We start from the raw sequence: 274,036 nt of genomic DNA, 5'->3' as shown, positions 1-274,036 counted from the left end.
ATCAATATATATACAGTGCTTTTCAGATAAAAGTATCCACCTTTAATAACTTTTGTAATACTGGTATTTAGAAAAAATCTAAAAACACGTCAATTTATGTTGGAAGGGGCAAGCATTATGGCTTATTTAAACTTACTGGAAAAGCCACCCCCTCACCCCTAGCAGCATCCCCTTTATTTTTTTAAATTACTTGTCATATTTTTTATGTAAAATTTGGATACTCCTCTTTGAGCTGATTTCAAAAATGTATAATAGTTGTAGGTTAAAGTGGTTAGTTTATGAGATAAACAATTTTTCTTTTAAGAGCACAAATTTTACTTATTATTTACTTTCACCTTATTTGCCTGTACTAAAATTGGTTGTACAACAGTTCAAACTCTTTAATCTTTTTAACTGTGCTATTTATTCTACTTAAAAAATCCAAACAACAAAAAACTCTACTTTTTATTAAAGTTTGACATTGTCAACTAGAATTTGTAGTCACTATTGATAGTGTAATTTGATACATTATTTATTTTGTTTCTCTGAAATGGTTTACTCTTTGCAAGAAAGAATTGAAATTGTAGGTTTATACTACCAAAATAATAATTGTGCAAGAGCTGCTGCTAGAATATTTAACGAATTACATGCAACTCATAAGTATGTAATTCAACTGATGGAGAAATTTACCACAACAGGGTCTGTTTGCAATAAAGCGCATAAGCGAGAGGGACTCGTAAATAACGAAGCAATCCAAGTGGCAATTTTAGGGCAAGTCAGCTTAGAGGCTCAACAACCCCAATCGTTGTCAACAATAAGTAGAGCGATCGGTGTTTCATCTTCTACAGTTTTCCGAGTTCTACATAAATTCAAGTACCACCCATACAAAGTTAAGTTGGTGCACGAGTTGAATGAAGATGATTTTGATCGTCGTCTAGAGTTTTGCGAATCAATGACGCAAATTATCAATAACAATCCACAATTGTTAAACAATATTTGCTTTTCTGATGAATGCTCATGGTCATTAAATGGCTTAGTAAGTAGGCATAATTGTAGATATTGGGCTGAAAGTGATCCACATATTATGCGTGAATTCCATACACAACATCCCCAAAGGTTAAACGTTTTAAACGTTACTTGAGTTACTCAGGGAAGGGGTTGACCCACGTATTACAACAATAATAGAAAATGATGATAACCTTTCCGAATATTTACTGGTATTTCAACAAGACGGAGCTCCTCCACACTATGCTATGCCTGTCCGACAATTTTTAAACGAAACATTCCCCGCTCTTTGGATAGGTAGAAGGGGGCAGATGATGGAGTGGCCTCCTAGGTCACCGGATTTAACACCCCTAGACTTCTTTTTATGGGGGTATTTAAAAACAAAAGTTTATGCTACCCAACCAGAATCTCTGGATGATTTACGAGAGAGGATAGAAAATGAATGTCGAAAATTAAATCCAGCCGTATTAAGCAATGTCAGAGAGGCATTTCAAAATAGATCATACCATTGTATGGAAGTGAATGGTACTCATTTTGAACACTTATTGTAACTTCATAATAAATAGCACAGTTAAAAAGATTAAAGAGTTTGAACTGTTGTACAACCCATTTTAGTACAGGCAAATAAGGTGAAAGTAAATAATAAGTAAAATTTGTGCTCTTAAAAGAAAAATTGTTTATCTCATAAACTAACCACTTTAACCTACAAGTATTTTACATTTTTGAAATCAGCTCAAAGAGTATCCAAATTTTACATAAAAAATATGAAAAGTAATTTAACAAAATAAAGGGGATCCTGCTAGGGGTGAGGGGGTGGCTTTTCCAGTAAGTTTAAATAAGCCATAATGCTTGCCCCTTCCAACATAAATTGACATGTTTTTGGATTTTTTCTAAATACCAGTATTACAAAAGTTATTAAAGGTGGATACTTTTATTTGAAAAGCACTATATATATATATATATATATATATATATATATATATATATATATTGATTCAAGCTGTCCCTTGGTATATATTTGATATATTTGTTTTTCTAAAATCAATAAATAGATTGATAACAATCTACTAAATTTAATAAACATAATTGTCATCAAATTACTTATAATATAAACCATTTTTTCGTCACAATAACCACTCCACATGAAGAATGACTACTAATGTAATAAAATGAATAGTTTGTAAATGGCCACAAGATTAAATGCTAATTTCACGTGTGATCTATCCGCGATCAAAACTATTAATTATGTAAATAAATAATAGCAGGCTTAATTAAAAAGTTACATTATAATGGTGTGAATAGACAAGGTGTAAATTCTATAATTCAATATATCAACTATTTTGATTGATGCCTTCATAGACTATCCATAAATTCATAAAAACTGCCATTTTGATTATGTGTATGGTTATTGATTGTTAACAGCACATTTGATAAATCAAACATGCCAATATATATATATATATATATATATATATATATATATATATATATATATATATATATATATATATATATATATATAATATATATATAAATTGGTGTCAATTATCCACTGCTCACTATAAAAACAATGTAATATTGGGAAAAGTTCTTGTAATACTATTCTTAGTACTGCAAGAATGCAATTATATTTTCTTCCAAAAATTGTTTTGTTTCAGAGAGCTTTTGGACAAAATTATAATTTAAAGTACACATACAATTCATACCTATTTATAGATACGACTTACTGTTGCAAAATTTGTTACCTACCAAGTAAAATCCTGTAGAGGTGCAACAAAATAATCTATAGTAGTCTGGAGTAGATAAAAAAGTGATCTACAGTAAAACATTCTCTCTATATTCCTTCTGAGAACAGTCAACAAAATATCACAGAATTTATATTTGTAGCCTTTCAAATATATGAATATATATATATATATATATATATATATATATATATATATATATATATATATATATTTAATTTGATAAATTGAGTAGTTCATCAAATTTATCAATATCATAAATTTGTGAAATGAAATAATATAATTCAAGTATAGTGTAAATAAAGATATATAAATACTGAAAAAATAAGAATGAAAATCATATCTTAGATTATGTGAACATTTAATATTCAAGCATCCATTCTTTTTAAAATTATATCCAAAGTATTTGGAAAACTTTTTTAACAGTTCACAAATCCAGTTCATTATTTATTTTACTACATACATAAGTAGTTTATTTGGACAAATAGAATTTCCTTCTAAACATTCCACTGCTTGGTAATGAAATAATAATAATATAAAGTGCAGTTGTGTTCTCTTTGGACATATTCGGCAAAATTATGAATGCCTTACATTCTAAATAAGGTTAATAATTAAAAAAATATAATTTTCCTTGATTGTTGGTAAACTATCGATATATAAATAATCAATAATCTAAAAAATCTAATATACTTTATACATTACACTATAAAGGCTATGAATATTCTTAAAAGACTGTCAAATTAATTTCTTGCTAGATAAGTCACTATCAGCAATCTTTGATAATATCAAAATGCAACAAAATTTCCAACCAATACCGGAGAACAGCTTGATATAATAATTAAATAGATGCATGCAAGATTGTTATAAATTGAGAAAATCATATTTTCAATATAATTTGACAATCTACTCTGTAACACTATGTTTTGTAAATTCCCTATAAATAAATTTTTTAAAACAATAATTCAGGACTATTATTAATCTTTTAGCACTAGTGCAATGGGCATAATGTGAATGAAATGTTTCTTTTAATTTTAGAAGCAGAAAAATGTTCAAAATAGATTGTTGAATATTTTTCAATATCCTTTATATAAGTACAATTGGCAAGAATAGAAAACTTCAGTTGGACAATGTGGGATGTTCAATACAAAACTAGTTTCTACTAAGTCGAATTTTGTACACACAGCATTTCCCACCAGATTCTATCATAATGAATAAATGTGCAGATAGCTTCATTATATCCAAAAGCAATTCTGAAAACTTTTCTTTGTACTAAAACGAGAACACCTAAGATTTATATAAGCAAATATGAAAATGCTTAAAACAAATCTTCCATTAAAGTAGTAGGAGAGAATAGAAAATATCAATAGAAATATTCTTAATGAGTAAACCTACATTAGTTGCATGCAAAGAAAACAGCAAGAATATATGAAACCCATTAACACGGAAAAACTTCAAATTATCACATATGAAAAGTGTACTTTTTAATCAGGGAATCTACAAATCAAATATTGAAATATTACCGAATTATATTGAATTCAACCATCAATAAATCAGTTGCATATCTGTAAGACCGTTAATATTTTTATTAAGTTCTATTTGTTGTTTTAATAAGGCATCAGTTTGAGTTTCAAACTCTTTCTTTATTTGTTCAGAAAATATTGTTTTATCAAAATCATCCCCTTCTTCTTGCTGTGCTGTTTTCCGCGTTACTACAATTTGGTTGTACAAATCCAATACTTCTTTGTCTACTTCTTCTAGTTGTTCCTTTACTTCATTGGAATGTAAATCATTTAATACGAGGGACCTTAATTTGTTCAATTCTTCTAAGTTATACTCGTTTACAGTGGTCAGTTCTTGTTGGCATTTCTTAATTTCACTCAATATTTCATCTTCTGGTGCATTCTACAAAAAAACAATGAGTATATATTAAGGATTATAGAGTGAGCTTTCAACTTTGCCATTACTAAACATTATATTTGTCATAGAAATCTCCCCTATTTCCTTCATTCACAACCTTATTACCACCCATTATTCACTTAGCAAATATTGTCTTCCTTTGTGTCCATAATCTTTATGAAGATGTTCCATAATTTCATACTAAACTAAGTCAAGTTTCTTAAACAATTGTTAATTTATTTCATTTCCTTATAGTTAAATTCTATTAAAAATTAATAACTAATAGAAAATAGAAGAAATTAATAAATATAAGAAGCCACTCTTAAAATTTTGTAATTATTAGACTGTAATAAATACTATCCAAGGGGAAAACAGTTACAATACACTAAGTAACCAAAGAAATGTATGCTTCTCATCTCATTTGCCATCATCAGATCAGGAACTTTCTCAGTGAAACATCAAAGTTAGCTGTGGACTTAAAATTTTCGTCTTAACTTCAGTCATCATAGATTGCTTACCATAGTTAAATCTTCTATAGTAAGAATACCTTGTTCCACGAGTTCCTTTTTCAATCTCCTATCTAAACATGTGCCTATTTTTTGGCCACCTGTTGAAGATTTCAATTTTGAAAAATCGGATGCTAAAAAGCAAATACATTTGTTTAATATAAATACCTGTACTTCTTATTATTTTGACTACATGACTATTGCAAATTGTTTGGAAAAATTTATATCGCTAATATTTTTGAAAAGACCAGACCAGAATGAAATATTACAATATAAACACATGTTTCATCAAATTATACCCAAAAGAAAAATATATGAACACAAAAATTTTCAAACTTACATCTCAGTTTATGGATCTTAATACCATTTTCTCCATTTTTTGGGTGATTTGTCAATACTTTTTCTTCTAAAAGACCTGCTAAAAGCCTTTGAGTTTGTGGAATGGAAAAAGTTTCTACCAACCTAAAACAAAATTAACAAAAATTTGATAAAAAATGCAGAATGAAAATAATGAATAAGTTATACATCAAGATACTTATCATTTTTTATATATTTCATTCAATATATTTGGGTATATTTGACTTTCTCTACCATTAAGGTCCAAAACATGGTTGTCTATAAACTATAGCATTTATAGAAAGTGCAAGAATTAGAAAACAAATATTCAATTTGTATTGAATATACTCAATAATATTTCATTGAAAAATGATTATATCAAAATTTCAAATAATTTCAAAAGAATTTTCTTAAAATGCCAAAAAAATGTCAATGTTCTCAAAATAAACAGCAGCTATGAACAGAAGATTTGAATAATTAAGTGAATAGTAACTGATTGGGTAATAGGAATTGATAAATATTTCATGGACAAAATAAAAATCTATTATGCCGGATTTCAAATATAAGAGAACTTAGTGTCTTGAATAATCTATAAGACCAATATAGTGAACAGAGAAAACTTCACTCCAGCCATCTATTTAGTTTTAAAAACACCAGATTAAGCAGAGGTAATAGGTCCCTTACATACAATATAAACTTATGGGGATGTGCCCACCTAGGAGTATATACATAAAGAATATTTTTTAATAATTATTTAAGAAACAAAATACTATATTCTATCAACTAATTAAACAATATCAATACTTGAGAAATAACTTCTTTAAAAACCTGGAGAAAAATTGTGGATTATTCTAATACATACATCTAATTTGAACATAAACACTTCTGTACTATAGATGAAGATAATATTCAATATAAAAATTAAACTATGATGGATCTTAAAACAAATTAGAATGCTTACGTGTTCAATCCACTTTTCTTGATTTCATTTGTGGTAGCAGTCTTCTTATTATGTGACTTTCCTAGGTTTTGCTCATCATTCATTATATCTTCTGACCATCCATTCGCATAATGCTCACCAATTTCGGGAATTTTTATATCAATTTCTCTAGAGAATTCTTTAATTATACAATCTAAAAACTACAATGGAAAATATATTAAATTTCTTATTAATATAAATACCATAAATATCATCAACTTACAGCAACATCATCTTTGGTGACACTGACACAGAAAGGTTCAATTGAAGCCCAGAATTTATCTGAATTATTTTTTGGTAAAGTAACTTTAAAATCCTTAAACTTGGGTTTTTCATCTATCCGTTTCCTTTTTAAGGAAGTCTGAAAAAAATTAGAATTAGCATACTTACAGAATAATTAAAAATTGATATGTAGATATTTTGTTAGAATGTCAATACCACAAAAGATAACCAAAAAGTCACATAATAAATTGGAGTCTATGAATGTTTTGATGTTAGTTTTGGTGCCCTAATCTTGTGAATATACATTATATTATACATTAAGTTTATCCAATGACATAAGCTCTTCATAGTACAAGATTATCCAATGTATCTTCATTTGCTTGAAAAGAATTAATGAGATTAAGAAAAAATATAACTATGTTGTTTTCGAGATGACCTTCCGTATATTTCAATTACCTACTTTAACATGTGCTTTTCTCTCATGACTTTCATCATTTTTATCAATTTCCCCTATTTCAGCAAGTAAATATCTAATTCTAACTGCACTAGTAGACAAAAGTTTTTCTAAATCTTGTTGTAATAAATCCAAATCATCCATAGAAACACTGTCTTCTCCTGTTTTAGCCAAAACTGAAAAACAATTTATGTACTGAATAAAAACAAATTGCTGCATTTGAAAATATATCAGTTCATTTTTTGTTATTCCTATTTCTACTTTTCAAAGATGAATAATGTAAATGTTCAGTTTTAATAATCCTTCAAAATGTTCAAACACTATTTTATCACAAATGCAATACAAATATGCCACTTATTTTGAATTAAAACTTCAATTTTACCATTCATTTGTTTGTATACACTGACAAAAGAACAAAAGTTTCAGTTAATTCTGTAATTTTTAAAATTTATAAATTGCAAGCTACATAAATGAATCTTTTACTTGAAGTATATTTTGGTAGCAGTTTTGCATTTTCACTTTGTTTAATAACTGGAATATTCAATAGGTCAGGTTCCACAACTTTTCCTTCAGATTTATGTCTTGATGTTGAAGACTGTAGTATATCTTTCAACTTCCCACTGTATCGGACATTATTCTTTGGTGTCGTATGTGCTACACGCTTTGATCCATTCATCTTCCTTAGAATCCTAAAAACATGTGAACAACTATTTAAAACCAAATCGCTAAAAAAGAGAAACCCAAACCAAACCTTTAAGTATAAGCAGTGTAACCAACTATCAATTGACATATGACAAATTATGATGTTACGTTATGTAAAAAGTTTCTCTCTGAACAAACTGTGCATTGGAGAGTTTTACATATAGATAAGTTATATTCATAGAGGTTTCCACAGTTCTGTGCTTTTAGAATGATTCATATTTTTATTTGTATGTGATTATGTGATACATGGTTTAATCCATCTATGTTTGTTAGGACTCTACAAACATCTGATATTTGGAATCAAAACACACAGAAAAAATAGATGGAACCTTCGAAATTAGAGCGATCAACTGCAATAGAAGTTTCCTAGATGTACTATATTTGATTTTTCTCAGGAACTATAAATATGTGAACAACTATTAACAACCCAATAGGAAGAAAAAAGCGCAAACTAATATTTGAAATTTGATCAATATAACACTTGACAATTCACATGTTTATAATGAAGCGATCATAATATGTAACAAGTTTCTGGGAGACCAAACTGTGCAATTCTAAGATTTTCTACTATCTATTGTCTGAAATGTCTAATTTTGTTAACAGAATCGTGAAGTTAAAATATAAAATAACCAACCTATAATTTGAACTAATTCTCAAGTACATTTTATTTTTGGTTCATTCACAAACCAGAATTTATGCGTGAAATATAATTCACTAATCCATAAAGTGTACCATCTAGTTACTAAATATTTGTTTGAACTAATACTAAGACAACAAACATCTGTAATATTATATCGCAACAGTAGTTTATTACCAATTCGATCCTTGGCTAACAGATGTCACTCTCTGAACTATAGAAATTACTTTTAACCATGTTCTATTGACTAGAAATATTAGTTTATAGAATAATTTTTTCTATGATATTTTCAGAGGAATGAATAGATTTTTCAAACATTGTTGTATATTTGAAGTTTTTTTAATTATTATTATTATTAAGTTTTGAAATCATACAAATATTGATATAATACAGTATGGAACGGCCAAGTAGAATAAATTCGTTAATAAATAATTGAGAGCGTTTTGGGAAATATCCTGAAAAAATTAATGTGGCAGAATTTGTTAGCTCCATTTTTCATTGATGGCAATTTGAGGGCAGATAAGTATTTAGAACTGCTCCAAAATAATTTTATATTAACTTTGACAAACTTATATCCTGATCCTGTAAATACAATAGTTTAATCAAGATGAAGCACAGTCCCATTACAAAATCAATGTCCAGCAGTACCTGGCCAAAATTTTTCTTTTCCAAACTAAACCCCTCAACACAGTTAGCTTGAAAGGACGAATCATGCTTGCGATTGGATCAGCCACGTTTGAACATCTCCTCCATTGACATTAATTTTTTTTTGTTTTTTTTTTTTCGTAGTCGTGAAATATGGGATAACATACATATTTACAGTGAAGAAATTTATAGGAATGACCTAACCTGAAAATACCATAAAATGAATGGATGCCACGCTTCGCAATTTTGGTGACGTAAATTGAAGTTCTTCGCCCAACATTCCGCTTCAAGATGAGTTTTTTTCTGACTTAAGCAAAATTTTTAATTCAAATCATATATGTAATACTTCTATATGGACAGTTTCTGTAAGTGGAAGCTGTTCCGTTTAAGGAAGACAGAATGATAACGCTTTCTCTATCCTCCGAGCGTCCAGCTCGGTTCTGCGCATTCTCAGGCATGCGCAACCTGAACGAGGTATCTGCAATAAGAGAGAAAATAGTATGATGTCAGAATGTTAATAGTGGGACATTCTTTCCCATTCCACATAGAAGTCACAGCATACAAATATCCATTAGCGACACTCGAGAAAAAGTTTTGCACGCATGCGCGAATTTGCACATCCAGCAAAATGGCGATGTTTGTAAACAAAAAGTGTGGCATAAGGTGATTTGTTAATTTGTTAGCTGAAACTGTTTTGTTTTAATTATTTTATAGTAGTTAGGGTATAGTGTTAATATTGAATAGATAAGTTAGTGATGATGGTTAATACAGACTTTAACAATTGTGTTTATTGATTATATTGCTAAAGTACGAGGAGAATTCTATTATTTATATCTACTTACATTATTATTTTAATGCTCCTATTTTCCTCTGAATTATTATTTAATAATTTATCTCACATTTTCTGTATAACAAATATCAACGTACTTTTTTTTTGGAATTTCACAATTCCTATTAAATTTGGAATAACTATCTAGCTAAATTACCGTTTATCCCATTATAATTGTCTTATTCTTTAGTTTCTATTGGAATACTTATCATAAAGTAAAATTAGATACATGTTGCTTTTTACAAAACTTTTACTAAATTTCTTATTTAATACCCGTGCGTTTCGTTTTGAAAACAACCACGAACATGGCACAGGTCATTGGGAAGTGTCGCTACTGGCTTATACTGTGTAGAAGTATTACATATATGATTCAAATAATATTTTCAAAGCCAACTGTCAAACATGAATCAGTGCTATCAACCGACCGCCTACGTTACGGTGTAATTTCCCTAATGCATATTTTTAACAATTTGCTGGAATGAGAAATCCCCTGTTAGTTGTATTGTGATGCACTATTCTAATATGTTTATAATGAATAGAAATATTTGTTTGCTAAATGATTTTTCCTATGATATTACTTAGAGAAATAATTATAAATAGATTTTTAAAACATAATTGTTGTATATTTTAAATTGATTAATTTTTCAAAGCTTTGATTTATAGATATTGGAATAGTATAATAATGTGCTGGACAAACATACAAATGAAATTGTTTTCTAAAACTGTTTGATAATTGGTAAATAATAAAACAATGTAGTTGTTGAATGTTTGAATTTTTTAAAAAACATTATGAGTACCTCATTTAGTGACTAATTTTATTTGTAGTGATACAAGGTAGATAGAGCCATTTATTTTTTATTTTGTTGTGATAAATGTGTCTCTTATATTCGCTAAATTTCCAGGGGTGCGAAAATTATCAATGCTAAGGAACTACTTATTGTATTAATGCTGTATACAAAAGACCAAATTTAGTTAATGAAAGATATAAAACTACTTAATTTAAATTACAAATTATAGATCCTGGCAGCCAGTTATTAACATATAATGATCTTTGCATATTTTCTGTTATTTAAAATGCCGTTCGATTAGAGAAAACTATTCTGAATTTAAAAGAACTAGCTTCAAATTTGATCTCAAATTGATAACGGCTAATCATACACAGACATGTACAATATTTGAATATGTGAATTATTTGAACAGCATAACAGAGCCGTATTTGAAAGTAACAAAATAATTTACTATTGGACTTTTCGGATACTATTATCGGGTTAACCCTCTTTAATACCAAAAAACTATACAACCCGCAACAGCTTCTAATTCTCTACAAGGCCCAGATTCGTCCATCTTTGGAGTATTGCTCGTACATTTGGAGCTCAGCTCCGAAGCTTACTCAGAAGATGCTGGATTCAATACAGAAGAGAGCAATTTGACTTATACACAATCCAGAGCTGATCATAAACTTGAACAGCTTAGAGCATAAAAGAAAGGTCACTGACCTGAATTTTACCGATTATACCACGGTAGATGCACTTGTGAGCTGCTCAACATAATCCCACCTAGAGCAGTATCTGCAAGACTATCAGACAGGCAGGCATGGCTCTTGAACACCGAGTTTGCCTGCAGGCGCTCAGAACGTCAACTTATCAGGACTCCTCTCTTTGGAGAAGTAGAAGTCAGTGGAATCAGCTATTAAGGCACGTCTTTCCGAACACTATAGCATACAGAAGCTCAAGATCAATTTCCACAGGCATCTTCAGATGGCAAGCATCACTAGAGCTACTCGAGAGTAATAGAGTTGTGCTTGCTTTTTACATAAAAAAATGATACGAATATTCAGAAACTAAACCGAATCACGTTTACTGTTGTTCGGTGATAGTCATATTATGATAGGATCCTTTCTACCCTGGTAGACCAGTGGGTAAATGGTAAATTTCCCTAATACGGTTATTGAGCCTTGCGGTTATACTTTTCGGCATTTCCACTTCAGTCTAAAATTCGTGTGGACGGGCAAATCGTTGATAAATGTTCAATAACAATTATTGAACATCTGGAATCTATTATACAAGGCACGAAAAAAGCATTTAAAATCAAAGGTTTTTGGCAATCAAGTTTTAATTTTGAAATTCCTTTTTATTCCTTTTTAGCAGGTTTGGATTTCCAACTTTTCCTCATATAGAATTAATTCGCAAGACTCTAACTGTAAACGACTAGACGGCACTCTGAATTTATCGGAAGTATCTTACTTCCATTGCCATTCTCGGATATTCGCGAATATCCTTTGTTATGACTAACTAGAGTAGTAACAGTTTTTCGTAAGAATATTTTGACGACTCTTATCATCATCATCATGGTGTTATTTTTTATTACAATGTTCTTTATAATAAAAGTCATTAAAAAACAAATGCTGTGTTGATAAAGGCGTTAAGGTCACTACATATATAACCGCACCTCACCGACGAATCAGTGTCGAATAGAAAATTTAATGAAGTGTGCTCTTATTAGTTGATCGTATATGAAGTATTAAAAAATATTGGGAAATTTTGCAAAAATTGTAGGATAGTATATCCGATCAAATCTTAGATCTAATGAAATAACATTTTATTATAAGTTTCTTTCGAAAAACATTCTTTCCCACTATAGAACATAAGCATAAGTTACTTATAATTATATCATGTATACAATAGAATAAACATCCCAAAATTTCAATTCGAATACTTGTAAGTGTATTTAGAAAACAACATCTAGAATGTATTGAACTTATTGCAAGGTGCAAATATTCCATATTCTGATAAATCTTCCATATTGTTTATCATTATGCAAGGCTGTTGTCAGTACATCATGACTGCAATTAATTAAAACTACTCTTTTTCTACTAACTTTCCACAGAGTACTTTATCTACCATTGTTATGATAAATAAAGAGAAATAAAAAACTTCAATACGAATAAATGGTGGGAACAAAAATCACGAATTAATAAGATTATATATAGGTCCTATTATTGTATCTTAGATGTCGAATCGAAAAAGTTGGAATTGTGACATCTTACATAAATTGTTATGGTTTACTTCATCTGTGCATGCTTTTCTTCCATGTTAAACGACATTTACAAAAAACGCCTGTTATGAAGTAAATTGTTATAATTAATAAAATCTTCAGACATCCTTATATGCCTCTTGGTATAAGTCCATACCTATGTGTGGATCCGGAACACTGTATAATTCCTCTGTTTAATATTGTATTGGAAATTAATATTCATTTAGAGAAAGGTTATACCAATCTATGATGAGTAAAATTCATCTGGTTGACAAATATTTGCGAGAGTATGGATGAAAGTGTTCTATTATCAGTCGTAGAAAGAAAGAAATATTTTTCTAAAGTCTCACAATACAAATTAAATATTGTGTAACTCGATTTTCAAAGAAAAAGCTTTATCAATAATAATCAAAATATTTAATTTGTTTGATAGACGTAATTCACATACATCAAACTACTCTCTTGATATATAATACAGAGTGAACGAAGAAAAGTTTTGTGTATCGACGCCCATTAATTGTTGTCCAGTCAATGACTGTAAAAAAGTGTAAACTAAACACCGATTGTATGATAATTTCGATTTAGACTCTACTTACCCTCTAACTTACAATCTACCCTATGCCAAGGGTTGCTTTTTCTTTTTTGGGGATAAAACCACCCCTCTTAGAAACATTTTTTTGATATAATGTATGATTTACTAACCACTTTTGGCCCTTAACAATCACCCCTTATGACAGATATCATTAAAAAATTAATAATTAACATGTTATTAAGTAGTTATTTAACTAAATAAACAGTATCCATTTGCATCAAAATTTGGATCTAGGTTGTATTTAACCTCTCCTTTGAATATCGAGCTCGTAATTTTTATTTATTAGGGGTGAATATTACCCCCATTCGGAAAAATTCATATCATAATAGTTTCGAGCGTGCAATTATCTGTCAGAACTTCAAATTAACGTCGATTAACAATTTCTATCTATCGAACAGTTTTGAACCCTTAAAGTAGTTATCATTGAAAAATTAATATCGAAATTGTAGTATCCGGGAGACTGAATTGTATAAAAATTTAGATTGAGGCTATACTTACTCTCTACTTTAAAGATACCTCTGTACTCTGGCTATGAATATAAAACGATTAGTCGTAAACACAAGCTACGTTCTGCAAAACCGATGCCTTATTGTTTTATTGTTATTTATAGGCATATAATAATTAGCTCGTTAGAACTTTGACTTTTTCAAGGGAAGATTATTTTCGTGATAAAGCGCATCTTTGGATAAATTCAGTGTAATACTATCAAATGAATATTTCCTCTAAAAATTTTGTCTGAAAATATTCATATTTCGTTATCAAATATTTCCATTATTATTACGATTGACACTGGGTAAGAAAGTGCTCCTTTCTATAGGGGATATTGTTGAAAAATAGTCAGATATTTATTATATTGATTAGCTTTAATATGTTCAATGACTAGAAACAATGGTTGTTGGAGCAGAGCTGATATTGTTAAATATATATGGTATGTAAGCATAATCACATTATACCTGTATGTAGAGAAACGTATTTTTTTCGTTTATCATCAATATTATTCTTTTCGTTATAAAGCAAGCTTCACTTTGACTAAGTGAACTTAAGGAAATTCATTGTTGTGGACGGTAAATAATCTGCTTTATTTGAATGGTACGATAGGAAACTCACAATAATATAAATTATAGTTTTCTGTTGTGAAGATAGACGTTTCATAAATAAACATTTCGACACAAAATGTTGAAAATTCAAAAATAAAATTCATCATATTGCAGAGTGTACCACAAAGCGAGACCACAAATAACAACACTGTCGTTCTGGAAGGCTAAATGAACTATTTGGGGAAGGGCATTGTTATCTGCATTCACATCAGATTTTACTACCTTGGAAGTTCATTCAGGAAGAAAGCTTAGAATAAGATTAATACCTTGAATGTATTATAGTGAGTTTTCAGAAAAGCTATGGTATGGAAATTCACTGGATTCTTAAAGACTATTTTACAACAAAAAAATTCGATTGTGCCAAAATTTCTGCACTAAATACTTCTCCTAAATAATTTTCTCACTGGCAATGAGTTATAGTTGTTCTAAAAGAAGGTTGAAACACGAGAAGTAGTATCTAGTAGATCAGAAACGGAATCATCTAATGGTAACTTAATCAAATAGGATATAATAATAAATATAGATACGAAAAATGTATAATAAAGTGTATAGATGAATATAACAACATAATTGAAAGGATCACGAGAATGAAGAAATTTATAGAAATGTGTGCGCTAATACATCTCATAAAAACATAAAGTATTAGGAAATAAAACATATTATGAATGGTAAATAAATGGAATTGATTGATAACAGTTAATTTTGTTAGGACCTGACCATCATAGCGAGAAAATAAGATAAGCAAAATAAATAGAACAGAGCCCAAAACGGGAAATACTGAAAAACGGTAGGTATAAGGAAACTATTAATATTTATATAATGATACAAAAATAAAAAATACAAATTTTGTCGTTTTGTAGGATATTTTCTATGAGCAAGTCGTCTGAGATGAATCCCAATACTAAAACTATTGAAATTAAACTGTCAAAATGTATATCATTTTTATATTTATTATTTAGCATAAAGAATATAAAAATAAGTTTGAGTGGTAAAATATAATAATTTACAACAACATCTACCTGATGAATTTTGTACAATTAGGTAATAGTGTAATAGACCATCTAAGAAAGCTTGTCTCGTATATCCAGTACTGTTTTCTATATGACTTCGACTTTTTGAGATATTCCCTTCGTCCTATCACTATTTCGTTTTTGTCTAAATAGCATATTCCTACCACGCGTATTGAGTATTTATTATTTAATGATGTTGATAATGTGTAAAATTTGATTCTCTTGAAATTTGGTAATTGTGGATCATCATTTACACATCTAAGGATTATCAAGAGTGGATAATTCATTCTTAAATAAATCACCCTGTATTGGAAAGAACTTAACAGCACTATGATTCATTTGTATCGTAAGAAGTCTTACCTATGAATATCAGTTGATTTTACATGTAATAAAAACAAAGAATGTTCGCTGGAATGTATGTCGATATGAATAGCTGAAGTTTACCGCTAAACGTATTAGATCATCAGCGAGGCAGGAGGAAGATACTTACCGGTACTATGGCGTAGTAGAAGATACAATATGATGGTCTCATTAGAGATGGGTCTAAGTGTTATTTCTTGCTTGGTTGATTGTTCAGGTGGTTGAGTTTCTGTGGACTCAACCGAGTAGTAACTTAGAATTATTTGTCCAGTATTGGTTCATTATAATTAAATCGTCAATGTTCATAAGCAACCATTTTCTATCATACAATATTTATATTGAATAGAGAGGTTACTGATATTAATTGAAATGAAAAATTTTCTGCATAAAGATCCAGTAGAATAAATTAACAAAATATCACATTTGTATCATAAAGAAAGAAAAATTCATTTTCAACGATACCTAGCAGAGAAATGGAATTAATGATTGAGTGATAAGATATACATTGAGACTTTGAGCACAAATGCAACAGTTATGTCATTTACAAACCAGGAACGTACGATCTTGCGAAGAGTCTGTTGAGTTTAATCCTGATTTCCAAAACAACGATATCGTTTTTAGGTTTGTTAAAATTTAACTATATACTAACACACCTAAAAAATCCTTTGAATATATTTATCGTAAATTGTTGATTAGAATCGAGGATATCTTATGTTATTAGAGACATTTATTCTCCATCTCTTAACTTATCCGAAGATGTTTCCACTTGTGAAAGTAATGTTGCAAGTAGGCACGTAGGTATGTGACTGGTAGTAAGTATTTATTCTATGTATATATATGTTGTAATATTTTATGTAATTGAAATTTAAATTCATGACATTATCTTAATTTACAACTTTTATGAAAATATTAGCAGCCGTAAAGGAATTCACCAAATAAATCAAGCAAAAACGTTTCTGGTTACATTCTAATTGAAGGGATCTTTTGAATTATATGTCGAGCAGATCGAGGGAAATATAGTAAATTAATTGAGAATTAGCTTTTCTTTGAAATTTGATGAACTTATTCTCTCATAAAACGTTTCGTAGGCTTGATTTAAATAAAATTGCGTTTTGAATACTAATTATGAGTTTACCAATATTTATACTCATAATAGAATACAGGGAAAGTTGTCAGATTATGTATCCCACAACGCTGTTAGATTGCGAATGGAGGGACAAACTATTAATTATTTTAATCTGTTTAAATATAGTAGTGATTTATATAATCAAGAAGTCTTTTTAGAAATCGGTAGATAAATTTATTGATCCGGTAGATGCATCCAACCAAATATTACGTAAGGTTTCACAGATCTTTTTTGATGTAATGTTGAGGTCTTACGATAAAATATAGAAAAAAAATGAAAAGGCATCACTTTCCGACATAATCACCAAATCCATTTAGACATTTCTCAGAACGCAGAATCAACTATTCTAATCCATATTGGAAGAAATTTCGTCCTTGTTTATTAAATATGCTTCGGGGATTGTTTTCACATTTTTGTCTAAAGAGCACTGCCTGCTACTTCAGCCTAGGAAACAGGAAATAGAAACTGAGTGCCAAATATGAGCTATATGGGAGTAATACCACATGAATTTAAGAATTTGGTTCTGTTCTGTTGATTATTTCATCATCAATTTTGCACAACAATCGAAAACATATAGTTGATAGTTAACTTTAAGATCATCAACTATATCATTGATAAGGATATTAAATAATAATATTACCATATTACTTCCCAGCTCGAGATATTCCTAGCTATTCGATGGATCTGTAAGCATTTAAACGACAAACTAGTGCGCAACGTTAGTCTGCGACCGGTAATAAATTGGGTTATATTTGCCAAAATGGTGATATTAGAGCAACCCCTTAAGAAATAATGTTGATTTAAGGTTATCCAGGTACTTCAATGCTTATACATTCAACTAATATGAACTTCAATGCTATATTTGTAGATAAATTTAGGCGATTAGTCAAAATGCAAATCTTAAGGCATGCAATGAAAGAGTACAGCATTACAATTTTTTAAATTGAAAGCAGGTCCTGTTGTGATTTTATTCTTAATTTGTTCTAAAATTATAAGAACTTCATCTTCAGTGAAAGACACGATATTAATAAATTGTGCCATTACTAAATCATTTTAGAACACAAAGATTGTATTAACTAAAGGTTTGGTCAGTTGGAAAAGTGTTTGGTCGGTGAAGTTATTCTGCAGAAATATCAGTTGACTCTTTTTTGCCATTGACAAACACGCAGAATTTTTTTGGAATTTGTTTTTATAATACAAAATAGCCTGAAGTGTAATATTTTTAATATACTGTTTCTCTTTTCATCCCTCACTTTTATATAGCAGAAAAAATATTATTGATTCCCATATTTTTAATTGAGAATATTCAATCATTGGAACAATAAACTCAATCTGTTCACTTGTCTATTATTAACATAATATGAATGTAGTTAGATCTTTAAAGCATATATCAAACATCGTTCGATCAACTTTTTATAACTGTCTACAGTAATAACGAAGCTAATAAAATTTACAACAAAGCAGGTGCCCTTTAGATTATCTTAGTTTGAAATCTGTCTTTAATTAATGTCTTATTAAAATTTTAATGGCAAGATGTACTTTTTCCTTCTCACGTATACTGAGTTAGTGTATCTAAAACCGAATCTGATTAACAAATCACCTAACCCTCAAACCACCTTAATAAATCACACAGTTAATAAAAAAGAGTTAATCTCAAATCAATATACCCCGTCTAGACCTCATATTTTTTATAGTGTGGGAACAGTGAATTTCGAAACTTTACAACAGAGTGACAAGAGTGTCTATCCATCAGATTTCCCTACCTGACCAATATTGAATCACTGTGGATCTTGGATTTTTATTTGCGGTTACTGTTGGCACTTTGATGTCAACTTTTTATCCGTATTGTTGATTCAATTGAAACAGTTCTGTGATGAGAGTTTTGTAGGTCTGTGTTAGTTTACTTATGAAACAAAAATACCATCTCGGGGATAATACCAAAAAATTTAAATTTCATTTATTGAGGAAATAAATGAAACAAAATTACGCTGTATATACTAGAATAGAAATAATTCATCGAAGATGTTACTTAATTCACTGCTTGTAGATATTTACAAACGTATTCATAAGAAATAACTATTAGAAATGTAAATTGTTATGATATAAATATTTACCAGAATGGATTTAAATTGTTACATAAATAGTGGAATTGGTAATTTGGTCATATAATATTGATAATAGAATTTAGTTTACGGAATTCCAATCGTAAATGTCAAAATTGATTTATAGAAGAATTATAGCGCCCTTTACGGTGGTTAGTATTTAATAACATCTATTGTACGTTTCAATCTATAATTCTTTTCCATAAATATTCCATACATTTTCTAAATCTATGATCTCCTCTCAGCTGGATAATTCTATAAGATTTCTATAAAAATAAGCAACTGGTTTGTTTTGGGTTAATTTTTTGTTCTAAAAATTAAATAAAAGTGTTAAAAACCGCAAGACAATGTAATTACATATGATTTATATCATTTCACTTCGTAGTTTTTCTCATGTTATATGTTCTAATGGACCAAGAAACATCGGAAGCACTGATCCCGACCATTTTCCTTTGTAATGCCTCTAAATGTGCGATATGCCCTGATAAAATCTTTCACGTGTTAATCAGATATACCTTCAAAAATTTCCGGCAAGAAATCTAATTGTAAATGAGAGTGCACAAAATAAATTTTAAGTGAAATGTTACATTTTAAACGTTTATAAAAAGACATAAATTATTGGATAATTTTCTTGTAATTTTTACTTTTCTGGTTTCCAAGAAAATGACAGACTTCTACGAAAGCGGTCCATGCCCCTTTTCAACTTCATCTAGCTTAATTTCAAAATTTGCGTTTTTTCTAACTCTCGTATTTCGGGACCTATAAAGGTAACTTCTCTCAATTTCGCATCGCGGATTCGAGGATATTGTGTTTTTAGGTAATGAAAGCCATCTCCATCCTTATTCATGACTTTGATAAAATTTTTCATGAGACACCAGCGCTTATAAAGCTGGGCCTTACTGGCTGGGCCTGAACTAATTTTCCGGATATCTTTGTGCATAGAGGAATTTTATACATCAATAATCACTATTACATTATTTTATATCACTGTCAAATTGAATTATTCTCATACGCAACGCAACAACTTCACATTTATATTAAATTAACAATTAAATAATTAACAAATAATATTCATATCTAAAATTGAATCAAATGGTACACTTTAAAACTAAAATATTATTCCATTTTCAATAAAACAGCACACAAAATCGGATATTTTCATCACAATTTTGTGAGATTTCAAGTGTTTTGATGTCGATAAGTGTTTTTTATTAAACAGATGTTTGATGTGTTGAGTGTTCGGCATATTTAACCTAAAATTGTTAATGTGGTCTACATACCGGAGAAGTAAAATTACGATTTTTTAACGTGCAATAAGTGAATAATGTCTGTTTTGATATAAACTATGACATTGATAGCTGTATAATTATATCAAGCAATGTTAATCTCAAATTAATCGCATTGAAATTCATAAGATTGAATTATAAATTTTGCTTAAATTGTATAGGTTTTTTTTATCATTTATAACTTCTATACATATGAACCATTACAAGTCTATTTCTCTTATGTAGCATTTTTTCAATCGGATCATAGTTTAATGCATGAATATGGTTTAATAGTTTATTGTATAAAAAGTGTTAAAAATGGAAGATTTCACACGATTTTGCAGAATTGAGCCCCGACCCGTAGACGAGAGTTTTAAGCAAACAAGTGTGAAATCGAATTTTCAACACGTGTTGAACACGATATTGTTCCGACAACCACCGAATCTTTCATCTTTGTCAGACATTACTCTAGGTCGTAGATTGAAATATTTTATACAAATCATATAAAAATTTTTAGTGATATCAGTGACACGGTTTTTTTACCTTTCCGTATACATCTACCAATTCCAAAAATAAGAGCCATCTAAAAATGTAAGATTTAGATAGAATGATTAAAGTTGCACATTATGTTTACAAATCCTTGTTAACAAATAGAATTCATCAGAAGCTGTTTGAAGAAATGTTTCAATGTTGTTACTGATTAACGTTAACTGATTCTTTGTCCAGAGGGGCTTCTTTCGATTCTCTATCGAATGATTCAAAAATCGATAAGGTGTTAGAACGTAAACGATGATATGGACCACACGCAACTGAATTTGTATTTGATACAGAGCTCATCAAAATAGCACAATCCCAAAATAGGATATCGTTCCCTTGACATCGATGGCAATGAATTTCCAACAGATTTGTGCGGTTATTTATACGATTTCAGGGGGAGTCATAATATTTCGTGTCAAATTGCAACGAACACAAGCATATCTCAACTGTATTACGCATCCTACAAAACGAAAACTACAACCGGTATAAAATTTATTTGAATCCTGAACAAATGCAGTTCTATGACATTTTGAGGGTTTCAAGTTATATCAGTCCTCGCCAATATGTCAACGCCAACAATCCTAATTTGTCGCTGATAGTATATGGTTACGTCGAGTTGTTGATCCGGCGCTTTTCTTGGAGATAGATGATTAGATCAGGAGTTTCTAAACTTTACTTTAAGGTGAATGATGAGATTAGGGCTTCTAAACTTTACTTGAAGGTGGATTTGTGGACGAGAACAAATAGAGTGGTTTCTAGATTTTTTTCCATGGAATTATTTAAAATCAAAAAATTATTTAGATAAACCAGAACTCTAAGTTTTAGATAAGACTGAATTAGAGATGAAGTTCATAGAATAGATGTTATGATAATGTGAAAGAATATGTCGATTTGCTCATTTATAACAATCCGGCGCGGCGGATGGAAATTGATTATTCAATTTAGCTTTTGTATGTATTAATTTATTTCTTATTGCAGTTTAATACCCATTTGAGTGGATTTAATTTGTTTTTAACCTGAGGTATCAAAGTTCTCTATTAAATTTAAATAAATCAACAATTACGTCACCGTATTCAAAATGGTTACGTTATGATTTTGTCGCACAAAAAAAAATTGAGATATTTCAGGATTTTTATTCAGAATAAATTGTTGGCAAACTAATGAATATGTAAAAAATACATTTCTAAAAAAACCGTAACATATGAAACTAATATTCTCAGTGTATGGGTTAATTAAGGATATATAAGATGTTTCATATACTCTTATATACTAAAAATCAACATTATATGAAAGTTTGAAGGAGGTCAGATATTTATTTAAACAAGCGGATGAAATTTTCAATCAAAAACTTGTTTTTAAGCAGAAAGTACTGAAATTAGTATTGAAGTAGAAGATATAAGATAAGTATTCATTTTGGCTTCTATACAATTTAATGATGTTTATAACGTTTACCATTAAAAACAATATGTTAGATTCGCCTGTAACATTTTTTTGTACAGGATGATAAAAGTTAGACGAATAAATAGAGTGTGTATAATTAATAACTGATAGTAAATTCCCAAAATATGTATTTATAATAATTGTTCCTAAAAGATTAACAATTTATTTTGATAATAGTTCAGAGCCAGAAACATGTATTTGAATTTCAAAAATTGGAAGAAAAACTCATTGATTTTTTAAGATTGTGATAATATCTATATGTTTTCAAACTCTGAGTTAAATTTATCTGAAATAAATCGTCATCCAAACTTTTTACAACTTTTAATTTTGATTATTTCTCATGTAAAATTTATTTCCCTAATTATCACAATTTCACGATGATTAGTTGTTCAATGAGCATTCTTTTAAAAAAGATGATTGAAATGCTTAAAAATATTTTAACAAACAAAAAATGAAAATATTTCCGACAAAGATATGGAGAACTTTAAAATACAAACAGTTACCAATATCATCTCAATTAGGCGTCTGAGAGAACTAACTACAATTACTCATTTCAATGGAATTGTTACTAATATTCAAAGACATTACAACCGTCGGACAAAGTTGTTTCCTCATGTATTTTTTTTAGTTGAAAATACTGTTAAATTTTAAACTCTAAAGTTATTTGAAATTTATTCATTATTATCACATTTATTTGACTTTTATTTTGTTACTTATTTTCTCAAGGATGACTCCAATCCATAATTTTATCTATTGCAGCCATCGCAAAATTCACAAGAGCTGAACGAGAATACTCTCAACAAACTAAATGACAAATGACAATCAATAATATTTCCCTATTTAAATTGTTAATTAATTTCTGTTTAGGTCAAAAAAATAGTTTCGAAAACTAAAAATGAACTTTTTTAGGAAACCAAACTATAAATTGGAAAATATTTTTAACACTTCATATGAGGGTAGAATAATTAGAGAAAGATATCATTTTAAAGTAGAGAGACTTGGGATGCTTTCTGAGATAATTTTATGATGATTCTACTCATATCAGTAACAATTAACATAAAATATTTATATCAATGGACCCACGCATTTTTACATTGAAATGATATCTTTTATTAATCACTCTACCAACATTTGTTAGTTTTAGTTTGGTTTACTATTGGAGCGTGTTGTTAAAACTATCATTTTTTATAATATATTCGAGAAATTATTATATTTTTGTATATATATTTTATGACTGTCTGAAATTTCAAATTATTTCAAAAGAATAGACCAAGATCGAGTTTTGAGATTCCGATCAATACAGTTTGGTATTTATTCAATTTCAGAATAAGTTAAATTATTATATAGTCATCGGTTTTAAAAAGTGTGCGAAATTTGAAATAGATCCGATATTTTGAGTACTCAAAAATCAAGTTCAAACATTCCGTTACATACATACCGAGTGTCTTAATAAAACATCGCTTACTCCATAGGAATCACTCTGTATAATCTCCATGAATCTCCTATTTAACGTTATTGACATTTATAAAAAGGGCACTGATCTGCCGATATTTGTCAATTATTTTCAAATTATTTTTACTAACATTCAGTGATAAATTGCATGAATAAAAAAAATTGTATACTTTGGAGGTCGATCCAGCATACATGAGGTATTTTCATAATATATGTAATGGATACTTATAAAAATATTTAATTGGATACCCGAGACGTCAACTTTTGAGGCCACGAGATAGAGAATGAATGGATTTTTAGTGGTATTGTGAAGGCAACCGATAAATAAATTCCGAATTGTTATTTAGCTAATTGGATAATTTGCTGATATGTCAACTTCTTCAACTATTTAACATTTTTCTTTTACCGCTAAAGACTCAACACAGTAACTACTGAAATTACTGAAATCAAACTTGTACATTTACAGAAGTGGAATGATGGATTTTATTTTCTTATTCAATATCACACGACCGGACAGATCAGGGTCCAGCACAATTGATTTTGAAAACATAGCCCGAATATATTGTAGATTGAACATTAATACTTTACAATAGTTTCGTATGAATGATAATGACTTCATAACATTGAGACTGAAACTTAAAGACACTTATTGAAAACAAGAACGCAAATATGATTGGTTCATTCATGAAAAGCAGATGTTTAAATTGAAATGTAATGGGAAAACTAACTGAAATGTTTTTTGTCGAACCAAATTTTATTTTGAATAATTTCAATTTCATCACATTGTTTGTTAATATCTATGACAATTTCAGTTTCAACATTATTTAATAGTGGTTTTTTCAGCTAATAATTTGTAATAAGTAATAGTTCCTATAGGAACTGCTTTTCTCTACATTTCTGTCCCTATATGTAGCCAATACTTTTCAACATTGTCACTATCAGCATCTATTATTTAAATAATTCTCAATCAATCAAGATCAATTCGACCAAAATTTACCCCAGAAATTTTTAAGCAAATTTTTAATTTTTTAATTGATTTTTTCATTTTTTTCCTTCCAGCTTTATAGTTACAAGTTTTTTCGAGAAAAATTGAGTTGTCTATTTAGTCCCTAATTATATTCGATCTACCAAGTATTGGGTTGTATGCCGCGTTAAAGATTCATTGAGATATCGAAGCTATTTCACAATTTGAAACCTCATTCGGCTAAAGGCTCTTATAAATAATGTCACTTTGGACTTAATATCGCCATCTATAAAGTCTGATTTATTTAATATTATGTTATACATAAAAATTAGTTAATTATCAAACATTTGACCAGCTTTTCATTAAATTACGTATTTTGACCAAAAGCGACAATGTGTGCAAAATTTCGAGCGAATAGGTTGATTAAATGTTAATAAAAATTTCCTTAGATTAAAAATTCACAGAATAAGTACAATAAAGTGAGGTAATGTTGTGAGAAAGTAAATTATCACAAAATACTACTGATATAATTATTTTACAAATCATATGTGTATATACGAGTATAATACATTCCAAATCTCATACTATATACTAGTGGAATAGTAATAATTTCCATGTCAACTATGATCTGTTTTTGATTGAGAACACCCATTTCGAACCACCTTATATAACCATAATACTGAAATAAATCACTAATTCCATATGGTAAAATATGCATCAACTTGATTTTCTTAAGAAAGTACCGCAATTAGGATCACTTGAATTTACAGTTGAAATTATTTGCAAAAAAATTTATTTAGTGGGTTTGCTCGAATAATTTTCAAATGTATTAATTTCATAGTCTATATCTTACATTGGATTCTGAGCATGAGAGAGCAGATTTTTTAATATATTTGAATATTCATTCAGCAGTTACACGTGGGGATTCAAAGTGAAGACTTTAATTATGACTTTCAATTTTGAAGCTCATTTGCTCGAAAAATAAGAAATTTTAATATATTTTACTTAATAGGTACTGTACTATATATATTATTCGAAGACAAACACACAAATGAAGTCAGTTTTTTCACTTCCACAGTATATACGATATATTTCAAAATCACAATATGTTTTTTATTTTAAGCATTTACGCTAATCTTCAAACTAAAACAAATTTGTAAGTAACCAGGAAGGCAGTTGTGTACATATCCTAGGTATGCAGTCCTTGCAAAGAACGACATGCTTGATGTGGGCTTTTTTAGCAGGTAAGGAATATATTAAATGGGATGAGTTGATATAGAAATATTTTTTTTTCGATTGCGAAATTTTCAGTGGGGATCTTCCGCGTTCGTGTATTTAAGGGATCCTACAAGGTTTGATATACAAATTACATAATAGATAGAAGGCCAGATACAGCAGCTGTCGCTTTATTCGCGCTCGTCAGCCACTTGACCGATGAAAAAGTTTACCAAATTACAAGGAAACCGCAGTAAACCTGTAACTCCGACGAACCTGTTCAACGATAGTTACCTATTTCAAACTTAAGTCGATGCGCTTAATACAGATAGATTACAACATAAAACTGTAAAAGCCGAAAATAGTTGCTTCTGTCATATGAATTTAGTTATAAGTTGGACAAAGTGTTGATGTTAACGACATAATCAGTAGAATGTAGATGAACAGGAATAGAAAATTTATTGAATTAGATTGAATGAATTTGTGTATCTATAATACAATTTTCAATGATATTTATCCTAAAGTACTGAAATGGAAATATTAAGTGATTGCAATGACGGAATTAAAGATTAGCTGTGCGATTTCAACTGTAACTGCTTTTTGCTTTTAGTTAACAAGCTAATAAATAAGAAATTATTTCACCCCGGCACTGGACCAAAGACGATTTTGACTTTTATTATGTTGATCACGTTGGTACAGAAATGTCTTAACAACTTCACATATAACGGTAGTTTAAACAATAACAACACAAGAAAATTGTTTCAATATCTTAGACAATTGAATTCCTGGTTTTTTGTTTTCAAAAATCTTAAACTTTCAAGTATAAGAGGTATATAATATATAGTAATTACCGAATTTGACCATCTCACTTCCCTGGTAAGCCTTCTCACCAATTAGCAATTATTTAATTTTTTATGCTAACATTTATGGAAAAGTATTGATAACACAGTGTACGTTTGATGTTCGAAAATTTACGATTTAAGAAGTTAATGAAGAAGAGAAATGTGGCGAGATCCAAACAGAACATAAATACTAGAATTTCAAATAGAAAAGAATTTCCGACAGTAGATAAAGTTCCTACCACTGTTCGAGATAAGGATTACCCTGAAATGAGTCCAAGCACACTACAGAAACTTTAAAAAACATATTTTTTCTTTGGAAAAAGCATTTAAGGCTATTTCAATTGAAAGAAGCGATATTGTAATATGTAAAATATATTTCATTTAGATGAAACATGGATCAACGAGGGACATACAAATATATTTTGGCAAGATGAAACTGTTATAAGGCGAAGATAGGTTTTCTTGAATAATTTATGGTTTAAATGCACCATCAGAAAAGGTGTGTAGATTAACAATAGAACGTATCGAAAGTTCCAACTGTTCTGTTAAAGGTGGTGTATTTGCAAGACCTTTAGAAAAATTGCCCACAATCAAGTGGTTAAAAAATATTTACAGAATTGGCTAAATTCAAAGAATATTAAGTTCCATTCAGGTTCTGTTAGAAAAGTTTGGTATTCTTTGTGTTCCCTTCCTAAAGACAAATTAAAACAATAAGAAATTGATGGAATTGCAGAAAATCGTGGAATGATGGTGGTTAGAATAAGAACAGAAAATGTGTAAATTGGACAATATTACTGAAGAAATGATCGAGCCACCATGTAAATATTGGTTGCGACAGCTCATCTCCTGATTCCGTGATTTGGATTTTTAAGAATTGAAGAGTTGAAAAAATATGAAGAAATATAGCACTGAAAATGATATAACATGTATGTGTGAATTTTTATGATGGTAGAACTAAAGAATTGGACTTAAAAACTCAAGAAGTTTTGAATCATGCTACGGTCCCATCGGGAGAAATAATAAATTCAACCATGGCCAAATTTTTTTTATTCAAAAAGTATCTTCTAGATTACTAATGTGACGGCTATGTTTGTAAGAATACATGAAGGGAAAACATATATTCTCATATTAATTTAATTACCCTGTGTAACTGTTAGAGGTGTAATATCTCAAGTACTCATGTTAGTTACGTCTCTACTCTTTCAACCATTAGCATCGTTATTCGTTTGTTGTGATATCTTCACTCTGCCAGTAATTAAGAAGAAACAGTAATGGCCTGATTGCCAATAAAACACTTCAAGAAAGTACCGGTCACCATGAAATGGGATTCGTAAAATTAATAATTGTGAGAAATGAATTAGTGACTCCAATGGCGTTGTCAACATTTCTCAATACTAAATATTTGTTCTATAATTTTTTCCACAATAAAAATAATGGATTCTTATACTAATGGAGAGTCAAGGTTTTGAAATGATTCAACTTTGTGTTATACGATATTTTGTAATAGAAATGCATTTTGAATTGAACAAACATTAACTTTAAATTTTTCAGATGCATTTAACATATTCATAGTTTTAAAGTATATTATCAAGATAGTTGTTTATTGATACTTGTCAATGTAAATTGAAAAATTAACAACTGAAGTTTAGTAATTTGTACATAAATTGACACCAACTTGATCAAATGAAATTACGCCCTATTTCTCTATAATTAGTCATTAAAAACAAGAACTCACACTTGATTTTTCATAATGAGGAGCTCCAGTAAAAATCTTATCTGAAATAAAAAAGAGATCTATAGATTAAAAGTTTATTAATTTTATCCTTTGGAATAACTATGGGAAATTGGATATTATTTATTGATTTTTTTGGAAAGAGCTCACTCGTAAAAAGAGAAAAATATAACAAAATTTCAATTGGGCAATAATCTCAATATTTTGTAAGCCCTCAGAAGCAATTCGTATGAAGATCGTTATTGAAATAGGCAGACAAGTTCCTCTTTTCTTCAAAATAAGTTGTCGTATCCAGTTGGCTAAACGTCTACGATATGGTATCTCTTAAATGAGTATTTTGAAGCAAATCATATTGGAAGGAGTAGAAGGCACTTATCATGTATTGTAATATGAAGAAAAACATTTATCTATTAATATACGTGCGGTCCATTAGTTCTTAGCCAAACACAGAAAGAAAGGTCGTTAATAAAAAATATGTGAATATTATTTCTCAATATATTCTCCCTTTATTTTCACACATACTTTTCAGAACGTCTGACTAACTTCTATGCCCCTATACAAATATGACGCATCTTTGAAGACAAAATGTTCCTACACCACCTGTTTAATTTCATCGTCAGTGTTAAATCTTAACTTGGCCTTCAGTTTTGTTAATAAAAAATAGTGGGCCACATCAGTGCTATATGCTGGGTGCTCCATCTCTGTGAAACCACATTCGTGTATGCTTTGGAAAACGAAGCAGTGTGCTGTAGCATTTTCACGAAGCAAGCGAACACCTCGTCTGACTTTGCCGCACTTTTTTGATTATGTTTCGATACAACTGGATGGAATGAATCTCTTTTCAATGTCGAATTAAAGTAAAAAACCATAGGTTCATCACCTGCTACTAATTAATTAGATTAAACATCTTTGGTGCACGCGGCAAAGCGCTAAAAATCGCTTACATTCTACCCGCTACTTTTCTACTTTTATTTGTTGAATGGATACGAGTTACTGTAAATAGCCTCCATTCTGTTTTTGATTTGTGTCAGTGTTCCTTCGTAAGTCCAGAATGTCATAATAGCGCGCAACTCAATTTGAGACATTTTTGTAAAAAATTTGACCCAATGGGGCTTTGAGCTCTACTATAATAAAATCGAAGCAGCAAGCTGAGACTTTATGTGAAGTTTGTTAAGACTTGTCACTGACGCGTGCATAAATATTTTTGCGAACACATTTTATTTACTGAATGAAACCAAGAATTCATGGATGGCGCGTATTTGGATAATCATATAATTATCACAACTTCATTGGAATGAATATTTTAATACTTGAACATGCTAGTTTAACTAATGCCAGAGTCGGACATTACAATTCTTAAGACATGTTTCAAATAAAATATTCATATCCATTATTTCACCTAAAATAATATAATATTTCTATGATCTAAGTTACGGTAATATAGTTATTATACGCTTGGGGCATCTACATTACAGCATTACAACCATGTATTGAACTTCCACATATATAACAAAATATTTTTTCTGTGTACATTGGTCTCATTAGCGAAATTTAAAATCATTTATACAACCACAGATATATACGTGATATTTTTATGGGAATGACAACAGTGACAGTACTGCATAATCGCGCTATTCCCACGGTTTTTACCGTCGTTAAATTGTGTTATTGACTAGTAGGTATATTTATAAACAAACTACCGTCTTGCAATAACTGTCTAATTTACAGAGTCGTCCAGTGTATCGGAAAACTCAAAAATATAATTTGTCTGTTACTCAAAATTAATTATTAGTACCTAATTGGACTTCCGCTTAAAATGTGAGAAATCAGTGCATTAAATGTAATGTTGAACTTTAAACTAAATCATTCATTTCAAAAAATAGAAACTCGCGAAGTTGTTTCTATATTACTTATTAAATACACTCAAAAAAAATCAATAACCACAAAAGGAGATGATAAAAATTGATGTTTAATGGAAACACTATCAATATATTTTCATTTACGTGATACTGTTGACATCGAGCAACTACATGGGAAAATATTTTAGAATCACTATCAAAAAGCAGTCTTGCAGCTTGGTAATAGTCCCAATCGACTAAATTGCTTCCAATCGTTGGTGGTTCAATACTAGTCAAATTCGTTATCCGAATTTCGTATTCCCTGGCAAGTGAAATTTTTCATTTATCAATTTTTTTTATGTCAAACTCATAGCAGATCCCATATTTTCAGAAGATGGCTGGCATCCTTGTCATCTCGAAAGCATGCTCTCACGTATTTAGAAATGTCTAGAAATATATGTTATTCATTATCCTCGATCCATGCTTCCTCGTTTGATAAATTAGTCCAATCAGTCTAGCTCAGAAATCGTTCAACCTGGAACTGTAAATTTCACTTTCAACTGTAATCGAAAACATTGCCATAAAATGTGAAAGTTTCCTTTTTCATGTTTATCCCGAAAATTATGCGAAATCTCAAAAAGTTTTACATGAAAGTTATAGATCGTCAATTTTTACATTTAAAGGATCTATCATTGATTCTGCAGTTATTTTAATAAAAATAATCAATTGATATGTAATTATTTTGAATAATTGCAGATTTTTTTTAATTCAAGCAATTAGATTAATACAATTTAATTATTCATCAGAGAAGTCAAAACATCGATATCGTCCTCATTGTTCATGGTGGCATTTTCGGTTTCAGCAACATTTTCGTTACCAGCAACATTTTAGGTTCCATGAGAATTTTGGGTCTCTCTATAGAATTCGTGATAATTGAAGACGCCATCGTTGGAATCATCTCTAGTTCTAACTATACTGGTGCGACTACTATCATTGCAATTTTTGCAAAAATATGAGTATTATCATAACATTTTCTAACACCTATATTGAGATTTGCTACAGAGGTATAGAGCTACATTCCATTACGTAAATTTTTGCTTACGAATTTGAATTACTCGATATACACCCGATTCTGTAGGCTGTATCTATTCATTTCTTAATCATGAATGTATTTGATTATAAAGCTGATTCTTTAACCCAAATAATCACTGATTGTGAATAAATATTATATCTAAGTTGGGCGATTGTCTTTTCACTGTCAAAATTTCCAGTCTTGATTTTTCTTGAAATATTGAAACAAACTGTTTCAGATATTAATTTTTTGAGCAATGTCATTATACTGTACAGTGGTACCTCACAGAACGAACTTAATTCGTTCCAGGAGCAGGTTTGTTATGCGTAAAGTTCGTTATGTGAAGCGCGTTTTCTCATAACAATACATGTTAAAAAAAATAATTCGTTCTGTAGCATAAAATATGCTAAGATGACATAAAAAAAGATAAATTTTTTGATATTCTTTTTATTATATACATCTAAAAACATAATTTAAAAAAAACACATTTAAGTCGTTTGTTTTTCTCTTTTCTCCATCATCTGCCGGAAATAACGGACAAGAGTATTGGAGTAAAAATCGTTGATCTTGTTTGCTTCAGCTGAATCCGGAGAGTGGGCTTTGGTAAACTCCCGAATTGCTTTCCATTTGACCAGGATGTTCTTGATGTCAGCAGTTGGGATTGGTTGATGGTTTGATTGTGGCTCCTCGTCATCAGATGACGCTTCCTTTTGAGCATTGTGCTGTTGCTGAACCAGAAGTGCTTGGAGCTCTTCTTCGTCTTCCTCAATAAGCTCCTCTATATCCTCTTCCTCTACCTCTAATTCCAACCTTTGAGCCACTGTGATGATGTCCTTCACCACTTCTGTGTCATCAACTACTGCTTCTTCCTGGGTCCACGAAGGCACAGGCATCTTCCAAGCAGAAATGAGGTCCTTTGTGACACATCTTCCCAGGCCTTCTGTATAAGTCGTATTGCCATAAGGAGATCAAATTTCTCCTTCCAAAACTTTCGAACAGTCATATTGTCTCCACCAAACTCGCATTCTTCAAACACCTTATTAAAGAGGGGTCTAGTGTAGAGTTTCTTAAAGTTTGCAATAATTTGCTAATCCATTGGCTGAAGAATGGATGTGGTGTTTGTTGGAAAATACTGCACCTTGATAAAAGGATAATTTTCGTGCAATATTTTCTCTATGTCTTTTGGGTGAGAAGGGGCATTGTCAAGTATCAGAAGGGCTTTGAGCGGCAGTTCTTTTTCCATCAAGAATTTCTTCACAACAGGAGCAAAGGTTTCCAGAATCCATTCGTTGAAGATAACTTGGGTCACCCAGGTTTTTTTATTGGACTTCCAGTGGACGGGCAGTTTGGACTTAATAACGTTATTTTTCTTGAAAGTTCTTGGATTTTCAGAGTGATAAACCAATGAAGGTTTGATCTTGAGGTCTCCGCTGGCATTAGACGAAAACATAAGGGTAAGTTTGTCCTTCATGGCTTTGTGTCCTGACAATTTCTTCTCATCTTTTGTAATGAAGGTTCTGCTCGGCATTCTTTTCCAGAAAAGACCCGTTTCATCGGCATTGAACACTTGTTCAGTATCCTTCATCCTTAATACATTTTTGAAAGTCAATAGAGAACTTTTCTGCTTCTTTCTTATCAGCACTGCCAGCCTCACCATGCATAGCAACGCTATGGATTCTAGACCTTTTCTTAAATATAAAAAACCACCCCCTGCTGGCTTTGAATTCTTCTTCATTATCTTGATTGCTGCTATTTCCAGGGACGTTTTTCTTTAGATCGTCATAAATTATCTTGGCTTTGTGACAGATAATATCTTGGGTTGTTACGTCACCTTTCACCTGCCTGTTATTAATCCAAATCGCAAATAGCCTCTCCATTTCCTTGTGGATTGAAGACCTATGTTTTTCATGAATAGTTTTGATACTCCTTTGGCTGATTTGATTGCATCCTTATTTGTCAAAATGGTGGTCTTGCTGAGGCCAAACTTTTTGACGAGGTCACACTGTTTTACCCCACATTCACCCCTTCTAATTATTTCCTGTATCATTTCAACAGAAATCGACTTACTCCTTTTTTTAGAAGTCATGATATAAAAAAAAAATTGGAGATTTACCGGTCAATAAGTACATTAAATCAGCATTATTGCCTGCACCTGCTCGTTTAGTTTTCTTGTCGACTTGCAGAGCTTTTTTAACAATTTCTACAACGATATCATCCATGGTTATGGTCGTTTCAATAGCTTGATTGGAATAATTTGTTAATTATTTCAGAAGTTCTTACAAACTAGCAGCATTTGTAAGAGTTGCTTCTGCTAAAAACTTCTTCAATTATAACGAATTGTATGAGGGCACTGAAAATCGAATAAGCTACCATGAACAATGATGACGATATGATTATGATTTCGCTGATGATTAATCCAATTATGTTTTTTTAATATAACTGCTCGAATAACTACTTAGTAGTTTCTGAACAAAAATGTCTGCAATTACTCATAATAATTTATGCTTAGTTTCATGTATATCGAATATGTACTAGTACATTATTTAGACTCGATATATTTCAGATTTTAATAATTGTTAATACAATATAATTCACGAAAAGCATTTTGGAAAAACTATCAATTTGATCCTCATAACTAAATATCTAAACAATTTCAATGTAGTATCAAACTGTATATAAAACGCTGCTTCAATAAAAAAGTAGAAAACGACTCTGTGAATCGTCAGACCTAGTACCTCGCCGTCGTGGAAACACGCTCTATTTTCCAAGTTGTTCGACGAAAATGCACGTATGTAGATATAGAAATTAACGATCTAAAACTTTTTTAAAAATACCTCGTCGTTTTCGAAAAGCGCAAAATTTCACGGTATTTTTTGCAATTTTCACTACTCCGGAAACATTTTGCTTGCCGAAATTCAAATTCTGTGCGAAAATACACTTAGTAATTGGCATCCTTCGCGATCATTTTTTGATTTCCGTACCAGGTTGATTGAACTATTTGTAACAAATTAGTGCACTCTTCACGTTAACTAAAAATAGCGTGACTTTTTAATAACTAGCACGATATCACGATTAACGAAATTGTAGAAAGAATTTCCTATGAACAAAAAATTCCCGTATTACTAAATTGTGCAGAGAAGTCAAAATCTCAGTTTTCTTCAAATTAAGAAAATTTATTCACCCTTCGTTTACAATAATATGCTTAGTTTGTGTTGAACTCGTTAATTAGAATAATTATTATTCAAACTATCTTAACTTGCCACTAGTTGAGCACCCTTAAACACACATTGAATCTTTTATTCCTTTTAACGGCGAGAGTACCATCAACAGTTGAGAAACGCTTAAAATCTCATTTCTTATTTGTATAACTAATTATTTTCACCTTTCATCGGCACATAAAAAGTAAACAAATGCCGGTTTTATGATTGGATACAACAAGTTCTATTAAAAAGAATTGAAGTACATAGATTTCAGCTTCTCTACATAAAAATAAAGCTCCTCCTTTCTACATAGTAGGGATACGTATACAATTAAAAATTGAAATTGTTTAGGTGTAAAATCTAGATATTAAAGAATTTCTATGCAATCATTAAGTAAAAGTAAGAAATATGAAGAATCTCCATTTATTCATAAACTTAAATGGATGGATGATTTTTCTTAAAGAACTAATTTGAAAGAAAACAGATTATTGGTGAGAATTAACATTCTTTAATGAAAACAAAATCAGTATTAATAAAGTCTTAAAAAAGAAAATTAGTACATAAACACAGAATAGCAAACAAAAGACTTACAGGGAGAATTTACGAAAAAAAAAGACCCGATAGAAGATCTAGAAAAACCTACAAAACGAAGTGAAAATGATAATTCCATTGGAATAAATTCAAAAGTAACAAATAGAACGAAAATTATTGAATTTCGGAGTCTTATATCTAATGGTAGAAAGAGTGAGAAATCAGTAAATAAAGAGGTTGTATATAGTGGACAGCTGATTAGAATGTATGAGGTTTTATCCAGGTTTTGTTAACCGAAATATGGTTCTTTTACAACAAGATAATGCTAAACCACACACACACACACAGTTGCTCGGAATATGATTGAGGAGCTTGGTGTTATTGAACTCCTACCACATCCAGCATTCAATCCGGACTTCGCTCCGCCAAATTACAGTTGATTCAGATCCATGGCGAGATTCTTGCGTAGGAAAAATGCACTGCGGCAAGTCTTTGAATCTAAATCTAAAAATATTTTTTCCAATGTCTCGAATAACTTGCTGAAACATAGTTTACGATGGGTTATATTTCGAATCTGAAGGCGCCCTTTCTGTGTGATTATTGTAAACATTTGAAACCACCATTAATTATGAACCACCCTCTATCATTTGAAAAAAATCAGGAATATTTCTAACACAGAATATTAAAAATTTTCTATTCCTATGGTCTATTCAACAAAGATATAAAGAAGAAAAATATCAAATGACAAGGTCTGACATAGCATTACGAGTTAATATTTACTTTACAAATAGGTATTTGTTGATGATTAATCAAATAAGAAAACACTTCAAGGCCGGTCCTATTTTGAGTCAAAATTAGTTGGTGGCAGTATGAATATTAGGTTTAGGAAAATATTCATAGCATTAAATGGAGTGCATAATTGGAATCCACACAGCTAACTACATCACGTAAAATTTTTATTTTCAGAAACATGTCAAAAAAAGCAATTATATAATGTGATATTAATTACCTACGTTCGAAAATAAACTTATTGGGTGTCTGTGAAAATGCACTTACGGAATGGGTGATAAATATTTTGTTCAAGGCAATAACCCATTTCAATTGTATTGCGTTCATTGATAAAACAGAGCTGTATTAAATTAAAGAAACAACTTTTTACAGTTTCATTTAATAAATAATTTAATTAAAAGTGTTTTTGAGACAAGTTTTTAGGGGTCAATACCTTCTAAAGAACATTTTATGTCAGTTTCGCCACAAAATTCTACTCTAATTTTATTTTATTATATCATAATTTCATATTGTTATCATATAAATCACTGAGACATATCATACATAAAAAACTATTTGAAAATACGAAATTAAAATTCTTCTACATGAATCAATGTTTTATATAGTATATATATATATATATATATATATATATATATACAGTGCTTTTCAGATAAAAGTATCCACCTTTAATAACTTTTGTAATACTGGTATTTAGAAAAAATCCAAAAACACGTCAATTTATGTTGGAAGGGGCAAGCATTATGGCTTATTTAAACTTACTGGAAAAGCCACCCCCTCACCCCTAGCAGCATCCCCTTTATTTTTTTAAATTACTTGTCATATTTTTTATGTAAAATTTGGATACTCCTCTTTGAGCTGATTTCAAAAATGTATAATAGTTGTAGGTTAAAGTGGTTAGTTTATGAGATAAACAATTTTTCTTTTAAGAGCACAAATTTTACTTATTATTTACTTTCACCTTATTTGCCTGTACTAAAATTGGTTGTACAACAGTTCAAACTCTTTAATCTTTTTAACTGTGCTATTTATTCTACTTAAAAAATCCAAACAACAAAAAACTCTACTTTTTATTAAAGTTTGACATTGTCAACTAGAATTTGTAGTCACTATTGATAGTGTAATTTGATACATTATTTATTTTGTTTCTCTGAAATGGTTTACTCTTTGCAAGAAAGAATTGAAATTGTAGGTTTATACTACCAAAATAATAATTGTGCAAGAGCTGCTGCTAGAATATTTAACGAATTACATGACGGAAGACATGCAACTCCTTTCCGAAGATTTACTGGTATTTCAACAAGACGGAGCTCCTCCACACTATGCTATGCCTGTCCGACAATTTTTAAACGAAACATTCCCCGCTCTTTGGATAGGTAGAAGGGGGCAGATGATGGAGTGCCCACCTAGGTCACCGGATTTAACACCCCTAGACTTCTTTTTATGGGGGTATTTAAAAACAAAAGTTTATGCTACCCAACCAGAATCTCTGGATGATTTACGAGAGAGGATAGAAAATGAATGTCGACAATTAAATCCAGCCGTATTAAGCAATGTCAGAGAGGCATTTCAAAATAGATTATACCATTGTATGGAAGTGAATGGTACTCATTTTGAACACTTATTGTAACTTCATAATAAATAGCACAGTTAAAAAGATTAAAGAGTTTGAACTGTTGTACAACCCATTTTAGTACAGGCAAATAAGATGAAAGTAAATAATAAGTAAAATTTGTGCTCTTAAAAGAAAAATTGTTTATGTCATAAACTAACCACTTTAACCTACAACTATTATACATTTTTGAAATCAGCTCAAAGAGGAGTATCCAAATTTTACATAAAAAATATGACAAGTAATTTAAAAAAATAAAGGGGATGCTGCTAGGGGTGAGGGGGTGGCTTTTCCAGTAAGTTTACTCTCACATTATGTATATTCTGATTGTATAGATTATTACATATTAGGAAAATTTTCGCTTGTCTGTTCCATCTTATTACGTTCATAAAATGGTAACCATTAATACCATGATGGAAAAGGACTAATATACGAGGTTTGTCATTTATACTGCTGGTTGAATTGTTTTGCATTAAGATTAATAACTAAGTTTGAATTTCTGGAACCATTGGTGACACTCATACTGAACACACTGTTTACACTACTAGTACACTGTCTGACACACGTTATGACAACCAAGTAATCGTCTTCAGAGCCTGAAGGTAAATTAAAACCTAATAACTTGACTTAGCTGTTCTATACTGAATTTTTGTCACCAATAAATCTTCTCCCAAGAAAATTTATTCTAGTGGGAAAACCTCCTTTGCGGGAATCTTCACCTTTATTCCTTAACTACTAAACTAAAGAGTGGGCTGTAAGGAATTGGCTCTATGTTCCCATTCAAGCTTTTTTTACATTTAGCAATTTCAATGCTTTCAAAGGCATCCAACAATTTATTATTGGATTCATTTTTTAACAATTTTACAATACACGATTTTTCTGTCCTTCCATATTTTAAATGAGCTATCTGCCCTTTAAACCGCACAATAACGGATCTCATAGTCTGCCCAATATACTTCCCGGCACAATAATTACAGCTAATTTCATATATATCACTCTTTTCCAAATATAGTATTTTATCCTTAGAATTACCCAACAATTGTTTTAATATATTGGTGGATTTATAAACGTATTCTGAACGTAGTGTAGGTAGGTCAAGGTCATGATCCGCGTTCCTAAGTAGATAGCCGTGCAACGACCTCTTTGAAATTGGAGAAGCATACTTACGAATTGGGGAAACGTATTTAAAGATGAATAAGGAAGAAAGAGTCAGAAATATTAATCTTTTAAAGAAGTTCCTGCAGTGACCCCTGCTGTTTAGTTCGAGTAAAGATCTAACAACTCTCTTTTGTAGTTTGAAGATCCGCTCAAATTGAGTCGCACCACACGTACCCCAAAAGGGAAGGGCATATCAGAGATGCGATTCAATAAGGGCATAGTAAACTGTTAAGGAGGTGGATAAGTCCAGTTCTTTGGAAACTGATGTCAGCGGAAAACAGGAGAAACTTAATTTTTGAAATAAGGTCGCAATATGTACCTCCCATTTTAAAAAATTGTCCACAAGTCCTAAGAATTTTACAGATTCAAGGACGTCAATGTGGTGTGATTTAATAAAAAAGGCAGCAATTTTTTTATATGATAAAACTTTTTTTAAAAACAGAGGAGATTTGAATCGCGTGATTAGGTAACTAATATGGTATGAAGTGCCGTGAGATCAGGGTTGCTCCAAGAGAAACAAGTGTCGTCTGCAAATAGACATATTTTACCACTGATATCTAGATAGGCGATGTTGTTTGTATACAGAAGAAACAAAATAGGGCCTTATACTGAGCCTTGGGGCACTCTACTTTCTATTGGTTTACAAGATGACATCGTTGTATCAACCCTTACAAGCTGACTTCTATTGGTAAGGTATGACTTAATCATGCGAAAGGTATTCCCCTGATACCGTTGTACTGCAATTTCTTAATTAAAATATTATTATTAACACAATCGAAAGCTTTTGAAAAATCACAAAAAGTTGTTGCAGTTGATTGATTGCTGTTTAGGCTAAAGTAGACATTATTTAGGAGGAAGAATATAGCATCATTTGTATATTTGCTAGTTAAAAATCCAAATTAATGGGTAATAGGTATTTTATATGTAAGTAGAAATGAAAAAAGCATCTTTTTGACCTATCTTTCTATGATCATAGATAACGTGGGAAAGACTCCAATTGGGCGATAATTCGGTACTTGATTTTTATTTCCTCCTTTATGTAGTCGTCTTAAGGCAATTGGGAAAAGTGTCAGACTCGAAAACATTTTTAATGTAAGTCCATCAGTTCCAGATGAGTATTTATTTTTGATGTCATTAATTGTACGGCGAAGCTCTGCTAAAATTACGGGTATAAAGAAACTGTATAAGTTAGCATTAGCATCAGGGAGATATGAAAGCGGATTATGAGAAGGAGTTATAGAATTTAATAAATTTTTGGCCACATTCACAAAGTAATTATTAAGGTTATCATATAAAATACGATATAAAAAATAGAAACTGTGAATAAAACACAACACAACACCCTACATAAGTTTTGCTAATCAAATACAGCATTTCTAAATAGAATATACATCGCAGTATATACATATTATCAAGAATAACTTGAATCAAACAAGTAAATCCGTAGTAAAGGGACTTAATTCATGTTTTCGTTTTCATATTAATGTCTGCTTAATTTAAAGCAAGAAAATGGTTGAAATTGTCCCCGAATGCAAAACTTTTACCATAATCTTAAATACCTTTTAAGATTATAATACTTAAACCGTTTATCTTATATCCTTCTGTTTAACCACTGCCGACTATTAATACATTTAAGAACACTAGGATGTGCCGTGCCAAAGTAATCTCTATCTTCAGTTCTCATGACACTACTGGGGTTAGGCGGTAAGTATTTAAGTCTCACAAGGGAACTTTTATCGACGACAAAAAATATAAATTACCCATTTCTTCCTTCTTGTGAGCAAATCATTCATTATATTAACACTGCTTTTTCTTTACGTTTCTATTACAGTTTAATTTAAAATCAGTCTTTTTATAAATGGAGGCAAAACTATACAAATATAACAATACTGGTACATAAGGCATCCATAATGACGGCTACATTTATTTTCTATTTATAATTATCCTTTTACATATGAAAGTATTTTTCGATGCTATTCATATTTTTGAATAATCTGTCTAGGAAGTATACTGCATTTACCATTGACAGATATAATGAGTAATAGTCTCCGCGACCTCTCAAAAATAATCATTGTACATAACTACGAAGGTTGCCTTCCAATTCTTCACAATCGTATAATAGATGGCGTTAATAAATTGTGGCACCGCTGTATTTGTAAACATTGACGTGAGTTATTGCGAAGCCAGTAGCAAATTAGAAATTGATTGAGTTAGTTATTGATGGTGAAAGTGTAAATGAAGCAAGTTTGTCCAGAAATGGAAATCACCCGTAAAGACTTCTGGTTATGAAGCACCATCAGAGAAAAGTGTTTACAATTGGTCTGCAAAAGTTTGTCATGCGTCCGTCAGTGAAGAATGTCTAGAAGGTCAGGCCAAAATCGGTTGTCATTCCTAGAAACAACGATCGACATGTGACTGACAAACAAATGATAGAAGCGTCTCTAAGGATATCATCATACTTGATCACGACAATGCCAGCTTTTGTACAAATTACGTCAAACAACTGAATAATTTAAACATCGAATTAAAGTTTCACTGCCCGTATTCACCCGATTTATCACCTAATGACTTTTCCTTATTCCCATAACTTCAAGAAGGTGTTGAAGACTTTCAAAACCATGTTTCTATAATATCAGCTTCAGAGTGGAAAAAATATTTTCAGAATTGATTTGAGTGTATACACTTGAAGGATTGAAAAACAGTTATATGTAATCTATAGTTACTTAAGAGCTGTTAGGAGAAATCAAAACTACAAGTTGTTAATTTTATTGTAATGAAATATACAATAAATATGTTATGGTGATTAGTGCAACTGTTAAAAATTGTTTATTTTAATTAGAATACTATAGACTATCCAATAAGTTTGATTGATGCCTTTAGTCATATGATCAACAAAAATGAACACAGCTCCTATGTTGTATTGAAATTGCTCTGAATTTGAACCGGAATTCCACCTGTATTACATACTGTATTGAATTGCTTCACGGTGTTGACAGAAATGAAGAAATAAAATCGAAAGAGTGATTATTTAGTAGACACCGAGACGGAACGGAGCGATTGACTGGTGTTTCTACCGAAATATCTACGTTGTTTCTATCTGATGCAATTCAATTTAAACTAATTTTGTACTAAGCTCAAGACATGATTGGATAATAAATCGCCGGTTTAATCCTCAAAGCTTGTGCTCGAAAGAATTTAGGGGAGTCTAGAGCAAAAACAGAGGCGTTAAGCATTAATAAATATATAATCTAAACTATATACAGGGTGCGGCAGCATAACTTCCTTTTTTCAAAAGTTAATTAAACTTATTGTATGAATCAGAAAATTTTTATTCGTTTTTTATAATACAGGCACATACATAAAGTTTTGTTTTACTGAGTTTTGAAGATCAAATCAGTTAGGTGACGTCCCCCATTCTCCATACACTGAGTAAACCGATTTCTGGCGTTTGTCATGACTCTTGCCAGCATAGCAGGCGTTATGTTGGCAATTTCTTCCTGGATGTTCGTCTTCAAATCTTGTAGGGTCCTTGGACGGTTCACATACACACGGGATTTCAAAAAACCCCATAGGAAATAATCACAAGGGGTCAAATCGGGAGAGCGGGCTGGCCACTCCAAATCGCCCCTAATTGAGATAAGGCGCTCTGGGAAGTGTTCCCTCAAAACAGCCATCGATGTTCTTGAAGTGTGTGCCGTTGCTCCGTCTTGTTGGAACCAAGTGTCCCCTAAGTCCAACTCATCTAGCCGTGGGAAAAAAAATTCCTGTAACATGTTTACATACCGGTGCGAATTCACTGTCACTGTGACTTCATTTTCCTCAAAGAACCAGGGACCAATAATTCCACGTGAGTAAATTGCACACCACACTGTGACTTTAGGTGAATGCAAAGGCCGTTGATGCAATTGTCGAGGATTGGTATCAGCCCAGTAGCGCATGTTTTGTTTGTTTACGGATCCACACAAATGAAAATGGGCTTCATCACTAAAAAAAACAATAGCGTCCTCAGGAACGACTTCCAGAAAAACCTCACACGCGTTCCTCCGAGAATTGAAGTCACGTTCAGAAAGTTCCTGCACAATTGCCATCTTGTATGGATGAAAATGAAGATCATCATGAAGTATTCTCCTCACAGAACGATCGGAAAGTCCAAGGGCAGACGCATGTTTGCGCGCAGAACGCCGTGGTGATCGCAACACTGAAGTTCTAACTAACTCAATGTTCTCCGGTGATCTAATGGGCCGAGGGACTCCAGTTCTTCGTCTTGTCACACTTGCAGTTTGTCTGAACGTAGTGACCCACGTAACAATTGATTTCCGGTCAGGGACAGGGGCCAAGGGGGCTAAATTAAAGCGATTCCGAAAGGCGCGCTGGGTTGCGATCACAGAACATCCGCTCGAAAAGTAAACCTCAACGGCAAACGCACGCTCCTCACTGTTCCAACGCATGATGGCGACTGAACTGTGCCGGGACAAAACTTTATAGTCCCCCCTCTCGAACGAGACCACTAGCACTCCGTTACGACATCTACCGACTAAATGGCGAACTTTTTAAAAAAGGAAGTTATGCTGCCGCACCCTGTACAATAGGTTCGAGTTCAAAAAATGGGAACGACATTTTCATGGAATAGCTTTTAATAGAAATTATTGTGGACGTCTGATTGATATTAAACTTTGTAGGAAAAACGTATTACTACATTTTATTTAGTTTGTTCCCTTACCTAGTAGTCTAGTTAATAGGTATCTAATATCGTAAAAAACATCTAGCATAATCACATAATTATTTGATATGCTGAACCATTCAGTATTTAATGTTGACTCTATAACTTTTTAGATTTCTACTATGACTGAAGATTACTCCAAATTCGAGTACATCAATATGAGTGTATTAAGTTGAAGTGAACTTATAAGGGCTCAAATTTTAAAAATGAGAAAATTGAGATTGGGCGCATTTTAAAATGGCATGACCATGAAATGCAATTCCTGTTTCCACTGTATCGTTTTCGTCTTGAATATAAAAACTCTTTTACCGTTTGTTCTAGTAACAGAGATATCCATTTCAATAATGGAAAATCATTGTTATTATAAAAACTGCCAGATTAAGTAACAAGACCGCTTGCATAAAATCTATTTTTTCCGGGAGAACAATACAAATTCCATTAAAATTTTCATTGAAAAATATATAAGAACGTTATTGCTTTGAAATATAATATCTCCAGTATATGTCGAGTAAATACGTAATAATTTACAGCTTCCTGTCATTCACACATGTATATAGCACACTTCACGGTTTTGCAGGTCATCGTTCAATGTGGTTAGAAACATTTGTTTTTATATCAGGATAAAGGTTATGAAACTCATGGTTTTAAAATAGCTTGAAAATCTATATCTCAATAACGACTAAATAACTAATTCTCGAGTTGTCGAATGTTAAAATATTATCGAAGTCTGTTGATCTAGGAATCATTTATAATTTATCATACTATCGATTCTTAACCGTCCTTCGCTAGCGATATTTCTGTCTATCAAACTCAGCCGTAAAATGTTTTTCTATTGAGATTTTACTGTCATTTCCAAACTTAACCGAAAAGTGTTTTTTACTCCTGATTTAAACGTTACCATCATAACCCCAGCTCAGAAATTTCCTCGAATTATTAATTTAATAGGTATAATAAAACAAAAATAGACTATAAATAATTTATTTGAATCATAATCAGATCCTGTTTATCTCAAAAAAGTGATACAAATAAAAATTACTTAATATCAAACCCTCAAGATATCATGTTGCTATTCATGCACACACAAACTGTAGTCAAAAAAAAAGGTGGACGATTTTTTATAGCAGCAATTTCTTACGCTGCACTTCAACTCGAATATATTTCATTCCGTCATGTGTCGGAACAAGCAGTTACAAGTTTGAATCAGTTTAGGCTTGTCAGTCGTTTTAATAAAGTATTTGCTGTGTCTGTTACAAGGCCATTAGCCTTAAATTTTGTTTCTTGTTAAAAAAATGTCAGTCGGCGTAAGAAATCTTGAAATTTATCTATGATGATAATTTTGTAATTATATACAAGTGATATGAGCTATTTAAAAGTGAAAATGAATAAGTAAAAAAGAAAGGTCAGGACGTCCTTAAATCTTAAGAACTTGTTCTTTCTAGAGCTTCTATTTGCTTAGAACTATCTGACTAATGAGCAAGCAGAAATTTGCCTGAAAATACCGTTATCAAAATTTCAGGGTTTTCAATGAAAAATTTTGCCCAAAAAAGACTTTCATTCAAAGTAGAACATCACGGTCATGGTCAATTTTTTTCTATTGTAGGCAATGTTTCAGTCAAAGTTAATTCTAGAGGGAAGAGTATTACACTCAAGTTAGACGATGTATGAAGAAAGAGACCCGAAAAATCTACATCATGACATTGTGCCGTGTTACAAGTAGTTTTCAATTTGCAAGTTTGTAGTCAACCACATTCACTTTATTCATTGTGACTAACAGCTCATCTTACAAAAAACTATACTAAAAAGGAAATATTCTGACGTCTTTCCCGACATGGAGAAACTACAACAGAGCAGATAATAGAACACATCGGTAGTTCAAACGGTTTTGTTCAAGGTTCATTGATTCTCAAATCTACTCGTACCGGTGACTACCATGAGGACATGAATGCTGGTGTCTTTAAAGAATGGTTTGAACAAGTGATAAATCTTCTTCCTCAGAACTGTATAATAGTAGTGGACAATGCAAGATATCACTTAAGACTGCCAGAAAAATTGTTCAAATTCAAGTGGGTAGAAAAGATAAACAGAATTGGCTAAATTCAAAGAATGTTAAATTCCATCTCGTTTCTGTGAGAGAAGAACTGTACTCTTTGTGTTCCCTTCATAAAGAGAAATTCAAAAAATATTGCAGGAAATCGTTGAGTAACACTTGTAAGATCGCTACAATATCATTGCGAAATGAACCCGATTGAACTGTAATAATTGAGATTTTAAACGTTAGACTGAAGATACATTTTTCGGTTCTATAATGCCATAAATTTTGATTTCCAAAATGCCTTATGTCTGGTTTCCGTATCTAGTTACCAAGTCCATATATTAAATTTAAGTATCTGTTCTTTATGACTTTACTATAGAATTTTTAAATCAGTTATGGTTTTCATTATACTATTATACTGTTCCTATTCTTCAACATCAATATGTATCTTTAGTACGTCTGAAAACAGTTGAACATAGTTTGTTGAGAAAAATGAAAAAAACGAAACATATTAAAAATGTCGTAATTATATCGAGTTAAATTGCTTTATTCTGCTTAAAATCTTTCTCATTTATCATTTTTTCATTACCCATCTATGCTGTTGCGATGGGAAATACATCATATTTATTATAATAATTTATATCCGAATGATTTGCATATCGATGGTGTAGCGTACACATGTGTAAAGTGCAATTTCTGTTCCAAATGAGCTATACCAACCAAGGACAGCTTGAAATCTTTAGTACTGTAGTTTTTGAAACTAATAGCGGTGGGAAACACTTCATAATACATATTACATTGATCGTTCAGTTACAAATAATACATTAACCTAAGAGCAGCCCAAACATTTTAGTCACACATGAAATGGATTGAATTTATACATAATCAAATTAGCCCATTTACAAAATCATCTTTTTTAGCTTGTTAGTGTTAGTGTTGTTAGTGTTTGGTCAAACAGGGCCAGTAGCTATTCAAATAATAGAGGGAATATCGAGGGTATACCCAAACCACCTAATGTTATGCCAAATTAAAACCGATTTTGAAACACTCCACAATATGAACAAACAAGTCGATTCTTGTGGATTCCATCTCACGTCGGTATAATAGGAAATGAGAAAGCCGATCAAAATTCCACATTCCGATATTAGAAGCTATATTAAACAACATTCGACGGAAATATTGCAAAAAAATGCAAAACTCTTAAATACAATAAACTCCAACGTATCAACCCAAATCTACTACCAAAAAGGAAAATATCACAAAGATGACGGGATCAAGTGATACAGCATCGCATGAGAATAGGACACACCAAGTTAACCCATGAGTACCTATTGAAGAAAGAGCAACAAAAACTGTGCTTCGCCTGCGATACTCCTTTAACAGTAGAACATATTATTGTCGAATGTCCACTCTACCATCAGGAACGACTACAAAGTGAACTTCCACGTGAAATGAAAAGTGCGCTGGACTTTGTCAACAGTGATAAAATGATTAAGTTTCTAAAATTGACTAACCTGTACAAATTAATGTAGTGCTTAATTGCTTTGTAAACTTAGATTAAGACTTTACTCACATTGTCCCGCCGCCAATAACCTTTCATGGTTGACGCGGTCCTTTTTTTAATAAAAAAATAATAGAACAGCAATGGGCAACTCCCTATCACCGATTATGGCTGAAGTATGAAATGGAAAATAATGGACAGTTACCATTTTTAGATATCTTAGTAATTAGGAATTGTTTTTATTGTATCCAACATAAGATGGCCAGTCTCCATTTCCTGATACATCGTTTAATTCACTTTCCACTTACAATCGAGGTAAAGACCTTTATTGAGGATGTAGATGTACTCAACGGTTAAGATAAAAGAATTGTAAATAGGTTAATCAATCATTATAGGTTTAAGAAATCTCATTGCGAAACCACTTTTTTCTAAACCCAAAATGAAGAACAAAGAAAATTTCCTCTTATACCTTTCATTCCTCTTTACACAAAAGGATTATTTAGCAAATTCGGTTTAAAATTGATTTATAAATCTAACAATACATTAAAACAATTGTTGGGCGATCCTAAAGATAAAATACCAAATTTGGAAAAGATTGGTATATGTGAAATTAGCTGTGGTGATTGTGACGAAAAGTATATTGGGCAGACTAAAAGATCCGTTATTGTCCAGTTTAAAGAACACATAGCTCATTTGAAATATGGACGGACCGGAAAATCAGATATTGCCGATTACGCTACCAGTCACAATCATATGACATAAATAATGTAAAATTGTCAAAAATGTATCTAATAATAAATTGCTGGATGCATTTGAAAGCATTGAAATTGCTAGATGTGAGAGTAGCTTAAATAGGGACAAAGGGCCAATTCCTTATATCCCACTCTATAGTTTAGTAGGTTTTAGTATGCCTGAAGACGATAACTTGGTTATCGAAACGCGCGTCAGACAATGTAATCGTGAGTGTTGGTGTTGTGGTGATGTAAACAGTGTATTCAGTACAAGTAATAGAGTGACAGAAAAAGCAGTTTTAGGTCATACTGGTCAGAGAAAATAGCCCAAAAAATCTTGTATTTGGTGCACTACCTTTCATAGAGTTTTGAATAAAATAAATAATAACACAAATTTTTATTCAATACTTTAATCTGTTTGGTAGGAATCTACAGGGATCGTTTGGTATTGCCATTTTTTACCACTAAGTTCGAAAGGAGAAACATATCTCGATTATTATAATGATCCTGCTCTCACAAAACTGATTGAAAATGATAAATTATGTAGTCAGAAGTTGATCTTTTCCTACAAGGTAGTATATCTTGGAACCCTTTTTTAACGGCCCTTGGACCGAACCCGGATCGTTTGGAGATTTAAGACGACGAATAGTACATCTTATAGTTTGATAGCCGCTGAAATGCTTCGAAACCTTCAAAGTATTTTGAACAGCGATGGACACCATTTGAACATCTAATTCATTAATTAAATATGGTAAATTCACTGTAAATGTATAATAACTACAAATTCAATCAATTCTCCGATTATCGTTACGTTAATTATCGTATTGTTTTTGCAAAAAAAATCGTTGACGAACATTATGTCTCAATACTCAATACTAAATGCTAGCTAAACAAACAAGAGGGAAGAGGCTAACAAATGACAGATGTCGGTATCATAAAAATGTGTTCCCTTTATAACAAAAAATTAGGTGTTTCAGCATTTGCTTGAAATCTAATGAATACTTCGAAATATCGGGGTGGATTGTTTTCTGTGGTCTACTATGTATGGGAAACCATAAAAGTCTTCCTAGGCTTTAGAAACAGACAATTCAGCAAATAAAATATAGGCTTTCCCACCACCAACCTATACACAGTCACAGTACAGTAATATAATTTTTAGTTTTATAATTATTGTCAGCCACTTTTCTCTAACCATTTATTTTACAAGCGATATTCGAATATGTATTTTGCACCAGTTTCTCCTAAAACTGGTAAGCTGGAGTTCTCTCTGATTGGTATATTATTTTATCGTGCATGATGAATATAATCAGTTTTCTCTTTAGTAACATGCAAAAGCTTTTTGTCACTCTAAATGGTATAAATGTTACCTACAGGAAATGAAGTATGATTCCTGCTGATATCAAAAATTGTTTTTCGTATTTACATACTCGTAGGTACCTTTTACGTTTTTTATCGTCGGTTATATGTATCCTTGAACATATAAAATATACTTATTGAATTTTGCGGTGAATAATCAAAAAATTTCATTATATCTAGAAGTCTACGCTTCATCCTCGGGGCATAATAATCATTTCTCACGGATCACCTACGATAACTAGCACACATTCACATAGCTATTAGGCTGTCTGACAGTTTTATAAATTTTTACATTAGAGGAACATGAAAATAGCTTTGGTAATGATTTCATCCCATAGCCTGAACTGGAAAAGCTTGAGAATAACTAACTACACTATCAAAAATTAGACATTTCCCTAAATCTTTTTGAACAGAATTGTTTGACGCACTGAATAACGGGATGAAAATTATATTTACACTTGCCAGCTAATGTAACTAAGGGGACAACATATAATGTATGGAGGTAAAATGGAGAACAAAGCTTAAAAATTTGGGATGTGAATAAAAAAATTGGTTTGGTCGTAGCTATAGCTATTTAAAGATGTTCATGGCCATCTCCAGCCGATAGAATATTCTAGACACTCAGTTTCACATACACCCAATCGCACGAATATACACATACCTTTGAAGTCTGAATATAAATGTGGAAATAAATTAAAAGTTGAAGTAAAATTCATAAATTAGTTCTCAGGTTTTCTATAAATAATTTGAAACTATAAATATAAAATCAGCTCCACAAACTTAAATGTTGACCCCATATATCTAGAATATAAACAATCAATTATTTATTCTTTGTTGAACAGATATTCAGATATATCTGTAAACCCATAGGAATTTGTACGAATCCGCCCTCTACCAAAAGACATAATTATATTTTCATCTCCGGGGATATTAAAGAAATGTAAATATCTATTATTGAAACATCGATATTTCTGTACCTACGTAATTATGGGTAGGTGCAGAATTATTAAGAAATCCTGCACCTAATAGTAGGTGTACATCACACTCCCATAAAATCATTTCAAGATTATGATTATTAAAAATAAGACTACACTTCGGAGAGTTAACAAGCAGTGTACTTTCAATAAGTTTGAAATTAATCAATGAATATTCTGATATTCAAATGTTCTTGTTGTTCTAGATAAACTACAAAAAATGAGGAAATCGCGGAGAACAGAAATAATTTAATACGTTCAAAGTTAGTTGAAATGTTGATATGATAATCAATAGTAAAATTAGCGGCGATATATTTAACTCAACTATATTTATAAGAAATATCTATTTTTCACGAAAAATGAACGAATCGTGTTTTTATCTGTAGTATCTTGATAAATTTGTTATTTGCTAACGTGGATATGTATCCAAAAATCAACCTCTCTTTGGGTACCAGAATATTTTATAAAATAAAAAGGAAAGAATATATAGTATTTTAAAAAGATTTAGATATTGGTCATCAGTCTGGATGAGGAAAACAAAATGAAAATCATTAGCACATGCTTTTATTATACACAAAATAACATGGATATCGCTGGATATGAGACCTAAAAATCAAATAGACCATGTGCTTATAGAGAGAATTCATGAAAAAACAATAAAGGATGTCCGAAATTTCAGGGGGACAGATGCAGACTCGGATCATGTACTAAACTAAAATGAAGCAGAAGATGCCAAACATCAAAATTCCAAAGAGTAATATAGAAAACACAGTAACAAACGAAGCTGAATGAAAAGCCAAAAATAGAGGATGTTGATGAGGAATGGAAACAAGTAGAATTATCACTGATAGAGACTATGCAAGAATGTCTAGGGCAGGCGAAAATAAGCACAGAAAAGGATTGATTTGACGGGCAATCCAGATTGATGCTAGAAAAGAGAAACAAGGCAAGACTCAGACTGATAAATTAAAATACAGATACCTAGCAACAAAAGTAGATATTATGATGCAAGAAAAGAAACAAAAGTAGAATGCCGAAAAATTATAAGAAAACACAAGAAACTGGAAGCAATAGAAGAAAAATATGTGAATAAAGAAATAAGAAACATCTATTACGATTTATAGATTATAAACAAGTTTATGATACAATTGAGAGGAAAAAGTTGTATAAGGCTTTGGAGTTTTTAGGTGTCCCCAGAAAACCTATAAGAATGGGGAAACTGACTTTGAATAGAACTGAGATCAAAGTATTAACTGAAGAAAGGTTATCAGAAAGTTTTCGTGAGTCATGGAGAAGAAGAACAAACGCTGAGCTGACAGAAATATATATCAAGTCTAATATAACGGAAATAGTCAAAGCCCAGAGAGTCAAGTGGTTGGGACAAGTGTACAGAATGAGGGCAAACACAATTTCCAAAAAAGCACAAATAGAAGGAATTAGAAAAAGAAGAGGCAGGCTGAAAAATAAATGGATGGGAGAGGTAATATCGAATTTAAGAAGAGTGGGAATAACTGAATGGAGAGAAAGAACAAAGGACAAAAATGGATGGAGAGTTATAGTAGAGAGAATAGAGGAAGAAGAAGAAAAAAGAACTTAAATATTTTGAAACATATATTTTGTAAATTTTTCAATTGTAAAAATAATCTAGCATGGGCCTTCACGGCTTGAAGTGCTGTAATATTGAAATGAATCATAAAGTTATAGAAATTTGAGAAATTTTACAAAAGGGATTAGTAAAGAAAAAGAAAGGTTAGAGCTCATTTAGTTGAGAGTTTTCGTGTGCGAATACCTTCATTCCATAAGACTAAAAATACAGAACGAATAATCTTATGAGATTAAAATTGTATAATTATAAGTTTTTGATCTCATGTTACAACATAACATTAATAAATTTAAACTTGCTACTGTTTATTACGAACTAGTTTATGTGTAGTATGCTCAATCCTTGGACACATATGATTGTTTCAATATAAAAGTAGGATACAATAATGACAAGAAATTAGAAATATCATATTTCTTCAATTAGAATCAGCAGCTAAATACCTAAAACCGGCATGTATACAGGCAACTTTTTCTGTTCGCCTTGACCACAAATTCGCGGTCAGGCGAATTCCACATTCCGACGATTATTTTGTCAATAACTTCTCTTTATATCGACTACAACTGGTCACCACAAGCTAGAAGAACTCGGCACACATATTGTAAAAGTTAGATGGCAGCTGTTCTGCTCCTTGAAAAAATCGTAGGATAGTGCGATTGGTATAGGTGCTCCCCCTTTTAACTCATCAACTTCAAAGGAATATAACTGAAACTTGACATATGCAAATTTTTAATATCAATCAATAAATTCATCTCATGCTTCAGTTCTCATTCAAAAGTGCAAAACATGACGTAATAAGACCATTATGAGCAAAACTTGCAAACTGTCGCCTCATAAAAAGTCGAGATGAGGTCGACACGACTGCAAACTTTTCCGACTTTATAAACTCGCATCTACTCAGCGGTAACCAGCCACAACGCCATCACATACGCCGATTTCGACGGTGGATTCGCGTTTTGGAAATAGTAATGTCGTGTCACAGTGTAAATTTACCTTTACTCAACAAACCCTAAAGATAAACATTTTACCTTCAGTGTCTGAAGACGAAAACTTGGTTATCGAAACGCGCGTCACACAGTGTAATTGTGAGTGTTGGTGTAGTGGGGGTGTAAACAGTATACTCAGTATAAATATCGCCAACGGTTCCAGAAATTTCAACTTATTAGGTTATTCTGTTTCTTATAACAGTATATGTAATTTCCATTTCCTTAATAAAGACATACAATTATAGTCTATTTCAACAATACTATTCACAGAAAAAATGGACTGAATATAACATTTGAATCAGAGACATTAAAATTGACAATAGCGCAATCAGTATGAACGAATTCTAATCAATCACAGGATATTATATTTTTTTATGAGATTAAAACCATAGAACTAAAAGGTACAATCTAATGATACTTTTAATATGCATAAAAAACTTGGTGATGAATAAATGCATGTAAAAACTGGATCACTGAACAGATTTCAATAGATTGAACGTTCGCTTTCAGTGCATAGATTCAGATGACTGTCGGACGTGGAGCGTTATCTATGTATTCATCTGGCAACCTCGCTCTCAACCCGGCGACAATCGACAATATATTACATGGAATCCATGGGAACCGAACCAAAGTTTTATGACAAAAAGAAACAATTCGAGGAATTTCTTATAGGTAACCCGAATGAGTGATAAGCATTTCATTAAATATTTCAAATGCCGTAGGGTATTAGTATTCATTGTTTCATCACGAGTTCGTGAAATTTTATAGCAACTAGTTACCATGGCTTTGAAATTTGTTCATCCAAATTGCAAGAATTGAGTCAAAGTCGCTTAAATATAGAATAATTGAGTACCTATTTTATGCATTAGCATTGATGTCAATAAAATTATGGAAATATCACATGGTATCGTTATATTGAAAGTTACGCCAGAATAATAAACTCTTAAGTAACTAATAATACTTTCACACTTTTCCATACCTTTGAATTTCTGTTGTCTTAGCTAGGTTTACAATAGTCTTCTTTTTTCTAGAGCATATTTGTATATACATTATTCTGATATTTTCCTGCCTGTAATTTTAATGATACTTTGACTAACCTATGAAAAATGCCCAATCAAAAATTCTCTTTAAATGGTCATGACGTTGATGCTTCAATCATATTTTCTCTGCATCCTAACGAATAGGTACTTTATCTCAATTTCAGATCAGACTTCCGAGGAAGCTCAAAAACTGAATTTTAGATGCTCTCAATCGAATTAAATTGTTAAAATACGTGTCATGAGACAATAAAATACTTATGATGATCAGTTACGCCAAAATTACATTAATGATTTTAATGGAAAAAAGCTTAATTTTTTAGACCAGGATCGTTTTGTAGACCTATCGTATTCATGAATTTAGTTAATAGTCAATAGTCAATATTCCATAATATTGAATATAATTGATTATTCGACTTCACATTTTTCAACCTTAAACAGTTATTTTACTCCACTTCATTTAAATAATTTAATGGCTTGATCTTTCAAAAGCTAGATTATCTAACAAATAAAATAATATACTTAAGAATATGAATCAACTAAAACACAACAATATTTTCACACGAATTTAGAAAATGCAAATCCTAACCAAAGAAAATATATCTTTTTAATGAATTTCATCACATTACTACTTATTATAATTATACTATACATATTCAATCAATTATTTGTTTGTTAATACTCGACGTTGGCTTAGAGCGTCAAATGAGGTAACGTTGCACAATTTTGACTGGAGCATTATCTCAATGTAATGTAGCGTCAAAACTAAACATTGTTGAGTTTTTTTTTAAATCGGGTATACAACTTAATAATGTAAAACGTTCATTAATACTGTTAGTGATGACTGATAGTTCATAGTCAACACACACTTGATGTTCATAGGTTAACAGAGGTGGTAAGTTTTAGTGCTTTTTTTTTCGTCATTTTGAGTTTGACATTCTTATATTTGACACTGTATTAATTTAAGATGGTGCTTCAGTCGGAATTACACCACGTGACCTCTTTTGATGCTCTAAGCCAGCGAGGAGCGTCAACATGAAATAGCATCTTTATGTGAAGATAGTTCGCATTCTATAGTTACTTTTATAGTAACTAATCGACCTCATATAATTGTCAATTGTTAAGTTAAAAATGATGACAACGTTTATTGGAGGACACAGTATAAAAATGGAAACATATATTTGATTTAATTATAGGATTCTACTAATTAATACCATAGTTTTTGTATTATAGAATTATTTGTTTAGTTAGTATTAATATTAAAATTAATTTAAATAGGAGTAAATAATTTAGGTAACCAAGACATTTTATAGCATCCTGTATGAAATTTAAGTCTCGTAAAATAATATACCTATTAATTAATAATCGAATTTGTAATTCATGAATGAAATATATATAAAAAGGACACATAAGCTCGTTTGTAAAAAACTGCTCATCTTCATATTTGACAATGTAGATTAAAACAGTAATTTATTTTTCAACGTTCCTACCTAGTGATCCCAGCATATGGTTTACAGGATGATAAATACTTGGAAATAAGGTATCGAAATTGTTGAGTAAAAACATATGGATTTTATTTGGCACGTTTATGGGAGGTGCCGATTTCTCAAAACTGATGTTTCAAGGTAGGTAACTAAAAATTGTACCTACTGATTCTTTGAAAACTAGCTAGGTCATCGATAATTATGTGTTATAGGCAAAGAACTGAATTAGACCAATTAAAAATCAATGGGTTTGATAGTAAATTAGAAGTTTCAATGTCTTCCACTGGATATTTGAATGTCTATCCTTATTTTTTGAAATTATAAAAAATAAACATAAACAGATCAACAACGAATAATAATAACTTATAATTAGGAAACAGCTAGAGATACAAGATAATTGATGATGATTATGAAAAAATTTGCTATCCGTTTTATCCGTCTGTATAGATTAAACAGCGAAATCGAAGATTACTAATTTTATTTGAGTATGTTAACATTTTAAAAACTGAAAAATATGCTGTAAGTGAGGAAGTACCATTATTCGGCAGGTAGATAATTGGACGATGTTGAGCCTTTATTTTATGACACATGCACATGATATTTATTTTTCATAGATTCACACTATTTCTACTAATAAGAAATGCTTATTCTGTTGAACATGACCTAACCTAATCATCTATCAATAAGTGATTTTGAATTCATGTGCAAACAAAAAGGTTTCTTGTACACCATTGTTATTGTCCATTGTTTTCACGTGTTTACCAAATGGCTTCAAATGTAAACAGAAGACTAAAGTCTAAGTTCAGTAACTTATTCGTATGTATGTATCAGTAGCTTTTAGCCTTCGTTCCAGGAGCATCATTTTGCACACTGTGAGTGAAAATGAATTCAAAACGAAAACTAAAAGCATTAACATATGCTAAGAAGTTAAAAGCGATCGAAGTTGTGATAAATGGTTTGAAAAGACGTTGCAGTCCAGTTTGGAATGGAGAATGAAGAATTGAATTAGTGTATGCCTCACTTAGAAATTACTTTCGAAGAATTCGTCACATGCGGTGATGAAAAAGGATCCACAGTGGGAACGGTAACAAAAGAAGAAATAATAATACTGAGAGCGTTGAAAATGATATTTAAATGACGAGCCGCAATATCCACTTACGATTATATCTATCAGCGAAGAAAGGAAAGCTGTAAACAAGTTACGATCTTTTGTAGAACAATGCAGTAATACAGAGGATGACTTTATTTAAGAATGAAAATAAAATTGATGAAGGAAGTGTGATTAGTTTGAAACAAAAAAATGTATAGAATTTTTTATGCAGAATAAAATAAACTTCAATAAATGTACCTTTCAATGTAAAATAAAGTACGTATGTATTCGTACATTTGAAGATTTCAAAGTTTCTTTTGTCTAAACAAAAGCTCATAATAGAACCTCTGTAAGTAAAAATATAAACCAATAAAAACTTAATCCCTTAGTAAGTAGAAATCTTTATAACTATAAGTATTTAACGTTTTCCTTGGTCTTTATCTTATCGGTATTCTACTCCATTTTCAAAGCTCTAGATCATATACCCATATTGGATTTAGTTTGTATATCAATAATCTATGTAAATTGACAACACTCTGACAATGAGTTTTATTTGATATAGACATCATTGTAAATGCTAAATAATTCTTGTTTTTGGTTTCTGTATATTACAATAGCTAAAAACATGTAAAAATGCAAGTAATAAACATTGATGAATATTATTGCAATAGTATTTTATTGCCATTGTATATATATATATACTATATATATATATATATACTATATATATACTATATATATATATATATATATATATATATATATATATATATATATATATATATATATATAGTAACTGAAAGTTCACAAAATAGTTTCAAATAATATTGTTAAAACTTTCACTACCTAAACAATTCGTAGAAATAACACGATTATGCCCACCAGATATAGTTATATGAGACATCTTCGATGGTAAAATCATCGATGGCGCCCCTAACAGTTAGGTAACATCTGTTTTAGTATCCCATCTGTGATCTGTTCTTAACAAAAGCGCTGCCTGACTCTTTTGGTACATTTTGATTGTTTTGTTTGAAATTATATTTTCGAGAGGAATTTAGCGCAGCGGTACTGAAATAACAATTTTTTATCGGAAAAATTATAAAGCTGATTAAAAAAAATCAAATAAACAAGATCATATTTCTAAATTATTCGAGATATAAATTTTCAAAGCGGAAATGAATGGAGGCGCGATTGAAATCAGAGTGCTACAAAAAATATTTATTTCTAATTAGTACAAACAATTATATTTATAATATATCTCTTTCCTCCGAAAACAACTCTTCTAATTCCTTTTTAAACAAACCAATTGAAAATTAATGGGAGAAATAGTCATACATCGACCTAGAAGAAATTTTTTGTCTTGAATATTGTATACAAGAAGCGCATTATATTCGTACCAGTTAACTATGTTTTGTTTTTTATTGGAAACGTGGCAAGAAAACACCAAAGTGGACTAACTTCAATATATTTTCCGAGCTTTTGAATACTTATGTATTCATCGTATGGGAAATAATTAATTAAGATTTCCGGTGATTTTGATATTATTAAAGCTTGTAAAAATTTTTAATCACATGGAATTCAATAAAAAACTACTCATAATATAGCTGGCAAAGACTTCTTTACAATTCATATATATATATATATATATATATATATATATATATATATATATATATATATATATATATATATATATCTTATCATAAATATTCAATAGCATGAACTCGTTCTTCGACTACTGGAAAACGTTTTTCGTAGTACCACTCATGACAGGAATAACGCTGCTTGTTATAAAATATTGTATCGTAGTATATCATTAATTTTAAATGTTTTTATACGATACATTTAAACAATATCACAAATTCGTACTACGTTTAATTACTGCTAGAAAACCTGATTTATGAGAACTTGATGTAGTTCTGATTCCTTATTTCGGTGTCATAATCTTATATTGCTCTAGATCAGGGGCTCCTATCCCTTGGGTTGCGACGACCATCTAGGGGATCGCGGAGCAGGTCTTTGGGGGTTGCGAGGGAAGGAAATAAAAATAAGAAGCATTTAAGCCAACGATACCATATGAGCGGCGGATAATAAATAAAAAGTTTATATGCATATATTTATAACTTGAGTTGAGTTCGCTTAATAGCAATTGTAACCAATGCAATACAACTTTAAAACACAAATATGATTAACAAATGGGAACAAGTGGAGGTATAAATGACTCTGCAGCGTCGCTTGTTTTGTTAAGTAGGCTTTATTGTTGTTAGACAAAAGTTGTTCACTCAGAGTAGACACATTACACTAAATACATTGTGAAATTGCAAATATACTGATTTAACGAGATACTTAAGCTTGCTTAATGTTAAGTAATTGTTGAATGTCTGTGTTGATATTATTCAAACACAAAATAATCTCATTTTCCAGTATCAGAAGATTTCCTTATTTTGTGTTTAAATTTACCAATGTGAAAAATTCTTTTTCATTCAAATGTATGAAGTAGGAAAAGGTGTGCTAAGCTTCGATGCTACTTTTTTTAATGCTGGGTGTTCCTTCTTCATACTTAGTCAAAACATGTTGGGACAATGATCATCAGAAACTAGTTCTATTAACTCATCATTTGATATATCTATCAGAAGGCCTGCATTTTATTCAGCTGTTTGGGAAGATTTTCCAGAGAAATTGCAATTCAATTTAATATAATAGAACACCGGCAGATGTTTTATTCCTCAAGGGATCGTTTTTATTCTTTCCTTGTCCTTTTTGATAGAATCTAGAGTGTTTACTTATTTTGTAAGTTTGTATCTGTAGATATCTGCTCTATCTACTTTCTGATTATTTGGCCAATTAAACAATTTAATTATGTGGATGCTGTTCAAATTTGCTATTATGTTATTAGGCTGATTGTCTGAACTACTAGGAAAAGCTCATTTTTTAAATTTTATGAAAAAGTAGAATATCCAATTAAAAGAGTTGTAAAGTATCTGAATTACAGAGAAACAAAGCAAATGAACAAAAGCTCTAATATTTTTAGCATAGCTCAATACATGATCATGATGGTAATTGTGAAGATAGGTGTGTTAACAAAAAAAAAAGAAGTACATTACATATACTGTGTTTATGATGAAAACTTTTTGCTTCTTTTTCTCTATCTATTATGTGATAAATATTTGGAACTAGTTCAACGTTAAAAGCAAAAAAATATGTGGAATGTCTAATATAGAAAAAATATCTATCAACAAAAAGTGTGTAGAGAATGTTTGATATCCCTACTTATAACATAAAAAGTGATTTTACGTAGTATGCGGTTTGACACAAATCATTGACGCATAGATAATAAATCTTTGATGTATATAATAAAAAAAATTCGATCCTGTAACAATAGCTTAGTTGAATGGAATCGTATTGATTTTAACGTTAAATTAACCGCTTCAAATTAATTCAGATTGAATTTCGCTTTCTACGAAAACCTCTCTTCAAATTATCAATTAAAACTTTGGGTAAATTCTGTATTGATTTCAGTTAACTATACACGAGATTGACATTTTTGTAACATGCGAATGCTGGACATTATGAATTGGTCAGGTTTTTATTTGTACACAGGTTAACATGGTTATTGTGGAAGGTAATGGGTTTTTAATAATTAATTATATGTAATATAAATTTTAATTCGGTGCTAGATGACGTCTATATTTTTCTATATTATTATTAAATAAATAACGTTTATGATTACTTCTAACAGCTTATGTTTATAAATAAATATTTGATTGATCGATTGGTTACTATTTGCTAATCACTTAGTTTTTTTTATATTCAAAACATTCAGCTACTTTTTTCTTAGAACATTCGTAAAAGAATATGACTGAAAGTTATGAATGGAGTTATAAAAATAAACTACAACGTGATATTAAAATATGTTTTTGTTTGGACACATCTGTGTCTGACAAATATTTACAGAAATAAACAACTGTACAATTTTCTGTTTTCAGGTATTCGACAGGTAACACGTTTTGAACACTCTCTCATTAGAGACCTTCTATCCAAATTCATATTATAATTTCACAAAACTTGCCAGATGTTGGGATTCGTTGGCTACACAATAAAACGTCTATTGTCGCAAACTTTTTAACGTGCATTTCTTCTTATAATCTAACAAACTCGGTTGTCGATATTATTGACAAGCTCTGTGCTCGTACAACGTGTTGTAAACAGACTAGCTTTCGTAAATTATTCATGGCAACTTTTCTAGACAAAAATTTATAGAATTGAGATGAGGGACAGAAACGTTAACACAGCGATACAAAATATGTTAAGTACAAACTATTCAGAAACCTATATTTTTTCTTATAAAAAAGCTTAGCTTATTTTTACTAATCTCAGTAATAAGTGGTTTTTTCACAAAATCAATTTGTTATATAATTATTTGAATCACTTAAGTTTAAATTTATTTGATAATATTTTGCCTTGCACCTTTCCATTTATGTTCCAAATGAACCAGGTTCTACTTAAACCAGACCTTAACAAATCTCCCAATTTACTTCTTGGTACAATCATTACAGCTGATTTTGTAAATACCACTCCTTCCTAAATTCAGTATTTCATCCTTAGCTTAGAATTATCTAGTATTGTTTTAAAATACTATTGGATTTAAAAAACTAATTTCGAACTTACTCTGTTAAATAAACGTTTTAACCTTTTTGTCTAAGTCAACTATATTTTTAATTTTATAGTTGGATATTTTGAATTAAGTTCTCAGATGAAATCATATACATTTGTTCTGTTAGTATCAAGTATAGCAGAATATCTTCTATGTATACGTACCACACCCTGGCAAAATACAGGCTCTTGGCTAATCTACTTCTCAAAGTTATTCATATAGATAAAAATTAATATGCAACTGCTTATCGAATTATTTCGTACTGAAAACTGTTGTGTTCTATATACCTACATTTTTGTTAAAGGTTATATCGGCTCCAGAATGATTAGAGTTCAGAAAGTAGTCCAAGATAGGTTTGTGGAAGCAGTACATTAGGACATAAAAAACTTATATCAAAGAAGAGAAAGATTTTTCCATCTCAATTTCTGTATATTTGACGCAACACTCACAAAATCACTTTTTGATACGCGTTTCGATAACCAAGTTATCGTCTTCATAGTCTGAAGGTAAACTTTGGAATAAGTGTTAAAATACTGCACTTGCAAGAAGTATGTTGGCCAAACTTTTAAGAAGCACATAACTTATTTAAAACATGAAATAGCAAAATAATCTGACATTCCCGAGCATAAACTCAACCAAGAATTGTTGGATGCATTTGAAAGTGTTAGATGTGAGAATAGTTTTAAGAAAAACAAAGTACCCATTCCTTGAAGCCAACTTTTTAGATTATTATAAAATAAAATTTGCCGCTGAAGTAGGCTGTATCGTTAAAACTCTCTCCTACAGTAGGACGGAAATAGTGCGTACAGTATGAATCTCATCAAAGTTTCTTGAAATTCCAACCTATTATCAAATTGTCTGATCTAGAGTGGTAGTTCATCTAATTTCGCGAATGAATATTGCTTTATATTTTCAGTTTATCCTATTAAGCATAAATGCGAACCCTTAGAACGTTTTTAGCAACAGAAAACGCAGTGTTTTAGAAAAATAAGTATGTTATAAAACGATAATACAGTGTGGTTGTTAAGTAGGTGTAAGAAATGAAGCGCAAAATCTAAGTTAACACAAATAAAGGAAGACTTATACTTTTCTATCAATAATACCAAAAGTACCATTAAAAAGTTCATTATAAATATTTGTAAGGATTTTATTTTTTTTTTAATAACTTACTTCTGTACCCCTATTTCCAGCAATTCAAATTAAATAAGCATCTATATTTATATTATCGATTTTCTACCATTTCATCATACAGGATTTCAAAGTGTTGTCATTGCTGATTCACAAACTTGAAATATTCTATCCTCAGATTGAACAAGAAGTATTTATGATTCTATTGGTGATTTACCAATCATTCACTGTAAATGTTATGCAATGGAAACATTAAAATGGAAGTAAATCAAAGGAAGGCAAATATAGTAAACAATAATCGACATTCCTATGCTTTATAAAAGAAGGAAATAAAATGCGACTAAATACGGAGATCATTTAATGCTATATGCTACTTACAAATTTTGTTTCATCATGTATCTTTTTTATTATATTTTTTCGTCGTAAGCACAAAACGGTAGTATTGATTCCTATCTAGATTACATCGTTATTCTAGGCAGTTTTGATCTTCAGATTTCTTTTGATTTCAAATTTAATAATTTATCATCATTAATAATATTTCAATACTCAATCGGAATGAAGAATTTATAGCAATATAAGATTCTAAAATTACTAGATATTGGAATGGATGCTTTTTTTATATTTATCATTAATATAATCATTTTTATAATTCAATCTTGCATTATAATGCATATCATATTATGATAAAAAACTAAATAAAATGTTTTTTGAAGTAATAAATGAAATATTTCTCCATGAAAGAGCATCTAACCGTTTATAAAACTTATAATGTAGTATAAAGAATAAACTCTCTAGATTTACGCTATAACAAATCGCATTAAAGTATTTTAAACAATATTACAGAAATGAAAGTTGATTATCACATAACAGCGTTATTTATTAACTTCCTTCAAGTATTACTCCCACATTTTAATATAAATGCAAAATGTACTTTTCACAGCAAGCTGCGCCTGAAATAATATTAGCAAGAAGCCTTTCACGGAATCAGAAATCAATTATAGTCCGAGCATACAGAAGTTGTACAGTTATCAGCTGTTAGACTAAATAAAAAAATAGTTCATATCAAGTTCTACTACAAGTGTTATCAAATTTTTTTCTGTCGACATATTTTTGAAATACTAGGAGACGATTCATCATTATATAACAAGATTACTTATCAAATCAGTGGATACAAAATGTCAGGAGAAAATAAGCAATAGAAAAACTTTTTTCGTAACCAATTATTGGACAAGTTTTGAAAATTTGAATAAAATGATAGTGGAAGTTCTATTGAACTGGAGTATCATTATTATGTACATAAAATAATGAAGCTTGAAAATAATTAGTTTCGATGTATCAGTCTCAATTTACTGCATTGATTATACTAAACAATAAAGTCGTCGTGAGTCTATTCGAAGCTTTACATCGGTTAGTTTAATGATTGGAATGGAAAATAAGAATGAAATCAAAATTTGTTCTATTAAGAATACTTTATTTTTCCTCAATCCGTACATCTCAAATATGAAGCAGTACTTAAGCAATTAAATTATTTGTATTTTTATTAGAATTTATAAAATAGAGCTATAAATTTTAGGTCTTTTTTATAATTTATAACTTTTTTGTTCTTATGAATGTGAACCATTTCTGAAAATTCTCTTTTTCGTGTATTAGATTCCGCTCCAACAATTTTTGAATCTTTATAATTAAATTTATGTTTTTCTAATATTTCAAAAATATGAAAAAACTAGTGTCGGCTTTCCATCAATATTTTCACAATAATGTATAATTGATAGTTTTGAATGTTTTTTTATTCAACTGTTGGTGTATGGTATAAAATTGAGTGTTAACAAAAATTTATGAGTGAGATGGGAACCGTTTTGTTACAAACATCAGTTAGTGTTCGAAATTCAAATAATAGATGATTGGATTGAATTCAATTTTTGTGTTGTTTGCTTGTACTATAATGTAAAATAATTCCATTTCAAATTTATGTTGAAGAGTTGTTATATTATTATATTTTTTACATTGAGCAAAATCTAATTAGATGCAGTTGATCTTTTACTAGTCGCAAGTTCAAATGAGAGAAGTTACTGACTAATATCATTTCGCAATAGTGTTGTTTAGTACAGTAAAAATTTTATTATTATTAGTCGCTATAAAACCTGTTTAATATTTCGTTTATTTTATCGAGTTCACAGGTTCAGTATATTCTTTTTCAAAGCTCGAAAAAATATATATAATGTTATTAGTGTTTAAGCAAATTTCAACTTGATATTATCCAGCCTATAGGTAACTCCAAAAGTGATAACTATCTAATATTTCTGAAATTAGATCCAAGTCCAATAACTACAGCATTATCAAGAAATATACTCAAGTCTATATTTCCAAAGCAGCAATTAGGTGTATTTGTTATTAAATGACTTTTTAGACTCAAAGATCTACTTAACTAAAAGTTATTTCATTTTCACTATCAGTTTATACAGGGTAGGCCAAATAAAAGCTACCGATTTTAAACACATATAATTCTAGTAATAGTTATTTGTTATGATTGTTCTACCAAGTTTTTTAATACAGAGATTAGCTCTATTACACCATGTGTTTCTGGGTATGTATTCCATTTTCAGCTGTCTAATATTCTCTAGCTTATTAATATTTTTGTCTTTTGAATATATCCATATAAAAGTCGGGTGTATTTAAATTTGGAGAACTAGGCGGCTGAATTTTTTGAAATCAGACGTTTGCCAAAAATTTCACGCAACATCTACATAGTGTGCCTAGTAGTATAAGTAGTTACTCCATCTTGTCTATTGATCACAACTTCGCACCATTAGATGGGTGTATTGGATGCTAGTACAGTGCCCTTGGATATTCAGAGCTTCAATATCTTGCTTGTTGATACAATAATTTAAATGGAAATGCGCTCCATCCGATACCAAAATTTTATTTAAATAATCAATTTGTGTTAATTATTATGTATAACGAATACTTTATTGTATTTTATTGGTAGTCTTACCCTAGTAGTGTTTCAATATGTGTGTGTATGTATCTTAAAACTTTACGAATATCTTTTTCTAAATGCCTAATTGGCTAGAGCGATCATCTGCAATACTGTGCTGCACAGTTCAATATTGTCTTCATAGAGAATATTTCGTTGGACACCTCTTCCAGGTCGGTGGCCCATTGCACCTAATTCCGACCAAACTTCTAATTTGAAGTGTGTGGGAGCTTATCTAAAAACATTGCCGATATTTATGCTGCGTCATAATAATAATTGATATGTGTAAATTTTTTTTAATGGACGCAGATGAATCTCTTTATCTAACATCTATTCAAGTATTGCAGAATACAGTTGACGCAGGAGAAGAAACGGTATCGAATTTCGTATTAGTTCCTCAACACAAAATATTTTCTCATACATTTTGCATTGACAGGTAGATGTGAGGATGGTTAATAAAAATGTCGATGGAGGAGCTTTGTAGACCCAATTACTTTCAGATAATGAATGTTTTATATTTAATTACTTTGCAATGGAATCGATGGCTATTGAAAGTACCGATTGATCAACACAAAACAGATACCCTCTTAATCCTATAGTAATTAATGATTTAATGTGGAATTATTTTTAAATTAGTGAGATACTGTGGTATTTTTAGTCAACCATATATTGAAGTCAAACTTATTAAAAATTATAAACGCCACCCCTTCTGTTTCTATATAAAGAAAACTTAATTTTATACAATTGATACCAAGAGATCAGAACTGCGATAATCACAATTAGAAAATATATTTTCACAAACTCAGTTTAAGAAATGTGGACTGTCGAATTTGTTACACACACACACACACACACACACACATATATATATATATATATATATATATATATATATATATATATATATATATATATATATATATATATATATATATATATATCAAGCATTCAGCGGCGATGCTTTGAAGCCTTCGTCAATCATAGGCTGCCATCATTAGACATTACTAAGGTACTACTAAAATTTGCTAAAATTAGCAAAAATTCTTCAAGATAATGTTATTTTATCATATATATCAAATTTTAAAATGGATAATGAATCTGTACAATATCACAATCATGGAAGAAGTCTATGTGATGATGCAAGAAGAGTGCTTACCATCAGCAGATGTTGATCTAATCAGAAGTTTCGGTTCTAGTGCAACAATGATTGAAACACAATATTATTCAACATTGCTAAAAATCCAGCTAGTTTCTCGTCTAAAATAAAAGAAGCTTAACTTAGTGTTGAAACTCTTTGGCGAGTGCAATTTTTTTCAGTTTGAGTTGCCTGTTAAAATTCACTCCATCTTTCAATTGTTTTGGACCTTCAATAAGCTCTAGTGCTGTTTATAAGGAAACGCCTACTGAATCCAAACACTAGATTCCATTGTCATTAATGCTCCTATTCTCACAGCTGTATCAATATCTTCTAACTATTTATTAGTGGAAATAAAACACATTGGATCGATATGAATGTAATATATTATTTAAGTCTCATTAAACATGATTTCGAACAACCGAATAATGAAATGAAGAGCAATTAATGATACCAAGCCGTTGAATTTAGGGTCGATAAATATGTAAGCAAACAATTTAATTATGAAATTCCCAAATTATTTTTAATAATAACAAAAAATTAACATTTAAAAAGGCTTCAATTATGGTTGGTTCCGTTTCAAAATTAAATTGTATATCAAGATAATAATATTGAGGAAACTCATTACTACCGTTAAAGATGTTAAGTTAAAATTTATATTTTCCTGTTATTTTTTATCATTGATGAATTCCGGATCCAATTACCTAAAAATCGTTGAAATAGGTGTAGGTTCGCAGTCTATAGTTTATGTTTTTCAGAAATTTATCTAAATTTGTTCAAGTTGGATAGCCTTTTACTCAAGGAAATCGGAAATTGTGTTTGCCATCAGCCCAGAAACTGAAATATGAATAAATATGTTGTAAATGACGAAGTTATCGATTTCAGGGGATAAATCTTAATTTAGGAAACAGCGCGTTGATATATAATAATGTCGTAATTTTACATCCACTTATGCTAAATTAGCGATATCCTATTTGAAAATTTTTCAATGTACTGTTATGTAAGTTACCATATAATTAGGTTTTTTATGAATTCACATGTTCTCTATAAGAAAAAAGAATTGAGTAAAGAAGACTTTTTCTACAAAACCACAGTACATTTAAAATACACTAAAAAACAAAATTATTAAAAATTATTGCAATGTGTGAAAAATAGTTGAAGAGCAAATGTCATATACAATAGAATGTGGTCGTTTTAAATCTTAATCCACTGCTCCCGAACTAACAAAATTTACGTTAATTATTTTACGCAATGAATATTTCGCCAATTTTTTAAATAAATTATCATTAAAAATGAGAAACTATGCGAAATTTTGGTCAATTACCAGTTAGCGAAAATTTCATCGGAAAAGTCCATCTAAACAGATTAAGTTGAACAAAACATTCAAGTAATTGTTACGTAAATATTTATTAGTCTATGCATTAATAAATAAAAGAGGTCGTGTTGGGAAAAACGCTTGGGTACGTTGATTTGTATTTTTAAATGCGAATTTTTTTCGAAAAATCAATAAACCGGGATTGTCATACAACAGTGTTCAATATGAACTTTCTCAATTTAATTGCAACCCCTTGTGCATTATTTATTTTATGGATTACTGAGAAAATTATAGCCATAATTCATGTACAATGTCTAATAACTACCTCTGTTTCGAAAATTTTAATTGTTTTCAGATTTATTACAAAAAAACTTAGTTCACAAATTCGCTACATTACACTCAATACTGATTTCCAGTTTAGCTCTTGATTTGAAAAACTAAGCAAAGCCATCCCAACACTTTTCACTGAGATGAATTTGAAAAAATACAAAAAAGGTTTGTTTATTTTCTTTTAAAATTCATAAGCATACTAACTTGATGCATAACAGTAGTTGTGTTAGTGCTATTGTGGTTCGAATTTCATTTAACTGTACGTAATAATATCAGAAATATGGTTAATTTAACAAAAATGCACAAAATAACCATTCTATAAATGATTGGTTACGGAGAGAAAAGACGGATACAAATGGAAGTTGCTCGCTTATATCACGAAACATTTCGACATTTGCCACCTATCTCCAAATGACCAATGAGCAAAATAGAAAAGCAGTTTCACGTGCATGTAAGGCCGATAAAAAATATAGCTGCCAAAGCAATAAGCTATACGAAATTGGATATTATTCTTGAGTTTCCAGAAAATCCAAATGGTTCTGTTCGATAAGCAGTCATACATCATTTTTTCGAATATTATAGGAAAAACTCAGTAGTTCATGGAACACGATTTCCATAGGAGAGCGTATTTTTGTGAACAAATTATGGCAGTATTAGATAACAAAGTTATCCAATTAGAAGATATTTCCTTTTTTGCACATTTACACTTCACGGTCATGTTAATCGTCAACATTGCAGCTATTGGTCTAATGATTATATTCTCACTGGATGAGAGAAGAATGTGCGCAACATCCTGAAAAATCATATCGTAGGTCCCTTTTACATTTGTGGCAACTTGAATGGAGATGAATACTTAAAATTGCTTCAAAATAATGTGTCAATTTATATCCAATCAACTAGTTTCTGCACCAAATCAATGACCGAACGTATCTGAACCAAACTTTACCAAATCAGGATGGCTAGCATAATCTCCTGATATGACACCATTAGACTCCTTTTTGTAGGAATATGTTAAAAATTGTATAAAAAACTAAACTTCTTAACTTAGATGACTTGAAAAGATGAACCACGCTTGCGATTAGATCAATCACGTTTGAGATGTTGAGTAACGTTAGAAGACATTCGCGGTGTTGAACATTTTGAACATCTCATACATTGGTATTAATGTTTTTTTTACATTATTAAGAAATAATCCGTATGATTTATTAGCTTTTTAGTGTAATTTTGCAAATTATAATAATAATAATAATAATAATATTTTTTTATTGTTAATCTTTTTAATAAATCTGAAAACACTTGATATTTACGAAACAGTTGAAGATAAATAGAGTACATGTACAATACATGAATTATGTATGAATTTTCTGAAGAATCCAATAAATAAATAATATTCAAGGGATTACATTCTAATTAAGAAAGTTGGTATTGAACACTGTTGTATGACAAACCCTGTTTAATTTTTTTTTTGAAAAAAATTCGCATTTAAAAATACAAATCGATATGCCCAAGCGATTTTCCCAACATGACCTTATTTATTTATTATCGAATTCATTCCATTTAGCTGTTTCACACCGGATATACCATGCTTTTGATATTTGAACATTTTATATATTAGGCCAAGACAGTAGGAATAGTATTCATAATATTCCAGCTAAATAAATATTTTTTCCGAGAAACAAGATACTTAATACTTATACTTACATATAATACAGTTTTAGTGTTGAACTGTAACCGATTTGCATACCCGATTTTGATTACATCATTCATACTAATTTCTCAATTTTTATTGTTAGAGGGCATGTTTGGATACTTTTTTATTTCTGATGCCAATGAGTTATAAAAATGCCTAAATTAATTTCTTTCTTATTGATGGTATAGTGTTAGTTTAAAATTGAAATTAATGTAATTTTCATTTAAATTAGTGTCCTTGTCGTTGCTCATGAGAATAAGTATGGAAATTTTCAACCCACAGATTTCTATTTTATTTTTATATCTTCTCTAAAATATATTTATCAGAATAATACCGTCATGACTTGTGAATCTGTCTTAATAAAGATTACTCGACAATCTAAATCAATGACTGGTCAAATATTCGCAATAATTTGTCCAGCGTTAAGTCCAAATCAACAATCATCGTTAAAAAAAGCAAAAATGTGAATTGGGCAAAATAAAATTTGGTAGACAGTTAATATCCCACGGGAAGAAAGACATTTTATTTACTCTTTTTATGTACGCTGCAGAGAAAGGCAATGAAAAGAATTGTAAGCATTTAAGAATCAGGACCGGTGTTACTCTACAACAGATATGAAACAGTGAGTCGGGAAAGTAATTTGTTTTATTATCAATTTTGTTGAAGGTAGTCTTTTTCAATAATGCATGTATAGAATAATATAGATAAAACCATTAAATCTAGAAACCAACATCAGTTAGTTCAGTGGAAAGAAAATTTTCTGTGAGATATGTTTGTCAGACAGTATTTTGCCATCAAAATTATTGTTTGTTTTCTGAAGAAAAGTAGACTTGAAAAGAAAAGCCATGGATCTTGTATCACCAATTCTGGGAACAAAAACTCAACTATTTTATAGAAAAATCATCATATCCTTATAATATAGCTCTTATAGCGTCTTCAAAACTCAAATTTCACTTTAAGACACCCATTTTTGGTAGAAAATAGATCTACAATGGATACCGTTATCGGTTTTCTTGTCTTTTAGTTATTACCATATAGTGTACGTGAAAAAGAGATTTTAATAAGGTCAATATAGGTAGCGCCGTTTCTGTCTAAATGTCTATCCAGTTTTTATGCAGAATCTGTGGTCTGTGGAATGAAAGAACAACAGTTTTATTTTAAAATAACTCCAAACAATACGTAGTCTAGTTTTGTTTTTTTTTTACATTTTCCTTGTTCGGGTATATTAAATTTATTGTATTGCTATGCGGATAACGCAATGTGGCTAGGGAAAATAAATTTGTATTTCAGTTGAAAATTTATGATGTGAAAAAGTATAATTTATTATACATAGCGTTCTATATTTAGATGTTAAGCTGGACATCTAGGTAACAAGAGGATATATATTAATTTGTGAACACTCACAAGTGATAGTTAAATCAAATCTGTTCCATATGCAGAGTAACTTACTCTAACTTACATTTACAAAATTTTATCGTAAAAAAATAGATATTACTTAGATTAATAAGACAAATTTCGCAAATTCTGTTGGCTATGAAAATTAGATAAAACTTAAAGTACCATTTCCAGGCATTTCTGGAAAATTCCTTTAATGAAGTTGATCATAATAGGCTCATTATCATCCTAAGATAAATGAATAATAAAGGCCTATTTCGATTTTATCCATGGATGTTTCTGTACCGAATACAATGATATTAGAGATGGATATAAGAATTGAATTTCCATTAGATGACCAACATAGCTACTGGAATTGCCCAGGTGATTTAAGTAAATCTAACAAGAATGCCGATATTTCAAACATTGAATATTTTGAATAGAATATTTTCAAGAAGGGTCATTTGATAACTTTTTATTTGTTTAAATTATGAATATCATATTTATATTTGATAAATTCTATATTTCATGCTATGGATGTAACGAATAAGAAAAATAATCTACAGTTTTTTATAAAACGTAACATTTTTAGTAGCGATCCTCATTAGAGATATATTACCCGTAGAAATACGTTACCTGATGTGACATAAATGATTATTATACAAACACGTGAAAAATTTTGAGATCTTTGGCATAAAACGATAAACCTGATTCTTCTATATCTATTTGAAAAACCTGGAAGTTAATTCCAAATGACGTTATTTCAACTTTTCTAAGACCGAGAGCTGTATATGATTTAAACCTACTTTTGTTCCCATTTTCTAATTCATCATAAGGATTGAACTGTCTAGTTAATATTATATTGATTTAAAAACAAAAGTATATATTCAAGATGTGATGAAATTTAGTAATTTGTTTTTCAGTGTATACTTTTACCGTTTACCATATTTATTCTTACTTGTCTAATTTTTTACTCAAATAATTAGAGCCAATGATGAGCTAGCTTTCACTGCACTTAAGAAAATGTTATCTTCACATTTTTTGCAATGAAAGGCAATATACAGCTGGTAATCGATGGTGCATCATTTGGCATTGACGTACTAACATTTTTTACTCAGGTAAATTATTCATTTCACTAAATTGATTATTGCTGATCCGACATAAGTATTGAGGAATTTAACAAACACTTTCGAAAGTTTTTATAAATTACCAGCTTATTGTATATTCTATAATTTTTTATTATTTTCTGCATTTTCGTATTATAAAATATGAATACCTACTCGTATAGCAATGAAAGATTTGCTTATCTTATGAAGAAAAGATGACAAAGAATTTAGTTTTTCAAATAATTAGTTACTGAAATTGATTCACGTGAAATGTTTAATCTTATCTTATTGAGATTCATAAAGTTGGATGTGGATTAATTAAGCAGATTTCTGTTTCACATGATTTATAAAAAAGTAACTGTCCTCTATTGTCTTTGTGGGTAATATTTACTTATAACAGATATGAACAGAAATAGAAATATCTTCAACAGTTATAGAAATTCGAGATGTAACATTAGTCCAATTCTAATAATTAACGAGCGTGTTCATATGAAAACCCAGTTTGATAAGAATGTTTTAGATATTCCTGAGTTTATAAAAATAAATGACAAGACCAAATGTATCTATTGTGATTATTGATCTATAATTATCATATACCTAGCGAATCAAAACCATAACCGATCTGTTAATAAATAGTTCTTCATTCATTGAGATACCAATTTCCAAATCATTTTATATACATAAAGATATGCAAACTATAAAAAAAGCTAGTAATATTCTAGGAGCCCATTTACCTTTCTTAAGTACTTCCTTGGTACACAGTAACCCCAATTCACCGATATTAAACGGAAAATAATCCTGTGATTGCGAGGATTTTATGGGCTAAAACGGCAGGTCGTAGGTTGCCAGTTCATGACCTCAACATTCACTTGACAATCATAAAACATACATAGGCGGTGAAATCATTGCAAATAAAGGGTTACTAAGAAAACAATTAAAAATTGAGAGGAATAATTTATATTGAAGAAAGATTTCAATATTTCTTATAAATTTTCTTGTTTAGAATATATGAGAGCCCGGAAGAAGTACTAAAATATGAGTTGATTCTCAACATGGAAGAGTGGTTGGATATTTAGTACTGTTTTCGTATTTGCATTGCAGTGTCGTGCGCTACTGGTATATTGTATTCAGGAAGTTTCTGGTATACGAGGCGCGATAAAAAACCGTTGTGTACAATTATTTACGCTGCAACTTTTTAAAATATTTTCCCTAATAATCTTATGAGACAGGCAGGTAAAAGTTTGCATCCTTTCTGATGATCAGTCTGCTATTATAGCCGTATTTTCACTATTTGTCGTGAAGCAACATCAAGCTCGTTCCATATCAAATTGTTATAAGCGATTTAATAATTTTCTTCAAGGGCGACATCATAAAAGATGAATTTACTCAATGTGGACAAACTTGTTCGATTAAATGAGCAATCGACTATTCAAGAGCTCAATCATCGATGAGAACAAAAATTGGAGTTTTTGGTTGCTAAAAGTCTTCGTATCCGTCTTCCTAACTGGATTTAGCATCATATAACTTCTGACTTTTCTCGAAAGTAATGTGGTAAAAGGGAAATGTTTTGAAACCAATTCTAATACTGAGAAAGCAATAAAGAGTAATTGAAAACCATTCCAAAAGAAACCTTCTCGAAAAGTTTCTAATTCTTTCTAGTCGAAGGCAGTACTTTGAGGGATATTCATTCAAATTGTATATTAAGTCTTCATTCTGTTTTTAATCAACTGATTCATATTCATATCGGTTTTTTGGTCATATCTGGTATCTACTTAATATTTATGAATTTGACTCGGTGAGTCGGTGAGAAGAAAGTAACACATTTAATGTGAAGGTCTATTGATCGAGTAGTAAAAAGTAAATTCAAATTCAGTGTTAATGAATGAATTTAAAGGAAACTTGTCATCTGTATTTCTTTATTTTTTGGATTTGGTCTCAATATTTTTCTTATCGTCAGCTCAATTATTTTGAAGTACAAGCCGGTATTGGACTCCACCGATGCTCATATTATTAATATTATATTAATTAATATATGTAGAAAACAATCAAAGTATGATTGTTGTAAATAATCCATGTGTATGTTTAGAAAACAACTATACATAATTGACACGTCTTTAAACCTTGATTAGATTACTATAATGTTAATCGCTTCATGTACAGTTTGTTTGAATTTCATTTTATGATACCGCCAAATATTCAACGCCCAATCTATCTATACATATCTAAATATGTTTATCAGACATTTTTGTTCATTTATTTTCTAAAGAACGTTAACATCTTCAACAGTATTCTTAAACAAATAATTTCATTGTTTCTTACGCTTTTGAATTTCTGAACATTTTATAGTATGTTTTTGTTGAAGTGAAACGTCAGTTTGGAAATGCTTTTGGAAAGATTATCTATCTATAAGGAACTGAATTATCTTGTTAAGTGCTCGATATTATTTTGTAATGTATATATTATATAAATGTTAAATGGATTATCTGAATAATCTTATTAACTTTCTTTCTATTTTTAGAATCCCCATAGACAAAGTTTTTATTTCAATAATACTTTTGTTCCTTAGTAATACCTACTAGTGCCTTCAACTATTGTCAAAGAAAATTCTTTATAAAAAGTATTACCTCTCTGCCAAAAATAAATGCCCTTTACTTTACACCTGGAATCTTTAGAATGGATAACAACATATGTCAACTTGGGTCGGTAGGGAAAGAAAACAAGTCGTTTTTTACCTGCATTTTGACCTGGAAGAATTCTTACATAATCAATACTCACATGTCCTTGATATTTACGGTTTAATGTCCAAACTAAATCATATTTCCCACAATTTAAAATGGCTTGGAATTTAATTGCAGTTGATGTAATGTAATATTCGTAAATATGGAGAATTAAAAACTCAATTATCATCCATTGAAATTTTATGAATGCTATTACTTTTACGTGGATGATTTACTTTATTTTCTCACATATTGTTAAAATACACATATAATTTTGATAGTGTATCAGTTGTCAAATAAGAATCAAATTTTAATAGGTTCATTTCCAATATAATATTCTATTGGTTGAATTTTCTTTAGTTGTAATTTGTCCTATAATGAATGAAAATTATTCAGCTAGTATGGGTGAAGAATATAATCTTATTTATAATATTTTATGTTATTACACGGTGTTGAGAAAATTTTCAGCTTGAAATAAGTTCTAAAATAAGAAGATCGACGAATCCAAATAATACTAATATTTTTCATTTTGCCAGAAAGTAGGATTAATTCTTATAGGAATGTGGTTATAAAAAAGAAGAGCAAAATTATAGAACAAAAAATTTTATTGAGATAACTTTTAAATAACATGATTCACATGAGGAACAATACAGCCGCTTCTCTAAAGAAGTATTTATTATGAAACATGAACAATTTTTTTCCTAGTTACAAACTATAAATATACAATGATATATTACAAAACGTCTTTATCAATATTAAGTCTTTAACTTGCCCAAGAGTTTAAGTAGTCTACAACAATTTTCAGTCAATGCTATTGAAAGAAAATCACGAGTTTTGTCCATCAATAACGTTGAAAATGAATGACTTAGCTTTTGAAACACAGGAACATTAACGAAACAAAAAAATATGGATCAAAGTTGCTATCGGTATTAATTACAAGAAATATATCACTGGCCCATCATAAATGATTGTAGTTAAATTATTAATACCGACAGCAAGAATGAGAAGGTTTATAAATATCAATAAAAGCCTACTTAAGTACAATGGTGACTTAGTTTGCTTAATATTCATCACAAAATACTATAACAATTAAAAATATTAAGTTAGTTACATACTACTTGACAAAAAATGGTCTTGCTATGCTCGAGAGTCAGTCTCTGAACAATATCAAAATCTTTGGTTTCTTATCAGGAACATTCACCATTGGTAAATTCTATAAATACGGAAAATAAACAGAACAAAAGATTCCTCGAAATATATACAATATAAACAAAGCTATTTTACCACTGGTGACACCGACCTGATCAATAGTTTGCGTTCCCCAGAGAGGAGTCGTGAGAGTAGCAAAACTTCTTGGACACGAGGCACTAGCTCGAATTTAATACTCATACAAACATAAGTTAATATTGTCGATGCCTCCGCCAGAAATCGGGAGAATAATAAATAACTGTACATCGGTCCCAGAATGGCGGAAGCAAGGACAACACATACACATTCAGTCATTCATTTAGTTATTTACACCTCCGTTGCGAAAAGTCCAGATGAAATCGCATCTGGTGTATGGAAGTGTTCTTCTATCACATAAACGCCATTTGACTCCTTCTCTATCGGCCTCTTCAACATCGAGGGATCACTGTAACAATAAATTTGACATCAATATCATCATCAATCACTCAATATAAATAATTGATTTCAAAGAATAGTTAAAATATAAAGAAGATGAAATATAAAAATATGGATATTTACCTGGAGCCACACACAGCCGATGCGTTTGACATCACAGACAAACGTTTAATATGCTCGTAGTCTGGTTCATGAAGCTTCGCAGCTAATAATGCAGACGCACGAGCACTTGTCTCAGTATTTAGCTGTTTCTGCGAACGCGTCCTCTGCAAGGTATAGACAGGTCGTCCATCGATGACTTGATGTTGCGGCTTAGGGAAACCATCACAGTCATTTATGCTGATATTTGAAACACTACAGTCATCCGGAGAAGAAAAGTTCGAACTAATAACATTGTTTGTGCACTTGCCCCATGAATTTTTTATCATATGAGCATCGGCGGACATAGCAGCGCCACGTTTAGCAAAACTACTATTTGCAGTGTTCTGTTCATTTTGTAATCGTGCTTCTTCGTCAGCGCGAGCTTTTTCACGTTTTCTCCGTTGTTTCAAGCAAATTATAACTCCAACTGCTATTAAAACAACTAAGGGTACAGAAGTTGAAATCGTAGCAATAACCACTACATGTTCAGTCGTTAGATTCGATTCAGAAGAAACTCTGGCACTCGGAGCAGCGCTGGAGGACACTTCGTCACATTCGCGACCAAGAAAACCGACTGGACATAAACATTCGTAACCGTGGACGCGCTTCACACATGTGCCTCCATTAAGGCAGGGGTTGCTGATACACTCGTCGATTTCATCACTACAGTCTTTTCCTGAAAATCCCGGTGCACATTTACATTTATAGTCATTAATTAGTTGTAAACACGTTCCACCGTTGGCACAAGGTTTTGTTATACAATAGTCTACACGATTTTGGCACAAAGGTCCGACGTAACCAGGCACACAATGGCAGCGGAACTCATTTACTTTATCTATACAAGTTCCACCGTTTTGGCATGGATTTCCTTTACAGTCGTCAATGTTTATGTTGCATAGCTCCCCAGAAAATCCAGAAGGGCAGATACATTGGAATCCATCTTCAGTTTCCACGCATGCCCCGTCGTTTTTACAAGGATTTGGTAAACATCTGTTAATTTGGTAATCACAATTAGATCCGCTAAATCCATGACCGCACGAGCATTGGTATCCATTTTCAGTATTTGTACATGTCCCACCATTTTGACACGGTTGTTTGTTGCAATAGTCTATAACTGTTTCACATTGAAGGCCACTGAATCCGGGTAAACATGAGCAAATATTATAGCCACCTTTAGGGACACATGTGCCTCCATTAATACAAGGACTTTTCAAGCAATCATCTGCTGGAATTTCACAATCTGTACCGTTGAATCCAGCAGGGCAACTACATGTGTAACTACCTTGTCCTGTATTAAAACACGTTCCGCCATTACGGCACGGTCTGTGGTTAGTACAAAAATTTAAATCTTGATTGCAGAATAGTCCTCCCCATCCCTCGTCACAAAGGCAATCCCAAGGTTTGACGCAAGTACCATGCATACATCCGGGATATCGTTGACACTGGTTACATAGAGGGCCTTCCCATCCCGATTGGCACCTGAAATTAAAAGCAACTTAAAATTTCCGTCTACTTGTAACAAGTTTTTCAAAAACGGTCGATGACAGAAGATGTGTAAGGAGTATATATATATATATATATATATATATATATATATATATATATAACGTAATCAATGAACTCTCGATTTATGTTCAATGAGAAAGAACGGACATTGAAAGAATCGTAATGAATTAATGAATAGAAATGAGACAATAATTATCTGTCCCACGGGAATTATTGAATATTTTATCACATACTCTCACGTAATATTGGCGCTATTCAAAATTATTATTTTATGAAGTGGAAGCAAATAATTTAAATTAATGGCAATATTTTTACGATCGAACTAGTTAAGTACGGTACAACCGTATCGACTTGGGTATCTACATCGACAGTACCGGCGGCGGCACAGCAACAGCGACAGTAACAACAAATCGGTTGGTATGTTGAATGTGATGTGCATTTCTTATTCTAAGCATGTGTTTGAAAGAGAGTGTATTCGGATCGTATCGAAGAGCTCATTGAGTTGCAGCTGGGATCGCAGACCGGGCCGCGCGGGGACATCTAGGGGGGATGCAACACGCCTACAGAGCTCTTTCCCACGCTGCCCGTTGGCAAGTATGCAGGTCAAGGAAAGGTTATATACGGGTCGGCGGCCCAATCTGCATAGTCGGACTGCATACATAGCCTCTTCCGCTAGTAACCGAAATCAAAACTACTTATATCTTTCTAATGACGAGCCTTGCGTTGGGACTCTAATTACCACCTGATTCGAATAAACTTCTGGAAAATTATGGGGTCTGCCATTTAATGAATACAGATTGAATGGGTGGGGATTAAGCAATCACGTATTACTTCGACGAGAAGAGATTCATTCGTACCGGGCAACGGAGATTTTAATAGTAGATCACAAAACCATTCTTCATTTTAAATTATAACTTTCCTTTAATCGGTGAGTAAAAGAACCGGCCTTTTGGGGCACAAATTTAATTAAATTCCATGTTTGGAAATTTTAGGTAGAATATAAATACTTTTCTTGATTAAAAATATCCTTCCTCGTTTTACCTGCTTCAAAATAAATATTTTATTTAAGACAACTCTTGTATTAGTTACAGATCTAAATTGAATAGAGTGTAGCTAATAGACAAATTTTTAAAGATTTGTATGGTACCATGTGACATATTGAAAATATGGATATATACAAACGAGTGTATTATTAATAGTAATCGTATTTTTAATGATTAATAATCCATTCATACTACCTACTACTTCTGATTGATATAATCAAGTTGAGAAAATAATAGATAGTGACACGAATTTTCAAGGTAAAATTCAAATTTACAATTATTTCGGGTTGTTTAGATAAATTTGATAAGAATTGTTGTTCAGAGATTCCAAGACAAAAATTTATTATGAAAATGATGTTGTGAAAATGTTATACGACCTAATAACTTACTTGCATTCGTTAGGTTGGTTGCAGTGTCCATGTTGTTCGTCACATCCAGGTAAACATTGCGCTGGAATAAAAAAAACACAATTAAAATGCATCAAGTTTCGTGTATCATGGTATACGTTGCAAGATAAAAGTCCTGATAATTATTTCTTATTGAGTAGATAATAACGAAATGGACCCTGTATACAGACAGGTATGCCGTGATCGTGGGAAGCTCTCGACAGCAGCTGAGCGGCGCTCATCTTGTTTTCTCGCGGTCATTGCTTTTGCTTCTTTTGTGGACAAAATTCGGCGTTTTTTGCCTAACTTTATTTATCCTTCTACGGGGTGAACTACTGAACAACAAATTTCGTAATAGTTTGTTTCGAATAGTGGATATAAAGTATATTATTTCTCAAAATTCTAATTTATCGACAAGGTGTAGGTACCTCAATGTCAAAAATACTCAAAGATAAAAAAATAATAGAATTTATTTATTTTGGCTGGTTATTCGTGAGGAATACATCCGTTAGCTATATATATATATATATATATATATATATATATATATATATATATATATATATATATATATATATATATTCATTTTGATGCTTCTGATAAGAATCGAATCTTTTATTTTTGAGAAAAATTTGTCTTTCTGTTCCAAATCTCCAATGAATTCGAATGATTTTATAGAAAGATCCACTTGCCAACAATAAGTACAAGAAGAATTAATAATGAATAAGTGTATATGACCGCAACTTCTAATAAATATGTCTTGAAGCCGTTGTCCCACTTAAGAAAACAAAAAGTTGAAAGCTGTGAAATATTTGAGAAAGTCTTGGAAATATATTCATACTCCTTACTTCTTCAGATTAATAGAAATGTAGATAAATGAAAATTTTAATTGACTTTTCATTTAAATTTAGATACTTTCCACCTAATTGTGTTTTTTTGTATAAATTATATAAATTAGTACTCGTTGCCATAAAATTACAATTTACCTCTAAGGTCCTCTAAAGAAATAAGTTTAAGCATGGTGTAATTAACCTTTTTACTGACGTCATTAAAAGTCCCGGTATTTCAGGCAGTTATTTTGTAGACGTCAAGGAGTATATGATATAAGCTAACATTTTTCAATTTTAAAACCTGAACGTAAGAAACTATGTACCTACCTACTATTTAAAAAAACATATATTTATATAATCACAATCAAAATTCAAAATTTAGATGATGATATTAACCTATATATTTTCGAAAAATATTTGTTGGGATCCTACACATTTTTTTGTCGACGTTTTAACTTCTTTTATATAGTTGTCTTAAATCGCGTTTGGGTATAGAACGTCCAGAATGCTAGTTAACTATTATAAGTGATGATCGATTATTAAGAGAATTCATTCGCACGTTTTATCGTATGAATGTTATTTTTAAACAAAATGATAAGTTTTCATTTTTGTCTCACTAAATTATATTTTGGAAACCTTTAAAATGTCGTGTACTGAATAAAATATGCGAGGCGTACATTCTATATTACAAATAATGAAAATCATTGTTATTATGTAGTATTGCTATCATTAAAAAGAACGGAGAATCGCCCTGTAAGGTCCATGTTCATTCAACTGTGTTATGACGGTTATTTACTTTGAATTATGGAGATTGTTTTTGTTTGTATGTCGCTATAATACGCTATGTAATATCAAAATGATGAAGGTTTCTTCAGTAAACAGTATATTTTTTTAAACATAGCGCCTTATTATTCAAAATTAGACATAAAATTTTAGTATTTTTTCAAATTTGTATTAGTTATTATCATACAAATTTCTATTTGTATTTTAATTTTGGAGGTCTTATTTCAAACGAATTATCTATCACACCTTCTCATCTATTATGAATTATAATAAAAATCTTATTATATTTTTTATCTACATCATTATAGTGAAAAGTTTAGCGTACAGCCTTTTATTGCAAGAACTGTTATATTTATGAATGAGTCAATCAGGTATTGTCTAGATAGACATCAAGTATACAAAACCATGGGAATCTTGTAACAAGCAAAAGAATGGAACAATAAACTAAAGCAGAATGTTGTTTTTATTTGTAAAGGTTACTCATATTTTGTAATTAATTTAAGGTTTGTTGCATTCTTGTTTAGTAACGCTTGTAGGTTATATAATTTGTATTAAATATGAATCTAACTTGAAACGATAGAATTGATCACACAGTTAACGTTAGCATCGCCGATTCAACTATAATACTTCATAGAATGCAAACGAGCTTTACAAACCATACTAGATAAAGAAAATTAAATTTGTATTCCCATATATTTATTAATTATTTAATAGAATAAGTAAAGATGAATGAGGATTTAACAAGAAATTCCAATTTTTATTATTCGTGATGATGTAGTTAATTATGTATGTAGCAGAATTTTAAAATTTTTTTTTTACATATATTCGTTTTTGTTACGTTCTGCGGTTCTCGATTGTGTTTAAAGACTGGATCCTCCACAAGTGCAGCTAGAAAAAATATTTGAGCACACTATTGTCGCATACTATTAATATATTTAACTATATTACAGTATTTGGTCATTTCGTTACTATCCACAAATTAACTAGAATAAAATGACTACTCACGTTTAGTACAATAATCTCCTGCCCATCCAGCTAGACACACTCTTTCTCCTGAAGGAGAACAGCTGTAGTGACCGAAACTATCGTCTCTAGGTCTGCAGAGATTTTCACAACCTTTTCCGTAGTAGTGGGAATCACAAGTTACCCTATACTCAAATTTAAGTGTTGAATATTTTGACTGATGCAAATCTTCCGTCCATTGGTCGCTTACGTCTAAGTATCGTTGTCTTGTTAGTCTACTGACTAGCACTGAAATAAAAAAGTATGTTTTTATCCCTAATCTGTAGAAGATAGTAGCGAAAGAGCGATTAAAGGTATTGTATATATCAAAGAATAAAAATAGTTTGCAAATACTAAATAATAGGAATTAAATATTATTGCAGTGTGAATAAACAAGCCTATTTATATCATTTCCTCAACTCTTGTTTAACTCCGACTTAAATAATGATCTATTTATATAAAATGAAAATATTCGACATTTTAGCCGACCCTCGTATATGTGCATTTGTATTATAATCGCACAGACGTATTAAATAAAAGTAAAAATTTAGAATAAACACTTTTATATATCGTTGCAGCCATTATTGCTGGAGTTTCTAAAAATAGAATTAAAGCGGCTTTGAAAAGGCCAAATAGAATAAAAAAAAATGAAGAGCGTCTAACAACTGACCGCGTACGAAGATTCACCGGATTCTGTTTTTTTAACTTTAAATTTTGTTAATAGCTCCTAATATGAAACTGAACCGAGATGAAGTTGGTCTTTTTAATTTCCCATAGTTTTTTAATATCTATGTACGAAAAGGTACAGGTAGGCTGGAGCAGACAAAATTGGAAAGTAAATTTGAACGGGTCGAGATACGACGTCTGAGAAACATAATGCAGGTGTATTCTTTAAGCATCCGGCAACAAGGCAGCTGTATCCGGTGAAGCTGTATCACCACTATACAAGAACACCTTTATTTTTCATTTGCCTTCTGATTTTATGCTGGTGATGACAAAAAGTACGAAACATTTAATATCAATCATTTTTAATAATAAATTTTATTATACTCATTGAATAAGGAAATTATATATTATTTTTAAGCAGTATTGTTTCTTTGAGCAAAAATACATGAATAAAACCAGAAAATTGATTTTCGAAAAATATTATTATTCATTTTCACCAGCTTTTATTAGATGAATTGTTTTCTATTTGTTTCATTTTTACAAAGTCATAATTGAACTTGGGAATCTTGCTTAAATTTTGATTCAAATACAGTGGTTGTGATTCCTCATAGAGGACAATCTCCAATATTTCAAATTGAAATATCACAGTTATGTTCACAGCAATAAATAAAAATGATGGGAAACTATTTATACCTCATGAGAACGTACACCAAATTAATTATAGCATATTTAAACTACCGGAGCAACCCTTTGACTACACCCGTATAATAAAATTTGATTGAATTACGGACTTATTTCAACTGTCGTTAGACAGTATTACTATGTACTAGCAGGCTTGAAAATTTATTAATTGGTTTTCATATGATAAAACAGCACACTTTCTGAATTAAGGTGGATTGAAGTTTAAACTATGATAAATTATAATTTAATTATCATGAGAATTATACACAAAGCAATGGGCAGGACTAGAACAGTAGTTAATTATTGGCATCCAAGTGTATGTTATAGTCTATTTCGGAAAAGTATAGAGCAATAAAATGGGAAATTCCATCCAGTTCGGTGTCGGCCATAGGCGTAGGTCTTGAAATATTGTGTAGGGATTACTTAGGTAGTAGATTATACAGTTACGTTTTGCGTTTAATAGGTACCGTTTAACCTTCTATTAGTGCCTCTGCCTAATTCCAACCCTATTTCAGACTCGGCTAAGGCACCAGTGCCCTTACGGCAAGAAGTATAAAGCAGTACAGAACAGACCAGAAGAAAATCTTTTATCTTGATGACACGTGGATTAATGAAGGTTATACAGTACCAAAAATGTGGCAAGACAAAAATATAACCAGTGCTCGCCAAGCTTTCATGGAAGGCCGGTCAACGGGTATTGAGGTGCCTTCAGTCGTGCCATACGGGAGATTACCACGAGGACATGGATTCGGATGTTTTTGAAGACTATTTTGGTGACATGATGACAGTTTCTCAGATAACGAAGAATATTATGAATTTTTATAATTTAATTTCTGTATATTTTTTGTATAATGTTCAATAAAAAATAAGTGTACCTAATACTATGTACATAATGCCTAATTTTTATTCTGTTAAAATAAAATTCTTTCCTTTTTACGAGTATCCTACAGGCACGCCTTTGGCACCATATTTGCAGTGTTTGTGAATGGATAACAATAGGGTAAACCCATAAATTGACCCAAACCCGGTACTACCTGCACTTGATAAAAAAATTTTTTTACAATGAAATCAATGCCAAACTAAGAAAGTGGCTTAAATATTCGTTGGGTCACTCTGTGGTCCCTTTGCATACCTAATGAGATTTTATTACTCTACACCTTTCTGAAATAAACTATAAATTGTATGATTTCGTCAATTAGTGTTATTCCTTTCTGTAGATGTTTTTTAGAAATTATAGTAAATAAATTTATGAGGGATTGAACTAAAGAATTTAGGAGTTTAATTATATTAATATTAGTTTTATCAAAATAGTCATAACATTTCTACAGTATTGACTTATACCGATCCTGGTAGTTCATGGTGTGAAACAAACACACGGAAATGTTGAGAATCAAGATAGATTATAATGAATTTTATGAACGCCCCGATAACAACTAATTAAGTATTGAAAAATGATTTTTCCCTACTAAATAGGATAATGTCTTTCCTTTGTGTATATTCATATATTGTGCGATTCTGTTCATTACCCTAATATATGTACGTTTTTAAATATGTTTATTGATATGAAATATGTTTGTGTAAATTATATAAGTTGTGTTTGAATTATTTTGAACCAAGTTTAAAGATTTCAATTATCTCTTTAATTTCTTATTCCTTAAGACCTTTTGATATGTTTATGCTTCTAAATGTCTCTTTCGATTCAAAATTAGTTTCTTCTATAATTTTCTCAATTATTTTCAATTTATATTTCAAAACAGGCTTTAGAAATAAATTCTAAACAAAGCAATTGAAAAACACTGAAAATGCCATTGCAATTTGATGTTCGTTAAAGTAATAAGTATAAAACTGCAAAAATAACATTAATGTTTTTTTATAATGATAAATTGTTCAATTTTTGTCATGAAAATAATACTATCTAATGTTCATATAGAGGGAATCTTTCATTTATAACTGTTATGAAAGAGGGTATACATAAAAAACATGTTGAATATACTTTCTTTGTTTTTGATTCTGAAAATATAATAATCGGCATCTTTGTTATTAATTGTCCCGAAATTCATATTAAAATATCATAAATATTATTATTATTTCAGTTTTAGGAACTTAAATATTAAAATTAATGAGATTACTATTGTTGATATTATTAATTAAGAAATGCATTACTGATTTATTTTAAACGAGGAATAAGTTTCAAATTATTCGTATGAAAATTGTAATAAATATTTTCCAGAGATAGAAAAGTAGTGAAACCCTTCATAAATTAGTAACAGCTCATGTAAATTTTTTTTTTTTTGAGAAAACAGTAGATTCCAAAATAATTAAAGTATACTTTTCTACTCTTTCTACTTAGTGGCGTTTTAATGAATGTAGGTGCATTCTAAAAGTTCTTAAGGCGGTATAGCGTTTACGAACAACTTGTTACACAATACGGCCTTTAGACGCTTTTGCGATTTGGAACACTTAACCGGATATCCTGTATTTTTAGAGCTCCCCAACTTGTGGAATATTATCTCCGACTTCCTTTCTTAACCCCCTAAACAAGATAAAGATTTTATATAACACCTGAGTAGAAAGAATACCTCCTTAGAATAGGACGATAAAAATGCTTCGTTCTTATAAAAGACATATAATGAACATATTGTTTAACCAGGTATTTATAACAATAAATGAGTGCATTTGTGCATATTTATTCTTGCCTCTTAGGATGTGTTCATTTACTTGAATAAGAATCAGAATAAGATTTGAAGTATCAAATGATAGTAATGAATTAAAATTTTTATATGTATATACACATTACACCAAGAGATTGAATTTGATAAACACTTTATATACTTCTAATATATATATATATATATATATATATATATATATATATATATATATATATATATATATATACTTCCAATATAGAGTTAAATTGTTCTGTTTATGTTAATGTTATTCGAAACTGTTGACTAAATATATTTTTAAAAAGGAAGCTACGTTTATTAGAATAATTATATATTTTTATGTACCATCAACATAAATAGGAATATTAATAATTTTGTTGTTACTTCTCACGGTTTCAACGTTAATCTCCATCAATTAATTGGTAAAACGTTGTCTTAGATCGTTTTTGTGGATTCATAAACAATTTTTCCAACTAAAACAAATGCCATTTAGATAAGGACACTAACTAAAATTTAAAAATAAACGATTATATATATATATATATATATATATATAGATTACCGAAATAAGGTACCTAACGTAAATGAATGTAAGAGTTGAAATACTTTGAAGGATCTTCGACATAAATTCCTCTCTATTCCGTGCATAAAAAAGCTCTTACGCAGGTAGTATATTAACTGCATACCCAAGAAAAAATAGTTGTATACTCAATAAATAACTAACAATATGGTGGTAATTTTTCTGATAGCTAGCCGGTATACATCCATGTGTATATACACAAAGTTATTAAATTCCCATATATACTTTGTCACAGAAATAATTGCTGTCCTATGCGTCTGTTCGGCATTTTAGTTATATCTTTTCCATCTTTTTTTAACCACAGCTAGCCTTAACGTGTATTCTTACAACATTAACGAATGGTTGTTAATTAAAGAAGAACCAGTCTCGGGTTATTTTATTTAGAGATGTTACAGACTCCATTGTAAAGTGAAACCATTAAAAAATGTTTTACACTATGGCGGCTGTACAAGATTTAATAGTAGACTTCTTAGAAAGAAAGAATATGCCACGTGAACAAAAGTGTGACATATATAAGAAATATTTGTTACAGAGCCTATGCATAGAATAGAATACTGTCGACGTTTGTTTGAATCAAATGATTAGTCTTTGTGCGCCTAATATCAACCCATTTAAACATAAATAATGAAGTATAATTTTTTTTCTCATATCAGAACCAAATTACTCTTTTTATGCAAGTATAATTTATCGTAAAATATGAATTGTCACAAATCTTTGTTTCATACACTTCCTGCTTATATACATAATAAAACAAGCATTCATGTTATAGTCACCCGTCTTGGAAGTATTCTGCAACACGCTTCTGACGTTAGATTTACCTGACAAAACCGCGGTCTTTTCTTTATTATTTACATTTGCTAGAAATTTAAGCTGTTTCAGAAAAAATAAAATGGCCAAAATAATTATTCGCGTCTTTCAATTAAATTTAAAAAACGTTAGGTTAACTGCCTCATTATTATTTAATATAATTTAAAATTAGAAACTCAAAACTTCTGGACCATACCAGAAAGTTGAAGTTGATATCGTTATTATAATAATCGATTAGAAGCTTGCCTGAAATCTATTTATCATTTTGTCAACTGGGTAACTTGAATAGAGAGAGGGAATACTGAACGGTTATACTGTTACAACACCTGGACAAAGTAGGTACAGGCGATGCATTAAATTTGACTGTTTCATTGTCAGACCCCGCACGAATACACATTTCTTTTTTGAACCCATGAAAAATAAGATTAGACTCGTTATGTTATGTAAATTTAAAGTTTTGCTTAACGAAAATGTCTATTATCATTATTTATATGTCGAGTAATGATATTTATTATCTTAATATTAAGAATAAAAGTGAGAATCCTATTAGTTTACTAACTAATAAACTATTAAAATGTCTGATATGACTTAAAATAAAGTGATAAATACTCCATCCTGTTTTAACGACCGACAGTGATGTAAAAAGATTGAGTGTGATTTAGAAACTGTAAAAGCGAATAAATACATAGAACTCAAATATGACAATAAAGTTTTTGCATTCCCTGTATAATTTAATTAAAATACATGGTTTGTTAACTTAAAGTAATTAGTTTTTTGTTCCGTTCACAATAAGACAGAAACGATCAAATCCAATTTTAAAAGCTCAACTGGTTTCAATTACCAACTCTTTGTGATAGAGATGCCGTTAACGAAATAAATTGAGTAGTCTGCAAAAGACAGCGCTTTGGTGTCGAAGATTAGTTTTAAAGGAAAACGTAGTGGAAATATCAGTTGAAGCGGAAGAGCCTTTTAGGTTATCAGGAAGAGGGCTGGTTTTGTTGGTAAGTTAAGAGTTGACAGCTGTTATGCATGTGGCTTTTTATACCGTGCTATATCGTAAGATATTTATTTAGTTTTAGAACATAGTCTGTTTTCATACTCGTAACTCGGATATGATATAAAAAGTTCCAGGAATGATTCACACAACGAACTTGGAAATAGTAAATATTATGAGAGGAAGCAAATATTTTTACAAAAAAAAAAGATATAAAGTATTTTTGTTTCCTTAACGTTTTGTTGGATTATTTAATAGAAGTAACCCAAAATTCTTATGTTTTAAATACATACAGGATGATTAGACAAAATAAGTGCTCTTATCGATGAATAACGATTCAATTTTTTTAATATGAATATTGGATATATATTTTAAAATTTTTGTTGGTTTCTATTATTACATAATTTCTTGACAAACAACCTACTTTAAAAAAAAAATTGAACTCTCTAGAGTTTCGATTTATAGCACTAAGTTACGTTTTGCAATGCGTTTTATCACAGCCATGCCAGTTGTATTCAGTAACTTAGGATTATTTACTTCTTTTCCTAAGAATTTATCACCTTGCTATGGAATTTTGTAGACTTTCTTCATACCATACCATTTTTTAACATTAGAAACCAATAAAAACCCTGTTCAATTTTCCGGATTCGCAAAGTTCTTAGTAACTTTTTCGAATGTTTAAAAAAATGTACAAATCATTGTTGTAAGAAAATTTTAATTATTATTGATTCTCTACATAATGCAATAAGAACCTAGTAATAAAAATGTAATCAATAGTTAATTTTCCTTCACCTTCAAATATTGATTAAATTGGATAAACGGGGCATTGTTACTACTCGTTGACCTAGTATCTTTTACGAGTTATAGAGTATCAAGATTTTCACATGAGTGACAAATATAAATATATGTAAAAATAGATTAAAATAATATATTTACTCTGAAACATTATAAAATTTAAATAAAAGAAGTAATAACAGGTACGGAATAGCAATTCTTTGGAAGATGTTTTGTTTGCCAATAGACATGTAGCGGTAAATATTAAAAGCTAAACGTTTGCTTTTGATGTATTTAATTTAGATATCAAAGTAGGTATTTCCACGATTATGTAACTGAAACAATGACATCTGAGAAAAAGAAAACGGGAATTTTCGAACACGCACGGCTTTTTCAAACGCTCTTTGTTATCATAAAATATTTTAAAACTGCTTTATTGTAGATTCAATGATTTTCTCTACTCACCGGCAGAATGTGATGTTTCATTACCGTGCCATGCTTCCACGATCAAGGAGAAGGTGCCCTGTAAAAATGAAGAAGAAATTGTAAATTATTTTGTTTTGAGAGAAAACAACTTTCACTCAAGAAGATGCTAATGTTACATGCAATACTGTTATGATCACCTTTTACGTTCATTTTATTGGTGTTTATAGTGTTTATGACTCGTTTAGGTTCAATACTAACATAAATACATATATCAGATGTTCATTTTTATCAAGAAAGAATGTTTTGAATAGTTGTCTAAAATGGGAAAAACAAATATTTTGTATTTAGTCAAGTAAAATGTTTCTCGAAAGCTTGTTGCAATAATTTATTTGAATATAATGAGAAATATAGAACAAATTTAACTTTAGGTTTCAATAATTTGTGGACACATTTTTATTCCATTTGAGATTATCCAAAACTATCTATAATTCTTGACTTACATAGTTACTTTTGTTATAGAAATTGATATGTACTTTCCGTATTAAAAATATCATTTTTAGTGTTTAAGCACCTTTAATCTGGAAGAAAAAGTACAATTTATTAACGGCGTACATTGAGAAATTTATATATATAATAGAATGTGGCATAACAGACATTTCATAAATTTGAAACATCTTTATCTATTTTTGAAACCGAACGATTAAAATTTCAAACATACAAAATAATTTAATTTCTACTTTGCGAAACTTTAAAAGGATTACTATATTATTTTCAGAGTTCATAGAATAATTCAAAATATTGCATTTCATGAGGATATGAAAAAATATAAAAATTATGTAGAAAAATATGAGTCTATTTTTAAGACGTCCAATCTATTTCTATGTAATTTATATTCAACACCGCAAAGAAATTTGTAAAGAAAACACCATTGTCATATTAATTCTTGGTAGATTCTCACTTTATAATCGGCGTGTGTAAACCTAAGGACTAAGTTTATTTTAGAAGCTAAGGGATATAAATTTTAATTTTGACTTTTTATGATACCAGCGCTACTTTTATGTCGTGCACTCTGTAGGTTGGATAAACTTCAATAAATCTTCGATAACAAAAGAGAAGAAGGCCATGGGAAGATTAAACAGAAACTATTCTTAAATTGAAGACTGTAATAAAGACGATAAAAAAAATGAAAAATACGAAGGTAGTGATCTAGTGCATTGTAATTAATAATAAAATCGTCCGAGCTATTCACGATTTATCCCAGTCTCCATATTGAGAAGAGTTTGCGCAATAAAGAAGGTTTAATACAACTTATAATAATATAAAACCGGTTAAGTGTACTTCTTTCTGGAGATTCTTATTGCACACAATATTGTGGGAAAATACAGTTTTAAGAATTTTTTAACAGTACATTCGATTAGTGACTTGGAAAACTATAAACACTAGCTTGATATGCAATAGACCAATTTATTACTGTTTCGATAATAAACTGAATACCTACCTATAACAAGTATTTCTACATGAGGAAGTATGTATCTTCTTGAAAATAATATACCAGAATGTTACGCTTTCCAATTACATAAGGAAAATATTTCTGTTTGAAATTACTTACATTAATGCAACAATTAATTATTTTCATTCTAAATATTTGGAATGAACTTTTACTTACAATAATTAGCGGATTAAACGTAGCATATCATCTGGATTAGAAAACTAATTCAAAAAAAAGTATGGTTTAACTCGTGATACATGAGAATTTACCAATAAATCTGTTGTACCTAATTAATTTTGAATTTGTGCAGTTTATTTCCCACGGCAAATACCTGCTTCGAGACACTCCAAGATACTTCAAAATTTCTCAGCGGATATTGTACACTCTCTGTAAGAAATTTCATACAACATCGATGGGTACGATCGTGTATAAAAGACGAGGCACTTTTCGCATGCATGCTTTTATTTTAATTTTTTTGAATGCAGACTTTATATTTCAGTAATGCACTAGAGAGTCGGTAAAGTTGTTAAAAATAGAGGTAGTGCCTTGAGCAAAAAAAAAATATTTTTCTGCCGTAAAGTTTAAAGACCGACCCGCATCGTTTTAGAATGGGTATGGGCAGGTGGTAAGATAGCGTTTTGAGTAAACTTAACTCACATAAACCCCAAGTTTTTAAAGTACCTATATTTTTTGTTTAATATCGAGAAAAATAAATACAGCATTAATTTACACACATTACACTCATTTGAACGTAAAAATATGATCACAAAAACAGTACTTAAATGACATTTCAAACTTACCGGCCATGTAAACGGGAATGGTAAGGCGATGGGGTTAGAAAATCCGTTTTGCGGAGTATCCGTAACAGGATTAGGTCCTAATTCAGGAGTAATTTTATCACCGAAAGTACATTTAGAAGTTGTGTCGATTTTAACTTGGTATTCCTTCAGACAAACTCTAAAGCGAGGACGACAAAATCCATCACAATCTAAATTCGGTCGTGATTTTCCCGTACAGCACGTTCCTAAATCGCTTTTGCCGGCTTCGTTGTCGAAAGAAATTAGTCTCAATTCAAAAACTCCTGATGATTCAGCCTAAGAAAGAATATCCTGTATCGGTAACTAGTTATTTGATGGTAATTGTAAGTAATATGATGGTAGTTAAAACTACTATTAAAAATTCCGGCTTGGCTAATATTAAACGTATTATCTGTAGTTTTGAATGAAAATTCAAAACACTGACCAATTAATAATATTTCAGTGCTTCGAACTGTTAACGGAAAATTGAAATTTTCAGGGGTGTTTAATGAGTATCTGCTTTTAAAATTCGCGTCTAACTTACTATTAGACTTACCTGATAATAGGCTAAAATCCAGATTAATGTGAAATATATCCAAGACATATTGGGGTAGGGTTAAAGTTGTCTCCTGAGTCGGTGGTATCGGCAGCCTCGAAGAGCTGTTGTTACCTCAGGGGTAATCTGCAACACCGCGCCATAGGCTATTATAAAATTAGAATCACTAAACACTATTGGACAACCACAACATGTGTCGCCAAAACACTCTAAAATATCCACATAGATAAGCACCACACATGCAAAAAACGTTTGTTAAAATCTAAGGTTAAAACACCCCATAACGGCAAAGGCACAACACAGCACACGTATATCCAGAATTGAGAGAGTCCGTTACACAACTCTCGAGCGGTGAATGCAGACTGACTGAGCTTAAACGTAAACTTGACGTCGGCTCAACTCAACCGTGTGGTACGGTAGCGTCTACTTGATGGAGGGGGCGCTCTAAGGGGTACTATGTAGTGCTTCCGCCAGAGTTGTAAGTTCTATATAACAATACGAAACGAAAACGTGAACTTCTTTAAAAGCTGCTTAGGTTAACTCTACACTCGCGCGCTCGCTACCCTCGAATGGACAGCCACCCGGCGTGTCCGCTTTAATATGAGGGACGCGCTAGGCGAAAGCAGCTGCTCACCGGCTGCCATGGGGTAGTACGACTATTCGTACACCACATACGTCATCAAACAACCCCATACACCACCACCGATCACCTAAACGAAGCCTTATTTGCTATTTTGCCAAAAAAGGCGGCCGCTGTTGCCTTACAACTCGACGCCAAAACTTCGAAACTTTTTGAGAGATTTCATATTTATTTTTCAAAATTATTTTCATTTAATAGGGTCCCAATATTCTCTGTTGGTCGTTACGAGTGTATATATCGAAACATATACATACGAAACCTATTATTAAACTCACTTTTCCATAATATACAGGGTGTCAGTAAATATTTTATAAGATAAACGTACATAATTGCAAATATTTGAATTTATATTGAGTTATTTAGTAATGAATTAAATAAACTTAAAATAATGTTTCACTTTCTGGATACTATAGTTTTGAACAAAATTGGAACTATTTTTTCACAGACAGCTTTATCTATTAGATTTTTGATACTATATAACTTATAGTAATATAGTTTATATTGGATTCTTATAAGTTTAATAAGTAATATGTAATTTGAGTTATGAAAATCTAATGAATAGCGTCTATAATTTAATTATTTGAGTAGGAGATTTTAAAATACCAGTGAGGAATTTATACCTCGGAAGGTGAAAAGTCAACTAACACAATCAAAATTAAGTAGAACCTTTGTAAGCTGTGGGTTTCTAAAACAATTGTGTATGAATATTTTATATTCATATATTTAGTCAGTGCTACTTCGCAAAAGTTATAAATTTGAATAAAGTTTAGATAGTTTGCTTCATTTGAACATTAGAAAATGGATTTAATGGATGTGCAACTACAAAAATTATCAACCGACTATGGAAAATAAGATATAAGGGTATAAGAAGAATACTTTTCAGTTCTTTAATTCAAATTTATGAATTTCGGAAATTCCAATTTAAATCATAAATATATATTCCAAATAATAATTTATCATTTATAGTAATAATGGTATAAATTCGTATTGAACAATAATCTACTGTTTAAGTTTTCGAAAAGTTAAAATCTTTGAGGCACATTGTAAATATTATTATCAAATTTTTACATTGATATAATAATATACCATAATAATATAAAATTTATATAACAATAAGGCCAACTAATTAGGAATACAGCTTCACCGGAAGCCTTGACATTATCCGAGAAATCTAGTTAGCATTTAAGTCATTTATGGTACGTTTATAGTATAGAATTTTCACTGTCAAATTGATAAAATGTTTTTTCGTGTAAAAACATATATTTTCGGTGTACTTTTACCTTGAATAATATATATATATATATATATATATATATATATATATATATATATATATATAAATAATATATATATATATATATATATATATATATATATATATATATCAATTAAATTATTAGGTAATATACGAGGCATGCTCAGTAATTAAAAAACATAATATCTATCTATTTACACCTATTATTTCAAATTTCAAAAATCGAAACGTTGGATTGCTGTTCCTTAGCTAATACCCTGAAGAATATTGAATTACTACAAAAACAAATATATTGGAGTTGCAGCAAATTTTGGAATTTGTGTACTCTTTTTTAAACCAAAAATTCAAGCTTTCGGGAAGTGTTCTTCCCATCATCAGAGAAAGTTCAATTTGAGGATGAATTCCTAGGTGTTATCATAACACAGTAAGTCATGGCAAAAGATTGAGAAGTTGAATTTCACATTAACAATGCATGTTGTAATTCATTCATGTTAAAAATTCTTGAATAAGTTCAAAGTATGTAATTAGAATTTATTGAATACTCAAATAATGAACATGTTTTCACAAAATACTATGTGATGTCAATCATTGGAACTGATATTTTAAGATATTGAAAATGTAAAAGTTACCGATTTATCTCTAGCCCGGGATGGAGAGCTCTCCAGGCATTCATCCTCAAATTGAGCTTTCCCTGATGATGGCAGAACCCTTCCCGAAAGCTTGGAATTTTACTTTAATAAAGAGTACACAAATTCCAAATTTTACTGCAACTCCAATATATTGTTGGTTTTTGTTCTAACTAGTCAGCAAAGACTATTCATCTTGGTATATCAACAGCATTTGTATATACATACGTACATATATATATATATATATATATATATATATATATATATATATATATATATATTATTGCTTTCAGTCAGGCAAACCGATCCGCTGTAAACAAAAACCAACTTATGATTTACAAGTAGTGAAATCTGAGAAAAATGATTCGAACTGGGACTAAAAAGTATCATGAACGCGTCATGTATTTGAACGGATTATAAAGGATATGATAATTGAAAATGTCGTTTTTATATATTCAGAAACTCAGAAACTGCTCAGGGCTGCAATATTTAGCAAATTAAGATTATTCATAATAATCTTGTTCCCACACCAGTACTTGGTAATAGACATTCCTTGCATAACACTTAATATGTCATGCACTTGTAACAACTATCTCTCTCGAATGAATTCTATAACCTTGTTTACATTCTTTATACAATATGCATGAATTGCATATTGATTACACAAGCAGGTATATCTCGGCAAATTGTTTTCTTAATAATTATAGATAGAGCACTTTTCTTCTGAAATTTTATTTGTCTGTTATAGTGTCCAATGGAAACATTGATTGTATACTTATGAAGTGGTATTTAGTTAATACCGAATAGGTAAATGAAAATGTTAAATCTAATTATTTTTTGAAGTTGTTGACTAAACTAACTGACAATGCAATTCAGTGCAATCATAATTTATGATTTCATGCAGACAATCAATAGTAGTTCTTAGGAGAACTATTATTTTAAAATATTCAGTAGCTAATTGGAATATATAAACATTAGCTTTCATTTGGTGTTTCAACTGTTTCTTCTATATTTTGTAATCATACCAATTTTAAATAAATATTTCTTGTCCAGTCTCTCAATACAAATTTTTAAATACCATAAAACTATTCCAGGGATATTATTTCTGTTTTGTGCATTAGTGAATATGAACACATGGATAGCACTACCAATGTTATGTCACTGTTTTGTTTTTTGATGGTGTAGCCTTTAAATCCATGTAAAAATAGAAGATTGCTGAGTGGGAAAGAGAGGTCAAAAGAAGCCAAAGCATCAAAAAACAGAAAAATACGCAAACAATATCCACTCTGTTTTTTGAAATGCTATCGATTAATATATTCTCGAAATTGACTACTACATTGCATTTATTGCAATATACATGGGATTTATTTTATGATGTATCCAAGCAGCTCTCAGACGATGAACAAAAAACGTCTCTTCCTAGACGATGCACATTTCACGTATGAGTAATTAAGATGCTTCCAAATATTATATACTAAACAAATATAGCCCCTTCCGATTTCTGGCTATTTGCAGATCTCAAAAAATTGGTTCCAGAGAAAGATATTTAATTGATGGGGCTAGACAAATGATAGAATGTTCTAATGACTTTGGAAGGTGACCTAAATGATGAGCAAAGTTTAACAATAGTAGATTTAATTTTTTGTCGTTAGTTCTTACGTTTATGTTTGCTTCTTCAGGCCTACAGATTTAATATTTTCTTATATTTCTCTATTCATTTGCGTGCTCACTCGGTAAAATGTTACTCATAATGAAAATTTATTAGATATGTTCAAAACAGCATCATACTCTCTGTAAATTATTTTTTTCGAGATAATTTCGTCACTCAAATCCCTTGAGTAAGAAGCAAATAAAGTTTGTAGATATTACATTGATTACACATAACAATCTGGCTGTTATTTAAAAACCATATAATTCCTAATTTTGTTAACACTAGAATGGATGTTTTGAGTGCGCTCAAAATTTGAATTTGTCAAAGCCAATCTAAGATTTTTTTATACCTTGATAATAATAAGATTGCAAAAAAACTAATTGATATAAAATAGAATTTTCCATATAAATCTATTTTTTTTTCTTAAGAATAAGAAATAAGTATTTTTCCCGTCTAAGAATATAATAATATGAAATTGTTTTTGGAGGATGCACAGCCTGTGCTTTTTGACATACATTGGTTCTTGTATAAAGTAACATAAATGCCACAAATAAAATTTTATTTTTATTCTATACAAATTAACGGGAGATTCGTGCAAGAGAATGTAACATTTTAATAGTTTTAATAGTTTTCAAAGAAAAGTCCCAATTTACATAATAAACAAAAAGATGGCATTGATGTAGTCAAGAATTGTCAATTTTTTTTGAGAAATTTTACATTGATTGGATACGAATATAGAGCAAACACAATCTTCAGTTTTTTCATCTAATTATAGAAAAACTGTAGATATCAAAATGAATAGAAAATCTTAATATCCATTTTCTTATGTTATAGGAATTAAAAAATTAGTATTTGACAGTTACGTGTAAATTTATAAACTCTATATAAATATACCATAAAAACAGCAGGGTTGCTATCTAATAAAATCAACGATGACGTCATATTTTTAAATTGGGATACCCTGTATACATTATTATTGTACGTGGGAAATCGCGATTAGGAATAATAATCGACTTATTGAAAACTACATAATTGTCATTTCTTATTTAATATTGTACACAAGTTGTCCAGTTTTATGGTAATTTTTTTTGCCTTAGGGCTCCCTGTATGCATTATTATTGTATGTGAAAAATCACGAGTCTGAGCATTTTTTAACCAAAATGGTTTTTGGATTATTGAATTTATAGAAAACTACAGACTCTCCCTGCATAATACGTACATAAACAATTAAAAAATAGTCCTTGAAATATCTCAATCAGTCATTAGAAGAATTTTGATTTGTGAATTTAACGAAAAAAATAGAAGGTGCATTCTTGGAACTACACTTGATAATAGATATTTTCGGGAGTTTCAATGAGAACTTTCAAAAAAAGGTACATTCATTATAAGTGACGAAATACGAGGTTATATATCGAAAACTCAGAAATAGTTCCAACAGTTTAATCGAAACAATATGTCTTTTGTATCATTCGAATTGAAACAAGCAATATTCTATAAGGAAACGAAAGACAATATTTCGTATTTCGATATTCCTACAGTTTTCATCTAAATATTTATATTCCTATGAATAGACATAAGTCAGAGGAAAATGCGTATTCTGTCCTCCTGGGTAGTCTATCTACGTTTCTATAAATAATTGAATAAGAGTGTTCATAGTGGACAGTTATGATTTTGGATCCTTGAAATATCTTATAGCGAAAACAAAGAATACTAAATATCAACAAATTTTTTTTAAATTTCCAATTCTTCTAATAAGCATAATAATAGAAATACATTTTCGTTAGCAGTAATATAATCAACAGTTTTTCGGTTAATAAAACAATTTGTCACTTACCTAGCAGTGATTAAATCTGCAACTCCAAACTTGGTAACTTTTTAAAAGAGTTTTGTGAAAATTATATTCACAAATAGGTAAGAAAGCTCTCCAAGAACACTAATTTTCAATATAAATAAATTAAGAATAATAAATTACAATAAATAACTAAAATCAACAGCGAGATGTTCACCCCATAGAAAAGAATTAGCTACTGATTCATAGTCAGCTAGCAAAGATTCCATTGTAATTATGTAATTTGATTTATCATCCTGGTATCGAGTCATACTTTTAAAATTTATTTTAAAGATAAATTCCAGTATTTTTACCTGTTGTCGTAGTTTAATAAGAATTCAAATATACTGGGACATTCAATAAAAGTGGTGATCGGTTGCATTTTAAAAAACTGCTATTTCCTTATAACGATACAAACCTAGACTCAATTTAAAAACAAAAGATACTACAAAAATCAGAAGATCAGTTAGATCAACAAATAGAAGAAAATATTGAAAACACTTTCAACATAGAGTTACTTAGAATTTATACAGGGTGCTTAATGCTCATCTATTTCCTATGACTATCATCTATGTGTGAAAGTTAGATATGTTCATCAGACCAGTTTGGTATATTAGTATATCACGTCTTCATTACTATCATAAAGAGCGTTTTCATTTCTTTATATTTTCCTGTAATTCTTCTTTCCTCTTTTTACTTGTGGTTAGATATCTGAAATTGGATTTGTTATTATCTCATTAGTATTTACTGGACGACGATTGAAATCAGTTTTTATATATGAAGCAGTTGTTTAGACATATGATTGAGAAAGCAAAATAGGATCTGATCACAGAAAGAAAGGCTTTCAATCTCATCAGTAGCCTCAATCGCTAGGATTTTTATTATAATACAAAACAAATTATATTCTACTGTTCATTTCGACTGCTTATAATTTTTACACCGCAAGAGAGAAATTTGGAGGCCCCGTCGTACAAATTCTCAGAAATCCAATATAATATTGCAACAAAAATTCTGTTCAATAAAAATGAGAAAAAATTTCTCCGGAAGGTTACTGGAATCTGCTTCTCGGAAAATTTCTATTCATGAGCCAAAAAAATTTAATAGTATGTGTAACTAGTAGAGTTTTAGAACCGAAAAATTTGATTAAAAGCATATAGTTGCAGTCGTAAAGGGCCAGCCGTCATTACCACCCTCCATAAAATTCCTATTATACAAGGTAAAATTAGTAACCTTCACATTATTTAGTATCTAATCCTTAATAAACCACGTATTAAGAGTGGAAAACTGTAAATACTTTGTTGGTATGTGTCACAGGTAATCAACCACTCCCCTTAAACAGGCGGAAAATACGACTGGTCCTTCAACCATTTATCTAAGATATCCAAGGAATAAGCTTCAATGGCGAACTAGAATACCGCTGGTGCAGGAAGGAGGAAGAAACTGCAGATCATGTCATAAGTGAGTGTCCAGCATACGTATTCCTTACAGTTTGCTCATTGGCATTAAAAGGTTTAAGTCAAGGTTTCTGATTAGCTTTGCCAAAGACATTAGCCTAGCAGGAGGTCTTTGTGCGCAAGAGTTCTTGATCGTCTACTGTAATAACTACGTTCTACCTCCCATCATAATTTTATACGGATGATTACTTACATTCTCTCGCATGAATTTAGAAACACTCTTCGTGAAGGACCTTAAATATTTCTATTTGGTACATTTTTTCTAAATCGAGTTTAATTCAACGACAATTTGATTGTTATTCAAATTAATCAGTTTGTCAAAAATTCAAAAAATAGAATAACTGAAAATTGAATTGAACAACGTAGAGTATTTATATATTCAGTTTCCTGAAAGACGGAATCATTCTTACTCAATGTGGTAGCTCGATTCTTGTAATGCCAAATGAAACATTTTGAATCGTGTGAAATTGGGACTCTACCAAAAATAGTTGTTATTTTAAAAGTATCATTGTCAGATCGTCTGCACATATAAATAACAAAATAGACATCGGCTGTTATGGTCTTGAAATGCCACTTAAAGTAAAGTAAAATAATACACGTTCATAGTAGACTATTTTAAAAGCTCTAAAAATAGTGCACATGTCTGTTTTAACCCCTCATTCGTCCCTAATCAGCGTTTTCATTTCATTTTTTATTTATGACGTCCTACCTGCGATTTAAATAGATCAACCAGACAGCGATATTAATAAGAAATATTTTGTTTTGAGGCTTTATAAGAAGTGTTCAGATTAGGTTTGTGACAAGTTATACAGTATAGGACTAGTGATTTTGTGATTCAATATATGTTTCCATATCCAAATTTCTCACGAGTATACAAATAACCTAACAAATCAATTGATTTGATATTTTGGTTACTAACTATAACTTTGATATTATGTGCGCTTCTCATTAGCTTTATTCCATCATACTATCCATTCCAAATCTTTATATAAATGATAATATTTACATTTTTTTATTGTTACTGTTACTTTAGGTCCGTAACTTGGATAGGAGAAACTCTTGCAACCTGTTAAATTTTATTTTCCTGATATTTGATATCTGAATTATTTTTTTTGTTATTAGGCTCAAAAGCTTGATAATTGACTTAGTTCAAAGATCTATCATTAGCTTTGTTCGTGGAAGATACTCTGAACATATTCTGTCGCCAGATTCATGCGCAGTTTGAAATTGTGCGTTCGTGGTACCGATAAAACATGTTTAGGATTTCAAATCCTGTGTTCGTGAAGCACAGATTTCTGATTCACCACATGTTCTGAATACGTCCAATATATCCTCGAATTATGATTCCGCCAATTACCTTATTTGGCATTTTTGGGATATTTATCTCGAAATAACTTCTAACGTATATGGTTTTTAACGAACTTTTATTTAAAAAAGTGGTAGTTGACTTAATTCTAAATAAATAAATATGTATTTTTTATCGTCGCTTTTATGAATTGCTTTACTTACAAATTAGTACCGGATTTGTATCCAGATTATACGTGATTAGAGGTGTTTGAGAATAACACATATATAAAGAATGATTTGTTATTCTCCGAATCTTCTGCATTGATATTAAGTCAATACTATTAAAAATGTAATTTCCAATACAAGATTTTTCACTAGTCAATACAAGGCAAGTATAAAAGTTTCTCTTATTTGTGGCATGAATTTCCGGCAGGTTTAGATTTGTGTTGCAAAGGAAAAGAAACCAGACACAACTCGACTATTTCATACCACTTCATAGTGGTATGAAAGCTGGTCCTCAGTATCCCAACTACTCCTGGCAAACCCTTGATGAAAATACAGGACCTAGTCCTAACGTAAGAAGAAGAAGAGAAGAAGAAGAGAAGAAGTTTAGATTTGTTATATAATATGTTTGCCTAGATACTACGCTTATATTTTTATAATATAATTTTTTATGAAGACGTTACTGTCCTGGAGTCCGGTACTGGAAACAGAAGCTCATTTATATATTAATGCTTTCATTTGCTTCAAACAGATGCAAATTTCTAAGAAGGGGTCATTTTTGATGAATTATGTTTGCTGACGCTAAACGAATGCGACAATATTTTGAGTTTTTGAGGATAGTTAATCATGGGATGTTGTAGGTTCTCGCTAACAATAACTGATATTTTATCGGGTTGTGTCGATAAAACATCAAAGTATATCCTTTTCAATATATATTCTCAGCTTTAGAATAATTGTGTATCCATCATCCATCCTCGGGGAATTAATTAAACAAGAATTTCCCGATTATGATTTTGTTATGAAGTTTTATATTCATTGGATTATGAAAAAAACTTTTGAAATGATAGAAAATAATTTGAGAGAGGCCGAAATTAGAACGAAACGTCAAGAGTAATTTCTATGTAAAAAGATATTACAATTAAAAGAGACCTGAATTCAAGACGATTTATCAACAAAACATTATATATTATCAACTGCAGAATTCTTAAACTTTTTTCTTATTTTTTTCACCTATATTGATTCGGTCTTAATTTTATCTCTATTTCAATGGATCATATTTCATTTTATAGAAACTTTTTTAACAATTTCTATCTTACTTCCGTCTTTATCAGAGTATTTTGATATTTTGTAGTGCGAGTATGTGGATACACATTTCTTCTTTTAACCACGGAAACTGCCTTCATCTTTTTCCACCAATTTCAGTTTCTTAACGCGTCCATTTAGGCGGCTAGAGTCAAAACTTAGTGAAGATTTGCCCTAATTGATGCATTTTCCGATCTCTTCTCGTCATTAATGTCTTTGACCTACTATGTTGTCTCAGTAGTCCAATATTTTCTTAGATTTATCAATTTTTTCAAATAAAGGATCGGTGCTGCATTAGTGAACGAATAATTGTTTGTCGAAAAGTCTTCTACGTTCATCAAACAGATCACTGTTACATTTTATTTATCTGTATATTCATTGGGATCATTTATCTTAAATCCTACATCATTTTCGTTAACAACTATATTTTACTTATTTCATGTTATTATAACCTACTCCATCCGGTTTTGACACTCTTCACAAACCAGGAAATAAACATCCTATTTTACAATATTGTTATGATTATTCTCAAAAAAGGGTGGAATACACCCTAATAAATCCCATATTTACTTTAGGAAATATGAGACAATAATATAATATGAAAGGAAGAGCTAAAGGCCCAACCTATAAGAAATTGATTCGAATAAAAAAATAGCAACGATTTTAATACTTGAGGAGGAGAGATATAATACAGGGTGGAAAAACAGTATGATGGATTAATCGTTCAACATCCATATATTATAGTCAGCAATGTTGCTTAGTTTATGTATACTCATTTGAACTGAAACTTAATCGAACACTATGTAAATTATGTAATAATCATCATAGTACTTTGGAGAAAGCCTCTCTTTGATTTGATTAGACCACTACTTCCAGTTATTGCTTGGGATCTTGGAGATCATAGTAGTATTTTTCTCTCACTGAGCAATATCAAGTTAATTTCCCATTGTCAAAAGTTTAATATACTTTTTATTAAATTCATACAACACTATGAAAAACATTTGGAATATGAGTATTCGTTTATAGTTTGTAGATATTATTTCTAAGCATACCTATTTGTACCAGGCGCATACCCACGGGAGGAGAACTGGGTGAACGTCCCATCCCCTCCCCAAATCGTCAAGAACATTCGTTTTTATTTTTCTTCTATATTTACTTTGGGCAAAACATAAGTGATAATTCAAGTTACTTTATGACATTTTCTTTGTATAATTTTCTCCTTTTCTTTTAGCCTACATATGTCAAATTTATTTGATAATTTATACTTCATAATTGTTTGAAATTATAAGTCAAACTAAAACAATGTATTTTGATATTCTTTGCAAATGGTATTTTGATTGGAAGCTACACTATTTTCTATTTCATAAAATACCAGTACCTTCTAATATGTAAAAGCTCCGCTGTCAAAAGTCGGGCCTGGATCCGCTCCTGATTTATCTGTATGTTTGTTCAAATACCATCCAGGAATAGTATATTTTTAAAGGGCATTTACACTTAGTTTTCTATATTTTTGTTATTTTGAGTTATTATATATCAATATTATATAAATAAAATAGTTCCTATGTAAGTTAGAGCCACCCTGTGAGGAATACAAGATTTTATCATCCCCAAATACATCCCGAGGATCGTAATAGAATTGGCAAGTAGTTCCGGATATGTCGGGATTTCCGCCCTTCAGCTTGTTCGGCAGCACCGGAAATGGCCCTTACTAGTAGGTCATATTCCTTCCAGTGTATGGTGGGATAAGTAAATATTGGTCAAAGAAACTTAAACATTGTTGAATACCTACCGAAATAGAGTTCGCACGGGTACCTGAGATAGTAGACGTGGAGACGCATAAAATGATTTAGTATGTGTTAAAATGGATTGGTTAAAATTCATGAATATTATTTTCATTCCTGAGGGCTCGGTTGAACTTCATTCAAAAATACAATAGATATTGACTATCTGTACCAAATTCGGTGGATATGGAGGTTCGGATTTTTTTACTAACAACAGTTAGTATTATTTTGTATATTTAAAATTGATATTTTTTTGAATTACAAAATATTTGCGTTTAAAATGATTTTTAATCAAAACAAGAAAAAAGAGGGTATTTTAAAAGCTTTTATCTTTTAAAGTAAATATAACCAGAGATGAGTGGCGAATGTAGTGGACGAATCAATAAGTAGATCAAATACAATCTTAAGGAAAAATATATAAGTATATTAACATATAGAAATTTACAGGGTATTGTGTTTGATAAGGAAACAGGATGACAAGTAGTAATATATGGTCATTTTAAAATAGTAAGGTTTATTAAATTTAACACAATTCTTTGAAATAGTATAGGCAATACTACAGCAAAACTAAAAATACCACTATTCATATCGTCCGCATCTATTAATACTTTTTTCTGATCCCTTTGTATAGGCCCGTGTGAAGAACTTTTCCAATGATAATGAATCTTAATAAACTAAAACTGGAAATTTAAGGGCCAATCATTCAGGAGGAGTACTCGGTTGAGGCAACGCACTCAGCCCAGTAAACCACAATATAATGGGCCGAGACAGAATACGGTCGAGTGGAGGACGAATAATTTGGCCAACGAGCCAGTGAATAAAACCCGGACCGAGATGGCCCTCTATCACTCACCTAATGTTTTCATCTGCACTAGTTTGTGCCTCTTTTTTGTTAATGCTTGGTTATCAAAATTTCCCTTCGATTGTTTTCACTCACTTATAAAATAACTTTAACTGGGGAATTTGTTCTCCAAAATTTCAACTAAACCTACAATTAACTCCATATAAATGTATGAAATATATAAGGAACTATTTCGAACATCCAGAATCTTAGCTTGGTTTGCATTTTCTAATTCTTCTAATACAATGTACTGGAATGAGTAAATTGACACAGCATTTGAATTTATTTAATTATAGAAATGTCTCATAAACAATGTCAGTTTTCAATGTTCACTTTGTTTATTAGAAAATCATACAAAAAAGCTTCACATTCGAAGTAGAGCCCATCATATTACGGTTTTAAACCAACAATCAATAAGCTCTTTGAGACCTTGGTAAAACAATTCTCTGGGCTTAGATGCAAAGCACTGTCGCACTGCAATGTCAACATCTCCTTTGAATTCAATTTTTTCCCACACAAGAATTTCACTGTGGATCTGAATTGATAGCAAGCTGACTATACAAGGTCTGGACCAAATGCTGGATGTGGTAGGAGCTCAATACCATTACTTGATCTTATTCTGCATAAATTTCCCAGTATGTGGTTTAGCATTGTCTTGTTATGAAAGAACCCGTTTTCGGTTAACTAAACTTAGATATTTCTCCAATAATCGGCATTGATAACTTGACCATTGGAATAGTTTCGACAAACACTAAACCTTCATAATTCCACCAGACACGGAACAGGACTTTCCGCTCGAATTAACGTCTCTCTGATACGGGTTCTGATGTTTCTCGTTTATTTAAGCACTGAATTTCCATGTTAGGGTTGTTTAGACAAATCTATTTTTCATGGAACAATGCGTCTAATAAAACGAGCATCTTTCAGCAGGGAATGAAGCTGTTCACCAAACAAAGAGAGAATGATTTAAATAAAGTAGAGCAATTGTACTTTTTACATGATCAAATTGAGGCGTAGGAGTTTTTACATATGAAAACCGACATTATTTATGAGACACCCTCTATAGTTTCTTCATTCAAGTCGTGGTGCCATGTTGTAGATGCGTCACTTTGAAACCAGGTTTATTGGTCATCAGATTTTAATTTAACTTCAGTCTCTGAACACGATAACTTGGTTATCGAAACGCGCATAAGACAGTGCGAGTTTTGGTGTAGTGGTGGCGTAAACAGTGTATTCAGTATGTAAGTCTGTATACAAATTAGAGAAGAAATTAACTGATCAAAACAATTATCGAAAGAAAAACAAATTCAAGAGGTTTAACAATGAAACACAAAAGTGTTATCAACATCTTATAAAAACAATTATAGGAAGGAGAATCAAATTTTCAGGATAACAGAACTAAAATGACTGTCTTAGAACAAAAGAAGAATTGGCGTGATTATAACGACAGGGCCTGGTGCTTATGAGAAATTTAAAATTCATGAGAAGCATTAAAATTCTGTCAAACACTTTTTACTCTAGAAAAATGTTTTATGTTTCGTTTCTTTTCATTTATGCAATGTTAGAAAAGGAAATTAAGTTACCTATATATAAAGTGTGTGTATTCGCCAAACTTTGTTCGTGAGGATTGGGAGAATATTATAACGTTTACAGATAAAAATAAGCTACATACATATACTTAGGTAATTCTTAACCTTCAACTTTTTTATAAAATTCTTAATTAAGACTGAATTGTTTCTATCGAGATTCACTATATATATGACAAATATGTGGTATACACCTTGTATCTTTCCAATAAATAATGGAAATTATTATGTGCATGGTATGAATAAATTTATTTTGTCTATTTACTCACATAAAAATGTTACTTTCATCCATCACAATCCACAATCGATTATTCAAAATTATTGGTGGAGTGAAGATTGTGTGAACAAATCAATAAATCTTAAATATTGTACTCAGTCGCATATGTAGTATCAGAGAATAAAATATGTTCACAGTTATTTTCATAATTATATTTTCTTTGATTTTAATAATCATCGATTATGAGAAACAATCAAATTTTGCACTTATCATTAATAAAAAATATTGTTATAAATAAGTAGGATATTGTTTCAGTGTAATTTAAAATGTTTATTATTTTGCCAGTGGTGAATATTGATTAACAGTTTTTTGATAGGGGTATTTCTTTAACACATGAAGCAATCATTCATAATTTTTAGTGTCCAATTACACATATAAATTATAACTATGTTAACTGAGAGTTCGTCAATTAAACAAAAAATATATATTACTCTTCCAAATTTGGGTAGTCTCAAAGAGGAAATAATATACTAACGGATAATCCCGATCAAAACATTCTACAGCAGATCTATTTTATGACTAGCTGTGAATTATCTTTTAAGTCTGGAAACAGTTATTCCGAGGAAATAATATAGGTTGTTGATCAAGATTTTTCTGTATGGTTTGAGATTTTAGTCAATTTCTTCATATTGATGGTCTTGTGGAAAAGCGCATTATAATGGTGCTCAAACAATCTTTAGAAATTGTATCAATTTATTTGCAAGATACAGATAATTAAGATATTTTACTGCGGAAAGGTAAACGACGATTTTCAGTCACCATACAGATAGCTATTTGGAAAATGTCAAAACTTATTGATAGTCAAATATACCGCTGCTTCATTTAGGTGTCTCTAACTGAAGCACGACTGGCTGTCACTGTTTTTTCAATAATAGAACTCTTTTTGTCAATTGTGGTAATTAAAACCAAATATTTTTCGTTTACACTGTGACTAATTTCCGAAAATAATTTCAAAAACAGGTCATATGAATCCATAAATAAAAATGCGGTCCTCATTTCAACTTTATTAATTAAGTCATCTTTACATTTTGGTTTTGTTCTTGTATTCAAGTTAGATTTCAAAATGTTACACAATATTTATATTGCACATATTGCGAATCGAGGTAAAATATAGAGAAATATGTTTGATTCATATTCGTGAAACACTGACAGTTATAGAAGTGTTGAATTCATGATAAAACGATAGCAATTATTAGTTTTGCCTGATAGAGGAACGCAACTGATTAAAAGATCGAAAGCCGTATGAAGAGAAACTAATAATTCAAAATGATAGAGAACATTATTAAAAATAATTTTGAAAGAAAAATGAGCAACTAATATGAAAAAGTTAAAAAAAAGATCTTAAATATCAAATTGGAGCAAACGTATGTTTCTTAGCAGTTATCGTATCAGTTTAGATAATTCAAAATAAATTTAGAAGTCATAATGGACATAAAATTATTTAATTAGTTTAATGTCTAAAACATCAAAAAGGGGTAATATTACCTATGTGGTCTAGTGTTGTTTTTACTTTGGAGAGAGCAATGTGATCATCTGTCAAGGTATAATTCGCTTACAGTTTTCTGAGATGTAATCCGATTAGAGAGTCACCTTTTTGATTTACCAAAGTACTTTTTGTTATTTGTTAGAAGTTAAAAAAGGAATTTCATAAAATAAGTCAATTTATTAGTTGGTGTTTTATCTTTGATTTTATAGAAAATAGAGAATATTATAGTGTTGTTGGTTAACAATTATTATATTATGTCATTCCTGTCATTCCTGAAAGGTTGAAGCTAACTGATTTTATATATGGTAGAAGTGTATAAATGGAAAGCTATTATTGTTAGTCATTAGCAATTGCAAGGACTCAGTTTTCATCCGATTCATTCAATTAATCTAATATTACGTGGCTGAAATGAATAATAATAAATATATTTTCAGAACTTATTATTTTTCTATACAAGTTGAAATTTTTTGGCCGTTTCTGATAAATTTAGTGTTACGAAAAGGTATTGACTGTTGAACATTTACTATATTAAAAAGTTTATCATTATAGAAGTGATTGAATTGAAATAGTATATTAGTATTTCCTCACTTCTTAACATGTTTTTGTTGGTAAATCATATTTATCAAAATTTTTTGATATTGAGAAACTGGTACCAAATTTTCGGGGTTGATTTCCGCTACTAAACATCGCATAATCTTGTACCTCCAGGATGTTGTTCCGGTCAGATGCATTTCCTGCATTTTCAGAATATCAACATGGTATCTTTTTATCTATTTTACCAGGATCTTCATTGTTCGTCCTTCGCAAATTCCTTTCATGTTCCTATTTTAAATCTATGTGTGTTGTATCATAAATGACAATTTTTCTTGTACTATCAATTTTGTTGAAAATAAAAGTCAATGAAGTCATACTCTTACTGCTTGTGAGTATCTCTGTGTTTGATATAAAATGAGTTCACGCCTCATTGTAATTGATTTGTAATTGATCAAATTACTTTTAAATACTTCATCAACTGAAAAGTAACAATTCAAAGAATTCAATTAAAACAAACTATTGTCAGTATACGCAAAAGCGAAATTCTATAAAGAATTCTAAAGATCGGAAATGTTTGAGTTAAATAGGGTATACTTACATTTTCCAAAATCAAATTCACTCTTATGTTTATACGATTCAGGAATTGTATTTCAATTAATATAATACCCAAAAATTACAAAGGCTTTATAAAAAAACTACAAAACTGGAAAACGGTGAAACGCAAATTATTATTGCTAATTATTTCAGTACTAATATGAACGGTTTCTACTAGCTGATCTGTGTAAGAAAAAAAGCAACAGCTCTCGCTATTTGCTCCATACTGTTTTTAATTTAGAGGGTATATAAATAGTGGTGACAGTAATATTATAATTGGTTATTTTTCGTGTATTTAATGATATAATGAATGACAAGTTTATTATGTGTTGTTTTTGCTGCGGAAATATTTAGTTTAGTTGAAATATTTATTCTATTCTATGAATTCAAAAGAGATTTATATCCGAAGTTTCTACTCCAAAATAATACATAATTTCATTCGCATTCTTTTATCACTTTTAACAGTGTATCAGTACCTTGCACCTAATTTTAAACATACTTAACATTTGTTATTTCGAATCTAAGGAGCAGTTTTTGGATACTAGGAATAGAATCAGAGCAATTTACAAAAGATTTATGTTTACTTAATGATTTATTCATCGAAGAACATACATTCTCAACAATTTTTCATCTTAATGATTTTATTATTCCAAGTATAATGGATTTTATTCCAATGAATGAAATCCAAAAATAAAAAAGAGCGATTACAAGCAAACTAAATTACAAGCACTAAAAATAATTTCGAAGATTCGGTTGCAGAGATATTGAGTAAATTGTATCTTCCATTTATTATTTCCGATTTATTCCAAATTTTAGAAGTACACATAGATGACTAAGATATTTGATTAAGTAGGTATATATAATTTCATAGGAACTTATCTAAGAGAATAGACAACATACACTTGGAACGGTGTTTTATCATTCGGAATATAAACGGCTTGAATTTTAAAATAATAATTTTCAAACCTTTCCTACATGTACTTGTTTTTCCTATCTGACGTCTTGGGAAACTGGAAATAAAGTCCATATCTCAAACGCTTTGATCTACCTTTCTATTGGTTCTGATATCGTCTAGACATCGCCTCCGTATGACATGGTGAAAAAACAAAGCTTTTCAAAATTGTCTTTTCAAACATAGGGGTTATAGTAGCATAGATGTATTTGCGTAAAAGCGTAAAAGTTAATTACTTTTCTTCTTCCCTATTTCGATAAAAGTTCATTTATGTCTTTTAATGCGTAGTAAAGTACATTTTGACTTTTCCTGTGTTTCTGTCAAGAATCATGTGTATTCTATAAAAATTTCATAGGATGCATTATTTTTTTGTATGGAGGCTGAATAATTGTTTACTAAAACTGGCACCGTACAAGCACGAAAGATGCCGTAAAAAATCACGATATGGTAAAGGGCAATCAGAAAATGAGAGTGCGACAGATTCGGAGAGCCATAGTTATAATTTTGAAGAATTTTGAGCTTAAGAAAGCTTTCCAAAATCCATAATTGCTCATAATTGACCACAAACGCAGTTGTGTGAGGTTCTCCATAAGGGAAATCTATGAACCAGAATACGAATGGCTTCATAATCCATTCCATTATCTGAATTTAACTGTGAGTACTATTTCTTGTTTTGAAAAATAAAATATTCGTGAGCATCTTGACCTGTCCTTGTAGCATAATATCCCTTAGATTAACAAACGATGTTTGAGTGGATCATACACTCTGAGATAAAAAAATTGCACCACAAAGGAAAACCTATTAATTGGTACAAAATTTTTGAGACATTTTTCAAAATATTTTTAATTGACGAATTAATAATGTAAGCTACATATATATATATATATATATATATATATATATATATATATATATATATAATACGAAATTTCCGGCTATAATACTTATTTAAAATTATATTAGCATATACTTTTCTTTATAAATTAACTGAGATTGCCACATAAATAATAAAGAGAATATTTATTGGGTTATTAAATTTCTTTATTTTTTCTTTAATTGTCTAGAAACTTTAATAATGAAAAAAAAATTAATTAACTAATAAATCAGTACTATTAAAAACTTACGGACAGCTTATTCGAACACCTTGTGTTACTTTTTGCATAAAAAAGAGTAAAAATCATTCAACTAATTGGTACCTATTGAAGAGCTCTTTCTCACGTTGTTCAAGGTAGGTACCTATATATTGATGAACTTAATGAATATGTCGATCAAACAATAGGGCATAAAAGGTGTACACAAATTCAGAATGGTCCTTGGTGCATTTTTTATATAGGCATTCGAAGCTCGAAATCAACGTGTAACATCTGCTCACCCACTAGATTTTTTAAGGAAAGCAGGGTTTGACTAACTTGTAGAGCCATACTAACGATTGAAATATCAGAATGTATCGCGTATTTATAAATTAACCAAAAAGCTGTTGAAAATACTCAATACAACATTTGTAGTAATTTCTAAGCTACGTTACATGCATATTTTATATGCCAAACTATTTCTAAATTAATAAATAAAAGTCACACAATCGCCGATCTGAGGAAGCAATCCGTTAAACTTTGAATATATTTCCTACCACATTTTCCCAAAGGATGCATTAATGTCAACAAGGAAGATAATTTGTGTTTGATGTGGAAATATTTATTTTGGAATGTGTATTATGTCCAAAATGCATCTTGAAGCCAATGTCAGTGCAATATTTGTAAGTGAATTAGTGCAAAGATACTGAATTAATGTAGCTTGAAATTAAGTGATATCTAGTTTTTATATTCGAGAAATTACTTCACAAAAACGAACGATAATAATAATGTTTTATAGGGCATATTACTATGGATGGCTGATTTGTGAGATCTATATTTTCGATTCCAAAAATAGTTTCCCATTTTAGAAGCAACCAAAACGTAGATTACCCAATTGGTTGGATGTAATTGTCTAATTAACAACCGTAATAGAATAGATGAAGCTTTATTTTGTACCGAATACAACATATTGATGCGCTTAGACGTATCTTGCAATATAAAATAAAAAATTTTTAGAAACTTTCTTATAAATCGAGAAGCCAAAGTAATATTCCAAGTCCAGTCCTGACGATAAGTCGATTTGATAATTGTTTCCAGGGAGTTTTTTAAAATGTAAAAAAGTGATTTATTACCTTGTGTCAGTGATGTTGCACATATTGCATATGGCTCTTCAAAGGTTGCAGTATAGATTTTTTTAAATCACAAACAGGATACACAGATTAAGAAGGTTGAAATTCACTTCCGATAAAAAAAATAACAGCAGACTAATGCCTTATTACAGCACGACGAAATCGTTGAGGTAGGGTAGTAAAAAATAATTCATAAGTTGTACCAAATGCCGTCAAAATGCTATTATTTTCGGAGGGTGATTTTAGAATAGAAATAGAGTGGAAATAATTTTAATTTACAGATGTTGTGAACTTATTTTTAAATAACCAAGCAAAAAATCTTCCGCATTTTTTGTTCACGTTTTAGTAGCATACGTTTGTAATATTAATAAAGGCAGAACCACACTGTTGGAAAACAGTAGGGCTTGGTATGTATCAATAATTTTAATAATATATCATTAAAGTAACCTTGAAACTTGAATACGTTTATTTTCATAATAATAATCCTTAAAGTTCGTTGAGTCAAAGTATATACGTTGTATACTCATCACGATGTGTCATCGTCCAAAAACTTTTTTCAGATTTATTAGTTTTAACTACTTTAGTCATTTTCTTTTTCTTCATCATGTTTTGAAAGTATCTTCAATATAAAGCTCTGTATCTTGACAGATACAAGGTACGACAAAATATCAGAAAAATTTCACATAATGTATATTCATAGAAATACACTCCAGTACCTATTTCATAGAACGATGCACAATTACATATCTAGTAGGTATATTTTAGAAATATGAATATTGTACATTTTTCATATACCTAGAATATAATGAAATATTCGAGGTATATTTTAGGTATAAACATCTCCCCTCTCCTGTTCATCCCTTGTATATTCGTATGGCATTCCATACATACACCCGAATAGCAAATATATTCATTATATACGTGTGATGTATTAAACTTTCATTATATTTCCTTATACATATAAACACACACACACACACATATATATATATATATATATATATATATATATATATATATATATATATATATATATATATATATACAGAAAGTTTTTTTATTTGTTATCGATAGGTATACACATCCCATATTTCCCATTCCTTCCGCATATTATATACATATGACGTTCCATACATATATACGAGTACCTAATATAAAAGTACCAAATATATTCACCATGTTATGGTAAAGTATATTACATTAAACTTATTCTATATTTTCTGTAGGTATGTACGTAAAATATTAGGTACATTACAAATATGTTGTAGATAATCTTGTATATTTATATACAATAACAATGTTTCTTTGACATGCTATTTTATCTTAGGAGAATATGATGTAATTAAAGAAAATTAAATATTTTTTTTTAGAAATTTAATAAATCTAATTGAAAATTAAGAAACTTAGAGTCCTATACACAATTAGTAATGTAGTTGGTGTACTACTTTTTTAAAAATAGAATACCTTTTGTGTTAAGAATTATCTTTGGCAGCTGCAGCCATCCCACATTCTGGATTAACAGGTCAGGTGGGTTCTTTCTACAATTAAGTATATATTATAGATATACGTAAATGCACCAAAAAGTTATGGATATTTTGTGAAAAGAAAATAATACAATTTCTACTTACATAACCAGGATATAATATAAATATTTAAGAGTATTTAATAAATATTTTTATATATATAACGAGTATATACACAAATACTTTATTATACCTGGAATATATATGGGACTTCGGAATATTCTTGGCAAATTGGAATGCTGCATATATATGTTATATTGGAAATGTCATAAGGAATTAATATAATTATTCAGCATGAGTGTGAATTTTGTTTGTTAGTCAGAAGGGACACGACGGGTATATCAGAAGGCATATGCGGGCAATGGTCTCTGACCCCCCACAAACTTGTCTATGAACTAAAGTCAGATATCTTATATTGGTATTTGACCGATGCAAAAATACAGGCGTACCCATCAAATTCCAAAACCTCAACTTATATAATCACGTTCTTCGTGCTCCCTTTTACCGCGACTTATATAAGAAATACCACGAGTCACACTACCCCAAATAACAGTCTATCTGCAACATCAATGACTTCATCTGAAAAACTTTCTGCTTATCCTTCAAAAGAAATAAATTTTTAGACTTCTCAGTTTCCACAAAGTGTACCGATCATTTTAAAATTTCCTCTTGAAATCAACCCCAATCTTCAGTTGACTAACAGGCGTTGAAAATGATCTGAATTCTTTTAAAAGTTTCCAGACATCTACTTTTTCCTATACTTTTGTACTACCTATTGGTTTTCTTTTCAAGCTATTCTTGCAGAAGGAAACATATCCTTGAGGTATGTTCGCTACAAATACTGGAAAGATTTGAAAAAAATAAGATTTTATATATAAAACCGTAAATAAAAGACAAACAGTATGGAAAGCAGTTGTTTGATAAATGGAGAAACTAATATATAACAAAAATTCGGGAGCATCGTAATGAAGGAAGACAGATCGGTTACTTGGATGAAGCATGGTTTGAGAGTCATGTCTGTTCGTAAAGCCTGTACAAATGATAATTGGAAATGTTTCTAATATTCAAGGCAAATTCACAAATTTCCAATCAAACATTCTTTCAAAGTAGACATACAGGAGTTTCCACTTGAACAAAATTTATATTTCGAAGAGCATTATACAAAGAAGCAACTCAGAGGCTTTATAAACAAAAATAATTACCAAAGAAAATACTGTCGACGAAATGGCCAAGATGAATGATACACAATAATTGTATTGTAGTATATTATTCTTATTGATGGGTCCATATCTATGTTTGTAAGCCGAAATCTCCTGCTCAGATTGCCCCCGTTCCAATATTAGCTAGATAAATTGATGTATTTCCGTCAGGTGATTGTGTTCGTGTCCAGGGTGTTTCGATCTTAGACAACTACTCCAGTTAATCAACTTGTATTGTGTTTTAAATTTATTGACCTCTTTTTTTGATAGGAGTATCAATTTTTGTTGGTTGCATAGGAATAAAACTAGCATCACTTCTCTCAGCCTTGGTATAAACTAATATCTTTTCTCTTTTCATCCTTACTGTATAAAACTTGTTACCTCGGTAAAAACTACTATCATGAATAATAGTTTCAAACAGTGAAAAACTTGGTCATTAATAATATTTTTAGTGACAGTTTCTGCCGATATCAATGCTAAAAGATAAAAGATTTGAAAATGACGATCTTTACGAATACTTATACCCGAAACAAATCGGTTCGCTTTTGAGTAGGGATTATAAGAAATCTCTACTATAGGGGAGAAACTAGTGACTGGAAAGTTGTGCCCGTTATTTTACGTTAGATCCAAATCCGTTTATTATATTATATATAGCCTAGATAGTGTGAAACATAAACTCAAGACATTAGTGGTTGATATTTTAAAGCAAAGAAATTACTGCTACAAAACAATAAAATCCCAATTAACAAGGAAAAATCAATTGTCCAGTGAAGACATATTATATCCTACGTTACTTGTGAATTAATAACATTACATGAATATTGAATTTTAAAGTAGAAGGTAGAAATGAATATTAATAGACATATAATGGTTTTAATACTCAGTTTAAATAACTATTATACTAAAAATCATAACAATAAGAAAGTAGAATTCAATTTTCTCCTTCTAACTTGTAGAAATTTATTGGAAATTTGCTCAAATAAAGCATAATAATATATTAATGGATATTAAAAAAACAATATTAAATTAGAATAAATTCCATAATCTATTATTCGTATAATACACAATTTTCATATTATGTAGTAATTAACAACTGCACAATTTATTGATATTGATTGATACAAATTGATACTCCAATTTAACCTATATTGATATATATCAAAATATAAATTGTGGTACATAAAGATACAAGCTTTTTAACAGAAAGTTATCCAATCAGGACATCCCTTACAGTTTATTCTAGTGCCGTCGTCTATTGGTTCATATTTTATTTGTAAAAAGGGCTTGGTACTAATTCAACTGGCTGCTCATTCTAAATAATTTACACGTTTGAATTTTCTTCAAAACCTTGTCAAAATGTACAGTAGTCAGATTGGTTAGTTCGAAGCTTTACGTTCTCACCAATTGCGAGAGATCTTTTGTTTGCTAAATGGGCTTGGTACTTGTTTTTACCGTCGATGTACTTTCACATATAAACAGTTCTCTTAGGTGTTAAGTTCCCACCATTTTGTCTATACCTGGGTGCTGTAAAATGAGAGTGTGATAAAGTTGTAAAATGAGAGTTTGATGAAGTGGAAATATATATTTCTACACATTTAATTAATTATGACTGTATTTTTGTTATCGAAAAATATGACTCAGGAATGACATTGTTTTGTGTTATCAATATATAAGTATATTTAACTATAGCTATTGCCCCTTTTAAAAATATGATGATTATGTAGAAGGTACCATTTTCTTTAATCACATGAGCTAATTGGACAAACTACTGCAAATATACGTTTTTGTTTTGAACTTTTCTGGATGAAGCTCTGAAAAATGAAGAAGTGTTTCAATCATATGTAGTTATTCTTCGAATATTCCTTTATTCGATACCCATATCTCTGCTTTGCTAGTACCAGGAACTACCAATCTTCATTTTTTTGTTGTGAGTACAACTGCTCTACTTTCTTTTAATCATTTTCTTTTTGTTTTTATGGATGAAGCAATACGTTTTGATAATAAATAGTATGAAGTACGATAAATTGGAGTATGGCTAAGATTCATTGGAAACAAAATTTCAAAGCAGCCATGGCAGCAAGTAAAATATGTGCAATTGGTGAGGATGATACAGTTAATGAGCGAACGGCACAGTGATGGTATAATCGTTTTAATAGAGGAGACTTAACCCTTGAAGATAGTTCGCGTTTAGGTCATCAGGTAAATATAAAAATAGGCCGAAACGTTAATTTTTAGCCGTTTTATGGAACAAATTTTGTTTCAAAAGAGACATAAAACTAAGAAAATTTATCAAAAAAAACTAGTAGTAGAAGGCCTAGGAAGTAAATAAATATATATAGTTTAGTTTTTATGGTTAATATATTTTACAAAATAATACAATTATATATTATAACTATAAATCAGGCTTCCTCAAGCTCCATAGTATATTGCACCATTTTAAAAAAAGAATTAAACATTGTTATAGATAATTTTAAAATAAATTTATTTTCTACGTATACTTTTTCAGAGAAAAATGCATCCGGAATCTGCGTGACCAACTAAAGTTTTAATCTCTTAGATCAATTAAGCATAATCCGTATTCTGTGTAGATATAATAAATAGCGTGCTTTTCAGACATTCAAATAAATATTTCGCATTATGAAGCAGTCAAGATTAACATCTCAGATTAGAATCAAAGGAACATTTTTAGACTTGTCATCGTCGATGAAATAAAACTAATGATCGATCCATATTGTTAGATTATTTTATAAATCATGGCTAGGTACATGAATATTCAGAGCCAAATGCAATTCAATATTTTGCTGAAAACCGTTTCTGGTACCTATTGGTGCAATTTCGCTGGTGATTTACCGACATACTTAAATAAATCATCCGTTACTCATATTCAATCGGTAGTGTCTAACCTACCAACACAAATAACTCTATAAAAATAATTTGAAAGTTAAAACAGTACCGCTATCTTACAGGATGGATTGAAAATTTATAATTTGTAATAATCACAACAGACAAATTTCCATGTTAAAAAGTTATTACAAAATACAAAATATTTTTGGTATATACGTGAAAGAATTCAACCGTTCCTTAGTGAATGAATTTTTTATACGAAGTGATTCAAAACAATAAATTAACCACGTTTTTACTTTCTCATTTTTTTCTCACAATAATTTTGCTATTAGTTTTAATGCAAAAAATTTTGCTTCTATATCCTTTAGAGATGAAAAGCCTCGCCTGTATCTGAGAATACATCTAGATTGGATTCAATTTATTATAAACAATCTGTTTTGAACAAGCCAGCACTTCACTGATTATTAAATTATGATTTGAAAAAATCTGATTAGATATAAATAATTAGCTTCAACAAGGAGACATAAAAGAGAATGGAAAAGATTAGTGAAAATAAATATTGAAACGTTTGGTGTCAAAATAATGGTAAAATACAAGGTTTATTGAATTTAGATTTGAAAACATCTTATTACATATAAACAAAAATTACATATAAGAAAAAATCTTTTTACGTGATGATACTGACTACATCCAAAAGAGATAGCAAACGAGTTGAATTGGCAAGTTATCTGAAAATTGTTGGAGGTGATACTGGTATCCACATGTACAGCCATTCTCCTCAATATGAGAGATAAGCTTTGTTGTCATTAGAAAATTTTACAATTTTATCGACAAAGCAACACAATGTTATATTAGATAATATAAAAATATGAAAAACAACAATTTGACTTATATATAGTAATATAATATAGTAATTATACTATATATAATATCTTATTTGACACAAATTGAAATACAATTTTTTGGAGCTGAAGATGATGGAATTTTTTACCAGATCTTCTCCTTTCAATGCATATCCACAAATGGACGTTCGCGACAACTTTTTCCATCGCTTCTCTATTTCTTGCGGTGTGTATTAAGGATCGTAAATCGTCGATTCCTGTCCACTGCCTGATGTTTCGCAGCCTTCCTGTCCACTGCCTGATGTTTCGCAGCCAAGATATTTTTTTCCTTCCGATTCCTCTTTTTCCTTCAATTTTACCTTCGATAAGTAGGTGCAAAAATTTCTTCGTTTTTCAATCTAGCCACCCAAGGCACCTTAAGGATTCTGCGGAGCAGCCACATCTCGAAAGCCTTCAATCTTCAATTTCCAGCCTTCTATGCCGGAAGCACCGACCAAACGTAGCACTTCACAAACCTCAGTCGTAGGTTAAAATCAAAATCGGGACAAGTAAGCACTCTTCGAAACCTCAAGAATGACAGTCGGGCTTGTTCAATGCGACATTTTATTGCCTTTATCTGATGTCCAGTCTTCAAGGAGCCAGATTCCCAGATATTTGAATTTATCCACCCTCTCTAAGGGCATTGCGTTAAATAATAATAAATTTTGGTTTTTTGGTATTGATGTTTAAGCCCAAACCTTTGTTCTCCTATTTTATTGGCCAGTTATTGTAGGTCGTACATATTATTAGTGATTAGGATGGTATCGTCCGCATAACGTCCCATTAACTTTGATTCCCATTTCTATATCCTCTAGAGTCTCTTGGAAAATTGCTTCGGGATAAATTGAGTAAGAGTGGAGACAGCACGCATCCTTGTCGCACCTCCCTTTTGATCTGCATGTTGTCGGACATATTGGTGTTTAGTTTTATTTGCGCTGTTCGGTTCCAGTATAGGTTTTCAACGCATCGGATGTCTTTCTGATCTATATCGAGCCTTTTGAGGAGCTGCATTAGTTTGTGGTGCTGTACGCGATCGAATGTCTTTTCATAATCTATGAAACAGAGGCAAACGTTTTTTCTCTGATCATAGCAGTTCTGAACAAGCACTTTTCTTGAGACTATTGCCTCTCTTGTGAGTAACCCTCGCCTAAATTGTAAGTCGCTTATGTCTCTTTCATACTTCCAGAATATTCTTTGGTATATGATTTTGAGAAATATTTTTACACTACCAGATCAGAAATGGATATAGTTAACTAAATGTTCAAATTCTTTCTTCTAGTAGGGTAGGTATGAGTGGGTCTCTTAGTTGAGTTGTGAAAGTGTTTGCGAACCACACAAACAAATTCTTGAATGAAAAGAGCGGGGAGAGTTTGAATTTTGTGTATGCGATGAAGACAGTGCTCAGATATTTCTATAGGATCGGAAAATTTAGAAATGATTGCGGCTCTCGATATAACCATCGAGCCTCGGCTTCACATAAGTCCCAAGTAGAAGTTCGTATTAAGGAAGAGACAATGTTATCATATCACAAACTCATGAATATCTCAATGTCGCCCCTGTTCAATACAACATTGCAAATCTTAAAATTTTGACAAGCGAGCCGCTACTTTCGTTGTTGGATCCAACGTGAAGAATTTGGCTATATTCAAGACTGAGATAAATCGGTTGAATTGGCGAGTTATCAGAAATATAGTGGAGGTGACCTTCCAAAATACCGGTGTCCACTTTTCGATTTGCAACCTTTCCTCTCGTTATCAATAAAAAAATCCCACAATTGAAAGTTTAACAATAAGAAGATTATCGTGGCAGCCAATTGACAAAATTTTTGCTAAGATAGATTCGTTCATCAAATATATGAATGAGTTAACTGTATGAAATAGTGTGTTGTACATCTTTGTGAAGTAATAAACGAAAAGTTCATAATACTGTATCATAATTATCGTTTCCTGAAGACTTATGCACTTATATGCGGTTCATTAATCGCACTAAAACTAATTTTTTCAATGTAATAGTTTACAGATTATTTCCACTCAACATTCGTTAATTCTAATTATTAACGTACGCATTCAAACAAGATTTTAGTCATCCATAAAGTACTGTACCATGTTGTGGGCAGAGAATATCCGCTACGTAGATACTGTCAGCTGTCAAATCGGAAGTTACATAAAACAATATACAAATCTCTAAGAAAATACCTTTTTAAGTTCTGAGTTATTTCAACAGCATTGAGAAATTTGACATTATTTTTACCTAATTTACGTACATAATTCCTTTTATGCGACGACACCCTATATATTAATGAGCATAAAAGCCTGGAAAGATCGTATTACATGACAGTTAACTTAAGATGGTTTTTATTACATTAAATTAATTGGATTAATGCACTTCCCGAAAATACATAACATCAGGAGTATGACAGTGACCGCTTGACCATGTACGTACTCGTTCATTTAACACTTCTCAGTTAACCACCTGATATCCTATTTCTAAAAGAGACGATGCCATAAAAGTAATCGATGCAATATGATCCAGTAAGCACAAGGTTCTGATGGACCAGGCACGTGCGTGGCACGTGTTCGTGGACCAACAAAATAAAACTCTGGTGGACACAGGTTAGAGCAGCTGTTCTTCACTGATTTTAAAGTAGGTAACGCTCTTAATATAGTATTTCCTTGTGAGGAAACTTACTTCCTGTAGAATCTCATCCCTCAAGTGGTGCTGAATCAACAGGCAAAGCGGAAACTTGAAATAAGCAGTGGTTTGTACACCACCAGCTGTTATATTTGCCGTTCTACAGGGTGATATTTTTTGTATATATATATATATATATATATATATATATATATATATATATATATATATATATATATATATATAACCTACAGTATTAAGTCTCAAATGTTTTTGTTTTGGCTTTTAACCTTTCAGTTTTTCACTCAAATGAATAAAGAATAGTAGTGTAAAAAGTATAAATATTATCTTATCGTAAGAAATTATTGTTCACTAATCACTTTTCAATAGAAATGTGGCTAATTATGTTAGTTTCTCAATTAATGTACTGAAAAGAATTATTTTGGAAAGTTCAAGACTATCAGATCTATAGATCTATACAATGTATGTTCAAGAGCAAATTTGAATAGATCAATTTTGTGTGATGCAATGGACTTAGAAAATTATCACTATTCAAATTGTTATCAATTAAGATGTGTCTAACTACACAATTATTTGTTATTTTATCCTTTTCGCTGATAATTAGTTTTAATTATTTTTACAATCAAAAATGAATTGCATTTATATAAGTGATGACTATTGGTTATATGTGTATCAATCTTTTTGACTGTGTGGAGAATGTATTAGTACTATTTTCCTGCAATACAAAGGGATTTTAGGAGATTAAGTTATATTTGGAATTATATTTGGAAATCTTGCTTCATTTGGTTAACTTTTTCATAATACTGTATATACTAATATCCTGAATAGAGACATTAGGTTCCAATATGATGAAGCATTTTGCAAGACTTATGAATGGTCACTGAGATGCCCAGATTTCATTCCTTTAGATTTCTTGGAGATGATTGGTAAGCAGAGTTTTTGATAGCAAATTGACAAATGTTGAGGTGATAAAAGGAAGAGTGTAGATTAAGTTCACTCCAAGCTATTAGAAACTTCGATCGCGTTTGAGATATTTTCATTTAGCTAATGATCAATATTATGAGGATTTACTTGGTTTCAATAATTATATCTATTTATTTGATTGTAACTTTGTTACTTTTTCGCCTTGTACTTCTATCTGTATTGAGATTTTTTCAACAAATTGATGTGTATTCCTTGTTTAAACGATAATGACAATTAAAATATTTATTAGCAAATATATGAGTTTTTTAGAAATAAATTTCTATAATTACTGTGTGAATAATTTTATACATGAAGTGTTTGACATACCCGTAGTGTTTAATTTCAATAATGAGCAATAAATAGGATGTATAAGACGAAAGCTTGACTGATAGACCTAATTTGAATTTACCATACTTGATTAAAACTTTTCTGAGGCCACAAATTGGAATGTGATATTCATCTTCTTAAGAGACTGGAAAAACATTATAAAGGAGCGCTTAATATGCAAGTTAATAAACCCGAAATTTTCTTATTAATGGTTGTCTAGGAAGCAATTACTATGTAGATTTGTAGATTGTTTCCTGTATATGTATTTGAATTTCAAATTAAGAAAATAGTAGCTTCTTAAAAGTGTTAATTAAAATTAGATATTTATTAATTATTACTATTGCTACTTACACAAAACTAGTTTTATTTCTTTAAATATTATATAACATTGTGTTGTATAAATATATAAAATTATTTAAACTAACAATTCGATTGATTTATGGATAGAATGGTGAATAATCTGAACTATATCAGATTGAAGAATTTTTTGTTTTCCGGTAAATATGTTAATTCCAAATAATATAGTATAATAAATGAGCTATAATTAACTGAAATATGATATCAAATAAAATTAGAGGTAAAAATTGTTGTTAACGAGATTATAGTACGAGTATAAACGAAAACTTTATTTGTTATACTAGATCCAGGATATGCAGCTTAGAAAATTCTTAATAAAAATTGTAGTACATCTGTTATTTGTTATATTACAAATTTTATTTCATGCATCAGATCTCGGCAAAAATAAAAAAAATTATAAAATTGTGTTCTTAAACATATTCCGACTTAAACATACTTAAAGCATGTGCCAGGATTTGGCGGGACAAACGAAAACAAAAGCATTACAAACTACTAGCACAATATTTGAATTACTGCAATTAAAAAATTTTGATAAATAACTCAAATATAACTTTAATGACTTTCTCGAAATATTGTGTTCATAAGGTATTAAAAATAAGAACATATCATTCCTAAGGAGTTTTTTTAAACAACCATAACATTGAATGTATCCCACTGATGGGATGGAATCAGTTTGCAAAGCAGTACCACCATATTTTTATCGAACTGTTAATAATGGTCGCATTTAAAATTCCATCGTTTGACAAAAAATTCAACAAACTGCTGCTGCTTCCATGATTGCATCCTCTACTTTTGGTACCATTTTACATACTACTGAACCTACGAGCTGAAACGGTGCAAATATGCGCACTATTTTGGTTTATTTTTGATAAATAATCTATTATATAATATTTCTGCTATATTATGAAATGTTAGGCAACAAAATTGCATGAAAAAATTGCTATTTCAATGTTTTGATCTATCGATCCCACTAGAAAATGTTTCAAAAACGTTTTTTCTTGCTACATTCAGATTGCATATATTGTTAATTGAATTTTTTAAAAATCAAATAAAATTAAATCCAATAATATTAATCAAGTGATACCAACCTATACTAAAAGTAAATTATTTAAAAAGTTAAGTTAAAAAGTAAGGGAAATCATTTTTAAATTCAAATTGTATCAAAAAGAGTCTTAGGATATTTTAATTCTGATTGTTTCTATCATATGCATGTTTAGAACTTTGAGCTGCACCTTCAAATGTAATGCCAAAATCCTTTTTATCAGAGGCGGAAAGCATCAATTCACTGGATATTGAATGCCACTTGATTCGTTGTTTTAGGAGCGTAGCTATTTAAAAAAAGGAGAGTAATGATAAATAAGATAGATACATGTTCCAAAACTCAGAAGAAACACCGTAAAACAATTATATTTCGCTCAAATATATTGGACCTGGCTACAGATCCTGTCGATGTATCGTAAATATTTAAATAAAAACTAGTTAACAGTTGTTACTCTCATTTTGACATTTTTCCAGTAATTTCCAAGGAGCCCTTTTAATTGATATCCATCCGTTATGATCCAAGAAAACGTGTATCTAATATTTCAGCTCAATTGATTGAAGATATGTGCTTTCTAAATTGAGTTAGCAAGTTAAATATGAGAAAAGCTTGTAAAAGAAATTTTTGCGAAATAGAAAATATATTTTGGTGTATATAATGTCCATGATCCATAATGGACAAAATAATAAAAAGGTTGTTTTATAAGATGGCGTTATCCACTGTTATCCACTTCTATAAAAAAGCACCTAATAATACCAATCAATATTTTCCCCAGGTACTATCATGGAATTTATTTCAATTTGGTTGTCGCTATGTACGAACTCAATTCTGTTGCATGTAATATATTTTTTAAATTTCCATTCAACTTTATATTATATAGGTATTTACCATAATGTAAATATGTATATGGAAGTTTGAATTTAATAGAGATTGCAAAACTTTAAGGGAAAAGCTGTCGGTGGTTGTTTTTAGTATAGACAAGTGTGTGGAAATCGAAATAGTATGTAATAAGTTGGGATATTAAAAATTTTCTGTCAAAGTATATGGGCCTTATGTTTTATGGTTTCTCAGTACAGGTGAAAGAGTAGTATTCACATCTTGAAAATGGCTACGAAACCGGCAGATGCATCTCCACTGTAGGATATCGGTGACCAGTACCCGACTAAGCTAAATGGAGTGCTATCTGAGTCCAGAAAACATTTACGATTTGAATTACATGTATGTCCATAAATTTCATCTGAAGTGGTTACGAAATATTATTTATCATATTTGAAATTAGATACAATCATTAATTTGTTAACGTGGAATTGTATTCAATATTTCAAAGAATATGCCGAATTTTAAAAAACAGCGGTTGTTGTTTTCACAATTTTCTTCCTTTCCAGCATTTGTTTAATATAAAATTTTTATGTGTCTTAAGTATATCTAAAAACTAAACAAAACATATCAGCAGAAATATTAAGGTTCCCTAATATTTTCTTTTGAAACTTGATATTTCACTTTTCCATAAATTATTTTTCGATTATTTAAATATTTTACTTTTTACTTTGATAGATGCAAATAGAAATAATATCACGAAAAAGTGATCTTTAGTTTAACGCTCTATTTGAATAATTTGAAACTGTTTTAAATTGGATTTTTTCCATAAATTGGTCAAAGTACTTTGAGTGTTCCACAAAATGATAACCATACAGATAATTTCGTAGTAGCATATGAAAGTATTGTGTAAGAAACATGGCATCATTATGGAAATTTTACAATAGTTGTTTTCCAATATTACAAAATATTTTCACTCTATATGATACTCGATATTTATTTCTAAATATCCAACACGAATTGATTAGTATTCGGATCGCCTTTTTAAGCTGGTTACACGTAATTGGGAATATCTTCCTATGGGTACAATATTAATTGAGAAGAGTTTCAGCCGAGTGAAAAGGAGAGAAAGAAAGCCGTATTAGAGTATTACTTGGCTTAGATAACGCTATCCAGCCTCAAAGGGATAAAAACCACTTTGTGAATGAAACAACACACCAATCCACTAGTTCATTTATACAAAAATATAACCGACTCCACAATCTCCATATTCACCGGATCTGCAAACGTAATTATAATTTATGTATAGGTAAAGGATAATTTATTCTCGAAGAAAAACATCGAAGGATACAAAAGTTGGTATAAAATTTTAGGAGAAAATTATTTTTACTGACTTGCTTCGATCCTCAATGTTCAATTTTTCCTGCGTTTCCAGATATATATTTTTCGCATTAAGCAATGTCACTAATTACTAATGAGTTTGAAAGCAATTCATTTTAGGCATGTAGGTTATTCAATAATCGTATGCTATTTATAATGATTCATATAAAACTCGTTCGTGTGCTAATTTCAGTGTCTGTAATGTTTTCTCGATTCATATGTACAAATAAATGGAATGTCTAAATATTTATTTAGAAGCTTATGAAATTTTGTTTGTTATTGAATGAATACTTTAGTTCATATAAGTATAATTAACTAATATTAATTTAAATTTCGTAAGTCCAATCCTGCTCACCCTTCGGAAGTACCTTCAGCAAAATCTGTTCCTTTATTACTTCTTATTATATTCGACTGGATGGTACAGTGAAAAGAAGTCTTTATCTGCCAAGGTACCGAGTAAACATTGCTCATGGAAAAATCATCAATATGCTTGTTTGAATAGAATCTATGAAGTGTGCCTTGAGTCTACCTTACATCCCACCAGCTGCGCCAAATCTCAGTTAAGACATGTTGTTTTTTTCGGTTGACATGCAGTATAAGAAAATACGTTGGAAGGTGTTTTTCAGATTTTTAAACTCAATATTTGTGAACTTACTCAACGTGGTTTATAGTGAGACAATTAAAGATATTATATAATAGGTTAATAAAAATAAACGGTCATTTTACATGTTTACATTTGACGCTTCCTATTAGTCTGATGTGTATTTATTACAAAATCATAAAATCAAATTAAATTTGAGATACTGCATGTGCATGAAAAGGACAATAAAATAATTTCGTATCATTGATCGAGATCAAAAAATTGTCACTAATATCGCTGCGTTCAAAAAGAGTCCTTGAAGGAATTGTCATAATTCTTTCGGTCGCCAAGCTGCTACAATTGTTTTTTGTTCTGTCACTGTGAACGAATATTTGAACAAAAATCAGAAATCTCGTAAAATTATGATTGTATTGGTATATCAAGTTTTTCCTCTCCACAATTTAAATAACATCTTAAAGACGACGAATTTCTGTCAACAGGAGACCATTTCAATCAACTAACTGAAGATATTTATATTTAAGTACCTTCCGAAGTTTGATTTCTATTATTAGACTAGAGAATTATTATTCTATCTTATACACATCGTTTTTTTTTGACAAAGTGAGATATTCTATAACCTAACTTCCGGGACATTGTTTAGTGTAAAAAATTAAAATTTTATTTGTATAATGTGTGTTCATTTTTGCACCCCGTTATACTGTGGTTAAGATACTGATGACTATCGCAAATAAAATTAAGTAGACATCTTTACATGTATAATAATATGATGATAGTTACAAATTATGTGGTTAGCGGTTTTAAATATATTAAATTATTTATTGTCTTGTTTCCTGCGTTGAAAAATAAGCTACGTGTATTTTCCAATTTTCAAACCATAAGTTAGTAACTTAGGGCAACAAAGGGATTTATTAATTTAATATGCGAACGGTAGAAAAATTGAGAAATCTGGCAACGACATATGTGATTTTAAATATGCCAGTAATTATAGCTAAGACCTTACGTCAGCTTGACTTCTAAGAAGCAGATAAACCGATTGGATTTTTCTCAAGTTGTGAAACAAAATTTCACATATGTCGTTTAATTTTGAAAGCAGCAACCACCTGGCTCGTGCCAAGAACACGTGGTTACCGGTCTGTATCATTAAGGGTGCAACTAGCAGAGGCGTACTTACCTGCGAGGGGTTTCTACCTTGGCAGTGGCGTTTTGCTTGGTTAATTCTTGGCGTGAAGTAATACATTTAAAAATAAACGTAAATCCAACATGAGCACTATTAAGAAATGTTGTTGCTTGACGAATTAGTATTTCATAGAGGTTTTTTTTTCCTCAAATATTTCGAAGCCTTGTTTCTATTCTTCAATTAGAAAGTGTAATAATTCTTCAGTATATTCAGTTTCTCGTAACGAAATGAATAAATATATTCTTACAATTGTTGTACGAGGTATCATCGAAAATTCGGTGAATATATTTTTATAGCAGGAATTTCAGTTTCACACTCTCATTTGCAGAAACAAGCAGTGATAAGTTCTTGTCAGTCTGCTTCTATAACTACTTCATTGAGACCGTGTCTGCAGTGTTTGTTGTACAACATGAAACTTGAATAAAGTTTTGTTTTGAAAAAGGTTCCAAAGACGATCAAGACATTTTAACTGGTAACTATAACTGGAATATACGGGTTAAAATCAGATGAATATATACAAAAAGCAGGCAAACTTGTTCTGTGAGAATGGCAAATAACTATTCCAGAAGCTTGTGAAGAACTTAACATGTAGAACAGATCCTTACAAAGCATACAACATGACCCAACCACATTCTTTATCATGATAATAGTTCGTGACAGAAGTAGCTTTCGATTCGCGAGGTTTTAGCCGCTAAAAGTCTTCCGCCTTATCTACCACATTTAACACCATGTGACTTCTGACTTTTCCCGAAAATAGGAAATGTGAATGTTTTGACACTACTTTTGATATTGAGAAGGCCACGACAGAGTAGATGGAAAAAGTGTGATGACTTTTTCTCTTACGAAAATAGCCTTTTATAAATGCTTATAGTCATCAATAAGTTAAATATAAATCCAGCAAAATACCTTGTCACTTTGTTTTTAATTATTTTTAACTTACATACTTACATTCTAGTAAAATCTAAACTTATCTGTACTGCTAAGAAACATTTGAAAAACCATAAATGTATAAAATCTGAATTTTCCTAAACTGTAACCTCTACTAACCTCTTTTCTAACCTCTAACCTAACAAACCTATTGTAGCAACAATATGTCAAATCCAACTTAAGAGTTCTTGAGAACAAAATCATATTTTAAATTTAAAAAAGCACTCGCGGATTGTTTCATACTAATGAATAGTTCCTCCTTGAAATAGTTTTAGAAATTTATATGTTCGCCTCTTTTATTTCTAATGTGAAAATGTAATTTAAACGGTTAGTTATATCATCAATATCGATATACTAATTAAATTCCTTCAAATTTTTATTTCCTAGACCTTTTCATATGTTAATTAATAGTGTAATCTGCGGGTACAAATATCTACTGAATAAAAAACATTCTTCACTAATATTCATTGAAATATACATATTCCATAATCGTAATACGAAAGTAAAAATGCACAAAAGGTGATAAAAATGTCACTTGAACATTTTATTGGGTATTGATCAAGCATTCTAACCAGGTAACCTGAGCTTTTTAATGAAACGTTAAACATAATTTTGTAACTCATTACTATCATTTGCATAAATTCTATTATTCTAAGTATTAAATCATAGATGTTTAAAATGGTGTCCATACAATTATAGAGTTCAAAATGACATGGAACGTTTCGAATCATTTCAGGGGTTACTTAAACACGTTAATGTAGGTCTTAGCTTTCCAGATGAGCAGGTTCGATTTTATAAATTTTTTTCTCCTCACCTATTTGGTTGTATCTTATAAACATTCATTTTTTGTTTCTTATGCATTTAGATTATATATTATTAGAGTTTCTTGTTCTATATTTCAAATGAAAATGAGGTAGAGCAATTTATATTGTACTTCATACATCTTTACAAAGCGTAAGTTGACGAGAGTTATTCATGATTCACGGACAATAACTTCATAATTATCTGTGAACAAAATCGTTACAAAATGAATTTTTACTTTGTTAATGTTAATTACAGATTTCTAGAAAAATATGAAAAAGAAATGCTTTAGCAATTACTTTAGGACACATATTATATATATATATATATATATATATATATATATATATATATATATATATATATATATATATATATAATTGTAAGACATGGGAAAAACGACAATTTTATTATGAATTAATACATTGTGAAAAATGTAGTCATTGTACTATATTTTCAATGAAAATCCCCTAGTTCCGCTTTCAGTAACAGTAACAATAATTAACGATGATTTGAAATTTGTTAATTCATGGATATTTTCGGTAAAAATATGATTTCAAAATAATGTAACACCAACAGGTACTAATTATATCGTTAATTGTATATCCCATAACAGTATCCATTTTCTATCAAATCAATGAGTTATCTTAAAAACAGAAATTGTGACTCCTCACGAAATGCCAATTGTTGGTATTTTTTATAAAAATAGATTGAAAATCGAGGAATAGAAAAAGATGAAAATAATTAGGGAAAAGGAAGAGATGTTTTAAATATAATAATTGTTATAAATAAAAGTGGTTTTTGATTTCTGATATCTTTTTTATAATTAGCTTCATATTATTTTACGAATATTTCTTTGTTAATAAATCTGCAATGTCCTTTCCACAATATGTTTTTTTTTTAGCTTCAATTTCTATAATTTAATTTGTTTCTACTGAAACTCTAATTCCAAAATTTGCACTGCATATTTCTTTTCTCAGGTTAGGCTAGTCACTTACTTATATTATTTAAAAATATAAATTTTCATTTCAATATCAAAAGGTCTAGGTATGCAGAAATTTGAAAAATTCTAAATTATTATTACAAATTAGAAAATATTAAATTATAATCTTTTTAGAAAAATTTTTCATTATATTTCCTTGAATGAAATGTTTATTTTCTAATTTGATCAAACTATTCTGATAAATATCTAAATAGAGCCGAAGGGTGAAAAATTTTTTCAATTTTTCTAATGAACATCGAAATCTCTTTTTATGAGACAAATATTTAATTTGAATGTTCATATCATTGGGATGATTTGGCGAATTTCTTATTGAAGAAGCTTCTATATTTTGTAGTTTACTAAAAAAATCCTCCAGTCTTACTAATGACTGTTAAATAGATATTAATTGCTTTTATATAGGTATACTTGCAATTTCTGTAGTAAACATACAGTGAAAGTTTTGAGATAAACAGTTATTTGATAGTTGTGTGAAAAAAAGAACTATTCCTTGTTTATTATCCTCCACTTATCTTGTCATTCCTTTATACATAATTCAAATTCCAATACCATTTCAATACCGCGTGAAAAAGTTATATCTAGAGACACAGCAGATTTATTAAAGCTGTATTTTATATAATACAAAAAATGCCATATGCACTTATGGGTAAGTTAGTCTAAAAAAGAAATTCACCTGGAAGGTACTATTCCCCATTTACTTTTATTTCAGTGTGTAGTTCATTTGTACACATGCTCTTAGTTTATTATTTTGTTTTGAAACCAAAATGAGCAGATGTAAATAAAACTTGAAAAAAATATATTAATAATGGTTTGCTTACAAAGAAAAAACTAGCAGGTAATACGTAGGTGTACATACCGCTACCTACATATCAAATGTCATCTGATACAGTTTAGGTTCCTTCCTTCTTCTATTGTAGAGGCATATGTACAATAACTTCAAATAAAAGGCAATGTTGTATATTATATAGGAATTGTATATTGTAATAATATTTTTAAACCAGCCAAGTTAGTCATATCTTAAAACATTTCACTTTTTCCTATTTGACAGTAATTTGTATTTGTGTATAGTTATTTTGCCCGTAATTCATAAATAGAGAAGATAAATCAAAAAAATGATGGCTTGCATAAAATTTAGTGCATGCAATAAAAATTAGATAACACTATATCTTTATTTCCTGAAAATCTACTACATCATACCGATTTATATATAGTAAGTTATTAAAAACAAAAAAGATAGTCAAATTAACTTTCGATTAATGTCTTTGAAAAAGATTGCCATTGGCTAGCAATGCACTTATCATAACATTGGATTAATAACTTGGTAAAACGTTTCCCTTAAAGCATATTTTTGTTATCCGTAAGCCAGAAGTCGCATGGTGCATGTGGATAAATAGAAAGACACGTTGATAAAGAAAGCCATTGGTCCATTTGTCCTAACTTATCGTTTCGCAATCGTTTCATTGCCTCCTTGCGAAATTTGTTCTTGTAAAAAACTGTGATTGTACTTAGCTCTCAAGATCGAAGAAAGCAAAGGCCTCTAATTAGAGCGAGGTGAGTTACTGATTTTCTATTTGGAACTCTGAATATTTCTTTTCGCAGCCTCCACTCGCCAATAACACTTCTAAATAAGTTATTACATCACATTACATATACATGGCAGTATGAAACATACAAATTAAATAGATACAGCATAACTGATTGCCGCTTTACAAAATTATTTACCGGACTTTTGATCACACCCCCTAACTATGGTGTTGCGAAGATTGCGTACAACAAAGATTGCGTGCAGCAAAGATTTCGTACAGTCCAACAAGGTTAATGTTTGATGATGGTGAGTCAAGGCCTGACCCTTGATGCAATGGAATTTGACAGGCGAAGAAAGCGTACATCACCAAGAGCCTCGCCTAGCTGTTAATTAGAAACATTTCACCTAATTTTTTTCTGTCACATCAGGTCTTGTCAAACATTAACCTGGCGGGGCTGTACGCAATCTTCGCCAGATTCGGCGTGCCCAATCTTCGTTGTATGCAATCTTGGCTTATTCGTATCTATTATAAAAGATTATTTATATCATTAACTTAGTAAACAAGGATTTGTAATTGTAGATGTTTGTCATATCTAACAACTTTGTGTCAATATGGTTCATGGCTTATACATAACACCTGTCAGTTTACCATTTTCTAATAGATAACCTTAGAGTCAGATGAACAATTATATGATATTTTTTAACTTCATAAATTTATGAGATAATGATTTTCCGACTGTATTATTGTTAATATAAACGACAGAATGTACTTTATAATTTCTGCTTCACGATTCATCCACTCGAAAATATTGTAGTAATCAATTTATATATTCTCTATAATAGATTCTTGTTTATTAACTATGTATTATAATCGTGTGATATAAGTGAATATGTGTTGTTTCAAATTCAAAACAATACATTTTCAACTTCAATTACGAACCGTCATAAGTTAAAGATTCGTCAATAAATCATTATTTCGAAATTTATGATCCAATCTAGCATTGTTCATTCTTCATTGAATGTTGGCACCTTATAACGTTTACCCGCGGATTTACAAAACAAATTGTCTCTATGGAAAAATTGGCGTTTGTATTGACTTATGAAAATCTTACATAGTGCTAGTGGATTATTCTATAAAACCCTTCACAGAATTGTTAAACCTGATCTTGAAAATGAAATCGAATTATATGAAAAGATGTTTGCCTCTATTCATTTAACACCAGATTGAAGTGAATTTTTGAGCTCGTTCCTTTCAATATGTCAGTTGAATAAATTAAATCGCTTCGAATAATCCACTTTTGAGTGTTTTAAGTTTAAAAAGGATATATGGTGTTCACAAAGTTCAAATTAAAATTATGTCGCGATATTGTAGATTCACTCACAAACAAACGAACAATGAAACAAAATAAAGAACAGATTGTATTATAGGGGAGCAAATTTACTAAAGTATAATTAATATATACATGGTGTCTTGCATTAGAACCGATACAGAGCAGAGGCGTATAGTGGAGCCTATAATATGACGATTGGGGGAAATTTACCTTTATACAGTTGCATCTCTGAGGAGTTATAGGGCTTAAAATTTTGAAACAAATTTAATTCCATTGCAGCCCTTTAACTTAAATATACCAAATTTGGTACAGTGTTAAGAGTATCAAGTAATGGTAAGTAGAAGGCTATCGAACCATTTTGGGGGGTTAATTAGAGGTGACCTTACTTCAATAGAAGTTTCATGAATTATTTAATTTTTTTCTAAAAATGCTTTTTAAAAAGTTATAAAAAAGTCAAGAGTTTGTTATGAATTACACAACACAGATGATATTTATATGCCACTCTGTCTAGATAAAGTTCTAGTGCTAATATGCCGTTGATCTTCAATAGTATACAAAAAAAGTTCTTCGTTTCGCAGACTCATTTGAACAGAATGATTGAGTCCTACTTTGAGGCCCTATAACTTCTCAGAGATACAACTTGTTATAGAGGCAAATTGCCTCCAATCGTCATATTTTGGCTCTCCTATACGTCTCTGTTATGTGTTGTTTCTTATGCGGGGCACCAATATATTACCAATACTATCAAAATATTGGTGCATATGGTCGTTCCCGATCAATATTTTTTAGGTATTGTATATACCTAAAGAGGCTTTTTCAAGTCAATTCTTGACTTTTTTGCAAATTCACTATAGTAGGTTTCAGTAATTACTCAGCAGTTAAACTGCAACTAAATGAATAATAATTTGTAATGCAACAAATATATTCATCCTATATTGAATTAGAATTTTCTTAGTATATATTATGAGTTTGTTCTTATTTATTTCAGAATAAAAATTGAAAAACGATTATGACCTAAAGCTAAAAACTAATATGTTCTAGTCTAGTAAGTTAATACATTTGGAAGCCACAACAGCGGAAAATAACCAAATCAAATAAATTTTTATGAGTCTGGTAGGTACCTTTGTTAAGAAAGACTACTCATGATTAGTAAGCATAAATTTAATATACACATATTGTCTGCTCATTGTTTACTTATTTTGAAGTATCTATAATACGAAGTGTGCTTACTATCTATGTTACTATTAGGTACTTATGAGGCGTGCACTCTCATATAAGCTAATTATTCAATGTAAGTAATACCTTCATTTATCGTGATTGATATTATACTAACGATGTTTTCATAATTAAAACCTTTGTCACATATCGGTAGATAAATCGACATAACATCAGTTTAAATAGAGATGCGCCGATTTTGTATAAAGAAAAATAAATTCCAGTGATACTAATTAAAACCGCAAAGTCAGCTAATAGTCCCGATAGAACCCCAATTTCATTTCTTCCTTTAATTTGCAACTATACGTACTTTTAAAACACAGATCTATATGTTGATGCTGTCGATGACCAAGTTGAAAGGTTACTAATACTTTAGTAAGGAACCTTTAGGTGTCAAAAATGTAATCATTTTTTCATACATGTCGAGTTTGAACCTTTTTTTAATGTGTTGTTCAATCGTTTTTCATAGTTCGACTAACATTATTTTAACCTAATTGTAACGTTCCATCAGTCGGTTGAAGATATTATGCTTGAATTTTAACATGAAAATTGCTGTTCTGTACAATTAACATAAATAACGATGCTATTATTAAGTACACGGTCCTGTATATACGTTTAAAATACACTTCATTCATTTGTTGGATGTATATATACTGTCAGGGGTAGTCATATGGACTTCGAAAGGCCGCGCATTTAAATTATGTTGATTTGTAGTACCTGCGATGGATGTGAATTGGCAAGGACACGGTATTCAGCATTTGTTGGCGGATATGAAGGGGAGGTCATGGTCTTGTCAGATGACTAAAAACAACAAACGAACACAACGGAAAAAGTTATAAGAAGCAGATAATGTAATTGTATAAGATTGGAGCACTATATTGATGGGTAACAGAGGAAAAGGGATTGAACAATGATTATACATCAAAATACACATATCACTGAAAAAATTATTATATGTATATAAAAATTAAATACGTAATAACACTGGACTTTTTCATTACATTGATATTAGATATGCTGTGTTTTTGAAAGTTTCAAAGTGTTGCAAATTTGTGCAATCTTCCATTTTTATCGTCGATGAAAAAGTTTTAATATTTTCATTATAATATATTTCAATGTATTTTCCCCCCTTCATAAGTTAATATGATATTTGTCTATCTCCGAATTTATAAGTCACGCACCCCTCTAGCAAATACTTAAGGTACTCTTCTGAGTGGCATTTGATATACTGATAAAGGACTATGAAAATAGGTACTAAATCTGTTATCTAGCCTATCTATCCACCAATATCCGTATAAAATATAGATCTTGTGTTTTTTAGACCACCTAGTAAAACCAAATTATTAATATTTACAACAAATTTTATGCAAAATACAATAATTATATTTGTATATTATTTTTTGGTAAAACAGTAGATATCGTGATTGTTTGGCATTGACGGCTTGCATATAAGTATAGTGTTTTATCAGACAAAGAAAGACGGACCAGAAAAAAATGTAAAAACATGCGTGTATAAGATTCAATTGATGGTTACTAGTAGTCATATGTACCTTTTTTATAACTGGTATCGCAATTCGGGATTATTGTATAAATATTGCAAAGTACCTACAACAGGTGCAATGTTTCAAAGTTTTTTTGTGCCACATATTGAATATTGTACGATTGGAAAAGAATTAGGGGTATTTATCTATATATAACAATACTCATATGTAATAGTAAACATCTGAGATTTCATTACTAGTTTGCAATCGAGCCTGGTAGTTATACTTCTATAAACCAATTGAACAAGATTATATTTAAAATAATTGCATGTGGAGATACGTGTGTGTATATAATTATTTATAAATACTTCCGATTATTCCAAGGTTTCTGCTACTTGATATTGATCTTCATTTTTTAATAATTACATATTTTCTATGAATTCAGTATACGGTGGGTTTTTGTTATTACTATTAGTATTTACTTAAATTCAAACAAAATACTTATAACCTTCCTTCCTATCAAACCAAAAACCTCAATCCCAGGCTCTGTTGTCTACCATGATTAAAAATTGGTCATCTTTCTTCCTTCATAGCAAACTAAACTTATATAATTAGACTTGGTAATTGAATTACATATCCAATCCCTTGAATATAATCCATAATAATTCCTTAACGTCTAAGATAAGATGTCAGGAATCATTGATGAATATATTGGTTACTACTACCACTACACAACTGAACTGACAAAAGTTTCGATCATCAAGCTCTCCTCTCAAGCGACAGGATGTAAAAATCCATTTTTGGTTTCTGAAGACAATAATCTATGGAAAAGTACCTGTTACGTAATTAGTCCAAATCAAGTTACTACCCAATCTTTGTCATGAATAATTTTCGCAAACTACTGCAAAAAATTTTGATATATTATTTAACATGATTACTTAAATTTAGACTAATTATTTTACGCCAATTAGAATAGTTTCCGCAACAAATGTTAAACTACTGTCCACTATTAGAATTTCAAATTGACATCGATACTATATTCCAAGAAAACATCATCTTGTTGCTGCTTCCCTAGTACGCGTACCATATCTTTTTTTTGATTCAAGACAGAACCAATAAAACGGGTAAGAATTATTAGGTCACTTAAATGTTCAAATAGTTGTTTCCAACTTCAATTTATTACATAACATGTTACATGCTTCAATCTCAGCTATCGATATAATATTTGTAAATAGAAATTATTACTAAAATAGATTTGCCCATTTTCTCCAGAAAATATTAAATATGCTCATTGTCTCCAGCATCTTATTGTATGTGTATAATAAGATATTCAAACCGAAGATAGAAGAAAGGTCATAAATCAATATACTAACAGGGATAACCTGATTTATAGAAAAGAGATGGTAGGATTCTGATCAAATATAATCTCACTATAGTTGAACTTAGTTCACAAATGAGTGGTCGGAAAATATCTTCTGATTAAAACATAAACCAAAACTGAAAATAATTCCAAATTTTACTGATTTCTCATAGTATTACGGAGTGAATATTAGGTTGGAAACTCGTAATACCTGTTCCAATTTCACTTCCAGCTGTTTTATTTTCATATTTCAATAGAAATAGTAACTTGGCACTTCAATTGATTCAGATATTAAAACTATTTCTTTCGATGTCTTCCTTTTTCACGTTTCTACTAAGCTCTATATCTACACTTAAAGATTATAAGTTGTACTTATCCGAAAGAAAATATGAAAAAGAGGAGTATATTTCAATGGTGACCGAGATCTGCAGATTCAACAAGTCCATACAACTGAATTAATAATCCCACGAATTATCACTTAAGACACATTTACTCCTGAAACTTGACTAAATTCGTTAATACACTCACTTTCAGGAGCACTTTTGAAACTTTCGATACCTTCTTTATAATAGTTATTACAAATTTAATGCAAGAATTGAATTTGACAACAGTACAGGTAAGTCCTTGATAACCCTGTGAAAGAACAAAATGACAGCTGAAAGTATAGTATTATGCAACAATGAGTTTTTGTATGGTCGAAATAGTCGTCAACTGTGAAAATTGACAAATTAATGCTGACTGGATCAGTTGGAGATGCTAAGCACAAAGGTGGTTCGAAAAGAAGAAATATCAGTATCAAAACAGTGCCAGAGAGTGTTGATTAACAAAAAAATAAATTTGACGGCATGATACGAATTGCAAATTTCAAGACGCTCTCTACTATCTATGCCCACATAATATCTATTTTTCTATTGCTACAAAATTTTATTCGTACCACAACTAATCCCCAGTGACAACGACGTTTTCTTAACCATCAAAATTGCGTTTTTCATATATATTTCATATTTGAATGTCGAAAAACAAATGCATCACAGCAACAGTATGTCATTATTAAGTTGTTGAACATAGGGTTTGTTAAGTTTCGACTGCCATTATTGCTCGATATCTCGACATGTTAACACAGTTCTTTCAACCCAAATAGGATGATGTTAATGTCACATGTCATAAAGCTCAAGAAACAAATCAATTACTTCCTAAGACATGTCCAGGATGTTTACTTTCTTGTTTCAGGGATAATTTGAAGTCAAAGGTCTATGCCAACAAGCTCTCAACTACACAAGCATTTCAGTGAATCTCTCAAAAACTGTATCGCCTTCTAGGGAATGAATACATGTTATTATAAAACCCACAATGCAATTCTCGATATTTTTTATTCGTGAATAGAGATGAAGATTAATGATAGCAAAAATGAAGAGATTCTGACATTATTTCAGATCTATCTATAAAATACATACAAACGACTCGGGGATATGTCAAATCGTTATTGAAGAAATGATAATAACAATGTGATTTTGATTTATGAATGAAGTTTTAATAAGAATTCAATAAATCAAATTACAACTTTTTTATTACTTCACGTTATCGACCATGGGTAAATTTGAAATTGTTTTAATATACGGAAGCATCATCAATTAATATATCCATATTAGGATGTATATTGCGAAATTGGAGTAACAAGTGATAAGCATTGTCATAGAAATTTATATTTTCAAACAAAGTTATTGATTTATTAACATTCGAAGTTATTGACATAACTCATCCAATTTTGGGTCATTCACAATTTTTTTGTCTGAACTTGATTAAGTTATATTATTATGATGATACTCCTAAAGGAGTTCCGATTATTATCGTTTTTTATTGTTGAACTTATTGAAATTTTACGATTTTCACTTTCCTTGAAAGAACACTTAAAATCTAAAAACACTTTTTTGTTACTCAATAAAACTTTTCTTTTTCAAACAAAGTAGGCAGTCTGCTACATTCTTCATACAACTTTTATGTATGTATACCACTTGTTGAGACAATTACAAGCCGGGCAATATGATGGTTTTCATGAATGAGCTCAGTGGCATTTGATAATGAGTTCATAAGTAAAACATAAGTAAAAATTTTGAATCCGGGTCTGCGAATTGCGCTAGTATTCTGAATAATATACGTACATATTACATTGCCATTTACCCCTTATTATCTATACAATATGAAATGGACAATTTGCAGAAGCATTTGACTAAATTTACGACCTGCATTATGTAAATATTATCGTAGAAGACTAAATTAACAAGCTCTCTAATACCTCACTAAGGGTTACTGTAATATGCATGAAGGAAATTATTGAGTTTGTTGATAAATGTTGGTACATTTGCAAATTTTTTATTATTCATGAAGTGAGGGAAGCACATTTTCTATATAATAATGTAATTGATTGTTGGTTTCAATATTATTATAAGGGTGCCACATTGTATATAAAATATACTCGTTTCTATTGCTTATATAAGCCGAAGATCCACTTTCTTGATCTTATATTTTAATTTGGAAATTTGGAGTATAAAATCCTATTTTGTTCCACCTTGTAGTATTGATAAGGCGTTTCCATTTAGGACCTAGCCCACTTATACATGAATATTTACTATTGTCTACCCAACTGCAATTTACTACACCTTGACCATCGAACCATGTTTCGTCTAAAAAAATATGGGTCCACGAGACGTTTTCTAATGTAGACAAATAATATTGCCGCTACTGTACTATGCTTGATTATCTGGCAATAATATTGAGCTTATCAAGTTTTCACTTATTAAATTATTAGAACTCACCGCAACGTCTACGTGTTAATATAAGTATTAACTAATTTTTGCTGTATAACTTCCAACGTCGCAATAACCTTCTTATTATATGAATTATAAATAGTCCTACTTCTAAACACTTACGTAGTTCGGTCAATTTTTCCAAATTTTTCCTTATCTTTCTTTATTTCCTGAACAACCACAATAATTTATATATTTAGTGATAATAAATGTAAATAAGCATTTATTAATTTTCATTAAAATTCTTATTATGATTGCATTATCAGATCGCTAAAAATTTTCGTTTTTACGACACTTAAGTATATATTAATCATTTGTCAGGTTTGTATGAGCAAACTTTCGTAAGGCCGCTTGACATGGTGCAAGACAACGTGCAAGACAACGTGAAAGACAACGTGCAAGAAATTGCATGCAATTTCTGGCAAGGTCAAAATATTCCATAGATACATATTGCACATCGCTTGACAAGCAAGTCTCCTGCCATTGCATCATTGCTGCCACTCACGAAAAATTCAATAAGTGAATTAAACAAATACCTCACCTAAAATTTGATTCAAATTTTGTGACTGGTTCAAGAATGATGATAACAAAACTAAGTAAATTAGTAAGTAACGATGTGAAAAAGTGGTCAGTGGATGACTGTCAATAATTATATCTACTACTGCTGCCTTGGTTTTGGAGCCTGATGGATAGGTTGGTTGTTAATCCAAAATTAACTAGAATTTTCCCTGGAATTGCAGCTTGCACGCAATAAGAATGGTACCAAACCGATGGTGTTGCAAGTGCGACATCTTTCATGAAACAATTAGCTGAAATTCATGTGCGTATGCTTTATATCAAGAAATATTGCAACTTGCATTGCATTGCACGTTGTATTGCATCATGTCAAACGGCTTGTAGTTAAATTAATATGTGATAATATTCTCACCTACTTGTACTGAACAAAATACAGCATAACATTCGACAATCGGACTTTACTAAACACACGTCACTGGCCGTGGCCCTAGAGGTTTTCAGCGATATAAAGTTATAACACTTCAGGCTTGATACGCTAATTAAATAATACACTGCTTTTAACCTTAGCACGTTTCACCGATTTAATTTGTTGAAAACTGAAAATTTAGCACTTTGTCGCACGCCAGTCAACCCCACATGATTTATCATTATTTTTCGTAGACACTATTTTCATCAAATACAAATTTGATCTCTGTAATTATATATAGCAGCGTAATTTCCATTTTAGTACACGCTTGCTACCTGATTTATAGGCTATTATAAATCTAATCTGTAAATGTTCAGGTGATGGTTTTCTATTGTATTCTAATAATACAGAAATTTTGAGCGTATCTACTTCTAAATGTTACAGAACAATTAAAATGTTTTATTGTAAAACGGCGCAATTGTATTATTTTTGAAATACTATTTATATCTATCACCCCAAACTTTCACTTTAGTAAATCAAACAATAGGCGCTATAAAGATCTGAAACAAACAATTACATCAACAATTGATCAGAGTTGTACTTATCCATATATAAAACAAATTAAGAGAGCTGCTTCGCAAATAGACGTAAATGTTACTACAGAAGGAGCAGACCCTGCATTCACTACAGAAATCAACTTGCTTACGAATTAATGAAGGTTTTCTTATTTCATATTTAGAACAGCTATTGTTAAAATGAAACAGATCAAATACACGTATTATATGTTTAGTAATATTCTTGAGAATGGGATGTATTAGCTCACACTGGCGATCTGTAAATTTACCTTACTTTATTTGTAAGCTTTTATATTGCATTCGACAACATGATTTTGTTGTTCAAGATTTATTTGAACCCAATTCAATACTAATGATTTTGAATAAGTGTTGTTGAAAACGAAATAAGTGAAGAAAACTAATAATGCACATATTATTGATATGTCCATGCGATAGAGACCAGAGCAGAGAACACCATAACTAAGCGGCTTTTAAAAACTACTGAAATGCCAACGCTCAGATCAATAGGACACACATCATTTGACCATTAAAGAAATTATGAAATATGGGAGATATGTGACATCCGGTGAAGGGAATGGAGAGACCACGTGGACAGAATGTCAGATGAGAGGTTAGCAAAGATTGCAAAGGAAGAAAAACCGAATACATCCCGACCAGCAGGATGAGCACCTACACGATGGTATGAAAGCTAGTCTTCATAATTCCAGCTGCAGCTAGGTAACCATTGATGCAAACACAGGACTAAGTCCTAACGTTCGATGAAAAAGAAGAATTTTCTCTTTCGATATATTCACCTTAATGAAATAAGGAATTGCAATAAAATCAATATTACCTATTTCATTCATGCAGTAACAATTTTCCAATTTCCCAAGTAATCCGTAGCACTGATGAATCTCGTCGGAAAAGACATCCAAGATATTAATGGATTGAAAGGTTTCACATTCATTCACAGAGAATTTGGAATAAGTTTGTATGATATATTGGAAGAGAGCTTCTTCTCTAAGTATTCTGCTCTACACCTAGCATCACCAGGTTCTTATTAGTATCATTTAGTAAAATATTAAACTTTTAGTGCATCATTTAACTGCAACAATATTTTTAGAAATGCTCCTGGACTGATATTTATGCACAAACATATAGTTTTGACAAACCAAATTTCGTTGAAAAATGAAATTGTTCATTATTTTTCAAATGTATTTTGTTGATATTCTAAATATTTCTGTAGGAATTGATATCCGGAATAACAATTCACAAAGAAAATGTATTGTTACCATTACAATTTTTTTATTGTTTTGTACTTGTGTATATCGGATCTAATCCTGCCCTGAACAAATGTTGCATTGTGGAAGACACGTGGTGGATAACTCTATTGTTTTTATAACATAATTTGAAATCGATCAAAACAAGCTATTGTCGATTGAAAAGTTAAGATTTTCATTTGTTCAAAGCTTTACGTTTTCTACATCTAAAATATTAGAACAAAGAGCACGACACGTGACACGAGTCTAATCTGTAAACAATAGATAGTGGTCAATTCAAAATTGTTATTAAAGATAGTTGTGTCGTGATAATCTTCAAAGAAAGAAAAAAATAGAGTTACTATGCGAGACGGTGACAGTCACTACCCGTTCATATATTCTATTGTTTACTTTTACTGAACTGTAGCAGCATAAGCCACCTGCTTTGTCCTTGAAACTGAGGAAAAATAATATCTAATAATGTTGTTTAAATATATATGACAGTCTCGACTTGAAACAGTTGAAAATAATTGAACGAATTAGATGTTCTTAAATATTGTTTTTATAAATTTAATATCTGTATAGAATAAAAATCTTCCTAACTCTTGAAAAACCATCCATTTCCATTGAAATATTTTCGTGAACATTATTTCTTTCTATTTCTGTGATAGGTAATTCCTATAAGGACGAGTTCAAGACCTTTGATTTGAAAGGATTTGAATATTCCAATTTGGCTATATACTACTGAAAACACTGTTTACAATACAGTTACACCAACACTCACAATTACACTGTTTGACCAAGTTATCGTCTTCAGAGTTTACCTTCAATCTCTGAAAATTATTTTTATCAAACGTCACTGTGAATATTGATTTTTGAAATCGATGGATTTGATGTTTTTTAATTCATTCCCGGACGATGAAAACATGAGTATTCGAAAGCTCGGATATATGAATATATATTAGAGTTAGTACATTATAGTGTTTAATTTGGTGGCAACAAACTTCGTCCAATTCATATATAAAGACCCAAAAATAATCATTGGATTGTGGAAAAGAAAATAAGAACTAACGAATCAGAATCAGAGCATATGAAGTCTGAGTGCAATTGATTCGATTTTGCCACAATCCCAAAACTAAACTGCTCATATATATATATATATATATATATATATATATATATATATATATATATATATATATATATATATTACATACAAAATTAATTTCAATGAATGATGCATTCATTGATTCAGTATAGCAGTCTTATGAAAGTTGAATTTCAAAAAATTAAAAATGCTTATTGGATTTGTCTAAATGATTGATTTACTGCGTGCTTAGTTTTCTCTTTTATCCAACGTTTTCTTTATAACATTTTTCTGTTTTAGGTTTCTCTACGTTGAATAGAACTGCGCAATTTATAGACATGTACACTAAGACTTTATATGTTCTGATTTCTTTCTGACTCGTTAATTCTTATTTTTTGTCTTTTCCACAATCCAATGATTATTTTTGGGTCATATTCCATTACTACATCTCATAGCGCCACATCTAATTCTATTATAATCTTGTATTCTTGTTAGTTTCTATATTTAGGATAGATGTTGAGCGTCAATATTCAGCAAATTCTCCCTCTATTCTTATCTATAATGTTACTCTGACATTTCCCAGTATATTACATCATTAAAAGCTTACATGTTTTATAGAAATGATTACGTTTTTTAAATTATAGTACCATTTCATTTAAAAATTGAATATGGTGTAAGTGAAGTGGTTAAAGGCTTCTATTTTTTCCACAGACTAAAAATCTTGTAACCACGAAGTCCCACACCTCCTTGTTTATTTCAAAGAAAATATTCTTATAAAACATGAAACACCGATAGTATTATTCTTTTAGTTAGCTAGTTTTCATGTTTAACTAGAATACGAGAAAACCACAGAGAAATGGGTACATAACATCTTTCCTGAGATATTGTATCGAAGTTCAAAAATTAGGATCTAATACTACTACTAGGATCTGTAGTTTTAAGTGGACATTAATTCATGTTAGTATTGAAAGTCTCCAATTGTTCGTATATATTCGATTCTTATTATAATGTATAGCTAACAGTTATACCTCATTGGTTTATGATATAAAAGTTGAATAGATAAAGTTAACCTTTTCTATAACTGGATCCTAAATTTTGAGTGGATATTCTATATACATAAAAAAAGTAACAATGTAAGCTGTTTTCCTGGAGATGTGATAAATGGAGCGACAGTTTGGAGATGTTTTAACTTAATGAGAGTAGTCTTAAATAATGGTACATTCTTTTCATAACATGATGACATCTATGAGTAGATGAATAATAAAAGTGAAATAGTTACATTTACTATATATGTAGAAATACTCCATTAAGTTTGTAATGATTTCTATTCTTTCCAAGTTTTATCGTGGTTGAAACGTTTATTGATTGATGATGTGCAAATATAATTAATGCAAGAAAGTAACTGAGTATTAATTAAAAAATTCCGTTTCTAAGGCTAATTATTGTTACCATTCCAATTTCATCCGGTAGTTCGTTTTGATTATTGAAACAAATTCTTTAACAAAGTGAAGATACTTAGTAGTACGTAAACAACAAACTAATTACAACAATGAATATTTGCATAATCAAAATGAATTACGCAACTTATCCATTGTGTGAAAAGAAACAACTGAAATCTCAATGGTATCTAGTTTAAAGGATTTGCAATGCCATAAAAGTTGTTAAAAAATTATTGAATGGTTCCTAGTGAGTAATAATATCAAATATGTAATTAATAACAATAAAATAAATCACACTTTAAATTATAAGTAGATTAAATTTATCTTTATATTAAAAATACTGATTCCAAATCGTTTTCATTTTCAAAATCTTTATATCGCATTAATATCTAAGAGTATTAGATGTGCCTCATTACTTGAAGTATAATTCAGCGTTTCAGAATTTTATCACAATTTTGGCCTAATGCTGGACTTCATATTTGTTTGCAGAGATGCTGGTATGCGAAAGATTAATGATCTATTCCCATTCCGATTAGAACGACCTGGTGTCTTGTGTTCTCGAGAAACAGAAATTGTGTTTGAGAAAAAGTATTTGGTCTTTTCCAACACGAAAAAATAGCACTGAATAATAAATCAGAGGATTTCTAAGTTGAATATGACAGTTTCGAATGCGTAAGTCGTATATTCAAAATTTTGAGATTCTTACTAAAATGTAACTAGTAGGCAGTGCAAGATTCGATATAAAAAAAATAATGACAGAAATTTAATGTGTTCTATTCAGTCAATGGGTAAATAAGCATGGCAAGCTGTTAATTGGTGAAAATTAAACAACAATCATAAAGATATGGTTTTCTTTGGTAGCCAAACAGATAGGGATTTTAAAAAGTGGTGAGAGAATATAGTGCAGCCTAAACGTGTCCACCTTGTACAGTGATATTTGACGATACCTGTTAATATGGGGCAGGTGAAGTTTGTGCTATTTGCGTTCAACACACCTGTCACTGCGGCTGATGGTGCACATCAAGACATTCATCGAATCATCGTGTCATGCGATATCGAGCGCTTATTATCGTTGCCACTTCGTTAACGTAGGTACATAAATATTAATAATTTTGAATAACTCTTTGGTAATTTCACGACACTGATATGGTAATTATAATACTGCTACACATCTACATACATTTTCTACCTCACATTTTCATAATATTTACGTTCCTAATACTAATGACACTGCAAAATTTTAACACAATTAAAAAATTGTTACTATTATTGTTTCATGTGAAAAATGGAATGTTGTTCTATGCATTGTATTTGTTCTAGAGTTCTTAGATATTGTTCTTTTTTCTATGTTCTTGGAATTCTAAGCAGTCTACGAGAATAAGTCAATGTTTACTCTGACATGGCATTCGCAACATTTGGAATTGTCTTCTTCGGATATTTTATAACCAAGGGTAATTCGAGTGTGGCCAAGTCGGGCTGTTGATATTTTAATTGGATGTTAATGGTCAATCTATAAATTGCTGCTTAAGATTTTTGGAGCTATATTGTTCACTATTCCATTTCAATGTTTGCCTCAATTAAATTATTGGTAAAGTTGTCAATATTATTAGGAATATACATATATATATATATATATATATATATATATATATATATATATATATATATATATATATATTTATATATATATATATATATATATATATATATATATATATTTCAATATCCAATTGTTGGATTTGTTGTGCTGCTTGTACATATCTGTCATATTGATTTTATGGTTCTGAGTAAATCAAGGCAGTTTGGGTACTCGGTTTTAGGTTATTCAATATGTAAATTAGAGCCTAATGTATGGCGAATCTTTTACTTGTGTATACAACACACTCTTTTGGTATCAGGAGATTTTGTAAGTCATTTACCCCAATTACTTATGAGTCCAGGAGGAATCAGTGTATGAGTACCGAAAACTATTCCACTTCAATTTTTTTATGGGATCCTCTTCAAATTGCCCTACTGGTGATATAAATGCATGTTGCCATATTATTTGAACCTAAATTGCTTAAACAATTGTAAAGAGTTGTTATTTTTGAACCGGACAAATTTTTTTTATATCCTTTATTGAAATACAAATAAAACAATCTTATAACTTTTCACAATAAAGTTAATATTTTTAGAGATATGAATCTTTATATGTTCGAAAAATCTTGAATTTGGGTACTTTTCACCAATGAAAAATTAAATACAAATAATATCTTTTTTCCATTTTTCATACAATACTTAATAATATTTCAAAAAGAGATAACCAAAAAATTTCATTCCAATCTATCAGGGTTTGTGGGGTTTTTATTACCAAGCCACATTTTTGTTTCTTTATTGCTGTTTGAAAAATCAGTTTTAAGAGCAATGAACTATTATAGAATATAGTGAAGCAGAGCATCTCGATCCATCTGCTGCTACAATCTGGACATACTAGTTGTAATTCTTTTATAGAACTAAGTACTGAAATTTCTGAAAGTTTTTTTTCACATTTCTCAATTTATTGACTTTTGAGAAAATATCCCACCACGTCCTTGTGGTATATAACTAGACCACACTAGCTCTTGCTCTGAATGTTGATTCTGAAGTTCAGCTGAAATGTTAGAAAAGTAACTTAGAAGCTCAAAAACATATAAAAGCTGACATAAAACCTTCTGATAAGCTGCTGGGATAGAACAAAAATGTGTATTTGTAAATATAACGTAGCTTATCACTTTCATCTACAAAAGACAAAAAATATTCATTAACTCATGGTACATTTTTCACAAATATGATCACTAACAATTATTATTCAACTTTCGTCTGAACTTGTCGATATTCACATTTTCTTTCAATGGGCTATTACTAACGTTTTGTCAGTCTGTTTGTAACAGCGAAATCTCCTCACAGGAAGTATGTAGTGAGCTCGGGTTAATCGCATTTAATTCCTGTATAGCTGTAGATGTGCCGAAACTTTGGGCATAATTAGGAAAACATTAATTCGGTCGTCATCAAAATATTACTTGACATCGATAACTTGCAAAATTATATAAATTTATATTTATTTATATATAATATATATATAATATATAATATATAATATATATATATATATATATATTTAATTATATAATAATTATATAATTTTCGTAATTTACTTAAATAATCTATTTGAACAGGAAACAATTGAAAAAATAATCAGCTTCGCGAACGATACTGTGATTTTTCTACAAACATGATGACTGGTATAATCTCAAAATAAATATTGAGAGTGATCTTAGAAAACTCAAAGACTGGTTCGACAGCAGATTACTCTCAATAAACTTTGACAAAACTGTATATTTACCCTTCAGTAGTCATGAAACGTCTCTGCCAAAATACAATCTTAATATCCAACAAGATTTTAAAATAAAACCTGCAAAAAAAATTAAATATTTGGGCATTTACATTGACAATCACTTACGATGGAAGCATCATATGGAATATTTAACTAAAAAACTTCGGAGTATCCTATTTCGATTTAAGCAAGTAAGCCAATTTTTGAGCTTTAAATGTAAAAAAATACTGTATCACAGTTTGGTTGAGTCACACCTCAATTATGGCATTATTGGCTGGGGAGGAGTTTCAAGGAGCTATCTAAATGCCCTAGAAGTGACTCAAAAGCGATTCCTCCGAATGATTCTCAACAATCCAACAAGGTATTCAAGCTCACTACTCTATACTGAAACGCAAATATTGGATGTTAGACAACTATACATTATTCAGATAGGATGCCATGAATATAAAAATAAATACGAACTAACCACTCACAATCATAGATACGCGACAAGATCGAATAATCAATACTGTATACCAACAACTCATAAAACAATAGGTCAAAAAGGTTACTCCTACTTGACACCTAAATTATTCAGGCAACTACCACAAAGAATTATCGATGAAACTTCTTTTAAACGCTTCAAAACCCAACTAGTAACATTTGTTAAAGAAACAGACAAAACAAAAATACACAAAATGATAGAATGCTGAAACAAAAACAGAGAAGAGTAAACTCATGTCCGAAATGTATGTCTGAAACACAATCATGTAAAAATGTATTTATAATGTTTTAACTGCATTTTTTTTTTGTTTTCTTTTATAATGTTTAGGTTAGGCACACCAGCCTATATTCACCACATACAAGTATGTACAATACTTCTGTGGATGTCTAGATGTTTATTCAATTTTAATTGTATTTTATTACTGTATTTTGTTAAATTTATGAATAAACGTTATTATTATTATTATTAATAGATCACTTACAACATGAATATCAAAATATAAATCTGTTTTATTTTTCAATTGTTATTCGATGGATGCCTTTTTAGTACTCACAGTATTTATTTGATGCCATATATATGTGTTTCTATTATTTAGATTCATATTCTATTATTTTTTGTTATTAGTAACAAACATCTTGTTATCATAATCATAAGATAATTTCAATAGACTAACCATCATTTGATATTTTTCTCATTGTTATATAAACCAGATTAATAAAATTTTATTGCGATTTCCATCTACAATTCGACAAATCATTGTGGGAGACTGACGATGCGCGAACGAAACCACACCAAAGGTCAACACGCTAAAAACACGGTGTCAAAAGCAATACCATCACCGCAGAAGGTTTTTATGTAGGAAAATCAAAAAAAGTAATTACTATTTCTATTAATAAAACTGACGAAAAATTTTATAAAAGCTCATCATATACTCAAACTTTTGCCGTTTTAAAGCTTTTTTTGTTGCAGACTTAAATCTCACTTTTCTGTTTAGTAACGAAACAAATAAAGGCACTTATTAAAGCAGTAGATAAAGTTGTCCGGTCTTGAAAGAATTGAAAATCAATAGATCAAATACACGAGTACTATCTCAAGGGAGGATGAGGGCTAACTTTGATTTGAATGAATTTAAAGTTATTGAGTCCGGTTGATAAAGTTGGGCATTATAATATAAAAAAAATTTTTGAACATAAACTTTTTTGGGCGCTGGCGTAAACTGTAAGTAAGTTTGACACTACCACTTATTTTAGATGTCTGAAAATATCCAAGATGCCCCCATCCGCTCAACTTTACTGTGGTCCGCAAGACTGAAAGCGATTTTGGCAGTCATCATGCTTGAAGTTTGTGGGTGGCATAGCATACAATTTAAGCTAACGAAGCCTATAGTAATTGTGGACAACAAGCCAAAGATCTGTTAGTATTTTTACAAATCTACAAATTTATCAGCCAGTTCATCATTTACAATACTCGGGCGTCAACTCTTTTTTTCATAGACATTGTGTCCAAAAATCTGTTGAAAAAGTTCTTGCTTCAGTTTTTTTGGGATTGCCATGGAGTAATCATGATTGATTTCTTGGATAAGGGTAGAACATAACTGGAGATTACTATTTGACATTACTGACCACTCTACGGGAAAAATTAAAGAGAAAAGACGGGTAAAGCTATCCAAAGGTGTTTTGTTTTTGCAGGACAAGGCCCCTGCACGCAAATCTCATGTTGCTATGCAAAAAATTCGTGATTTAGGGTTTGAATTACTAGAACACCCCAGATTTGGCTCCCTCCGACTATCATCTCTTTCCTCAACTGAAAAAAAGTTTAAAAGGTCGTCAATTTTCTTCCAACGAGGAGGTAATAAAAGCTGTGGAGGTCTGGTTTGCAGAGCAAGAAGAAACATTTTTTTTAAAGGTCTAGAGACGTTGCAGGTTCGCTATAATAAATGTATCCAATTAAAAGGAGAATATGTTAAGTAATGAAATATTTTGACATTGGCATTTTGTTTGGTTCTATAGTAGGCTAAGAATTTTTCAATATATCCTCGTATTGTTAGGTAACTTGCTTATTTGAAAATAGTTATTTGTATTGAGGATAACAACTAATGAGTTCCTAGATATCTATTGCAAAGAAAGTTTTATCTATCAAAAATTTACAACGTTTACAAAGACATTCATTAAATCGTATATATTAATGTCTTCTTATAATCCCATAAACATGCACGCAGAATTCGCTATCCGTTTTCTCTCACATCTCCTCATTTCCATTTGTCAATAGCACGTAGTTTACCGTTGACTCATCTCATCAACTTACGGAATTTAATTAATATTAAAGAAGAGAATTTCTCTTTGGGAGATTTGATGACACAATATCAATTTGGTGATAGTAACCTTGTAATTTCCTTGAAGTATTGCTAAAAGTTGTTGCGTTGGATTGGCAAAATGTTATGTCCTGTTTTAATTTTTAAAAATTCAAATGTTTGGTTAAGCAGCTCAAAGATAGGTTAAACTATTCAAACTTTCTATTATGTGTGAATAAATATCTCTCAAATGCTTGAATATTCATTTGCTTCTGAAATTATCCCAAATACAATTCATTCAGTATTTTCAGAATGAATAGTAGATATATCAAAAGTCTTTTTGTTATTCAAATTAAGAAAATATTGAGGTGTGACGTCAATAAATTCATATTTGGTAAATTTAAACCCGTAGATAAATCATTTAAAAAATCCTGCTTTCGAATTGTAACAGTTTCATTCAAAATATTCTTCCTTTGGTTTCTCATTTTTCAATAGTCCTTAGATAATTTCTCCTCCATACTACGATATCGCTCCTCTTTATTAAAATAAACATTCAGAAATACTTTTTCCAGCAAGAACCGATTTCTTCTAATAGTTTTCATAGTGTGCTTCGACTCATTTCAGTTATCAATTATCAATTTGAACCGCGACAAGTCTACTATCGGGAATTCTTTTTTAAAGAAAAACGCATGCAATTAATTTCAAAGTCTTTGAAATTTTGGTTTTTTTAGACCTTCGCGTACTGCTTGAACCTCTTCACACTTGTCTTCTTTAATAACTCTGTAAATCGTATTTTTCCGAACACCAAGCGTATTGCTAACTATTTCTACTGTCTCATTAACACTTTTACACATTTTTTTGTCTATAGATGATTTAAGACAATTAAATATCAATGTTTTCTCATTAAAGTTAAAGGACGCCGTCCTTCCAAATTTTCCATAACCATACTAGAATTCACAATAAACTGCACATGTTTTGCAATTAAACTAAACTGTTAAAAATATATACAATTTGGATTTTCTTACTAAATGGGAAAACCTACAATCATATTTGGGAGCAATTTTTTTGTTAAGATATTCTTGGAATTACAATGAAATATTTACATTATTCTGTAATAATATTTAAAATTACCGTACTAATTTTTGTATTAGAAATTGAGTCTTATTACTCTCTTGTACAAAAAATAAGCTATGAAGAGTGGAACAATGTTTTTTATACTCCTGCACTATTTGGCAGAGCATTTACTGAATTGTTAGATTTTTGAGAAACCTTGAGTAGCAGCTACGAAAAATATATTAAAAAGTGGTGCTTCGTTGTATGAATTCCGATCTACTATTGAATCAATAGGGTGACTAGATAATTAAATAAGCTTTGACATATGTTGATAGCCTGATTTTAAATATTATAGCGTCATAAAAGTTTTGTTTAATCTTGAGTAATATTTTTTTCATCTAATATCGACTTAAATTTTATGGATCTTTATTTTCCTAATCTACGGTGTCAGTTGAAGAGAAATACTGAAACTAATAATTAATATGTTTGAGAGAGAAATTTTGAATTTATCTAAATGTGTCCAAAATATCAATTTCTTCGAGACAAGACAACGTGTCTATATTTATAACGATTGAAATGAAAGAAAAAAAGCAAAAAAGCCATTATTATGATTATTGTTTCAAATATCACCTTTACAGACAACAATTGTTTGTATCACCCACCCAACCATAACAAATTACGTCATGGCTGTTGAATCGAGTTTCGTCTACAAAAATTATATCTCTAGCAGTGTCTCTTCATTTTCTTTTTTTATAAATTGAACTATAAATTGAAACTTGAACTGCACTATTTTGGAGCGAGCTCAATAATTTGATATTATCATATATATAGCGCATTCATATTTAATTTTCGAATAACAACAAATTTTGTACGAAATAACTCTATTTGTTATTCGGGTTGACTCTTATCATATAGAGGGTGTCTCATGAATAATGTCGATTTCCAATGTTCACTTTGCCAATCAAATCATGGTACAAAAGGAATCCGTATTATACCTCTTTAATCCAACGTTCAGCGAGTTTGTTGAGATATTAGTAAAACCATTCTTTGGGTTTGGATGCAAAATTGTCGCCATGAATTCTCGATGTTATTCCGCAGTATGTGGTTTATTATTGTCTTGTTGTAAAAGAACCTGCTTTCGGTTAAATAAACCTGAGTATTTCTTCGATAAAATTTCATATATTTGAATTAGCCTCTCACTATACAGGGTCCTTAACGACGAGCTGAATCGATTTGTATATAGGAAAGTACTGGTGTTCTGAAAATTTGCTTGCGTGGGTTTTCCGAAATGCTCGTTTCAATTAAAATAATTTCAATTCTTTGAAACTTTCGGTTATACGGGAAGTGGACCCAAACTTCGATATTTTAAGCGGAATGCTCTAGTTTTTATTAAATTCTTAGAATCTACGCGAAATTTTATTATAACTTTATATAAGGCATTGTATGTTTAAAGTCCACCATTTTTTAAATATTTCACATTTTCGAAATTTTTGGACACATGCAGCCCCCTCTACTGAAAAAGTTGTATTCTCAAGTTTAAGTGAGTCAGGTCTAATATTGGACAAATAACACAACCACTTTTAAAATCTTCCTTCTGATATTCTTCTGCTTCTGATATTCAGTGGGTTCGAATATATTCTCATTATAAAATGAAAATGGAAGTGTTGTTTTGGTTAAATTGGTCTTTTTAACAATTTTTCCTCTCAAAAACACACGCAATTAAGTAAAAATTCTTTAAATATTCAGATAACCTAATCAAGTAGTGGAACTTACTTCAGATTTATTTAACGATATTATGACGTATGCATACTCATAAAATTAGAAAATAGATGTTTTCATTATAATTAGTTGTGGCAAGTGAACACAAATTACTTGATAATAAATAACCAGAACCAGTCTGAAAAAAACAAAATAGAAAGAAGTTCTTTATAATTAAATCTCTCAAATTGATGAAGATAAACGATAAGTATTCTGAAAATTCTACCAGAAAACTTGTTGTATAACAATATGACAAGAAAACTACTATTATCCCTAAATTCAATGTTTTATGGACTTTGACGACTCTACACATATGAAGGATATTCAGATGTTTTATCAAATTCTTCGAAACCTAAACTGAAGGTTCTATATTTCCGTATTTTGCATGTGAAATGAGAAGTGTACGAACCAGTATATTGACACACCTAGAATAATATTATGTACAAATAACAGATATTTTATTGAAAATACGTCAAAAAAAATTCAAGACGATTTTATAGAAAAAAACCAGTAATTTTAGGGTTATTTTGTATGTATTGTAACCATTTCTTCAACAATACATCCTTCAAATATATGGTAAAATAAAATTGTATAAAAAAAGTTTATCATTCTGTTAAACTATGGAGTTTGAAATACCTATCAAAAATTTCTAAAAGAAATTTGTTGTTAGTTAGTTATAGTATTGTTCTATAATTTAACTAAAATGCCTAAAAACTTTTTATTCAGCAAATAGCTAGTTATCAACCCAGAAATATTTCATAAATATTGATCGCCCTTTTTAAGATTGTAAATAATATATAGGATACTCTATTTTTCCTAATCCGTTTACAAAACTTCATATCGTTTTTAGCTCAATAGTCAAATTATATTCTAATGAAATTGTTGAATTATAAATTTCTTGATTCATGGTCATATTGCAAACTATACATTCTATTTTACTCGTATCATTCACTAGCATTCAATATGACATATTAGAATATCTACTGGTTCGGGGGAGACATAAATAATTATGAACTTATGATAAAATATTGAAGATGAATCGCTCGATTTAACTTCATGCAGGCTGATGTCTTGACTTTTATAATACATTCAGATACATGGTGCAGGTGCCGATCTTCAATAAAAAAAGGTAGAAAGGATTATTTTAGATTTAACAGGTGCCTGCTCACTGCTGAGATACTTAAACGTCTTTTGAGTGATGATAACAGTTTTTGGATTATTTCCCACGGGTAAAATATTTTTTATAGCAGGTTCATTTATTTATAAGTAAAATGGATTGGTTCCTTTATACTAGACTACTCCAATAATCAATTTAGTATTTAAACTATTTTAAGTCTCGTAGAAAATGCTTTCCTTAAATATTTTTTTATATGTACTAACATAGTGTGATACTTGACATCAGATTAATACTTATGCAAAGCTGGAAGAACATCATTTTATTTGAAAACCATAATAATAACTATTTTACTGAAATGAAAATTAGAAAACGTCTTGTATGCATTTGATAGGTAGTAGCGATTAAACAAATAAATTTTAAGTAGTTTTTGTCACCCATCAATCCAATACTCTCAATTGAACAATTAATTGATAACAAGACATCAAAATCATATCCGAATTATTACTAAATTGAATTGATCTTAACTGGAGTCCATCTTAAGAAATCTAATTTAATATTTATGATATTATTTCTTCGATTTCCAGCTTAGAAACGCTATCTTCGTTATTCATTTACTTATATTGTTGTCACAAGTATCTACACAGAGAGGCAGTCTTGAAAACAATAGCATCAAAGAAGACGAAATTAACAATGGTAGTGAGCTATTGCAAAGCACTTTCCCAAATTTGTGGCACTGGAGTAAGCCTCTGTTGGGTACCTGGGCACTATGAAGTGGAAAAAACTCCAAGGCATATAGTCTTGCTGAATGTGAGACAAAGAGAAAGAATGCCGAAGAGACAGTAGCAGTACTACTACCGACAGGATTGGTTAAAGATGCTATTTACACTGAAATCAGGCTCAAATATCAGGATATATGGTAAAACAGGAGTGATTTCATGGTATCAAGAGCGATATGGTACCAAGAGCGATTTGACCAAGGATCAAAGAAGAGAATTCAAATAAGATAAGAACAAAACACTCGATCCAGAATACCATTGGAGTGATCACTGGACATTGTTATGTATAAGACTCCAGAAATGAGGAGTGCCAACCCACCACTATCATAAAGAGTATAACGGAGAAGAAGCCCCTGTCCTGTCAGTACCCTGTTTTGACGGATAAATGTCGTCAAATGCTGGGGGACGACACATTAGATTATATCGAAATTTTTTTTAAAATTCTAAAAAATAAGCTATAAAAGGGAAAAAGGAGGGTGATTAGCTAGCTTATAAAGTTTCCAAATTGTACAAAATAACGAGTAACAAAATGGGCCTTAGGCATCCGAGTCATCCACAACCAATTTAGTTCGAGGTTGCCGCACCTACCTAATTTACTTACGCCGTCGGTTTAGTGGACTCCGATTTTCAAACTGTCCCCGGAAGAACATCGTTAAACCTGATGATCTGAGAAAAAATATAGAATAAAATTATTGAATTGGTGTATTGTCATCGGTCCTTGAGAAGTGTGCAGAGCTTTTAATTTATCTGGTTGTTCAAGATTGTTAAAAAATTGGTTCTCAATAATTGTGCTGAACAAATCAATCCTACTTTTAGAAATGCTCGAAATTCGAGTTCACATATAATATGTATACAAATGCATACCAGGTAATAAAAGCGTATTAAAAAAGGTGTATCTCTGAATAAATTATTCGTATAAATATATCATATAGAGTATTTTGTTATCAAATTATGGAAATATCAAAGGTGCACGAATCTATAACCATAATAATTGGCCTATTAACCAATCCGTAATCGTTTATCAGTTGTGAAATACTGGTTTATTTTCGATAAAAACGTCTGTACCTGAGATCTACCAGATGTACCACTGTATTCAAATGAATATGAAAAACGAATAGTTTATCCTAAGGCTACAAACTGATCCTACCAGAAGTGCAGTGAGCGTTTACTAAAATCTTCAGTCCTATTATTAGTAAACAAAAATTAAATGGATAATAACGTTGGCCTCGAAAAAAACCTACCGTCTACATAAGATTGATGTCGATATCAACTTTGAGAGAAGAATTAATATTAGTAAAAATAATTTGAGAAAAGCGAAACTAATATAATATAATATTTTTTACGGAAAGTTGAGGATCTATGTTTTTGTTGCAGTTTTAGGTTTAGTTTTTAGTTTCTAAACAGATTAAGAAATAATTAATATATGTCCATCGATATTAGATGTCCATTCCAAAATGTTTGGACCAAATGATAATTTATTCCATTTATTTCATAGAATATTTTTAGTATAACTTTTGTATAGGGATATGAAAGGCATATCATTTGAATTTGGGTTTGAAATAATTGAGGCCCCATAGTTAACAGTATTTCCTTTTACTGCTTTAGCACAATAACTCGAAAAAATATCCTGTTACGATCAATTTTTAGTGATTATCTCAACTATTAGTTCGAAAATTGTCGGAGTGGATATTCAATTACTCATTCAAGTATAGTGCAGCTTGCGCAAGCATATGTACATATGTATTTAAAATTTAAAGCCCATTCAGCACATTATCTACAATTACTGCATTGATAGAGAGTCGATCATTTGTACCTATCTCACAGACAGAGACGGATTTAATGGTCACATTTCTATATCTTAGCAATTGATTTTAATTGGAACGTATAATTTACAAATCCATAAAATGCGTGAATAGATTCACTGGATAATTGACAGCTATAAGAAAATATTGTAACAATTTGTTTAGTAGAATAATTGAAATCTTCTCAGTCAGGGATGAATTTACCAGTAGGCTGAGTAGGCAACAAGAGGCGTCAAATTTTCTTAAATATTTTTTTATTTCGACTCACTAAATTGAAAAAATTATTATTCACATAGAGAAGACGAGTTTTGAAATTTTTACAGAAAAGAAAAATTGTAATAAAGTATTATAAGAAGTATAATAAATACTTAAACATCTCTACTACAATTGCAACCGTTTTTTTAAATATACTATTAGTTTAAAAATTTTTTAGCATATTGCAACAGCGGTCCGATATTATAATTGAAATTTAGTTATTTTCATAACCCATTCAGATAATTTTTTACTGATAATAATTATAAATTTCTCTCCCTAATAAATTGAATAATTTTTGTTCATATAATATCCTATAATTTTTGAATAGTTTGGCGTAGAAATAATCAAGAATTTTGCAAGAAACCATAGTTCTTAACTTATTATGTTGACATTTTATTAATAAAAAATGCAATGTATATAATTGTGAACCAAGGAATCCAATTTCAGGGGTCAGTATAGGCGGCAAAAGATGAATAGTCTACAGGCGGCAAATCTATAAATCCGCCACTGCTCTCAACGGGAATGAAATCAAGCAATGTTACCACCAATTAATCACTTTCGAATTGTAATTTTATATAAACAGAAAATCCATCATTTTTCACACATCATGTACGAGGATATATTGAAAACTTCTTAACCTACTATAGAATCAAACAAAATGTCAATGTCAAAATATTTTATTACTCAACATATTCTCCTCTTAATTGAATACATTTATTACAACGAACCTACAACGTCTCTAGACCTTTAAAAAAATGTTTCTTCTTGCTCTTCAAACCAGACCTCCACAGCTTTTATTACCTCCTCGTTGGAAGAAAATTTACGACCTTTTAAAGTTTTTTTCAGTTGAGGAAAGAGATGATAGTCGGACGGAGCCAAATCTGGTGAATAAGGGGGGTATTCTAGTAAATCAAAACCTAAAAAACTAAAGCAAGAACTTTTTCAACAGATTTTTGGACACGAAACTTCTTAGGTCTTGAAGAACCAGAGTGTCGCCATTCCATCGATTGTTGCTTTGTTTCTGGATCGTAGAAATGTATCCAAGTCTCATCAATAGAAACAATTCGGTTTAAGAAGTCTACATCTTTTTCAAATCGAGCATAGATCGAACGCGATGCTTCTACCGTTGCACGCTTTTGGTCAACATTCAAACATTTTGCAGCAATTTTTCTCATGTCCAAATTGACGTAAATTATATGATGAATGCATTCGTATGAAATATTCAGTGCTTCAGATATCCGTTTTAGCCCAATTCGACGGTCTAATAAAATCATGTCATGAACTACATCGATATTTTCGGGGACTGACACAGAAACCGGTCTTCCCGATCGGTCATCATTTTCAATGGAAAATTTACCTCTTTTGAAGCTAGCAGTCCAATTTTTCACGGTCGCATACGAAGGACATTGATCACTAAGAATATTAAGCATATCTTCGTAAATCTGCTTACCTCTTACCCCTTTTAAATACAAGTACTTAATGATGGATCGATACTCCAATTTTTCGATTTTCACAATTTCGGTGGACATCTTTTTTCTTTTAATTTATTGCGTAGCTCTGGTTTACTTTTTTCACGTCAAACTTTACACTGACACTTCTAATAAGTTATTGTTCGTTGCTATGGTAACGCAATATTATGTTTATGTATGGAGCTGGTCTATGCTAACTAGATATCAATACATCTTCGTATTTAACTTTCTGCATCTCTTAGTCTTAGTCAATTACTTTACATAACATATTTTTCCAATATTCATATTTCATAATTTTTTTCTTCCTTTAGCGATACTAGGGACATTAATAAGATTTTATAATATATATATATATATATATATATATATATATATATATATATATATAATATTTATATAATATTTATTTTACATTCTTTCTTTCACTTTGCTTCGTTACTTGTTTGTGAGTGTATCCGCTACATAATTTTGATTCGAATTCTAAAGTACTTAGAAAAACACTTACTTAAAATGGGTGTATTTAGTAATATTCGTAGTAATATTATATTCTAAACGAAAACGCTCATTTTTGTCACAATAATTAATTAAAATAAGCACTATAATTTCTATGTGAAAATAAATATTTTTATATATGCTGTAAAATTCATTTTTGTATGGTATTATTTTTCTTATTTACTATCACCATTCTACTTTTGTATTTGGAGTTGTTCGAATCTGATTCACGGCTATGCAACATGCTACAGAACCCACTTTTTATGCTGGAGCAAATAAAAACTATAATTAATTAGGTAAAATCCCGTAAAGAGTATCAATTCAGTTGTCTTAGTAAAAGAACTTTTTTCACAAAAATTGAATCTATGTATAAATGACAAATATCTTATTGATTCTATTGAAAGATATATGTATCTTTCAATAGAGTACATGTACCGAGTTTATTACTATAATTTGACTTTCCTCTGTCATTGTTTTAACTATTACAAATACAGAATATTTGTACGGAATCATTTATTTTTTTCAAAATGACTTCACAGAAAGAAATATATGCTTTGAATGCAACTTAAACATTTTCAAATACATAAGACACCCTGCATATTTTTGCTATCTCGTTACTCCTGATCTCGAATATATATGGATGTGTCAGTCTGTCTCCACTAACCTGAGAACTAGAGAGTATCAAATTTTTCAAGAATAGCATGACATGCTCAGTACTCAGTTAACAAGAGGTACGTTATATTTAATCAAATAACTGAATTGGTCGCTATTTCTTACTTAAATTTTGTAATAGACAAATATTTATCATTATATATGGCTTCATTGTTTTTCAAAAAATTTTCCTAACTAACCTAACCAATTGTCGAAGCATTTTCCATTGCGATTGAGGTACCTCCAGAACATGAATTGAACATGATTTGAACCCATCAACCGCTTCTTCAGGTGTAGAAAATCGTTGACCTTACAATTAATTTTTGATCTGCGTGAATAAGAAGGAATTATTGGGTGCCAAACAAGGACTGTACCGCGTATCACACATCAATTCGATGTTTTGACTGTTCTAAAACGTTTTTGTTTGAGCTGATGTGTTAGTGCCCGTATTGTCGTGGTGAAGATTGATTCGTTTCTGCGGTTGGTTTCTCTCATTTTTCCGAACACTTTTGGCAAACATGCTGATGTGCTATTCAGAATTGATCGTTCCACATTGCAATGGAACGGTGGCGACATGTCTAGTTATTCCGACAAAACAGGCGACCATTTTATTTGAAGTGCTTTGTGCGCCAACAAATCTTGTTGGATTTGGCATGTCCTATAGACCCATTTCTTTGCACCAATCAAGACAAGCTTTTTTTTAAGCATACAAATTCATACAATATTGAATGTATGCGAGTAGAACTAATGTTTCAATCGCACAGTATGTCACATGACGATCTTGCAATATCAGTTTACGCACAGCATCGATGTTTTCTGGCATCATAGCCGATTTTAGATGCCCTTTAGACTAGAAAATCATCCCACGAAAATGTTCGCTATTTAATTCCATTTTGTGATCAAGATTAATGTTCCAAGAATCTGTAAACAAATCAAACAACACTAATATGACAACACGTTCTGAGTACCTTCACCATTAAAAATGTCAAACTTTATGACGGTAAAAAATGAATTTGAAATATTTTCACATTATGCTAAAAACAATGAAGGCAAGAAAACTGCAAGGACAATCGTCATTCTAAAAAAATATGAATTTCCAAATATTACAACTGTATGACAGTCCCTAAATGTTTTAGGAAAATGACTTAGTATTTCCATAGCTATCAAATACTCGCGACTTAACATTAGACACGTTTTTGTGGCTGTTTTTGACGAAATATATTCATTTTAATAATAATTTATCAACTTATGTTATAGTACTCTCCCAAATGATTCAATCAACTTGAGATATATTCTTTATTTGGAATATTTGTACTAATATTTGTATTTCATACCACTATATTCATTTGTTAATGTTATTTTATTGGTTATGATTAAATTTTATTTGTTGAAAAATTTCAAAATATTGTCCATATGAAGAGAATGATTTCACAGATTAATTTAGGAAAAAGATATTTCAATATGAAAGGATTGAAGTGGGAATAAAAAAATATTCAAAGAACAGCTGTCAAAATTAAACATTAATGTCTTTCGAATCAAGAACATCTGCTTGGGCTTAGTACTCCGACAGGCTTTGAATCTCACGTCACCAGAAGACCTGACAGAAAATTTAATTAATGTACACAATATACTATGCTGATTTATTATTTAGAATGAATTACAATCAAACCAAATGGTATTCTACCATGAAGGTACAGAAAGTGGAATTTACCATCTTTTCTTAAGAAAATGAATATGATGGGTTGAAAAGATGATTGCAACTCTACTAGGAGATACTGAAATGCATTTAACCATGGTTTTCCTATGTACAATTAAAGAACATGTATCAGCATCGCTACGGTTTAGCAGCATAGTCGAAGATTATTTTTGATATATCTAGACACAAATAACTATTTAATGGAGAACAATAACACCGTACAGTTTGGTTGTTAAGGTACAAGACGTAAACTGTACCTAGTTCAATTAATTCTACCACCATTTGGTATAGGAGTTATCGTAAGTGATATGGTTTGTCCATAAAAATGGTTTCTAAATCAATTTTCGAATAAATCCGCTAACATATCTTCATGATAATCAACAGCATACTCTCTAATTTCTCTAGCAGATCATAATATCACTTAAGGTATAGAGATTTTAGCTTAAAGCAGGGCCTAAATAAAAGTGATACATCGTACACCAACCGCAGTTTGCTATAGCATAACTGCGGAGCCACATTTCTTCAAGGAAAATAATTGATCTATTAGGACATCTAATATAATATAATTTTTTCGCCTTAGTATCATCCTTATTGATTCGGTAATTGTCATGCTCTCTTCAAATTTTTTTTTTTTTTTTCTATTAAAACTTATATTGATTAGACTGTCTTCATGCTACAATGGTATAGGTGTAATATGGTTACTGTATTATTGTCGCATCTTGGTTTTATTTATTTAAATTATAAATAGTTTCACACATAATCTCTTGTGTATTTCTGTCGTTTTCCTAAATTTTCCAAAATACGTTTTTTTATTTTCAGTATAATCTACAACTCCTATCATAAAGTAATGGGTTAGCGACAAAGTAATTTCGGATTTATAGTATAAAATAAAACACTTTTTTTAACAAAGAATAGTTTTTGATCAATTATATATTTTCCATTTCGCTCAATGAACTTTGGCCATCTTTCTTTGAGCTTCAACAATTTCATAAAATTGTTGGTCCTTATTAGCAAAGAACTGAACCAGGTGCGATTGAAGGTCATAGTCATTTGTGAAAGTTTGCAAACTTCGAAATAAATGGTAATCAAATGGTGCCAGATCAGTGCTGTATGAGGGATGTGGCATCAGTTTCCATCCAAGTTCCAATAGTTCCCCACGAGTTGCCAAATATGTGTGAGGCCTTGCATTATCGTAGTGGAACACTAAACCTCCTTGCTTTCAAGCTTTTAGAGATAAATGAAAATTAAATGAATTCAGATTGTTGGCACAAATAGGAAACTATTTATTATTTGCGATTAAATAAGGAGTCAAGTAATAAATGTGAATATTATTTATTTTTATTTTTAAAAACACTGTAGCCAGTTTGAACACGGGGTCTGCATATAATTAAAACCAACATGGTAATAAAATTCCAGTTGATTTTAGTGGAAAAGTGTTACATGCGGGTTCGAGTTAATTTTAAAAAAATGTTTATTTGTGTACATATGGATATTTATATTTAAATTACATATATCTCTTACGTAGTATGCTATGATCTTGTTATCAAAATCAAACACGAAATTTGTAAGGTATCTTCGTGATTGTACCGCAGCTGTAAGAACAGATGTATGCAAAGGCAGATGGACTTGAGCTTGTAACATCCTTATTGGTTTACTATACCTTGCGATAAACAGACTTAAAAACTTTTGGATTCCACGTAGTTTACCCTAAGGCAATAGTTACTTCTGTTAGCATCTTATTCGAGTTGAGGTAAACTATTAAGGTGATGATCATGAGTAAACTTTGAATGCATTTAATACTTTTTCTTTTTCTTTGATTAATATGAAAAATAGATATAAAAATAAGAATTTGAAAGTCTATTATAATGATAATTTCACTTGATGTTCATGAAAATGTAATTGTATATAAATAATGTTTTATTAGAAATGAAATATTAACTGTCCTCTCAATAATGTCTGATTCACTCTAAAATCACTTGAATCTATGTAAGTATGAGTGTGATTCCTAAATTTAAAATATCGATAGTGACCCTCCATTCTTTAATATGGATGATTCTTTTGTATGTCTATTCCTCCTTTCTTCAGAAGGTTTCGATCATCTAAAAGAAATTGATACGGCTCTTTTGTTTTAAAAGCATTAACATTTATTAATATTATTTTATTGGTTATGATTAAATTTTATTTGTTGAAAAATTTCAAAATATTTTCCGTATGAAGAGAATATGACAGTCCCTAGATATTTTAGGAAAATGACGTAGTATTTCCATAGCTATCAAATACTCGTGACTTAACATTAGACACGTTTTTATGGCTGTTTTTGACGAAATATATTCATTTTAATAATAATAATCAACTTGAGAATACGATATACTCTTTATTTGGAATATTTGTACTAATATTTGTATTTCATACCACTATATTCATTTATTAATAAAAATTTCAAAAATTATGAAAGGATTGAAGTGGGAATTAAAAAATGATACGCTCTTTTGTTTCAAAAGCATTAACTTATCGTGCTCTAGAGGTTTTTGGATCAATTGAGTTCAAGAATATATTTACATTTAGCTGCCGATGACAATTTTACTAGTTTCAAATATATTCTAAAATCACAGAAGGGTTTTAAACTATAGTTTTTCAATTTTATCACTACTCTTCGTATATAAATCATATAAATAAGCAGAAACGTCAATTTTTATCTTTCAAAAATTATTAAAAACAAACTAGTTTCAAAATAAAAAAGAGATATAAAACCAAGAACATTTAGAAGATTTTAATTTTTTGAAAGAAAGATAAAAATTGACGATTCGACTTATTTCAGTTTTTTTCAAAATATGATATTAACACTGACAATTTGTATATTTGTATTAATCACCTACATTATGAATATCAAATTAAGAATAAAATCAAAATAGAAATTTGTTTTAATAAGAAAAATGAATAGTTTTTACATCTCAAATATGTAGTAGTAGTATCAATTAAATTATTTGAAGTTTTATTAGAATTTACAAAATAGAGCTATAAATTCGACTTAAATATTCAGGTCTTTTTTATCATTTATAGCTTTTTCGTTCTTATGAATGTGAACCATTTCTAGAAATTTTCTTTTTCGTGTATTATGTTCCGTTTCAAGAATTTTTTAATCTTTATATTTGAATTTATGTTTTCTGATATTTCATGGTTTGCCAATGCAGTTCTATTTTTTTTATAAAATTGATGACCTTTTAGTATATTGCCTATACTGAGATGTTGCCTTAAGTAGATGTTGTCTATGCTGACAAAATATTTGGAAACATCAAATTTTTATCAGAATAAAGCAAAGAACATTTAGAAGCACACACACACACACACACACACACACACACATATATATATATATATATATTTATTTATATATATATATATATATATATATATATATTTATATTTATATATATATATATATATATATATATATATATATATTACCATTTTGTGCACATCAAATAATCAAATGTCGAGTATAGCAGTGCTGTATGGAACAAAACACAATATCGATAATATAACTGACTAATTTCATTTTTAGTTTTCAAATAATTCATACTAATCAAATAATAAAGTTTATCAATAATAATGTATTCGTTATAACTTAACGTAACTTATAAATATATTAACATATAGTAATAAAATAGACTTATTTAATTATAGCCAGATAGTTTATACAGTTTAATTATTCAGCGCACAAAATTACCAGCCCACATTATTTATAAAATACATTACAATGACGAATTAATTTGTCATTTTCTCATCAAAAATATTATTAGTTTTACGTAACCCCAACCATGTAGATTGTACTGAATTCTCCTATGTGCTACAGTCCGATTCTGAGTTTAGCAAAGATGTGACAGCTGCACTTTTCTTGATTATCTTTGGGGCTAAAGATACGAAGGTATATCTTATAGAAATAATCTCAAAATATATTCTTTCTCTAGTTTCTGTGCGTAGTAAATACTTCTTTTTATTGAGAAGTGAAAGTGACTGATATTTATAATGAAGGAATGTATGATGTCAATAGCTCTAGAGAAGCCGTACTACATGTTCATGTTTTGAGGAGGAGTATGAAAGTCACCGATAAAACATGGGCAGATGAATAGCTGAATATCATTACAGGTCGCGCAGATTGCGAGATTTATTTATAACATTGCATTCTAATATGCATATTTGTTTATTTATAATAGTTTTCATTTATTCGCTCTCATCCATCAATATTCGTGTAACCAGATCGAAATAAATTAAAAGTTTGTGAGAATTCGTCAGATGGTACTGTTAATTTTAAACATATAATACATTTGAATAATGAATCATCTTAAAATAATGAGGATTATAAAAATTAACGAGAGAATGTAGTATGTATAACAGAATAATAAGGTGAATAAGTCAATTAAAAGTGGTAAGCTGATGAAATTTAAAAAAAAGTTGATAAACACGTGAGGCAATAAAATTTTAAGGAAAAATTCTAATTATTACCTTATTCACCGAAGTGACCTGGCTATACTAGTAAGAAATTATTTGCAAATTCATGTTTTTATCTTGATCTATATTCTGTAATTTTTCCTTGTTCTGATCTTTGTGATACCATCTTTAAATCAGACACGATAATTATTACAAAAAAATCAGTACATTTACATTCTGCAGTCCATCTTTCATTATATGAACCCCTGTGAATATTAAGCTGTATACTATACATATATCAAACCACTTTTATCTAATTACATGTTATATTGAAATAATTTGTATTTTTATTTTTTTTAGACTTGAAACAAAAATTATTCATAGCCTTATGTATGCAAAGATAAGATAATGGTGTTCTGGCGTATATTTTTATCATCCTTAGTTGGAATCTAAAATACAATGTATTTCTTCAGGCATAGGGTGACCTGTTGAGCTATAGGGTTTGCTCTTGCGCAGATGAAATAGCAAAAAGAGCGCGTGCTATTGTGGCTCGTGCCACTATGGTGAGATAAAAACCGTGTGTGCTGCAGCTGTCGATACCGACATTCTGTATATTGTACTGTGCTTTACATTTATCTGACAGTCTATCAAAAGCGTCTTTGTCTCGAATTCTATTGAAAAATTTGTAATGTTTACCTGAGTTCCCGGTATCAACAAGTATCCTTTCAGTGTAATGATAAATAGACTTTTATTATGCTATTATAACTAAACTTATAATTATGTTAAATGGGGCAGATATTCCGTTTCTGAACATGAAATGAACAACAAAAGTTATCAAATAATAAGACGATAAGTAATGCGATCATATACGAGTAATCGTATTCTAATGAAAAGTCTATTAATATTTACGACGATAATGTTGTTGTTTGAAAACTTGAGAACCATACTTCATAAAAACAGGCTGTCAATTATAATAAAATCTATATGAAATTAACAATTACATAATCATGCTATTATAAAGTAATTAGAATGAATCCATTGGCATGTGTTTCATTAATAAATTTATCGTCTCTGGTCTCTGAAAAGTAGTGAAATAATAAATATAAAAATATAAATATATATATATATATATATATATATATATATATATACATTGTAAATTTTGTAAACATGAATCATATACAACTGTATTCAATGGGTCTTATAGATTGCGTACCTACATGTATGGAAAAATAGAATATATTTGTTGTTAACTACTATCCATATAATAACTTATATTACAATTAACTTTCAATTAACTATTCTAACTAACTATTAACTGCACTGCACAATTTTGTGATGAGACGGTTCCGTTTAAAGAAAATGTTATGTCAGCGGAAAATATTATAGTTCTTGTAAAAAGCTCTCCTTGGATCAGAGCGCAGAATTCAAAACTAATATCACAATCCATAGGTAGTAACATGTGTTCAAATTGAGATTTATACGCATGATATTTATTACCTTTCAAAATATTCGCCACTGTATCTTTACTTACCGAAGTAGTTTGGATTGCAGAGGTCCTTTTTCTTAATGAAATACATAAGTATCCATGTAAGTGAACAACAAATGCAACTCTCATTTAGTGATAAAATTCTTCGACGAGAAACTGTGCTTCGCTGAGGGATGAGACCCTGCTCTTAAGGTACTATTGGAAATATTCAGAGTGTAAAAAGTACGAAGAAGATCCAAGATGTAGTTATCAAGCGATTGAGGCATCTTTTGTTGAATTTTATGTGATCATCTCCATTTGAAAGTTGTTACTCGTTGAGTACCACATACCACTAACGCTTTCCAAAACACAGAACGAATAAAAATCACGCGAAAAACGTTAAAAATGTTGAATAATGGTGAACATCGTATTCTTTCTCAAATAGTAATAGATGATGAAATATCTGTCTGTCGAGAAATTATGTACGTAGTTTTTTTTTCGTAGTATAGAATTTGTGGAAGCAATTTAGCTTGAAGATAAACGTACAGAAACAGCAAACTGGTATATCACAGAAATTTCACCTGCGATTCTTAAGACAGTCAATATCCACAGGTTAATGTTGCATTACGATAATGCATCGTCACACAGTACATAACAGACAGTTGAATTTTCACGTTAAAAAAATTCAACAGTCATTGAACGTCCACCCTATCCACCTGATTTGGACATAACAGTATTTTTGACTATTCTTTAGCCTAAAGAAATATATGCAATATCGAAGTTTCACTAGAAGGATAAAACAGATGAAACTACTACAAAAGTACATTGATGTAGGTGATACATAGTTTGAACATAAATGAAATAATTTTCCTAAAAAAAATAAAAATATATAGCGTCATCCTCGTATTACTCGAAGCAACCAAATTTAAATACTGTTTTCTTGCATTTTACCAGCTTCCCACATTATTTCTTTCATTCCATTCACATGTACGACCCACTAATTCATTCTAACCACTGAAAACAATCGCTAAGGATTATTGCTGCTGTTACTTGGAAAAAATTACATATATTTCTTAAAAATTGAGTGTTCTGCTTGCAATACCATTTTCATAATAAAAATATGTATAATGCGGAGCAGAATTTTGGATTACAGTAAAGTTTGTACGAGTATAATGGAAGTAGTTAATGTTCACTCATAAATGATGGATGAAACTTTTTTCTGCTATGTACAACGATTTCTGAACGGAAAACAATTATACCTTGGGTTATATGTTCCGCAAGGCATTGACGAACTCTGTAATTCGATTCCTACCAAAAGATCTTTTTTATACACAAAGTGTTCATTAGTGGAGAAAATTGTTTGAAAACTATTAGTCGAACGTTAAAATACTTTGTTGTGGTGTTCTTGCTTAGTCCTTGAAATGGAAGCGTTGTGTTGTAATATTCAATGGCTTTTGTGTAATATGTAACATGAAAAATTGCTTTAAAACTGACATTTTTCTATCTAAAAGTTTGGTTTTTATTACGCCGTCTCGTAGCTATTGGCAGTGGTAGTAAAAGTACTATTTTATTCTTCTGACAAACTTGGTTAAATGTATATAAAACAAGGTAAAAACTTGCAAATTCATCACATCGTCTAGTTTTTTTTTCATTTGCTAGTTGCCGAGTAATTAATTTTTTATTGATTTCTTGACCTTTTCATTTACAAACTATTTAATAAATTTGATAAATATCACTATATACCTTAGGATTTAAATTATAACTCAGAATCCCGAATCTTTTCATAAATCCAGTAATTATAATCTCACCAGTGTATTTGTTAATTTTTCAATAACATGTTTTACACGGTGTTGAAGATATTTTTGTGACGCATTTGTCTTTGCCGAGCGACGGAAAACCTACAGATTTATCATGAAAGCATCCCTTTTAGGACTAATAAGAAATATACTATAATTCAATTTTTTCTTTTGAAGGATTATGTTAAGTTTTAAACGGTCGATACGCTTAACGCCTACTAATTACCATTTTATATGTTTTAAAATGTAAATTTTCATACCTCAACCTTCAATTTGAATTTTATCTTATTTATTTATCACTATCAGCGGTAGCGTATTTATTTGGTCATAATAATTATGCGATTTTCAAGGGGACAGATAGGCTCGAAGGTTTGAAACGAAGGGGACAAAATTTAGTATTATTATAATGACCAAATATAAGTTTAAAACGACATATTGTTTGTTCTTCAAGATGTTATCAGTAATTTTTGAGTTTGGGTTCATAGTACTACACAGACAGATCATTTCGGAGGTTTGGAAGGTATTACCCCCGTGGTTTTATTGTGCATATATCAGGTGACAAATATGTTGACATCATTTAATGAAACAATTGACGAAATGGAGAATAGAATAACATATTCATTAATTTCCCGTTATAAAACTGTAATTCGTTTCGTGAATCCCAAGTATTTCACGATTTGATTGTTTAACATGAAGTTTAACTATTATCGTGGATTAGAAAAAAAATATGACTGACAACTGATCAGACACGTTTTTTTTTTAACTAAAAGTGAACAACTTAATTTCACATGAGAAGTATGTTGGTTATATAGAACAAGACTTAGTTTATTTTTGAAAATAGTTTCGTTATATAATTGATAGAGCTCTATAGATAATGTTCCGGCTTTATTGTAAATTAACTATTTAAATGATAGACATGATAAAAGCGGAAGAATTGGAAATAACAGAGACACTAAAAATCATACTGAACAAAATATATGACCAAGGAGAAGCACTGGAAGATTGACAAGTGGGTATAATTACACCAATATACATACAAGGAACTGTAACAATTATAGAGAAATCACGTTATATATGAGAATAAGAAAAACAGACTATGAGACGATCTGGGAAAAACCATAGAAGATTCACAACAAGGATTTAGACCAAACATACTAACAACAGATACAAACAGACTAAAAATTATGTCAGAGCTAAACTACAGTATTAAATAGCTTCGAAACAACAAAGGAAGTCAAGCAAGAAAATATACTAAGCATATTATTATTAACTGTAGTGTTAGATGAAGAAATACGCAGACAACATGGTAATAATAAGAAAATCTGAAACTTAGAAATATTCAGATAATGAATATGAAAATAAACGAACAGAAGACTTAGACGATGATAATAAGTCAAAAGTAGAAGACACATAAGATAAATTACAAGAATGACACACAAGAGATAGGCTTAAAGATTTTACAACGCAATTGAGGCACAGTTCCAAAAAATAAATACCAATACAAATAAAACAGAAATATATAAATGAATATTGACATAATAAAAAAGCGAAATACAAAGTACACTAATGAGATTTATAAGAAACGAGCAATAATTCGATTTTCTTCAAAATAGGGAATGATATATATAAGTGAAAATTTGATTTTGAAATCGATTCAAAACAAAATTGAAGAAGGACAATTAAGATGGTTTGGCTATGTCAAATGAATGGGAGAAGTGTACGGAAAATATATGGAGCACGAACAAAACCAAAGAGGGGAAGACTGAAGATGGAAAGAGAAAATCGATTAATAAGATGGTAGGATATAAAACAAAAGACACAGGATAGGAACAACGAAAACATCTGTGAAAAAAGGATCATAGGTAATGACACGACTTCAACAAGCCTTACTACTGAAAAAGTTGAAAGGTATCAGTAAACTCGAAATTTTCTAGTATCTTTTCGTTATAATTAAAGGTTTTTCCCAATACTACCGACTTAAAGTATTGCCCTTGTTACATCGAACTCAATAGCTAATTTCTCACTTTCGGTAATTCTATTCTTGAATAGCGCCAAATCGGGAGCAATTATAAGCTAAACCGCAAACAATTAGTAAATTCAATGTCGAATCTCTAGAAGACGAGAGTACCCAACACCTATATTATAAGAACCGATTAAACCAGAAAATATTGCAAAAACCAGTTAATACTCAAGAAAGTATAAACTAACAATGGAGAACAATAAAAGATAACATATTAGACGCCGCAATGGAAGCAGTAGGAAAAAGAAAGGTAAATTCAATACAATCAATAAAAACCCTGGTTCAATATATACGAATAAGACGTCTGAAAATTGAAAAAGCTACCGAAGAAAAAAACGGATTAGGTTAACGCAAGTATAAGAGAACAAAAGGGAAACTATTAGAAAGATTAACTAAAGGCACGAAGAAAAACATGTATGGAATGCTAAGAAGAAACAAGCTCATAAATTCAATACGAATTAATAAAGTCAACTAGAGCAGTGGAAAACACACTTTAAAAATCTATATTGGAAGACCAAGAAATAAGATATAGAAAATGAATATAGGGAAGATAGATAAAGTACTAACAAACGAAAAGATAGAGAATATTTTAAAATCCTTCAAGAATAGAGAAAGCTCTGGACCAGATGAGATCATCAACGAAATGCTTAAATACGAAGGGAAAAATTAGAATAGAAGAATAGCATAATAATACCAAATTTTAAAAAAGGACAGAAAACTATGGAGGAATATCACTGCTTAATAGCACTTTTAAAGCATTCATAAAAACTATAATGGAAGAAATTACCGAAACCATAAGTATACGGGAAGAGCAACAAAGCTTCTGAAAGAACAGATCCACCATCGATGCAATATTTATTATCAAAAAAATCTCTCGAATACAATAAATCTGCATTTATGTGTTTTGTCGATATGGCCAAGGCTTTTGACAGCGAGATTAAATGATGTCTTTGGAATATTGAGAGAAAAGGGACTAAATTATAGACTAATTAATGGTATACTCAGTGCTTAGCAAACATCAGGGTGGGAGATACAAAAACAGAATATATAAATGTTAACACAGGAATCAGACAAAGGTCCGTTCGTATTTGATTTGATAATCAATAAAATAATCGAATCTCCACTCAACAGCGTGATTCAACATAAGAAATACATCACCACGTCATCTGCTATATTGATGATGCTGTCGCTATTGCCGATACTGAAGATACTCTCCAAAGGCTACTACATTACTTTAACGCCGAAGCAAAACAACTAAACATGCTCACCAATATCGAGAATACCAAATGCCTAGTGAGATCCAAATAACCGATAGAATAGATCCTACTATAAAATCTTAATGTATCTATTGACTCAAAATTTTCTTTACTTTAGTAGAGTTTAATTTTTACTAAATTTTCACTACATTTTAACTACATGTAAACTAGAGAGAGGTATTTCAATACTATGAAAAAAACTGATCAGGAAGATAGCTACGAAAAACGAAAGAGAAAACATTTTAAAAAAAACAAAAAGTTAACCAGAAGCAAGACGTTATCAAAAACATTTAACCAAAGTAATTAAGCTGGTATAAATGTAGCCAAATAAAGGAAGACACTATAGTTACAAAGAAGACACTATAGTTACATACTAACAGAAGCAATAAATGAAAAAGAGGTATGCAGAGGAATGCACAAAATCATGCATCTAATTAGGGTAGGTTGACAAAAAAAGGAATGTAAACACTAATCATCAAGAAAATAGTGAAGAAATAAATAAAATACTGTATATTTCTATTGTTCTTTGTTAGTGAATGCAATTAGAAGTTACTTTAGTTTGTATGGAATTAGATATTTTTGGATTTTGGATCAGTATAGGTTATGAATAGCATATCTTATATGTCGCAACAAGAAGTTAATAAGAGAAGTCAAAAATTGTAATTATGAAAAAAATAAAAGTCATCACAGCTTATAAAGTTCAGTTTTTGTGAGAATGATACTTTTGTTACAAATAATGACAGAATTCGCTATGAAGGAGCAAACCCAGTAAGATTATTCATTTTTGCACTTGCTTTTTTTATTACGGAAAACAGCTTTGATCTTTCGGTTGGATGGTTCCTTATCATAACAAATTTCTGGCAACACGTTTGTAACCTTTTAAATTAGTGTTTCTTCATGAATACTAATGATGTTTTTAAAAATAATATATGAAAAGCCTTGATTAAATGTTTCGTTTAGTACTTTTTACTTTAAAATAAATAAAATCAAATTTCCGCAGGATAATAGTTGAGTTAGGTTAGCAAAATTATAAGTTATTTGCAAATAAAAAATGGGATTAATATTTACTCATTTATGGGAAATGGTAATATCGTTTTTAAAAAATTCCCTTTCTCTTCTAGTACCGATTCGAAATTCTTCATATCCATTTAAAAAACCGGCCTTGTGGGTAAAAACTAAAATGTCCGCTACTGAACATCAAGCTTGATGCGCGTCAGCCGGCTATATACCAGGTGTAAACCATAGCTTGACACCTGTCCTCTTAAAAATCAATGTCCTATGGCAATTGTTCATAATATTTTTGACCAATGATGTGAAAAATGTAAGGAATTCTAGAATTTTTAATTAACTGAAGTTTTGCTCATTATTGATGATTATTATAACGTATTTTGTTTTTAGTGGTTGTCTTTAAAAATTATCACAGCTGATAATACATCTTGGGACAAAAAGTAGAATAGGCATACTTATTTTCTTATTTGAAACATAATATAAGATGATGAACCAAAATATAACAATAATAATCAGGAATATGCACACTTATTAACGAATAAAAAAATGAAATCGCTGCTTCAAGACGCTTGCTTCCAGTTATAAGAGAGATTTTTGGAATGATAAGAAATCCTGAAATACTTATATAAAATATTTTGATAATTAGATTTTTATATAATAGCTCTTATAATTAATAGATCACTAAATACCGTTCAATTTAGACATAAATGTAAGATGTAAGATAAACAAATCAGGGTTCTCAATGGTCAATCAGTGACTTCGCATCCGCATTACTCACCAGATTCAGCACTATCGATCTTTTCTTGAAGATAAATGTGCTGACATTAAAATGGCCACAATAGAGGATTTCTAAGCTATTGCCAAAGAAGCCCTCTACTCATTAATTCATAGTTAGAATAAGTGTTTCTAGCCAGAAGCAGATTGATTCAATTTTTTTCTCATCTTAGTTTTCAATAAATCATAGTATTTTTGATGAAACTTTGTATTTCATATTTTTTCTAAGAAAATATATGGATTTTAGTTATGGTGAGTGTACCAATTAAAAAATAAATAATAAATATTGTGAAAAAGCAAATCACATGCTTAAACGAATGAAGGTTTAAGTTAATTAAACAATTCAATTATTTCTTATGATTCACGATAAAAAAATTAAATTTGAAAAAATTGCAAAGCATACCCTATTAGTATCACTCTAAATTTATATACAGAAATACCATTGGCGGTAATCATTTAATTACCCTGATGATTTTATATCAAGTTTTATCAAAAAATGAACCAAGTTTGTAATCGAAATTATATCTTATTATATTATTTAAAAGCTGTTAACACATTTTTAACAAAAAATCTATTATTGATTTAATAGGGTATTGACAAACAATAATTGTTAATGGGTTAATGAGCAGGTGTCATATTTTTTACATACACCAAATAATTGATTCTATCTATAATTAATTATATACAAATTATTACATTTCGAACGCAAAATGTCAATTGAAATATAATAAAAGACAAGAAATCGACGTCAAATATTGATTGAGTTTTTGATTATAAAAATTTAGTTTTAGCAAAAAAAAATAAATTATCTCTCTCATCCTATATTTTTCTAATCAAAAACCATCTGTTATTATTGTACTTACTGCTGCGTTTCTGAAATGGAAAAGTCATTTTATAGTCATGAAAATACTAGGAATTCATTGTTAAAATAATTTTCATCAATAAATTAGCGGAACTCTACTTTATACTTTTGATATATAATATTGAAATGTTGTTAGAGTACTAAGAATGACACCCTCCCAGAATAGTTTCTCTTCTTATTGAAAATTTTGAAAATATTTTGAAATATGTTAAACCTATTCTGTATTTTGATGTCAAAGGACCAGGTACAGCAATGTGTAAAAAACATGCCAGAATTACCTCTTCTTCACCATCTATTTATTTATTCCCATAATTTATCATAAAGACCAAATGAATGACTTTTGGCGAATAAAAGCTGAATTGAAAATACATTTCAATGTTTAACTTGAAAATCCTGTAATTTTCCTGCCATTCTTGCATTTAAGGGGGATCAGTGTAATCCTATAATAAAATAAAAATCTATTTTGTGGAAATGATCTGTGTCCATTGGAAAGAATACATTAACAGCTTTTATGGCCTACCCGTACGATAATTAAATATAACAATATACAGATGCTAAGTGTAACATATAAAGATTACCATACAAACGTTGTTTTGAAACAAAGTTAATCTAAATCTAAACATGTTCGGCACAAAAATTACATAGTATAAATCTACTCGCTGTGCTCATGATCACGTACAAGTTGACTTAGTAAAGACGTACATTGAAATGGATAAGTTTTGTATGTTAATGTTCATATATACCTATGTTGTATAAGAATAAGTATTCGTGGGAACCCGAACGTCCATTAATCAGTTTTGTCATTTTTATCAAAGTACTAATATCTTATTAAAAATGTTCTCTACATTGGATTGTGGAATAATTTAAATTTAAAAAATTATTGCCATCCATAAAACAGAATATAATTAAACAAAAATAACTAATAGGAAACTATCAACCGTACCAACCGAGCACAGCTTAACACATAAGAAGAATAGCGGGGAAAACAATGTAGGACTAATTTAGGAATGAAGAGACAAAAAACACATCAAGAACTAGTAATTAGAAAAAAGGGTAAACAGTTGAATTGGTACAGCCATATTTACAAATTTACAAGAAGATGTAAAAAGTAACATTGAGGGGATAAGAAATAAACTTAGAAGAATGTGGATAGAGCAAATAAAGGAGATAGGACATGAAAGAAGAGAAAATTATTTAAAATGGAAAAAATAGAAGGAGAGAAGGAGAAATTGCAATAATGAATAGAACTGTAATTCATATCCAACACATTTAAACCTAAAAGGAGAATAAAAGAAGATTAAGATGATATACTCAACCAATAACACAATAATTCCATCGAATTTCTTTAACCTTACTTACAACCCGAGATTACATTAGCCAGCTAGGTTGTTCATTCATACGTTACAGCAATAATGAAATATTTCAAATTGCCAAAGAATTGCAAACAAACAATATTCCAAACAACCACTAGTTAAATCGACTAACACATTAAATATCGGTGATGTCCAAATAATAAAGCAGACATTGAAGATAATGAGGCGTAAACTATTGGAATATGGAAGCTTGGATTTAATGAAAAATTAAGTAGAATGAAAAACTAATAACATGAAACCTGCATGATTTAGCTTATATTAAAAAATTTTACCACTGCTGCTCTAATTTTTAGGCAGTAAATATTTCCAATACTTAGGTTTTAAGAACACTAATTTCAAAATAATACTACTGATTTCATGGTCTGACATTTAAATTGATTCGAGTTAATGTAAATATCATATTTAAAGAATCCTTGTGGGTGATATGTGAAGTACACATTCTTATAGAAGATATAGAGATTATAATGTTCGTTAGAATGTTACAAATTTTCATTCATTTAGGAAGAAATATATCGAGAAGGATAGGATTAATAACCATGGATGCCACCACATACCATTTAAACTATTCATTTATTGCTAGGTAAGTATCTGTTTTTTACCGCTTTTTCAACCCTTTATCGTGATTATGAAGTTTTCCTTTCTTATACTTCATATTTTTCTGAAATATTGCTAATAAATGTCAAATCAAATACATAATTCTTCCTCACCTTCATTTTTGAACAAAAAATTCCATCTTTTGTACACAGTTAGTCAACTTTACAACTTTGTTTTAGTTTTATTATTAATTAGTCCTTTAGTGGAGTAGCCACTTTATTATTTGTGTCAATTTTCATAAGTGAGGTAATTAATTTTATTAGAGAATTAAATAATGTAGGTTATTAATTTCAACTTGCTGAATAAGGACATGAGTGGTACCAAGCAGGAAATTAACAGCTGAGGTGAAGGAATAATTCATAACGGTTATAAGTTTACTTGGATTGTTTTTGTTCAAGTGATTTGATAGTTAATAGTTATATTAGTAGTAGACGGTGCTCATTATATGTTAAGCCTAGACATTTACTGTCATTAATTACTAGTGTTATCGAAAGTAATATAGTTATTGTTATAACCTTGGAAACGGAAAAATGTTTCTAAATAGTCTAAAAAACATCAATATCCAAGCATAGTACAGATAATCAAAGAATACTTCTATTCTAATAAATTAGCTTCAGTGACATCAATGCAAGGTTAGAAAAGTATAAACAGTTAGTTTTTTATGGTAAAAAACTAAGAGATTGTCGTGAGAGGTTACTATAGAAAATTTATTATTCTCAGTCATTTCAAAACGACTTTTAACGGTGTAAATATTTAACATGATGCTAATGGATCTTGCTTGATTTAGGACATGTATACCTAAATCAATAGTAGGAATCATAAGTTTATTCATGTAATAATAACAAAATTATACCTTGAAATATTTAAATTATCGCCACATATAAGAGACTAAAATAATGAAAAAACACTTTCTGAATAATTATGAATCCAGAAATATATACTTAGTAAGTACCTATTAAGTTAAGGTATCAAGAGAAGATATACTTACATAGGTACAGTTTGTAAGTATATGTAGATTATAAATGAAGCAAGTTTTATGGAATTAAAATAAGTCTATTCAGCCTAATCCACCTCAATAAAGAATACCAAATTAGATACGGTCAAGATCTGAATCTTCTGTGAATGACAAAGTAATAGATCTATTCCAACGTCCACGATAAAGCTCGAAAAAATATTGGCTAACCTCGTCATTGTAAATATAAATGTATATATACCAAATATTTTATCTGATTATCAGGAAAAAGAAGCCGCATCTCGATAGAAATTAATGTATCTAGGAAGCAATGAGATATTGAAAAGTTCCATCAACGGTGCCACAAAAATGATATAATTGTAGCGTAGTCAAATATAAGAAAAGATTTAGGATATCCCTAGAAAATTTTACGCTGTAAGACGATTTATCATGAGAAAATCACTCATTCAATCTCATCTTAATACGCCAAATAGCACTTAAAATACACTCATTTTGAAGAAAAATTGTGAATATATGTATTTATTCTTCAAAAAATTTATTATTTAAATTATAATACTTTAGAATGAATTCGTACATCATAAAATAACAATAAAAATTCGAAACTAATATAATACAAAAATCATTAAGTTAAATGTGCAAAATACTACATTGTGATTATTAATAAAACTATCAATAGGCAAGTTTGTAGTCCCTGTATAGATGCTATTAAAGGTACGGAATTTACCAAACGGTTGATTCTCAACACTAGTTCTTGGCAAGGAGCTGCATGAAAGATTCATTCTATATGCTGATAAACATGGGAAGGATGAGGCTGAACAATGTAATCTAGATTTATAAAACCACAATAGTTCTGAAAAGGTCGAAGTTTATTATATTCAAATACATACTCAAATATTGCAAGTTTATTATGAACTTATTGTGTATATAATTGTCATACATAATTTTATAAATGCAATTGTTTGAAATATTTCACTACAAAGTAGGTTACTCTGTTAATTTATAAAATTTTCAAAGTATTTAACATTATATCGATGAATTACTCTGACATTATAGTTTGATATTTTTTTGTACAAATCAGGTACATACGTATGTTTGGTTCCTTAATGGCTTTCAGTTTTTTGACTTGTATTTTTGAATTTGCGATGATGATTAATTGGATTCAAACTTGTTTCTCAACTTCAAAATTGTAATACCTTCTCCTAATTTCTATATTATTTCAAATTTAACCATTGTATAAAAATGTTCGATAACTAAGACAATTCCGGGGCATTTAGTGAGCACTGTAATTCTGAATAGTAAAATGTCTGTTATACTATAGTGGAATAAATCATATACTTCTGATAAACATAGACGAAAAATTCCGATTTATTGTCACAGCAGTTACATAATTGTTTTTACTGAAAAGTTCTTATATTGACACTGCTTCCATTACTGTAATGTGTTTGCTGTTACCAGTTTAGCAGAAAAAGTTTTTCTAAAACTCATATCATTGCTTCACAAGTTATAATAAATATGTTAATTATGGAAAAGTTACTGTTATTAATAAAAAGGTAAAGAATAAAAGCAACTTTGTATGTTAATTTATGCTAAATGCTCTATTTGATCTAATCGCGAAAAACAAATGAATCTGTGGGATAAAGTTCTTGATCATCTATATTCTGTCACATTAATTTGAATATTTGGAGAATTATTATTCTAGTACCAAAGCTGTACAATAACGAAAGAGAGTGAATTATAGAATATTGGAAATTCGAAATCAAAACAAAAAATGTGAAAAGAATAGTAAACCATCCAACCTAACCAATTTGGCTTGAAATTGTAATGTTCTTTTACATTAGAAGAAGACATGATTCCTTATCTGCCACATCCCGTTGATCAAAAACTATTGAATTGGAATTAATTTTTGAGCTTAGGGATGTAAATTGTATGATGTCATATCAGAACATTATTCTCTAAGTTAGACAATACTTGACAAATAATTTCTGTGGGAACCAGTATGAGCTCTGTCTCGTTCTGTCTGTTGGATTAGTTAGAGTTGTGTTTTAACCATTTCTTCTATATGCCTATATCTACCTATTTCCCTGTCGGACATATAAATGAATTTTTTTCAGCTTCCCAGTATCTACATAATGAAATTATCAAGTATCAAGCACCACATATAGTGAAAGCTTTTGATTTTGAGATTTATAAAGATTTTGTGAGTTGAACAATTTTCTTGTTTCTTGTGAAATGTTTATTTTTAGTATATACTTGAGTATTTGTAATTCATCATAATAAAAATTAAGGACGATTCCTCTGTCGAACAAACTATATGTTTTAAGTTTGATTACATTTTAAACATTGGTAATATTATTTAATAGTGATAGATTTTGAAGCTGCTTAGTTTTTTCATGGGTACATATTGCATTAACTTGTATGTTTGTAAAATATTATTTCTTTGGAGACGGACAAATAAATTACGTTAAAAAGTCTTTTTTCCGGTCTCAACCGATTACGTGCACTTGCATTTTCCACATCCCTTTAACTAGCTGACCCTTCGTCCCTACTTCAGCTTTTTGAAAAGTTAACCCCGGAACATCTGCCACTAATTTTTTATCGGACTTTTATCCCTTTTCTATTATTTAAAATAGTATGAATAGATAGTACTAATATATTTGTAAACTCTCCCTTGGTAAAAGTCATGCTTCCCTCTGTGTAAAACTGAAACAGAGCTGGAGTAAGACAAAGTGGTTAAAGCATATAACTTGATCGTTAGTTATCGGAAAACTTTATTAAATTCAGAATGTTCCGATATGTTATGAATATTGTTATAAACAATTTTAGGATTAATTATAGAGATTATAGAGTATTGCCAGGATTAATAACAAGTTACAAATAATATTTGACTCGAGACACTAGAAACAGAAAGTTTTTCTTAAGTTCTAATTTTCAGAGAATACACACACACACGCATATATATATATATATATATATATATATATATATATATATATATATATATATATATATATATATATATATCGTTTTCGTAGTGGGACTGTGGCAAAATTAAACACCAAAGTGTACTAACTATAATATATACCGAGCTTTTGTTTACTTATGTATTCTCCGTCTGAGAATCAACTAGTTAAGAATTGCGGTGTGTAATATTTCTATCAGTTGATGAATCTTTTTTGAATGTTTTTTAAGAAATATTACAAAATTTATCACACCGCAATTCTTAACTGATTGATTCCCAGACGATAAATACATAAGTATTCAAAAACTCGGAACATATTCGAGTTAGCACATTTTGGTGTTCAATTTTGCCATATTCCCAATACGAAAACGCTTTTAAAGGTAAAAAATTGACGTTTCGATCAATTTCGCTCTTTATTAAAGCAATATCAAAATTATTGAATTATTGCTAAGTGTACATAATTTTTATTGTTGTTATACTTTTATATATATTTTTATATCGGACTTGACCATAATTTCAGTTGCCGACATTGAATACAAGTATCCGAGAGCTCGTAAAAATATATTACACTTTGATGTTTAATTTACCACATTCCCACTAAGAATATACTCAAGTTGCAGATAATTTTTTACAATATTGTGTCAGATACAACGTCTTCAGATGATAACCTTTTCAGAAATATGGTAACCTAGATATTAGTTAACTTAGCTCCTGTGACCGTTACTCTAAAATCAATTGGGCTGATGAATGTACAAGGAACAGTGTTGTAAAAGGCGAAAAATTGAGATGAAAGATAAGTTTATTTATTGGAATTATGAGCTCGAAAAAGCTTAGAACGAATATGGATGACAACATTGTTCAGAAAGGTGGGATTAGGTGTTGTTCATGTTACCCTAAATATAGACTCGTAATTTGAATAAAAGTACTTCTTCTCTCACTACAACACTAGATGTAGTGTGGCAATAAATGGGCATACAAGACGTACTTATACCATCTTTCAGAAGTAATACTTAGAATTTGTCATAAAGGTTTCATTTATTCAATGAAAGTTGAATTTCAACTGCTAAGCCTTGTTTAAGTAGTGTTTAAGTTAAAACTGACCAGTAAATAGTGACAAGTATATACATGTTATCTACTTACACTACTCATACTGGAAAGAGTGTCATAATAGTCGATCAAACGTCCAGTTTATCTTATCATAACATACTATAACAAATTTAAAGTGAGTGTGTGTCAGAGAATTTTGCAAGCAATTTTTAATTTATGTACATGTTTGTTTTTCTGGTACCTGGCAATATTTTTTGTTGGATGGAATTTGAAATTACTTTCAGATTGAATCTACATCATTGAATATAATCTTATTTATTATTATTGTGTATATATACATATCTCACCGCTAATAACCCCCTTGTGGTCGGAGTGGTATATTGTAAATTAAAACTATGCTTCACTGTCTCATCATCTACTTTGTGGAATCTATTCGAAATCATATCAGAACATGCTGTCCAATATAATATTGTTGATATAAAGAATATTATATAACCTACTACGGTCGAATTGTGAATTGCCTAATTCACTTGTATAAATTTAATATTTGTATACTGAAAAATTTCTATTTCTTATGTTCATTGATCTGCTCATGGAACATATTCTCTAGAAGTTCAGCGTATATTTAGTTGCAGTTAATTCTGAATTTTCTAGGAAATCCTCTCACTTCATCTGTTGAAATTTCTTCAAAAATTTGATAAAACAGATATCAACGCTCAGTATCTTATGCGCAAACAATATATTGATTTTATTGAGGATTTATCAACTTCAATTAACAAACACTCATCTTTTTCTAAGAACCATTTTTTGACCCTCAATACTTGAAAAATTATTGAGAATATTATTTAATTATTAATTGATTGACTCTAATCTCAGTACAGCAAGTCAACAAAATAATTGTAGGATTATATTATAAGAGAGCTGCCATTCATGAAATAGAATCAACGTGTTTATTTTTTATTTAATACAAAAAAATCCATGCTCAAAAACACTTTTGTGAACATATAAATGTCGCGAAATCAGTTGAATTATTCAACTCATCGAATACGACCCTGAAAAATCATTTTTTTTAAGCTCAGTCAATCCACCTTTCAGATGGAATAATACAGGAAAAATGATTAATTCTTTTAGTAGGTATCAAAACTAATGCAAGTTTGTTTTTGTAGGAGGATCGCTTAAAAAGTAGCAGCTGGTCAGTTTTGTGGTCAAAGATATAGGTACAGAAATTATTATAATGTTGTATGGAAATAATTAAACTATATTGAACTAATAAATGCTACTAAAAAGTGTTGATGAATAATAAAAATAAGATTGAAATTGAAATATCATTGGATATAAATGTCATGTTAATTGAGGTAACAAATTCTTTTTCATATTCAATATTCTTGTTTTCCACATTATTGAGTCTTTATGACGGATAACGTGACTAGAATTTTAAAGATGTTAAAAACCATAAAATTTGTGGTTGATAATAACAGTTATTCAGTAGTTTGACAAAATAATACTAGGATCGTTAAATAAAAATGGCATCGGCTTCAATCATGGTAACTAAATTGACAGCTTCTACTAATGTTTTGAAATTTATGACTCAAGACTAAGTTTATTTCTTAATGATAATGATAAACATATTTTCCATCTACTCGTGGACTATAAATCTTATGTTGGATATGATTTTGAAAAATACTTTACACATTTCTCAGTTTTATTAATTTTTGGTATATTTTTTTCAATTTAAGAAGTTAACTTGATTTTATGTTTCGAAACTACTACGGTTTAGGTCAAAATATTAGACGACCTTCAAAACTAATTATATAAATTACTGGATTAACCATCATATCAATATCAAAATACAATTTGTTTTACCATGGAATAATTTTCTGTTCTTGACATCAAGTAAGTTAGTAAGTTGGTATAAAATTCGGTTTCCATATATATTATTGTTAAAATAGTGTGTGACATCAAGAACATTGGTTTTTTTCTTTGATTTTAAAATTTTTCATGATAAGGACTGAATATTTTGCTTATATTATCAATTTATTGGAAACGCAAGACACCAAAAGAATGGCATATTCACGTTAAGTTTTTGAAGTTTCCAATTCAAAAAAGAATTGACATAAAGAAAATATATGAGTGAATATAAATATTAATTCTTGCTTTTTCAATAAAAAACAATATACCTACTGTGTGAATGAATCTAACTGCTAATGCAATAATTTTCTTATGATGGGAATAAATTTAGTACAATTATCAGAATGTCCTTTGTAGGTATTTTAATATATATCGGTTTCTAAGAATGAAAGAATTAGAAAACTAGAGAAATACAGTTTAACATATCAATCGGTCGTTACGTTTTTCGTCAAATATTTTTCCTATTTCATTAATTAATTATGTGGCTATAAAACAGAAGTAGTGTGCCACAATAATTGTACAACGAAATAGGAAAAAATTTGACGAAAAACCTATCATGCCTATTGGCATGTTACATTAGTTCTGTGGCCTCTAAAAAGTTTCAAAATATGAAAACTGATTTAGATATTATAAATAATACCTGTTATTCGGATATTCAAATTTGTGAAATTCATTCCATGACAAATAATAAGAGAAATATTATTATTAACCAAAGTACAAATGATGCAATAATGTGGGATAATATTTAGCGTTTGGAATCGAATATGGTCTTCTTCTGGCTATGAATAATTGAAATGAAAGGAAAGTGATATTTATCATTAATAAATCGAATAGCTATGAATATTTAATTTATAGTAAAATAATTCAAATTAAATGAGTAATAAATTAAAACTATTATTTATATAATACTAACAGTGATCAAATGAAGAAACCTTATCTAATACATAAATTTTAATATGTCAACAAAAAACTACAAGATCGAGCAGAGTCGTATCGAAACCTGGAGTTTGATAGACTTTCGACCAGAAATTGTACCAATTAATTTCATGAGTCAAAATTCCAGCGGTATCATCCCAAAGTCCCAGACATAAACGTTGATTCTTAGAATCACCCAAATTGATATTTAGAAGTTAATTGTTTCAAAATTCAATTTAATATTTGTACTATCGAAGCGAGCACCTCCATTTTAAATAGAAAAAAAAAATGAAAGTTGTAATTTTTATAATTAATCGAATAGTATAACATTTATATAGTTTTCCCATATATTGAACTATTAATACGGTGTGTGTACCCATTATAAAGATTTGAATTCCTCTCATATCTCTTTAGATATATCAGTTCCACTGCAGCAGTTCTGTGCGATTCGTAATGTACTTCAATACATACATCTTTATTTACGACTAAAGCTGCAACTGTGAATACAATTTACATTATTATAGAAAATTCTCAAGCTTGTTGAGATCCTATATTCATAAAATATTTCATAGGTAGATTGCTATATAAAGTCATATATAAGGAAGTAAAATATCTGCTCATGTTGAATTTTCAGTCGTAGAATACAGTATGCGATATATGTACTGAATAAACAAACAATTATGTCAATTTAAAGTACTCCTGATTTAATTTAATTCAAGTTTAGTTCACAGAATTTTGATGGAAAGGATTACATAATAGAGGAACGTAGCGCTTAGATGAAGATATTCATACTTATTAAGATCACGTTTCTGCCCCTACCACGGGAAATATTTTATTATATTATTTTGAATTAAACTGTTTAAAAAAACAATTCAAAAGTCACTTTTGTCTCCTGAAAATAAAATTTATGTAGCTAAACATATTAATTAATAACATAGTTCATCGATAAATGTTCATGTGCATCCCAATCTAGATATATCAAGGACACCAAAAAGTAACGTCGCGTCGTCTATGTGCATGCCGATATTTGATTATCATTGATCAGCTCATTGTATTGTGAATTCGTGTCAGACATTTTGCGGCTATTGTGAGTTCTAAGTAATCACATATTAGAATATCGCCTGGTTATGACGAGAAAAATATCTCTCTCTTTGGATACTTTATGTCCATCTTAGAAAACACTGAAATACATCCACCGATAGATTATTGTTGTTGGATAAATATAGAATTTCCTGAACAACGAAATGAAAACGTTAATTTGTATGATAAGGATTATTCCTCGAAGAATAATGGCTGCAAAAACATTATGGCCATTGGAGTTACAATATATGGTATTGCATCCTGAGTGCAATTATTTCTTTAATATTTAAATATTCGACAATGTTTTTCAAAAAACTTTGTGCTTAGACGGTTATTCAGTACATTTATAAAGGAATATATGATAATTATTTTGAAAGATGTGAATTGCACAAAATCAATTTCTTTATCCACCTCGACTCCCAGATTTCACAAATTTAAACTATCTATAGAGTTGTTAAAAGATGTTATGTACCTCAATGAGGGACGACAAAGAATGACATATACAAGAGAACATTTGTAGTCCTCCAATAACAAAAATTAAACATCCTGTGACACCCATACATGAGCTGCTCCCACAATTGATTGTAATGAAAAAATAATATTCAAAAAGGCATTAGTTTATTCTCGGTCCTCTGGTTTTATATTATATACAAATTGTTTTTGTATAGAGTCGTACGATAATAATACATTTATTATTTCAAAATTATGAATTTCTATAAAATTGTAAAGTTGTCAATAAATAAAAAGACATCAATAATAATTATATATATAACAGTAGGATGTTTTTGAGGCTTGAATAAATACTTTTTCCATTAAACGTGTTCATTAAAAACACTATATAACCTTCCCTACTTTACGTTAAATACTAAGTGGAGTGTTGAATAAAAATTGAGTTGAAGAATTAAGTTGAAGGATTAGTTTTAAAAAACTATTTTTCGTGCAATCGTTAAAATTATTAAACTAGATAATAAATAAATGCAAATAAATATATTTTATAAAAATATAATAATAAAAAATAATAATAAATAAATAGTAAATATATTATATAATAATATATTATTACTCTAAAATCATCAGCAGTTCAATTTATTTAAACAATATCACCGTGCGCTATTGAAATGATAAGTTTTAATATATACAAAATATTTTGACAGTTCTTGACAAAATGTAAAATTTCTGATACTGATAACGATATTTCAGTACCTTCCACTCCTCCTGAACTCAAAAGCGTTATCTCATATTACCAAATCCTGAAACATAAACGAGTCACTGTTTTCGAAGAAGTTCTGTCACGCTGCTTGCCAATACTGGGGCTGATATTTCAATTCTTAAATGTCACGGTGGATATATAGAAGACTCTATCGAAAATAAAAAGCAAATTTCAAACTCAATTTCTGGCGATATAGTATCTGGTTCGAATGAAGGCAATAACCATTATTCAGAAACACTAGATGTAGTTGCTTCAAGTTCTGGAGTAAATATAAGTGATAATACAAAGTGTATAATTAATGTTAATATTCATGTATAACTTATATATTTGTTGATATTCAATAAAAAATAATTCTTGTCTTTGTAGTTTTTAAAAATGTCAAATTTGGAAGTGACGTTCGGTTTCGCGGCCGTTGTTATGGGAAATACTGACCATAATTAAGAAACAAAACTGTATAATGTTGATATTCCAATATCTTTTTGTTAAGGAGAACCTATATTTGATTTGAAATCTATATAATTGTAGATGATATAATTTATTTACTGGGCAACGGTAACCACCATTTTATTTCAGAGCACTTTAAAACTGAAAAAAAAATATTTATAAGCCAACAATACCACGCAACAAATAAAACAACCTCATTTGACAAAGAACATTCAATCTCGTCATACAAGTATACCACTTAGTGAAGAATAATGTCAATGCTAGGAACCAGTAAGAATTCTTCTCAATAATTAACTAACTGCTTTTATGTAAACATACACGTGTTATATTTACTTTTCTAATCAACTCTTTGTTTAATTTGTTTCCTACGAATCTGTGAATACATCATAACCGGACAGAAAATATATTTCCCATACCGCGGACGACCAAGAGAAAATGGATAATCAAACATATTTGTAGAAATTATTATGTAGACGTGAAATGTTTAAGTGCTTTCTATTACAACAATAATAATATACGGTATTCAATATACAATTGTTTATCTCATTTATTAATACCTACAACTTCTGAATATTGAAATTAATATTGCAAAAGGTACACAAACGAAGCCATATATGTCAGATGTTAAATAGGTTTGTTTCAAATTTATTGTGGGAAAAGTTACAAAATTTCATCACAAAAATCAAGTACCCCGCACACTTTCCTGAAAAATGACTGACGGTTGTGTCACTGTATACATTCTTGTATACGAGGCGATTTAAAATATTTTTGTAAAACAAAACATATTGCTTATTAATGGATTGTTATACTAGTATTCGAAAAAGTATACAATTATACTATTAGTTTTGATCATTTGTTAGATATCCCCACATATTTAGTGTTTCACAAACAAATATTAATAAAGTGATTCAACTGATCTCATTGATATAATTCTGAGTATACGATTTTATACGAATAATAGATGCATTTAGTACAGGAGGAAAGCAGTTTAAAAGCCAATTGGCTCTAATGAGTGCACCCACTTAATAAATGAGAAACCAGCTTATCATGGGGCTGAATACTCCAGATACAGACACCGTATAATGGACAAAATAATTTACTTCTTGAGACGCTCAGAAGTCTGATCCTATCCATGATAACCGAGTACTGGTATTAAAGAGAATATACTTAACCATGTACAAATTGAATAAGTATCTGAATAAGCTTCAACTATTCGAGAAGAACCTACAAATAATGTAGCTTCGTAGTATTACTCACATTGGCTTTAGCGAATGTTTTTTAGTCACATCATCAATTGTGCATTATTTTGCTTTTATTTAAATCAATTGAGAATAGATAATTTGGCAGTGATAGTTTGAGTGTAAGAAAGAAGAAATATTGACAGACATCAACTTAAGTGCAAACGACGGTTGTACAGCAAATATATTAAGTGCAGGATTGCGAATTTTAAAGAGACGATTTGTATAATCATTTCCAGAAATAGAATTCTCTTTCTATGTTTTGGAATATTTTATTTGTTTAGTTACTAGAATCTAAAGCTTATTATTAAATCGAAATGAATGTTATATTTTCAAAAGCTGTTTACTGAGCGTATTATAATATCTTATTCCTATAAGATGCGTGGAAACTTTTTATAAGAAACTGTTTCTGGTACGTAAGAATGCGAGAAAATAAATAATTAAAACATATGTGTATTCCCAGAACTCTAATTATATTAAATAATTTAAAGGTCACCACGAGTCAACGAGCATCTCAGGTGAGGTCAAAAACCCAATTATGACAAGCGATTATATGATGCAACAGGTAGATGAGAAAAATCATAATAAGGTATTACTCATTACTGATATACAGTTTTACTTGATTGTTCCTAGTGACTAAATAAAAAGAATATAACGTTCGAAAAAAACGAACCAGGTACAAATAACGAATAATTCTATGAAAACAATTGTAACAATATTGTTATCATGGAAAAGTTCCTATTTGATATCCCTGACCCTGACTTCTAGAATACATAACTCATTCCCCATAACTCCTTCTCCCTTCTCAAAAATAGAGCAAAAAAGTAGAGGAGATGGTAGTATAGTACAGTCCTTCCTTTAGGGAACTTATGTTTATTTCGAGATGCTACTAGATTTAATAACCATATAGAATATTTTGCCATAGACAAAAATGACCAGTTGTTGAACTCTCAACAACAACATGAAAACATGCTTGCTAAATCATTCAAAATCTACTCATAAGAGCAACAAGGAGATCTATCATTAAATTAATAATATATGTTTCTAAATCGCTTTGATTTCAGGTCTCTTCTGATTTAGTTTTAGTTAGTTTTTTTTTATTTTTTAAAGACAGATAAAAATTCGAGGTTTCAACCTGTTGGAGTCTTTATCAAAATATGATATTGACTCTGACAATTTGCGTATTTATATTAATCAATAGATCACCTACATATTAATATAAATACGCAAATTGTCAGTGCCAAGTAATATTTTGAAAAACTACTGACTACAAAATGTCGAAACGTCAAAAGGTCTAGGAAATAAAAAATTAATAACAAATATAATTCGGTCATATGCTAAATTTCTAATAATGAACTTTAGAAAATTATAAGAAATGTTGTAGTGCTTTGGAGAATGTAGTTTTGAAAAATGTTTGGTTATATTATTAGTATTGTATGTTTGTTATATGTAGCTATAACGTGAAATGAATCAATTTAAAACCAATGTGTCATTAATCCAGTAATAAAATGTCTGGTGTGTTTCTGTTTGGTGCTAATTACTTGACATCAACTACCACACTTGATAACTTTCTGTGTTTCCAAATTGATACATTCAATAAATTACTGACGGAACCACACGCGAAACAACCCCAATTAAATGTACTACAACCCAAATCCTGCAGATAAAATTGATCTTGTATCAGGGCCATTTAAAATCAACCCAACCTGAAATCCCAAAAATTCATCGGATAGTAGTAACATAGGCTAATGAACATGTGAATTGTCATATTGAATGGAGGGCGTATTGAGTATATGAAATAGTTTTCAAGTGCGTAGAAATTAAAGAGCATTGAAGAAGTTCATCTGTTCAGAGTGGTAAAGCTGCAGTTAAAGGAGGCATTATTTTTCTTGGGCTTACAGAATTGATAGTAATGAATGGAAACATACATATTTACGTGTAATAAGTGATTAATGATGGTTACATTTGTTTCATGCTGGTATCGGGTCAACTTTTTTCGATTTTATCGTGTAAAAGTAAATGAAGACACCACTCGCAGAGGCACTTTAAAGATCTGTCACGCCTTTTACTCAGACTTTAAGAAATGGATAATAGAATAAATCAACAACCTTATAAATATATACAAACTATAATAAATAAAAACTTGGGGACAAAAAATCGTGATTTTTAAGAAAACAATTTCAGAATTTAAGAACTTTCTTAACTTTTGTAGAGAAGTTCAATTATCATTTGAGTATAGCTACTTAATTAATTAATTAATACCCTCTAACCATTCCGGCCTTATTTTTGTTTTAAATAATAAATATCGTATTATGTAATCTTGCCTGGTCTATATCAAAATACGTATTGGCCGCTGGACATGATGCAAGACAACGTGCAGTGCAATGCAAGACGCAATATTTCTTGATCAAAAGTGTGTGCAGATGAAGTTCAACAGTCTAGTTACTTCTTTCTTGTTCATTTTACTTAACTTTGTTATTTTTAAATTGACGTAAGCCGGTCACAAAATATTTAATAAAATTTGACGTTAGGAATTTGTTTAATTTACTTATGGACGTTTTGTTAGGGGCAGCCATCATGCAGTGATAAGAGACTTTTCAAACAACGTCCAATATTAATCTATGAAATATTTTGACTTTGGAAAAAATTGCATACAATTTCTTGCACGTTGTCTTGCACGTCATGTCAAGCTGCCGTTATGTACCTCAGTAGTGCGTTAAATAGTAGAGAGTTTAATTATCAGTAACTGGTATTTATTTGGTAGGTAATGTATGATCTATCTGAAATCGAAAATCAATCCACAATGTTAATTTGAGAACAACATACCTGAAATAAATTCTCTGATTTACTATTCTTCTGAAAAGAGACTTTGCGTCATGATTATGGCTTGATATAAAAAAAACCATTTATTCAAAAGAATTGTATATAGCAGAGGAAGTTTTTCTTAAAAATAAATACTAAATAGACTTACCCTTGTATCCCGGTACCCTTTCTACAAGATTCCTTCCTGTTTCCTTTCTTTTATTATTCAATAACACCTGCTCAGTTAATACCGGCATATCTTCTTTTGCATGAAAATTCGTAAATACACATCTAAACCAGATAATTTATTATCTTATACAGAAATAAATTCGAGAGTGATCCTTCTAAACAGAGTACATAATTCTGGACATTTACTTCAGAAGAAAGATGGAAAATCTGTACATTCATTTAATCATAAAGTCCTAGAATCCTTTATTCACAGCTTTAACATAGTTTTTCCAACTAGTAGGTGAAACTCCATTCTCTAGATTACAAAAAATGCATTTTGTTTGATCATCTACTGAATCATACTTCACTCCAAGAATCTTTTGCGCGTTATACTAAGTTTCTGTTTAATATCAACAGTATAGGCTCTATGATAGAGAAATATCATATTTAAGGACCAATACGAATATGCAGACACTATTTATATCGAATTCATGATAGTAAATTATGATGATTCTAAAACTAAAAATCGTGTTCACAGATTTTTCTCTATAAAACAAGGACAAAACCTCTGAGTATATGGTTGCATCCACCTGTTTTTTATTTGTTATCATTAAGGTGTATGTTTCTTTGCATTGATGCCAGTATCTAAATTTAGAAATTTATATAGGATGGTATGACCTACATTTTTATATGATCGTATCTTTGAAGATGTGTTAAATTCACTTTGGAACCGGTGCCAAATTCTTTATCCAAGAACAGAAAATTTATATGCTTTCACAAAATTAATAGTATTTAATTCAACATCGATCTTTCACACCACTCATGTTGCGCTACAGGAAGTTATATAATACTAAATATTCTTCTTCAACAAATATGTCACGTAACTGCTTACTCTAAACGTAGTTAATTCTAATTTTAAAACCTCCCATATTATCTTCTCAATTATATTTTCAATTAATTTAATTTAGAATCTGTGGAACTGTTGATGACAATCATACGACCACTAAACCATTACCCCCACAATAACATTGTAGGTTGGTGCTGTTGTAGTAATTAGCGTATTCAGGATTCATTTTAAGGACCTACGAGTTTTCACAAATTTCCTTTAGCAAACGAATTAAGTGGATTTTCTATACCTCAATGCGAAATATATACAAGGTGATCATCAACGTTGAAGTAAACGACAGCGTAGGTCAAAGCATCTCAGTTCTTGGTAATTAGTTGTTTATTTTCTTGACAGAACTTCAATCTAAGAGCCAAATTTTCAGTTGCCGTTGGTCATTTATTGATGGTTGGTAAGAGGATAAAATAAATAAATGGATAAATGCAATTGGAAGAAAAAAATGAGTAATGTATAACCTTATTCTATATTGTACCAATAGAGAGTAGTGTATGTTTTTTTCTAAAATTGGTCATGGATTTATTAAAATCCATAAATCCATAAATTATTAAAGAACTGCAAATTGGTTTAACATAATGGTCGCACTTGATTCGTATTTTCCTAAATTATTGCACACCTGGATATGAAATTTAAATATTAAAAATCTTACACAAACTTGTAGAATTGTGTCATAACTACATAATACTATATACTATACTACGTAATATTCCGGACAAAGTGTGCCTAAATAGATTCAAAATATTGTCTTCTATGGGCTGCTAAAAGTTTACATTGACCTAACAAACACACTGTATAGCTTGAAAATCACACATATTTTTTTTCTACCCATAGTTATTTAACTAATTTCAACATTTATTTTGATAACAGAATAATTTATGTAACTATTCATGAGTAACATAGTTATAATCACGTGTCTTTATCAACTTGTTCCAATAATAATAATGAAAGTTGAAGAACAACTTTTACAAATACTGAAACTGCTGCAGTCTGTTTTAAAAATTAATCGATTATACCTTTCCAATGTACAATTAAATGTTGGTGCGTTCTCAATTTGAAGTTGGTTCAACGTTTTTGGCATTCCTTTGAAACCAGCTAATTTTTTTGTGTTGATTGCTTAATGAAATACACGCAACTACTAAATATTTCTAAGTAGAAATTTTAGTTATGCACTTTTATCATTCTACTATCACAGTTTAGGTGCTACAAATATTAACATTGTTGTATATAATACCCAAGAACAGTATTTACTTGTTCTTAATCAGTGTTTTTGCTTTACTACTTACTATTCAAGCATAATTTATGAACTGACGAAACTAAATTCTTGGTGCAAATGGAGTTTACTCGTATATTTAACTAGTTACAGTGAAAACACTCTGGATAAGCAGGTGGAAATGTAAAAATTATGTTTTAAAAATTGAAAAACATACTTGTTTTATAATAATTTGCAATTTGAGTGTCATCTGTCATTCAATGCATTCTCATTCCTCGACTTTGTTTCTGAATTTTAAGTTTTGCAGTAAATGTAATAATGATTGTTGCCTTAGGATTATGGTGATTCGATTCTGGTTCAAAATTTAAAAATATTTCAATAAATGTTTTCATTTCTATCAGTGCTATCTGGCAAGGTTCATGGTCTCCAATCATAGAGAACAAATTTGTAGCGTAAAACTCAACAATCCTCTGCTCCAGTCAACTTTCCTTTTTTTCTAAAACATGATATTAATTAAACACAGGAGAGAATTCAAAGAGTACTGGACAGACACTTAAAACTGTTTTGATCAATGTCTTGGATTATTTCGGATAGATGATATATGATGATAAAATACTGACACTAGTCATCACATCGTTCCAGATTACCTTACGCTCAAACATTGTTTGTCCAACACCTACTTCATATTCCAAGGAAATTTCCATCGGCAAATGAAAGGCTCCTATGGGATCCCTTCCCACTCCCGTCAATGTCAACATTTTCATGTACTATTTAGAAAACAAAGAACTATCCTCCTACCCTCTCCGACCAAGCTGTTGAGTATGATATGTTGATGACACTTTTGTCATTTGGCCCCATGGAAGAGATACTTTAGATTCCTTCCTGCTCCATCTGAATGGCGTACATCCTTGTATACAGTTTACGATGGAGGTGGAGGAGAAGCCATCTCTGCCGTTCCTCCAAGTCATAATCAGAAAACTTTCTCCACACGGTTTCTCTCAGTCCGTCTATCGTAAACCCACTCATACCAATCGTTTCCTCAACGCTCAATCCCACAAAAATCCCAACTTTCTAGGAGCGTATCCCTTTCTTACATAAAAGGTGTAATAGACAAAATTTGCATCTTTAAACCCCACAATATTCGCACAATCTTCAAACCCAATCAGAAACTCTCCCACCTAATCAGATCCGTCAAAGGCAACATATCCAATGAACACCATGGAGTGTATGAAATTCCCCGCCCATATTGCCCCCGTTCCTATATTGGCCAGACAAATCGACGTATTTCCGTCAGATCCAAGGAACACTGTCACCAATTCCGATATTTCCTCCACCCTTGCCCAACATCGTATCCATACCGAACACACAATCGATTTCAATAGAACCAAAACTATCGCCCCACTCCGCTCCTTCAAGTCCAGGATTATTCGAGAAGCTATCGAAATAGAGAAACGTCCAAACTGTCTGAATACAAGGGACGATAGCCAGAAATTGCCGCCAACTTGGAAACACCTTCTTCATCCACTTCGCTCCAATACCAATACCAACCAACAACAACATTTCCTTCCCCCGAGAAGCTAATCGCCACACATTTATTACCCCTCCCGCCAATGATATACTTCCTACGCTCGCCAAAACCCCAAAACCCGCCAATAGATCCTCTATAATTGCAAGTCCATGCGACTACCTCCCCAGTTTATTTTAGGAACAGTAGTGAGTGTGTTAGTGTCAACATTGTTCTTGATGGTAAGCATGTTATTTTTATTTTGAATTTCAATCATTTTATATTTTTTTGTTTTAGCTCATTTCCTCGATAAAATTCCAAGGAGTAAGCAAATTGAGACCTTGTAATCAACCTGGAAAAAGGCGTGATTCGTTGCGTGTAGTAGACAGATTGAGACCATTGAATCGGATCACTTCTTACCACTGAACAAATAACCACCCTATCCCCACCCTTCTCTTGATAAATTACATATAATAAGATACTACTCTTTGGTTTCATTGGACGAAATGGAAATTATAAATCACTATATTTCTAATGAATAATCAATATCAGCATCTCCTACAAAATAAACGGTTAATATATTATTCGGTCGCATGAGTAGACTCTACTAGGGATCACAAGGGTTTATAAAGTATGATTAAATGCAGTAGGGTTATTCATCCCGAAGACTAGCTGTGCCTGGTTCGGAAGACTTTTTAAAATTGTAGGTGTTGAAATAAGTAACTTTTGATAATTTTTTAATATCATATACATCTGAAAATAGTAAGTGGATTAACCAAGTATTTCATAGTAATATAGACTTTGTCTTGGGTTCAATGTATCTTACAATTTTAATACATATAATTTCGTTGGTATCCCATGACATATGTAAAGCAATTTCGCGTACTTACATAAAAAAACAAATTAATGTAAGTGCGGTATACTAGCTCGTCTGCTCGCTCTTTTGGAAACCGGAAGTCTTCTAGATCATCCAACTGTAATATATTGTTCAACAGTAGCGTATCAAAGCAGTCTATTATATAATGTTTCGAAATGTATGTATTCATTTTTCAATCATGTCATCAATATATTTTTCATAAAACTAATTCATGATGTTCACAACTCGTATAAAATTTTCTAATCTATTCGTGTGTGACAGTTATGAAGATGGTAACCCCAATATGCAAGGCGCGTCTTTTACATCCTTTGCATATTATATGTATTTTTCCAAATATTTGAGAATATTACTTTAAATTTTAAAAAATGTAAAGCTAATAGCTAATATTTTACGTGGAGAATATAATGAATCTATTGAATGGAAGAGCCTTTTAAAAAGAATCCTCGAGAATTATAATGGTTCCGAGTAAAGAAAACAGCTAATCGTTCCGAGAACGAAAGTAGCCGAGGTACTGAAGAAGTGAGGAAAACCCTTCAGCGAGTCCGTAAAAGGCTTTACCTGGTAATCAAAAATGAATTTCAAGATCAATCCACCTACCGCGATGTGTGAGAATCGCTTCAAACGCTCCGCGACCATGTATTGGAAGCCAACGAGAAGAAACTGGCTATGACCAAAATAGCAAGTAACCAGTTGGATTGGCGAGTCAACAGGAACATGGTAGAAGTGATATTCCAGAATACTGTAGTGCACATATTAATTTTTGTCTACCCACACATCATTAGTACTTGGTACCCTATTATTTCTATATGACCGGAAAGTGCAGGAATGGGTCCAGTTGCCGATTTAAAATCCACTCTCGACTATCCATGAGTTCCAGGATTGCCATTCTTGCCAATAATACTACATACACTTATCTCGTTCTCAAAATTAGCAGTCACTAACAATATTTTGAATTTCAATGTTCTCGAAATATTTCCCTATATCGAAATTTATTTTCGACCTTTCTTAAACTATCATAATCGTGAATATAGAACGCAGAGATTTTAATATTTATACTTTTTGAAATCAAATAAGCACCAACTGGCCTTTTATTACATTGTTAATGAAATCGGTAACACAAACTGTACTATCAACTTTTACGATGAGAACGGCATGATGATTTTAGCTTAGTAAAACTTTCTATTTAAGATTTCGTGAATTCTTCGAGTATTGTTTCACTTTTATCTAAGAAATCTACCGAATATAAGTATTTGAAACATATATAATATAATTCCGAAAAGGAATAACTGAAATATATGATATATATTTTTACTAAAAATATATAGAACATGAGATTATAGTATCATTTCTTTCAATTGTCAAGTAAATATGTGATAATGTACATCACTAATACACTTTCAATCTTCGTAGTAATAAAAGCACATCAATACAGTGTTTATTTGGATATCTTCTAGGCCTAATACGCACTTTCACCATTTATCAATTGATTGAGCCGTAAACTGACAAATCGGTTAAAAATTTCCAGAAAAATCGTTAAGAGGAGAGAAATTATAACATTGTAGAGTAATCCTTCTAGGAGAATAGAAGGGGAACAACTCATCATGTTGATAAAAAGTAGAAGGTTTATGATGGCGGTTGCGAATGTAATTTTCCTAGTAATTTGAACCAAAAGGCTCACATGTTTTCATTGTAACTCACAAACAAATCTATACGGATGTACAAGAACTGATCGTTTTTAGAAGTATATTGTCAGATAACGATTAAGATTTTGGGATATGTGTGATTTACAAATCCGCAGTTGCCAAATTTTATTAAAAGTCCATTCACTTTTATTGTATGGTATGTTAACGTATTCAGCAAAAAATTTTTGATGCTCACGTTATATTAGTTATCAGTTAACAGTCCAATGTTCCACTTTTGTCTGATAGTGTACAAAGTTTCATAAAAAATACAATGATTAATTTAATTTAAGAAAAAACATAAATGTAACAAAATTTAATTATTTTTGAGGTGTACTTCTCCGAAAATCGTTAATGAACGTAGTAAAGTGTTGAGTTTATAGATGTCCTCCTAGAAACGTACTCCAGCCGTACCATGTCCTCAAATCTAAATTTAAAAAAATAACTACAAAGTGGATTATCGACTTGATATATCTGGTGTTTCATTGCAAAATTTGAATTTTTACCTCAGAGTCATAGCTCTAGATCTAACTTTTATCTCCAGTAACTCGATTAGTCAGTCGTACTTGAAAGAAGAAATCTGTAAACAGTCTTCAAATATAACCATAGACAGATTTCAACCTTCCGTGAGCTTCTGTGGCACTTTTTCCAATTTAAAAAGATACTTGTTGTTCAACATCCAGTTTTACGACTGAAACTGCAAACGGGATCTAATTAAAGCGATTATAGAAGTCAACTGTCACGGATTACCTCAACGCATGAGAAGTACAGGTTGGAATAAATACAGTGTGAGTAACTTCTGCTACAACAATTCATTGACTGAATTTTCTGAGCAGGCCTCGTATATATAAACGAACAGTACATGGCTCCTCAACACTCCATATTTGAAATTTGTTCAGATTTCATGTTTGATTTTTATATCACTCATGTTTATAAAAATAAACTGATATAATTTATTTCCTAAAACATCGATTTAAAATCATAGATAATGTTTTACATAGTCATGAATTATTAAATCTTCCTTATTATGACTATGCCCACAAACTCAATTTAATATAAAACAGTCACGAGAGGTTCTTTCTGACAACCACCTTAATGTCATGGATTTGCAATAAGTCAAGAGTATATACATAAAAATTATATTAGGATTTAGTATTTATATTTTCTTCCTTTATAAGTAATAATTCGTATACAAGGTGTTCCAGGACTTAATTGAAAAAATTCGGCAGTGAATAGATGACATGAAAATAATGCTGTTATTTCTCATACGAGGCCTTCAAAGTAGCAAAATCAGAACTTATATTTAAGTATATTTTCTAAATTACACATTCGAACATTATGAATTTTTGATGAATGATTACGTATATCCACGTAGTGTGTTTGAGGAAATAAATAATTCTAAACTACTATCTGAAGGTCAAGGGCGGCTCATGCCCAATGGTCAACAATCCGTAACTTTTACAGGGACATCCTATACACTCTTAAGATAGCAAAAATGAATTTGTTAATCAATTTTCCAACAAAAAGATATAATTTATGATTTAGGAGGTATGTAGATTATTGGATATTTGTACATGCCAATTATACCGTTCACTATAAAGAGACATTCTGAAGAAAATTACGAGTAAAAAGAGATGAAAGAGATTAATAATTGTTTTTCTTCTAGTAGGCTAATGTCAAATTGGCCTCTACGCGATTTTCAAATAAAAATTGCAAGCGATTAATTTGTTAATGTTAGTTTGCTGTCAATCTTTTCAAGACTGGTCATCAATAATCATCACACGTATTTAAAGTTTCAATATGGTAGAGTTTACCTAGTGAATATGCTGAAATGCATTTGATGTATGGTTTGGCTTCTGGTACTCGTCAGAAGCCAGAAGATTGTATATGTTTATAAAATGATATTTTAGGAAATGTCCCCTATCAAAAAAAGGTGGCGAAGGTCAACAACGAACTATACAAAGACCAGCTTTAAAGCAAACTGCATTAGACATTCGCAGAAACATGTGGTTCATGCACGATGGAAATCCCTCTACTTTTCCTAAATGATGTGAAAAATCATTTTGATAATATTTTTCCTAATAGGTGGATTGGTTAGGGAGGTCCCCTGAATTAAATATAATGGATTCATTTTTTTGAGGATATCTTAAAAGCTTAGTATATGCAGCACTGGTAAAGACAAGGAACGAAATGATCGATAGAATAATCTTCTATTGTGACGGTGTAAGGCAAAATCTTGGAATGCGCTTCCAAGTTCAAATAAATATCCTCCGTCGACTCCGGAAGTGTGTAGAAGTACAAGGTGCGCACTTTACACACTTCAATATTAATTATATTTTTTTGTGTTTATTTCATATGTTGTAGGCTAACCAACTAATTTTTCTCGATTCTTTTTTTTTCTTATACAGTAACGAAGTTTAGAATTTTTATAGGTTGATAATAAAAAGCAAATACATACTTATTAAAGCCAGATCGTAATAAACAGATTCTAATACTAATAATAAGGCATTATGAAAGCTTGTCAAGAGACTTATAATAGAGAGATGCTAATATTATCTCTAAAAACCTTCATCAGAGAAACAATAAACGATGAAACTCATATATGACATCAGAGAATAAGATGAACCTTTTCAAGTAGAAGATTAAACATAGGAAAATAGGAAAAGGCAAGGAAGTAGTTCTATACAAGCAAATTCACAATCTCTTTTGGATTTCAATTGTTTGGTTACACTTCAAAAGTTTGGTTAAATCTCGAAGGATATGCTTTGGATATGATTTGATATGTGCGTCAAAGTTATGTTCAAAAATATTGCATATAATCTTATTATTCAAGATTTTGCCATTGCTTCATAGCTTCCACCGACACAACCAAACCCTTCTCTCTTCCGTGAATCTGCGAAAGTAATATCGCTCTAAATATAACAGCAAAGTAAATAAATGGTATTTACAGAAATCGCGAACCAACAAGAAGGTTAGATTCACAACAGAAACGAAAAATAGTAAACAGTTTACTTTTAGTTTCTGAAGACGATAATTTAGCTCTTGAAACGCGCGTTAGGAAACGTGTTTCTCCTTAGAATTGCAAATTACTTGTCAATTGGCCTTCACTGCAAATTTTACAATGAGAATGTGATTTGACTTATATCACTGTATGGTCGAAAAAGAGAAAATAATTTTAAATAATACTTTTCTTGAACCTTCTCTAATAAGTATTCAATTATTTTCAGTAGCGACTATATATTTCCTAACTCATGTTTGAAGAATTCTATCTCGCTCCTTTTTTATTCAAGAAATAATTAAATTTAATATCTTTTAACTAAATGCATGTCATCTAGATATTTTTTAGCAAAATTAAAAGAACTAATATTTCAAGGAATGGCAATAAATGCAGGCTGCTCGCATAGCAAAAGAATCAAAGTATGAGCTCTTATTTGTTTAAGTTTCAAATCGAGATGTTGATAGTTTCACTATTAAAATAATGTATGTTGCACCTTAATAAAATAAACAGAAAAAAGGCCGAAATCTAAACAATAAGTTTACCCGGAAGCAAAAGGGTGTAAAACGAACTTAACAGAGTTAACTTCTACTTTTCACATAATTCAAAGACAATTGAATCTACCACCTGAAACCATTGGGTGGTCGTAGATGCATACGGAATATTAAGTTACCTTCCAAACTTCAAAGGGTTTATTACTTTATCGGCCTCGTTCTGTTTACATCAAAGAAAAGATTCACAATTTTATTTGTTGATGATTAACAACTGTTCTTCCAATACAGGATGGTTTTTAGTATTTAATTAATATTTAATTTCTGTTTCTTTTATTATTTTAAAATTGTATGATAGTCGAATAGTCATGATAGGAAGTAATTATGGAACATATTTGTCAATAGAAACAAATTTTAATGATGGATTTTAAACATAGATGTCATAGTGCAGTTAGACTAGGTTATAACCAATTATACCGCTTATTTGATAGTGATACAATAATTATATTTCGGAAATTACAAAGTATTAGACATAGACATATATATGTTAGCACCGATAAGTTATCGCATAATTATAATATGGCCTTAACAAAAACAGAAAATATACACGTTTCTAACTCGTATCAGTTGGATTATTAGATAATAAATTTCTATCGTACAATTGTATCTATAAATTAAAAAATTATATGGGCTTATTATTATAATATAGTCTACACAACGCATTATAATAAACTGACGCCATAACAATGATTAAAGAAAAACGCATCAAATGTTTAAAAAACACCAAATACCAATATTGATTACTTTACTTTTTTTCATTATGGTGGTAGATACTTCATAGTGAGGCCACTTCGAATGCAACGAAAAAAGAGAATAACAATGACCCATATTTCTGTCACAAGTGATAGCCAATGTGCAGTGGAATGCTTACACATGAATACCGACTAGTTTTGTAGATATGTGGGGAGTGACTATTGGCACGAACTGCATTGCGCGCTACTTATATATTTCAGAATATAAATATTTGAGTAGATATTTGAAGTTATGCTATCCTCTTTTAAAAGGTCACATAGCTGGAAAATAAGCTTAGAATCATTTCTAAACTATTAAACAAAATGATTTTAACTATAATAAAACAACCTTTTATATTCGTCTTTGATATTCAATCTTATCAAATTGTCTTTAATATATATGTAACTTTTTCTTGCAGTTTTTTCATTTAATCCATCCATACGCCAAAAACACAAACTCAGGCCACCAGTTTGAGACATAGAACTTTACTATTTTCCAATTGAAGCAACGTAATATTTCTGCCTAATCCACGGAATCAATATTGTATACATAAGTTTGATAATTTCTGGATGGCCTACTTTTCAGGTATAATTTCATTTTTATAGGCGCTGTATTGATGTTACAAGTTACCCACCACAAATTTGCTTTTATTGAATGAACTTAATGGACACTCCACCTTCTTGTAGTAAAAGTATTACCTTAAGTTATACTGAAATTGTACTAGACAATGTGTTCTGCCTATAAATGGTCTATTGTTGATTAAATACAGCCTGATGCAGAATATCACTTAAGACAATTAATTGTAGCTCGGTCCAAGATCATTCGCATTCATTTTGACTCGATTAAATTTTCCCTATGTAAGTAGTTGGTAACTCCACAAAACTAGTACATATAAATATGAGACATGCCCAAAAATAATTATATAATTATTATATTATGAAACTCTTGTTTACATAGAAAGAACGATCAGTATCAGTCAGGTCAATATCAAATTTTACTTGATATAACCTTCTTCTGTAAAAGTCGTTAATTCTATAAAGTTGGAGTAGATATTATTGCTTTGATAGGTATTTTGGTTGTTATACTGCTATAATGTGAAACAAAAATTTGAACCTCGAGTGAGAAAATGCATTTGATTCCTGGTACAGGTTTGATTAAAAAGAATTCAAGATTTTAAGTGTCGCTGTTTGGAAACAAATGCAGCAATTAATGAAAACACTAATACCTACCTACTGATATTGTCTGAAACGAGAAAAACATAAATGAATGTATAGAAAAATAGAAGGATTAAAAGATACTTGGTTATATGTGATATATCCATCGTTCTGTTGTGAGTCATTTCAAACTATCTTCGCAAACTGTATATTAACATTAATGTCATTTATTTTGAGGAGGACATTATTTTTTATGAGTTCAATCATCTTGGAAAGGTATAAACTTTTTACAGTAATTTTTATATATTGTTCGCCTGTCAACCGAAGATAGAAGCCCTTTCTTTTTATTTTTTTTTCTTCTTTCGATTCTGGGAAAAAATTTAGCTTAGTTGTAAGAAAAATTATCTAGGTACTTGTTGACTATCTTACATGCATCTCAATATCCACTCATCTTCGGTAGAGCAGTTTTATGTACACATCCGCATTATTGTCATTTTTTAAAGTAAATTTTCCAGTATATGCGGTACATGAAATCTCAATAATCAAATCAATTTAATGTTTATTTGGCCAATCAACCAGATGTCCACCAACAGAGAGCTGAGAGGCAGCTGTCCATGCGAGTGTTTCGATAAAAACTTAAAATAAGACAGTCTTAAATAAGATAGGGGCAAAAGTTTTGAGAAAACAAAATTGACCTAAACTTTGTTTTACGATTAAAAAATATTTATTCAAGTAATAAATAGCGACATACTATCAATGAAACTTTCATTATCTTGTCGGATTCTAATCGGTAAATCAAAAATTCACGTACAGAAAAATCACTGTGATAACGTCTAGTATTGCCTAATTTGCAGTATACGTTAATTCAATCAAAACTATCATATACTATACTAGATCTACCTAAATGCAATAATCACACGTTAAATGCTATATGAATATGAACAAGCAACCAATTCATTGAAGATCTAAGCAAAGAATTTAATAAAATGCGCTATTTCATAATAAAATGTGCTATTTCACCTCTTAAAGAAGTGAAATAATTCACATTTTGTTACTCTTGATACTTGGTAGATTACCTATATTAAGGGTTGACGACGCAGAAGTGAGGATATTTTGATATTCTCTTTGCACCAACGTTTTTGATTCACGTGGTGAACAGGTCTTAGGGTCATACTGTATTTAAAAATAATAATAATTTATAATCTTCATTTTCCAGAAATAGGTCCTCAAATGGAAGGAATATTGAACATCACGTGAATATTAGCATAATAATTTACAAAATGAAGTTGAGGAAATAAATTGGAATAATCAAATCAATGGAATAGAAGAAATGTATTTAATGATATCAATGGAAACAAAATGGTTTTTTTTATACACAAGGCTGAGATTGAGGAAGTAACTTCGGGTAATCATTTTATAATTTATTTATATACGTTTCGAATTAAAATGGGGAAATCCATTACTATCAATACATATTTTTGATAATATTGTTTTTTATATACTTTTTTCAAAAACTTTAATAAACAAAACTTATGAGTCTATTGTTGAAAGTATAGACAAACTTCCAATCTAACATTAACCACAAGGAGTAACACAAAGAAATACAGTAACGTAACTTAATATTTCGATTTATATTTACAATTACAATGCCATTATATAAAATCTATAGATCATTGAAAAGTATACAGGATGCGCTGTTACTTAAAACTCATTTCCATATTTTTTCTATACAGTACACTTTATATCAATTCTCAGCTTTATATTATCTATTAAATTGAAAATATAACTGTTAAAACTACATCATTCTCACTTCCACACTTATTTAGATGCTCGAATTGTCTTTCTTCTCTATATGACAGTACCGAAGTTCTTTACGAAAAGCTGACATACAATTATGCAATTGGATAGCGGTCATGTTCATCTCCAGATAATTCTTGTTCTAGCTTTACTTAAGATCGAATTTATTTATCTAATAACGTTACAGACAAATCTTATACTAACATCATACAGAGATATCGAGATATCGTCCTAGAATTTTTAATCATTAGTTATGTTTTTTAGTCGAAACCTCTTCTTCACAATCCGTAACCTCGTAATAAGAAACGTTATTATTTCCTGTTCGGTAAATATAGTTCAATTGTCTAATTATAATAACACTTAATTAATGACAATTAGAGATGGTATTTAAACACAATTAATTCCAGAAAACACCAATACTTTTTTATTTTGATAGATGCAAATTTCAAAATAAAAACGTTCATGATTGATTATTCGTTATAAAATTTTATAGCGGATATTTTTGCAGTTGGTTTTCTATAAACTATCTTTTAAATTGAGCGAGTAACCACCATCAGGTACTTTCTCCAAACAGTTCTTTGTTCTATATTGAAATCAGGGTAGTGTCAAAATTAGTGCCATCTTGCACAATACAAAAAATTATTTCATATTAACATATCTAAAAATCATATTCTACAATTAAATTAAATTAGAAAGAAAATGTTAAAATTATTCATAAAATCACATTATTTTATAGAAAACAAGGTGACAAAATAACGAATATTACGGAAGATAATAGATTAAAAAATTAGTGAGAAAGATAAATGAAAACCTATTAATTATTAACCAACAAACACAAAAAAGCAAATTCTATATTGCAAATCAAATGAATAATTGTTGCTATATAATAGTTAAAAACAAACAAATAACAATACGCAAAGTATTCAAATCAAAATCTTCGGAATATATGACCTATCTCAGTTCTATTTTTTTTATTTATTAGAGGCATTTAAAAGAATAAAATTTCACCTTAGTACAAGATTTAACCTATACAAGGTTATATAGGAAGTTTAGATCAGTGAACTGAATGTTATAATACAGTATACATTTCATTATACATCGTAATAATTTTTAAAGAATTTGCGTATCGGTAATCCTATAAAACTTTGTTGTTGGTCGCTTAGTCATTTCCGCAATAGTTGCGCCAAAGCTTGAAAGTAAACACTGTGTAGTGAAGTAATCAATTACATAAATACCATATGTCCTGACCTATAAAGGTGTTCTATTTTTCGAGACTCAAACAGATGCAAAAGGCAAAAGAATTTACAGTTAGGTGTAAAGTGTAGTATTTAGGATGTTTTCACCCTGCATCTCAGTCTTTAGAGAAATTATATCATGTTCTAAGACTTTCTACTTAACGGTAAAAAGATGGTTTGTTTTGATATACTACCCCCCAAGTCACGCACCAACACATATGTTATCTATGTGTTCGAAATTTATAACATAAATATTTCACCGCATGTGTAAATAGAAACATTTTATTATCGAAGTTTTCACCAAATATTGGGACATTGATCTGTACTTTCTCAAATACTACAAACGTGCCCTATGCAGTGTTATTTAGAAAACAAGGGCTGTTATAGCCAATTCAATGTTTGATAATGTATGTATGTTTTTTTTTTAATTTCAATTAACAAAAGTATGTAACACCACCTTTTTTTTAATATTATATAAGTTCATATGGACCAACAAAAACAAAAGGTATAGCACGTTGGGGCTAGAATGGGGTATTATTTATAATTTATTCCCAGTGATCTCCTATTCTTTATTAAATATAATTTTATTTTCGTATTACTAGTAAAATATAGAGAAAATACATTGAGTCGAAAAGGCGAATTTTATATATAAATCTGGTATTTATTGGAACAATAACATTAGATACTATTGTATTGTATTGTAAGTATATACTATATGCAAATGTAAAAAATTGAGCACATGAAATACCTACTAAAAATTAATAACCGATATCGATCATTATAATCACCAATAAGTCAACAAAGTTTAAAGACGTTATTGCAGTTAACTGAAGCGTATGATCTACATTACATAGACAATGAATTTCTTTGGGAATCAAAATCACGAAAGGTTTTTCTAACAGAGCCGCAAAGTGATGGACGATTATCGGCATCAACCTGTTCAGCGTGGAAAAATTATAAATTTTAAAAAAGTGTGATTATTCAATGGAAAAAATTGCTATGGGTGAGAATTTCGTGTGAATGAAAATCAAATCATCAAAACAAATATTTAATTAATATTTGTTATTAATATCTTTAATAGATCATTTCTTTACCCAGAATATTGTTACATTTATTAATATAATACTCGTGCTTCCCATAACTTCCAGACTCTTTTTAATTCATTTATATTTCGATACTGTCTTGTCTATTAACAATTATTGCTTAGGTTACTTCCTTCCCTGTTTTTGTAATTTTTCTAGCGTAGGGTGATATAATGAAATTCTCTTCCATTTCAAGTATTTCTAATGTTTTTTTACTCCTGCTATTATTTATAAATACAATTTCATAATATAATATTCACTACCGTCTTCCGATTTTCTATATATGGCTTCACTCCTACAAAACTGTGAAAAAACTCTTCAGGACACATGACGCTAACTAATTCAGTCATAGTAGCGAATAGATTGGTACCAGTACAAAGACTAATTTAAGTTTTAAACTTCCCAATTTCCCTTCGTCTTGTTTTATATTTTTCATTAGTTTCACATTTTTGTAAAAGCGTTCAGCTTTTTATTTGAACTTTTTTATAATCAATCAACTAATAATTAAAAAATCGGTAGTAAAGACCGTGATGTCTTATTTCTTGGGTTTTTTTTGTCATAGTTAGACAACAGTTATCACCGACTATATTTGTATTTCACATTTCATTGTTGCACCTTACATTTAGTTTCCTCAGCTTATGGGCATCATTAGATTTCCTGTTACCTTTTGTCTCAGATTTTTTTCAATTCCGATATTATTACGTTTATTTTAATTCCGTTCTATATTATGTTTAGAAATCAATCACAATCCTCGTCTCTTTATATATATTTCAGCTTATCAGTAGTTAGTTCATAGTTTTCCCAATCCCCCGATAACCATTTTAATTTCGGCAGCTTTAATTATTGTTTTGCACAGTGATTATTTGTCTATTCTTACCGTGATCTATAATTATATTTTGTATTCGTCTTTCTCTGTATGTAACTATTATAAATGCAATTTTATTTGCTGAATTTTGTATCTTCATATTTTTTAAAGAATAAAATAAAATCGAGATGATTGAGAAATGAAAAATGAATCTGTCATATATTGTTCATTGAAGATTATTGTTGAGTATAATAAAAAACGAACTATAATGTGAAGAAAGCAAGATTTATGGGTAAGTTTTTTGTCCTTTACTTCTGCCTCAAAAGGTTATAATCATAGCAGCGAATAAAATTGGATTTTGTACGAACCCCTTAAATCAGATTAAAATGATTTTGATGTTTTGAACCGGCGGAGAATTCTTCCGAGAAGAAAAAGATATGGCAACCCAGTCACTCAACCGATTTTCTAATCAAACGATTTTAACGGCCCCATAGTTAATAATAAATCTATTTAGAAAATGTAACGTGGAAAAATATCATCCATACCTTTCCATCAGAGATATTTCATAAAAGGATGTCTAAAGAGAAATAAGGGTTTAAAGTTATTTTTATCACAGACAACAAAGTTTTGTTGTCTAAAGTAGTTTTCCAAATATTAGTTTATCATTGTATTTACGATATTTATCACATTTGTTTTGTTAACTATACATGAAAATGTATATAGGTTTTATTGAAAATTTTTTAACATCGCAATTTATTTGTGTACATATTTTTCCCACAGTTTACTACCACTTCTGTTAAATTTAATATGACTTTCTTATTACCTGCAGAATAATTATATAAAATTATTTTTTTCATTAAACTAGAAAGATGCAGCTGCCTATGTGGTTGCCATAAATATTTTGGTCTCAAAGTTCTACAAATGTACAAGACGAAAGCAACAATTTATGATCATTTTATAAATACCCTCATCGCAATAGGTATATAGCTAATATCACAAGTTAACCTTGAAACCACTTTTATAACTCTTTGTAGTAGTGGATAGGTGTAAATTTCATTGCAACAAATTGGTACTTTTTAATCAATAGGCAAGATGCACAGCACGTTTATTTAAATTTTATGACTTTTTAAAATCCAAATGATGGTGGTAGAATGCTTTTGCACGTACCAATTTTAACCAAAATAGATGTCGTGAGGATAATTTTTTCATGAATTGTTATTCATATGTAATATATTTTTTGATAGAAAATAAGAGATACGAGGTGGGAGTAAAACTAATAAAAAATTACTCAGGCATACACCTTCAATTTAACAAAAAAAGTTGTGGAATCTGTGTGCATATTTTCAGGAGACAAAAATTGTATATATTTAAAATTTATTATTAATTGATGATTGTTTATTTATGATTTAAAAAATATACATATGTTATTACAGTTCGTACTATCGAATATAAAAATGTTTTACTTACCTGATAAAGCTCGATACATATATGATTCACATACATGTATATATATATATATATATATATATATATATATATATATATATATATATATATATGTGTTGTAATGAAAAAGGGGTTATATTATTTTCACTTTTTTAGTGACGATAAAGCTTGAACGGAAATAAGGGTTGAGTTCGAATAAAAAGACACGAAAACTGCAAAACCATCTTTATAATTACACGCTATATGCATTATTATGGCTCAATTATATATAAATATATTGACTGTAATAAATTTTGTGGAGCATGTGAATCAGCTCTCCGCGGACATGGTGAGGGCCATAATTGTGGCATATTTCTTCAACCTATAAATGTTGGACTGAATTGGACGAAACTATAATGTAATGTTATATTCGATGCATGCCTGAGTTTAAAAAAATATATTTCATTACTTTAGTTAATAAGCAGGTCATAAAAGATATTATACTGATGTGTGGTTAAGTTTCTATACTCTATTAAATTGCATATTAAAATCAATGATTTATTTCTTATCAATATGTGAATACTAATAAAAAATTTCAATCAACGTTTTATTCGACATGCACACATTTTCATTAAAATATATATTCTGGTGGAATGGCTTCTTCACAATCTTATCTGTATATAAAATAACGATAGTAATATGGTTGAAAGCTATTTTCAACAACATTCTTTTCACTTCAGTGGATAGTCGGGACTTGGGAGAATCAATGCAATAAATGTCAACATATCCCGAAGGAAAGGTTTTATTAAATTGTATAGATTGCGATAGTTGGTTGGGTTTAAAGGATGTTATATTAGAATTACCAAATTTGTTCCTCATTGTTAGGTATTTCTTCTTATTCAGGAAAATTTATTGTTCTTTTTGCTATATAGCATCTTAATTTGTTTTTGTTAATATCTTTTTGTAAATATAAATGGTAATAATAATTCTCTTGGTAACAGCAGTTTTTTCCTCTACAGGGTATTCACAAAACCAATTGGAATAGTTTTGAGATATGTCATACAATTTTACATCTTGTGGGTACATAGTGTTGCTAATTATGTGGCTCTGGATAGAAATGAAATTTGTTTTGGACATAATTTTTTTTATTGACGCTACTGGGTTTTCAAAACTAATGAAAAAATTACTGTGTGAAACTTAAATACCCACTGTAATTACCAGCAAACGTTTTAGCATTGGTTATGATTTCATTTATCCATTTAACAGTGTGCCTTAAAGACTTCTGTTGATTTTTTTATATGAATTGATACCTTATAATATCTTGGAATATTTACTAAGCTATATCTTCGATTATAAGTATAATATCAGCAGATATTTTGAACAAGGTCAAACTTTACAACTTGCCTTAAATTATAGAGTACACTCACAAATAGGAAAAGGAAAATTTTTCAGTTCAGAAGGATAATTCATTATATTCAACCTTATCCATATGTGCCAATGAATTTTCAGAGAATTATGAAAGACTAGTTTTCCTATAACGTAAAGATCAACTAAGCACAGTCCTCTAGAGTTATTTGTGTGGGGATATTAATAATCACTACCTTTTGTTTTTACTCAAAATCATATCATATAACGCGATATTATCATTTGCAGTACTTATGGCCTTTCCAAATGTATATGTTTATAGGTTTGTGTTTTCGCTATGAGATCGTTTTTATTTTTCACAATATCTTATCTGGATACCTCTTAAACGACAAGTTCTACCACAAATTTTTCGCTCTGTAGTTGGTTTATATATTCTGCAGTTCTTTGTATTCTTAAGTATTTTCTCTCACCCCATCAATAATTACAGATATTTCATATAACATTAATAGTACTGACTGAAAAAAATTAAATTACTAACATTCAGCTTAATCCCTACAATTCCCCATTCGGTTAGACTTCGTTTTGTCGTTATTATTTAATTTTTTTAACTAGTACGAATTTTACCTTCATTAATTTTTTGTGTAGGTGTAGCACGTGTGGAAGCGTCCATATGTTTTAAAAAATCCCTTTTCTACATCCCGAACGCGTTATGACATCCTTCCTCGGACCCTTATCTACATATTTAGCCCTCAACAGAGGCTCATCATAAATTTATTTCGAAAGGTAGAAATATTATTCGGTACCATAAATATACATATTGTATACATTTGACAAGTTTGTTAAAAGAGAATAAATTTCAACACGCCACGATTTTCAATTAATTAATTTCCCAATGATGAATACATAAGTATTCGAAACCTCGGGATATATATGTCATTGTCATTTTAGTTTGGGGATTGCGACAAATAAAACACAGAAGTGTACTCTTTTTAATATGTATTTCGATCGTAAAAATATGTATAAAAGTACATCAATATTAGAAAAATATGAATATTTACTTATATTAATCAATTGAGAAAATACTGCAAAATATTGCAGTATTTCCATTATTATTTGCGCAGTGTAAGTGTAAAACGGCTTACCAAGACCACCCGAAAATTAGATTCTAGATATAAATGATTCTTATCTCCATTAGATAATCCTCCAGCAACCGTCAGTTTTAAAAGTTTTTCGTGGTTTTTCGGTGATCTAGAGATGTAATTCACCAGCCAACTGACAAATGATCAGGAATAATACAACCGCAGCTCTTGCCGCCTGTCAGGCTATATTAGGCAGATGTATCATGGGATAGAGAATAAAGTATTATCTACGATTACCTATTCTAAATTACCGCAATGCTAATGATAGATTCTCAATTTTCCAAAATTGATTGGGCAAAGTTCTAGAAAAGAAGATTTGAACATCTATACTCTTTAGTGCAAAATATCCCAGACATTGAAACATCTAATAGAGAGATTAAATTAAAGATAATGTTATTCAAATCAAAATCTTTGCTTTATTTTCTTACTTCGGATAAAAAGCGGGCTCGTAGCCTTTATATTTTACGTTTGTGCTGTCACTGTCATAAAAACCTGAGGGAACATATCTACGTTTTACTTTGATTTTTTCACGTGTGTGTCAGATGCAAGATACCTATTTATGATTTGTTATTTATAAAATGTTGTAAAAAACAGGACGAAACTGCCTCCTTCGATAATTTGAAATGGGGGTGAGTTTTTTGCTGGTATTTTTTGTTATTGGAGCAGATGGTTATGGTAGGAAACACATTTTTTATTGGAGAAGTTAACATACCGCTCTAGACTTTATTTCAATGAGTAGAAACTACTGGAACAAAAATATTGTGAAAATCAAAAACCAATTTCTTAAATTTTGTACCTCGCAAACCAGAAATATTTCTAATATGCTTATCTTCTGTGCCCTTTCATAATAAAATCTTTATTAGTTTGATCCAACATTTGGAAAATATTTCATCTAGTGATAGAACACTTTTTGCAAAAATTCTTATCAAAATAATCGTTTTTTTTTGTTCTCTTAATAGAGTGTGTAGTAATCTTTATTTGAAGCAGTAGATATTTTCATATTCTACGTGATTTGCCATAGATTTTTTATTGACTTTCTCAGATTTCAATTGAATTTCAGATTTGGATAAAGTTCTTAATGTTAATGTTGTCAAATTAGACTCAATACTTATATATCTATTTGATACTGAGATCGCACTAAATGAGGTGGTATGAGGCTCCACGTATGATGATGCATGGCATCAAGAATTTCATTATTCATGTTATAAATTTGTTTTAAAGTTTGAAGGCAATTTTCTTTATACGTGAGTGGAAAAATAAACGATTTTTTATCACGAATCATTTATATTTTCTGTGATCACATAAAAACATGCAATTCTTTGAACTTGATACACAAAAAGCAATAGTTTTCATCCATATATGTAAGTTGTTTCATTACTATGCAGATATAAATGTTTAAAGTGAATCAACGATTTTATTTTTGTCGAAACTGACGTTCAGAGGTGATGGGAAAGAATCTGCTGAGTCAGTATCTAACGCATGATTGTTGAAAGAAAATATATCACGCACTTTTTAAACAGCATGTAAACTTTTTTATCCAAATATAAGTGCCTTGACAGCCATTGGCATGGTATATTACATATTATCCTAGTTCAAAAAATATATTAGTCTTCAATAAATTGTGTAGTCCTTACGGTAATTCTCTGTTTGGTGTTTAGTTGACGGTTAAGGTCATTAAAGGTCTATGAGTTAATCTTGCCTGGTCAATTCGCTGTCTTCTAACAATCAACATATGCAGAATATCACATACTATGCGTTCGGTTGAAAGATTAATTTATTCAATTAGTTATTTCACGTACGTTTATTCGGCGAATCACTTCCAGAATAATAATTACGTCAACCTCGCTTTTTATTTTGTTTTTGTAGGTAAAAACTAAAATTGACATTACACTCGAAATTTTTTGCTTCATATTCACCCAACAACAATGAGCGTTAAAACGAAGCTATCTGTCAGATGCATGTGAAATGTTGCGCACCTCTGAAAATTCACTTCAACGGTCAAACTATAACAACAGAAATTTCATTTCACCAATCTGATGTAGTAGCTATCATAATGAAAGTATTATTCGGTCAGTTTTTGAAAAATTGTACAAAAAGTGAAAGATATTCACAATTACATGTATTGTCAAAGTACTATCTTTTGTTTAATTAACACAAAAAGCTTCAGATTCTCTAAGTGATAACAAAAAATATTTGTTCATATGTACAACCGAAAACACTGTTATCATAGTAAACACAAACACAAGTGTTCCGAGGGGTGTATCTACCTTAGACAGTTCAATAGCTAGTTTTCAATAGGCTTTTATTCTATTCACACTGAAGGGATGCATTGTTCTATATAAGTAGAGCATTTCTCCCAAAATATATTGTTCACGTGTTTTCAAGATTATCTAATGCAAAGTTCACGAACGCCTGTCACAGAAATATCATTGGGGAATTTCAAATTGTTCAATGCTATTATTATGAAATATATGTGTATAATTAAACATTTCATTTTTTGTCTAGATCTGGATATTAAAAATAGAAAATATCGAAAGTTTATTACTTTTGTTAATTACTGCCGTTTTATTTACTCGAAGAATTTATACAAAATGAGTTTAACTTACACCCGCACTTGTTGTCTTTTTAAACGATAGGTAACGATCAGAAGTGAATCTTTATATAAACTGTTTTATTTGAATGATATTTTTAAGAAATTAAAACTTTTCCAGGAGATACACCTCATGACTATGTAAAGATAAATTATTCTTCATGTAAAAAACTAAATTAAAATATTAAGTAATTTAGCCGTAAGATAGTAGAAAATTGATCAAGATACATTCATGGAGTTTTCTTCAATTAAGAATTCGTATCAGTTAAAATCAAGGTATGAAATAAGACACTTATGGACATCCGGTATTCAAAGGATTAATAAGCAAGTACTCTGGATATTTTATAAGACAACTGATCTACGAAGTTATATACGTAACATATTTCTGTGACACATTTGTTCCTGCAAAATTTTGGTTGCTTTTTAAGGCAGAAAGAGGAAAGGAGATAATTTCAAACGTTTTCAATCATCATTAATGAAACAATGTAGTAATAAATGTGCTTTTTTCAAAATATATTAAAAATCTATAAACCATATATGTAAACAATAACATTGGAACAATCAAAAGCATATATTCACGGTGAAAGACAGATGTGTCACATCTATTCGCGCGAATTCAAACGTGTTTTTTGCTGACGTTCCATTTCATTCAAAAAGATGTCATTTCCACTATGATAAATTAACTTTAAATAATGATAGGTATTTTTATAGAAAATTAATAGAAATTTTTATAATTATTTTCTTGGAAGTAGGTGAAAAGCTAGAGAGGCAATTGATAAAGATTTGAAAATTAAAATTAAAATTGCTCACTTTCATAATCTGTTTATCTAAAATTTCAACAATCTACTTTTTATGTTAAAAAATCTATTACCAAATATCATTCGGCAGATACGATAAATTCTCACTATTTGGAATCGAACACTCTATATATAAACTATTCACTTTCTGTTCTACTACTATTGAATATTTGTTGTTATTTTATTCCTACTTATTTTGGACAAACTCCAATAAGCTGCTTGACCACAACAACACGCTAACTGATTAATCAAACTTGTGCAGTAATATTAAACAAACCACGAAGTCCTACAGTCTTCATACAGTTCTGATATAACTCCTTCGATTATTCCCAGATTCAAAATCTCACATAAATGACATCAATTCGGGGACATAAAGACGGATAAAACGAATAGACTAAATACGATTCCGAATACTGACTTTCAGGACTGCTTCAGGAAATGGAAACCACTCTGGCATTGATTTATTAAATCAAATAGGGACTTTCCTGGAAAAGGTCCCTTACCGTATAATATAGCGTGAAATGTGAAACTAAGCTCGAGAATTTTGGGGCGAACCTCGTATGTGCGGGTAATGTAGCCTTGAGGTATTATCAAATTGAATCAAACAAACTTCTTCGAACTGAAACAATTTACAATGAATCTTTGAAGAGGGAGACATTGCTATGGGCGACATAAGAAGTTTATTCAATATTGAATATTCCAGATTAACCAATACGAAAATATCCAATGATTACACAACACTTTTTCGGTAGCATTTTTCAATACCAATGCCATGATCATTGGCAAATGAATATGTTTAGACTAGATAGGATTATGTTTACATTTTATAGGGGAATGGGGGGGGGTGAAGGACGTTAAAAATAGTTGAACTGATTCATCAAGATAAATTCACTTTCCAATGTTTAGACTTTGAATAAATTCCACAGATAAATATCGGTTCATAAATGTATAGTATTCATATTCACACTTCAGAGTGTTATATTCTGATAAACGTTATCGTTTATTCCATGAACAACTATTGTTTCAAATAATCTAAGAAATTCAATATTATTTGAATTGAAACAATATAGTTGAGAAGGTACTGGGAATTGATCATATAATAGCCCCACTTAAGTAAAAGGTCGTACGTTACATTCAAGAGCAGTCGTGATGTCCTAAAAGTTTTCCTTAGTCCTACCGACTATCAATGTCTTAAACTTACTTGACAGCACTTAAGCAAAAGAAAATTTATTGAAAGTTATTGAAAATTTCGGTTGTCTTGGAAAGATACCTATATGCTGAAATTTCTATTCAAATTTTCACTTCAAGGTATTCGTTTTCGGTTTGATTATTAAAATCAAAATCTATTTGTAGCAATACAAGGTTAGAGAAGTGTGTATCCAGAACTGCCCGGAATCCTTGAAAGCAAAAAATTTATTAATGGATGAATCTAAGTTTTCGTAAAAATAATTCGTCCACCGTAAGACATTGGATTCGGTAAATTAAACACCTGATCATTTCAGCTTATCCCAAAACATCTAGGTTTGGACGAGAATTTTAGGGGGACTCCATACAGAGTCCTTCTGGATTAAGAGACATTTAACGGGAAATGATTATCAGGAACTTCTATTAACCAAATTATTTCTGTAACTCTAACAAATCATCCTATGAACTTTAAGGAAAAGTGGTTCCAGAAAGATGGCTGTCTTGCTCATAATAAACGTGAGATTCAAATTTATTCAGAAAATAATTATATGTATGTATAAATACAATGGTTCATTCACGTGACCTCTTAGATCACCAGATTTTTTTCCAAAACAATTTTTTGTTGTTATTTAAATCAAAATGGAAGAGCTTTAAGCCTTAGCGAATTAAGGAAAAAATATTCTAGGAATCGATTTGGATATTTGGATATCTAATAATTTTTTTCATTCCACAAACCATCGTTTCACTTATACTCACTTTTGTGAAGTCGACCTACACCTTCCTGCTCTCGTTTTGATATTGATCGATTTTGATTCTAATAAGTAGAATACTCAATGAATGGAGTAGAAGTTCAGTGAAACGTTGACTTTATTATTATCCATTGCGATGTTCTATTGAAATTTAGATTTAGTAGATTTTAAGTAGGTGAGTTGAATTGTTTACAAAATTCTTCACCTCTGGTAATTTTTCCAGTATAATAATGCTGAATAATTATATTATACATCGGTTTATATGTTGTAGCTTGCCTTTGGAAATTAATTATTGGAATAAATGGTAAAAGTGAAACATATCTGTCCCATTAACTCTGTTTAAAATGCAGAACAATAATAATACATAATAATAGAAATAATAATGATAAACGCATGGGTGGGTATCACCTGTTAGATTTTTTATCCACTACTCAGTGTGAGTCAGGGAAGTAAAAAAGAACATTTGATATTGTTGATGTAGAGCACATAAGTGTCACTGATGTGGCGAGTGCGATTTTTTTAATTCTCAAACACATTTTGGTACTCTCCCGCATTGAATATCGCATGAAATTTATAGGCCAGTTTTGAATTCTATAACAGTATATTGCTTGAGTTGCATTTTCGGAGAATATAGTTTCTATAGTGTTATGTTACGAGTTTACCTTAGAATTATAAATTTTCCAGCAGTTTTTCATTCTTTATGGCGTAAAAAGTGTTTCCTAAAACGATAATATTCTGAATAATTAGAAATAAAACTAAGTATTCCAATTAATTGCAGATTTCAATTTCAAACGACGTTATTTTATATAACGAATGATTAACACTTCCTATTGTTTATAATGCTTTAACCAGTACTTTTCTTAGTAGGACATGATTAAAAATCGAGCGATGTCAGCATTTTTTCGGTTCTAAATTTTTATATACCTAAAAGATATAAATGAATTCACAACTTATGAATAAAATATCAACTTTATTTGTACAGTATTGTTACTAATTTTAAACCTACTCTCCTAATTTTCTGGGTCAAGATCCTCTCTACTCATAATGAATAAATATTTAATTATTTCCAGCAATGATGAAAATTTCTCATACTTTCAATGCTATAATGCTACCGAATAATTTTGAATATACTCACCTATCGTTTGAAGAGATGAAGCCATTTCTTTTATTATGCAAACTATTTTCAATATTGCACTGCCTTCTTCAGAATATCTGTGTTTTCCAGTCAATGTTTGTTAATTGACGTGCCAGTGTAAAGTCAAAGTAATGTGAAATTTGTATCAGATCCGAAGATTTTTTATACACTACTTACACCTTTCATTGTCATTTGGAAAAGTTGATAATGTGAAGGAATGGGAAATTTCTTAAACAGGGTACAAATCAAAATCAAATCTCTCATGTTTTAAGACACCTTCTTACTGAAGGTGTCTTAAAACATATTTGCCAACTTCGAATGTTACAAGTTTAGTACAAAAAATATAAAACGAGCTCTAAACTTCCTAATAATTTATGAATAATGATATCTATATATATATAACTTAAGAAATGTCACGTTTTGTATTATTGCATCAAAACATGTTACAAGAGTATTTACTGGTCTATTAGTGGTGTAGGAGATATTGAAACACATGGTTACACTCCAGTCTGTGGTTATGTTCATTTTTTTTTGACACGAATTATGAAATTGTGCTCGTTATAAAAATTATTTATTTTGGTTTTTGTGTTATTGTTTGCTCATTCCATCCAAGTTGATATTTTTGTTGCTGATTTACTGCTGTGCAAATGTTCTCGAGATAGAGAAATTAGGTAAATCTTTTTGATTAAAGTTGCAATAACTTTGACTTTGTAATAATAATTTGAAATACAGTAAATTAAAAACGGTAGCAGGATGGTATTCTAGAAATATATTTCTCCAAATAGATATATTACATATAAAATTTGATATTGTAGTTAATCATGGTAAAAAGAATTTAATGAAAATACAAAAAAAGAGAAATAGTGAATGAAGACAAATAGATTTAAAGTTGTAAAGACCTTATGATAATATTAAATGGAATATGGCAAGTTATAAGCAAAATACAAAAGATGAGCAAAAATTCAGAAGATGCCAATCAATATATTATCAAATCTTGCAGCCTGCCGTTATTTCTTAGATTAGAAGAACGAAGTTTATCTTGCTTTAAGATTAATCAGAACTACAAAGAATTAGTTCGAATGTTTAAATTGGATCTACGAAATATTTCTGGAATTGAATGATTTATTTGTCTTACTTAGGTATGGATACTGAAAAATTGTTTATCAAATTCGCAAGAAATACGATAAATTTCGACTTTGTAGAAAAAAATTCTATTGTATTTTACATACATAATCCTTCAATATGGTTTGATTTTTGACTTCACGTTCCCTAGAATTGACATAATGCTCTGGAATGATTTTAATCAAGATCCATGTTCCACGACAGACACTGCAAATATGATTCACTGAAGCGGCTATAGTAACAGACTAACAACTGGTTCAAACTTGTAACTACTCGCTCAACACATTAGAAATTGTTTCAATTTATTCTTTATTACATCATTGTAATCTATTCAAATGTTTCTATGAGTGAAGATCATTTTTTTAGATCTTTTTATGTGTTTTTCTTACTAAATCGTCTTGATTCTAGATCTCTGTTAATAAAATATGAGTTTAAATAAAAACATGTAAAAATTGGGGTTTTTACCTATTTCTGTTTTTATCAAAATTAGTTGACACTGATAATTTGCGCATTTATATTAATCAATAGATCATTTACAACAAGAAAATCAAAATAAAAATAGAAATAAAAATCACTTTTAGCTACAAAAAAACTTTTTCCTTAGTTATTACTTTTCAAAAATATGTGGCAGCCATCATTTAAATCATTCGTGGTTGCATCAAAATGTTTGAAAAAGACCTATAAGTTTTACTCAAATTATTTATTTTTTTATCATTAATAGCTTTCTTGTTACTATGTATGTGATCCATTTCTAAAAATTCTTTCCTTGAATTTCATTTAATTGATTTGTTTCAAGAATTTTCTAATCTTTATAATTGAGTTTATGTCTTTTTGATATTCCATGGTTTGTTAATGCAATTTTATTTTTTCATCGTATTTATGACAGTTTAATCTATTTTCTAAATACTGAGATGTCTGTCCTATGTGAAGAGCGGATAGATAGATAGATATTATTTCTTTTGTTTTTGGGTGTTTTAAATTTTAGTTTAGTGAAATATTTCGATTATGTATTATTACGTCCTTTTTTGATTCACATTTTCAATTTTACATCTTAGTACAGCAGTAATGCAATCATCTATATAACGGGAAAAGAATGGGACATTTGTATTAACTGTGCTTAAAATAGTATACCCAAAATCTTCCATTACTAATTATACTATAACACTTGATATGGATGCTTCCACGGCAGAACCATCAATTGGTATATATATATTTCATTTTCAAATTTGAAATATGTTGTTGCAAGTGTTTAGTTATATAACTTTTGATACATTTGTTTTGAGATATGTCTCTGAATCCTCCAATGTCAACTAATTTTTTTCTTTATTTATCTTTCACAATACTAATAGGAATATTAGTACATACGAAACCACATCTAACGAAATAAACACATATTGGTCAGGAATTTTTATATTTTCATTGAAATCCTATGTGTTTTTGAAATAACATTTGTTTTGGTATAAATTTTTCACCAAATAATTAGATGATGAGGTGAGAGGAGTTTGAGTTGGGAAACACAATTGGTCGAATATGTATGTCCTGTTAGTACAGTTTTGGTTGAGCATATATTTTTGAGGTTATGGCATTATGAATTTTCAATTACTTTGCATCTGATGGCAAAATAAGAAGTTGTTCTTTCTAAGATTGAGATTATTATTTTGTTTTTTCATGAGCGCCCTGTTTAATTTATTTATCTTTTATTTTGATATCCATGTTGTAGGTGATTCATTGATTAATATAATTATGAAAATTTTCAATGTCAAGTTATATTTTTATAAAAATCGGAAAAGATCGAAATCGTTAATTTTTAGTTTTTTAAACTATCTATCAGAAGAGAACTAAAATCAAAACAATTTTTCAAGAAAAAAAACATATCTTCAATATATTAGTTCTTATTACGGCTTATTCTTACAGCATAAGCTCGAATGATACTTTTAATCCCTACATTGCATTAGTACTACACGCTTTGAAGATATTCAAATGGTATTCACAGTTTTTTGTGCTGCCTTGTAAAACATAACTTTAGGTACTTTACTTATATGAGCAATAATATGCAATAACACAAAAGTTCATTTCATTTCGAGATTCTAAACGAATATTTATAACTCAATTTATAAGATTTATCAAAAACTATCTAAACCAGAACGTTGATACAGATATATATATATATATATATATATATATATATATATATATATATATATATATATATATATATATATATATTTTATTTTGTGCCCATTACAAAAAATATAAATAATTTAGGTAGAATAACACTATATAAAAAATGCCTTTTATTACTAAAATTGTATAAATTTTCATTAATATTCATGCGTCATAATTAAAACTTGTGGATAAAAATCTGACACAATGATTTTTGTTTACTAGACAATAGATTTAAATTTAATAAGGACCCGTGAATATTTGAATTGGTAGCTAAAACTAATAGGTATAAAAAAGCTTGTTGTTTATTGTGAAATAATTATCTGGTAATCTAGAGAAAATTAATTAAATTTGGTGAAATAAAGGTACTCAATTCTAATTAAGTACTTAAATTAATCCTGAAAATATGATATATGTTAAGTAACAAATGGAAAAAGAATTATTTGTAAAAAAAAATTTATTTTCACGAGGAATTTTTGATGGTTTTTAAATTGATTATTGCTGCTAAAATGAGCTTTTTTAATCAAAACAATATTAGAAACAAAAAATACATCCATTTCAAGTGAATGTTTCAAGTTTGAATAAGATTTAAGGTGTTCGGGTATCTCAAAATTCAAATCAAAATCAAAAGTCTGGAGCTTGCGAATTCACTCACAAACAAACAACGAGGCAAAGTAACTTTACAATTTTTTTTCGAATTCTCAAAGAAAATGGTTAGGTGGAATAATAAATTGTGAAGATATATTTATTAAACATGGTAAGTTGATATATGATTCAGAGACAACATCCTGGAATTACTAAGATTTTTCGACGAAACACTCGACATATGTTAAATTTGGCATACTTCTTGTTACTAATTTTCACCGAGACTGTTAAACATAAGCACGACCACTTTTAGTAGGAGGATATTTGAAAATTAATGAACTAATGGATTTTTATAGCATCGAAGAATGTATGTTGTAAACATTGTTACGGAACCGACATTGATCATATAATATTAAAATAAATAATATATTTGTTATCATCGTGGAGGAGTATAAAATTATGAAATAACCACGTAACAGCTCATTGGATGAAGTTGTTTTTAGGTTACTAAATAATACTTTTAAATGGGCAAACAATTAATCAAAAGAGAAACTTTAAAATCAAGCTAATGCTTTATAAATGGAAGCAATGGTATTTACTGAATTTTAGATATTCATTGTAATAATAGACATTTAGTGTTCAGTACCAATTACTTTTCATAGATTGTTAATGAAATTACGGATAATAATATTATATGAATTTATATACTGTGGTAAACAGTCTCTGAAGACGATAACTTGGTTATCGAAACGTGTGTCAGACAATGTAATTGTGAGTCTTGGTGTAGTGGTGGTGTAAACAGTGTATTATTCACAATGAGGCACAACACCAAGACCACTTCAGACAAGTGTTCGAAAAGCTAGCAAAGTATGGCGTCGTGATCAACGTACGTAAGTACGTATTCGACGTCAACGAGATTGTACTGCACAGTTACGCCATCAACAACGACGGAAAGTACATGTCATCCTCGATTACTCACAACCGCTGACCGTCCAACAGCTGCGTCAGTACATCGCTTAAATTATTACCGAATTGGCATGTCACATAGAACGCACACGCAAGCTCCTTTAACCGAGATGCTCAAGGGAGACTTTCGATAAGACAAAGTTCTACGCCTGTCTAGCTGCTTCGAAGACGAATGACAAAGAACTGGAGAGCTCAATGCAATCAGGATCCTCTTTACAATTGAAACAAATACAGATGCCGGAAACGAATTAACTATCACACTTTAATAGCAAAAGCTCGCCAGTACATCACACGAGCTTACAGAAAAGCAGCTTTCAACTCTATCCATCGCCTTTCGTAGCCAGGTATCAAAACCACTGCCAAACTCGTCTCTCAGAGGTGACCTTAATTTCCTAATAGCATACAATTGAAGTAATCATCTTCGATATGCCTGATATATTTTTTGGAAAAATCCAATACCTGCTACCTGCTCATTGTTCCATAGTTACACGAACGGAGGCGAGGCGTTTGGATATGAGTAGAAATTCATTCTGACTCGACACAGCTAAGCGATCAGATCTCCAACGCCGACATCTCAACGAAGCTGCGCTGTTTCCAGAGACTTGCTCGCGCGTCGTGGTTTTTACTCTTTCGTTGTATATATTTTTGAGTATATGGTTTTGTTTATATATTATAGTAAGTTTAAGTTACCGAAATTTGTTTATTGTGCTACCTCTTCACTACCCTCTACACTAAGACTAGCGCCCATAATTTCTAATTCATTTTTTCTATATTTAATCAATGAAGAAATAGGCACGAACATATAAAAAATAACAGCACAATTTGGTTAACAATTAATTTAGTTATAATTTGTATATTTGGTGCATTATTAGTGAAGTTCTACAGTTTTAATTTTGATTTGATTTCGAGGTGTAATTCGAAATCAAATCTTCTAGAGGTGAAGACAATTCTAGTAATATTGTTCAATAAGACTTAACTGATTCTTTGTACTCAAATAAGAATTATTTCCTTTTCTTCCTTTTTTCTTCGTAGTCATCCCAGTTCTAAGACTTAGTTTTATTTAACTCATGTTACTATAAATATTCTATACTCTTGAATTTTTTGCATTTTTTAAATTGTAATTATCAGAATTTTGAATTAATTTGATGCAAATGACAATTAATGAGTATTCGAGATGAACAAATTGTCAATAACAATCATCATTATAATACACCTAAAACATTTTTTCTAATTAATAAAAGTCGTCTAATGATAAATAATGGTGTAAACTTATCCAAGAAATATAAATAAATACCTTGTTACCATCTGGTCAGTAGTTGCAAATTTTTAGTCATAAATACAGGCCATAAACGAGAACACCTTAAATACGGCATTGACTATTTGTCCCATAAAATCAAGTGAATTATGATTTTGCCAGTAGCTACAGAACCGGTTTCAAACATTTGCAGTCAAAACAGTTATTAACACAATAAATTAAAATAAAATAGTAACAAAAATATCGTAAATGAATTTTGATAATAAGATAATACGATTCTTTTAACCTTTACTCCAGTCTACGTTTCTGACTAACTCAAAACACTAACTCTGAACACCTTAGATATTTAAAGGAAAACAAATGAGCAATGATTCCTTGATTTATACATTACGTTTCTCATAAAAAATTATATTCATACGATTATGAAAGTAGATGGGATAAAGCATAGATAAATAAGTAGAAATTTCTCATCGAAATTTTGAGAAAAAGATTGAGGCGCCAAAAAATTTTGAGTAAATAGGTATTAGAATAAAGATGAGACTAAAAGAGTTATTTAACACAAAAAAGAGAGTGATACTGCCTTTCATATGAATAAGCAGATGGTTATATATTGGGAATCGAAGGTTAAGGTAATAAAAAGAAACTTCTTATAAAAGTGAAAGAATTTGTCCATAAAGATTGGAGTAGCACTCCCAAAATAATAATAATAAAATATTTTTAATTCTCCAGATGGGACTTTTTGTTAAAAATCGAATGATACTTTTATCTTAGTTGAAATCTTATTAATATTTTTGAAAATTATAACTTATGTAACTACATCTATAACCGACCCTGGTAAAGGTAAGAGAGAAGGTGTTATAGGGCCCGTAAGTACAGATAGAGGTATCAGGTCCCTGGTAAATTCGAACTAATACCATCTGCACAACAGATGCAGTCCTGATTTGGATCCTTAAGTCGTCAGATGTTGACCCGTTACTTCTTTTTGCTTAAAATCAACCTCAACCCTTTTCCTTTATCTCTATTCATGTTATATATTACCAAATCATGTCCGATGGGGGCAGATGTTTTTTCACTACTAATTTTTAACTTACCATGTGTTTTTATCAGCTGCGGTCGTATTTAGTAAATTATTTTTTTCTTTAAAAAATCTAATCATATGACATTACGAGAATTAATTGTAAACGGAAGTAAAATGACATTTCATTATTAAGACTTTGAAATTATATGACTTAAAGGTTCCATCATAATGGTTGCTTATAATCCGTAACAATTATTTGACTTTTTGTATCCAAAAGTACATATTATTATTATTATTATTAACATTGAATTTTTGCATTCATAAGCTAGTTATGGATAAAAAAATCGTTTCAGATTAGGAACATTTGAATTTATTTTATACGCAGGAATAATAAAACATTAGATGAAAGAAATAAGATTCAATTCAGTAGTTACAAAAATATATGCAGGGTGTTACGAGACTTGATGCAAAAAATTCGAGAATGATTAGATGACGTAAAAATAATGCTGTGAAATTTTCTCATACGACCCCTCGGTTCTGAGTGATAGGCTTGCCAAATAAGAACTTACATTAAAGTATATTTTTTAAATTATATATTCGAACATTATGAAATTTTAATGGATGATTTCGTATGTCCATGTAGTGTGTTTGACTGAATAAATAATTCTACACTACTATTTGAAGTCCAGGGGCGGCTTAAGCCCAATATTTAACAATCCGTAACTTTTGCAGTGATAACTTATACAATATAAAGATAGCAAAAATGAATGGGTGAGGAATCATTTTGAAGAAATTTCTGTATAGCTGACCATTCAGATCATTATCAAAAAAATACTAAATTACCCTCTATTCCTTCCCACACATTACACAAAGTCGATGATGATTCTTTGTTTGAATTGTACCGAAATGATTTTCATCTGACCTTAAATGTAAATTACGGAAATTAGTAAAACCATCTCGTGTGGAACCAGCTTCATAAGTAAACAGTATTTTTTCAACAAATGTATCATCAACTCTTTATATATCTGGAAATCTACGAGCGTAGGCCAGTCTTGCTGGATAATCCTCTAGTTCCATAACATGCACTTTCTGGATGTAAAAGGGATGAAGAATTTGTTCCTGGAGAATCCTATGAATAGTTTTCGTTGATAGGTTAAATTGTAGTGACATTTTGTGTGCGCTAGTTGTGGGATCAGCATCAATTGCATCTAATGTATTTTGCTCTAAAGCTGGTCTTTGTATAGTTCGTTGTTGACCTCCGCCACCTTTTTTCGCTAGGACACTAAAATATCATTTTATAAACTTATATAATCTTCTGGCTTCTGACGAGTTACCAGAAGCCAAACCATACATCAAATGCATGTCAACATATTCACTAGGTAAACTCTACCATATTGAAACTTTAAATACGATGTGATGATTATTGATAACCAGTTTTGAAAAGATTGACAGCAAACTAACATTAACAAATGAAGTCGCTTGCAATTGAATATCACGTAGTAGCCTATTCGAGTTAAGAGTTAAAATTCAATTTTTTTCAATCCTAAAGAATTTTTTAGCCATAATTAGCTCATAAATACAAAAATTCAATTTTAATAATACTTTTGAATACAAAAATTCAAATAATGAAGAATTTAAGACTTGTACAAACTAAAGGTTCTAATTCTGAAGAAAATAATATAATTAGAAGATATATGGTAAGTCAGTCCTGTTTTTAGATAAACATAATTTTATAATCATCATGATGACAACTATTAGCCACTTATAGTTTGGCCTTTAGATTTAAATTAATTGTTGTCCAAGGACGACTATTACATAAGCGCTGCAGTGCTCTAAAAAACTAAAAGCAATAATAATTACATAATTATCTGAATTAATATCATCCATGATTTATCCGAAAGAAAAACATTTGTATACGTCGCAATCGCCTTGTAATACCTTAATAAACAAATATGTTGTTTTATAATTCATCCGGGACAAAGGAACATGTTCTGCGCACTCTTTCCATGATCTAGGATGACCCCCCGTTATAGCTTCAGTGGTCTAAAACAGTGGCGTGTTTTACTAGAGAAATTTATTGCGTTTTGTCCAGCACAACGCTCAATAGATGAGTAGATTTCGAGTAAAAACTCTAGTTCTTTAGAACTTTAACTGAATGATAATATACTATAAGAGAGAGAGAGAGAGAGAGAGAGTGTGTGTGTGTGTGTGTGTGTGTGTGTAGTGCACTATTGTAGTTGTTTTGAACTTTTTGTGTAATTACTAATACGAAGAATTGAAAACGGAAATAGGCCATTACATTGCACAAATTTACACAAGATATGTCTCACAAAAATTATTGAATTTGTAGTTGTTACCAAAAAAATGCATGTGTCTTTTACAAGAACCAATCGTCACCAAAGATCAGGGATACAGTCTTTGAAAGGACTTTGTATGTTATCACTCTTCATGAACTGTTCCACCAAATCTAGAACTTGTTTTCTAGAGAATCCAAATCCATATTTCTCTATTTTCAAAGACCATCGATAAGATGTTTTTCATAGTCAGTTGAAATGGCAGTATTTCTGCCAAACGATTTTGATTTCATTCCACGTCTTTCTTTTAAATGGTCGATAATCGTATTTAACGGTAAATGATATATTTGGCTAGCATTGTAAGCCATTTTACTCGTTGCTTTAATCTCTTGCATGGCTTTCTCCAAGGTTTCTTTTGAATAAATGCATTTGTTTGTTTTTCGTTTGTTATGAACCATATTACCCTTTAACAAAATTAGAAAAAAATAATATATATATATATATTAAATATATATATTATATATATATATATATATATATATATATATATATATATATATATATATAGCGACATAGGATATAAGCAAACTACAGAGCACATACCCCACGTGATAGTCGCCACTTGCCCCATGGAAGAATATGTATAAAGGTTGAGATAAAAACACTGTTTTCACTCATAAATTTGAAAATGTCGAGATAAAAATGAATTCTATATAAAATATAATCAATATTTTATCTACTTACCAAACATCAAAACCTAAAAACGCACAATTTATTAGAACGATTTGTTATTGCAAGTAACAAAGTTGATTTCAACATATTGATGTAATTGGCGTGAATCGCACGCGACGTAGGTGACATCTATGTGAAATGGTTCATACTGATATAAAGTAGATATATTTCATTATCATGTTTACGAGAAAAACAACAGTTTGCGCACTTACGCCGTTCAATTTATCTTAATATATTTTCCCAGTGAATATTGTTATCGATAATGTCACATTTCTAATGACTGGTCGGTCAATAATTGCTGAAATACATATCCCTATTATGGTACTTCCAGTCTACACCTATGAGGAGATATATCTCCAAATTCTAGTTGACAATAACCATCAAAAAGGCGTAAGCAATATATTTCTCAATTCATATAGAATTATAGCTGCCTGCAATAAAATTTAAACAAAATATATCCACTGCAAAAGCCAATATATGTTGATATTTCTTGACTTGGTATCTTTAAAAATGAAACAATTATTATTACATATTTTCGGCCCGGCCCGCATTGTATATATTGACAAGAACCATTTACAAAGAATTGCTAGTTAATTACCACTCTTCCTAAAAATAAATTAAAAGCTCCTCATAACTGTCTCAATTGCCGCGCATCAAAGTATTTAAGTAACTTCTGAAACTATTCGAAAAAATCAGATAAGATGAGTGCCTAACCTCTACAGTTCTACTCATAAATCATTAGTAGGTACCTCTCACATTTCTGTGTTTTTGCCATTTTCAATGAATAGTATCCCACACAGACATGAATTGATGGGAGACAGTAGAACAGTAAACTGATTTCCATTTCTTTGCACAACATTTGACGTTGGCGGAGAGAAGCTAATTTGAAATTGCCGTGCCTAGCCGCACATTGTTATAATCAGTGCCGGTTCAAAGAATTCTTTCGCATGTGGCTCCTCCTGCTTTCATCAGCAAATTCAATAATACAAGCAACGGTATAAATTTTGTTGCGTATGAGAAACTTTAAATTGAAAACAACTTCTGTACTACGTAATAAAATATAGAACAAATTGTTTGATACTATTATTCTACGGCATCTACAGGAGAACAACGAGAATCTTTGAATATTTATCTGAAGTAGATGTTTTGGCTTTTGGCTTCAAATGGCCACCAACGGATATATGAAAATAAATTCGAGCATAATTTTATGGTATGTGATTACATGAATCTTTCTAGTCTATGAACAACAAAAGGTAACAGGCTAAGGTGCCTGTAATTGCGACTTTATTAACCAACTTAACAGGTAGCGGAATAAGGTTAAAAAGAGGAATAAAAATCTTAACAGTATTTTGACCGCTAAATAATTGAAAATTTAGATGATACTCGAAAAAAGAAGAGTCGAGACGTCTATGAAATAATTGAGTACAATTTGGATTTGAACGAAAACATACACGTAGACATTATATACATACAATTTGTAACAGTTTTCTATTTCACAAGATTCTCCTTTTATTATGACATATCGCAAGCATTTTTATTATAATATATTTCCATAATTTACAGAAGAAAAGTTACAAGTTTATAATTTATATGTTGAGAAGAAAATTGAAATTTTGTTTTCTCTGACCAAAAAAAAATGTTTCAAGTTACACGTTAGGAAGTGTTTGTCATCCTAGTCAAAGAAATACTTGCTCTCGATATTATATATCCTATTGAGTCTTATCATACATGCTCTTATTAAAATAATCCAAAATCTGATTACCTATTTTAACGCCATTCTTATCATCAAAATGTCGAAGTTCCTAGATTGTTTCATCTTCTTGTTAATACCTCTACAAATCATTCTAGCAATCATCTTCATTTTCAGAATGCTATTTCAATTGATAATGGAAATGCAAAATTCCACTTTTTGATCTTTGTTTCTTTTGTCATCGTAAACTCAGTAGTAATTTATTTTTTCCGTCCCATTTCACATAAATAATTAAAAAGCCGTTTAATATCTGCATTATCAATCAAGTCATATATCATAAATGGAAGTATATAATTTTAAAATAACTACAATGAATTCATATTTTTTTAGTAATTTATATATCGATCATTTTAAACCAATGCCACCCAGTATGCTTATTTTAGTGTCCATTAACAAAAACACGCAATATGTGCTCATATACGATCATGAACATACCTTTTCCATAACAAATTTTAATTGGCTCTGAGATATAATGGAAAAAATGAAATGATTCTCTTTGTTTTGACTTTCGTGTACGGTTTTTGTTTTAACCGTAATCAAAAAGCGTCAGTTAGGAGTTTAGTTATCAGGATCGTATTCAATACACTTTTAATTTTTATTACACTAGACTAAAATAAAAAACGCAAATGAAGATAGTCAATTATCTTTTTTTGAATATCTTGTGTTTGAATCTATCTATTCCAAATCTGATTTTAGACAAGCAAAGCAATTGTGCATTACATCATTGTTTTTATCTGAATTGCTAAACACTTAATTTATCATTTGAATATGTAGATACTATTCTTCTGCAATAGTCGTTAACACCTACGCTACTGATGTACCTATCAGAGATTCCTGGTAATATTACGTAATTTCTTGATATCCAAACTATTTTCAAGTAAATTTCTAAACTTCACCAAGTAATCTTAGAATTACATTCTTTCTTCAAAATAGTAACCTCTGGGTGCTAATACGAAATTTCTCAACTTAATATGAAACTAATTCAGTGGAGAAATGAGAGAAACTAAGCTCGAGGTTAGTTATCTCCCTTTCCAGAATTCACACATATTCATATGTTATCATAGTATCTATTTTTCTCCTCTCTTGTTATTTCTTAGATTCATTCAGGTTATTTTCTAGAATTTTCCAACCTTTGCCAATCGCTAATCGAGATTGGCAAAATCAATCCATAATACCGACGGGATCATTCTATTTTTTTCGTTAACCATAACAAAAATGGAAATCAGTACTTGTGTAAGTCAGTAATTTTGAAATATTTGAAAATGGGACCTACAAATATACAATTGAAAAAGTAAATATATTGAAAAATTAGATCTCAATCTTCTTGAAAAAATATTTGCATCACGTATATATTTGAAATAGTCTAATAATTATTCATTACGTCCTTCAATGATTGCATAAAATGGATTGACTAGGAAAGAATTTTATGGTGAGAAACTAAACGAGAATTATTTATCGAATTTCGTTCACTTAATCCTACTTTTAGTGAAAGATTGTGTGTTTTCTTGTTTGACTGTTTAGATGGAATTTTCTAATCAAATTTTACTTACTTTCGGTAATAGTACATGACTCAAAAAAAACGGTGAAATATCGCGTGTATTAATGGAATCAATTTATACATGAAACAGACTGTTCCAATTTACATTTTTGTTAGCAATAAATTGTTTTTAATAAAATTAACTTGATTTTATAAGTTTTTAAACGATTTTCTGTAAAATAAATAATTTATATAAGACTTTTGTCAAATGAGGTATCAAATGTAGCATAGTTTGATAGTTCAATGATTCGTGAACTTACAATCCTATGGTGAATATAGGTCGCATTTCATTTCAAAAATCTTGTAAATTTCCAATCTACAACCGTTTTTAACCTCATATATAAAAAAATACAAAAAAAAATTAAAATAAGAATGATTTAAAGATGATGATGACAAAGTTGAAAACGTTTATTGTAAACATATAATTATAGAAATATAAAAGGAATTTGGTCATATAATAACTATTACTCTTTAATAATTAGCTAAATAATCCTCTTATAAGTAAAGTTAAAATGATTGTGATGTGTGAAAATATAATTGAAGAGTAAATGAACATAGTAATACATTAAAGTAAGTTAGGGTGATGTATAAAGTGACATCTGAAGCAATAGGATAAAATTTGAAACCAATTGTATGCAGATTTACATCAAACATTTTATTTTTATATATTAATTTTTATTAAAATTTGATTTTTGTCAACATTTATTCGCTTAATTTTTATAATAAAACTCCGTTAGAAAATATAAAGCCGATCCTGCAAATAAAAAAGCTACCTATTATTTTGGAGTTAATTTGTAAATGTCCTGGCAGAAATTTTTCATGCCGAGACCACAAGTTTTGTCTCCCACAGGATGATAAAAGTGTAACGGAATGGATAAACGATCAAATCTCCATTTGCTATTGACTGTATTTTGCTTTTGCATGCAATTCTACTAGAAACACGACATCTTGTTATTGTAAGTATCACGACCAATAAGCGCTACCTATCATTAACAGTAACTACTTTCCCATAATCTGATATAGGCCAGGCAGGACTACAAAACAAAAAATTATAACTGAAATTTGCAAAAGGTAAACAGAACCAACAATTATGTATTCAAATATTAAGCAATTATTGTTAAATCTAGAAACCTATTGAAATTTTGATAATGATTAACAAATCTATGAAAAGCTTTATTTCTTTGTCTACATTATTAAACCAACAATCGCCGCCGTTCAGTATACGTACTACAAAATTCTTGGTAATAAAAACTTGAACTCTCCATTATTGTCATGTATGCTATTTAGACTATTGAGTTGTTTCTTTGATATACTGCTTGATGACTTGATTAGATTAGATTATCTTCTAATCCCTAATTTCTTCTAATTCCTAAGCGATTCTTTTTCTAAGACGCTTGTTTTAAATTAGTATGTGAGAATCTATGTAACGTGATTTTTACCCACTTCAAAAAGTCGAATTATGCTAAAATTTAGCACACTCATCGAGGACCGATGATATACAATAATTTGATAAATTTGTATTCTAATCAGGGTTTTCGGGATTAACGTTTATTTTTATGTTAAAATTTTTTTTCAACTATGTTTATGTGTTTATCATTATAGTCTATTTGTTATTAGCAAAAGACAAATAAAAATTTTTACGGATTTCAACCTTTCATTCAACTTTTTCTATTAGATTTTATGTATAGATAACTTGCAATATAGATGAGTCAAACTTTCCAATACCTACCCAAACATTATAAAATTTTTATCCTTTGACAATTACCTACGGAATTTGTTATTCCCAGGGTATGACTGGTAACTTTACACCTTTTGATATAGTAATAATATTCTTGTTTGCACGGATATGACAGAAAATATGATAAATTGGAAGGTCACTACTCCAGTGGTGGAGGGATTTCTGGAGGGGATAGAATACAAATTCATATTCAAATTGTTCTATTTTTCGGTATACTAAAAATATTATAGAAAGATTTGATCCTTTTGACCATTTTCTTTACGACAGTACCTACAGGAATAGACTAAAACTGTAATGTCTTTCCAAATGATAGTTGAGAATACTCAGTATACATGAATTGGTAGTCTTTAAATACAAAGAAACTAGATACTAAACGGATTTATTAAAATAAGAATCACTATCTGACCTACAGTGATTGCCTCTCACTAGTGTTTTATTCTATTGTTTCTCAAATGTTAAATTCAAAAGGTTTGATGATCTGAAATTTCGCAAGTTTAAGTTAAGTATATCATCAAAGTAATCGACACAATTTTTAGCTCCACAGCAACTTTTTTTGAAAACCACATAAATATATTATCGCTCTCATTATATTAACACAAGTAAAAGGGATGAGAAAACTTTATTTGGAAATACTTTTGTTTATTACGTTATGTCTATTTTGTTTGTAACTGAGTTATAAGTAACTATTTAAAGAGCATAGATTTCATTTTCTCATCTAATTAGGTGGAAAAATATTTTACTGAAATGTATACTTGTACGTGAGCTCTTTTGTTTCTATTGAATAATGACTTCATATAAATCTCATCACAATTAGTTCATATTTTAGTATAAAATGTATATAGAATAGAATCCATTCGAAAGTGTATTCTACCCCTTCAGCACCGTCCATGAAAATAAGTGTGGGAAATATTTGAGGGAGTGCGTAAGAAGAGCTTACCTGTGCCCTAGTACACTAACAGTGCAGGTAAATTTTCGAATAATAAATGTAGGTGTAGAGATTCAGTCAAACCAGCATCTGTTTCTTCGGTTCCCATGGATATAAGACATGTGTTTTGCAGATTTTTTAAGGAAATTTTCGAAGAGGCAGGTGTTGAATTCAGGGTACATTTGGTGTGAGTACTGTATTCTTATCGCCAAAAAATAAAACTTTGAAAAAGAAGGATATAATAGAGGTTTATTTATGATAATTTATAAAATTATATATCAATAAACTAATGAACACGCCGATATCAAATATACGAATCAAGTTAAAGATAAATATCACCGACGGTTATACCGGGGTTCACGCTAGAACTTAACTCTCCTCTTTTTTTTAACATGTGGATGAATAGAAATGTTTATACCTACAAAACAAGAATTTTCTCAAAATGATTTCACAAAACAAAATATGAAAAAGGCAGGCTGGCACAATAGGCATATTTTAATTGAGAGTTTTTTAGCATTTTTTCTACTAATCCCAAATATATACTTTATTATTTTTTACACCTGAAATATTTCCAAAAATGCTATTTGGAGAAACCTTTTTTCAATAAATGTATTTCAATAACCAATAAAAAATAATTAAGTAGTTATGGCAGTATGAGATAAATCAATTGCTCCAAATGGTCATCATTATTTTAAAATACAGATATCATATTGTTCAAGTTGGCTAAGCTATTTCATATAGTATTAGTATGGTTTTGACTTAGTTATAAATAAATCCTTCAATATTTGTTTTCAATAATCTCAATGCTTTCATTATTATCAATTTGATCAAAATTTTTCTCCAATTCTTACGGAGAAAACAGTTACTTCTAAAGCTGATATACCTCTGAAAGTATCCTTATCAGGTTAAAGTGTAGTTAAAAAATATAGGTCCCACATTTTATTAGGAACAACGCCACATAATAGCAATTTTTCTAATTTGAACAATTTTTTTAGTGTCTCCGATTTTTGTTTTCCCAAGAACATCCAATTTTTTCTGTTAAATGCGCCTGTTGTTATAAAGTAGAATGCGTAATTATGAACGATTACGCTTTTGGTATTCTATAAAGTGGCAACTTAACTGTTTTTTAAATACTCTTTGATACTTGAATACAATTAATGATCTACAAGAATATGTATGTTGAATATGTCATATAGTTAATATATATGTACGAGAATGACACAAATATATTGTGTTAAAAATGAAGGGAATAGTCCGACATATGCATTAGGTGATCAAGAGGAAAATCTACCAAAATATTGAAAAATAAAGATATTAGAAAAGCTTACCTATTTCGAATAACTTTTGTAAAAATAATTGTTTTTATCCCTATAAATTACAAAACTAACAGGGGGAAACAAAATTATAGTGATAAACTCAAAATAAAGAGCGTTACAAACAATAGATTATGAGACATTCTGAGAAATATCAAATTTTAAAAATAGTTTTAGTCACACCCAATTAAGGATTATTTCAACAGGACTCTCACTCGATATATTCTATTATTTTTATTATTTACTAAAACATAGATTAATTGTTAACAGAAAAATATAATATGAATGTGAAACTAGAGTGATTTGCTATTTAAGTTTCATTATAAAAAAAATTGGTAATATATAATGAGAAGCAATTCAAAACAATTAAATAGATCGTAGTACCGCTTTCAATTTATTTAGTATCAATTTCCAATCGAATATAATGTTATTGTACTGTAAATGAGCTAATAAATAATCGAGAAACTAATTCTATTTGTTATAGTGGAGAATATTTGCCAATAACGAATATAAATATTCTCCAAATCCTAAAAAATGAAAATACAAAATTCTGGAATCCTTGAAAATATAAATCCTGATCATGAAAATGTAACGTTAACATTCAAATGTAACTTTACAATTGTTGTTTGAATATTAACATTGTCAGGAAGTTTAAATTAACAAAAAAAACTTGCACTTGTCAGGGAAAAATGGTAAGTATTGTAATAATGATTTAAAAAAATAACGAAGATAAATTTCTGTAACATGACACAAAATCCGATGTACAAAAGTAATTTGTTGTTTCCAATTCATACAAATCCTAAATTATATAAATATGTACCACATCATTGTATTTCTGGTAAAACATCTTTTAACGCGATCCCAAAGGAGACGTTATTTTTCGAAATAAGATCTACTTCCATTACTAAATTATTAAATTAATTTCTACAATGGATGTAGTTGTATAATATTCTTGTAAGTTACTAATAATGAAATAATAAAATGTCCTTTGAAAACTACGAGATGCAATATTTCTAAATTTATTGATGAAATACTTAATACAAAGGACATCCTAAACTGTTCCGTCAAATGTAAACTGCAGCTTCTAGATTTTATTTTATATCCATCGTACCTAATTTACCTTTATATTATTTATGGAACAAGAGATGACGCTGTTAAGTCTCAAGAAATACTACCTACAAACTACATTGTATATGCCTACACTGATAAATTGTTTACTATATACCTGTGTTTTTATTGCCGTCATTAGCTTTCAACGTAAAGGAGTGAATTTAATTTAAATTAAAGATCGTTTAGTGATCAGATAATTATATTGAATGCACAAGAATATAAAAAGATTATATTAACGGAAATAATTTCTGGTTAAAAATATTAATAACTGGTCAAATTTTGATATTTATAAGGCCAATAAAACTGCCTATGTCAAATATGCGATGAACGGTAACTGTAATCACCCAGCAGATGTTTTAATAAGATTTTCGCATTTATCTCATAATTCTCTGTTCAATAATTCCAAGATATTGTGATATTTATTCGTATCTAGTATTCTTCATTTATAATTTATTTATATTTAGTGATGCCTTATTGTTTATATTAGTACCTATATTCTACGTTCTACGATGGAATAATTGGGAAAAATCGAGGACTCGAAGACAATAATATATGTCAATATAATGAAAAAATAGTTACAATGAGAATAATGTCGAAGATTAATCGATAAAAAGAAAAAGAAATAAATAACATTGGAGGAAAAATATGAATAACTTTTAGTTCAATTTGTTAATATCGTAAAACCATATTCTAGACGATTCCGGGCACCTTTGATACAATTAAATGCAATTGTAATGTCCAAAATCACATTGGGGTGTGAAAGTTTGTATTCTAACATTATAAGAATTTACATGCAACGCTTTTTTATTTTCATTCACAAAATATTTTCTTTTCATGTGCACGCTATGGAAAGCTCTATCCAAGTGAGTCAAAGCAAGTTGAATCAAGATCAAATGTCGAAGTTTTCACGATCATTGCAGTGTTGTGCCTTTCTGTACAAAATTTGTACATTTCGCTCTCGATAACGCACTATCTATCAACAAGAAAATTGAATTTATGCCTAAGGGCACAAAAGAAAAGAACCGAAATCTTCTAATACAGCACCATACGACTTATCTCTTTCTACAACTTAAATTATCATTTCGATGATGAATCTTCATGATCTCTTCACTACTTCCCAGCAGCTCTTTTGAATAATAACCTATATTTAAAATACCGGGAATCGTTCATCGACTATGGCTTAAATATACTGACGCCCAAACGAGTAATCTATCGATTTTGATTTGTTTTTTGGTAATTGGTAAACTTTATCAATATATACTCTAATTAATCATCTGCTTTATGAATCCGTAGCAAAATACGTTCGTATATACGTCTAGTCCACGGCATAAGGATTAACTGTGCCATAATCTGTGGAGAAGGTGTGAACTGGACAATTTTCTTCCCATCATATCGCACAAATGGTCAGAATTTAAAATAGGAAGACAACGGCAAAATATTACCACATAACATTACGCTCTTTTCACCAGCTCAAACGTTGATGACAGTGGTCCCAGTCAAAGGAAGTACTCATCGTGGATGTTATGAGAAGATACCAAATGCAGCAAAATAGTGTATCCATGGTAACCGATTTACTTTTGTGCTCGTCTACTTTATTCAGCACTCGCGCATGACTGTCATTGCAGTACGAATTAACAAAACGGTCAATTTCAATAGACTTTTTGACTTCATCGAACTAATGGCATCTACTTACGCTTAACGCAAGTAGATGAACAGAAAATGTATGTACTTGTCTTTCGTTAAAAAATTAAGAGAAAAATTTTATTTTTGAAAACAAAGCCAAAGATAAAACTTTGATATTATTGTAATAGCTACTATAAATATGCTTATTATGTTGCCAGTAATAAAGGTTGATAAATGATCCCGTCTGGTTATAAATATAATTATGTTAAGTAGAACACTAGCAAATATAATAATATAATAATTATTATTATTGATGAAACAGCTAAGGAATGGTTTCCTAATTGCCAACATATCTGATTTAACTTATGAGAAGAACAAAATGGAAAATTGCAACTATCAAATATTACATGATTGACCTAAAGTTGTCTGAAGTAGAGAGGAAACAAAAAAAATAAAATATAATCTTGATAAAATAAAGTAAAGGAATAAAAAATGTTTTTCAATCGTTTTTCTATATAATGGTATTTGGTATATATTTTCAATTGGAGTCCCCAAATCTACATTGAGAAGTTAGGGAAATTTGGAAAATCTTAGTAATTAAACAATACTTTTATGAGAGTATAAAAAATATAAACTATAAACTTATTTTTTATGTAGCGGACAAAGAGAACTGATGATTTCCCATATGTAATATAGTTTGACAGAAAAAAATTCTTGTATTAACTCTAATTTAAACAATTAAAAACGTGTATATAAGGTTAGTATCACATAATATCAATCAAATCTCACTTAAATTTGCTAAAACGTACTATGACAATTTTAAAATAATAATTGTTGTCTGAAATATCTTCTAACAAACCGTGATGAAATAATAAAATAGAATATGGGCTCTAATTACTAAAAAAGGTTTAGATTCTGATAATCAAAATAAATTGTGCTGTGCTGTAGTATATAACATGCAACCAATTCAGGTAGATCTAAAAATATTGGGAATACCCACCTCGATCTAGATGATTTCGATAAAAGCAGCTGAACTCTATCCCACCGACGTATCCTTAAAATACTTTTTAAAGATATAGATCCCATTATCGAATATATATGTACACCTGCAATAAAAACGTCAAATTATTTCTCAAACGAGATAAATTAGTATAGAACTGTCATAATATATTAAAGCTCAAAAATTATTTAAGGTACAGAAAAGTAGGTGCGAGGTTCATAGGAATACCGTTACCAATAACAATGGAATTTGAAACAGTGTGATGTTTTAATTAATACAGACAGCTGTTTAATTTTGCTTCGCCTCTCTCTCCACCTAGTTTCGAGTTTCTTGGAACATATTCTGCACTACCCTTGAATTATTAGCTGAATTGTAAAAGTTTATACACAAAAAACCGCTACGGTAAGATACCAATTCAATCACTACAGCAGTTTAAGCAGGAAAAACCAGGGGCACTACAAAACTAAAATATTCAGCAATACTTCTTTCTAAATCAAATATTTGTTGATTAGTTCGTTACAATAGGATTCAAGTTCCCATCCAAAATATAAGCTTGCATTTATGATTTCAACAATAAACACGTTTAAAATTAAAAATTTTTATAAATAATTAATAAAAAAATTAACGTGAAATCATTCAGAATCACATTTTTCAATTTCTTGATAAGTTATAAATTATTTAATATATTATGTTATAAATATTTGTTATAAATATCAAATTTCTCTTGTAAATATGTCAAAAGTGATTGAGGACGATTTTATATATTATATATCTATGTTTTCCAGATATATCCAAAAAAGTGATTTTTGTTGTAGTTTTTATTTATTTTTTAACCCCAAATGAAATTCAATATTTTTTAACTATAAATCCTTTGAATGTATACTAAAATAACCTTATATTGAAAAAAGCAGGATTACCTATTGGCTCGTAATGTCAATTTTCATTTCATCAGACTATCTGCATCATATGGATCAACCATATCTCTCAAATGTCTAAAATTACTGAATGAAATAATTCTAAAAAATATATTTGAAGTTATCTAGTACAATATAGATTTAGAAATTTGAAGTTAGATATATTCATATTTTCTGAAGCTACTTGTGCAATCAACAGATTTAGTGCTATAATAATTAGAATACCACTAAAATATTATCCTAATACTTCTCTAACAATTAAATTTTCCGAATTACACATTTTTTAAGCTGACAACAAATCAATTGATTCAAGACTAATTCTAATTAAATAATTCATATTTGGTGTGAACACCAAGTATAATAATATCGTGCTAATAAAATAAATGAAGTTGAAATGCAATGAATATGAATATTTTGTGAATAAAATTTGTAACCGGTTTTGCCAGAAATTAGTGGACACTATTGCAAAGATTGATTTATTATTCATATCTTCTTTGCAGATAATAGGGGATATTTATCTCGTGTGAATATAATGTAATTTGCTTCTAGGCACATAAACATGATTAAAAGTACAAGAAGGAATTCGTGTCAGGAATTAAAATAATGTTAATGTCTACATACTGCAAATTAATTTTTTTCATACTTAGTAACTCTGATTTTTCTCACATTTTGGTAAATTTTTTTCTACCTCTCATATATTTTCATATTATATAACTCACTCGTTTACATTGTTTACTAGATGCAATAAATTTATTAATATTCTTATTATCAATAAGTGTAAAAAGAAATAAGTTCCTACTATCGTTTTTCTGTACCTTTTCCGATTAATACCTCGCAACCTACAGGTATGTTGGTTCTATTCGATCCCCCTGTCTGTCCGATTCCCACATTCGTGTTCTCTATATTTTATATCGTGTTTCATAAGCTTATCATGGAGAAAGTGATTCCTGCATTATACTAACATAATCAAGGGAGCAATTCACTAAGGTGAATTTAGGTTTGGCAATATGTGTTACGTTATGTAAGTAAGTATGGTATGGTAAAGTTATCGGGTACGAAATTATTTTAAGACGTGCTCGTTCAAACGAACTTGATTACGACAGTCTGCCATAGCTTTGTATTGGTTTGATTAATCTCTTGTAGACATGTCGTTTTTGCAGAACCAGCCATGAAATTAACATTAAGCATAGATGAAGTTCAATGTAATAAAGATATACTTTGGTAGTTGACACTATTATAGACAATTCTCCAAACTTGGATATCTTTTTCTGTTTCCTGAATTTTCTTAAAACTTTCATGAATATTCTATCGTTTGCATATGATGTTATCACTTCTAGTCGTTTTACAGAGTTTCTAATGACCTCGGTACCCTATTGAATGTTATCATATCGTTTTCTTTTAAGAATATTCTAGTTATCATTATCGTCTTCATTCGTTGTTTGAACTGGATTACTACTTACAAGATGTTCCTCATGGTATTATTTTCACCTGCTCATTATTCATTTTTCGTTTGTAATCATGTCTTTTACCATTTCTAGGGGCACGGTAGTGCCCCGCCAAGTCGATCAGAAAAAAGCGGCACGGCCGTATCATCCTTTTCTCGAAGCCATTTTCGACCCCCTATAACTTCGTTTTGGATTAAACTAAAAACCTGTATTTATAGTAACCAAACAAGCATTCAGGGTATGGTTCAAATTTCATTCAATTTAAACCAGTAATTTAATAGTTTAAAAATTATAATTAGTCAAAGTTCTTAATTTTATCACTCACTGAGTGACCGATCATCAAAACTCCAAAATTTTGAATGCAAATAGTTTGCAGTGTCAGTCCAGTAGATATAATGGGCCGATACGACTATAAGTATAAGGAAATTAATGAGTGCGAGAGAGACAAATAGCGAAATCAATGAGTGAGATAGTCACAGTGACGCAGCGTGACGTAGGGTCTCGTGACACCAAAGGAGGCTTATTACATCTACTCAGTCCAGTTTTCTAGATACACCAACTGCATAAATAACTTTGTAATCCCATATGATTGTATTATTAGGTATAGTGCAAATACTAAATTTTGATCCGAAAAATACAAAAATAATTAGGAAAATATATATTACATTTAATAAAGAACATGTTTATGAGCTTGATACGGTCAAAACTAAATTTGAAATTATTAATAGAGCTTATGTTTATCGCAAACAGTTTCCAATATGTATAGCGTATACACGAAAGTCAAGTTTCAATAATGCAGTTATCACATCCGGTCCAGCTTACGTGGAACTTTCGAGTCACAAGTCTGGGCGGGTTACATCTAATTAATGTCGACTTTGGAAGTATTACAAGCGCAGAAATACTCAATTTCTGAATTAAAGCATTTACCGTCCAGACTTGTCAAAAATTGTTTCATCAAAGCCTCTGAGAAATACTAGGGAGACAGGGAGTGGGCTCTGAGAAAAAATGTAGCTCAAGCTCAAGAAGTAGTACCGGGAAAGAAAAAGAAAGAGATTACCTACAAAAATAAGAAAGGGTCATAAGACAGATAGTGGGCTTTAAGAGAATTCGTTGTTGGTATCTAAGAAGTAGAGGGTATTGGAGAGGTAAAAAAGGAGATCTATCTTCAAGAAGAAATGAGATACCATCAAAAACAAGACTTGTAAAAAAACCAAGTCTCGCAACTCAGTTCTTCTACCGTAAAGTTATGAGATCCATGTACTACCAAGTCAGTTGATTTATTCACTTCATACTTAAGGGACCTTCTGTCTAGTTGTTACATAATTAACTAATCTAACAACATCTTATAATGACCACATTAAAATTAAAAATCTTTTATGTTTAAATAAAATAGATTGACTTGGACATCGCATGAAAACGTAAAAAAAACTCAGTCATGCATCAATCTATTTTATTTAAACATATGAAATTTTTAATATTAATGTGGTCACTATAAGATTTTGTTAGGTTAGCTAATTACTTACTAACTTAAGTAGAGACTGAATAAATCAACCGTCTTGGTATTATATGGATCTCACAACTTTTTACGGTAGATGAACCGAATTGTGAGACTTGGTTTTTTTTTTAAATTTAAGGGAAGAAACAAAAAGATACTGAATCTTTATACATGCTAGCTATTTGAAATACTAAAGTTTTCACTGTATTATAATAAACTGACAATTAGTAAAATTGGGTTAGTTTTGAGTAGAATGTTCTCAACTTACAATATATTCTTATCGAAACAGAGATCAAGATCACCTCGAGTTAATCTAATTCGCCTATAATAATTATTTTTGTTTCACAGTTGATATTTTTGAAATTCAATTTCGATCAAAACAAATTGCACTTGAAAAGCACATCTTCTTCTCAATTATGCTTACGACAAAATTCTTAGTTTTAATTATTTTGTTTTGTTTTTTCCATTGTTTAAACAAAGCGCATACATTGATAAACAGTCTGGTTTCCGAAATTATCAAATAGTGGGAGCGATGAAGGCGTTGCTACTCATAGTCGATTGATTTATCTGTGAGGAGGATATACCAGCTACTATAAAACAACTTTGAAATGATATCAAGCCCTTAAAAATTAAAGAAGAGAGAAAGGCAAAAGCCGAAAACAAAAATAGAATAATATTGGAGAGAAGTATGTTGCAATGGCTTTATGTTGTGCATTGGGAGATATTTTATTTGCTTTGTTTTGCCATATGGACAGATCACCTGTATTTAGATAGATCACAACAATGTTATTTGTTCTGAACAAATTGACGTCTAGAATGCATATCTTTCATAAAATACTAACAAATTTGAATTTTATTAATGGCGTGTAAACCAAATTATTCGAAGTTACTTCCTACTGTTGTTGTTTATAATACTTCTCAAAATGGCATATTAAGAAAATGGAAATTTATTAATTTTAATCTTATTATGATTAAAATATTAAAGTTACTGTAAGATCAATGATGGGGCTCCAAATCAATAGACAGATTACTATGAATTTATTGAAAAATAAATTCTTAGTCTTCCATAGAGTCATAAATCTAAAAAAAACGTAATTTACGAGAAAGGCACGTAGGGAATTTCCCTAAAATAACCATTTTCTAGTTATCAGTTATCACACCACATTAAACTTATACCATTCACGCTGTGCTTTTTTCTGATAAAAAACAGTTCCGGTAATTTTTCTTTTTAGAGCGTCATTTGCTAACCTTTGTCGACAACTTACTCGAATGCTAAGCATTGCATTACCGTTAAAATATTTAGTGCCGTTTACCAGAATTTAGGGCGACATAATAGACTGTCATTTGTAAAAACGCAGTTATTTCAAAAATCTCGCGACAGATGAGAGGGTTTTTCAAACGGAATAAGCAGCTGAAACTTAATAATGACTATCGAGAGAGAATTTTGAATTAGAACCGACCTAGAGTATAAACATTAATTATGTTAATGAAACAAATTAATAAAAAGTACATGGGATGAAGGAGTTAAAAAATAATTTCGGTTCCTAATAAATAGCGTTCAAGTTATATATCTTTCTATGTACGCTCATACAATGACAGTTTATACGATATTCTAGAGTACGAAGTAACGTCATTAGTTCAACGAGGCGAAAATTATTCTACTTTGACAAATGACATTCCAGCAGACCAATAGGGCTTAGGTGAACATTAGTGTAGAAATTGGTTAACTAGATTCATTTGTAGTCGCCTACCCGTGAGAAAATTCGATGAAATTCTTCAAAAAATCGAGGTAGACCAACATATCCATCTCATAAATTCTCAAACTATTGGAATAGGAGAGCTGATACCTATATTATGCCATCCTAATCACTTGATCTAAATGCTTTAGACTGTTTATTATGTTTATTTTTATTATAGAAGGTTTATTTCGATTAACAGATGAAAAAATTCAATAGGTCGCATTCATGCTACTATGATGTTTATAGTTTACGGTATCAAATAAGTTCAAAATTTTTAACTTTCTTATAGTTAAGTGGATATCACATCATATATGGTCGAAATTCATTAGAGACTTTCAGCTATAATACTGTTATTTAATTCAAAAAACAATCCCTGCAATGTTTTCTCCTAAATATAAAATAGAATGACACCTTATTGGTTTTGTAAAAAAGTTCATTTTGACGAAAGAAAAATATGTTACTTACTTTTTTTAAGTTAAAAAGTTGTAGCTATTACACTAACCGTTCCAAACTTTCTTTGCTTTTTTCGTTCTGTGAATGTAATTTAAAACAACATATTGTTCTGTTTTATATGAAGCTTGAAAACACGTTGTTTTTATTAATTTCTTTGTACCAATCTTTGATAATGACTAACATCTTATTCACGTTCATGGATTCAATTTATAGAATGATTTGCAATTATTATAATTATCTATCCTCCCTGCTAAAAAGATAATATTATTTTTCATTTAGGCTTGACAGTTGATGAGAAATGATTTTATATTACCAATAAATATAAGCGTCAATCCACCTGTTGCCATACCAGATGGCATCTACATCTTTGCTATTCTTATTGGATTTCAGAGGCCATGGGAATCGTAGAATTTCGCGTAGAGGAACTTAGGTTATTGACAGGATGTTGGGTAATTTTCAAGTTAGTCGACAACACGACAGAGGAATTTTTCAAATCTTACAAACATCACATCAAAACATATTTTGATGTGATATTATCAATTTTTATTATTCGTAAAAATATGGACCATACATTTTATTAACCTTTATCGTTTTAGAGTAACTGTAATTGTATATTTTCTCGAATGTATATTTAAACAGGGTTTTAATTTTACAACCATCCATATTTTAGCCCTTATGGAGAATTTTAAAATATTCGAAGGCACGTTACACTTATTTTAAAGGCGACAATTGGAAGGCTGCTGTTCAATGAAATTACTTCAACATTATAATGGAGGCGGTCACATCTCAAAAGGAAATTGAGGTTGAATGGTACGTTATTTCAAAATTCGCTTAAGTACCTTCTCAAAAATAGGTATTTCTTTCTTTTTAGTAATTTTACAAACATTTCATGTATCCATAAAACTTACAAAATTAATATACAGCATTTTTATTAAACCTTCAAAAACCCTACTCTCAAACTCGTCTCTAACATTTACAACAATTCATCCAGAAACTGTCTAGATGCGGTTGTTTTTCTTTTTCCTCATATCGAGTTGTGTATAATTAACAAACGGTTTTAAATACCCTCATAGTAAGACATCTAGAGCTATCACGTTAGACGATCGTGTTACTATTCCCAAGAATACCATATCGAATGTTCATTTTCTTCGGATACTGTGTATACACCGTTCTAAAAATTTGCGTGCGGACAAATATGCAGTGAAAATGCGTAAAATTTTTGCTAGTGCAGCTTCTTCTAAATCAACTTTTCTTAGATTAGCTACTAATAATTCTAGTTTATGATTTAAATAACTATTCCCATATATTATATATTTTATATCTTTCACGTTATTTGGGTAACAAGATATGGTGTCATAAACATTTTTTTATCTCCATACACAAGCTCTTTTTCACATTTTATCGGATAATTCTAAATAGTGTTAGCTTAGGTAAATTATGTTTTTTAAAATAATAAATTTTCATTATCGCGTTTCTTTATTATTTTCGTTGCATATTAGAAGTAAAAATACTGTTTTGTAATGAGAATCCGGTTTCAAATTTATTAAAATAATATCACAGCGTTTTTGATATCGAAAATTTCTTCTTTACAGTTTTAACAAGATTTCTCAAAAACTGATAAAATAAAACCTTTAAAATGAGATTTCAGTCAACCACACTTTCCATTGAAGATTTCTGGGGCTGGCCCGCCCTTCTAGAGAAATTTATTTGCAAACTTGCCTCTTTTAAGTATGGCGTCACACCTTGTAAATATATAAGTATCCAGCTGACGAAAAAAGTCAAATCATATTATTTATATCTAAATAAAACATTAGAGCTCGTTTTCATCTCTGCACTATGTTCATCTCGGTATTTTTAAGTTAGCTGATTAATTACTTCAAATAAAACACATTATATACACTTATTTCAACAAGTAATTATTATAATGTAATTTTTATTGATTCTAGTATCATGATCTTATAAAATGCTCAAATAAATTCTTATGCAAGCCCCAGTACTGTTGTTTTGAAGATGTGAACTATTGTCTATTGTCAATTAAAGCATTATAAATTTATGATTTTTGTCAGATTCAGAAGCATCTATTTTAAATTAATATTCAATACATTTCTTCATTCACGTTTGGCAGCAAGCGTTAAATGAATCTCAAATCACCCAATGTAAAAACCTCATATGTAGCAAGATATATATTAATGAAAAAAATTGAAAACTAAGAAAGTAGGAGAATAAGAGCTGCACTCTACCGTGCGTCTCGGTCTCGGTGAGTGGACTTGGCAGCGTCTTCATGAGTAAAGGCTTCCGGTCAGCCGGTAACGGTGGCGGAACTGCGCTTCGTAGACTTCTGTTTGCCCTATCTTTCTAGTGGACAAGACGCATACAAATAACGGAAAACTGCACGAGGCGATTCAATTTATTATTAATACTAAGTTCTAAGTACTAAGAATACATACATATGAACGATCGTATTTTAATCAAAATTCTATATCAAGTTTTTCAAAATAAAACCTAAACAGGAAGATAATAAAAGCAGAATTAGTGCAAGAGATAGGAGAATCAATTAAATTAAGATTACACTTTCAGTCCAAGAATATAAGACACAAAATATATTAAAAACCGTCTGCCATAAATAAATTTTGATGAATTAGTAATAGTTGTATGTAGCTCACGAAATAAATCGCACTGTGAATGTTAAGAGGTTTTTTATTCATAGGAACTTTTAAAATTGATCTTCAATCCCGTCCATTTCAGACTCAATCTCATTATTTCAATTAACCTCTCTTAGTCAACTGTCAGTTAGGGCTCGAAAACCAAGCTCATTATTCCAATTGCTATAGAGCCTTCCATTTTTTAGAAATATACGTTATACACAATGCAACTACCTCAATACAAATATTGCATCATATAATAGAGTAGGTACCCCCAAACACTTGATTCTTGTAAAATTGAATGGAAGCTAGTATGGGATTGCAGTCGGTCTGCTTGCAGGGAGTAAACAACAAAATTACTGTGTTGTGAGTACCCGACCACACTGGTCAAATCAATTGGTCAAAGTCGATTCACGGCTTTTACTCCATAGCTAATCCACAGCAAATTAATTTGATATGTATTTTGAATGTTCTATAATCATATTTTGTGACTATAAATGATTGTCTATTTCAAACGTCTCCAACTCAAATACTTCCTTCATATTAATCATTTGTATCACTTAATTAATTCAGATCTCTCAGTATTCAGTGAACTACAATTACTATGCATTATTCTTATACGATATTATTTGAAATGATTCCAATCTAGAAAGTCTAAATATAATATAATAACATTAACTTCATTTAAATCTACATAATTACTTAAGAATCATCAATATTATCTTCATCTATAGTTTAATCTTAAGCCCGACTGTGGAATAAATTAATCAATTGGCCATTTTCCATCAACGTACTTAATATGAGTTTCTGTAACTATCCTCGTATAATATAGATTGTACAATAAGATTTGATTATCATTTGCTCCCCCACGTCCCTTCAGAAAGTCAATTATGATCATGTTCTAAGCGCTTTTTACCATTTGGGCTGGTCTGTTCATTCAAATACATTTGATTTATTATCAATGGTATTGAATCACATTAATAATTGAAGAATGGTAATGAGATTATGGTATTGTTTAATTAATAGTCTTGATTATTCCTAGTAAGGAACAAACAATTGATATTTGGCATTTATTCACAACAAATAATAATGTTAATACTGATCCACGAGAGTAGGTATTTGAGCATTTTTCTAAAAAATATTAAATTCGTGCTGCATTACAAACTCTCTTTGTATATTTTAACATTTAACTGGTAAATGAGAAGGATTCTAAAACAGTAGTTGCAAATATGAGACCTTATTAAAATGAACTTATATAAAAAATTCAGATAATCTTTCATTGTTTACATTGTGTGCAGTTAGTTCCGACCCACTTTTTTATTGACCTAAGAAACGCATTGGCGCAACTAAGAAAGCCTTTATGATTATTTCACATATTATAGGGGAGTATTAAACTTCTCGTTTATTTACAGATAAAAGGGTAAATTTTTAGATTTTTATGCAACGGTTTGTGAACAAATAATGAAAGCCGGATGCGAATTATTTTTTGACCCATATATTATAATTGTCCAAATACTAAAGGAAGCACATGTTAATCTTCTTATAGTTGTTCCACGTATAACGTGTCTACAGGTATCACTGAATTTGCCAGTCTTTGGTTGGAAAAATAGGCAAACATATAATTTTCTATATTTATTAAGCGTGTTAAATATTGTCATATCCTATAAAACTGATGCCTTCCATCAAAAATAATTGGCCATCTGCTTAAAAGAAAAATTTGAATGTATTCTACTCACATTTCAATACCTGCATACTACAAAAAAGTGGTTATCTACTTCAACCAATACTACGTGATATATAACAACTAAAGGAAAGTCTTACCATACAATAGGACGTTTAGCAACCCTTATTCAAATTAAAGGGTGCATTAAGTAACCTAATACCGTCTTTCCCCTCTACCAATGAATAACATCATAACGAAAATCTTTTGAAACTTTTAACAGTTAGGTTACGAAGTTTTGCGATTTCTAGAGTATTATTTTTATTTTGATGATATATCTATGAATAATAACCACAGGATATATTGTTTATAAATGCGGAATTGTCACTTATTGTCACAATAAGTCGTGTGAAAAACACATTTCTTTGCCAAAAATCGATTTTATTCATCAATTTAATCTCCTTCAAGAGCAATACAATCATTCCAACTAATCATTCCTCTAATTTCTCGATACCGTGCTTGAAGAAGGATTTGACTTCTGCTTCTTTGCATTTTTGTGAGATCAACTAATAGCCAATAATCACTGGGGGCCAGATATGGACTATACGGTGGATGAGGAAGCAATTCGAAGTCTTATTCGTTCAATTCAACCATCGTGTTGAGAATCGGAGCATTGTTTATTGAAGCAGTGGTTTTTTTATTCGACAAATGAGGCTTGTTTTTTTTGTGTTTCAACAATTCAACAACTCTATGTAGTGTTCGCTATTGATTGTCTTTCCCTTTTGGAGCTAGTCGATGAACAATATTCCATGCGCATCCCAAAATATTTAAGTCATAACCTTCCCAGCTTACTGTTGTGCCTTTGACGTTTCGGACGTAGTTCACCAGCTGCAATTCACTCAGATGATGATCGTTTTCCCGGAGTGAAGTGATGGATCTATGTTTCATCCATTGTCCCATATCCAAGCAAAAAATCTGATAAATTACGTGTAAACATTACCAAACATGTTGTTTTTCATTAACTGTCAGTAAATGCGGCACTCATTTTAAAAAAGTACTCAGAATTCAGGAACCATAAATAGCACTACAAATGTTCATACTTTATAGTAAACAAACTGCCTTCTGATATCTGATTCTGCTATCTCATCATCGGAGTCCAAATAAACAATAACCAATGGTTCTTTTCGATAGACCACAGTGCAGATAACACTTTTGAAGCCATTGCTGAGTTTGTACAGTATTTTTCTCCTCAAGAAGCAATGATAAATATACACACGAAATTATTTTGAATCCACTGTTTTGAAAATAACAAAAGTAGCTTCACTTATGTCATGAAATTATACACATAGTCTTTTGAAAGCTGGTGCTTCATAAACATCATATAGATTTGACAATTGCAGCGCCATATGTGTGTTAGTCACAAGACTTATGTGTGTCAGTCACACGACTTATTGAGTAATGTTATATATCACAATTTAGTATAATTCAATTTAAACCTAGAGTCAGCTCAATCCTTACAGTCATTCCAAAATCTTTAAAGTGACTATCTTCAACTTCCAAGCAATAGTCCTTCCTGTTCGCAAATTTTTCCAGGATTCCGATGTAAATAAACGGCACTATACCAAGATTATTTGCTGAAGGTTTTAAAGAGATTTGGACTCCAATTAACCTCAGAAAATCCATGGAGTTTAACCAGCAACATAGCTGGCAGAATAAACCTCTTTAGGTTGATGATCTTTCTGTGTGGGTTGGAAATACTCCAGAAACAATTAACTGTACTAACTTCACCATTCAACTTAAGCGTACTTTCGTTAGAGAAACAAATGTAAGGTAAACGTGCGTCATTATTCAACCACCGAGTGCAACTCTCAAAAACTGCGACCTGGATTATCTTCGTTTCATTCATGAACCATTATCATAATAATTATATTTTTAATGATCTGCTGAACACCACATTTTGCCTGTTATCCATTAGAAGATTACCAAAAGCAGCAAAATTTCTGCTTTGACGCTTCTGATCATATTTTTGGATCGAAACACTGCCAGTTTCTTGTTTTCAAGTTTTCAATGAAATGTGTAAAATACTGACGACTAGTTGCTTTACCCTTGGTTTTGGTTGAAAGTTTATCAGTGACACTAGCATATTTATTATTTTGACAGACTCTAGTGTATAATTCAAAAAATGGGATTTCAATAATTACAGAGTTACTGATAAGAAAGAACTGTCAATAACTAAAAACATAACTTAGTGTAGATAAGAATATGTTTTACTTTATGCATAAGAAAAAACTAAATTTTGAACGTGAATGCCGGCCTACTGTTTTGCCTTTGAACCTTACGATACAATTTGAAGCTGTAAGGACGGTATACAGGTATCCTTAATGTCGGCTGTGACACAACAATGAACGAGGCACTCCAATCTCGAAATACTGAATAATTAAGTCGTATATGGTGCCTGATTGATTTTTCTAGGGACATCGGCCTTTGTTAGTTTTTATTGGAGAGCTCAGAGGCGCGTTAGGACAGACAAGTTCAAAAATCCTAAAAAACTTAACATTTTACAAAATAAAATCATTCATTTAAAAATATAAAGCCATTGCAGACACAATGAAACTTCAAAACTATGTAATACTTATAAACTCGTAAACTATGATAAAAATTTAACCCATGTATATTAAGTTTCACCTGTTGAGTAAGATTATTTTCATTTTGATGGTGCAAATTTCAGATGGATCACTTGATATGACAAACAAGTAGACTTAACATCAATTCCAATTTTCTATAGAGGAGATTTCTGAAAATGACTTTTATTGACAACATTAGATTGCATGCAATAAAATAATGATCATCATTCTACTATCTAATATAAATCCTGTTAATTTAATAGTATCGATATATTTCATTTTGGTGAAAACCTTTTGCAGAATCTTTTAATTTCTATTGCCAAAGGCCACATTAAATTGGCAGATTTATAATATATATGTTGTTAAAAATACGATTCAAATTGATAAACCACATAATCAGTTTCCCACCACTTTCTCCAATATAAAAAAACATCAAGATATTTGATAGTCTTGACCTTAACCTTGCTAGTATATTTAAATTCATCAATTAATTTTTTTTCCGGGCAAACCTTTTATAAATAAGTAAGTCCTACTTTTTAATTTCATTTTGTTGTTTATAAACTAAAAATAATTTGTATACAGTAGTAACAACAACAATTGATACTTCCAGCCAACTTTTATGTATGTTAACTTTCAAATTATAAAACAGGTCTTGTACAAACTTCTATGTTAAATTTAAAGTGGTTTTATAGTATTTATTATTTTATATTTGGAAAAATATTATTCATAGAGATAAATAAAAAAAACTGTTCAAGTGTTTCTCTCGCATACAGTGGAGTAGAATAATGTATTGACAACATAAGATCATTTGCGTAAATTATTGTGTGTGTTATAAAGTGAATCCGAGAAGATTAGTTTTGTTACTACCTAATCAATAAGAATATGCTGAAATTCACTACGCTATTGCAAGTACTAAATTGTCTAATATTAATTTATTCATGTATAGCATTTACTTTATTTGAAGTGATTTCTCTAAAGAAAAGACCTATAGGGAAGCCTTTGGAGAGTCCTTACATCGAATGTTTCTTATTTGTTTAATTCAAGTAATACCTCTTCAGATACACAATTATTAATAGATTCTTCACTGTTTTAACAATATTGTAGGTTCTAATAGCTTGTTGATGTTTTTCTATTGAAACAGTGATTTTAATTTTGATCATATATCATTCTAAAAAATAAAACTAATTTCAATGACTTCCTCTAATGTATTAATTATATTGTAATGCGCCTCTGAATGCGATTAATTGTTAAGACTACTAGTAACACAAATTTTATTTTTAAAATTGCCAAATATGTATTCTATGATGTTGTACGAAGGCCACTCTGTATATTTTGAGATGTGATATACCATGATTTCAAGGTCAACAAAAAAGTCTTGCACAGCTGCAATGGGCATTTGGTGATGACAGTACTTCACGAGCAATTGTGTCTAGATAGTACAGCGAAGTTAAAAGAAGACGCTTGATGAGGAGAAATCTGTTGGTAGACCCAGTTCTGCAGTTACTGCTGGAAACATTGAGAGAGTGAAACTTATGATTGTAGGAGATACAAGATAAACATATCAAGCGATTGGGGCAACTCTTGGTGTATGATCCACAATAATAAATTCTTGTTATGTGACGCTAATCACCTGATTTGGCCATGTGCGGTTTTTGGTTATGCTTTGACCTAAAGAAACATTCCCGTAGTCGACGTTTCACATCTGGTGATGAAATAGATGAAGCAATTTATCAGTTTTTTGAAGCATTCCAAAATATTACTGACGTCAAGTTTTCAAGTTGTAGAAGCTTTGATTACAAAAGTACTTTGGTGGTGATTACTTTGAACATAAAAAAAAATTATTTTTCTATCTATCTAAAAATGTATAGCGTCAACTCCCTAACTACTCGTAACTATTGTATAGAAAATTGAATATACGCTGTTGTATTCAAAAGGTGCCATAATTTTCATAAAGTGTCTTTCATATTGTGCATTTATTTACCATACGTAGCTGGTATTACTATTCCAATAAGTAAACGAATGAACAAAATACAGAATGATCGCAAAGTGTTTAATTAAAGCTATACATTTTTCACTTAGTTTTGTTTATGTTTGACATATCTACCAGTCAAAGTTTTTATCGTCAGGGTTTTTGTGTTAAGCGAACGCCTAGATATAGCTTCCTAATTATGTCTGTACATACTTACAATTACATTAGATTTCTATGTATGCTAAAATCCATAATGATATAAAACAAATGAAAACGTTTCTGATAAAAGCATAATAACTTTTCTTGCATTTTTTGTTGATAAAACGAAGATATCATAAAACATATTTTAGAATTCATCGTCGAAAATACTGGAAATTGATCAAGGGCTTAAGTCTTAGTGCTAACAACTCACTGTGCAGCAAGTAACTATTGAATCATCTGCTTTTGGTCATTGAACTTCTTTCTATTGATCCAAACCACCTTACATACGGGATTTGCCATCATAAAACTTCCCGTTGTATAATAAATAAGAAATGTGCCCAAAGATAAACGTATTAACAGAATTTCTGATGTTGCGAATGTGGATGAAAGTTATTTCGAACCAACCACCAACTTTACAAATGGTAAAGGTTGCAAGAAACGCGGAGGCTCATTACTAAAAGAAATTAAAAAGTACATTGCCAATTATAGAGTGAAATCAGAAAAAGTGGCTTCATGAATTAACAGATAGTTAAAAGCAACCGTCGTTTCGGGATATTAAAGGCAAAAGAACTTCGGGATCATTCAAGTTGACATCGACTACGTCGACAGGAGGTTCTACCAAACAGAACACGAATGAAAAGGAAAAGAGAACAACTGCTGTCACCAGTACTAGTATACCTAAAAAAGTAATAACAATCGCAAAAACGAAACGAAATTATTGGGGAAAACAAAACGGCTAGCGCGGCGGTGTATTTAAAGCCTTCCTTCTTAACAATAAATATAACACTTGCGACCAATCGCTGAAGTTAAAAAGACCAATATTATCTGAAAACTTTTTAAAATACCACATAAATATTTAAAAAAATATATAGTAAGAACAGGATGAGGGGCGTGACGGATAAAAAATTTATTAAGGCCGCTTGACATGATGCAATACAACGTGCAATGCAATGCACGCAATACTTCTTGATCAAAAGCATGCGCAGGTGAAGTTCATCTGATTGTTTCTTGCAATATCAGTTTTGTGCCATTTTTATTGTGTTCAAACTGCAAGCTAGTTACTTTTGGCTTAACAGATCAGCTTATTTTCGTAAAACTTAGCTTTGTTACATCATTGTTAAACTAGGTATAAAATATTAGATAAAATTTGAGGTTAGGAATTTGCTTACATTTATTGTTTACAGAGACTTACACGTTGTATTGCATTATGCCAAGCGGCCTTTACAATACCAAAATTGTGTGCGCTAAAATTTTATTTCGTTCCAGAATAGTATTAGTTTTTGTGTTATACCCACCCTTGTCTGTAACTACTCTTCATCACATCATTATTTTTCACTGTTTAGGGCACATTCATTCACTAGTAAAATTTTGAAATTTTTTTCATAATATATCAATAGATATTAGACATATCTAAATCTGAGTAAGCTTAAAATTTCAATGTGAAATATGTAACTTATTCTACTTTAGTTTAGTTTGTTTGCTTTTCGTTATATCATTATTTGAATACAGTTAGGTTGTGTCAGCTTACATTTAAACCTATAAAAAAATGAGCTTGTCACCTAATTAGTATACGTTAAGACATTTAAAGCTACCTAGGTTCACAACTCACAAGGTCAGTCGCCAGTAGATTAATCTGACATTCTTGGCATCTGAAGCTTTGTATTTTCAATGTCAATACAACATGACTATAACCATCATCACCGAGATTTTCAGAGTGAATAATTTGAGTTAATATTTTGTGAACTATTTTAATACTATAATTATGTTGGTTGAATGTTTTGAAGGTAGTAAATTCTATTTTAAGAGTCACATACTCTCTCAAATATATCAAAACTTAAGACCTAAAATTAATTTATTTCTGTACATCATCTAATATTCCTTTATTCAAAATGAAGTAAGTTTTAAAAATAAAATGTGTTTATTATCTTAAATTAACGGAAGCTTATACGAATTCTTTTATAGTATATTCAAAAGGTTCTAATTTCTTTACTTACAAAAGTAGTAATTCCATCCCTCGGTACAGCGAATTCACAAATATAAACACTCTCACCACAAATAACTAACAAAACCACAATAATCAAGATCTATTTTCACTTCACTAAACAGTATTTGTCAAAATTCACTCGATTCGATTACATTAACAAGTGCATTTGTCGGATACTAAAGTAAACACAACACCAAATTAACTAAACCACTCAAATAATTGATTCAACCCGACAGACAATAAGTATATTCCTACGGTTTCACTGAAAATACTGGTATTGGAAACTCATGTAACTTGTAGTTAGTAGAACAAGGAGTTAAAACATCTCATTCTCTACGATTTATATTTAGCGAATTAGATGCTGCAAGTTTCGACCTCTTCTAAGGAAGATATAAATATCTTGTGCCTCATTTTACGTGTTATTTGTTTGGATTTATTCAAATTTCGATTAAGACACTTTCCTATATCAAAAAGTAGCACATAAGTTAATTATATGAGTCGGAGCTACATTTAACTCTTTCCAGATTTTATGAGATGGCGAGACACAAATTTTTCAACACCCAACAGCAGTACAACGCAGGATCGTATTACAAGATAAATTCATATTTTCAATTGTATTCATAATACAAGTCTCTCATTAAGAATCAATTATTATTTAGAAAAAAACAATAACTAATAGCAAAACGAGATTTGGAATAAAATTAATTACAGCAATCGCCTTCATTTCTCCTAACTTCCTATTTGTGCACTATGACCATCAGAATGTACTCGTTGTACTTTTTCTACAAACTAAAATGTACAAGTGAAAAATATTCAGACACAGATATTGTTTTGTTATCAAATTGTCATTTCATATACTGTTTGTAACAATGGTGATAATTTTTTTTTATTTTTTGTGTAAAAAATTATTCGCTGTATATTTAGTGGAGTTCCCATATCACTTACACTGTCGCTAGTACTAACGATTTTATTCATTAAAAAATGAATATTTGAATTTAAAATTAGAAAATACATATAGTATGTTTGAGCATTAAATTGAGAATTAGTTTCGATTTACGTTCGTTTGACTTAGTACGCAATTTCACACGATCTCATTCTTGTTAATAATTTCTATCAGGAACATTAACAATGTTGCAGCTACGTCGCTCTTAAGAAATTTACTTGATTTTAAGTGAATGATAGGCTGAATCCCCCGTTGCATCTTGAAAATGGTTGCTTTTGATTATATTATGAAATCCTTTGTATTATAAATATAATAAAATAGAATGTAGATATTTGATAACTAAATACGGTTTTGCTTTTAGAAAAAATAGCATTGGATAGCTTTGCTTTGCTTGTTTTCTCTATGTTCTTTTCCATAATATCGTCCATAAATACCGGATTACGAACAGAATACAAAAATATCACGAAAATAAAAAGTAGTAAAGCCGTCAAAAAGAATTAAAAAATTTCTATGCTAACGGCGGCAACGTCAAGTTTATGAATATGGTGTTCATTTTGCTACAAACGTCAAACAGCAAACATCACCCGCGAACAGAAACGGCAAACGGAAAGTCAAGTTTATGAATTGGCCTTAAGTCCTTTCAATTAGTCAGGTAGAAGCTTTATCTTGACAATTAACTCAAATAAGACGAAAAAATTATTTTTTGGCCTATTATTCCCACTCATACATTATCCTATTATTCACATGTGAATCGTCTTGACATAACAGCAACAAAGTTTTTAGTTAATTATAGGATACCACATGGTTAAACTTCATTCCCAACTTAGTCAAAGTGGATCTTTCAGCTAGAATATAAATCGCCATATACAAATATCATCAAAATTTCGATTTTTTTAGATAAACATCAACTGAAACGTCAAAGTTGTTATTGTTGAAGTCATTTTGTAGTAATTTTCCAACTATTTCATCATCATCATTTATACTCTTGGAATCTATTACATTTAACTAAAGGTGAGTATGCTTTGGTGTAGTTTCTCCAACATGATTCTAGGAATAATGCAGTCCTATCCTGTTTGCTTTACTTGAAACTGCAGTATTTTTAGAAAATTCATTCATGTTGGTTGGTGATTCGTTTTAAACTATATGCACGTATTCTTTTAAATCGTGGAAGCTACACACGTTTACATTCTTTGTGTCTGATGTACAAGGATATTTCAAAAGTAAAATTCAGATTTGATTTTTCTCTGGAACAAGTAGTCTTCGGAATTTTAATCTGATGAATATTGTAAACCTCAAGATAGATAAATGCTTTATGTCGCTAGTCTTAATTATAATAAAGTTAAAAAGAAAAGTTTCCATGAATTTCTATATTATTTGAAAACCTTAACGTATCATAACAATAAGGATAAAAGAATAACTATTCAGATTTTCTTTGATTCTGATTACTGTTTACTGACTACTTACCCCAATTTGTGTGAGGTTTTAATAACTTTGGTAAAAAATCTAAATGATAATAAAAATTTAGAACTTTTTGTTCTGTAATATGTCATGGTTAAAGAATAATATGTTATTAAACATGTTTAAATAATTCAAGGAGTGGATATTGATAAAGTCTGTTTATAAAAACTATTTATTAAATATACAAAGGCTGTAGAGAAACAAATGTTCAATTTGATCAATTTACTAAATACTGTACAGATATTGTAAATATGGTAATGTTGGACTAATTATATACAAAAAATTGTTACGAAACCAATCATTTGTGTGGTCCTCAAAGCCACCCTTGTCTAATAGAACACCCTGGAATGTTTTAGCATACGAAATATAAAAAATCGATTTTTCAAGGAAAAGATTCTACCTTATAAATAAAAAGTTACTAGAAAGTCAATTTATTATAGTAGTTTAAATAATGCAACGAAAGAGATCGCGGATAGTGAAAATAAGTAAATGGTTACTGAATACTCGGTTCAAAATATAAATTAGTGGTATATTTGTTAAGGGTGTAAATAAATTAGGAATGAGAAATATAAAGAATAGTCACACAAAACAGAAGCCTTCATATTCGAAGTATAGCCCATCGTATTCTATGGTTTTAACCCAAACTTCAGCACCTCTAAGCTAAAATTTTTGGAGCCGTTGGTGATATTCATGCTGAACGCACACAGACAGTGTAAGTGAATGTAGGTGTAGTAGTAGTGTAAACAGTGTATTCAGTACACACCTCTACTCGACGTTAATTTGTGTGTATTCGAAAACTTTCATAAATCTTATCTTATAATTTTAAATTGAGATGTATGGTGTCTTTAAATGGTCCAAGGGAGTCCGATAATCAGTTAGTAATGGTACTAGATGGGTTGTCTACTACTTCTCTTGTAACCTCAATATCTTACGCAGGTGGACGTCTTGAACGCGAACGATCTCCAAGCGTCAAATCTTCACTATTAAAATCAATAAACTAACGCTATGCCGTTCGCTTATTAATGTAGGAATTTTCTTATATGAAAATTGACACTACTTATGAAACAACCTTTGCACGTAATAGAAAAAAACATTGTAATTAAATATTCTCGACAGAATATTTACAAACGTATAAAAAAATCATCATGGTATGTCGACTTTGAAGATTATAAAGAGAAATATAATGGCTCATTTTTGATACACATTTTATACACAATTTCAGTAATAGCATTCGAGTTCGTTCAAAAACTTTTGTTTGTTTTTTATTTTTCCAACAAAATTACGTATTCAAATAATGATTATTTAAGAGGCAAAATATCAAAGGCGACAGAATGGCTGAATAAAATTCGATTTTTTGTATTTGTCTCGATTCTAAATGAGTTGCTCCTCTTGTGAGTCCGTGAACTCTAAAGTGGTTTTCTTATAGCTCAGTACTTGAAATTTTAATCAATAACTCGCTGAAAAGATGCAGCATTCAACACTATTAATAGCTAGGTAATGGGCAATCCCATTTGGCAAGAAATGTAATCCAAATAAAATTACAGTGTATGAAAAATTATGGTCTACTTTTATAGTAAATAAATATCGTAAATACTGTAATGTTTTTCTTAATTATTTACAGTTTTTCTATTCATGGGTGAATTTATAATCACTGTCTCTTACATTCTTAATTTATTTAAACACTTTAAACTACACTTAACTAACGTATAATAATTAATTTATCACTAACACTTAACTAACTTATATAATTTATTTAAATTCTTCGGGTACTTTTCTATTTCGTTCTGTCCACTACGACTATTTATTTTAAACTAACTCACTCCGTTAAACAAACTAGTTTATATACCTAGAAAGAAATTCTCAAAAGGTCTAGAAAATACACAAACAAAACAAATAAATTTCCAAGAAATTAGTTCAAAAGAAACAATGTAAACAAATCGCCTGCTATGATAAAAACATCAAGCGAATTTCGGTTATATCAAACATATATCACCTCGCCACTGCAATAGGACAGGACTGGCTCCGGGGCCCATATCGCGGACTTGCTCGGAACAATGCAAATATCACGAAATATATGAGCATTTTCCTATTTCTCTATTTAAATATTTCAAACTTTTGCTTTGACGGTCCAAATGCGGAATTGATTTAACGAAAATTTGATTATTCATCATAGTATTGATATATTATTTGATTGACTAGAGTATGTTTAGAAATTTTCGGAACATTAGTGAGTTTTAATTAAATAATTATGTATTAGCTCAATGGTCCAAAATAAAATATTATAATCAATATGAAATTCATCTTTCTAATTTCTAAATTGTTCTTCGCATCGTGAGTTAGTAATACATTCATTATGCATGTATGATATCCTTTAAATGTAGGTAGGTACCTAGCTACCTGTACACATGTCTGCTATCTATAAACTTTTAACTTAATATCTTGACTTGATCCCCTTCCTACTCCCCTAACCAACGCACAATAGAAAATTGGCAAAAATATCATTTATATTTTCCAATATAATGTCTATCAAAGACAACATATCCAAATTTTAGCATTTTTAATGCGTCTCGAAAGAAAGATTTTTCAACCACTTATTCACCACACATATGACTTCAGTATCCAAAAAAATCCTTCAAGAATCGAATGTTATTTTCCCTATCTGAACCAAACGATAGTCGGTGGGGGCCAAATTTGGATACTCAACAAATTGGAAACCTAATGCCGCTGTTGCAATAGTGTCACTGTTTTTTTCAAAATGAATTGGTATGATAAGCACCTGTAATTATAGCTTCCATGTGCAGATAATCTACTAAATTACGGCTTCGCCATATTAAAATAAGGTTAGCGCCTTCTCTGCTGAAAGTTGCATCTTGAATTTTTCAGCGGTGAGCCTCGATATTTCTACTTTTTACTCTGCATCTTTATATCATATCATAGTGATGGATCCATGAATCATTCATTGTTTCTAATCTTGCAGGAAAACTTTCTTTGGCTTGTCCATATTGCGTTAAAACACGTTTTTCCTAGAACCTATCGTGTAAACAATTTTTCCATATTCATGTTAATCTTAAGACACCATCTTTTCATTGTGTCGTTTGATACTACAGATTTCTTTAATGTATTCACCATATATTTGTGAATTTTCTTCAGGGTCAATTCCTTTAAACGCAGATATTTAGTCACCGCGCGTTGCTTGAAACGATCCGTTTTGATACTGAGATGTAACTCTCTCTCAAATTGATTTTCAACATGTCCAACTTATCGGTTTCTAAAGTGAGTCTACACGTAATAGGTAAATAGGTAAATCGGTCAGGGACGGGGCAAAGGAATCGACGTAAGTAAAATTCCAAGATCAATACTTCATTCATCTAAATAAAATTAGACTCTGGATATATTATATTTTTAAGTAATATCTAAAACCACACTTACGTGCATAGAAATCGACCCACTCTAAACTTTTGACTTTAACTATTTATATTTTTTCAATTATTCATCAGATCAAAAAAATATGTATGCTGTTTGAAAGACAATTTAACATGCTTTAATGTGAGTATAAATTTATGAAAACTTATTTCTACTTCCTATGTTTAACGTAGTGAAATTAATGCCTTAAGCAAATTAAGCTTTTTTATTATTTAAAACTTAACAATTAATTTCTTAATAGTGAGTTTGATCTCCTCTTGCCCTAATAACATCTCTCATACGATCAGACATAAATCTAATCAAATTGTTGTGGGGTGTTAAACCACTCTTCTTCTACTATAACAATAAGCTGTGGTATCGAGTTTGAAGTAAGAAGTCCAGCTCGAATTCTTCTTTTTAGCTCATCCCATGAATCCCGGATTTATGTCAAGACTGTATGCTGACCACTCCATAACTCGAAAACCGACTTCTGAAAAGTAATCTCGCATGATTTTAGCGGTGTGCGGCCTTGCATTGTCACGCATAGAAGTATATTCTTCTCCAATGTAGTAGACGTATGGTACCACATGAATTGCTAAAATCTCCTCGATATATCTATCAGCCGTTAGATATCTTCTTCCGTGAACACGGTCGCCGCTACGAATGAACACAGGGTCGGTTCGTATTCCTATAGAAATTGCAACCCAGATTATGCAGGAATCACCTCCATAAGCACTCCACTCTTCAAAACAGCTATCAGCAAATCGCTCTATTACCTCTACACCTTCCGTCTTAGGTCGCTACCATGGAGGCATATTCTATAGATCCCCATTATTCCAACGTCCAATTCAAACGATCCTGTGCAAAACGCAGACGTACTTGCCGATGAGCTGGAATAAGTTTGGAATCAATCGCAGGTGGTTTAGGGGTCAGGTTATTTTCCTGCAGTCTTCGTCTTACTGTCCACTGGCTAATAGTCACTTCTCGTACTTGACGGAGCAGTCGTTGCACTTGAACGGCATTAATGTGACGACTTCTTAATTTTGCTTGTCTGTTTCAAGTCGTCTATGGAAGGATTCAGTTTCCTCATAACGCTGACAGACTTTCCGAACAGTTGCGCGGGTCTACAGCTCGCTGACCAAGTCCATTTTCGATTAAAGCAATAATTTGGACGGCTTTTTGTGGTGTAGTTATGCATTAAACTAATACACTTGAACACTATTGAGATTATAAAAAACGAATAATAGGCACATATCTGTCGCAAAAGCAATAATTTTAATATTTGACAAATCTGTTATTTTCGTTACAAGCACCACATATGCTACGCATATACATATACGATAAACCTGACTACTTTTAAAACAGCATAATGCTTTCTTGATCTGATCAATAGTTAAAAAACATATAGTTAGAGTCAAAAATTTACAGTGGGCCGATTTCTGTGTACGCAAGTTTATAAGGTTTGTTTAAGTTGTTATTAAACTATTGGAAATCAATATCGAATTTTGAGAAAAATACATATCAAGAAAGCATAATGTAGAAGTATACATATTAAATCTTTTCATATATTGTTTCAGGATTCAAATTGATGTATCTAAGAATATATAATATTAATAATGAGCAATATATATATATATATATATATATATATATATATATATATATATATATATATATATATATATATATATATATATTTGAAATATTATTATGAAGTATAATTGAGACTTTTCTTTATTATTGTTAATGAACGGTTTTCGTTTGGATAAAAAATCAAACTATTTTCTCACAGTTGAACTACTCCCATAAATTAAAAGTCAAATTACATTTTCATTGTATTTCAAATACTTTACTAGCACAATATAGTTAAATTTTATTTGAGTGAAATCCATGTTTCCCATAGAAAATCGAGTAATCGTTGTAGATTTGATTGAACCAAATCAAAGTTCAGAACAATATGTTTTCTAATGCTCTTGGGATCGATGAAAAAAGAGACGTTGACTTTGAAAGTATAATATTGAAGCCGATTTTTACTGAGTTTTGCGGCAATTATTTTATTCATCTTCATTCATCAGATTAAGATATTCAATTTTAGACTTACTGTAAGAAATTATAAATGTCGGCACGTCTGTTCTCTGATTGCTGCAAGTTTTGCCCCTCTTAATATATTCATGCAAAACGTATTTAGACCCCAGCTGAACGTTATAATTATTATTTATTTAGGTGATCTTCAGCCAAAAATACTTTATTAGCTATGAAACCTGGTCAAATTCAACAATAACAGAATAAATGGAAATGGCAAATTTTGGACTTATTTCTTTAGTTTTTCTTATTATAGACCAACAGTAATCTCCTTAAATATTTTCATCCCAAAATCACTAAAGACATTATGTTCTTGACTCATAAATTATCATAAAAAATTCAAATGTGATTTGCAAGAAATGAATCTCAACGGCATATTCACACAAAATTTTTTTACTAAATTAGCTAAAACATCTTCATTATTTTTAATTTTAAAACTAAGGATCTTTTATAACTTTACGGAACCAATTTGGAAAATCATATTTGAATTGTCAGACTACCATTGTTAGGTGAACCCAAAAAAATTTGTTTGAGCTAAAGTAAAAAATTAAGTAGCAAGGAACAACTTTCAAATTAATCGACGGACGTCTGCTCAAAAATTCCGTCAGCAATTCAAACTCACTTTCTTGGATGAAGGGTATCGGACATGAAAGAATAGCATAATACAAGGTGGCCCATTAGTGTGCGGAAGTGCAATAACTTACTTCAGATAAAATATACGAAAAAATTTTGAAAGAAATTATTATATTTGCACAGTTATAAATAGGGTGTTCAGCCAAAGCGTGACAACATGAAGTAAAGTTTTTTTAAATAGGACACCCTGTATATTTGTTTACCATCGAATTTAGCGTAAAATTTTGCATCTAGCCTTGTCTTTTCTTTTCCCATAAATTGTGTCGTTGCCGAGTTGGAGCGAAAAATATGAAGATTTGATGAAAATTGGTGTACTATAAATGCTGCCTAGTGACCGTTATTAGTGAGAAGTAACTAAAGTTTCGTTTGGAGTTCGGGGTGTTTTTTTGATAAGCATTAATTTAGGAGATTGCAATTAGCGAAAATTTCATTTTTATAAGTGAACATCCAGTATATTATTTTACCATATTATAAAACTATTATATTCCTTCAAATTATGTCTGATAAGTACACTTTAAAATTGACTGTTTTTAAGAAAATTGCATTTTTAGTATATGATTTAAAAATATTCACATTTTACCAAGTAAACACTGAATGTGACGTTAAAAAACTTCTAATTTTTGGGACGAAATCAAACCAGTAATTTTATACCTTTAAAAACTGTAATAAAATAAATAGGTTATCTACAAAACTCAAAATAAACAAATTAAACAAAAATAACTAACAACAAATAAGAAAAAACTAAAAATGTTAGATAACTATTTTATTAAATGTTCAAAATGAACACCATTTACTTCCATACAATAATGTATGCGATCTAGCTCTAACTAGCACGATGTAACATATTGATATCAGCAGTTCGGAAAAATTCCTCAATTCTATTCTTCATGTTTTTCTTAGTAGTCGCGGGTGTTGTGTACACTTGTTCTTGACGTAATATCATAAAAAAAAATCCTTTTTGATAAGGTCCGGTGAACGAGGTGGCCATTTATGGGGTTCTCCTTTACCTATCCATCGTCCGGAAAATTCATTATTTAAATGTGTATTGATCAGTTGGGTATATTGAAGTGGTGCACCGTCATGTAGGTACCACATTTGCCGCTTACCATGAGCAGGTAATTGCTGAATTAGTTGGGGTAATTCGTTATGTAAGAAATTTAAATAAACTACGACATGATTCCCAATTATTCCACCCAATACATTTAATGACCACCTTGTTTGACTGATAGTCCGTATACAATGCGATTGATTTGTTACATAATAATGGAAATTGTGTCTATTAACAAGCCCATTTTTATTAAATACTGCTTCATCGGTAAATAATACAAAATTGAAAAAATCTCTTTTTCGCTGAATTTGTTCTTGAGCCCACTCACAAAAGGTTAACCGCTTTTCATAATCATTATCCAATAGTTCCTGCATTCGCTGTATACGGTAAGGATGCAATTTGTTCTTAGATAGAATTTTTTGGACGACAGTACGACTTATGTCGGTTTGTTTTGATATTTCCCGTGTCGAGATATGAGGATTTCCGTAACTTTTACGGTCATCTCGTTGTCCTGGGACATTGCAAATTTAACCTTTCGCTTTTTTCATAAGCTACACTACCAGTTATGGTAAATCGTTGAAGCAAATTTCCTAATGTCTTTTTTCTTGGCTGTCTTCTATCTGGAAATGTCTTATCACGGTACCCAGTACAAAAATCAAATCTGTCAATTCTTGTATCAGAAAATTCATTATCTCGTTCTTTGTAATACGTCTAGATAATAACTAATCACTCTGAATTGAACTGTGAAAATGTCAAATTCACAGGTTACTTGATAAAACTATGGATATTTTCATTTAATTGGTTGGTAAGGTGATGTTTGCTTAATTCAATTTTGTAGATACCCTATTTATTTTATTACAGTTTTTAAAGGTATAAAATTACTGGTTTGATTTCGTCCCAAAAACTAGAAATATTTTAACGTCACATTCAGTGTTTACTTGTTAAAAAGGTGAATATTTTTAAATCATAAACTAAAAATTCTGCCAATAACGTTTACTAGGTAGCATTTATAGAAAAGAAAAGACAATGCTAGATGCAGAATTTTACGTAAATTCGATGGTAAGCAAATATACAGGGTGTCCTATTTAAAAAAAACTTTACTTCATGTTGCCACGCTTATGCTGAACACCCTGTATACTTCAAAATATCTTAGAAATGTGTATCTGTGCAAATATAACAACTTATTTAAAAAAATTTTCGTATATTTTATCTGAAGTAAATTATTGTACTAATGGGCCACCCTGTAAGTGGAATCTTTAAATTCCCAAGCTGTGAAACTAGGCGAAGTTATTACTAATGAATCTGAAGATCACATACACAATTCAGATTATGATAAAGCTCATCTTAATATTCATATTTTCTGGTTTTCAAATATACTTTATTTGTTATGATATAAAGAATCGACGAATTTATTCGAAATGATAAAAATTATTTCCAATAACAACAGCACGCACGCCGATGACTCTGCAACTACCTTTCCCGTCAAGTCTATGTTGAAATTAAGACTCTCTCTACAATTGTGTTATTTAATCATAAGTTACCTCAAATTTACTCATCGTTAAAAATGGATGACACGGAGGTTACCGTAAATATTATTTGCAGTCGGAAGAAGGACTAGAAGTTCGAAACATGATTAAAATTCCAATATTCTATTTAAATAAGTTATTTGTTGTAAACAAAATATTTTTTAGTTAAATAAGTTGAAACTAACAAACTTGGATTTATATTAAAATAGGTTTCGCCGCTAGTATAGCCGTCCTGCATAAGAATTCACATATCTGTTAAATTGAGGTAGACGAAATAGTGGCATCTGTGTGTTTTTTACTCTACAAAATTAACGATTATCCCTGTAATTTTTGAACCAAGAATTTAACATCCGATTTCAAATATTGCAAATCATAATTCACAAGAATTACTTTGTTGTGACTACTTTTTGTAAAACACTACTTCGTTGTAAAACCTGTGCAGAAATGGGAATTTCCATGTATGTCTCTTACAGTTTAAAAATTACAGTTAATCAAATTACTCCCGTGAGCAAAAAATCAATTCAAGTCACACGCTCGTGATCGAAAGTCTCTAGCAAAAAATATGTAGCTTCTTTTCTTTTTCCGATTTTAGAATCTCAAAATCTGTTTTTGGGTTATTTTTTGGCGATGAAAAAATATCAAACGAAAAGAAACCTTAAACAATAAAAAAGGGTTATCATTATCAGTAAAGGAAATATAAACATAAACGCGTAAATAATAATTTGGACGGAAATTGTCCTCCATTAGGATGAAGTTTTTGCCGATGAAACTGTTCGGTTTGCCGTTAATCCTCAACTCCATATTTGCTTCAATTTAAATGCTTGCCCAAACCATGTCAGAACCTCCTCCATGGTTAGTCCAATTAACGTGTTCTCTAGAAAATCTTATACGGGTTACTCGGTGGGCTGAGGTTAATTTTGGGCCAGTAGCTGACCTTTTTGACTCAAGGTTAGCTGCCTTAAGTCTTCTTATGACTATCCAGCCACTCCTCGTTTTGAACTGTGCTTTTATTGGACTGAAACACCAGTGAGGGGCCCAATTTCTCAGCGATGTGCTGACAATAAATCGGTCATTTCACTCGGATGTGCACCTTTTTTATCCAAAACTGTGTCTTAGATAAAAGTTACCAGTCTCTTGGTGACGACGGTAAATTCTGAAAACACCAGACTGACTCATGTTTAGCGTACCGGCCTCTACTCGCTGAGCGTCTTTATCACTTTTCAATTTTCAGGTAAAATACTTATTGTTGTTAACGGAGATGTGTATAGGTTGACGTTTAATGGCTAACTGAGAGTGGTGGGTGGTTCAATTACCCCTAATTAGCACTATTGTAAACAAGCAAAAGGGGTTGTCAATCATAACATATTGTTGGACCGTCAGAGCAAGAAACACTACAATATTTTCAATAATTTTTAAGCTAATACAAATGGCTTTTACAGAGATTTTACAGAGAAAATAACAATTTCGTATTCAGTTTTTGTGTGCAGTGGTGTCGTCTAAGTCGATTTTTTGCTCACGTTTGTATATTTTTGATCGTTTTCCATATAAAAAGTAACTACTATCCCATCTTTAAACTGGTTTTAAAGGACTCTTATTTTCAAACTGGCATAGATGCTAGTAGAAATTATCATTTTTACAAACAATTTTTTTTTCGGAGAGAACAGTTTAAAAACATAAATAAAATTCAATACGTACCTGTTTTTTATGAATTGATAGAATAGTACTTTAATTGATATTATTTTAATCCAAAAGTGTTCTATGATAATGGAGTGTATTGCTTTAGAGTTGTCTTCTCAGCGAAATATACTGTTTTAATCATAAATTACCTAAATTCCATCAACGAAATTAATATGAGTGTAAGAATGAATAGTTAAAACTTAACATGACTTATTTATGCAGATCTTCGTTTCTATGCATTTTTAGTTACGTAGGAATGGAATTTGAATTGCTCAAAAAAATACTAGAACGTCTAGTCTAGATTAACAAAGACAATGTCTTGTTCAAGTTATCATTTAAAGTTGAAAGAAGTTAATTGGAAAAATATACCATTTCCTTATACACTGAAGCTGGAACTTCCAATTACAAAGATGCACCGAGACAGATTTAAAATGAATGTTGTAGACGAAATGACGACTTTACGTGACTTATCGGTACTTATCATATTCTGTTGTTTGCAGATATTAAGCTATGAAGAGATACAATTATTTACTTTCAAATTATACAATTAAGATTTACTCAAAACGTTAAAAATAACCATTTCATTTTCAGCCTACGACACTGACTGTTCTATTAGCCCAATTTTCAATCTTTTGGCAAAAAAAGATCCTAAACTCGTCCTGATAAAAGGTGAATCCACTTTTCCAACACAAAAAAAAGAAAAAAAATAATGTTCACGATGATACTTTGATATTACCTTTCAACTTGGTTTTGCAAGAGTGAATCAAAAGTTTTTCTTTCACCTTCTTTGCGACATATTTATAAATAATTAACTGAGTTACTTATTAAATGTTCAAATAATATGATACAAATTTAAGAGATCTGGGCAAGTCCATCAATGGATCAGTGATATTAAAGTCAGAAGATAAATCCTTAAAATTTGAAAGAAAAAAAAAGTTGGAGAAAAATATGAGTTGTGTCTCAAAAATATTTATTTAACAAATCAATACTTACATCAATACTTCTATTATTACATTACAATATGTACATACACGTAATTATCCAAGGTTCTTTGGAAAAAATTGATAAATATAAAGTATGAAGTAAAAATGTATGTGTATAATTTAAGACAGTGTTTATATGAAAAATCAACAACTAGAAATAAAAACAGTACATAAATTTCAGGTCAAAACTGAATAGGAATATATATATATATATATATATATATATATATATATATATATATATATATATATATATCTGCAAATAGCAATTAAAGAAACCTTAGAATAATACATTTCCAGAATTATTGGAAAATAATTAAAAAAACATGATACAGCTTTTTTTTGCCTAATTTACGTTATATTTTCTAGATTTCGTAAACTATATTTCTTGAAAAATAATACAAAAGTTTATAGATATGCAATTAGAAATTTAAAAAAAGACATTGATGTATATGTATACACTATCATTGAATATTGGAAAAATATATGTAAAAACAGGCATGGGGTGACAACGTATAATTCCAAAAAAGTATATATGAAAAATTCAACAAGTAAATATTATAAAGTTATTAGCACATTTATTCAAACTTTAAATCAAGATATAAATATAACAGAAATAATTTTATAAAGACTTTATTATAATGACATATATTCAGCAACAAGAAAATACACTTCTAGCAATTTCAAATGTCGAAAAACAAATTGACTTTCTCTTCATATTTGCGTTAAAATTTCTAGACTTTGTTAGTTATAAAATGAGGACAAGAATATTTTCAAGAAATTTGGAATTTAAAAAAATAGCCACATTCATATATGTTTTGTTGTATGATTTATATTTATATGTATAGAAATATAAAATGGGGGTAGAATGATACTTCCCCGTAGTACTCTAAAGATAATAAAACAAATGATTGAATATGAGAATATCTATTTGTGAGATAAAACTTAAAAAGTAGTCCAGGGTACTGGATTCAATTATATGCGTATTGAACATAGTGCTGGGCAGAGTTCTTTAATTGATAGTCTAACTTATCATTTTGCACCAGAATAATTTGGTAACTATTTCTTCATCGTTATGTTTATACATCAGTCTTAAGGATTAATTTGTTGGGGGTAATTTAAAGCAATAAAGTTTACACATAAGAGTATTTTCAAGTAGATGCTACTGAAAAATTTTGTTATCATACCGAATATGTTTTACATTTTTCTAATGTTCAATAAAACAATGTATAGATGTTAACAAAAAGGT

The 274,036-nt window shown here is 30.2% G+C and overlaps 2 protein-coding genes across 3 annotated transcripts; both read right to left on the bottom strand.

The window, feature by feature from the left end:
* Window positions 1–3,419: 3,419 nt before the first annotated feature.
* LOC130450864 (transcriptional adapter 3) lies at window positions 3,420–7,899 on the bottom strand. Its single transcript, XM_056789541.1, has 8 exons — window positions 7,874–7,899; window positions 7,606–7,811; window positions 7,129–7,298; window positions 6,670–6,807; window positions 6,429–6,607; window positions 5,472–5,593; window positions 5,144–5,265; window positions 3,420–4,631 (listed from the first exon to the last, which is right to left on the bottom strand). Exons 2-8 carry the CDS (start codon window positions 7,796–7,798, stop codon window positions 4,272–4,274), a joined length of 1,284 nt encoding a protein of 427 aa, XP_056645519.1. The 5' UTR covers window positions 7,799–7,811; window positions 7,874–7,899; the 3' UTR covers window positions 3,420–4,271.
* A 67,524-nt stretch (window positions 7,900–75,423) lies between these two features.
* LOC130450923 (neurogenic locus protein delta) lies at window positions 75,424–259,519 on the bottom strand. Of its 2 annotated transcripts, XM_056789643.1 has the most exons (9): window positions 259,046–259,519; window positions 241,910–242,015; window positions 92,590–92,715; window positions 92,037–92,330; window positions 89,787–89,844; window positions 82,154–82,399; window positions 79,539–79,599; window positions 76,583–78,079; window positions 75,424–76,469 (listed from the first exon to the last, which is right to left on the bottom strand). In XM_056789643.1, the coding sequence occupies exons 3-9, from the start codon at window positions 92,635–92,637 to the stop codon at window positions 76,352–76,354; spliced, it is 2,322 nt and encodes a 773-aa protein (XP_056645621.1). In that variant the 5' UTR covers window positions 92,638–92,715; window positions 241,910–242,015; window positions 259,046–259,519; the 3' UTR covers window positions 75,424–76,351. The 2 variants fall into 2 exon arrangements, with proteins under 2 accessions (XP_056645621.1, XP_056645622.1); XM_056789644.1 differs by lacking the exons at window positions 241,910–242,015; window positions 259,046–259,519 and adding an exon at window positions 98,599–98,793.
* Between the last annotated feature and the right edge of the window lie 14,517 nt (window positions 259,520–274,036).

This window comes from Diorhabda sublineata, chromosome X (assembly GCF_026230105.1).
Source record: "Diorhabda sublineata isolate icDioSubl1.1 chromosome X, icDioSubl1.1, whole genome shotgun sequence".
In the NCBI taxonomy this organism is placed as follows: Eukaryota; Metazoa; Arthropoda; class Insecta; order Coleoptera; family Chrysomelidae; genus Diorhabda; species Diorhabda sublineata.
This window is presented reverse-complemented; position numbering and strand designations above follow the sequence as displayed.

What these genes read in the sequence shown, in the direction of transcription:
- LOC130450864 (XM_056789541.1), bottom strand. Translation starts at nt 7,798, where the DNA reads ATGAATGGATCAAAGCGTGTAGCACATACGACACCAAAGAATAATGTC. An exon ending in GCTACCAAAATATACTTCAA is followed by an intron (nt 7,299 to 7,605) that starts GTAAAAGATTCA and finishes ATTGTTTTTCAG; the next exon opens with TTTTGGCTAAAACAGGAGAA. An exon ending in AAGAAAAGTGGATTGAACAC is followed by an intron (nt 5,594 to 6,428) that starts GTAAGCATTCTA and finishes ATTTTGTTTTAG; the next exon opens with GTTGGTAGAAACTTTTTCCA.
- LOC130450923 (XM_056789643.1), bottom strand. Translation starts at nt 92,637, where the DNA reads ATGTCTTGGATATATTTCACATTAATCTGGATTTTAGCCTATTATCAG. An exon ending in GGATTTTAGCCTATTATCAG is followed by an intron (nt 92,331 to 92,589) that starts GTAAGTCTAATA and finishes ATTCTTTCTTAG; the next exon opens with GCTGAATCATCAGGAGTTTT. An exon ending in TGAAACATCACATTCTGCCG is followed by an intron (nt 82,400 to 89,786) that starts GTGAGTAGAGAA and finishes TTTTTATTTCAG; the next exon opens with TGCTAGTCAGTAGACTAACA.